General features: G+C 36.7%; 2 protein-coding genes across 3 annotated transcripts in view; one reads left to right on the top strand and one right to left on the bottom strand.

Moving 5' to 3' along the window:
* ITGBL1 (integrin subunit beta like 1) overlaps positions 1-70,233 on the bottom strand; it is a gene marked incomplete at both ends in the record, with an annotated part of 131,288 nt that extends 61,055 nt beyond the window's left edge. The window contains 7 exons of the mRNA XM_079537685.1: positions 4,734-4,880; positions 7,071-7,211; positions 9,808-9,948; positions 13,499-13,621; positions 16,353-16,499; positions 68,758-68,969; positions 70,142-70,233. Coding sequence (XP_079393811.1) covers positions 4,734-4,880; positions 7,071-7,211; positions 9,808-9,948; positions 13,499-13,621; positions 16,353-16,499; positions 68,758-68,969; positions 70,142-70,233 — 1,003 coding nt within the window. The remainder of the gene's footprint in view (positions 1-4,733; positions 4,881-7,070; positions 7,212-9,807; positions 9,949-13,498; positions 13,622-16,352; positions 16,500-68,757; positions 68,970-70,141) is intronic.
* An 18,782-nt stretch (positions 70,234-89,015) lies between these two features.
* NALCN (sodium leak channel, non-selective) lies at positions 89,016-288,111 on the top strand (the record flags this gene model as incomplete). 2 transcript variants are annotated; one of them, XM_079539961.1, is made up of 43 exons in its annotated part: positions 89,016-89,242; positions 91,884-92,066; positions 107,741-107,824; positions 109,447-109,586; positions 110,262-110,390; positions 128,694-128,848; positions 160,355-160,497; positions 160,611-160,715; positions 163,259-163,345; positions 193,810-193,941; positions 200,903-201,070; positions 204,903-205,094; positions 210,410-210,547; positions 214,109-214,183; positions 241,809-241,945; positions 243,200-243,341; positions 254,795-254,868; positions 258,891-258,992; positions 259,429-259,498; positions 260,751-260,842; positions 260,988-261,110; positions 262,909-262,965; positions 263,325-263,445; positions 263,540-263,671; positions 265,431-265,598; positions 266,737-266,841; positions 267,445-267,551; positions 269,317-269,437; positions 269,523-269,621; positions 271,786-271,879; positions 272,413-272,519; positions 272,909-272,983; positions 275,633-275,752; positions 277,402-277,470; positions 279,190-279,338; positions 279,680-279,773; positions 280,352-280,484; positions 281,038-281,153; positions 282,934-283,091; positions 283,673-283,823; positions 285,937-286,086; positions 286,751-286,868; positions 287,918-288,111. In XM_079539961.1, exons 1-43 carry the CDS (start codon positions 89,135-89,137, stop codon positions 288,109-288,111), a joined length of 5,217 nt encoding a protein of 1,738 aa, XP_079396087.1. In that variant the 5' UTR covers positions 89,016-89,134. The 2 variants fall into 2 exon arrangements, with proteins under 2 accessions (XP_079396087.1, XP_079396088.1); XM_079539962.1 differs by lacking the exon at positions 163,259-163,345.
* Between the last annotated feature and the right edge of the window lie 247 nt (positions 288,112-288,358).

Here is a 288,358-nt window from a genome sequence, read left to right as displayed (position 1 = left end):
TCATAACATGCTGCCAGACTGGCTACTATAGTGCTTTAATTAAGACCTCCTTCAGAATGCAGAGGTCATGCAAAATGAATGAAAACAGCAGGCCAAATTCAGAGATGATGTATATTAGAGTAATTTGCACTTCAATTAAACAGTACAATTTGCAAAGTAAGAGGCTGCAATAAAGAGCTAGTAGCAGGGATGGTAACTCAGATTTTACCTTAGGACTGTTTACTTTTCTACTCTAACTCTATCCTGTCATATATAACATAACATATAGCATACATATACATTGAATTACTCAAATGGCAACTTCCCCTACCACCTTTCTTTATCAACTCAATAAGCAATAATTATTAAAAATCTTGTTTTTCTATAGATACTTAATAGAAATACAAATTTTTTTTTGTTAGTTTTAGTGACAACGAGGAACCCCAAGGTCTTTGATATCTACACTCAGAAGAAAAGAAACTGTGAGGTCATAACATTTTGGTAAACAAGGCTCCATTGTCAAAAGCACAGTAGTTCCCATGATCTCGCATGTTCCAACAGCAGCCTTTCTAAAGCATCATCTCTGTAAAGATTTATGAGCCAGAGAGGTAATCAGCTGTGTGTTACCATATTACAGCTTCTACAAGTTCAAAAATGTTGAGGACCTACTGAACAATGTCCTCCATATATTTCTATGAAGCTATAGTAGTTCAAGATCTAAAACTCCAAATTATTTACAAGCTGAATGCTATTTATGACCAGTCCTGTATAACATCACAAAGGTCAGAAAAGAATGGCATAGTTCCCTCTGCTTTTAGGCTATTTAGTGCATATTTCTGTATCTAGTTTCCACTCACTACTGTTGGTACACAGATGTAATTAGATGCATGAAAGCTTCTCTTTCCTTCTACATAACACAGTATGTAGAATTTAGAATGTAGAATTTACAGTATTTGCTGCGTCAGCCAAGGCTTTGATGACTTATGTTTGAGAGTAACACAGAATGTATAATATACAACAGCAAAACCAGGATGAACCAAAAATGATTAGGAATTTGTAGCACACAGTGGGCAGCAGCACTATTCTTTGGGGTTATCTTAGTGTCCCTTATCCCTAGGATTTGTTTCTAGACTTCAGGAGATGGTATCCTGTTTACCATAAGGCAGGCATGTTCAACCAGCAGCCCACAGATCACATATACTTGGCCTGGGCACACACCCATCTCTCCGTCAGTGTGCTATCAATGTTGCTCGAGCCTAAACCAGCTCAAGTAATGGCAAATAACTGTATACATTTTGATGTGCTGGCTAAATACTGTTCCATGAACAGCAAAAAACCTGCAGCTGTGCTTTCTGCTGTGATAAAGAAATAGGTTTCAATACTGCTGAAAAAATCTTTTCTTTTTTTTTTTAATATATTTGTGACTCCATATTCCGTCAGCATAAATACATGAACTGCAAATTTTCAAATTGGATGCATGGTGTAACAATCAGATGACCAATTCAAATATTTGACTGTTTATCAGATTTTTACAAGCCCTCTGTTGCCAGAAAGAAGTACTAGTGTGGCAGCAAAGGCCCATCAGCATTCCATTATGTTTTGTTGCTGTGTGACAAATGACAGCAGAGGGATAGTCTGACCAACTGCTGTCTGAAACGAAGTACATATGAAGAAAAGGTTTGTCATTGAATTCCTCCATGCAGAAAAAATGGCACCCATTGACATTCCTCAGTGCTTAATGAACGTTGATGAAGACCAAACAGTGAATGTGAGCACAGTGAGGTGGTTGGTGGTGCATTTCAGCAGAGGCGACAGTGACATTGGATCACCTCTACTGGTGCAGATTTTTACTACTGCAGTATGCATGCTCTTATACATCACTGGTGAAAGTGCATAGCTCATTGTGGTGACTGTGTTGAAAAACAGCTTTTTTTGCAGCTGAGAAGTTGTTCTATCAAACAGTGTTATTGTGCTCTTTGTATCTGTTGTAGCTCCCATGGAAATAAACAGGAGGCATTACTTTCATTGCGACCTACATATATGTGACCCAGAACAATTCCTTTCACTCAGTGTGGCCCAGGTAAGTTACAAGGTTTGACACCCATGTCATAAGGAGCCTGTAGTAATGCCTAGAGGAACTTTCTTACTCTTTCATTAAGTCAGTCACCCATTCATAACTCTACGTAGAGAAGAAACAGCAAAGTTACTGAAAAATGACAATGGTCAAAAAACTTTCAAAGTGCTGTATAACTTATGAGATCATAAAATTAATCTTTTGAAAATGAGACTTTAGAGAGTTTGCAAAAATAACATTTTTCAGAATAAAAGAATTGTATTTCTGATGTTCAATGCTAGAGCACAAGCATAAAGGGAAATTTCATAGATAAAGAAATAGTCTTATTCTCTCCATATGAAAAATAAATAAAAACAGTTATAGAAAGGAGATTAAAATGGCAAAAGACAGTACCAATATAGAGATTTGTCATTTATCTGTCTTTGGATGATTGCCACGGTATGGCTGCCTTCACTCAAGATAAGTGACAATTACAAGATCACTAAAAAAAAGGAAGAAACCTCTTAGCTAGTATTCTCAAAACCTACATTTATTGCATCATTTTAGTGTGTAGGAATTCCCACTTACACCTCAGTACATCAATATAAAACTTAGTTCTACCTACTTAAAACAACTTAAAAATAAAAGACCATGTATATTCTGGGCAGCTTCTTTGCTCTCTCCACATGCAGACCAGAATCCACAAACAGCTTGTTTTTCTTGCGAGTGAGTCATTAAACAATTTATTTTAGAAAGCTTTCTTTTACAGTGCTTTTATTTTTAATCTCCCTTTATCTTTTATTCTCCTTATTGAGGTTCTGTGACTTATAGTTAAGGGAACATGAGATTCTCAAAATCTGGGTGTCACATGTGGCAAATAACTTTCCGATTTTGAAGAATATAAAGCTCCCAGTGTCAAGTCCTTAAAATCTCCAACAAGATTTACAGGAGGCAAATCATTAAAAATAAATAAAAAAAAGAAAAAATAAAAAGAAAACCACAAATCCTCTATATTCTTCATGAATACATGTTTGGGATTTGCATGTTTTTGTGTCGAGGGTTTGAGGCATTGGAAGTTACATAAAAACCTTATCTTTTATTGTACTTCATATATACAGCCTATACTGGCTGAATGATGAGTTTTCATAGGAATTAAACACATATATTCTTTCAGCTGTACAGGGACTTACTTAATTTTTATTTATTTTCTTTTTAATATTCAGAATAATGTGGGAAAAAGGGGAATTCAGGAAGGTCAAAACTGTCAAAAAAGGACCAAAACAAAACCTAAAGGGCTTACGGACAACAACAACAACAACAAAGAAAAACAAAACAAAACAATCACAAAACACAGCAAAATACGGATGATTAAGCTAAATGATCACCTTCCTCTTTTTCCCTTCTAATACCCTAAACAAAATGATTCATAGAATTGAATCAAGATAACAAATTCCATTTTAAAATTGCATTTTTTGAAACTATATTTAGAATATTTTTTTCAAAATTTAAAACAAACAGAAAAATATGAATTGAATTTTTATTCATACTAAACTTGTCATTATGATGGTCTTTTTTTCTCTGTTATTTGACTCAATGTGCATGATGTTTTTGTTTTTTTTTTTTAAACTGAGAATACATATTTCAGGCTTTGTTATGCAAATCATATAACTGTCTCCAAATGCTCAACATACACAACGCAGCAAATGAGGAAATAAACATTCAGCATCCAATAAGAACAGGACAACAGTCTGTATTAAAACATAAATATCAAAAAGTAATAAATTCCAGTCTTGTTTCTTTTAGTTATAACTAATGCACTCACAAACAATAAAATGTTCAGATGTACACATTTCAACTAATTTGTACCCAATAATCCCTTTGATAATTTTTAGCAATAGTAGAGTGACTTAATCCTGTGGAAAATTCTAAAACAATTAATTAAGAAAAAGAAAGCAACAACTGCTGCTATGTGTTTCTTTTAGGAAATAGTTAATGCCACATTTACTAACTTATGAGTTGTTACACATTTACAGGAAGATTAAAAATATGATTATTACTGTGCTAACTTAGCTTGACAGCCTAATGCCTGGTTATGTTAAATAATATTTGTGGAAGAAGAAATTGCAAATGAAATCACATTTAGGGTCAAATATAATAATTCAAGACCAGCTTTAGACCTTTCCCAGCAAATACTTCAGTGGGCAGAATTCGTAAAAGCTTCAATTATAAGTTCTAGTAAAAGTTAGTGTTATATTTACTTTTTTTTTCTTCTATTTATGAGAAACACATTTCACGCTTTGACAGATGAAAATTAGCCACAGCATTCTACACAGACTGAAAACTGGTTCCATTAAAGACTGAAAAGAACAGCTTCATGTTTTTAATATACCTTTATCAACACTTAACTGCAGCAATCTTCCAGTCTTCCTTGAATAATCACATAACAAATGTTCATTCACTGCAGAGTCATAGAATAGTGTGGATTGGAAGGGATCTTAAAGATCATCTAGTTCCAACCCTCCTTCCACCTTCATATTCTCTACTTCCTTCTAAAAACTGAACAGTTATGCAAGTTTTACTTATGCACACTGATCCAAGAAAGTTCACATTTGTCAGTACTAGTAATCTTACATATTTGTAAAAATTATTTTATTGGGAGTATAATTTGAGAGCATGAAAATTCTACCAAGAATGTCCTTACCTCTTCCAGAGCAAGGTAAATTAGAATTTCCTTTGCATTTCTTCACACTTTCCTCAGCTGACAATGGACAAGACCGTGGATGTTCACACTTCTTCCCTGTCCATCCCTCTTTACAGTCACACTTTCCACAATTACACTGTCCGTGACCTTTGCAATGAATACAGCTAAAGATTAGCCTCCAAGCTGATGATAGGCATTAAAACCTGATGATGAAATTAACTCTATCAAGTTTCTGGTTTCATTAAAGAGTCAGTCTGGCAAAAATACAATCAACTCGCTATATCTACTTTTTTTCCTCACAGTAACTTGCATATCATGTCATCTAAGCTGTATTTCCTTCATTTGTTTTTTTTAAGGGATGTTTTGCCACTTGTCGCAGACTTCTCATGTAAAAAATTTGTAAAGGAGGTTACAGATATGCATCTCATTGTCTGGAGACATAGGGCCATCAAAAGCAATATTTCACTTACCTTTCTGATCTTGTTTGTTTTTCTACAGCAGTTGCAGCATATTCTCCAAGTACTGTGCCAGTACATCTTTCATATACTTCAATCAATGTTATCTGCTTGATACAAGCAATTCTACACCAATTCCAAGTCTCAGCCTATTGCATTCTACTATATAACAACGTGCAAATAACAAAATTCTCAGCATAATCAATCCTCATCTCCATAAGGAGAAATGTGGTTTTGGAATCTCCTTAACTAACTCAACTCTTCCGGGCCATGTCTGAACATAACAACATAAATGCAACTTTCACTATGCATACTGAGTTCAGGAAAAGCAATCAATAAAACAAAAGCTTTTATGGATTGTTCCTTTAAATAAGGGTGACAGCCAAGTAGTTAGAGATGGAGCCATCCTAAGAATTGAACCTGAAATGCCGACTAGCCAATTCATTTCCTCTATCTGAATGCTAGCGGAACCTGATGAAGTAAACTCAAGTTGCCCAGCTCCCTTCATCATGAGCACAATGCCCTTTGCATAAAGCTGTGGTATTCTGACTATACAAAAGCTTCCTTGTACAAGATGGAGAAAACTTGGGCACTAGCAAAAAAATTTCTTGCCACAGACTGAAATATTTATTCTCATGAGAAGTGACTGCAGGTTAAATCCATGAGACCTATCTGGAGCAAATGTGGGAACTGGGATTGTTTGGTCTGGAGAACAAGAAGCTAAGGTGTAACTTCAATACTCTACAATTGTCTGAAAGGAGGCTGCAGTAAGGAGATTGTCAGCCTCTTCTCTCAGGAAACTATGGATTTCACTTGCAAGACAGTAGCTTCAAGTTATACCAGGGAAAGATGAGATTGAATATTGGAGAAAATTTCTTCGTGGAGAGAGTGGTTAGGTATTGAAATATGCTGCTTGGGGAAATGTTTGGAGTCTCCATCCCTGCACATATTTAAGAGACATGTGGATGTGGCAATAAATGACATTGTATAGTGCTGGCAATTAGTAGGTCAGGTTGGTGACCGAATTTGACGATCTTAACTAGATGATTTTGAAGGTCTTTCCCTCAATGACTCTATGATCTTCCTTCACACTGCTCATATAGCTGCCATTCACTGGATACAGGACTTCAAAGCACTGATTTATGTGCACTTGCCTATGCAGCTCCTTCTTGAAAATCAGATAAATATTCCTGTCATATCTCCATCTACCAATATTTGAAACTTAATATTGCCTTATATTACATTTATTAAACATATTCACTTATCAGTTTAAAGGGAGAAATAGAAACAAGCATTCTATAAGTTGTCAGAGTAGTTCCTGGGCTACAGGTCTTATTAAGCTCGCAATAAAAATTTTTCATTACTTCAGTTATTTGTTTTCCTTGAAAAGTGTTCAAAGCCTCCATTTCTGTTCTTTGCTTGCATGTGTACCCACTGACAGGCTGCAAATTGGACATATATTCTCTTATTTAGATATGCAATAACAAAATATGATCAAATTTAAATTGTCCCAATATAGGATATACATTTTAAAGTTTCAGACATTCTCCAATTGATCTTAGACTGTATCGAAGACAATAGTATTAGAAAGGAATTGTGCACCTAAAAATAGTTCATATTTATGGAGGCAAAAAAAAAAAAGTCTTAAGAAAATTTTCAAATTAAAAAAAAAATGTGTCTGTTTTAATAATATTTTTTACAGAATAATGTCTTTGAGTTAAAAAGCCCACCCCTCTAAGACAAACAAACAAAAACAGCTGAAGCTTGTTGTAATTAAAACTAGGGAAAATGAGAAATGAAGAGAAAAGGAGGAACAGGATCGGGCCATTTGTGGACTTTTATTGTAGAGATACACATAAATTCCTTGTTACATTTTTCTTACCTGAACAGAAGTCATCAGAATATCTATCATACACTGCTTTGCAGTTTCTTTCATCACACTCACAAGTATCTCCATGAATATCTCCCCAGTCTCCAGTTGGGTCCACATCATGACAAGTACATTCCCCACATACACATGTGCCTACGAAGAAGAAAATAAGAGAGACAGGGATGGAAAATTAACTGAGTAATTTAGAGTATTAATTTTGTTGCAAAAATTCTCACCTGTTAAATTTCGCTTTTGTGGGAGTGTAATGTCAAAACTGCAAATGTTACCCATGACTGTTCATTCAACTTCAATGATTTACAACTTTCTATTACTTAGTAGTAATACTTCATACAGGCAAGTTGGCTCCAAGTTTGTCTTTGCCATAGATCCTCATTAGGAGTCAACAAAATATGTAGTACACAGAATAGAAGAAGAAGACATCAACAGTAATTTGCCCTGACACTAATAAGAATATAAATCAATGCTGTTTAAAAGATTTGGACTTAGGTAAACTGGATAAACAGTGGATTTGAAAGCATGAACATTTAAACTAGAAAAAAAATCCAAATTTTAATCCAGCTGAAATTGAGTGGGAAGTAAAACTTTACCTAACAAGAATACAAGCACAGATTTACATGAAAATGATATTTTTTCACTTTTCCCAAGTTCATTGCCTCACCCTGTTGTTCTCAACAGGAAGGAAAATGTTATACATAACAGATACTTCTTCTCCACAGCCTTACTGATACAGAGAAAGAACATATTGATTTAGGTAAAGTCAGAACACACATACAGTTTCCTTATTTGTAATTTTAAATATGATTTTGCTGAGAGGTCAGCAGGTACAAAGTAGCAGCCTAACTGTATAGATGTGTGCAGTCCATTTCTTGGACAGAAACGACACTTTCCTGCTATTTCACCAATGCCATTGTCTTCTTATTCAGATTAGTCTGAACAACATAATATGTTTGAGAAGAACAGGACAGAATGATTGAACGGTCGACATGTGCGCTGTCTCTAAAAAGAAAAGGACTACACAACTGTGCATGAATGACTGTCATACGAAGCCTGTCAAGTGCTAATGCCACCAGAACAGCTTTCAAGAAATTTGCATCAGAGTATTGATAATTTCACAATTCAGTGACCTTACTGAAGGAGGGAGAAAAAGAAAAAAGAAAAAAAAACATAAATTGAATAAATACTTCTGGAGAGTGATTTATTCTCACAGAAACAACTTCAAAGTGAATTTGGATCAAATGTCTTGGATATCAGAATGCAAAGCACCATCCCTTCAAAGTTTAAAATATCTGAAGTTTGCATCTGTTCTCTGACGGTTGACTAGATGGTTGGTGAAGAGATACAAATAATTTACCCATTTTAGCACTGAGGTAAGCTAAACAGTGGGACACGTTTCAATATTTAAGTTTAGAATGGGCAAGACAAGATGAACTGTACCTATATCACAGTGTTTGTCAGCACAGAAATCTAGGTAAATAGGATTAAAGAGAGTAGAAACACTGGAAACAACTTTATGTAGTCAAAAGCCTACATATATATATTTTTAATATGGATAAAACCACAAATAGATGAAAAATATATAAATATCACATTCATGTATTTTTAATAGAAGTTTGCAGCTTTTCAGAATGCTACTAGAGTATTCACCTTCATTTCTCCCACGTAAAATGTAAATGTAAAGAAATACTTGCGCATTAAAATGTCATTGTTCTAATTTCAGATTTCATTTGACTAGAAATTATTTTCCTGATGCAAATAGAATCTGAAACATTTCTGTGTATATTTTGTCCAGAAATACATAATTTTTTTTTTAGTCCCAAGACTAAATGAGCTTACATGACCTCAGTATGTTAGCCAATCTTTCAATTTCCTCATGTTTAAGAGAAAAGAATTTTCTAAATGCACTCAGGATAATTAGAAGTTCATATTATTGGAGGTTTTGTCAGTAGAGAATTTTTAAGAGAAGTATCAATGAGACAAACTTATCTTCTACTTTTATTCTCTATTATATAAACAACCAATAACATGCTCTTTTAACTCCTCCCTCAAAAAAGCCAAATATAGTAGCAGGTATATACTAATCTTATTCTATTTTTGTTGTTGTTGTTTTTGCTTTCAAAAATCAGAATTAAACAGAATCATGGACAAAAATTAGAATTCTGGGACTTGATGCAAAGAAAATCTAGCTTAGAAATATAATGTGCCAAATCTACCCTTCCGACTCCATATGTGTTCCACAGAACTGTTACTGCACACTTCTTTGTTGCTCTTTCAAGTAGCATTGGGAAAAAAAAATAGGCTTGTGTCTTTGTTTTCTCAAGTTGTGTGTCCTTATTGTTCTTAAAGAGAAGATTGGCATATTGTTCTGTTGTTTATAGCACTGATCCATTCAAAGACAAGTATGTTAATATTTGATTTAGCAGGAAGAGTCTCCCACCAGAGCTGGTGCACTGAGAAATTTTTCTGCTCAGTCTTACTACAGAAACGAAGGATGAAAAGAACTTTATCGTCTTGGGTTAGCTTCATCTAAAAATGAGTGTGCAGATACAAGTTTATCTTGAAACACAGATATCCAGCCACTCAGTTGGAAATACATGCTCAGATTTAAATAAGTGAGAACAAACTAGAAATCGTCAGCAAACATGACCTACGTCCTATGGCAGTAAGTATATATTTTATAACAAAAGCAACTTATATGAATATGTGTAAAAGGAATGCATGAATGACACACCTCTATTACTGCAGATTTTGCCATCTGGAGATGTGCATCTTTTCTTGATCTCCCAAGGGGTGATGTCACACTGGAATTCACATTTATCTCCATGCCAACCAGCCTCACAGTAACAGTTTCCACAGTAACACTGTCCATGGCCTTAACCCAAAAAAAATTTTATACAGTGAGAAAGAGGCAAGTTCGTAAGAAGGAATAGCAATGTAACTGTTTTGATATTTTTACTTCTAAAAACTTTTATTGCTGGACTCAGAATAGAAACAATTTGTAGACTACATGTGTCTACTTCAAGTAAAACAAAAGATACCTGCTCTATACTTTTCAGCATGTCTACAGCAGAGCATATTTTCATTTAATCACAGATCTTTTATCAATAAACGTTGAGAAAAAGACTTTTTTTTTTCTTTTTTTTTTTTTTTTTTTGTATTTGTAATCTTTTTTTATAGGTAAATTCTGAAGACAGCAAATGCAATAGTTAAAAGTTAAGCAGATCTCTTAATATTAAGTTGGGACACAATTGTCCACAATATTGTACCTATCTAACAAAGCCCTCTTTGTTTTCAACTCTTCAGATAATTCCAAAATAGACTATAAAACTGATTTACTTCAAACTCTGCACTGTATGTGTCTTCTCTTTTTACCTAGCAACAGCATTTTTGAAGATGGATAAATCAGATCATGAAAGATAAGAATTAGTAAAATGAATGTTTTAAGTGTTCAAAAGCGTTTTTAACAAATCCCTTTTATCCTGGGAAGATACATGTGTCATCTAAGACTTCATGAAACAGGCTACCAAACATTTTATTTCACTAAAGCACTTCTACCACACATCTCAATGACAAAAAAAAAAAAAAAAAAAAAAAAAAAAACACCATTTAAGTTCAGTTGCTGCAACTCCTACTAATCTTAAAGTTATACGTTAATTTTTTTACTAGAAGGACACAGGATCAAGTCAGTATCTTGTTCTTTTTTCTCTCAAGTGTGTTAAGTGTAGTAGACCTTGTTGTCTCCTTCAGAATATAGTCAGCTGATATATATGTAATCATTAACTATCAGAGATTAAATTTAGAACACTGGGATACATTTTTTTCCTGTTTTTAGAATTGCACATAGAATTTTTGCTACAATTGTTAGGTGCCATGAAACAATAACAGAATACTCACATAACTAAGCAATCAATACAGTTTATAACACTACATATTATCAATAGGTTGTTCTCAAACAGCAGACAAGAAAAGGGAAAAAATGATGGAGTGAATTAAGTCATTGGCAATTCTTGAAGATTAAAACATCCCTGCTTCATCTTTCACTCACAGTTATATGTCCCCACATATGAATTAAATAATACAATTTGACTCTATCACTTGCTCTTGACTGAAGATAAAGTTGCTTCATTAGAGCACATAGCCTTAGAGACAAAAGGATCAGGATCAGAACTTAATTTGCTAAAACTTTATGAAAAAATTGCTGCAACTTCATTCCAAAAATTGTATAGCTTCAAATACCTAGTAAAGCAGAAACAACCAAGTGGCCGAAAAATTCAGTGAGAAGCTTGATATGTTGTTGTAACTGTGCCTTGCCTAAAAAATGCTTTGATTAAAAATACAGTTCACCTGTGCAAAGCTTAAAATGCATGTTATCCATAACTAAGATTTCCACTGGAAGCTTTTCCAGGATAAAATTCCAGCTCACAGCTGCAGGCCTTAAAAACATGTGTATAAATATAAACTTCTGATAATTTATTAGCTTGATTCCTCCTCAGTTTGTCTTTTTGAAGGCAATCGCAGTCTTCAAGACCTTCCTATAGCCAGAATGCTTCGAGGGAAATAAAGAGTACATAGCAACTAAGTAGGTGCTGCACATAGTAGGAAAGCAGAACAGGCACCGATTAGGTTTACTCTCTGTATGGGATCAACCAGGGACCACTGCTAGATAAGTAACGTTTGCCTGAGTTGGAACACCATTTCTTTTTTACTTTATAAATAAACCTGAATTATTACTATGATGGAAATCCTGTGGAAGGAAAGGATGGATAAAAGATATTAAAATAAACATCCAAGTGGGAGAAAGAAACCATAACTAGACATGGGGGAAGGGTCTGGTTTTTTCTTTGCTATAAAACTATGTGCCTTTGATCTTTCAGGTCATATGCTATCCAATTTTTTTCTAATTAAATACATTGCTTATGTGCTGGAGAGGTTCATCTTAGAAAGCAAAGCAAAATCTAGCATTCATACACTAAGTGTATAAACTTTTAATCTTACAACAACATAAGCAAGTAAAAGGGTACCTATTTTTTATTATTTTTATTTGATTTTTATTTTGTAAATTGCCAAATAAAGTATAAAAGTTTTATGTGCCGATGAATTATACCGACCTTTTTGTCTGTGTACATCAACATACTTTGATATCTTTATAACATAAAACTAATTTTCTTAAGACATGCATCTGTTCTGTTTTGGAACATGATGCCAGTGGATGAAACAAGGTGAAAGAAAATACTAAGAAAAGCCTAACAATGTCAATTAGCAGCAACACAGACAGAAAGAAAAGCTTACAAAAACTGCAGGAGAATTTACTGGAACTAAGTGATGAATTTGTATCACAGTTGGTACCATATCCATTTTTTACAAGCAAATAAATGTAAGCTGGATCATTAGCACTTAAATACTATTGCCTTTCACTCGTTTTATTTCAGGTAATTACAGTTCCTCTGCTCATAGGTATGGACTTTAGAGGACCATTCTACATACTCACTTTCATTTACAATCCGTACATAATCCCATGGGGAAAAAATGTAGTTCTTGCTCCCATAAAGGGCACATAATTAAATACCATTTTTTTGTTCTCTATGTAAGCATTAAGACGGATAAAGATTTTATACTCAATTAGTCTGCCTTTTTACACACATATACATGCAGAGCATACACTATTATCAGAGAATGAATATTCTAAGTGGTGTTCTGGGTACAGCCATATGCACACAGACACTGCATATGTATAGCTTGTAAAATATTTGTAGCAACTTTCATTTCAAGAACGAATCTCCCTATTAACATATGCAACAGCATTTCCAGTGCTAGAAATGGTGCGTTTTACATGGTATTTAATTGCTAGGTTCCTAATTTATAATGAAATGAAAGCACAATATGAATTTTATTTGCACTTCTCACAGCAGAGTTCATCCTATTCTCTTGTGTTTTCTACCACAGATGAAGATTTTCTTCATTTGTTCCTTTCACGTTTTACCTTCTGAATTGCTTCTGAGCTCTCATCTCTCATTCATTCTCATTCCTTTCTAAATTTTGCTTTCTTGCCCCAAATTCATAACAATGTTTTTCTATTTTTCTTGGTTTTTTTTCCCGGACTTTCCCTCTTACGGTCATCTGTGTCACATGAAAACATTCATGTTACTTATTTTCTACCAAAGACAGCTGAAGTAAGGTGTGAAGTACTCCAGTAAATTATCTCCTTCAGAAAGAGAAAGATGTCAAAGGACTTCTTCCTTCTCTCAATTCCTCTTTAGCCCATTTTTTAATCTGAAATTCTAAACTGAAATTTGTTAGCAGTACTTTTTTTTTTTTGCTTTAATTCATATATTCAAGAAATACATGTTTTAAATTCATTAAATAATTTTATAGCAAACTACCTTCATCTTCACCATTCTTAACATACTAAATGAAACACATACCTGTACAAATCTCTTCGGTTTCATCATCTATGCATTCCCTGTCATCACATTCACAAAATTTACCATAGACCAGTCCACTTCCTCCTGAGTTTACACATTTACACCTGCCACACTGACACGTACCTGCAAACATTTAAGAAATAATGACTAGAACTTATGGAAGGAGTTTTATCACTCCATCAGCAACAGTAAATATTTCTGAGCAGTAACTAGACAATGAAAGAAATGGAAATGATCCACGTCAGTAAGAAGTCTAATGTTGTCTCTAAATAGATGCAATATTAAAGTGATTCACTCTTAATAAGCAGCATCATATTTTAATACGTAAATTTCACTCCTAGGACTATCTGTCTTAATTCATGCATTTGAGGAATTAAATCAGGTTTAAAAATTATATTTTCAGCCAACTAAGAGGAAAAAAAACATGCATAGTCATCTTCTCAAGAATAAAACCTGATTTTGCCCAGCTCCACAGTCGTTTTAGATAAGAGTTAGAGTTTTGCTATTGAAGATCTGAAAATATGTTTGAATGATTTCAAAAAGTGTATTTGCACTCTAGTCACCAGCCTCCTTTTATGCTTATTATATGAGAAATAGGATTTAAAAATCTTAAGATTCTATCTAGAAAGTGATTAGTGTGCCAATATATTAGACAACAGACAAGCTAATTGCAAAAAATGGGATGGATTCGTTCGACCTGTGCCTCCCTTGATTTAACTCTCTGCAAGACCCCTGGATTCTTGAAAACCACAGAGTTGAATCCTCTCAGAACATAAGCCAAAGTAGAAAACTTTCTGACATATTACAAATGCAGAGAGCTCAGAGGATGCAAAACTTGGAAATGTTTTTTTAAACAGATCTTCTGTCACCACTGGCCTGATCATGTTTGCTTCTTAGTCTTTCATATAGGGTTGCTCCCTCAACTCGGTGGCTGCCTTTCCACAGCCCACTGTCTCAAACACAAAAGTTTTGTTTTGTTGCTCCAAGGGAAGTAACAATCCCCTCTTTTCTCTCAGAGAGACAGCTCAAACCAAACAACTGCCTTCTCAGTACTTTTTGCTTTGGAAAATGATGCATAACTGTCCCAGTCTCAGCTGCGACAGAGTTGATTTTCTTCAGAATGTCCAATATGATGCTATGTTTTGACTTTAGTAAAAACACTATTGATAACAAACTGATGTTTTTGTTAATTTGTTGCTGAGCAGTGCTGCACAGAGTCAAAGATGTTTTAACTTCACATGCTGCCCAGCCAATGAGGAGCTGGAGGTGCACAAGGAGGGAAGGAAGAATGGCACAACCAGGACAACTGATCTTAACAGTCCAAACAGGCATTCCATAACATATGGTGTCATGCAAAGTGTATAAAACTGGGGGCAGCAGGCCTGGGGACTGGCAGAGGGTTGGTTAGTGAGTGGTGAGCACTTACACTGTGCTTCACTTATTCTGTAAATATATATAAATTTGCCATTACTTTTCCTTTCCTTCTCTGTTTCAGTAAACAGCTTTTATTTCTGCCTATGATTTCTACCTTTTTTTTTTCCCCCACTGGGAGGGGTCAGAATGAGCAAATAGCCTTGTAGTGCTGAGTTGCCTGCCCATTTAAGTTGCAAAATTAAATATAACAGCAAAGAGAACTACCATACCAGAAAGGTGAATATGAAAATACTCCATCAAATCATTCAGTAAATTTTCCACAACAGTTTTTTGATAATCATTGTCACAGTTTTGGCTGGCTACCAGGTAACCACCCAGCTGCTCTTTCACTCCTCCTTCTTCAGCAGGACAGGGGGAGAAAATATGATGAACAAGCTTCTCAGTCGAGATAAGGACAAAGGGATCACTCATCAATTACCATCACAGGCAAAACAGGCTTAGCTTTGGAAAGATTAATTTAATTTGTTGTCGATCAATAACAGAGTAGGTTAGTAAGAAATAAAAACAAAACTAAATTGAGTCTTAAAACCTATTCCTGCAGGGGCTCTCCATGGGCTTTGAACTCCTTCAGGCACCATCCACTGCTGCACCCCAGGTTTCTCTATGGCTGCATGGGGAGATCTGCTCCATGTGGTGCCTGTGGGCTGCAGGGGGACAGCCTACACCACTGTGGGCCTCTCCTGGACTGCAGAGAACTTCTCCTTCATGTCTGAATCACCTCCTGCTCTCCTTCTACACTGACCTTGGTGCCTGCAGGGCTGCTCTCTCACATTTCTCACTCCTCACTCCCAGCTGCTGTTGTGCAGCAGTTTTTCCCTTCCTTAAATTTGCTCTCCGAGAGCACATCCAGCATCACTCATCACTCACGGCTCTGCTCTGACATGGGGCAGCTGCTGGGCTCTGCTCACAAGAGCCACTCTTACATCCCTGCTGTAGTAGGTGCTAGCGAGATGGGATGCGCCTCGGAGATGGGGAAAACACCCTGCGTTTCCAAAACTTTGCTATGTAACAAAATATGAGCTCAAAAGTTCTCAAAAAATTGCATAGCTTATAAACATTCTGAAAAAAAAAAAAATTTGAAATTGGGATCTAACACACAGACACGCACGAAACTCACTTTCTGTATTAATGCCCATAAATACAGCTTACTGATGGGCAGAATATCTGACACAAAGGCACTTTCATCAGTCTGAAGCAATGGACAAACTATAGTTCTAAAGCAAGCATACTAAATAAATGCACACCACATGCACAGGAATGAGCCTATAGGAAAATCAAGCACTTTAATATATGCACAGTTTTTTTATCAGTTTCCTAGAACATATTATACAAAATTCTTAATCAGACAAGAAACCAGTGATGCTTAATATAATACACAGAGAACCTCTTAAGCCATCAAGACAGACAAAAGACATCTTACCTGCACCAGAGCAGATGATATCTTGAGAATTCTTACACATTTCATTGCTTTTCTTCCGTGTAAGATTGCAAGTAGTTGGATACTGACAAGCTTCACCATACCAGCCTTCATCACATTTGCACTTCCCACAGTCACACTTTCCATGGCCTAGCAGTGGAAGGAAAGAGTGTGTCAAGTCCTTTTTTCTCATTCAGAAAGCTGTATTTTCGAGTCCATTTTTTAAAAGTAGATTTCATTAATTACAGATTTAAATGAATATAATTAACAGATCCAATTAACATAATTCATATGAATTTATAAGTAGATATGAATAAGTATGATCTTAAATGTCTAGAGACACCTGAAATCACCATAACTTTGAAGTCTAATGTATGTCTAATGAAGTCTAATTTCGATACATCTACAAAAAATATATTTGTAATGACTGAATAAAGAGCTAGAACATCCTGTATGAACAGTGGTCTTTCTTATTACTTTCACCTCTTTCTCATTTCCATGTTTCTCTACCTTCTTCAACAATTCTTCAACAATTGACATAACAACACTGGAGGTTCAGAGACTTCATTCACCTCTTTGGTCAATTGTTGGCAAAGGACAGACAGAAAGTTCAGCCCGAAGACACTGGAATTACTTTTAGTGACACAAATCATGAAGAGGTGCATGGAGAGGGCCAGTAACAGTGGCAAGCAGTAACTCCCTCCTGCAATAGAAATAGCAGATCCCACCTCTACTGAAAGGTGAAAATCCTTTTTTATGAAGCCTCCTCTAGCTAGTGATTCCTCCAGCCTTCGCCCATCAACTTAGACTCCATTTGATTGTTGCTGCAAAACTGAATTTTACAATTATATGGTGACAGTATATTGGGAATGTTGCATGTTTTAATACTCACAGAACTGTATTTACTTACAATTATTTGCCAAACATATTTGTCTTAAGCGAACAAATGCAGCTGCTTAATGGTACCTTGTTTTTTGATTAACTGAATAGTACATTGCTTAAAGTTTGTAATATATCTAATAGTACAAAGAACTAGAACAATAAAGATAGATAGAGTTTCTATGAATTCTTTACTTTTCTTTAAATATAGCCAAATGCACAGACTATGTGACAATTTACACCATTTCTGCTGTATGTTATCACCTTCCATATTAAATTTTAGATGCAAATTTCTGTTTCTTAATACTTTAGGCATTTATTTACAATTTTTTGTAGTAAATGTAAAAAAAAAATTGTAAATACTTTAAAATAAAGTATCTCATTTTAAAATTAAAAAAAATTGTATCTACTTAACTGAAGTAAATTATCTTTCAATCACTACATCTGTTTTAAATGCACTTGATACCTGCAGAGTCAACTGCCTGAAAATGGAAGCCCAGCCTGCTGCTAATGAAAAAGAACTTAAGTAACTACAGTAAGTGAAACATTTTTAAGAGAAAAAGGAGTATCTTGTGTTTCTCCATAACAGTTTGTTTGCTTTCCAAGATGGCCCTAAGACAAAATTCAAATAAATAGCTGGAAAAAACATAGTAGAAGAACACATGAGAGAATCAAGCTCCTTCTTGCTTTAAAACAGGAGGTGCCACCTTGTTAAATTTTTTAAATAATTCTCTGTCAGTAAAAGAGAGGGAAAGAAAAGAGTAGAATTAAAATATATAATGAAAAAACTACTCTTGTGATTACTCCACTTCACTGACCGGCAGCAGCATAATTCATTCTGGAAAATTGAGATAAGTCCAGGTAACTGAAAAAAACCTAAAGATATAACTATCTCCCCATATTTTACTTCTTTTCAAGGATTACTTATTGCAGTGACTTTGGATTTTCCATGTTAGACACTCTTGTGATTCAGCAGTTTGATATTTGCTGATGAAAATGAAGAAACAAAAGATATGGTTTCGTAAAAGCAGAACAGATTTTCCTGTTCCCATTCCTAAATGACAGAGTAAGGCAGAAGCCACTGCTGGTTAGTACTGTAGGTCCAGCAGCAGTAATTTCTATTAGAGATTCTCTAATACAATGTGTGATGCAGAAAGGAAAAAAAAAATTAACTTGCATTTATACAGCTGCTTACAGAAGATAAGTAAGAGATATCCATGAGAATAGACATGCAAAGTAGATTTTTGCTTTATTCAACAAGAATTAATGAAATTTAAAAAAAAATAATGAAATCAAACTGAGAGGAATAATAAATCTCTTGCATGTGACTGAAAACTGCTATAAGGAATTTAACTCGTGAATTTGTGAAATTGTATTCGTGATTTTAATCTTGATCACTCACTTAACCTGATTTTCCCCATTGCAAAGTTTTTTAGAGCTGTAAACCTGTAATAATATTCTACTAGAAAATAAAATTGGGTGATAGGACTGTACTGTAGTGTAGAATGCAATCAATGTACCTGCAATAGCTTGTGTTACTTCCTGCACCTTTCCTGTCACATAAATGATGCAGTAGGTAATGCAAGTCAGTGGCCACAGTAATCCTCTTCTTGCTTACTTTCCACTTCAGCATGCACCAACAATACCATTCTTCCTCGTGGCAAAAATAAGGAAGTGATGAACTATTAATCATATATGCTATGGGCTGTAAGAATATTCAGATGGGTACAGAAGTTTTTTAATGGTTTCAGATTCTTTTCACAAAAGTTTGTGCAGGATCTCTTTTGTTGCATGTAGATTTCTGTTTTAAATGAAATAGTCTGAAATGTTAAATAAGGAGTACATAGCGCTGTGAAAGCTGTGAAGTAATATTGTAACTTCCTAGAGGGTAAATTCTACTATCAAGAGTGAGACTCAGGTATCTGAGGATGGGCCATAAAAAAGAAAAGTGAAGAAAAGTGAGCTACAAGACCTTACTAAACAGTTGGTCAAGAAAGGCATATCTCAGAATAAGTGATGAAACATTTGCTCCATTTTACAAAAATTGCTGCAACATAAATAAATGTGAAGATTAAAGAAATTAGAACTTAACTTAAAAATAGAGAGTATGGGATATAATAAAGTCTAAAAGAAGTTCTAGAATTTCTTGAAGAAAAAGACCGTGTCTGTGGGCTGTGAAAATATCAGATTCAAACATGTGGAAAAACCTTTTATAATAAAAGGCTTCATTTCTAACTGGATGAGCAATCACCTCTGAAAGTATATCTGGAGCACACAGAGAGCTCATAGGGTGGAAAATGAAACTAATATGCAAGGAAAACTGTCTGATGTCAGAAAATATATGGAGGAAGCAAGAACAGAAAATTTTAGGCAGGGTCAGATCTTGCAAAATTGCAAGTACTAAAATGTACTTTCATCATTCGAATAAAAAGAAAATAGAAAAAAAAAAAGACTTCACAAAGCAGCAAGCAGCATTAAGATTACAGATAATTTACAGACAGTCCAAAATGAAATTAATATGGAGATGTTGACCATAGTTGTAAATGCAGTGCAGCTAGTGATACAGACTATGGAAATGAAAATTAATTATCAGAGATGAGAACAAAACAAAGACACAAAACTGTTTTAAATGAAGTGCCTAGACCATGAGGGTGAGACATCATATCTTCACTCCAGAGTACTTGCAATACTCGTATATGAAAGGCCAGTTTAATAACAAAGACTTCTAATGAATCTAACAGACTGTCAATCAGATGTCTGAAAAATAACAGTAATAATAAACTCTAACTCTTTTTTTCCTTTAAGAAAAAGGAATGTATGTGATCTGGGCAACTGAAAAATGTTGATCTGACCTCATGGGGCAGGTTGAAAGAATTTGAAACAAACTGTGAAGCACTGCACAACTAGAGGTATTGAAGTAGTGAGAAATGGAACTTATTTCCCATATTCTCTATTTTTAAATTATGAACAATAACAGCTTTATTCCAAAATAGACTATGTTAAGTTTACCTGTCTTTATAAGATTACCGATATTTCAAGAGAAGGAACACAGGAATGGTCTGAACATATTCACCAAATATGATAACACTGTGGAAAAAAATTAAATTATTCTGGATAAAGTATGCTAGAAAAGTGTAGGGACCACAGTTTTATTTAAGGGAAGGAAATATCATTAGGATGAATGCAGTATTACTAGAACAGTAATATTTCAAATAATGTTTTTGGAACTGAACATATTTTTTAATGATGTTGATACAAAAATCCACTGTATGCTAAAAACATTTGCCAGTGGCCAAGTGATGTAAGATCTCAGTAAAAAAGTGAAGATGGAAAATCATACAGAATGAACTGGGCTGACAGTCTGAAGGACTGAAGTAATAAAAGTCAATTTAAATTAGACGTACAAAGCTCAAGGTCACGCACAGAGAAAAGGAAGAGATACCATAGGCTACAACCTTCCCAATTGGAAACAGCAAGAACCTGAGAATATACTCATGTCAGCTGTGGAAAGATAGTGTGGCTAAGTCTTTCACCAAAATTGTCTCAGACATACACATTGAAGACATATCAGGAGGGGCAGAAAATGGTCACAAACCATGAAAATCCTACACACTTGAATATTAAACAAACATGGATCAAAGTCATACTCAAAAATTACTATTAGGTCTCTAAACTTCAGAAGAATAAGTGAAGTTTTTCAGACAAATACTAGTGGAATTGTAATCACTTACAAGATGGCAATAGAAACACAGAATCATCCAATACCCTGAGTTGGTAGGGACTCTCAAATTCAACTTCTGGCTCTGCACAGGGCCACTCAAAATTCAAATCTTATGCGACCACTTCCTTAAGAAGCCTGTTCCATGCCTGACCACTCTTTGGTGAAGAACCTTTTCCTAAATGCCAAATAGACCCTCCTTCCCCCCCCAACACAGCTCCTTGCTGTTCCCTCGAGTCCTATCACAGTCACCAGAAAGCAGAGCTCAGCACTGCCCCTCCACTCCCCTTGTAAGGAGCTGGTAACCATGACGTTACTGTTAAGAGCAATGACTAGGAGTTAAACCATCTCACTCAAAAATGATACTTAAAACCACATTCAATTGGTTGATGACTTTCTTTTGCCCTCAGACTCTTAACATCATTCTAAAAGCATTCTAAAAATGTTTTTCTACTACAGATATGCATTCCTATGCATCTAAGATTGAAGATACAAAGGTGAAATCTCTGATAAAAGGTTCTGAAAGTGAGTGGACCTCACTGTCCACTAATCTGAGGCACTAATCTGGAAGGATAACATCACAAATTTCACTTATTTCATATGTAATCCATCATGAGAGACAGGTACTTCGGTAGAGTAACTCAGATGCTGTGTGGGCTGGGCAGTCCTCAGAGAATGGATGTCTTTCTTCAGTAAACTACTGGTAAGCGTACAGTGATTGGATACACAAGGATTGATGCTGGGACTTTGGAGTCTGGAGCAACACTAGGCATACACCTGTGCAAATAAAAATTGGTTCATTTTTTCTCTTTTGATTCACTTATATATGCAATAATCCATGTCAGATTTAAAATGTTTTGACATAATTACATAAAAGAGAGAAGGAGATAACTGTTTATTTAAGGGCCAATCTCAATCAGTTTATGTAAACGATTATCTTACATGATTACTGGGTAAACCAGAAACTGAACTGGAACATTGCTTCTATTTCAATCCAGTAGAAATCATGGCATTCTGCAGTACAATTGCTTTTCTGTGCCTCCCTCTGGAAAAGATTTTCTCTACCTTTGAGCCATTTTTGGCTTAGATTTCTTTGATTTCCTACTAATGTTCACTGCTACTAAAAGCTCTGCTACATTTTGTTGGTTAAACTTTCTCATTGGGAATAAATAATCAAAACAAATGTCTGGTTTGGTTGCCTACCATGTTCTTCCACCTACATGCACCCTTTTCCCTGTAAGATGAAAAGAGTACTTTCTGTCTTGGAGTAACTGTAACATATAATCAAGTACTTCATAAACTGCAAGGACCATGCCTTTAAATAAATTCTTGATTCATTAAGAAACACTATTGGAGATACTAAAAATTATAGATTACTTATTTGTATGGTTGTGCAGCATTAGTTATAACATAGGAACTCTCACCACAAGAAAAGTTTCTTAGTGGAGCAAAAAGACTGACCAGATATTAAAACATTCTCAAATGTCCTTTTTTTCACTTATTTTTAATAACTAAAGCCCAATTACTCTATGTAAGAGCACAAGTTGTAGCAGTTCTCATTTTTAAACTGTAACGTAATCAATTTGTTACAGACCGGTGAGATTTAGCATAAGAATTCCTTTCTACAGCACAAAGTCAGCATCAGAATGAAATCAACAGTTGGCATGATAAATGAATTGGGCTTGTTATTATGCATTTTTAGCAGCCACAGAGTGATTCACAAAGTTCTTTTCAAATATAAAAAACACTTCATTAATGAGAAGAAATATGAAGAACTTTTTATGTATTCCTTCTTTAAATTGGGATGCTAGACATAAATGTAGATAGAGCTGTAAGAACTGAAAATTTTGGGTAAATAAAAACTTTTATAATACTTCTCCTTAATAACCCCTAAAGTACTTTTATAATAATTCTCCATCAATTTCAACCTAGACCAGTATAATGAAGATATAGAGTGAATAGATCCTTCAATTGGATTACTTTCTTTCCTCTAGTTAGTGAAGCAGATATTGCTGCTTTATACCAATGTAAATTTAGTGCAAATATTTCAGATTATGCTAGGGTAAGATTAGTGATATGGCCTATTCTGCTTAGGTGCATTCGAGAATCTCAGTAACTATGCTTTGCATTAAGCTGACATATATATCTGTATATTTTTTCTCTTTTCATTTTTGTTGTTGCTGTTGCAATTTGAAGAAAAGCCCTTAGGTATCCCCACTTTTTTTTCTCTTGTATCAAAGTACTTCAAATGAACCTCTCTTTATGTCTTGGGTCTTGGCTGCTTAAGTTGTATTAATTTCAAAAAACCCAACTGCTTTCCAGACTTTTGCAGTATACCATAGAAATTCTAACCATACTGAAATAAATTACTTCCAGTAAGTCAGGGTTTTTCACAAAAATTCTGACTCTTTCTTCTCCTCGCAGCTGATTTGTTTCTCTCTCTATGTTGACACAATTGTCCCACGAGGCTAAAATATAGATTGGTTAAGGGAACTGATTTGAATTTAGAAAAAGATCTCAAAAAAAATAATTATGATAGCACCTGATGAAATCGGGATTTTTCAAGCCAGTTTTGTAACTGAAATCCCTTCGTCACCTACAGCCCTGATAAGAACTGCATCAAAGATTTTCAAAGGAAGACTTTAAGCCTAAAGGGTTAAAGGAAAAGAAATCAAACCAAACCTTTAAGTAGTCACAAAAGGCTTATAAAAACGCAAGAAACTATGAACTTAGAAGTTCTTATGTTAAGCCTTTTTTTTTTCTGCTTATTTAGAGTATCCAGATCTTGAAGCAGCTCAGAATAACAGACATGAGCATTCCGCACTGTCCTTTGGCAGAGCAAATGAGCCACTGTAATGAAAAGGTTTGTAACAGTTTGTCTTGGTTTTATTTAGTGATTGGATTCCCCTCCTCTCCTTCAAGACCATTTAAAGTGGAATTTCAGAAGTAAAACAGAAGTAGTGACAAATAATTTCAATTTGGTTACTGTTGAATGCACAATCATAACTTGTGTTAAATTACAATGCCAGTAGGACTATGTAGCTTACCGCAAAAGTAATGCCTCCTATTTATTTCCTAGTAAACTATAACAGATACAAAGAGCACAATAACACTGCTTGATAGAGAAAATTCTCAGCTACAAAACACTATTTTTCAACATATCCATCATTACTTCTGCCTTTTCATCAGCAATGAACAAGAGCCTGCATGCTGTACTTGTAAATATCTGCACCAGTGGAGGTGATCCCATGTTTCACAGCAGCATGACAGCATCACTGCTAGAAAGTGTTGCCCACATAGTCTATCCTTTTATTGGTCCAAAGAGATGGAAGTAGTCAGAAGGTATCAAATCAGGACAATAAATAGGTGAGGGAGACAGTTCAGCCAAGACTGACGATGTGCTGCACAGCCTTTGTACTGATACAGGGACTAGTGTTATTGTGCCACAAGAGAAAGGCTGTCTTCTTCTCTGGCATGCTACACTGTAGGTTTTGCACAAAAATCACACATGATGAATTTGAAGGCATTCTAAACTCATATGACAGTGGGTAAGTATCTCATTACTAGCCAGTGAGAATGGCTGACTAAATAAAAATTCTGGAAGTTCTCATCTTGAACTTGCATCAGAGTGACGACATAGCAGTCAGACTTGATAGTTTGCCCAGGTTCCAGAAAATCCAGAAGGATCACACTTTTCCATCCTAAATGACAGTACACATCACTTTACTTGCTGAAGACTGTGACTGAACTTTTTCTTTAATGAGAAACTCACATGTCACCACTTCATGTGGTGGAATTTCTCCAAGCAGGAAGACTCTCTCTTGGACAATTCATGCCAGTGCTTGGTTACCCTCACAAGCAGTGTTTCCTGATAAGACATCTTGTGTTTCAGTTTGCTTCTGCCTCTTTTCCTGTCATGAGAAACATCAAAAAAATCTGGTTCTGCTGTCTTTGTACCCTCCCTTTAGGTATTTACAGACATTATTGAGATCCTCCCTGAGTCTTCCCTTCACCAGACTGAGAAGTCCCTGCTCTCTCAGCTTCTCCTCGAACAAGATATTTCTTAATGATCTTAGAGGCTATAGATTGGACTCTCAAGCACCATCTCCCTCTTGCACATTTATATATGTGAAGAACGATGTATTGAACTACATTGCACATGTAATTAATATTAATAAATTTGTACCTATGTGTATATATACCTGTTGTATATATACCTGCTTCCAGAATAAAAGACAATATGCATTTTTCCTCTAGCTGTGCCTTTTAGTACAGGTACAAAATATAATAAAAAAATATACTGCTGATTACTGTCATTTCCTTTTTCCCCCTCTTGGCTATGAATTCAAATTCCCTATAAAGTGAATAGATTCAACTGTAATAAAAATCAATTAGATATTGCGAATGAATAAAATAAAGGAAAGCAACACTCAGTTGAATCTGTTCCAGTTTGTTACCCTGGAGGTGGCACAAGTTGATATAATTTTAAATGTGATTCATGCTGTTTAGACAGATGATATAAATATCTCAGGGAGACAGAGATAATTTAGTTTTATCAATCAAAACAGTCTAGAGTCGAGGTTTCTGTTAATAATTCAAGGGTTTCATGAAAGATTCCTTACTTATTTTTAACCAAATGGTTTCTCATTTTTTGAAGAACAAAAATAATCAACTTTTAAGTAGGAAGATCTTTTAATAGGCTGAGCCAATATACTTTTTCTTCTCTACAATAGTGCTTTTTAGTCACATACTTTTGCAATGTTGAGTTTTGTGCAAGTATTCTACATAACAAATAAAATTATACTGAGACATGAACTATTCACTTCTTTAAAATAGCTTGCAGAGAAGGAATAAATACAAAGTGCTTCACATACTCAGATATGTAGACACTTTAAAACCATTTGACATTGTAAAAAAACTGCATTCCTGTGGGAAAAAGAATTGCAAACCCAGTAGATTCATATTTATGTTATTATGCTCAAGAGCAGAAATAACTGAGTTAAATAAACCCTGTTTCCTCAGTCGGAGCAGGTTTGCTGTGTGCTCTGGGTTCTCTAAAAAATGGCAGCTCAGGCTATGCCAGCTGGCTCAGATACTCTTCACTGGCTTCATCCACTACACATAGAGCTTTTGTCTCCACGAGCCCAAAAATTCTGATCCAAAATGGAATGAAGCAGAATTCTTGACTTTCCATGAGATTAAATGGTAATATTTGACTCCCCCTCCCTAAAACAAGTGAACAAAAAAACCAACTTCAAATATTATTGCATTTTTATTTTTTATTAAAAAAGGAACAAATTATTGTTCCCCCAAAGGCCTGCCCAGCATCTAGTTAACTTAATTCAAACCAACAAAGGATTTCTAGGCTCCCATATGCATGAAAAAGAAACATGAAAACATACTTGTCAGCAAGACTGGAAATGTTGGAAGACTTGTTTTTACTAGAGCTCTCAAGTTTTCCAAACTTGAATCTTTGTCTCAAGAGAGAGCTATAATCACTAATGTTTCCATTTTCAGAAAGCTACGATGGTGACCTGAAAATTTAAGACACAGTGACTGTTTCTGAAAATCTCTTTCTAAAAGTACAATTGAAAAGAAATTTGAGAAAAGCTATTTTCCTTCTGCATTCAACAAATGAGAAGTTTACAATGAAGTCTGATTTCATCCCCAGTTTCCCTGTGTGCCTACTGACAGCAACATCAAACCTTAGTGCATGCTGCTATGTGGTCTGCAGCGCCATGGCAAGGTGATGGTACCAGGGATTGTCCCATTCTCCATCCAACTAAATAACATTGTTCCTACTGCAGAATGACTTGGAGAATTAAGTGTCTCCTCTCAAGAGAGGAAGGACTCCCATAGTTCGACAGGACTCTTCTCAGCTTTAGAAGAGGTGGGCTAGATGACCTCCAGAGGTCCCTTTCAATCCCTATGATTCTGTGATTCTGTAATTGCTCTCAACAGAGGTGCAGAGACAGAACAGTTTGTTGAAGAAAAGAGCATCAACAGTCACTTGCTGCAGTAAAATCAAAGTTCTAAGCTCTGGGTACTGCAAGACATTTTCTGGGAAGATTACTCTTAGTTCATCACTGGACACTAGGGCTGTTTATACAGACTGAGAGCAACCCTGTGGAGAAGGACTTGGCGGTCCTGGACACGAGCCAGCAGTGTGTCCTTGCAGCCCAGAAGGCCAACTAAATCCTGGGCTGCATTAGAAGAGGAGTGGCCAATGGGGAGAGGAAGGTGATTGTCCCCCTCTACTCAGCTCTTGTCAGAGAGCTCCATCTGGAGTACTGCATTCATGCCTGGTGCCCACAGTACAGGAAGGACGTGGAGCTCTTGGAGCAAGTCCAGAGGAGGGCCACTAAGATGATCAGGGGGCTGGAGCACCTCTCCTACGAGGAAAGGTTGAGGGAACTGGGCTTGTTTAGCTTGGAGAAGAGAAGGCTCCAGGGAGACCTCATTGTGGCCTTCCAGTTTGTGAAGGGAGTGTATAAACAGGAGGGGGAATGTCTGTTTACTAGTGTGGATAGTGATAGAACAAGGGGGAATGGTCTTAAACAGGGGAGGTTTAGGTTAGATATTAGGAGGGTGGTTATGCAGAGGAACAGGTTGCCCAAGGAAGTTGGTAGATACCTGGAGGCATACATTCAAGTCCAGGCTGGGCAGCCTGGTCTAGTGGGGGTTTGAACCTAGATGAGTATTATGGTTGTTTTCAACCCGGGCTATTCTGTGATTCTATGCTTGCATGATACCTGAAAGTATTATTAATGTGAAGTTCATAGCTAAACCTTAAGATCTTAATCACTAAATTCAAGGGTTAGAAAAGTTATGACCACAGAAAAAAGTTATAATTAGTGGTCATGGCAAAGAGTTTGCTGGAGTTCAAGGAGCTGCTGGGACAGTGCTCTCAGACATATGGTTTGATTTATGGGTGGTTCTGTGTGGAGTCTGGAGCTAGACTGTATATCTCCATTCTGACTTGGGATATTCTGTGATCCCATAGTTCTGTATATCCAGTTAAGTACAAACTGATTTTAAAAGTAACCAGTGTATCTGATCACTCTGAAAAATATTTTTTCAGCAAGTCTTTTAAGAAGAAAATTATGTTATGCACATTACACATTCAAATCAAATTCAGCTAGTATTGCAGACTAAGTAGAGCACAGGTCCTCACCACAGACTTAAGGAATGGGTGAGCTCATATTGGCTGTAGCAGTATTTGATTTACTACTTATGAACTGTGTCTGGTGAGGGTGCCACCCACGAGTCTTTCCTTTTATTTCAAAATGAAGCTGTGTGAACATCGTGTTCTCTTGATAGTGTCCTCATGCTTGGCACCAGAAATGACCTATGATGTTTATTCCTAAGAAAATTCTTAAGAGATGTAAGAGCTATAACAGTGGTGAACCTTAGCAGAATCCATGCCAACTTCCATGCCCTGATTAAAGTTTTAGTAAACGCTGCAAAGCCTGGGGCTTCCAGGGTCTCAACGGACTTAAGATTTATCTGTGATATGCCCTTTTTTCCTCATGCTATCTTTGGTAAGAGGTATTTTAATAAATCTACAGTCTGAGTGCCATTCTATAACAAACACCAGCTCAGGTGTGTTACAGTTCTTCATAGCATTATGAAAAAAAAATCTGATCTACAGTTTGCTGGTAAGCAACTAATCCAACAAGATATCAATAAACATCAACTGGGTAAGATAGTTCCATACAGAAAAAAAATGAGTCTTAGAAATTATTCACAGCCTGGTAAACCTGAAGTCAGAAAAGTCCAAATGAGAAGCTTGGCAAAACGATGTGTACACAAAAAGCATACACTTAATTCAAGCCAAATCACCACACAAAGCCTATTTGATGGTCACCATCAAGTCAGAAACATTTATGCTACTTCTCCTTCCCATGTTGAGCCAGAGGGAATAATAGAGAACACATCACCATAAAATGAATACAAGCCTCTGACAGTGATAATGAATAAGTAAAATTTAGCAGCATCATGAAGAGTTATCAGTACTCAATAATCATTCTTGAGGAATAATTGACTGCTGATTCAAGGGCTTTCTTCAAGCCAAGGATCTTCTAAAGGATGTCCTATCCTATTCAGAGTAAATACATTTAATGCTACCTATTCATAATTAATATCTATTAACATTTCCTATCAAATTTGTGTCTGTGCTTTACCAAACACCATTTCTACATAATTCTTAATGACAACTATACTAGTTAACAGGAATGGAAAATAATTTTATTTGGTGGTGTTTATACGTAAGTCATGAATTACGAGATGTGTTTGTACATTCTTCCTACAGCTTTTATTAAAAAGTTAGTTTAAAATAAATTTTTTGTGGGCATGCTTTACACAGCAGCATCTCAAAAAGAAACATAAATGAAATTAATGAGTTTCCTCCATTTTAAAGCAAGAAATTATTTTTCTGTGTATTATTAAACAGAATTTTTTTCTAGCAATTTATGAATCCCTAAACTCAATCATTAACTATCCCCTGTAGAGTTGTGCCTACTAGGAGATTTGGTTCTTCTCTCTCCAAAACAGTGCAGATTCACACTTGACATAGAAAATCTAAATGGGAAGTAACAGTTCAATACCTTGTCACAGCACAGATTTAAATTGGTAAATACCAGCTATTAATCCCTGAAACTGAGTCACTTGCCTCTCTAAAACTTCTATTAGCACACGAGGAGAATTCATTATAAGGGAAGAGATGTATAAAACTAGATTATTGAAGTGTGTACTAGCTTGCAGTAATATTGAAAAAAAAAAAAAAACAACCAAAAAAACGTGAGCGCTGCACATAATTTCAACCAGATCACCGCAGACACACAAGAGGGGCACACTGTAGCATTCCAGTGAAGAGCATAGGTCAAATTTGAAATGTAACTCTGAACAGATTAATTTATGCCCACTTTTATCCACTCTTTTCAGCAATGCCAAATGCTAAACGAAAGATTGTCAGGATTTATTTTGGCTACATTCTTCCCCCACTGTATTGCTAGATACTAGTTTTGCTTTTCTTGCTTTTTGAAAATTAATCATCCCGTAAGACAGTCTATTTTTTCACTATGCTCTTAGAAAACATAAACATTTGTGAACTTTCAACCTGTTCAGAGATTATAGGGTTTTTTTGTACATTTTTTTTTAAAGTCTGAAGTTCAGCAAAATAAGACTGATACCGCTTCCTAGAACATGCCTGCAGTCAAGCCAAACCACCTGCAGCACATCCTGTTTTTATCAATGTCTCCAAAGTACAGAGTTCCCAATTTACAAAGTTGTACACTGGCACCCTGATGAAACTAATAGAGATTTGACTTTCAAAAAAAAATTATATATAATATTTGGGAAATTTTACCCCTGTGCTAACAGAAACAGAAAATTAAAATATTTTACAATTAATCTTTTACAAAGGCCTCATTTGGATTTGTATCATCTTGACTTCTAAGAATATTCTAATATCAGTGACTCAATTTGATTCAGATGAGCTCAGCAAGTAGAGTAATGAGAGCATCAAAGAAAGGAACTGTACAAGAAGTAAGTTCAAAAGAGGATTCCTTAACAAATCATTGCATCTTCTTTGCAAATAGGAATGCTGGCAGGGAAAAGGAGGGGGAGGGAATTGAAAATAGAATTTCACCTTTTTTTCAAATACTTATTGAGAAAGGATTATGAAAACATAGAGTATTTTGGGATTTGGGTATTATTAATACACAGCCCTTCAGTTCTTCCCATGGAACAGAATGCACTTGAATTTCTCAGTGAAGTTTGACCTGGATCATCCCAAGCTCATCTATACTCAAAGGAAGAGAGATAGATGGTTCCAGTAATAGGTTGGATTTAATTCACATTAGAAGTAGGCCTACTTATTTTCTGTAGAAAAGATCTCACTTTCTGCTAACACCAGGATGCACGTTGTTCTTGCTTTCGTTCCCTTACACATTTTCTAGCCGGTGCATTACCCCATTCAAGAAAATTTACCTATTGTGTCAAATATGTTTTTTAATGCTATTTCTTCAGCTGACTTCCATGAAAACTTTATGTATAGTACAATTCCCCTTGCATACCTGAACAGTACAGCCTGAAAACCTATGAAAGCTTTTTAGCAAAGTTTGCTGGATTCCTAAACAGGTTACCTCTGCTTCAGCACCGAAACAGTGGGTGAATATGTTCAGAACTTTCTGTAGAAAGCAAGGTCAAACAATATAGAGAGAGGCAAACTAATGCACATAATTGTCAGAGTAGGCACTATTGTGCTATTTATTGTTTACATAAGGTAACTTACAGAAGAGAAAAATGAAAAACTACCTGCCTAGAGACACAAGGAGAAAATTGCTGGCAGGTGGGAACAAGGCTCCAACTGTAAAACATGTACAGATTTCCATCCTTTTAAACAAAGAGTAATCAGCACACTATTATATGTTTTTTAAAATACCAGACTGTAATTCATGGCAAACTGAAATTAATTCTATTTTTATTCATTGGTTTGAAATAAATCAGAGAAATCTTTTAAGAAGAAGAACATAAAGACTAAAAGGTGAAGGGATTACTTTATTTGCTCTTAAGATATTATGTTTCAGCTGCCAGATTAAGAAAACTATTTCTTGGTGTGTGTGGTATAATTGAACTAATCAATCACCTTATGATGTTATTCTCCTTGATTCACATTTAATTGTGGATCTAATAAGCTAATAAGTAATTAAAATGGGGGGGGGGGGGGGGAGGAGGGAATCAAACAATTGAATGACATTTTCCATTCCTGACAAAGTTTGAAGAACTGAGAAAAGCATATCTAAGTGTTCTGAAGTATTTTCATGAGAGCCCTGAATTCCTTCCATTTCACTTAGATATATAGTTGTATTATCATATCATCTTTGCATTTTATGTACTACCAGGTGTTCATGTGGACACTTACATTCGCAGTGCCCAAAAATGTGAGGGGAAAAAAATTACCCATGATTCACAGATAGGGAATAAAAAATGATGGAAAAAATACAAGACAACAAAGTTTAGTTAATGTGCCCAACATATTTGTACAGCAGGATGGGATAGCCGCCTTTGTCTCCACACTCATTTCTTGTCAGTCAGTTGTCCCTACACCTTGCATTTTTCTCATAGAGAATATACAGAATCCATCCTGATAGGAAAGACATAAACAGAAGAGACTGGCCCGTTAAAGTCAAAGGCAATGCTCATATTGATTTTTACTTGTCTGATTTCATTCTCAAGTCTAATCATTCTGCTCATGACAAGGAAGTCTTTTCATCAAATGAAATGATCAAGGGATCTTCAAAACCTTGATTATGGCAGCTGAAAGTTTGTCTTAACAAAGGATATGGATTACTTTATTTATTTATTTATTTATGTAGTCCTTCTCTTGATTGTCCACTTTAGAAACTTTTTGAGGGAAAATGTGGAGGTAAGAGGTAGGAGATCTAGAAAACTGAAAAATATCCAATAAAGGAAGTTCAGAAATCAAGAATAAAAATAATTTCTTTTCAGCTTCTTACTGAGATATACTAATAGGAACTCTAACACAGTATTTACTGCACTTGTAACTTTGTTCATGCTGTTTACTCACAGCATTTCAAGTGCAACATAATCACAAACAAACCTAGTTACAGCAAGACCTTGACAAGTCAGAGAATTAAATGGTTATTTATAGTTTTAAATAAAAGGCAAAAAGAAAGTAACTTGAAACAAGAACATGCTAGTCACAGAAAAAAAAAAAAAAAGAGTAATCAATAATTGTTAAATTGGTGTTGGAAAGACTAAAACAACTCCAAGCTTTCCTTTCACCCCTTTGGTGGCATAGCTTTATTTCATAACATTTTCAAATATGCAACCATCACGGTCATTCATATTCTGTGGAAAATCAGTTATCACAGAAATTAATAACGTCTGCTAATTATGGATGTGTTATTTGTTCTAGAAAGTAGATCAATTTGAAAAACAGACTGGACAAGGTCAATAAATTCATGCCAACATGCTGAAACTTATGAATATGGATAATGTAAGACCGACTGTGATGGCTTAGGCCAATAAAAGTGAATGACAGATCAACAGAGTTTACAAAGCATACTTGATGTAATAAAATGTGGGAAGATCATATTTTTCCTTAAGTATTTAATGATCTCATTAACATGTTCCCCATAGAGGGGAAAAATAAAAGAAATAAAAGTGTCATGGTTTTATGATTTTGGGCTATTGGTATTCCACATCATAACATCATGTTGTGCACTGGAGTTAAAGAGTTAATGCTCCAGTTCTGGGTACCTGTCCTAGAAGAGAAGACCCAAAGCCTGGAAGACTTTGCATTCAGAGAGGAGATCAAGCCCCTGGCAAGTTCATGAGACCACGCTCTCCTCTCTGCACCTCAACTTGACTGCACGTCTCACTTCAGCATTAGCGTAAGGTCTTCAGTTTTTGGACACTCTCATTCTATTTGATTTATTAGCTCCAATTCTAGTTATATTTTATTAATTATATTGTATTATAGTGTGTTATCTTGCATTCCAATGTCTTATTTAGTAAATTAGTTTGTTTCTCCTCAGATAATTACTGCTGTTTTGTTTTGGGGCCCATCTCTCTATCCTTTGTACATTATCCCTTTCAGGGAAGAGGATATGCAGGTCCCTCCACACTGCTAGTCACAGAACCATGCCAAACCAGCCCATAAAACACTGACCAAAAGGATAGACTAAAAGAAGAGGAGAGGAGAGGAGAGGAGAGGAGAGGAGAGGAGAGGAGAGGAGAGGAGAGGAGAGGAGAGGAGAGGAGAGGAGAGGAGAGGAGAGGAGAGGAGAGGAGAGGAGAGGAGAGGAGAGGAGAGGAGAGGAGAGGAGAGGAGAGGAGAGGAGAGGAGAGGAGAGGAGAGGAGAGGAGAGGAGAGGAGAGGAGAGGAGAGGAGAGGAGAGGAGAGGAGAGGAGAGGAGAGGAGAGGAGAGGAGAGGAGAGGAGAGGAGAGGAGAGGAGAGGAGGAATTAGGGGGAAAAAAAGAGTTGTTTTAAGTGCACAAGTATTATGGCTGTAGATGCAGACAGAAAATAAAACAAAACAAAGGAAATGAAGAAGGCACAGATGAGTAGAAAGGAATGCGATACAACGTGGAATGTGGAGAACAAAGCCTCAAATGTAAAATGTAAGCCACACAAGGAAATACAGTGAAAGAAAACAGTGATATAGAACAAAATATTAAAAAAAAAAAAAAAGAAAGTTAAAAAAGAAAAATAGCTTGCCAGAAGGAGTCAATCTTCTCAATCAAAGTAATGAGATGTAATCACATCTGGTCTTGTAGAACAGATTCCTGAACAGAGTGGATTTTCCCTAATGGAAATGCCTTTATAATAATAACAATTAACTAAGAAATAGAGGAATTATTCAATTTTCCTGCCTTTAGTTCAACTTTCTGTTCCCAGCACAGAGTGTCTGAATTCCTCTGAGCAAAGTGGAATATTATTTATATTACAACTGTCAATCAAAGTTACAAAGCAATAAGATTCATATGACTAGGATCTTCAGTAGATACCCATAATATAGCAGTCCACAAGAAAAAAAAGAATTAGTTCATGCTAGAATAAAAAAATGTTTTACCTTTTAATTCAATATATATTTGTCAAATATTCTCTGTTAAAAACATTTTTTAGGTATGTATGACATTTGAGAAAAAAGTGACTATATGAATGCAGTAAGAACACTGTTTTAATACTGCTTAGACAGCTAGTTTTAGATCTTGGAAAAGCTTCAATGTCAGATAAACAGAACACAAAATTCATCATGCATTTCTAATTGCTTCCACATTTCTTACCCAAATGCATACGTATTCACACCCAGTTTTCTCTCACACAGAACTGAAAGCTTATTGGCGTTTTATTAGGAAAGCTTCAAGGATGTAATCCTGTGAGCTCTCCCTTAAAATCTGTAAAGTTGCACTGCCATGTCCATGAGCAGAACTAAACACCGAATCTTCTCAAAATGCCAGGTAAATTATTTATTTTCCTACAACTACTCCCATTCCCATGCCATACTCTTCAAATAAGGGTGCTGATTTTTTGTTAATTTCTGCTGAAAACAATGAGCATGAGGGGTGGAAGGGGAAGGGAAGGTGAAGGGAGGGGTGGGGAGGGAAAAGAGAAGACAAGGGAAGGGAAGACAAGAGGAGGGAAAGAAAAACAAGGGAAGACAATGGAAGACAAGACGAGGGAAAGGGAAGGAAGGGAAGGGAAGGGAAGGGAAGGGAAGGGAAGGGAAGGGAAGGGAAGGGAAGGGAAGGGAAGGGAAGGGAAGGGAAGGGAAGGGAAGGGAAGGGAAGGGAAGGGAAGGGAAGGGAAGGGAAGGGAAGGGAAGGGAAGGGAAGGGAAGGGAAGGGAAGGGAAGGGAAGGGAAGGGAAGGGAAGGGAAGGGAAGGGAAGGGAAGGGAAGGGAAGGGAAGGGAAGGGAAGGGAAGGGAAGGGAAGGGAAGGGAAGGGAAGGGAAGGGAAGGGAAGGGAAGGGAAGGGAAGGGAAGGGAAGGGAAGGGAAGGGAAGGGAAGGGAAGGGAAGGGAAGGGAAGGGAAGGGAAGGGAAGGGAAGGGAAGGGAAGGGAAGGGAAGGGAAGGGAAGGGAAGGGAAGGGAAGGGAAGGAAGGGAAGGGAAGGGAAGGGAAGGGAAGGGAAGGGAAGGGAAGGGAAGGAAAGGAAAGGAAAGGAAAGGAAAGGAAAGGAAAGGAAAGGAAAGGAAAGGAAAGGAAAGGAAAGGAAAGGAAAGGAAAGGAAAGGAAAGGAAAGGAAAGGAAAGGAAAGGAAAGGTTGGGTTGTTTTTTTTTCCCACATGGAGTTGACAGCCTACAGGAACAGCGGGGTTTACATTTTGTAGGTGTGAATTATTGGTTAGGAAAATAATTTCACATTCATTTTGGAAATACATCACAGGCAAACTGTATTAAAAGCTTTTTAGCATGCATACTGGTTAAACTGTCATGTCTTTTTTGATTACTCTTAAGTGCTATGTCGGCAGGCAGAATTTGCCTAGCAACAAGTGCCAGATTTTATTCTATTTCCTGCACATACAATAGGTACCCTTAAATTGCTTCAGGCATTCAGAATTAAAAAAAAATATATATATAACAGCCCAGAATGCATTTAGTTATAAAATTTCTTGCACACAAATATTGTATACAGACTCCTTACATAGATGTACATGATTAAAGATAAATGTGAGGGGCTGCCTGCTATTGTTGGTTCATTTGTTTGTTTGCTTTCCCAAATGCATATGTTTTGGAATTAGTGCATTCTCCAAAGGAAAAGTTACATTAAATATGAGCAAAAATATTTTTATGAAATTATTTAGAATGGTGACAGTAGGTGAATATATCTAAACACCAAGGAGACCGTACCAAATATAGAAATATTTAAAGTATAGATGGAACCAGACAAATACAAATATTTACCGAAGGACTGATAGAATTTCGTTGCATCCCATTCCACTCTTTCTTATTTCTAAATGTTTTTTGTTGTTTTTTGGTTGTTGTTTTTTTTTTTAATAATAGTAATCCCATTATATCTTTCAGACTGTAATTTGCGGAATTGTAAAAGTAGAGATCTGAATACTTATTTGTTTCAAATTCAGTACAAGGTAACATTACAGTGCAGCAACTAAATACTTATTGGTAAAGCCATGCACATCATTTATGGCCCCTGATTGAGTCTCAGCTTACAGAGAAGTAGAATATACATTTCTGCATGCTGTAAGTTATTTCAGTATGTATTTTTCCCTCTACTTCACAGCCAGAAACTCTCACTATTTCTGGCAAAAATAGATCAGTGAGAAAATTCTTCTAAACATATTAACCCACTTTGTAGGCATGAAACACTAGGACTTACAATAAAACTGAAAAGCTAGATGTCAGCATGATCTTAAGCTGACCTGGACACAGAAGGCTTCCCACATGCTACTGTCATACTTCTAATATCATGGCTTTAATTTGCAGTGAGAAAATGGAAAAATGAGAAACAGTCTTGGTGAAATCAGATTTCATGTTCTGAATCTTGCGTCACCCATGGTACCAGCACATTTTGTCCTGCTACATACTCTGTCCTCCTGCAGAGAGAAAAGAAAAAGCAGGAAGGAACAAATTTCATGTTGTTTTTAGTAGAACTTTCCACCCTAATTTCGCCAGTGCAGTATAGAAAGATCTCATACAATATTAGCTTTCCACCCCATCAAGAAATGACGTACCTGATGGTCTTAAAGAACCATAGGTGTTATTTAACATACAGTAACTTTACAGGCTCCTATGAGAAAGATAGAACAGAAGTGAGGACATCTTTGTCTTGAACAAAAACATGAGAGTCACCGTGATGTAACATCAATAAGAAAAGCTAGAGGGCTTACACACACTGATTTGAAATTTTTACTTTCTATTAATAGTTTGGCTTTAATATACACAGTTTTTGCATGGATCAGTCATAGACTTCTGTAGTCATACAAGATAATGTAGCAGCAGCTACATTTCTTGCCATTTCAGAAACTTGTAAATGCACATGTATCTAAGGCTTACTATGGCCATTCATTGGTTTTCTCAGCTCTTTAGTAATGTCATGGTTTTGTGATTTTTGGTTTTCGGTATTCCACATCATAACATCATGTGGGACACTGGGAGTTTAACTGTTAATGCTCAAGTCCTGGGTACCTGCCCAGAAGAGAAGAAGAACTACACTCTCCAGGGTACTTTGCGGTCACAGAGTGGAGATACAACTCCTGGCAAGGTCACATGATGTGCTCTTTCTCATACTCTCTTCTTCGTCGGCTCTCCTCCCATCTCCCTGCTGCTCAACCAGACTGCGCATCTCACCTCTGCATTGTGGTGAGGCCTATCCATCTTCTAGACATTCTCTCTCTCATTAGATTTGATTTATTAGCTTCAATTCTGATTATATTGTATTATAGTGTGTTATCTTGCATTCCGATGCTATATTTAGTAAATTAGTTTGTTTCTCCTCAGATTGTTGCCACTGTTTTTAATTATTTTGGGGTCCCCTGTTCCCTTTTTTCTGGAGGTGCAGATTTTGCAAAATCCCTCCGCCCCTTTGGTCATGGAACTGGGCCGAACCAGCCTGCAAACTGTTGACAAGTAACAATTTTCAGTTTCTGATAATATCTGCTTTTCTAAGTATTGAACAAGAAAAATAATTCCATTGCAACAGGAGACAGAAAACAGATAAATACAACATTATGTATGTTTGTTTGTTTTCTAAGCAGGGAAATTGCTTTGGTACAATGAGTTTCAACTTCAATGTAGTCTTTTTTTTTTTTACCTCACTAAGTTTCAAGTTGGATTCATATTGGTGCTGTTTTTATTACCACGATATTCTCTTTTTCTTTTTCTTTACAACATTTTTATCGTGAATGTTTATTACAGAATGACTGTGTATAGATTGCTTATGTTTAATATTTTATTATATATTTATTTTGTAGAACCATCTGAATGGTGCTGTTGGGAACCTGACATCCTTTAGAATTGGCTTTCCAGAGAATAGTCATGTAACTTTCATGAAGTATTCACTGCCAACTCACGCTCTGGTTAACTGCAATTGGGCTATGATATCACACAAAAGTTAACATTTCCTGTATAGAAATACAGGATTACTTAATCCTGTATTACTTATTACTTAATAGTGATTGTAACAGAAAGTATTTGGATTGAACAAAGATAGTCCTTTTGGATAGAAAGCATTATGTAAACAAATGCTCACTGATGGAGCCAAATGAGACTGCCAGTAATCTCTGAGAAGCTACCTGGTAGAAATAACAAAATGGGTATGTGTGCAATAACAGGCTCATTTAGATGGACATTTGCCAGCAGTTTGCTACACAGGTGCATCTTCCTGAATGTATGAGCAGTCAATTTGATCAGACATTATTGAATTTCATTACTGTATTTATGCTATTATCAGTACATATGCTGCTAAAGCAGGAGATTGAAAAGAAAAACTTTGAACTTTATTAGCCATTAAGGAGAGAGTTGAGGGAGAATAAATTTCATATCGCTCTGTCAATTCATCAAACCATCACAATTTTATGAGATTAGGTGTTATACAGATGCTAGCAAAATGAAAATGAGGAAGACAAAAAGGAAAAAAAAGTCTCAAATGTTCATGGATAAATACCTAGCACCAGGATTTTCTAAAACTGGGTGCATCTGAATTCAAAGGGAGAGGAAAGGAGAAAGATGACAGATACTAGATACATTTTCACAGCTTTTATATCTTTTGTTCAGTTGTCCTTGTCAGAAAAACAAATAGTTATTATTATTATTTACAATAAATAGCAGTTAGGTTAAGCTCTCACACAGAATTTAGAAGGCACAAAGCTCTAGGTGCTCTGAGAAGGAGCATAGTATGGTCACCCTGTTTTCTGGAAGCAGAAGGTACAAATGAACAGAGCAAGCCAATGGCAAAGCCAGGACCTAAAGAAGAATCTCAAGACTTCTTCCAGTTATCTGTCCTATAAGCATTACATTCTGACTTGGTCTCTGTTTCTCTGAAACCAACCCTTGTGCATATATTTCTCATATCTTAGGGTTTCAGAAACTACTCTCCTGACTGGAATGGATGGTATGGAAAGTAAACCAGAGACAAGGCCCTTCACATATCACATCAGTGGGTACATCTGTCGACGGTTTCCTGTCTTGGAGCACCAGAGCTCTCCAGCTACCACTGTTTTAATATAATTTCAGTTGGATTACAGCACAAAAGGCTAATGGATAAACATTTTCTAGTGCTAAATGTTCAAAAATGTGCTAATCTGAATGTTCTACTTAAAAAGCAATACAAATTCGACATTCTAAAAAGCCTTCTTGTTTGTTTTAATATTTCTCTGGTAAGCCTTTAAATATACTTCAGCTTTGGTATTTTTCATCCAGATGTTAAAGTACATCATCCAGGTTTCCATGGAACTGCACTCCATTATGGCTTGATAACACTGAACTAGAACATGTAACATGTAGTATTGTTCCTTACAGTCTCACACCATAATAATACATCATGGCATTCTCCCATCTCAGCAGTCCAATGTCAGTGGATATTTCCCTAACAGTCTAAAAATTAGCATTTAAGATTTTAATTGCTTCCTGACTGATGAAAATGATGAGTTGAATGTGCAAGAATTATTTATAAAGTGCAATGGCACACTAATTCTCTTTTCATATATTAAAAATACAGAAGCCAGTGAGGAATTTCAGAGCAATTAGTAGGGTAGACCATACAAGTATGTGCACATCAACTTTGCGTAATTTGTACTCCATGCATTTTTATCCCTAAGGATAAAAAGCTGTCACATTTCTTCACTTAAGATTTATCATTGTTCTTGCCTAACTTCACCTGAAGTGTTAAAAATTTGCTGGGTAGAAACACATTCTTCATATTGGGCAAATTCTTCTCCCATTGTAAACAATGTATTAAGTTCTAACAGCAGAATCATGACATCTTAAAATATAGTTATTCTTGGTAGAACAAAAATTTTCCAGCACATAGAGTTTCCTTAAAACAGGAATTAAATGTGGTAGGTTGAGATTAAATGTAGTAGGTTTTCTGACCATCTGACTAGAAAACCTACGGGAGAAATTCACATTCAGTTTTTTTTAATCTTTCAAACTGGATAATTCACTTTTCTATGGATTCAGTGAGAAAAAAAAGTGATAGTTACAGTGGCATCAAGATTTACACACACATATTCCCATAAAAAATTTAGCAGTGCAGACATTTTTATTTTGCACTGGCTCTTCCAACACCTAGAATTTTCTTTGGTTGTATCCAAAATGCTAGCAATTCTTTCCCAAAAATACAGGCAACAACCTAGCTATGACAACCTTCTTCCACATGCCTGTGCTAGCCTAATTTGCAGGGAGGAAATTGGTCAACAAGCAAAAAAAACAAAAAACAAAATGAAACAAAAAGGTATAATTGTGGACAGTCATCCAACTGTCCACAGCACAAGAGGCTTACATTTCAGTCTTGGTAGGATCATAGCTGCCTCAAAATGAGGCATGGACATAAAATATGATTTATTTCAAAAGAACATGAGATCAAAATCAATGCCTATATTAGGGCTACAATATAAGATTCTTACTGAAAGTATGTGAACAAGGTGGTGATATGAAATGAAGAGGTAAAAGAATGCTACACTGACATTTTACAGTCAGGTTTTACATGCAAGCTTCATTTTTCGTGTCATAGTCCTCATTTGAAGAAAAAAAATGATAAGTGAAATAATCTATTCTTATGTACCTCTGCTGACTTCAAATTATTCGTTCAGCAAGAAACTGGAACTTTGTACACTAACCAAATTTTAGCCTATTCAGATTCAAACATGAAAGGGAATAGCTGTTTATGAGGGTGGATAGTGATAGAACAAGGGGGAGTGGTCTTAAACTGAGACAGGGGAGATTTAGGTTAGATACTAGGAGGAAGTTCTTCACACAGAGGGTGGTGACACACTGGAACAAGTTGCCCAAGGAGGCTGTGGATGCCCCATCCCTGGAGGCATTCAAGGCCAGGCTGGATGTGGCTCTGGGCAGCCTGGTCTGCTGGTTGGCAACCCTGCACAAAGCAGAGGGGTTGAAACTAGATGGTCATTGTGGTCCTTTTCAACCCAGTCTATGATTCTATTATTCAGTTTAGGCTGAATTAATTCATCATTAATATTCATTTATACTCAAGTGCCCGTGACTTAAAGTGGAACAGAGATTATTATTTTATGCATATATATATACATATATGTATAAACTAAAAAGAAGGTAGACAAAGATATTATAAAGATAAAAGAATGTAGATAAAGGTATTTGTTCGCTGTTTTTAAAAAAGAGGAAAGTAAGTTAAAGCTGCATTTCCTTTTTTTGGCCATCACTTTTTGCAGCATTTATGCTAAGGTCGCAATTATTTTGATAGCACCACAAGGAACATATTTTCACATGAGCAAAATGTTCTTGAATAATTGCTCCAGTGAATTAAGAATAAAAGCATTCAAAAGTGGCTACATGGGGTTACTTTAACCTTTCTCAAATCTGAAAATGTCAGACCCTGCTCCACTATAGCTTTTCTTTTTATTGATAGCTCACTAAAACAGCAGCATGACATGATCATATACATAAAGAGATGGGAGTGCTGCCAAATACGATACCATTCAGACAAGTTATCTTTAAATTAGTAATCTAGATTTAGTTTCAAAGCCAGTAAATTTCAAAAAGCTAGCATGAGTTACATTTTCTAAGGCTGGAAGTCTTCAGGTTATCACAAAGCTTCTTTCAAATTTCCTTCTTTTTCAACTGGTAGTGTTAACATAACTCTTCAGTTATCTGTGTTTAGAAGTTGTCTCCTGTTGAACAGTTTTATCCTAAAGCAAACTATGACTTTAGGATCTCAGATGACCAAAGTCAGCAGCTAGTGCAACACACAGCTCTAATGCACGTAGGACCTCCTCATAAACTATATATCAAAATCAGAGAGAAGCAGCAGGGGAGTCACGAATGACATTCAACAGGCATAACCAGATGAACAGTCTAGCTGTAATAAAATAAGCTATAAAATTATATGTTGAAGAAACTACCTCAAACTCTTTAGTTGCCATTAATACCTAGCCTCACCAGCTGGTCTTCACATGTGAAACAGAATTTGCATCAGAAATGATTAACATTGCCCCTGGGGTTACTTAAATATATTCTAGCAAGCTCATGTGAAGAAAATAACTTTCCCTAATAGCATTTATATGAATGAGACAAAAGAGATCAGCATTTAAACACCCAGCAGGATTATGTTTCTCATCTATTGTATGGGGAAAGAAAAAAATCACTATAGAAATCATCATAATAAAAAGTATGAAAGTAAGCACAGCTCAAAAAGCCATAATAATCACTCCAGATGAGCAGACCTGACTCATAAAAGCAAATGAGGATATAAGACACCCAACTCCCAGTGTTTTCCCAAGCCATGTAACAGAACAGGATTGGTGCAGAGAATGTGATTATTTAGAGCATTGAGAACTATAGATGCTAGAAAATATATTTGTTCACTCTTCTTCATGTAATACCTCAAAAAAAGAAAAAGAGAAAAAAAGTGAACGAGGTGAATGGGGAAAGACAACTTATACACATGTCTCACTCCAATTTATAGGAGGGAGAGGAAGTTCTTTGATATATGTATAGCTGATGTGAGATTAAGAAACAACACGTCAAATGTTAGTCTTACCAGTTTACTACAAATCTTAATCAATCAGAGATATGGGGAAGGGGAGATGAGAGATAGAAAACACAGGAAATAAAAGCAAAAAGTCTTTGTAGAGAGCGAGAAGGAAATAGTCACCACCATGGGTCCAGCGTGATTTGTCTTCAGTAGTGATGGGTCATAGAGAGCTGTTGTTCAGTTGATGATGATACTTGTGATACTTTCCAATGGCAGTGGCAGTGACACTTTCCAATGGCAGTACAAACTTATTCATAAGTCCAAAGTGGTTGGGTCAGCTCCTTTTGGAGTGACAGCTTCTGGCTTTTGGATCTCAGCAGGAACTCCTTTTGTTCCCATCTTCTAGGCTTTGCCAGCAGATAAGAGAGAGCACGGAGGTGCCAACTTGCATCATGCCTTCACAGAATACAATGGTATTATTTCCCAGTCTCCAATAGTGAGTTGGAGTTATTTGGTCACAGGCCAGATTACCACACATCAACACCCACCTCTCATCTCCTAGGTAAGTCAGAGTCTTATAGCAATAAATGCCTCAAAAAGCAAGCTTTGAGCCAAAAACAAAGAAGGATTCATACAACACAGCATAGTAGATATGCTATGAAGCAACGACATCAATTTTTAGTGCTCCTGTCAAAGGACAGACACAATTTTTCACAATTTGAAAGTAGGCCTGGATTAGTAATTTTCTTTACCTGAAACATTGAATGGATCAAAAAATAATAATATTTAGTAAAAAATAGATTAACAAAAGAAAAAGTTCACTTGTTAAATATAAATATTTTATAATTACTTAGAAGACAATTTCCTGATTTTACCAAGTGTCATGCAAATAAATGGTTTCAAAGAAGATACTACTCTACAATAAGAATTTTATTTCAATCAACATTTCTGTTTCAGTGTCCACAGAAGTGCTTCGGGCTTCTGGTTTTTGGAACACCAAAAAATATGCACTCCTGCCTCTCCAATGAGCCCACCTCCCAAAGAACTCTCTAATAAAAATTGAAGACTGAAATGTTATTTTGCATTTTCATAAAACAATAGAAAAGTTTTATGCAAGTACTTTTAAATCTCTGTTTGTAGATTGTTCTTTTGTTAAAGTTTGTCCATTTGGGCTAGATTAACAGGGCAAATCATAAACTTTCTTCATGCTCAGAGTCTTATCATGTGATAATATTTTTACGTGTAGAGTATGAAAACACTCTGTCAGTAGGAGAATTATCTATTGGTAGAGAATTTTTTGTTTGAACAACAGCAGAAAATTATAATGGTCTGCAATGTTGAAAAAACACAGCCATACCCATCCTTACTTGTCAGTGTGCACAGAGTGGATGAAGTTTTTCCGAGAGCTTGGTATATTTTCCAGGAATTGTTTATTAATTCCCATTATTTATTTTATTCCTGATCAGCCTTACACAAAGTAGTTATCAGGATTTCCCCACAGCAAGTCATTCATTTTTCCTGAAAAGATGTTTTACTTTGTCAGCATACAGGATGCCTTGAGAAATACTGTCAGAAATCCCTTTCTCATGGGGCTTTCTCACGGGCCTCAGTAATTGCAATTGAAAACATTTATATACAGTATGGTGAGATAGTATTCTGTGCAAATACTGGCAGGGCACAATGGTCTCTGGAGCAGTATTGTGGTTATCAGCTTGTTTGGACAGTACCTATCATAGTCCTGACTGACATTTTCAGCTATTTTATGTACTAAGTGCTACAAGAAAACACAAAATGATATTTTTATTTTCAAGTGAACAATTTAGGCTATCTCCAAACTTTCCTTTCACCTGAGCTCTTTCAGTGCTCTTCTAAATACTTCTTAATTAACGTAAAGCCTATTAATTATTTCCTTTATCCTAAAAAGAAAATCACAGCCCCAGAAAGGCATTAAGGAAGATAAATCTATCTTCTAGGAATGACAAAATCATGGAGCAAATGGGGGGACAATTCTGAAGCTGACAACATATTTGTCTGCAGAGTCTGCCAATAACCAGATGTTTCTGCAACATAAGTGCACCGAGAGCTCAGAACACCTATCAGAGATAACTACAGTACAAAATTAATGAGTAGAGCTTCATTTAGGGAAAAAAATGTTAATTTCAGACCATGCTTTCACCAGCTGTTGTCAAGGAAATCTAGAGTAATTGAGGGAGCAAGAAATTTACCAAAAATCTAATTGATAAATGTATCTCTAATTTGCTTTAACTACTGCTACCCTTTACCAAGTAATTGAAACATAAATTCATTTCTACAATATTTCAATAAAGATTTGTGGGCTGAGTCATAAAAACAACTAAATAAAATTTGCCAGTGTTTATATAGAGAGCAACAGGATGTTTGAATGAACTTTTGCTCATTTAAAGTAGAAAAGTAGTGAAGATGCTGTTGACAGACTTTACAGACCTTACAAAACCACAGCTTTTACTGATACCAAAGGCAATTGTTTCTCTAGCAAAATTGTAAGAGACTCTCCTACAGTCATCCCATCTGAGGCAGAATTATGAAGACTGTGGTAACTTCTTTTTTTTTTTTATGTCTCTGCCAAAATAACAGAGTTACAAGTTAGAAAAATTAAAACTTATGGTGGTCACATATGTGCTCTTTTCATTGCTTTCTTCAGCAGGACATGATGATATCTTTTGCATACAAAATAATTACGTTAACACAGCCTAGAGCTTACCATGAGTACCTATGATGTCGCTACTTAATAAGTGTCAATTATGAGACTTTTCTTTCTATATTTGAATTTGAAATGCTTTCCATGGAAGAAGAGACAAAACTTTGATTTATTACCATTTAAGTATAACAGAAGTAATTTAAAATAAATATAAACATTCATGCAGATCCGCAATGCCCACAGGATAATTTAAAATCTAATCTTTAGCAGATGCCTAGAAAGTCTAAGTGAATAAAATCTCTCTTAAAAGGAAATGAAAGAAGTATGGTTTTCCAGTGTCCACCAACTGGGACTGTTCTTGTAAGGAACGCAGTATTTTTGCTAATGAACAGCACACATTAAGTTTAAAAAATACTCAGAAAACTTATTGAAGTTTATTTCTTTTACAGGTGTTCTACTAGTTACAGAAATATTAGCCTGCACTGAATATTGTGCATCAAAACAAAATAAAGAAAAGTTGCTTCTGTACATTTTGGAGACCTAATGAAGATTATTATCAAGGCCAATAATACTTCAAATTTTAAACTATTTTAAGGGAGTATATTTTCTTTTTCTAAAGCATTTTTAGACACTTTACTTACTCCTTTTCTGAAGAGATCCACAAAAGCTAGAGGAATAACTAGATATGTGTGAACTGGGACTTCTGCTCAAATGTAAGAATCTTTCCTCCATGACCCATAGGGTCAAGGAGAAAGAAACCTGAGTTCCCAAAGCCTTGACCCTGATTCCTAGAGGCATGTAGTCATGCTTGATGTGCTCCAGGCCTCTCCTAGATATATTGCAGGGAAGAACAGCAGAGAGAATAGTCTAAACTACCCTCCTCAAGTTCATCTGAGAACTCAGGCTCCTGTGGCTGCATGGCCTCAGACAAATCAGGTTAATCTCCTTTTGATCATCTCTAATACTGCCTCCTGCAGCTTCATCTCTTGATGACAGAATGCCCTCCAGCACACAGCTCCAATAGCTCTACCGCTCCTGGAGACCTGTATTATCTGCACAATCATTTCATGAGCATCATCCAAGTCGAGACCTCGGATGTTCTAGAAATAGTTGCTTCAGTTGTTGTTGAGGTTGACTGTACCACGTGATATGTTACCACCACTGCTGAGCACGTGTGCTGCTCCCAGCAAAAGTTTGGCCTATACTTCTTTCTACCACTTGATTTTCTTTGCACTTTTCTGATAGCTCATTATCATGAAAATGTGTCTTTAGCATTCTCTTCAAGCTTTCTGCGAGAGAAGTCCTATTACCATCATTCACCAGTGGGTTGATAAGTGAATCAATAAATTCATGAGTTGCATTGATAACAGCGTACATGGAGTATTCTTCAGCAGAAATGCCTGTGTCTTTAGAAAAGTCATATTTCTTTGCCTGTTCTTTATAATGAGGCCCCTAATTCATTCACAGTCTCACCACCATCAGCCTGCCGTGACAGCATTCTCTAGTGCAGTTCGTATTCCAGACTTGTTTGAAAAGTTTATTTGCATATCCATTTTCATAGATGCCATAACTCAAAATTGCACAAAGATTACTGGAAGCCCAGTGGTTCAAAATGTAAACTCGTAAATGTAAAAAATATATACATCATCCATAAACATAAGTTTACTCATGAAAATCTTGTTGCCTGTTTCACTTGTGACTTCCAAGTTTGCATCTACTGATGTCATCAGCTTGTTCAACTAAGAGAAATTCTGAATTGTGCCCTTAGGGACAGCAGTGAGACACACTTTCATTCCTTAAAAGCTTTTTCATGTTGCATCAGCCACACAAGGAGGCTCTCAGACAACGGCAATCCCAACAATGCCTACTGTGAGAAATTTTGTGCACATCTGAAATCTGCAGAACAGTGAATGGTGCAGTCACCTCCAGAGGACCCCAATGTCCTTCCTCCCTTCATCCTCCAGGGCACATCTGTTCTACCTACATCAGGCAAGGGAGCATTGCCAAGCTCAAGCTTTAAAAAAACTCTCAGAACTCCTGACTTTCCTTTAAGCAAAATTAATTCCTCATCCAACTGCACTGGAAATGCAATTTCTCACAAGAACCAAATCCAGTTAAGTGGGAGCTGGATTTCTCTGGCCGTCTGCATGCTCTTGTTTATAATAATTGCTTTTTCAATCCCATAAATTAGGTTGTTCAGGTCTGAAGTTCAAAAGCCCAGTACCATCTGGCTAAACAGCTATTCTTTTGCATCAGCAAGTTTGAGATTTCTTTCTATGACTTCTTTCCTTGCATCAGCTTGAACTCCCTTAGAAGAAAGCCTCAAGTTATTTCCCACCTGGAACTACGTAGGGACAGTCCTACCAAAAGCCTCCTGCAACTTCTGCCTGTCTAACTTTGTAAATTTTCTGTTCCCTGCAGAACTTCGGAGGATCAATTTCCTCCCCGTGTTAGGAAGTGTTTGCCTGACTCTGCCAGGTGCTGCACCTCACAGTCACCACGATGAAAATGTTGATAGTGGACACAGCCACAGAAATACTTTACCAGGTATTGTGTTTTCATGTAAGTCTACTTGACAAGAGAGATGCAGGTCTGCTGTCCTAACAATTAATAGTCTCCTAAGGAATCAGCAGATATTTTCCTCAGGTGCCACTGTTTCAAAGCCAATGGCATAAGTTTTATTATTACTATTATCATTTTTTTAAGAAACAGTAGGTACATCTTGGACCCAGCCAGCAATTTCAATTCGCACAGGGAGGATTTAATCTCTCTTCCTCAAAAGCACCGAATTCATGCTGAGGTAAGGCTCTAACACCACCTATTGGTGGCAATGCCGGCTGCTGTGACCTTTGCAAAAGACAAGCTTTTCTTACGGCAGAAGAGAGATCTCCACGAACATTTCACAGCTGAGCTGAAACCTGTGCAAAAACGAGATGATGGTACAATGAATCTTTCCACAGCCTGCAAATTTCCTCCCTGGGAGGCATCCTTCCATTTGTCTGGAAGGGAAGTGGTTGCTTTCTATCACAGCGGCAAATACCTCCCCAGATAGTGTTTGCTCCTGTCCTTTCTTTCTCCCACTCCCATTAACTGTGTTTATGGATTAGTAATTTGTTTCTGCAATACATCACTTGTATCATACTCTTGGCCTGTGCACTGAAACAAGCTTCCTGTTGGCAGATACCACAGTATTTTATTCCATATTCTTAGACATTCTTCTACATTTAGGAGCGTTGAATAGCATTTCTCATCTATTAACCCATCCATGTCACTTATCTAAATCCTTCTGTAGTCTATAAGAATAGCTGTTTTTTCACTGTTTGCTACTGAATCTAATTGAAGAGCATACAAAAATTAGAAAGTGTAATAGAATCATAGATTCATCAAATCATAGAATCCTTAGAGTTGTAGGGGACATCTGAAGACCATCTAGTGCAACTTTACTGCAATGAACAGGGACACACAGCTAGATTAAGTTGCTCAGGGCCTGGTCCAGCCTCACCCTGGAAGTCTCCAGGGATGGGACATCAACTACATCTCTGGGCAACCTGTTCCAATGCCTCACCACCCCCACTGCAAAAGACTTTTTCCCTATATCCAACCTCAGTCTACATCTTTAAGCTCTTTAGGCATATTCGTTAGCCTGTCAAACAAATGAAAGTGTATTACAAAAACACTAAGGAATAAATAAAAATCATATTACCTCAATATTATTCTTCTCATTTCAAACTCAACGTTAATTTTTGTTCATTTTTACGCTAATTTTTACACACTTTTATTCAGAGCCATATTCACTTCTAATTTTCCTATTCAATAGTTCATTGTCTCCATAACTGATTTCCAGTGTGAAAACCTTTCTAAATACTCACAGACTGCCTATTGGTAATGGTTAGTTCCAACTTCAATCAGTATTTTCCTCTCCACTCATACAGCCAGCAAGTTTCACAAAGGATCCCTAGACAGCACACCAGTGAGATGCAATTGTCTCTTCTTGTTACAAAAGGAATTGTTAAATGCTATCTTCTCAGGGATTCTTTTACAATTAAGTCAAATGAACTCCCATACATTCACCACTTTCCAAGAGAAACTGAGATATGCAGTCTGTATAATGTGTATATCTTTCTAAAAAGAGAGGTCTGAATGACAAAGACGGGGCAGTCCCTCTTTATGTCACATAAGTACTACAAAATTAGTGACAAAAAGAATATGCGGGCATTTATTCCATAATTTTAATGTTCTTGAGATTTCCTGCTGCCCAGGACCTATTTTTGCTTATCGTCAAATGTCAGATCCATTTCCAACATTCAGTGGAAATCCTTTCAGAGAAGATGGATCATGTAGGTATCACTGATGTCAGTTATATATATAACTGTTCTATGCCCTAAAGATCATCCTAATACTGACTCACAAAACTTCAGTATTTGTTGGTAACACATAAACAGATCTGGTTATTTCCAAATTGATGCTGTAAAGGTGTTTTCACCTTGTAAAAGGAGTACATTTAGTAGACTCATAAATTTGTAGTGGAAACTGTTAATCTTGGACTGCCAGACGTAGTTGACTATGCACTGAGCCCAAGAACATATTCTTGACTAAGGAACCAGTTCACCTCTACCCAGATAACTAGTAATCACACTAGTGTAGGAAAACCCATGCTGATGGCTTGAACAATTTTTTTTCTGGATTGGTAAAATTTTCTACATTGGTTAAGACACCAAAGAAAAAAAAATAAAAGCTCCATTATTTTGCAGGCAGTTTATTTCAATTGCTACCCCTTGTGATGTGGTCCTTTGGGCCTGACTCTGCAGAAACAAGAGTAGCCTCATTAAACACAGGAGAGGAAGCAAGCACCCACCTTAGGTATTTCAACTACAAAATTGAAATGGCAAGGATAGCAAATACAAATGGTAAACCTAGCTAAGTGTAGACAGAGCAGTGCAGGCAAGATTTGAACTATCCCTGAATGCTCCATAATTTGAGATGCAGCAACGAAATTTGTAATTTCTTCAATGAGTGAATTTAAGATATCTTGAAGAAAAGTCATTTTAAAATAGCACTTTCCATAAAGCTAGGCTGACTGTCAGAATGTTGACTGTTCTTATTCTTTAATTATTTATAACTCAATCCCATATTGATCATTCTGTTATTTCACCTCAAACTCAGACTACATTGTAGGTCACCTGGATTATTCCATTTGTTTGTTTGGGCTTTTGTTTGCTTTTCTTTTAATGGTACTATTATATAGCACTCTTCAGTTCTTCAGAAATACTGTATAAGCTCACCATCACCTGCTAACCTTGGAACATAACATTTTCACTCTTAAATTTTTTGTTTTAATTATAATTTACAGTGCCAGTAAGCAATGCTTAATTTCACTCTTCCTGGTAAAGGAATGAGATAGCATTTTTCCCCATCTTCAAATGATGTCAGCGTGTTATTCTATCCAAATACAGAAAAATAATACTCATGGAAGAAGTATTCCTCTTCTCAGAAAGTACAAATCTCTCAGCAGTGTTAACAACTTGCATGGTGTTCTCAGAATTTTTAAACTTCCACAGTCCAAGAATGGGGCATAACACTTGACAAATATCTTATTTTTACATGCTTTCCTGATGTGGTGGCAACAGTGGTTGTGCTCTTTTTAATTATCTACCATACTGTATTCATGTGACAGATGGGCTACATATAATCAAAATAAGACACTACAAGAGTAGATGCTGCTTGTGTTTCCTTTTGAGCACTTCATGGTACCACAGAAATTTTTAAAAACAATTGAAAGCCTTACATATCAAACTGCCTAAATTTGTCATCTTGCATAGTATTTGTCTGCTTAGTTTCTTACTTCAGGTATTTTGATTTAGTTTTAATAGATAATTTAACACATCAAAGCTGTTGCTAATAAGTATTTCAGCATTTATCATCTTTTCCTCTCCTAACTACATTCTGTAAGAACAAATGTCTTGTAATTAAAGGGAAAGAAGTGGAGATGGAGGAAAAAGGAGAAGGAAATAGACAATACTGTCAATTCTTTAATGTTTTTTAATTTGTAAGATACGCACTTGTCATCCAATTTGCCTTTGTTATTTTTATTTTATTAACATTGTACATGACGTCTGTTTTAATTAGGCTGCTGATCATTTTTACTTTTTCCATTCATTTCTATCTAAAACTGATAGAAAAATAATTTGTACAGAATAATATTTTAAAGCCACTTCTCTAAACAGAAGTAGATTTCACTTCAAATTCCAGACCTATCTAAGGAAATAAAAGGAAGCTTTAAATGATGTAAGCAATGTGGGCTTAAGAAGTATTAAAATCTATTAATATTTTATCAATAAGATAACAAGAATAGTAAAAGTAACTTTAAAAATGCAAATTGCACAAATGGAGGTCTAAGCTGGAAACAGATTTCTTGGTCTTTATTTGAGTAAGCGAGTGAAAAGAGGCGTAATAAACAATTCCTTTCATTATCCTAGCCATAATGCAAAGTATGTTCACAGTAAAAAGGCTTGTATTCAAACAAGTAAGGCAAAAGATCCCAAGGCAGAAAATATGCTTTCCTAGGAAAATAGAGTGACTGGTGAAAGACACAGAATTAGAATGTTAATTTAAGCATGCTTTGTGAGAATAGGCCGAAAACACTGGGGACAATAAAATGTTCTTTAGATGTCAGTGGCACATTTTCAAAAAGTGCTTTGAGAAATTTACATCTAATCATTTAAAAGCTCTTAATGACAATTCTGTACAGCAAATTGTTGACATCCCCAAAGAACTATTTACTCTAAAAATTATTATCAATTTCTTCTAAAATTATTATGGTTTTCTTTGTTTCCTTGTTTTGTTATTAAAAATAAAAAGGATTTTGAGTGTTGGAGCACGACAGTAACTTTTACTTTTCTGATAAAAGTTAGGAAAAATGTATCATTGCCTTACTCAACAAATAAAAAAATGTTTTAAATCTTTCTATAGAATAATATTAGGTAAGGGATAAAGATGATCCTAAAAGTGGTGACTTCATTTGGCAAGGGTATTGCTACACTTTTTCCCCATAACCTTTCTGTATTCTATTTTTAAATCAAAATCCAATACACAAAAATCCCCAGGAGCAACGTGTCATCCTCAGTAGTAAATTACAGAATGCATTCAATAATGCTAAAGCAACATTGACACTATATGCCAAAAATATTAGAGAAAGAATAAGAAAGTAAAGGCAAATAGAGAAGGAAAAAAGAAAAGGAAATCCTTTAAGTCATTGAATTAAATTTCCTATAGGAATACATAGATCTGAATTAAGAAATGAACACAAAATGTCACTTTGGGATCTCGTTCTGCTTTGAATTGCATCATTCTTGTATACTTACAATGGAATTACTTGTTTTTTAATAGGGAAAAATGAACAGAGTATCCCAAGACTTTCTGGCTTACCATATGCTGTATTATCTGACATAAATATTTACCAGGATGGCATGTCAGGCCAAAAACCTGGATCTGGTGTCCTCCTGTCTCCTTGTTCAAAGCCTAGCCACCATTTCTCTGGGAGCTGGTACAGCCCTGGAAGCATATTACTCCTGCATGCAGAGCCTCCTTGGTTCACCTTATTTAGGCCACAAAACTGGTTCTGTCCTGGTACACACCCCAGTAGGTGCATGAAGACATCCAGCAAACCTGTGGAGCTCCACATTTCTAACCTTTGCTCTGGGTGAGTGGGGAATTAAATGCTTTGGTCAGATAAACAAGTTAAATTACACACAGGAAATCACAGGCATATGAGACAGACAGTAATTGCAGGCAGTATGCCTTTCTAGAAAGCAAACATATTTTCTCCATGTCCTGGGGTGGGCTGCATTCATGTGCTTGCTCACCACCTTCAAGACAGTCAAGGAATCAGCCATCCACTTGAGTGAGCCTGGTGACTTTCTAGTAGCATGAGCATCTCTCCCTTCTTCACATGCAAGGCATAACAACAAAGTGATAATTAAAAATTTACAGACACATTGTTTAGAAAGCTAAAGGGTACAAGAAAATGTTAAAAATCAAAGTGGAACACATAATCATAGAATTATAGAATCATAGAATCATAGAATGGCCTGGGTTGAAAAGGACCACAATGATCATCCAGTTTCAACCCCCTGCTTTCTGCAGGTCGCCAACCAGCAGACCAGGCTGCCCAGAGCCACATCCAGCCTGGCCTTGAATGCCTCCAGGGATGGGGCATCCACAGCCTCCTTGGACAACCTGTTCCAGTGCGTCACCACCCTCTGTGTGAAAAACTTCTTCCTAATATCTAACCTAAATCTCCCTTGTCTCAGTTTAAGACCACTCCCCCTTCTATCTCTACCCACCCTCATAAACAGATGAAGAGGTGATGTCAGAAGACTATCCATCCCGCTGAAGCAAGGCTGCCTTATCCTTTCTTATTACCAAAGGAGAGGCAATCCAGGGCCTCCTACTGTTGCTACCTGCATTTCCTGGTATATATTTTATCAAGGAAATCAGTTTTCAGTTTCTACCAAACTGAAATCTCACACAGCATTAAGTTCTCAGGACTAGGCAGAACTTCATAATAAAGCAAATCTCTAATACCTTTTCTTATTTAATAAACAATGAAATATAAAGCCAGAATTAAGAGGTGTTTCTGAAAATAGTTTGAAAGTGAATCAGAGGATATTTCGGCGGATCCATGGAGTAATAACAGGGTAGGAAGAACAAATAGACAGTAATAGAAAAGTAAGGCAGGCAATCATAAACTGTTTACTTCCCTGCTGATGGATGAATAGATCTCAGGCAGGTTTTTTATTTAACTTTCTGTTGGTAGTTTTATTCCTGATGTCAGGCTTAAAAGACAAACCCAGACTATTTGGAATCAATACTGTCAATATTTTTAAAACCAAAGACCTCTGAAGTCTTCAACTACTTTCTAAAATAGATGGTAAGCATAATGTTTCACTTATAGAAAAGAATATGAGACACATAAAGTTAAACTGTCCTAAAGACAAACTGAGCTGGGGCAACATGATCTTCCAATTTTTAATCTAGTGTTTAAACAGTACCAAAGTAGTTGCCTTTACAAGGCTGTAATCAAGTGCTAGAACAGACATTCAGCCAAACTTCATGGAAATCAGGAGTCTTGGAGTCACTAAGCGTCCAGTGACCAGTGGCAACACAACTTGACACAGCTGTGACGAACCATGTCACTGCTTTTGATTAATGATGACCTCCTATTAGACACAAAGTCTGACACATATAGTATTTTTATGATTGGTTTCTATGCTAATAGTGCAATGGTAGGTCCCAAGAAAAAATCAGATATTCTTTGTTTTTTAGTTGAAAGATGAAATTTTCATGTTTGCTCTTTCAGGTTATCTTCTCCTGATGAACATTTAAGGTCCTACAACTTCAAAAATGCTCCACTGCAGGACTACTTCATGTAGTCATGTTCATGACTACTTCATGTACTTCATGGAAAAACCTAGGAATAATCAACTCAGTCATTTACTTTGTATTCAGTAGAAAAAGATGTCTATTGGAGGCTGAAGACATCAGAGAAACGTAAGATACTACAAGTAGCCTAGGGCAGATGGACTGACAGCATGCTAATAAGTGAGGCAGAACTAGCCTAATTAACAGCCATTTCTTAAAAGACAATCCAAGACACAAAAAAAAAAAAAAAAAAAAATCTGCTTCTGCTTATTTCAAGAGCTGCTTTTTGTTTCTAATTTGAATTATAGATTTCTAAATAACAATTCTCATAATAAAAATATTACACTTTTAATAAAGAAATTGGCTAAATAAATTGGTTTGGTTTCATAACCCATCTCACCTTATGTCACAAAATATTTTTAACTGTTTCTAATTTCTGTTAAATGAGTCAGATAAATTAAGCACTATTTCAGCAGAAGTGCATTTGTACTTCTTTTGAGTCTTTTTAGCCTGACAAATAGACATGTTTTGACATCTGTGATGACTCTGAGCAACTGATCCCAGTTCGAAGCTGGCCCTGCATTTAGCAGGAGTCTGGGACAGCTGAGCTGCTCAGGTCCCTTCCAATCTAAAGTAATTCTATTCTAATAGGCTGGCTGCAAACCATCACCATCTTCCTGCTTTTACAGTTTAACTGACATTGATGGAACAAGATGGTAAAACATAATAGCACTGAGATCAAGCAAGCCTTATTTTGTGATGGCACATATACATGTAAAAATGCATTATTATATCTGGTGTTTTTTAGGGGGTATATAGAAAAAGGAATATGCCTTGGGGAAAGTAAACTCATATATTCATTTCTTTTCCATCAAAATTTCTGCATGAAAACTAGCATTTCTCATGAAAATAAATAAAATAATTGATCGATTCTGACATTAAATAGATTCTTGGTGGGGAGCAGAGCTTAACTGTACAACTGGATTTCAGAAAGGAGAGTAGAAACTCCTCTTTTGATATGGAGGTTAGTCTGCCTCTTGTGGAAGTGTACAAAATAAACAATATGGTAACACAGAGGTGGCTACTACCAATACCAGTGGTAATAAGAGCCTGAAAATGTTGTCTCAGTGTAGTTGATGTTAATGTCCCTCTAGTTCAATTTTCCTAAGCCAGTCATTTTTGCTGCCTGAGAAACATATTCCTGTGCAACATCTGCCACTTGTAACTGAGTCCTTTCTGTATGTTCTAACTTCACCACAACCACTACAAACACTGGTCTTTTTTTTTCTGGCAGGCAAAGTAATGAGGAAATACATATGTTTTTTCTAACAGATATTAGCAGCCTTGTGCCTATTTGTCTCTTCTTCCTTTCATCTTCTGTGTTGAAATCCTTTCTTTAATCCTCTGATGAAATCTTCTTGCTTATCCAAGATGAACAGTTGCCTCTAGGTATACTCTACACTATTTGTTCCAATACCAGTGTTTCTGTCACTTTACCAACTCTAATTCTCTATGGGATTAAGAGGACCGCATTTCATTACTTAGGAATCAAAAAATATATCTTGAAAGTTCATGAAGGTATTAGTTTAAAACAGACAGAAACCCACAAACCTATTCAGAAAACTGCACAGATCTTTATCACTTATGATTCCCTATACTTGTGAATTAAAGAATGTTCTCAGTTTCTTAGTGCAAAAGACCAAAATTTATCCAATGTTCCAAACCTGTCAAACTACAGAAGGAAAAATGTTTAAGAAAAAAAACAAAAACATTGAATTTGAGGGTTGGGCTGATGTAAATGGTACGTAATATGTTATCTTCAGAGAGCCTTGTATGGCATATCTTACCATAACATTTTGGAAAGCAGCATACAAAAATGAACTGAAATCTGAATGCAGCACTAGAGCAGTATCTTGCAAAGAAAAATGTTGTTTCAAGACAATTCTATAGACCAAGAAATTCCCAGTAGAACTTATGTTGTTATATAACCTCTGGAAGTACTTGAAAACCAGGTATATCAAAGTGTGCCTTTGGCCAAAATACACATTCTTCCAGCAGTAAAACTACATGCAAGAGCAGCAGAATGGGTGGCAATTAAAAACATTTAAAATGCTTATAATTCCTTTACTGTACAGTGAGACTTTAAGGTTCACATCTCAAAACTAAGAATAAAAATTCAACCTGACTTGGCACCAACTTGTATCTACAGTACTCAGAAGAATGTTTTTGGTGTTTAGATGGTGAAGTGCTGCTCACAGAGTTGTTCCTGTGCATTTGAGTCGCATCTGTTCTAATTTTAAACTCATCTCATTTTTTGGCTCTCTCTCACATTTTTTCCAGAGTTCTGTCTTGTCTATCCAGTTGTTCTAAAACAGGATTTTCCCACCTACCTTTTCACCTGGAAAGCTGATTGTATTTCTCTATCAACTTTTGGCATCTGCCAGTTTAGTCTCCCCTTCCACATGCACAATGTCTTCTGGTTTTTGTCTCCTTCACTTACAGACTGAAAGAAGCCACTGGATTAGAAATTTTGTGAATGTTATCATCATAAAATTAGTTCAGAGCTTAAAAAATATGGCTGCTAAGTCAGACTTGTGCTTTCCAGCTCTGAGGAACACTTTGTAATGCATATATTCTCATACATTCCAGCTGCTGCTTGTATACAAATTCTTTACATTTGTTTTCAACCTTCAAACCTTTTTTTTCTCTCACTTCCACCACATTACATTTTCTGCGTACATTTAGATTCTTTTTCAGCCAACCAATAAGCCACAATAGAGTGGAATTCTTGGCTGCTGATGCTTGCCAGAAGGTGTGAGGACGTACGCAGCCAATGTACGGCTCAGTCTGGTCCATTTTTGAAAAGAGATTTAGAAAATTAAATGGACAGTTTGGAATACAAATGATAGCTCAAGGTTTTGGCATTACCATTAAAAAAAAAAAAAAAAAAAAAAAAAAAAAAAAAAAAGGAAATCTTAAGGAAAGCAAGTTCTTATTATAAAATTGTCAAGTAGATGACCAAAATAAATGGTAGCCCTCAGAGAGGATCTGTACACAGTGACATGAAAGTGGAAACAGAATTAGCAATAGTATCCATCAGCAATACCATATGACTCACTGAAAGACATTTAAAATCACTTCTGTGATTCACATGGGGAGAAAAGACAGAGCAAAAGGGGAAAGAACAGAGTGTGTGGTGGGACTGTCCGTTATGTCAAGACAATGTGACTCTTCAGGGTCGGCCTTTGTCACTGCTCTTCTGAGGTGACAATTCTGTTGTGCAGCACAGATGGAGCAACATAACACACCCTCTAAAATATTTTTTCCCAAGGTTACCATAAAAATACTTCGAAGTACCACAAAGTCATTTTGGTCTACAATTGCAGATATTTCCATTACAGCATCTTTGGAAATCATTACTTCTCAGCAGCAGTGAACAATGAATGACTTTATGCCATTGAAGCCACATGGCTCCATGAAGCACTACAGGGATGTGAAGGACACTGCAATGAAGGAAAAGATAAGCAGTGATATTTTTATTTTCATTCATGCATGAGAAAAAGAGAAAAGAATACAGAGAGGCAGAATTTCACATTCCCTTCCCATGAATGTGCAGAAGAACTGTGAGGAAGACCACATGCACAGGCAATGGAGGAAGACCTACCGAAGTAAAGAAGGAAAAAGAAATATTCATACAGATTTGTGCTCAGATTTCCCTGTGTACATATGGGTTATTTTAACGTGAAGAAGGGAATGGCAGAGCAATTTGCACATTCCCACTTCTGTGACAGTAATCAGGTTGATAAAAATATTATACCCCGTCAATGCCACATCTTTTGACTTGCCATCCATCTACATAATGTTTTCATCAACACAGGATACAGTCCATTGCTGTCAAAGCAAAGGAAGGTATAATTTTGTACTGAGAAAATATAGGAAATTCATATCCCAAGGCAGTGTTCCAAAACATGGTCTATGACTATAATTTTATTAGAAGTACAATCCTGCTTTATATATATTTTAAAAAAAAAAATTCTGAAAAAAAAAAACATTTTTACATATTTACTTTCAGTGAAATATACAGAACAGATGGAGTTCCTGTTTAAGTAGGAATTAAGTTATTTGCTGTTTAATGGGGCCAAAAAAGAAAAAGGAGCTTCTAGAATACCACTGTTGTTGTGATATGTATTATCCTACATCAAACTGCAGGCTAAACATTCAATTTTCCTGCCTATTATCCTCAGTCAATCATTAACTAAGACTGCATGTGGTTAAACAGAGCAAATGAAACAACAGAAATGCTTCTGTTTAATACTTCCTCTACTTTATTCCCATTACAAAGGTTTGACTAAAAAAAAAGTTTTCCAATGACTCCCAACTTATTACAGAAGTCAAACCACCACATTGATTTATGCCTCGTTGTTGAAAGCAGGTTTACATTTTAAACAAACAAACTCATTCGTGGGATTGTTCTTGCGTAAAGACTTGATAACGGTCATTTAAAAGTGGGGTCACACAAACTGGAAACAGACATCTATTTTTTAAAGAAAGATGAAAGTTCACAGTGTCAACAGATTAAAAACTATGATTAGTCATCCCTTTCAACAAATTATAACATTTAGAAACATGATAGTGTGACAAAAAATTTCATTATACTACCTCACTAGGGTGTTCATTATTTATTCATTATACTCCTCACTAGGGCAGGACACCAGGCCAGAGAATTGGCCTAGCAGCAGCATCAAAGAAAATCAGCCTCAAAGAGATCTCTGGAAGAAATCATCTGGACCAATTCTGTGCCTGGCGGCACAAACAAGTGGATGCTTTTCACTTCTGACAGCTACTTGTCCAGCCTGCTCTTGAACCACTCCTTGTGACAGAAATCCCACAGCCTCCCTCAGGCAACCTTTAACACTGTGTGCAAGAAAAGTTCTCTCTTTGGAAATAAGAAACATAATGAACAAAAAAATTTTGGTGTGCTGGGCCACCTACTCCAGCCAGGGAAAAGGGGAAAGTGGGAAAAAATTTAAGCCTATTTTAAGGATTCCATGGTTTAGCGTCATATTCTACCAAGAGCTTTTACTACTGAACAGCACTCACATGAATAAAGCATGACTTAACAATAAGTATTTAATTTCATACAACTGCAGTTAACTTCTACAAGCCTGTGAAAATCTGATGAATTCCTGCTGGGACAACAGCAAAGGTCATTGGTCTGAGAAGCAGCCACCAGGAAGTGTAAAGACAGCCAAAGTGGATCAAACACTCACCCAGGTCTTCACAGAAATTGCTCTTTGATGAGCTAGAAGAATGGATTAGGAAACCCGTTAAGAGTAGTGCCAAAGAACTGGGCCAGATAGAGACCACCCAAAAAGCAGCAAAGACTCTGAGAGCAGGGAGTAGTATTAGGAAAAACAATCTGGCATTTGGAGATAGTCAAAATTTTCAGACTGGGGCTAGAAATCATTGCCTGTGCAGAAAAAGATGGAGGAAAAGTCAAGACAACACCTGTAAATCTGAAAGACAAAGGAAGAAAAGTCTGTAAGAGAGTCCAGAAATTACTTGCTTGTCTTAAAAAAGATTGCTAAGTTAAGCACAAGGTTGAATAACTTTATTTTAAAATAATCTGAGTACATTTGTTAGACACAAAATAAAGTGAAATCTGTGTCTACTGTATTATTTAGATGAATTATACTGCAAGAACTTCATCTAAAACCTTCTTGTGTGACATGCTTCTTTGAAACCACTTAGGGAGAAATAATGATATCTAATCTGGACAATATCTATGAATAGAGCCTTTTCTAACCTGCATGTAAGTGTAGCAGATACAAATTCTAAGCAATTAGAATTTTCTTATTTACAAAATAGAATCCCACAGAGCTCATATACAAAAGCATTAAGATGGTGAAAGAAAAGTAGACTGACAACTATCCTGCTCTTCCAATTAAAAAATGTTTTTCTAATTGTAACTTTCCAAATCAGTAGACCATTTAATAGAACTTGGGATAGTTCCAACAGTGTCATTTCTTAATTAATACAATGAAGACTAACTGTAAAAGAATTATGTTTTCATTTATCAGAATGTTTTCATACAAAAGTCACATTTCTGTTAAGTCTAGAGAAAAAAACATTTGGTAGATTTTCTGCCAATCTGCTGAATTACATGGAAGTTTTTCAAGTACTAATATACACAGAAGGACACAAAAACGAAGCACAGAAATCATGTTAAAATGTTGTTGAGATTGAAAGCATTCTTAACTTTGAAGATTTCATTATTATTACTACTATTTTACCATTCTTTGCAAGTAAATGTCATAGTCTGTATGATGTTCCTGTGATATTTGTCTGCTATTAACTGGAGACTCTGGTCAAACAAAGGGAGGAAATGTGGAGACCAATTTTCTTGTTTACATAGCTGTATTGATTTCATTAGACTTATGTCAGTGGAAAATATAGGTTTCTGTTAAGATAAAAAAAGAAGCCATAGTATTAGCTTTTATTAAGACATCTTTTATCCCCAGCAGTAAAGAGGAGTGACAGGATCCACTTCTACATCTAACAAATTACATAACTCAAACTTGAGTTTGCCAGTTCCATCTTCAGTCATTTCTTGTGCGTCTGTGTATCACATAGAAGGCTCGTAGGAACACTGTAAATCTTGAGTGTGAAATTATTTTTTGCTGTGATACAGAAATTTATGCCACAGTTAAGCCTCTCTGTTTATCAGAGACTGTATACAAAGGAAAGTGGTTCAACAACAACAACAACAAATCTAGTGATACACTCCCAAATTTTTCCTCTATGCCTCAATTCATTAAGCAGTCCTAGGGAAAAATGATGCAGTGGGAAATGCTCTGGTCTCTGTGTATGATGGGCCAGGGAATGTGAAAGGCGTACTTTGGAAAAAGGTGCACTGCATCTTGAGCTTGTGAACAGGTTGCTCAGAGTGATTTGTTCAGAGTAGTTCTCAGATGGGTTTTCATTTACAGAAGCAGGAAGGACAGAGCTTAAAGAGTTCTCCAGAGCATGCCAAGCTTATGAAGTCAAATAAGGGCTGGGCAAGCTGAAAATTGTACTGTTATTGTTGCTATTGTTTAGAAATGATCATTGTAAAAACTGATCTTAGGCATTCTGTTTTAAATAAAAAGGATTTTTACAAATGGAACTGTATGTGAACCCACATAAATGGAGAGCAGCTGTATTCAATTGCACTTGCTCCTAAATTCTCAATTCCCATTTAGAGAAACTGCCCTTTTAAAGATGATGGGCAATTTTCTTTCAGTGATAGCTGTCACTTGGATCTGTTCCTAAGCTCAAACTGGGAGTTATGCTTCATTACACTGGCTGTGTTCATGATGAGGATCATCTGTGGCTTGCAACAGAAGTGAGAACAAAGATAATTCATTCAAAAGATGGTCACTAGAAGCTCCAGTCTTGCAATAATATTCTAGCAAAGTGCTTCAACACCACTTCATGATTTTAAATACATTTATTACTGTTTATCTTCTTTCCACAGAATTAACCTGCCTATAAAAACAGCAGACAAAAAACTAAGTACATTTGCAGTACTAACTTCCACGATTCTGCAACAGAAGGCCTCAACTTTATCTCTGAAAGTCAGACCACAGTTGTACAACTCATTCATTGCTGCTATTCTTTCCAGTTTAAAAGCTGCTGGAATAACTTTCCCCCAGGAACACAGTGCTGTGACCAGTTTCTCCAGATACAACATCTGCTGCTGCATGCGGCTGCCAGGCAATAGCAGGTTGGCTGCAACATTTTCCACATCGTGAAATTATTACTCAGTCCACTGATTTCCAGACCAGTGTCAGAGTTCCCGGCCACTTTCCCCATAAAGAGACCCAGATATTCGTGGGAAGACTCTGACTGCCACTTTTCAAGTCACTGATGAGAAAATACCTTGGCTTTTGTCAGTGGCGCTTGTCAGTTGGACAAATGAAAGGATGAAGGGTGTCTTAGTAGCGTTAGGAATTGCTTTTCAAGAAGGGAGACAGGTGCAATTAAACTCTTTTAAAGCCTTATTATTTCTTATATGAAAATCTGATCATGTTGCTGCTTGAGTTGATGTTTCAGCCCGCTCTCCACCTTCAGAATCTCTGTCTGCTAATAAAAACCCATTCACTTAACAGGAAAGGAAGTTTCAAAATAGCCTTTGAAAATATAGTTTAAAGAACACTGTTTTCACTCCGTACTCACACTTGAAACATAGGACTGCAGAGAAACATACTTCTGGATATAGATACACGTTTTTAGATGTATAACTGTTATTACGGGCAGAAATTGCAAGTGGTTTGGGCTGAAATAAATCCCCTCTTTTTAGGGTGAATAAAAGCTGAAAGAAACAAAAGGTCTGCATTATAGTAGTAGAAGCAATGGATGATTTGCAGGACAACTTATTAATAATAGAATTTTAAATAAGCATAGAAAAAGTTACAAAGAAAGTCAGTTCTTTTATAAAGGCTGTCATAAGAACACTTACTAAAACAATCCACTGCCAAAGCAGGTTAAGATCATTAATACACTCTCCTGTAACAGTAAGTACACCATTTATTATCTATCATCCATCTTCTCCATATTAATGAAAATGAAACATGTATGTTCACGAAAGGGTGTAGGCTTAAAGACCAGCTAGTTCCAATCCCTCCGGCCCTAGGCAGGGTTGCCAGCTGCTAGATCAGGCTGCCCTGGATTCCATCCAACCTGGCCTTGAACGGCCCCAAAGAGGGCGCATCCACAAACTCTCTGGGCAGCCTGTGCCAGTGCCTCACCACCCTCTGCATAAAAAATTTCTTCTAAACTTCTAACTTAAATTTCTCCTCTTTTAGTTTAAAGCCATTCCTCCTTGTCCTATTACTATCAGACAGTGTAAAAAGTTGGTCCTTCTCCTTCTTGTAAGCTCCTTTTCATCTTCCTGGAGTCTTCTCCTCCAAACAAAACAGGACGAATCCCTCATGCTTTCTTCACAGAAGAGGTGCTTCAGTTCTTTGATCATCTTCATGCCTTCCCCCTAGACCTGCACCAACAGCTCCACATCCACCTTTCTGTACTGGGGTTCCCAGGCTTCAACACAGTACTCCAGACAGGACCTCACAAGCGCAGAGTAGAGGGTAGAGGGGAAAAATCACCTCTGTTGCACTGCTAGTCACCCCTTTCCTGATGCAGTCCAGGATACTGTTGGCCTTCCAGGCTGCAAGAGTAATCTGCTTTGAAATCTCTGTCTAACCTTTCTCTTCATTCCTCATTTGTCACTGGTATGAATATACACACTGCTTTTGGAACTACAACAGTTGCAGGTGAATCCAAGACTGCTTGAATTTACCTATCTTGAATATCAGCAATATAAAACTGTGGACAATAAAAGCTCTGCAAGTTCTTTGAATTCCATTCTCAATTTTAGTCTGGAAGGGGAAAAATTGTTTATCAGATCTTAATAACTATGGAAAAAACAAAGCTAATCAAATAGTTGTGGACATAGAGGACCCTTTTCCTTCCATAGGACTCTTTTCAGCTGTCACGGAGTTGTGTCTGACCCCATTAGATATGAGCAGTAAAATCTCTAGTGTTTTTCTAAGACACCTAGAATGTTCTCACTACAGTTAGTCATGGAAGTTTATACATAGTTTACTTTCTCTACCCTTGTTAATCACAGACATATTTAACAGCAACAAAAACTAAGACATTTTTAAAAATCCACTAAAATTGATTTTCCTCTATTCTGCAAAACCACAGGCAAATATGTGTCAAGCAACTCTTTGATAGGAATCCATGCCACATTCTGTTTTCCTTAGCACACAACACAGGCTCCAGATACACTAAGAAAGCCCAAGGCAATATGAAAGTGTCTGAGGTCAAAACTGCTATTTGCAAATAAACAGCAACAAATACACTTCCTGCCCTGAATGAGGTATAAATATTTTGAGATTTCGATTCAGTGGTGTGTAGTCTTCCTACTTTTATCTCCTACTTTGAAAACCAGCAACAAATGGCAAAATACAAACGTCACCAGCACTGCAAAGAGAATGGCAGTACTGGGATTTCACTCTTCTCTGCACTCTCAAGGTACAGCAGGAAGATAAAAAGGCCACTGAGGAGGAGAGGGGATCCAGTGGATCACTCTCTTCTTTGTTTCTAACTCCTTGAAAAAATCATCCATTACCTTACCCAAAGAGAAAAAACTAGTCACAATTCCTTCCAAAGCATCTGGAAACATCTTGGAAGGGTAATAGGACAGAGAAGTCTCAAGCAAGGGAAATTAAAAGGACAGGAGAGACATTGTATCTGCTTTTCTTCATTACTTACAGAATAATTTATTTTTTATTGCTTACATAATGCAAAAAGCAAAAAACAACAGATACAGAGATGGACTTCTATCTTCAGGCCTTCCATCTTCTGAATAAGGGTCTCCAGCATCTGGTCCAGAAGGTGGATCTGACCCAGAAAGCATCGTGGAAGAACTGCATACTGATCAACTAAGTATGTTGTTTAGCTTGGGACAGGAGATGGAAGTGAAAGTGTGTCTGAACTGATTGGCAGGGAAACGCCAAGATAACTATCTTTGGCACTAGTGACAGACAACTCTGTCTGTCCAACTCTGAATATGAATATCACTAGTGATTACATATCAACCACTTGAAAAAGCCATCACTCTGGCAGGATGAAAAGTAGCTCTCTTGAAATAACATTCAACTCAGATGCCCTGGCTGTCTAGAGGAATATTCAATTAGTGTCTCAAAATTCTGCATGTAGTCCTCCTCAGCTCCAATTGCTATTATACTTATCAGGATAGACTAGCATGAAATAGTGCAGTATACATAAAATTAAAACTAGGGGGGAAAGGGAGAAGGAAAAAAAAAAAAAAAGAAGAAGAAAAAATGAAAAAATGAAGAAAGAAAAGGTACAGAAATTCAGTAAGACATCTTGGCTATTCATCCAGAAGGAATATGATTTCGTCACTGAGTCAAAAAATTTGCTCTAAGATTCAAAGAAAGGAAGACATTCCATACCTAGGAAATCAGCTTGGTGGCTTAATGCAAAGAAACAGAAGGTACTGTTGAGTGAATGGTCCTTCACAGTCAACATACAATTTTTCTTTCTGATGGAATATTCTAAATTTGTCTAAGAGGAGGAACTAATAGACAAAGACTTAAACTAATAGAGACTTGACAAGACTTGATTGTATGCGAAAGTGGTAAATTCATGCAGTGAATTACTGTAATAGCAGTATCAGTATCTTTTTCTCAGAATATGAAGACAAGATTATGAAATTCCCCGTATGTGGCATACATAGAAAATCTGGTGTAACGAGATCAAAATACCATCTATGTTTTTCTGTCGTGCTTTAAAATAAGACCGCAGGATTGAAAGGCAAATAAAAGAAGTCACATAAGTCTTTGAGGATCAATATCTATGCCACTGTCAACCACATGAAAGGGCAGTAGTCCTGCAAATTTGCCATCAGAATGTTTCTGGAAGGAACAAGGGGGATGTTAGTCATGCAGTGCATGGATCACCCTCTTGCCAGTTACAGTAAACCTGACCAGGAAGGAGTGCATAGACTGGAATGGAATATGATTTCCATTGACCAGATCCATACTATGCATCTCAGCCTCCAAAAAAGTTACCTGGGATCTGCTCTCCTGAAGTGCTGATCAACTCTGAACTCCAACAAAGTTGACTCTACTACTGACAAGAAATACAAACCAAACAAGCAAAAAAACTCAGCTATTTCCCTCCCCATAAATGTGTACTATTTTTTGGTTTTTTGTTTGTTTTTTTTTTTACTACTTTCAATGCAGATGAGTGAATTTTGGTTTTTGAGAATGCAGTGATAATGCTGCTTCAGTACTCCACCTAGATGGAGTGACAACTACAAAATTTTCAAAAATGTTTTTGAAAAAACATTTATCACTTAACATTTGCATTTTTAAACTGATATATAAAGTGTTATACAAACTATCATTAGAAATCTCTTGGGTTTGTTTATCCTGTCAGCACCTCTTTCCAGCAAAGCACTAGCAAAACTTTCAGCCACATTAACAGGACATTAACAGGAACATAATAACTGAATTTGCAACAAACTAATAAAATTGGAGGACCTTTCAGTTTAACTGTATAACTGCCCCCAAGAAACAGTACCAAGCATACTGAGATCACACCACTGATCAGAAAATTCACCTTTGGGGCAGCAAGCACTGACATGAACATCTGTCCTCAGATATTTCTTGTGTAACTAGATTTATATTGCTGACGAGAGAGTCTATAAATCAGTTTCTCCATAAAGTCATAGGTGCCAAATACAAATATTTTTCTTATAAACCCATTCTTGATCTTTCCATATTAGTATTGGACTTCTTAGCTACATTGTTGCTAAAGTAAGTTGCTCTTTTTTTCCTACAGAATTTGCCAAACCCACTGCTGGAATGCATCTGTATTATCCTCTTACTAGTAGAATTCCTGTAACATTCCCATTGACCTAATTGCAGTTTTTGGCCTGAAAAGATGACACGTTTGTGTGAATCTGGTAAAGCTGTTTAAGCGGGGACACAAGAAATGAAGTGCCCATGTGACCCGTTTCATCAAGATCCAGACTGAATCCCCTTAGGAATGTGATGGCATTTCTTCTTGCTTTTCTCTAAAATCCTATTCTAAGCTTCTTTAAAGAAAAAAACCCTCCAAAATCTGACAGAAATAGCCCAGAAACTTAAGTAAAGACAGCTGGAAAGATGAAAGAGTGATAATGTTTAGATGCAAACCAAGTGACGTGCTCCAGCAACTGGCGGGGGCTAAATTTTGTCCCAGAAATGTATGCCATTTAATCTGCCATTAAAGGATAGAGTGTTAGTGGGGAAATCTCAGAAACCACAACACAATTACATTGTTTTAAGTCTCTGTTTGGACAGCATTATCTCTACTTGGAGTAAAACTGTTTTGGTGTTTATACCCTTCAGCATGATACTTGTTACAGCAAATATTCTTCCTCATAGCAGGAGAAGAAAATAATTACAAGACACAACAAATTGTTTAGCAACAGTTTAAAGCCTTGATAGAAACTGCACACCACTGGTAGGTGAGCAGTTCAAATGCAGCAATGTTACATTAAAAAAAAAGCATACAGTCTTGCATTTTGTGTTAGATTCAAAATGCAGTTTATAGAGTCTCCATACCAATGTGACTCCTACTTTTGCCCTTGCTGCTAAAAAGTGGGCAAAGTCCCATCTTATGGCACAGGCAATTCCTTTGACTTGTGACATTTAATCCTCCAATCAGCCAAAAACCCCATTTAGAGTTTTCCCACTTCTCGATGTCAGGAGACTCAGTCAAAAAAACTAATAAATAGTTAAAAATTAAAGATCCTAAATTATGGTTGGACTCGATGATCTCAAAGATCTTTTCCAACCTAAATGATTCTATTATCTCACAAAACTGTAAGATGCATAGATGACTGTGTCTCTGCTCTATCTACACGCTGTGTTTCCAACATATTTCTGGACTTCATTTCCTAAAGCTCCAATTGCCACAGTAGCTTCTTACCTCCACAGACCTTCCCGTCGTAGACCTCACACACCCAGTCTTGGCACTCGCACAGCGGCCCATAATATTTGCCAGCCTCCGTCACTTGGCAGATGCAGACCCCGCAGTCGCACCTGCCCCTGCCACTGCACAGTGGGCCTCCCGGGACACGGCACCGGAGCTCTGCCTCAGCACGGGGCAGGAGGCACAAAACAGGGCTGCCCGAGGAGCTCCTGAGAAGGACAGCCAAGAGAAGAAGCTGTGGTCAGAGCCAGGTGCTAATGAGCAAACCACCTCGCTGTCACAGCTTCAGCCATTCCCCACATCATCACTTTTAATGCCACAGCTTTGTTTATGCTTTCAAACTACCATTTTCCTGAAATGACTTGTTTTTAACCCTTTTTATCAGAAATATCCTTGTTATCTGCACGAATGCTTATGTTGTATATTAATTATCATGTTAAACTGCATTAGGTCCATCTCTTTCACATGTACTTGGTATGTATGCATACCTATCTGCACATATACATACTACATGTACAATTTGATTATCTGTTATAAACCTTTTTGGTCTGGATTATTCCAAAAGTTTTACAAAAGACAGAACTTCTAAGCAGCAAAACCAGAACACAGAATATCAAAAAGCAACTTATGGTTGATTCTACTAGAGTTATATTTGTGAAAGTAATGATTTTGCAGTCTTCTGGTTGTCAGAGATAGGGGATCTTGCTTTCATCAGAACAGAAAGCAGCAGTAATCACTGATTTCCACAAAATCACTGGGCACAAATTCAGTGGCTGTGATTTTATTAAATTCAGGAGAAAACACATGCAAGATCTGAGGATTTGCTATTCTGCCATGCAGTTCTGCCATGCAGTGGAGATAAGGACTTGCAGGACATACACAAGGAGAATCAGATGCTGCCTCACCAGGATTGCAGGAAACAGAGCAAAGAACAAGGCCAAGTGACAAGCGCCAAAAGCAGGTGTTCACCATGCTAGGGAATGCTGACAACTGAGGTTGGTATTATCCACACTCCTCAGATACTAGATGTTACAGGTTTGGGATAGAAGAGCTGCTGTCTATAAGCATAGGCAGGTGCTGGCCCTGAAAGAGGCAAAGACCTAAAGGAAAATAAGGTTCATCATGCTGTTACATTGAGACAGTGGAGCATACATAGTCTGTGGTCGTGCTCCCACTCTACTGAGCAGCAGAATTCAAAGGTTTGGGAATAAGCAACCATCCCTGTCCAACTTTTCCCTCTTCAATGCGTGAACGTTCTCCATCTCAGACACAAAATACCTCACACCTGCACAACACTCCGCTTTCTCCACATCCAGACCTCCATCACGCATCCCCTAAGGTGGGTGATAACCCCCCAAAATCACTTCCCCAGTGTACTTACCACAGGGCTGGGGTGGTGGCGGGCCGCAGACTGGGCAGGGAACCCACCGACACCATCAGCAGCACCAGTCCCAGCAGCCTCTGCGCGTGCATTGTGCCAACCGTGCCCCTGCTGCCTCCCTTGGGTAGATGGACAGACAGTGGATGGACAGACGGATGGACGGACAGAGCCGCTGGGCGTGTGGAGAGCTGTGAGTTGGACAAGCCCAGCTCCAGGGCTGCTCCCCCCGCGCTGCAGTGGCGGTGATTAGCTGCCTGGGAGCGGGATTTGGGCAGCGCTCTGGGAGGGAGGCCGGTGCCAAACCCTGAAGTTTACAGTCTAGGCAGGGGAGTAATTAGAAACAGTTGCGCAGCCAGATGGTTTATTTTGATGTTTTAAAAGTGGCCCGCACACAGATGTGAGTGAACTGTCTCAGTCTCAAAGTGCAGGCACCGTAAATATTTGAGGTATGTGTATCCCCACGTCCTTTGACGGATGGCTGTTTGGGACGTGCCCTGTAAGGCAGCGAGGAAAGCTGTATGGCAGAGGGGTTGGGACTGATGCCTCCCTGCAGCCCTAGTCTGTGAGGCAGTGCAGCAGATCCAGGTCACAGGCTGGCACCAGGCTGGGTAAGCACCGATGTATAAACATCAGTAGTGAGCCGATGCCCAGCAGCTCATTAACACACATAGCACAGTGCTTCAGAGCATCAGCATGAGAGTTTAGAAGTGGCTTAAAACTAACCTAAAAGAAGGGAGATACATACCAAATGAGTAAAATTTGGCAGGAATGACCATGTGCATTTCTTCAGAACTGAGAGTTCAAAACGTCTGCCCTGTGAGCAGAGGCCAAGAGCTGGGACTGCCCAGTCTGGTGAAGAGGAGGCTCAGGGAGACTCATCAATGCCTATAAGTACCTGAAGAGAGTACACAGAGGATGCAGCCAGGTTCTTTTCTGTGGTGCCCTGTGCCAAGACAAGAGGCTGTGGGCAAAAACTGCAGCCCAGGAAGTTCCCTCTGAACACCAGGAGCAGTGCTGCACTTGTGGATGCCGGAGCACTGGCACAGGCTGCCCAGAAACTGTTGAGTCTCCTCCCTGGAGCTCTCCAAAAGCTGCCTGGTCATGGCAGGGTCTGGAGCAGGTAGGTCCAGAGCTTCCTGCCAGCCTCAGCCACCCTGTAAGTCCACGGTTGACCTGGGGAATTGCTGGCTGTCTGATACATACCTGTAGTGGAAAGCTCATAAGAAAGAAAACAAACTTCCACCATCTAAGGTGGCACAGCATAGTTATCCTTACCTACACATCCACATGAGCAGTTTTGAAACATTTTGTTTCAAGATTTAATTTGTTCTAGAGGGTGTTTTGTAGGCCAAATTCTTCAGTAGCTTTCAAAAAAGCGAATAACTTGTTTTATTCTTATGTTATGCATCTGGAATAGCACAGATTATACTGTTCTAGAAAACTTTAAAATTATGTTAAAAATCTTACAGATACTGTCTTTTCCAAAAGTGTAATTGGATTTAACATATTGAACTCAAGTATACAGTTCCCAGGATTCCTGCTAACACAAGTAGTTCTGCCAATGATCCTTCTGTGAACAGTAAGTCAATCAATTGACTTGGCCCTATTGGTTTTATAGATGCCAAAGAACATTTTAAGGCCAGTTTGAGGCCTATAACGTCCAATTTTCAGAATAGTACCCTTTCAATTTGAAATATGCACTTTCATTGAAACACAAAAAATAATAGACAGGAAAAAAATCTGTACTGTCATAATGTACAAGGGCTGCTCCAAAAGTAATGCCTCCTATTTTATAATGTTGGCCCACAGTATCAGAGGCAGGGGGTGCTAATGTGGCAGTAGAGGTTAAACCATCCCATCAGTATTCCATCACATTTTGTTGCCATGCGACAAAAGACAGCAGAGGAGCAATCTGACAAAATGGCATAAGACATGGAAATGCATATGAAGCAAAGGTGTTGAAATGAATTTTTCCATTTAAAAAAATAAATGAAAAGGCACCTATTGACATTCATCTACATCTGGTAAACCAAATGGAGAACAAACAGGAGATGTCAGCACAGTGAGAAGGTGGGTGGTGCATTTCAGCAGTAACAACAGCAGTGTGAAGAACAAGCCACGTTCCAGACAGCAATGCATAGCTGTTACACCACAAAATGAAGAGGGTCTTAATCACTTTACCTGCACAAATCAGCTATTGGTGGTGACAGTATTGAAAAAAAGTGGTTTTTAGCTTTGAATTTTCTCTATCAGAGCAAACAGACAGTGTTATTATGCATTTTATCTGTTGTAGTTCTCACAGAAATAAATAAGAGGCATTACTTTTGGAGCAACCGGTGTACATTCTTATTCCCTGAAAATATTAAACTAAACCTGATTCCAATGGGGTATTAAACATAATAATTTAGTCTTATTTTAGCACATTACCTTGAAGTTATGGAGTCTACAGCCTTTCTGTCTACACGCAGAGCGCATAATTTTGTCCTGTAGCATGATCAAGGATATTTAGAAGGAAAAATAATTTACAGTCCTGCATCTAGCTGCTGCATGTTATATACTAAATTTCTAAGTTTTTTTCTTCTCTTTATAAGTATTATTGTCCATTGAAAAATTTTCTCATGCAACCAGTAAAAATCTGATATTAAGACTAACCTATAGGTTTCAGTCTTCTAAGTGTTTACCACTGCACTAAGCTCTTGCATTTGACTTTGATGGATCTAATGAAAAGGTAAGTAAGTTGGCAGGCCTTCACTTTTGACAATCCTTGGATGCTGAAGTCCACACTTAATACAGCAATCTGTTCCGTGTTGTTGTTTTTCAAATTTATTTGTAGAGTTATAATCAATAAATAATAATAATTTAAAAATCCTAAGATCTCTAAATTCAAAAAGGCAGCAGTTTTAAGAACAGTGTAGTTGTCAGAAGTTGTACTGCTAGAAGTGTAGAGTTTATAATAGAAATAGTAGAAAGCTCTGCATTTTAAATGATAGTAATTCCCTTTTGGCACTAAATTTATCTTTAATCCACACAGTAAAATGTTGCCATCTGTTCATCCTTTTCCTTTTTTCCTGTGCAGACTGCTGGTGATATGTGTCTGCAAAACCTCTGAGCAGTCTGCAAACTGCAACTTCAAATGTATGAGGAGAAAACAACTGTCATGATATGCTAACCTTATCACTTCATTATTTTTTATTTATTTATATTTGTTGGGGTTTTAAGTAATGCATACATTTTGGCTGTGGACCTTCTGAATTTTTAGAAGGCACAGTACACAACTCAAGAGTGGACTATTTCAAATGTGCACCCAGAGTAGTTGTTTCCATATATACTTGCCTCTATTACAATATCTCAGTGCTTCTTTACTGGATTTTATTTTTTTATCTTTTGCTTGGGTCTTTTATTTACTTACTTATGCTTAGAATGTTTGTGCATACATATTTATGCATATACGTATAGTATGTGGTCTGAGAGGATTTTTATCAATTTAAAAGGAGACAGTCTCTTTCTAAATGAGAACCTGACATACAGACTTGAGGACTGCTCACTACTTTTCAGCCACTTCAGGACACAATAGTAAAGAGCTTTGTTCTCCAATAGATGATGTACACCAACACAAAGCAGTGCTCATAAAATGCTACTTTTTTCTACATATTTAAGTTTTAGACTGAGGCTTCAGACCCGTAAGTGCTTGGTAGTTGTACACTCAATGCATTGTTATGTCATCACCTGCAGAGGTGGTAAAAAAGTGGAGAATAGAAATTCAACACGATGCCGAGGAGGAGGAGGAAATGGAACATACAATACTACTAATATTAAACAGCCTTCTGAAAAGTTATCAATAGCTTTAAGTAATGCTTGTCAGACAAGAAATGTCTTCAAATAAAGATGTGGAATCAAGAAAATTGATGCTGCTAAACATCCTACATCTGAAAATCAGTTTGAGTGCATCTCTGTTAGTGCTCTCATTAAAAGTTCGCAGGATTTGATATGGTGAGAGACTGCGATGAGTCTTTCCCCTGCAATTTTATTTACCAAGAGAAGAACTAGTGTAATTTCCTGCCCAAGCTAGTGATGGATATCCTGCGATTTCATAGCCTTCTGAACTGCCCCGGGCAGCTGGCTTTAGGCATCTTTCTTTGAGCAGGAATTTGGACTCCAAAAGTCCCTTCCAATCTCAACCATTCTGTTTTTCTGTGACTCTGATTACATACCATGCTGCTAAACCAGATTTGACTTGGTGCAGGGAAGCAGATGGACTTTTCTTACTCTTTTATTATGGCCTCATAGTGGTCAGCTTAGTTTTCCTGTCTCTTTGATTAAGGCATTAGATTTGCAAAACAAAATTCCAAAATTCCATGCTATTTTTAAGGACTTTTTTTATATAGAACAAAACTCAGAACATCTAGTGAAGAACCTAAATATGTAACCTTAAAAATATAACTGGAGACCACTAGAACTTGTCAAATAATCTTCTGGGTTTCCATGGAGTCCAGTATAGTAACACCACCAGTTTTTGTATGAAGAAACATTGCAGAGGCATTCACTTACACAGCAACTTTCTAAATTGAAACAGAAGTTGAAAATCCCACAACTTATTATTTTTCTATAAAACCTGGAATGAAGAGACTTAGAAGTTCCCAGTGATTCTGTATCACTTCTGTCACAGACACAATCACCAAATGATTAGATGTTTCTAAAGTTCTAACTTGTGGCAAGCTGTTTTAGCACCTGCAAACCAAAACATTTGACAGAGGTAACTCAAATCTAAATTAAACAGTTTGGAAATGCACACAACTGTTGAGATTCATCTCTGTGCTAACTGATGGCAGCAGAGCTGTACAGAGCAGAAAATCTTGTATTCTTTTTGCTAACATGACATAGAATCTGGGACAGCTGATGTATCACACAGAGAATAGAAATAGCTTTTGGAGTTACAGGATCAAGGTTAGAACAAGATTAAAGCTGAGCTGGCCTGAATGTAGCTGGCCTGGATAGTTGTGAATATAAGCTATCCAAACAGTTCTCAGGCCAACTTTAATCAAAAGGTTATTGTTTTATACCTTACTGTAAAGCTTAGCATACAATTTCAGGTCTCAGTCAAAACTTTAAATAGTAGGTAGGTTTTTTGTTTGTTTAATATGTTCTAGTTAAATCCCCCAAACATCAATACTACCCTTCTTTTACAGAGGCCTTAAGGCAGCATGAGATTTTTAAGCATGAGGTTCCAAGGTGGCTCAGAATACCAGCAATAATAGTATGTTTTTAAAAACATACTATCATGCTCTTAACCATTTAGCACTTAGTTCAGAAAGAGAGTCATGTTCTGGTACTATCCATGCTGACAGTATTGTTGAAGAGGCCAAGAAAGGACATAAATGTGCATGACATTTTTCAACATAAAACCTCACTCTGCCAAAATACGGTTTATTTTTCAAAGGGGCAATGCTACTTGCAGCCTGGGAATCTCAACAAATCTAAAATAGTGGCAAATACAATAAAAACAATGAATGTCTATGATTTTCGTGTGCTTTTAACTAGTTACAAGACTGATTTGAAACCAAAGATCATTCTCATCCCTATAAGTGAGGATTTGTTCCTGTACATTTCAAAAATGAACACTGCTGACTTTTTAGAGGCATGAAAGCATTAATTCAGGTTTCACATCCAAGTTGAACATATGCACACCAGATTTTCCATGCCACCGCATCCCCTCTCATGTAGTTTCAATATTCTATCTTGCATTGGTCCTGCTGCTTGTTATTGAATCAAAAATGAAGAAAACAGAAATAAAGAGGGCGGGTGACCACTATTGCTTCTATTACTGTTTTTTAATTTTAATGCCCCTGTACCGTTTTTTTTAAAGGTAACACACATACATACACATTTATTTGTCTATTTAGGGCCCTGCTTAATGCCTGGAAATTTAAAAAGCTTACTCCATGTCCTTTATTCCAGTTCGTCAGTGTTGACACTAATCATAGAACAGCAGTTTCACAATCCATCCCCATCAAAATCTCGTGAATTCTAGCCCAACTTCTCTTGCACTCATCAGCCTGAAGTTACTCCGTGACGATTTTTGTTATGGTCATATGCTTCCAAGTGAAGGCACTTCTCATCCTGAGCCATATCACGCAGGCAGCTGGAAGAATGCTGGGCCATTGGACCAATTTTAAACAGGCAGAATCCTGTCACTGTGATGCTGCTCCGCATGTGCTGAGCAGAACTTCAGATTCCTGGAGAATTTTGTGTTCACAGCCATTAAGATGACTAAGGGCTTTGGATGCCTCAGGGCCAGATAGCAACTTTTTGACTCCTATCCCATGCCTAAATGATTAAATCTTCCTTTAGGTCTGAAGTTTAATTCTGAATTTCTAAATGATGTTTCATGACCTTTTTTAAAAGCTCAACCATCATTCCAAAATGAATATTTCATGAATTCTTTTACTCATTACAGAATAGCTGAAATCAGATCAAGCCGTGAATTCTTTTCTAAGTGGTTAATCAAATTCCAACAATAGCATTTCCATTAATTTCATCTCTATGGGATGTTTTAGATTTTTTTCCATTCTCTTCCACTTCTTAATAGACATATATGGATGGTGAAAACAAGAAAAGTACAAATAAAGATCAAATACATTCAAAATAAAAGTGCATGATTTCATTATCAATAATGATGTGCCTCTTCCTATTCCCAACTACACAAAATGCATATACTGCTATGGAAGCACGTATTTATATATATATTAGCAAAGGAGAGAGCAGCAATTGAGTTCTAGGAAACAGAAGAATTGGTGCCTAGGATTAGAGCTTTCCCTTCTTAACTTTTCATCTTTTACACTGAAAATGGCAAGATGAGAAGTTCATTATTTGTCTGCTTTGGTACAGCTTATTTTACATTTTAGTAAAGTTCCACTTAACACCCAAATTCAGTTCTTATCTGTCTGTCCTTATCTGGCTTGCTCAATGGGAATTTTCCAAATCAGAATAAAGCCAAACTATGGCCTTAAAGATAAAACAACTGATAGTAGTTGCAAAATTATATCAGCCATTGTATAAATATCTAAGTTTTCCACTTAATACTCGTATAAGTACAACTTAAGTTCTGAAGTATTCATAATTGCTCTGTCTGTGGCAATTATCAATGTAAATTTGTGATTAAATGCCAAATCAAGAAATGACAAATAATAGACCTCAAATACCTCCACAGCTCTTCACAATTCTTGTGATAGGAGAAATGGTTCCAAACTAAATGAAAAGAGATTTAGACCGGGTATAAGGAAAGAGTTTTTTACAATAAGGTTATTGAAAAATTGGAACAGGTTTCTCAGAGTGGCGACAGATGCTAGATTCATGGAGACATTTAAAGTCAGGCTGGAGGGAGCTCTGAGCAACTTAATCTACCTGTACATGTCCCTGTTCAATGAAGGTGGGTTGGATTAATTGAGCTTTAAGGGACCCTTCCAACTCAAACAATTCTATGATTCTATGATTCTATAAATGAAATACACTACTGTTTTTCCCTTGCTCACAGAAAGCACATCAAAGCATCAAGGGTTAAATCATTTCACCAGCAGTATCACCATCTGATGCAAGTCTTGCTCATAGACAGGCAATGGAAGAGAATCCAACCCTGTGCTGAAGTACTCATCTGTATTATTAGCTTGCAGTTCACAGAAGCTGCACAGAGGTAAGGAGGGCAAACAGTTACCAAATATGATAGGAGGTAAAAGCAGAAATATGAAATAAGTTAAGGAAGATGTGAATACCCCAGAGCTCAGACTCATTTGCAGGACAGCCAAGATGGTTCAGCAGATCGGCCACACCAGATGGCCTCCCAAGATCCCTACAAAACTGAATTGTTCTATTACATATCATTTTTCACTGGCCAGTATATCCATACATCCACTGAAAAGCTTGTACGAAATCACATCTGCTTTGCATATGCTGGCTTAGATGTAGCTTTAATTTTTTTTCTCTTTGCAACTATCACTTCTCATTCAAGAGATGCTATCCTCAACAATAAAACGCTGCCTAGAAACTTATTCCAGCTACTAAAATATAATCGAGGAGGAAAATGATCAAATGTGAAGAGTATTACTTGTGAACACATTTATTTCTAAACTGATTTGCTTACTTTTTTCATCTTCATTTTTTTTTCTGTATCAGCTGGTCATTTACTATTAGAGACACGAATTCTGCAAACACTATAATTAGGTGCTCAGATTCACTGGAATTGCTAATGCTGTTAACACAGGACACAAGCACTGACAGAACTGCATCCATAAACCTCAGGCCAGCTCCCTGACGGGCTTATTAGCTTTTTGTTGTAACAGTCACATAGGTACAATCTAACAAAACTTAATGCAATTTATGCCATACGTTTCCCTTCTGTTTTCTGTGGTATTTTGCTAAGTGTTTGATTTTTCAAATCCTATTCCACATCTTTAGCGCTATCAAGGCAACTGCATTTGCAGGATTATCTCTTTGATTTTGTTAATTTTATAGGCTCAGAAGGCTGTCAACTGGAATCATTTAAAGACAAACTATAATTTATTGAAATTCACTTTTTTATTTTTTTCCTTTTTTTTTTTTTTTTTTTTTTTTCTGAAGAAGATAAAAATGCAGATTGGAATGCGGTGACTTCAGTGACAGAGGAGGTTTCCAAGTACTTATTTGAGGTATTCCTTTACAATAGGTGATGTCGGGCTCTCTCTTCACTCATTCACTTGTAGCTATTTTGGGACTCAATGAGCCGGCGCACACACTCCGAAGAGCACCGTACAGGCTCAGATTGATGCTGGGGGCCGAGGATCGGCACCGGCAGTGACAGCTGCCCCAGATGTGTCACCCCGGTATGCGCTCCCAGGGCTGCGTTCTGCTTCCTCGCTGCGTGATGGCTCTGCGTGAAGGCACGGGCGGCCTCAGCTCACCCTGCGGTTCCCCAACCACTGAGCTCCGCGCCTCCTAAACCCGGAGCATTCAGAACCTGGGGTGGATTTTTGCGCTTTTTTTTTTTTTTTTTTTTTTTTTTTTGCCTGTCTGTGCGTATGTTGCGCGGCGTTGGCCCCGTCCCCTCCTCGGCCTCTCCCCGGTGCCCGCAGGCCGCCCCACCCGCCGCCGTTGCCGAGAGACCGAGGGCGGCCGCCCGGCTCCGCTCCGTTCCGCTCCCCCCGCTCCGCCGCCGAAACACCGCTAGCATCTCACACACCCGCGGGTGCCGGGGCTGGCCCCTCCCGAGCGCGCCATGAAGGCGGATGCTGGCGGTAGGTTGGAGGCATCGGGCGCGGCTCGCAGTGCGGCGCTGGCTCGGTACGGTGACCCCCGGCTCCTCCCCGCTCCATCCCCGGCCCCCGGCGCATCCAGCGCCGCTGACCGCCGCCTCGCTCCCTAGGCCGCCGGTGGAACGCGCGACGAGAGGCCCGGCCGGGGCTCAGCGGATCACCGGGGCCGCGTCCTGCCGAGCCCCGCGGTGGGAGGGGGCCAGCGCCGGGGCGGAGTGGGAGGGCGGCTGCTCGCCCGGCTTGCCGGAGCAGGGATGCCGGCATTGTGCTGGTTGAGTGCATGGCTAGCGCCGAGCCCGGGAGTGGGGCCCGCTCTGCTAGTCTTCGTCAGCCGCCGGGTGCGGGTGGATGGAGAGAGGCTGAGATGAAGTGCGTCTCCCTGCAATCAGTGGTCGGTGTCTGGGGTATACATTGGTCCGGTCGAGAAAGGCGTACTTGGGGTTTTGTGTTCGCATCTTTTTGTTTTAGCGCTCCTGATCGTTTCTAGGAAGAGCTGAGATTTCCAACGGCCTTTAGGTACCCATCAACCTTTAAGTTAGTTGTGATTTCTTCGGCTGTATTGTTGCATTCTGAGTCTCTCACCAAGAAAATATTCACAGGGACATAATGCCATCTAAATGCTCTTTGGGTCTTCGGTTTTTGATGTGACATCTCAACTTCCCATTTCATTTTCCCTCTATTTATTTCCTTCTACAGCCACCATATCCCTCCAACTCCCTAAGCAACCGAAAAATAAATAATACCTATTAACTTTTTTTTTTTTTTTTTGCTATGTAAATCACAAAATTGAGAAACATCAGTGGATAGATTAAAAAAGAAAAACATCTTCTTTGAGCTGGTCTATCAGCCTGCTGCAAGTCCATGAGTGTACATCTAGGAACATTTATGAACAGCTGAGGGAATTCTCTAATTGCTTCAGCTAGGTGCACTGTTTTTAAAATGAAATTTTAAAGCTGTAGCAATCAACAGTGTTGGAGTATAGACTCATGGTCATTTTGTTTTTTATATCTTTTTATTTTATTCTGAAGTTCAGTCCGCCAAAGTTCATTCACGTATGAGATACACCTGGAAATACCAGTTTCTAATATCCAAACTGTTTTAACTTCTTCCTTTTGGACACTGATGTCATGATAAGCACCATGTGGAGCTGGGTGGCATTCATTCCAATCCATGTCTTGAATCACGTAGGTTTTCAGGCCTTAAACCTTCCTCCCAAGAAAGTAGTACCAAGCTTTGTTACAGGAGATGTGGGGCTACAGAACCAAACTCAGGAAGAAGTGGGAAGTTAATGATTTTCCAGGATGAGAACGCCTTCTCGGATGTATATCATGATGAGATACAACTGGTAGTGGCTTCTGGAATTTGTGATTCCCCTCAATGTTATAGAGGAATTCGGGCAGTTGAAAACAGGATTTTTGATGTGTTTATGAGTAAAATAGAAGCAATGCAATCGTGAAATCAACTTATTTTTACTGTATTATCAGTACAGTATTTCCATGGTTTGTGAACGACATGGTTTTCCCATAGGTATTGAGATTGAAATATTTTTGGAAGTAAAGAGCAAAATCAGCCTAATATGTACATTATGGTTGAATGACATTTTAATTCCTTTTTGGTCCTCTTTTTTTTTTTTTTCTTACCTCTGTATGAAGTTCCCTGTGTCAGGTTACGTACTGGTAATAGTCTTGTCTTGAGAGATACTATCTCCGGGCTATGGTTTCAAACAGTCTTGTTTCTTCTGGTTTATTTATTTTCCCTTCCTTTATTTTCTCTGATCTATCTGTGATATATTCATCTTTCATCCCTTTTTCCCCACTGTGAGGGTACTCAAGCAGTTGAACAAGATGCCCAAAGAAACTGTGCAGTCTCTATCCATGGTGGCTTTCAGGACTGTACAAATATGGTCAGACATCACACTTCACCACTCTTGAGCAGATTAGACTAGAGACAAGAGACTGTGAATCCTTCCAACCTGATTTAGCCTGTGATGATGTGGTTTCTTCTTTCCATTTAATTTTTTTTTCCTAAAAATAAACTTTCACAACTTTGCCCTTTTATTCCTGGGGCATGACATTCAGTCACTGTGTTTATGAAAATGGCAATACATTTCCATAGTTTGTGACTGCAACATGCAAGAATTCTGTTGCAGCAATGAGATCAAGTATCACAGGTCAATCTGTTTGTCATAAAGAAAAGATAAGAAGAGGGAAGAGTCTTGATCTTATTTTAAGAATTTCAAGTTTAAAATACATGGGTGTTGGCTGTTTTTCTGGGAATTCCTAAAATGAAAGATTGAAAAGAATTTGGAACGGGAAAATCATTCAGTTGTTTTTTTTTAAATAAATACTTCAACAAAAATTTTAACTGTGCTGAAAGAATATAATCACTACTTATTGTATTTTAATGTATTTCAATCTAAATTGTGAAAAGATGTGTAGATAAGGTTGTAGGCTCCAAAGCGTGTAATTAGTGGTACAACAAAATCTCAGCAACATTAAAATAATCACTTAAGCAGGCATTATGCCAGCCTTCTGCCTACAGAGAAACTCCTTTCCACCCATTCATCATACTGGGAAGGGTGCCCTAAGGCCTTCTTTTAAAATCCTGTAAAATGTATCTCCTGCAATATTCATATGAGATTATGAAATGTGGGCTGTCTTAGAAAGGATGTCTTTCTCCCTGAATCCTCTTGAAGAATAATTTGCTACCAGTTCCCCTTGCTTTCATATGGTTCTACAATGTGATTTCCATCTACAGACAAACAGACCACAAAAGCAAATCCCAGAACATAGCTCTAATATTTTTTTTCTAGTATGACTCTTTACAGCTCATCTCTGAGTTTCTTCATCAGCTTTGGCCTTTTTAGGGTTTTCATATAGACTAGACTGCAGTAGACTAATCTTAGGACAGCAAGTGATAGGTGGGTGGTCTGCACTTGAAGTGAACATTTGAAACAATCTAGTTGTTAAATCACACTGTGGATCATAGAGGGAATACACTGCCATCGGTATAATATCTACACGTAATTCCTGTGCCACCACCAGTGGCCATCATTACAACCACAGCATTTGAAATATCATCTTCACTTTTGTTTTTGTTTTTATTGAATGTGGTTCCTTAATTGAAAAATGTGAAAACACAACACTTTTATTTAAAATTATGACAGTCACTGTCTAGATGGATATGTGTAGGTTCTCTAGAATTGTGTCTTCTTGCTGTTGGAAGGCTTCCTGTGAAAGGAACTTGTCACTTGACATGGTGTAACAGCAATGGTAGGCTTATGTCTTGTTCGTGTGAGGTCTGCATTTATATGCAATTTGATATTAGATTCTTCCTGCTGAATGGTCTTAATCATTTTGGCAGTATCTGAAAGTAAGAACTTAAATTTAAGAACTAAATATGGTATGAGCATTGTCCTCAGCCAGAAACGACACAGGAAATATTAGGAAGAAAGAACTATAGCCTGGGTGCCTGTTGTTTTTTGTTGGTTTTTTTTTTTTCAGCCTAAGTGTTCTATGTGCAACACTGGCAGCCCTAAGCCAATGTTAAACTTTCATTGATGGTTGAACCCCAGCATGATGGTTTTGCTCTGGAGTTCTATTAGTAGGCTCAAGCTGTCATTTCTTTCTTACCTGTACCCAAATGATGTGAAATTGTGAATGAAAGTGATTTTTCAGATACTTCCTTTATTATATATATATATTTTTTAATCCTGTTTGGTTTTAGTAAATCCTGAAATTTTGTCATCTGTTAGCAGTCTGCTGCATGTAAAGTAATGAGGCAGTTTTTTTGTACAATTCATTGCATGGAATAATAATACCACACAAAGATAAAAAATCATGGACATAAGCTTTTCTTTGAAACTAGTTGTTTCAAAGTTAATAGTTAATAGCATCCATAGTGTCACGTGTCATGTGATTGTATCCTTTGGAAATTTGTCTTTACCCTTCAAAACTTAAGTGCACCTGTGCTGTCATGAATGTAATTTTCTCACTTCAAATGTTCTGGTACATGAAAATAAATCTTGAAATATTGTGTACATTCAGCTGCACCCAAAAGCATGGATGGAGGGAAAAGCTAGTAGAGGAGCAGGGACAATTCGCTAGGAGGGAAAGAAGATGACTATGGAAAGAAGGAAAACGCCTGTTTTGCCTCTAAGCATATAGTGCATAGTACAGCTAAGAATAATTTCTTCCTTCTTGCTGTGCATTTTTTATTTGTTTTCAATATAATATGGAAAAAATGTTTTATCATCATGCCATATGTATGGGTCTTGATGTCCTCTTCCTGTTGTCCATTTTATATTTGGCAGATTTTATCTTCTATAGATAGTAAGAAGTTAAAAATTAATTATTCTATTACAAGTTTAAGTGAACTGTTTGTGTGTTCTGATTCTGGGAAGAGTTGAATTGGAACTCACATCTTCAGACAAGAGAGAATTTGCGTTGAAGAGAGTTCTTGCAAAAGGCCAGCCATGGGAGGACCTTCAAGCTCTCAGGTGACAAAGTCAACAAGCTGTGAGACAGAAATATGTTGGAAACCAGACATTGCTGATTCCAGGGATTTGTCTGGTTTTTGAACTCTCTCCATAAATCTTAGATAGGAATATCTGTTTTATTTTTCTATTTATTTTATGTGAAGTCATTTTTCAACTGGTTTCTTTCTATCATAACATTTATAAGCACATTTCCCTAAATTTGTAGTAGGAACTGCTTAGCAGAAGATGCTATATACAGCAAACTTTTTTTTTTTTTTTAAACAAGACACAGAGTTCTCAGGTTTTGATGTTGGGTAGGATCAGCTACTTTTTTTAATTTGTCTTTTGATTTTTGTAGGAAGTGCAAATTTCCATCAGCAGAAGTGTCTTGCGGTTAGTGTGGATATCACAAACTAGGATTAAACCCTCTTCAAACTTTTTCTTAACCTGTGTGCACAGTTTTAAATTTACCAATTATTGTGCTAGTATAGTTTCATTTCAGCAGAAGCTGCAAATTAAGTGTAATGCTGATAAATCTAGTGTACTATTAAATTTAGTTCTCAGGTGGTGTAAAAGGTTGTTCATGAGGAGAGAGGGAGAACAGGCTGACCAAGTGGATCAGCAGGGGCACAGTGAGTGAATCATATTCTGTTTTGTTCTCTTCCTTTAATTTGTTTTTCTTTCTAAAAATAGAGGAGAGTTTCAAAAGCAAATAGGCTTCATTCCTGCCTGAGAAGGTTGGCATCTGTGCTACAGATTTTTATTACTATTGTAAAGAAAATGCTCCAAAGAAGTCTGAAGTGGATGCAGCCCCAGAATTCCATGGTATTTTCTTGTCTCAAAACCTATCTTTTCTTTGCACCCAATATTTCTTAAAAAGTCTAGAGCTAGATATATATCCTAGAGAATTTATTAAGACTTTCATGTTAATAACAGGTTGTGATCAAAGAAGGACCTAATGATGTACGTCAGAATCAATGTGGGAACTGCAGGGGTGGATTTGTAGTCAGGGTTTGGGAGAACTGCAGCCTCTCCATTAGCACAGCTTGGTGTGGTGCTCACTGCATGGTGCATGCTGGAAGGAGTTCCTGCACAGCTCCTTTCCTCCCATTCATCTTTCTGTTAGTTCCCCCTGACAGGAAAAGGTGCAAAATAGATTGCAGGCCAAGAGTTAAAACAAGATGTTCTTATGTTCCATAAATGTTTCTTCTTCTCTGTTGGATTTATATGCATGACAGTTTATTTATTCAAGGCCACTTCTTAAAAAGAAGAATTCTGATCCCCTTATAGTTATAACATTTAAGTATGTGAACTGAATTCCATTATTCACATCTAAAATTAATGTATCCAATAAAGAGACAAACAAATAAAAGTGTCACTCAGTATAAGGGTAGATGGGGATTTCTTTAGAAAGATATGGCTCATCTTCCTACCCATCAGATTTCTAAATAAGCAATTCTGAGAAAAGCATAAAACCAACAGAGCCTCTCCAAATGGACACTTTAAGGAGTGTCCTCTCAATTGCTCATTATTCAAATTCTGAGACTTCTTTCATGATTCTCTTATTGATTGTACTTATCATATTGATCCTTTATTTATTGACAAGTGTTTTCCTAAGAGTATGCTGGGAAATGCAGAAATGGTAAGCATAAAATTAATATTTTATTGGTTCACTGATTAACTTTTATGTAAGTTTGCAAAGAAACATACATTCAGGAAACATTTTAGAGAGTGTTATTTACTCCTTCTAGGGTCTAGAGAACTGCAGCCTTAGAGAAATTACAGTAAACTTATTATTATGCTAAATGTAGCCATTTTAAGATTTCATGACCTCAAAAAATACACCATTTCCAAGGCTTCAAGCAGTTTAGCTATACTTGGTTTAAACAGAGAAAATAAGTTATTATATTAGGCTTGGAAACAAAGAAGAGAAAGAAGGAAAATTTAGTAAAGAGAAAAGAAGTAGTGACATTATTTATGGGAAGGAAATGGAAACATGAAGCTTAAGCACAAGTCCTAAATTAGCAGACAGCTTGTATGGATATGCTTGTATTTCAACCTTCACTAGTTAGAGGAGGACTATAAATCTACCATGTTCATTTTACAATATTTGCATATATTTATTGTCAGCTTGTAAGTTTCACTTGTATGAGGTTACTGTGATTCACTGTCCAACATGAATAAAGATGTCAGAAGTTGTCCTATATTTTATACCTTTACATTGTTTCTTTTTCTTAATTAAAAAAAAAAGGGGGGCAAAAAACCAAAACCACAAAACAAACTAAAATCCAACAACCCAGAACTGTATAATTTCAGATATTTCAGCTGGAGAATCTGCATTACTATGGTCTATGTAAACTGAGACCAGTAATCTAGACTTTTAACTAATGGTCCAGGTTTTTAAGTGTTAGACAGCAAATATGAGAAAGATGCATGTAGGCTGATTATGCTGATCATAGAGTTGTCATGATCAGGAGTTTTAGTTTACTAACAGCTATGAAGGAGAGTAATCCACAAACCTATAAAAAGGACTTTTACATATGTAGAGACATAACTGGAAAAAGCACAAAGCACTCTTCTGAGAATGGAGCAAACCTGAAACAGGAAAAAATAGAGTGGAATAGACTCAGAGGGAGCTGGAAGAACATGATTTGGTGATGCTTGCCACATTAGTGAAAAGAAGAGTCAGCTGGGGGTGTATGGGCACCATGTGGATGAGGAGCAGCAACCTGTGTGGTGAAAAGGCCAGTTGAGGCCAACAACACAAGCACTTCTGTAGTGTTGAACTCACTACTTCTTCCAGCTAATCAAGGACAGTTTCTTTGGCATTCTATGGCATTCACCATACCTTGTGATATTTGATGGACAGCTTATAGCTTTCATGTATTTTGTATTAGATAATGCTGACAATCTTTTTGGAAGTGTAATGTCACTCATGTACAAGCCAGATTTTGCCTGGGGTAAAGGTCTATAACAAGGCTGAAGATCTTGCTTTCTCCTTCCCCTTCACCTTCCTGAAAAACAATGCCTAAGGGACTGGATTTCATGCATGACAGTTTTTGTGCAAGCCACGTACTCCCTTCTGAGTAGGCTGTGATTTCTTAGGAGAATGCATCATAGTCTCTTTGTGTTTATTCACATTCAGGGATGCTTGGTGTCTGGGGGAAAGCTGATTCTAATATCTAGGTTTTCTTTCTGCACTTGTGGTGTGTAGTGGTTGCTGCTTGCATTGCTGAGGTCTGCAGAAGGCTCAGACTCCGTGCCACCCCAGCAGGAATGTCCAAACTCTGCCTAATCTTGTGGAAACAGCACGTTTTGCTCTGCTCCCATGTATCAACATAAGCCCCAGAGACAGCCAACACTCCCACTGTTAGCTTACTAGCATTACTAACATTAAAGTATTAGAAAAATGCATGCTAATAGCAGAAGTACATAGCAAAAAGACTCTTTTGATTTCAGTAAAGAACAATAACATCTGTTTGCTACTTAAGATTGCCTGTTTGCCTTCGGCTTATTGGGCTTTATCTTAGCCTAGTATAATAAATGAAAGTGTCACCATAAAATTAAATGGCTTCAGGTTAAATCCATCCAATGATTACTTTGGATTTAAGTTCACAGTAATAGCCGCCTTCACATACTGGTCTGAATTTTCTGCCAGTGCTGCTAGGTTTCTGGTAATTGTTTGAGCTGCATACTTTCAAGTAAATTGGCATAAACTGAGAGCCATGTCACTGATTTATATAGGCAAAGCTTTTTATTAAAAAGAAGATCCTGTTAATAAATGCAAAATCTGTTTGGCACGAAACCAAAACCTCTCAACATCCTTGGTATGAATCTTAGAAAATGTGGGATAGATGAGTGAGGTGGGTTATGAACTGACTGACTCGCCGAGCTCAGAGCAGAGAGTTGTCATCAGCAGTGCAGAGTACTGTTGGAGGCCTGGAACTAGTGGTTTTCAACAGGGGGTAGTTCGGGGTCCGGTCTTGTTCAACATACTCATCAGTGACCTGATTGAAGGGATACCCTTCAATGCACCCTCAGCAAGTTTGTTGATACAAAGCTGGGAAGATTGGCCAACACACCTGAAGGCTGTGTTACCATTCAACAAGACCTGGACAGACTGGAGAGCTGGACAGAGAGGAATCTGATGAGGTTTAATAAGAACAAGTATAGAGTCTTTCACCCGGGAAGAAATAACCCCATGCATCAGAACAGGTTAGGGGATGGCACTGGAATGGACTGCCAGGGAGGTGGTGGAGTCACCGACCCTGGGGGTGTTCAAGGAAAGACTGGATGTTGTGTTGAGGGACATGGTTTAGTGGGAGCTATTGGTAATAGGTAAATGGTTGGACTGGATGATCTTTTAGGTCTTTTCCAACCTTGGTGATTCTATGATTCTATGATTCAATGACCTGCTGGAGATGAACTCTACAGAGGACCTAGGGGCCCTGGTGGACAACAGGTGGTCCATGAGCCAGCAGTGTGCCCTTGTGGCCTAGGAGACCAGTTTTATCCCCTGGGATGCAACAAAAAGAGTGCGCCCAGCAGGTCGAGGGATATGATTCTCCCCCTCTACCCTGCCCCGATAAGGCCACATTTACACTACTGTATCCAGTTTGAGCTCCCCAGTTCAAAAACAGCAAGGAAGTTGAAGGAGTTCAGTGGAGGGCCACAGAGATAATTGCAACCTGCAGCATCTCCTATGAGAAAAGGCTGGGTAATCTGGGTCTGTTCAGCCTGGGGAGAAGAAAACTAAGAGGGGATCTGATAAATCTTTATAAATAACTAAATGGAGGTGGGAGGCAAATGGATGAGGCCAGGCTCTTCTTGGTGGTGTGTAGCGATAGGAGAAGAATTAACGGCCTAAAATTTGAACATAGAAAGTTCCTTACTAACGTGTGGAAGAATTTCTTTACAGTAAAGGTGAAGAAACACTGGAGCAGGTTGCTCAGAGAGGTTGTGGAGTCTCCTTCTATGGAGATATTCAAGACCTGTGTGGCCACCTACCTGTGTGACCTATTGTACGGTACCTGCTTTAGCAGAGAGGTTGGACTCGATGATCCCTTGAGATCTCTTCCAACCTCTGGGATTCTGTGATTCTGTGAACATGCTTTAGATTAGTTATAAAACTGTTCAAAAGGGCATTATAAAATAGTTTTGGTGAATTAATGTCTTTTCTCTCTTTTTCTCCCCAAGGGTATTTCATGATCATAGATAACAAAAGTTAACTTCAGGATGCTAAAAAGGAAACAAAGTTCACGGGTGGAAGCCCAGCCTGTTACAGATTTTGGTCCCGATGAATCTTTGTCAGACAATGCAGATATTCTGTGGATTAACAAGCCAGTAGGTATCTTTTTCCATAGTTATTAATTGTAAGTTAAATGCAACTTATATTGTTGAAATATGACTTCTAAAAAAAGTTCTGAAATAGTAGTCAGAAACAGTTATTTAGCTATCATTGCTAATCTGCAAGTTCTTTTTTTTCTTTTTTTTTTTCTTTTTTTTTTTTTTTCAAAAACTCAGAAACTAAATCAAAAGGCAGGTTTTCCACACAGAGGTGATGGGATGATCAAATAACATTTGCCAAGGTCCATCGACCTGGGTCTCTTCAGCCTTGAGAAAAGAAGACTGAGAAGGGATCTTATTAATGTTTATAAATATCTTAAGTGTGGGAGGCAAAGGGACAGGGCCAATCTCTTTTCAGTGGTATGTGGGGACAGGACAAGGGGAAATGGCCATAAACTGGAACATAGGAAGTTCAGCACAAATATGCTAAAGGGTGACAGAGCACTGGAAGGCTACCCAGGGAGGTTATGGATTCTCCTTCTCTGGAGATATTCAAGATCCTCTTGGATCTGTGCAGCCTGATGTAGGGAGCCTGATTTGCAGGGGGTTTGAACTTGGTGTTCCCTTCCAACCTCTATGATCCTGAGATTCTGTGATCTACTGATTACTATTTTATACAGCCATCTTTTCAACGTCTCTGTTTCCTACATATTTATTATAAGTAGAAGTGAAGTTTGCAAAATGAGCTTTTGAAGAGAATGTCAAAAAGAGCATTTCATTGTTGAAATGGTAGCCAACAGTTGATAGTTTTGACTTCCAAATCTCCTTTTTTTTTACATCTCTCATGAATATAGAAGTGTATTTAGACTGTTTATTTTCAAGTACAGCTCATATTTTTCTAGCATAAGTTGACCTACAATGTGCCCTACACGACAGGTAAGTGTAGTATTGTCTGGTGACTTGAAACAAGAGATTGTTTCATTAGGAACAAAGCTATTAGCAGAATGCACAGGATTTAGAAAATGCCTTTGCCACATAAATATGTTTGTTATTATTACATCACTTCAGCAGCCAGTGTGCTTCTGGGATTCCTATGTTTTTTGAATGATTCATGTTTTTGTAGAGAAGGCATTTTTGTGCTCCTCATAAAGGAAAATAGAAAATTTTATTTTGTGACAGTAGAAAGTGAAATATCCTAAAATAAACACCTATTGTTGGTATAATTTCATTTAATGAAACTATCATGTCCATTGCATTATGGATCCCAGATCCATACTGCTTTGCTCCCAACTCTTAACACGTAAATCATTTACAACACCCATATATTAACTATTCATGGTAAATAATTTAAAAAAGAATGTTCACATTTAATTTTGTAATTAGCTCAAAATGTTATTGCAGGAATATATGCAGAGTTATTTATATGTGTTTCTCAGTGCACAGTATTCAGCTTTTTCCTTGCCATACTGCTAAACAAGATGCCTATTGCTCAGTATACAATATTAAACTTTTACTAAGACAGACAAGAAGCTTATATATAAGCCAAAATTTACAGTTTATGTTATTTCTTTTCAGTTCATACAAGGTTTAAAACAAGGTTTGTATAAAAGTGACATGAAACAATGCATCAGATGCCTTCCACTTTCGGATTATTATTTTGGGCCTAGAATATACAAAAAATAGAGGTATTCAGTTCAGGTCAAATGTGATTACATTTAGGTGAGCATTAAATGAAGTAAATATTCTGGCCATTTCTTGATATCAGAAGATGTGAACTGTTGTAAATGACTGTATAATTTTTTTCTGCAAGTTGGTGTAAATTCACTCAGGGTTTTTTTTGTTTGGATAATTTTTTGCTTGCTGAAGTGTCCTTTTTAATTTTTTTTCTGAAAGATTTGACCCTACCAACTCTGATTCATTACACTTGTCTGGCTTCAAGATGCTTCAGCAGTGTTTTGATTTAAAAGCAAAAAAATAAAGTCCAACGCTAAACCCCTATACTGATACATTTTGCTTTCTCATTAGACATTCAGTGTGGTTGGCACTGAATACAGCCTTAATAATGACTGTTTTGAGATAAAGACCTAAGTAGTTTTAGAAATGAACTATTCTCTTACAGAAACAAAGCTTGTTTTGAACAAAGGTATATCCTGTTATAGAAGAAGTTGTTTTCTATGACAGTCTTTTTCTATATTTATTCTGATGATTTTAATCTCTATGCCTCTTAGTTCATTTATGGAATTATGAACTGAAATAAAATCAATTCATCTAAAAAAAAAAAAAATCAATTCACCTAAATGTGAAATTAAATTTTTCCACAGATATTTTTATTTAATGTATTCACCCAATTTATAACATCTAATAATATCACATGTTGTTGGTATATGAACTGTGCCAAGTTGTCATTTGAAAATGAATAGGATTGCAGAAGTAGAAAGGGTAGAATCTTTACTCTCAGTAGCCTGCCTCTTAATACTTAGTTTATGAATTACACAACCAATTAACAACTTGTTTTGTATATTTCAAAAAGTCAAGACTGCTCACTTTTGAGATTAGGACCTTAATACATGTATCATGATGTAAAAGAAAACCATGAATGTGTGTTTAGAAGAAGTGTCAGTACAACTTAGAGAGGATAAATATTTGAGCTGGTTTTAAACATTAAAGCAACCTTGTGATGTATTTTTTTCTTTTCCAGTGGGTACACTCTTTATTACGAATCTGTGCCATCATCAGTGTTATTTCTGTTTGTATGAACACTCCAAAGACTTTTGAGCATTATCCTCCTCTCCAGTATGTGACATTTGCGCTTGACACTCTACTGATGTTTCTTTACACTGCAGAGATGATAGCAAAAATGCATATCCGTGGCATAGTTAAGGTAAGTATTTGAAAATTAACCTGTATATGCTCAAGGAAATTGAGATGGATACATACCACTGACATCTGATCTTTCTTTCATAACTTCTCAGTTCCTTTTCTATGAGTTTTCTTAGCTGCAAGTGACACCATGGCATATAAAAAGACAGATTGAGAAATATCTGATTTTACTGCATAGTTAATCTCCACCTAAATTTAATACCAACATTCATAATAATAGTTTACTACTAAGAAATAGATAGATTCATTGTATTAATTTAAAGAATGAAGAGCAAAATAAGTTGCATGTACATTAGCAATAATCTTTTGTAAATGTCTGGAGATGCATATATTGATATAGAACTTGGATTGCCTTTTCACAAGACTGGATATTTTGTTGCACAATTACTTATTTAAGTAAGAAAGAGCATTATGTCCTACTGTGAGGTGAATGAAAACATAATCTTGCTTTACTGTATTTTTTTCCTTAATAGAATGCATATTGGTAAACAAATGATTCTGTTATCATATATTTACTGTTGTTGCTGGACTAAGTTTATATTGGTAGTTATGAATTGGGAGAACATTAACCTGCAGAATTTTTCAGTAGCCATCAATTTTTAGCATTATTTTACTGATCGTTTCTAGTCTTCAGTAAAAAAAAAAAATACAAGTTTGTCTTATATATAGTGAAATACATCTGTTGTGCTTGTTAACAATACAATCTTGTCACTACTGCAGAGAGCAGATTATCACTGTGTTATTCTTCCTTTCACTGCTGAAAGGTCTGGTGACTCCAGAGGCAAGTTCTACTTAGCCCTTCATTTTGTTCTGAGTTTGTGGGTAGCACTTTTTGTTTGCTGCCAAACTAAGCTATTATGCCACCATATGTAATGAATTTTAATAGTAAAAGTTGGAGCATTATTAATATTAGTATTTAGGAAGTAACTGAAATAAGATGATTCTGATAAAATATTCTCAAGTTATGTAAAGCCAAAGTAATCCTTTGTGAAATGGTATTTCTGGCTACAAGCTATGCTTGCTTATTCAGAAATATCCATTAGACAGGTTGTTATGAGGATAATTAGTCCTCAAAACATTATGGGGAATTAGTGACCAGTATGAGCATTTGAACAGAGCAGAGTTAATGAGATATTATTATAGCCAGTGTGGACTTTGTAAAGAAACAGGTATGTAAATATTATAGCAGAAAGAAAGAGATGAATGATCAAGAGCATGACTTTTCTACAGAGCTTGTTTTCTCAGCCTTTGTGCATGGAAATACCAGCTTCACTCAGTCAACACCTAGGGGCAACAAATAACATACTGATGTATATTCTAACTTTTTTCACTGGATTGTTTAAATTGTTGTTTTTGTGGATATTATGAACTTATCTTTGAAGCATATCTGATGAGTTTGTCCTCGGAGAATGAGTACCTGTCTGGAGTTTGTTCCACTGTCCTGACTCATGTTATACATGTATAAATGAGGATGCAAATTACTTGATTTTACACACTGATATTTTAGTCTTCTTTTATGGGATAAAAGTATGGTAAAATAGATCATGAATAACCAGTGTTGTGAAAAGATAAAGTAGAAACTGACTGCATTTATTCTTACTGCATTTATTGTTATTTTAACAAATGAGTATTTGCTTATGATTAATGTTTTTAGCATTCATCACTGAATGCAGTTACATTTGAATGAATTACTTTCTTTGATGCTATTTATGGTTTGTTGTAGAATAGTTAAGGTTGGAAGGGACTTTCAGAAGTCATGTGGTTCAACCAACTGCCCAGGGCAGATCCTGTTGGATGAAGTTGTCCACAGTTGTGTCCACATGAACTGTTGACTCCTCTACGGATGGAGATTCCACAAGCTCTCTAGGAAGCCTGCTACAGGATTTGATCGAGCTCAGGCAAAAAATATGTTTCCCTAGTACTTAAGCAGAATTTCTATGTTCCATTTTGTGTGCATTGTATCTTGTGTCATCACTGTGGACCTCCAAGAGTTTCACTCCATCCTCTCTGTATCCCCTGATGAGACAGTTGCAGACATCAGGAAGCTCTCCCCTTCACCTTCTCTTCTGAAAGCTCAACAGATCCATGTCATTCGTCCTGACTTCCTGCCCTTTTCAGTGGTCCTCTGCTAGACTAGCTCCATTATGTCTGTGTCTTTCTTGTACTGGGGAGCTCCAACCTCAACTCAGCTCAAAACGAGGTGTGGATGTGGTCCCACAAGTGCTGATTAAAGGTAACAGGTTATTTCACTGGGCCTGCTGGCTGCACTAGTGATGTGTTTAGGATGAATTGTGGCTGAACTATGTGAACTTGTTTTATATAGTGTAATCTTCATAAAACAATGTTAGAATAGGTTTATAATTAATTTGTGTGATCCTTTAAACTAAGAAGTAAAGAAGACTAAACTAAGAAGTTAAGAAGTATGCTATCTACATGTTTCTTTGAATGTTAATCAATAAATAATCCATTTTTAGTGAATTATTTTATTTGCTCTTTGGATTATTGATTCTAAGGAAAATATTGCTTCAATTATTCTTCCTATAACTCCACCAAGAACATAATTATCTATGGACATAGTGGCAATCGAAGTAAAATACAGCACTGTTTAGAAGCCTATTAACATATGTTAAAGGTATTGTATATAAAACATCTTTATTGAAGAGAAAATGTCTGTAAGTTATGGTCCTGATTTAAGTGCATTCAAAACTTTTAGGGAACACGGGATCAATTAATATATTGCTGTATGATTCTACTGAACTTTACCATCAATCAGTAATTCTGTAGAGCCTTTGGATTAGAAGTGCTAACAAACTTTTCAACATTGATTAATGCAAAATTTTGGTCCAGAGAGAAATCTAATTTATGGAAAAGATAGGCACTATCCACTTAATACTCAATTTATAACGGTATAAGTACAGCTGAGCTAAGATTTTTTAAAATGTTAAGTCATGTCTACTTAACACCTTCTGAGGACAAATCATAAATTTACATCCTCTTGTTCCCAAGGGGTTTAGAAAAGGTAGTTTCTGAAAATTCTAGACTTTTCTCTGTAAAAAGATTCTCTTTTCCCTGTGTGAAGTAAGTGACAAAATAAAGTGATGCAGTCATCCAAGTGCTTTGTTACCTCAGAAGGGAAGTTAAACTGAAATGTTGCCATGGCGTTGTATCTTCTAGTGCTCATGTTTCTTCCTGAATAGTTATTCTTGCTAATTGAGTCTATTTAAAATTTGGGCCACTTGTACCTTGTAAGTAATAGTTTTTGCTTGCCACATTTGACAAGACAATTGATTCAGTCAGAGGACTTTATGAATTACAAAGGCACTGACCATACTGATATTTACTGATTATGCTGTTGGCTTCTAGTAGGTGTTTGTTATGATGAAATGGCTCTTCTGGACCTATTGAAATGGGGATAAATGTGCAGTCAGATTATATTATGTGTATAGGCACTATCTGGGAAGAAAAGACTGCAGAGCCTATGACAGGATACTAGTATAATAGTTTTTATATTATAGGCTATTGTTACTTCTCATAATTTTAAACAAATGCTAATAACATTTATACCCTAGAAACTCATCTCTGAAAAATGTAGTACAGGCTACAATTTCTTACTGCCTGACGTCTTCTAAAATATAAAATTCTAGGACCGTTTGTGCAATGTTGGCTGTCTACATTATATAAAATGTATGTACGAACATTAAAACCATCTTGTAATGACTTGTAAAGTTCTATGAGAAGGAGAATTAGACCAAGTCTGTTTCTTACATTATAATTTGACACTTGAATTATAAATAATATCTTGAACTAAAGAATGTTGGCCTGTGTTACAACTCACTGTGAAATAATGTGAAATAGCTCAGAAAAAATAGTGTGCACACAGTATTAAACATATTTGAAATAGATTTGAAATTGAAGAATAACTTTCAAGAATACTATCTGGTCTCCAACTGACATTAAAAGTTAGGTATTTATCACTGTCAAGTAAATTATTAAGTAGGTATAAAAGAAAATGTGGCACATAAATTAGTGGATTATCTGGATTACTCATGCCAGTATTTCTGTAGGAATAGCATACGAAGCATGCTAGCAGGTGGCTACTTAACTGCAGTATGTCTTAAAAAGGCCTAATATTTCAGAAATTAAAAATTGTTATCTGATGTGGTATGTGGGAAAAGACTAGGAGTTTAACAAAACCAGCTTACTGTGAATTTTAGTAATAGGATGTTTTGATTGAGGGAATTCACGCTTCTATTTTAATCACTGGTATCAGCAGAATACAAACAGTAGGTATCACTATCACGAATGTAAAAAGTCTCCCAGTCCTTACACGATGTTCAATCTCATCATTCATTCAGTTCACTGAAGAATTCTGACGTGTTTCGAGAGGTTACTTAATTTCGTTATATTTTTGATCCTCTCACATAGAAGATGGAAATACATTAACTTAGGTCATCTTTCACAGCTATACTTAGGTACATCTGCTCAGCAGATACGGGCTAAATCACAGTCCCCTGAAACAAAAATCCTGTGGTACTAAGCTGCTATGTAATATCAAAGATTTAGCAGAAGTCAGGGATATCTTTTATGACAGTACAGCAGGCAGTGATGGCTTTGTTATCAACCAGCCTCTAGAAGAATTCATTTTCTGTCAGAAAAGGCAGGGAGACTAACTTCTGATGGAAAGACTAAGCTTTTCTTTTCAACAGTGTGATACAAAATTAAGTCATACTTTCTAATAATCTGTCTTCTGAAAATCATATGAGCAAGGTAAGGATACCTTACTTTAAAGACATTGTTTTATAAGTTTTTCCTTTCAGACTTTGTATTAGGAGAAACAGTCCAAGTAAACTACTTGCATTAGACACAATTGCCCTGGTAGCATTTAAAATAACCAATGAGAAAAATGTGCCAAAGTCCAAGGAGCTGCAGAAACTATGACTAGATTGCAAAAGAATTCACACCTATGTCTCAGCTGAAAATTCTGTCTCTAAAGAAGAAGAGATGAATGAAATTGGTTTCACCCTGTAGACATTCTGATTGCAACTTCTAATCTCTGTCACGATGGTATTACACCTAGATCATGTCAAATGGAGGCATGGTTCATCTTATTGCTCTGATACCGAAGCAACTGTCTCAAATGAAAGGTGCGAGTATTCCCTCCTCTGTCTGTTAAAAAAAGTCTAGTTGACCCTTATTTTGGTATTATTATGGCAAAAATTAGAAATGTCTTTTATGGGATTTAATAGAAATGTTTTTCTTTCCATATGTCAGCTAACAAAGGAAATTACAGGAAGCCAGAGGTAATAGCCTTGACATTTCTACTGTTGATAAATCAGCTACATTCACAGCAAACTTTTGTACAAACTAAAGGAGTTGTGACTGGAAGCGTTGGACTTTCTTCAGTAGCACAAATTATTATTCAGTGACTTCAGTATTCCTCCAAGTCTGAAGTCATACAGGAGCTGAAATAAAGCTTAATCTGCCCCCCAGCCCCCATCACAGACAGACAAGGAGCTGTTTCTATTAAATACTGCTGGCCTGGTTCCTTCATTACCTGAAATCAATGGCTTTCAGCATGTCAGGTGTTACTGGGCAGTGTTAGTGCTATACAGGCAACCCATTATCATCACCATTTTTCTGACAGGTGCTTTGGTTGCTGTAGCTGCTATCTGTGTGCTCTGGGTGAGAAAGGTGAGGACAGAGCTGGCTAAAGTCTTGTCTTGTCTGAACAGCATGAACTTGCTGCTATGCTCAGTTCTCTGCAGCTAAATGGGGCTGTGCTCCTACAATACAGGCAGCTGGAAGTGGAGCAGGAACTTCTGCCTTGTGATGACTACTCTGGTTGCAATCATTTAATTAGTCTCTGCCATGCTTTCTAGTTGCATATTGCCTCTTTTTTTTCAGTCATTTTTTCCTTGCATTAACTTAATCTTTAGGCATCTTGCAATGAGTGGTTAAACTAATTCATTAGAGTTTTTGTTTTTTTTAATTGATCACTCCAGAAAACATACCTGTAGCTGGTTGCCAGCTTAGTTTTTAACTGTGGCATTAGCTCAGTTGTGCTTAAATGATTTTGTTCCATAATAATCCTCATCTAGAACCTCATCTTGACTCATAGATTAACAAATTGTTGTTTAACTTACTGCAAATATCTTTTTTTTTTAGCCTTCTTTTTAGTATTTTTAACATTAAGCATTCTACCTTCAGCTAATGAGAGTGGAGAAATTACAAAATCAGTCTAGTCCTTCTGATGAGTCATTGGTGATACAAATTTATTTTCAGTGAAACCCTGTCAGATCATTCAGTAGCTTTCAGCAACTTGATCAGGTCAGTTTGTCCTGTGCTACACTCTGAATACAGAAGATGGAAATTCCAAAATGCCTGCTCTGGCTTTAGATAAGCTGGTTACTCTGCGGCATTAAGTTAATTAAGGATTGGGAAGTTGTTTTCGAAGGTCAGATGGGAGAACAGAATATGTGGCTCCTGTTCTCCCATGTCAGTGTGCACAGATGGCTTGTGGTGCCTGGTGGTCCGTACTCAGCTGGGTGTGTAAGTCACAGACGGGATTGAGATCCTCAACATGGAAGGCAGGAAAGTAGCCAGCAGAATCAGTGGTGGGGATGAGACAATTTTAAGATTCTGTGATTGAAGATAGTGTAATGCTGTGGAGGGAAAAAAAATAGAGAATATTACTTGCCACTGGTAACAAAAATGCTCATGAAGAAAACATGAAGCAAAGTTCCATTAACTTTAATTTTGAGTTTTGATTATGCCTACGGATTATGAAGTGAAAATTATTTGTCCTTGCAATAAATTATTTTACATATCTATATGAAGGATTAGAATTCTGTCCTTTGTATAAGGCTACTAGAATTCTAAATGTTTAGTGCAGGTCTCGTGATATTCTATGCTGGGAGAATGTATTTTACAGCAAATTGTCTTAAAACTTAAATACTGGAATATCCAGTTAAACATCTGTGGCAGCTATGATCAATAGGCTTCAAATTTCATAACAGTATTGATACTCATTACTAGAATAAGCCTTTCAGTCCTATGTTTGTTGCAGTTCTGCTAAGCACATATCCATTTCAAGGACACTGCTTTCCAGCCTATTGGGATCCTGTTGCTAGCCGAATGCTCTGATGCTGTTTTCAATCACAGGAAATTTGAAAAATTAAAACTGATTATCATGAGAAAAACACATAGGAAATTGCCCACAGCATGCTGTTAGTTCATTGTTACTGCCTGGGGGCAGGGTAGAGCCTGCTGCACTAAAATACACACACCTGTCTCTATGGTTACTTGCTCCCGGTTTTGATGGAGTGTTTATTGCAGGGAAGTAATGACTCATATTACACAGTGGGGCTTTTTGCACAATTTTTACCTTTGATTACGAGAAAATCAAAAGCATTTAAAATTACTTACTAAGCTTACATAGGCAGTATTTCAAAAATAAAAATAATTTCTCTAACCAGTCAGTGGGTCATAGAAGTTTTTTGATGAAAATTATTTTGGGGGCATGGATAAACATGTCCAGTGTATTTAGTGAATTGCTGTGGAGATCATTATTTAACCTCGAAGCTGATAAGAAAAAATATAAAATATATTGACTTTCATAATGTATTCTTAAAATACTTTTTTAATATATAGCCTGATGAGATGAATGAAATTTTTCAGTGATGTTACATAAATAAGAGGCATTACTTATATAAAAAGATCATCAAGAAGAAAAATTATAATGGCATCCAAATCTCTCTGCAAGTGAATAAGAACATTTTTGTGAAGCTGTATTTTTATGAAAAAAAAAGACAAAAATTACATGGGTTTTTTAAGGTAGTAACCTCAAGGAAAATATGTTTTGTGTATTGTGCTCACCATCACTAATGAGAGTTTTTAAAATATTGCTTTCTTATGGCTGCACTATTTCCATAAGCTTTTCCTGGTCTTTGTAGAATAAAATGGCTTCATCAGCTTTTAGTAATGCTAATTAACAAATGATAAAATCCTCCTTCTGAAAAAGGCCTCTTCCTTATGTACTCCATCTTTCATCACTGTGGCTGTTTTCTGTTGAAGGAGAGCTGCCAGTGATGGTTGTAGATGTGAGTTTGCCTATCAAATCTCCCAACTCAAATCTCTCAGCTGTATCTGATATTTCCAGGTTTGAGCTCTCAGCTTGAAACATCTGGATCCAAAGCAGCCCATTGTATCTGGAGACCTGACAGTTTTGGGATGGCAAGTTCCTGCCCAAACAGCATGTCGCCTTCTCAAGGCATCAGAGTACCACCAAAAAAAAAGCAAACATTCGTGCACATGGAACTGGTTAACGAACTAGAGTCTACCCACAGGACTGGCGTCTTGAGGAGGTTATGCTAGCAGCACAGTATTGATGATGATTCTGGGTTGGAAGACATCCATAGAGATTGTAGTAATCTGTTGAAAACAGGGCTTTCAATGTATTTATCCATTGTGCTATGAAGCTGTCTTGAGTATTTCCAAGAAGGGAGGTACTAGAAACCCGGGCAATAAAACTGGGCATCCTTTCCATTGTTTAGCTTTTCTCACAGTAAAGATTTTTTTTCTTGTGTACATCCTGGAAACAGTGCAGTTTCAGGTAGCATATTAATCCTGCTCGTGATTAGCCATTTTAAAAGTTGATGAACCATTAAGATATCCAAGGGAGCTGTGTAAGCTAGGAAGACAATCCTTATGGCTCTGAATACAGTTGGCTAATGAGCAGATGGAGGGGGAAATGAAATTCAGGCTGTCTGTGTGGTAACCCATGAAATCTCTCTGCAGGATGTGTTGTTGGCACCCATCTGCTGCGGAGCAGTGTCTGTAGAAAGCAGCTGTGTTACACACTGGTGGAACTTCCCACCCACACAGGTTCTGTAGGCATACCAGGTGCTGACAGGGAAATGTGAGTCCCCTGTTAACTACAGGGGAAGGCCATGCCTGGCAGCTCTCCACATTGAACTCTCCGCATTATTTATGCTTCAGCTGAATCAAGATGCTGTATGCTGATGTTGCGGGTAAAAGAGGGGTGTTGAGGCGTTCTGTTCTGTTTGTCTGTGAAAACAGTCATTCCTTTTGATGCTTTTGTACTTGAGGGAAGGAATGTTATGTTTTCATGCCTGTTAAACTTCAACAGTTCCGTTTTAAAATAAGTTTTTTTAACTCATTTTGTGTTAGCGGATTTCTGGCAAGTAAAATGGACTTCTCTTGACTGTTTGAAAGTCTTGACTCTTAGTTCATTGAAGGGAATTCTTAAATTCCCTAAAACTATTCCCTTTTGTGGATTGCATAGGTCTTTCTCCGAACTGCCCAATTAAAATTCTATTTCTGATCTAGTTTTTTTTGTTTTCTGGGTAATTTTTGCTACTAGTGGCAGCAACTGAGATGATTAATAATATAGATCAGAAGCCTCTGATTATAATATGAAAAGTCAAATACTAAATTTGATTAACTTCATTACATAAGTTGACAAAAATCAAGCATGTCTTTGGTCTGCACCTGAGATTGTCTTTTTATGAATGAAATATTCATGATAATTCCTAAAGTAAACTGAAAATTTCAGCAAATTCACTTTTTTTTCTTAATTTTATAATATGATAAAGTAATGGTGCTGTCGTCATTATTGCTGTTTTGTAATGGTGGATTACATTTGTGTATGTAGTCTGTTTGTAGCATGCATAGAATAACCCTCTAATTTAAACAAAAGCTATGTTTTGTTTTCTCCTATTATGATTAGGGTAGCTTTGTTTTGTTTGCTGTAATATCAAGTGATTTTTTTCCAAGGCTTCTCTAGTACAGAATACAAGATTAATGTAAATACTGCATTGTGTGTTATGACAAAGATAAATTAAACAATTTGTAACATGTTTCTTGGAAGCATTTGATGATGGAGCAGTTCAGTGCAGAACACATTTAGATACAAATTGAACTTGTGTAACTTGGTACAGTAATATTATACAACCATAAACATTCAGAGTTATGTTTCACAATTGTAATTCCACTGGCTCTTCCAGATGAACCGCTGTTATGTGAATGGATTTTAGAATGGATTTGAAAGAAATTCTAGCACTCTGAATGAAGATTTTGAAGAAAAGAAGACACACAGAAATGACAAGTGTTGGCCCTGATCTTTTATTATTTCTTCTTTTCTCATGTATGGTATATACTTTTTTTCATTTTGAATAGATGCTGTCACATCCGCAGAGGATTAAATTTGAAGTTACCACCCATTATAGAAAGAGAGAAACCAACTAATGTTTGATACATGAATCAGATAGATAATTTTATCTGGGGACAGGACAGGAGAATTCAGAATAGAATTCTTTGTTATGTGTGAGGACAGTTTTGGGAGTGTTTGAAAGTTTGGGTGCTAGGTTGGATTTGTCCATGTCATTCTTCTTCTAAATAAACACATGAACCGTAGGTTTTTAAGGAAATGGGAGTAGTCTGGAGATTAGCCAGAAACATATGGGGTGTATGTGTAAGTGGGGTGGGAGTCAGATACCTTGTGTGTGTGTGTATTTTTATCTGCGTTTGCAGGAGAGAGAGAGTTCGTACAAGATTCTCCCTTGAGATCTGTTTTTACCTCTTTTCTATTCCCACTCCTTTCCCTAAAGTGTCTGATAAGGCCTTGGGGTGGAAGGGTGATCCTTCTGTCCTCAACTCAGTTGTGCTCTCTGTCTTAGCTCGTGCTTTTTGCATTATAATGACAACAATGAAGGGGGAAAATGGCCCTTCTAAATTACCGTTTCCCTCCATTCCTTCTTTTCCTTCTATTTACTCCTCTGTATTTATGCTGCTCCTAAAATGCCAGTAAATGTCAGTTTCCACCTGTTAATGCTTATTTGTAGTGCTACATGGAATAGCCCACATGAAGATATGAAAAATTTGCTCTGAGGTGTTGATGTGCTTAATTTATCACCACAACAGTCAGGATCCAGCAACCATGGCAGAGCAAGCTAGCTGGTTTTTCCCAGGCTTGCCTAGGCATAGTATTTGTGCGCTCTTTCAGCTATCCTTTTTGAGGCTGGGTGAATCAGATCCACCTAACGACAGACCCAAGACTGCAGATCTGCTTTCTGGAACAGATGATGATAAATCTGATTACCACCTGAGCAAATGTCACATCACTTTTTCTATTTCACTTTCCCACAGAGGCACCTGGAAGAGGTGGGAGGAAAGAATTCAGAGAACAGGTTGTAGTAAAAAATGAGAGAGAAAAAGAAATTCCCAGAGGCACAGGGAGGCAGAAGAAGCTTTTCACTTGCAGTGATTTGTTGCTTATCCTGCAGCGTTCCTGAGAAGCAAGGCAGAAATGACCTAGGTTGCAGACTGCACTATCATCCAGCTAAGCTGTGTGCTTTACCACTGAGTTACTGGAATTGCTTAACAAAATTAGCAGACAGAATCAATCTTTTAGCATACTGCCTTAATGCAATTCAGATGTTGATTTCATTTTGTCTTCGGCAAGGTTGATATCGAAATAAACTTGAATTAAAAGCCAGTAGTCTAACCAGCCTTCCCTTCTGGTAGACACTAGACTCCTCTCATGGCATGACTTCCTCAAGTGAGATAAGGCTTCAGGCTGTGGTTCCATCTGCATTTTATACTGGCTCACATTTCTGATGAATTAGGTCTTTTTTGTGAGTGTAACTGCTCCTGAGGGCACATAATAATGTCAATTGCTGTTTTATCTGTAATGTACTGGCTGTGACTGAAAAAGTGTTATCATTCTGCATCTCAGTACTGTCATAGGGGTGTCAGTATACAAAGAAAATCAAAAATGAAGAAATGAGTAACGTTGTACTCTGTTATTGTACTGGCGATGGTATTAGAGAAAAAAGGGTGAGATAAGGAGAGTACAGGGAAGATATTTTGTTTTGGGCCTGTTTTCAAATATGCAAAGGAACAATAAGATCTTATGCTGAATTTGAGGTATTCTTTCTTAGTTATAGCTGTATTGCCATGGCAGGATTAACATGTTCTTTTTCAGGGCAGAGAATATTGCAATTAAGACTGTTATTGCTGTTCTTTTGGAATATCAAATTCCAGATTAATTCAGATGAGCATCTCTAAGAGCGAAGCAGCCCTCTGATCCATTCCACATGGACTGTTTACCAAGAATGCCATTTCCTTTGTTTTGTACTAGTCTGGCAGTGGTGCTGGCCTGGAATAAATAAGTGCCGAGGGAGAAGATTAAAGGTCTATTAGGAGAAACTGTTTGGAGAGACCAGGAATGATGCTTGCAAAATAGTGAATAGAGAGCTAATAAAGAAAAGATTGATCCATTTAGCTAAGCTATATTGCAACTTTGACCTTCACATTTTTCATGTTTTGGTTTTTTTGTTTTTCGTTTTTTGTTTTTTTTTAAAAGGACTAGCATTAACTGCACTGTCAGAAGAAAAGAATTTTGTTGTCTATATAAGCCGTATTTCTGCTGGAGAAACTTCCTTTACTTGCTGTGTACATTAAAGAATTCAATGTCCACTGCAGACAATAGAGAGACAGCAACTTTAATAACTTTATGAGTTTTTGATTGAGCTTCAGCGTGAGGTTTTAGTCTACAGTACTAATCCTTCATCTTTTGTAAATGTTTAGACCACAATTCAAAAACTTATGAGCCAGAATGTTAATGATATAGAACAGAGCATTCACAGTAAAATGCTAAACAACTTCATTAATAATTCTCAATTTCCAACAGACATGATGAAAAAAAGATGAGGTGTTAACAATTTACTGTGCTTTAACTGCTTTAGGTAAAGAAGTAACTGTATTTAACCACATGCATTTGTATTCCTTTCCATGTGTGAGAACAGAATGCTGTTCACTTAATGAGCATTTGAACCCAGAGCTTTGGTAAAAGTTGGGATAGAGTGAATGAAACTCACTGCTCAGTGCTATCAATATGTGAATATTAGTATGTGTTAAATCTGAATTAGATTTTTTGTGGAAAGTAAGTAGCACTAGAAGTCAGTATCCAGGTTCATATTAAAAAGAATATTCTGTTTTTCATATTAAACTGGACGTGATTCTGTCTTACAAATTCCTTCAACCCCCATACACTGTATATACACTTTTAAAGACTCTCCACCATGCCCACTGCCAGCCATCGGCATGTGTGAAAACAATTTAGCCAAGATGTGCAAAGCAGACAGGTCCAGCAACTCCCCAGAATGAGTGGTCTCTGTGAATGTAATCCAGGTGCCCAGTGAACCCCTCCCCTTACTGGAAGGATGTGCTGATGTGGAGAAGCAGTGTGAGTGAGAAAGCTGAAAGGGGTCATGACATCCTCTTCTGTAAGGAAAAGGATCAGAGCTGATGCAATCATGCCATGTGTATTGTGGAGAGTAAAAGCAATTTCTAAAAAAAGATTTAGCTTTTTGTGAGTACTTGTGGGATAATTCAGAGGAGAGTGAATACAGGAACTCCTGTACAAGCTCATGCTCAAATCTGTATAGCACGACTCAGGGAAAACTTCTTGCTTAGAGAAACGGTGCTGAGGAGATGAAAGGTGAGTTTTTCAGCTAGAGAAAGACCAATCATCATCATTGTTCATTGGTACAATTGAAGGCTGCCTGTTGAAATGCCTCTGGAGATTTGTTTAGTGAGTTTAGTGAGGGATAAGTGGTGTCTGCTTCATAATTACTGAGCATAACAGCTGAAACAACTGTCCTGCCTTGAATGAAGATTTTCTTAGCTCAGAATTTACTATGGAACCAAGTCTACTTTCTTCAGAAGGGACAGGTTAAAATTATGATGCAGAGGTTCTTATTTGGTTCTTGATTTGGAAATTTCCTGATTTGCAGTCCTTGTTCAGGAGTGGTTCAGGTTGGATATCAGGAAAAGGCTCTTCATCAGAGAGTGGTCAGGCCCTGGAACAGGCTCCCCTGGGTAGTGGTCATGACACTGAGCTTGCTGAAGTCCAGTGAGCCTTGGAGACATACGGTCTGATAGTTGGGCGGTCCTATGTGGAGCAAGGAGTTGTACTCAATGATCTTTTTGGGTCCCTTCCAACCTGGGATATTATATGTTCCCATGATACTATGATTCTCATAGTTAGTAGCTTGAGGACTTAAAGATGATTATGAGTTAGAAAATATGAAAAAGAGTGTTAAGGTTCTCTGCCCTTTATTTTTAATTTGAAAATCACTTACGGCATTACTCTTATATTCTTCTTTTGTTTGCTTCTGCCCTAAATAATTTGTGCAACTGAAATAAAACTTCAAACAGCCCACAAATATTTTATCTCTATTTACACAATATATCTTGCTGTCACCTACTGCAAGGAATGATAAATCCTTTCTAGGATAGTGTATGACATTGAAAATATTATATTAAAACAAAACTACTTGTCTGTGCTTTTTGAATTGATGAAAATGCTGAGTCGTTTAAAAACAAGTACTGAAATAGCTATCACTGGGACAGGAAACGGTGCATATCAAGCCAGGAATCACATTTCTGTCAAAATTCAGTCCAGTAATGTCTTCAAGATTTCTGAGAACTGACAATTATTTTCATTCATATCTGTGGCAAGTGGATGAATAACACTGTAACTGAAAGAACACTTAAACAGAAAAAAAGGAACCAGAGGATGTATAAGGCAGAGGAGGGTACACTCAATCTGTTGTGAGAAAGTTCATTTGGAAAGGGATAGTTTTTATGTACCCTACCAGTGTCTCTGCACACATTTTTGTTCCAAGATAGCATAAAACTGGGTTATCCACATTTCTTAGGTCTAGTTTTTTCTGGTCTTTATTTTGGCACGCTGCATCTATCTACATGCATTTGATCTCCAACTTCTTCTGTGTTCCATGAGCTACCACAGAATTCTGTAACCTTCAGATATAATCTCCTTAATGATTTGTTTTGTTGTTTTTTTTTTTCCCCCGTACAATGGTTGAAATAAAGTATGAGTCATTAGCAGTGTTCTGTTGCATTATGTTGTGGAGGGTGTGTATTTCATGTCTTTGGGAATGGCATGGAATGTGGGGATACCTAACTGTGCAAACTGGAGCATTAATGGCGTGCAATATGGAAAGAACTGAGTTTTGCTGCAGCCCTCTCTGTGCTGCCTTTTAGGAGTGGTCTCTGGATTCGACCATTGCCAAACCCAAGCTAAAGTATTATTTTAGAGAGCTAGTTGAAAAAAGTCTAAAACAGAGCCTGTGAACAGATAGGAAAGCATACGTGTGACCAAGGATACAGTGCTCAGTTTTCTTTCCTAAATCTCTTTTAATCAGTATTGCAGAAGCATACTCTGAATACCTTGTGCTAAACAATCAGTGGAAGTGCCAGTGATATAGGAGTTAGAAGTTTCACCATACAGAGTATTATCAAAGCTTAAAAAAGAACTGTGAGTTTGAGATGATAAGGAATTGCTCAGGAAATGTCTGAAACAACTGGAAAGCCTAGGTTGTGTCAAGATGCAAGTATCATACTATGGTCAGAACAGTGTTCTTTTTTGTGTGTATGCTTTTTTCAATTACATCAAGGTATAAATAACAGGCCTCTTAAGAAGTTCTTTTTGACTCAAGCTGAGGAGAAGTGCTGTACAAGAAAGAAACTACCAGAGACAGCTTCTTTTTTCCAACTACATTTGTTTAGGATATTACTAAATTCTGACAATCAAACAACAACCTCTTAGCTTTTCTTTCTGTCTTATAGGGGGATAGCTCCTATGTAAAGGATCGTTGGTGTGTGTTTGACGGATTCATGGTCTTTTGTCTTTGGGTGTCCCTGGTTTTACAGGTAAGTATTTCACTTACTTTTTCAATAAATTGTTCCTTAATCATGAAAAATACATGGCATAAACAAGTAATTATGAGTTCTGGAAGTATAATTCTACATGGATCAAGCTGTTTTTTAATAGTATGCCAAATTCATTAGCACTTGGATTACACTTTGCGGCATATCTATGGTAAAAAATTTAGTTTATCTGTTAGTATTTATCCTGTTTATTTTTTTGTCATCTAGAAGTTAGACATTAATCTGAAGCTTGTAACTGTAAACTGTCTGCATAGTGAAAAGGAGAGAGGGGCAACTACAGAGACCCATTTGTCCCTTATTCTTTTTGACAGTTGTGCTGATCTCCTTCCATTGTGCTTAGAAAGATACAATGGTGGCTAGCTTAGGCAACAAAAGGGAGACTGATTCGCATGGTAAACATTTACCATGATCTTGGCAAACTGATAGGGCAAGTGGAGGGGTTTCATGTAACATGGGCCACATGTAACAAAACCTTTTACAGAGTGGAAGATAAAGCCCAGTGGAAAAAAATTAGTAGTAAAAATAATTGGAAAAAATGTGAGAAATTTTCATAAGGTAATGAACCTGGACATATTGCAAAAAAGTCATAAACTGTTAAGGTACAGCTGAAATTGTGTCCCAGTTGGTAGACCTTAACCTTAACCATTTTTTAGAGTAAGAACAAATGAAAGACTGTGAGGCTGGGCCTGTAATGATACAAGGACTGTTACAAGTTCCATTGCAATTGACATTTGGCAAAATGTATCCACTTTTGAAAAGTTAAAGATAGGCATTGCCATTTTCTGCTTCATATACACAGAAGGCATTGGTATACTATGGACACGTATAGAATAAAAATTGGTCATTACAGATACGCACCAGAGATAGCTCAGCCTATGCATTGTCAGGTTCTGCCTCCATTTTCTTAATACTTTTAGCAAATATTAAATTAAGCAGTAACTCTTAGAGTGAGAAATGAAGGTAAAGACAAGACATTTTTACTGATTCATTACTCTAAAGGAGATGCTCCTTCTGGAGGCACTCCTAACTTGTCAAAATGTTGAGGAAATGGTTCCCTGTCTTGAAGCTTGACTGAGATATCTGTGTCCTAACTAGAATATATGCAGTTCATGCTGCTGGAGTTAAAAGAATTTGTAAGCATATTGGAATATGTAAAGCAATCTGGATGAATCTACTTTTATATAATAGTAAAAGCCTTAATGGTGTGCATCGTTAACAGATAACTAACTTTCATACTGGAAAGTGTAAATCATTCACTTCTAACAAAGGAGAGATAGGACTAGCACATGTGCATGTAACTAACACAAACTTATATGCTGTTCTTGAGTTCTTTGTGAAAGAAGCATTATGAACGTAGGCAGAGTATATTGAGTGTGTTTTTGAATTTTCATTCTTGTAACTCAGAAATGGGTTAAAGATTTTACTAATATGTTTCTTTTCAAAAACATGTTTAAAATGAACCATAAAATGAATCAACAGAAGACTGAACATGAAAATTAAAATAAAAATCCTGTATGGGTTTTCAGTTCTAAACATTTACATAGATACCAAGAGGAACAGGACACGTTTATCAAGGCAAAATATATATTATTTTTTTTTTGTAGGTGTTTGAAATTGCTGAAATAGTTGATCAGATGTCACCTTGGGGCATGTTGCGGATTCCACGACCACTCATCATGATTCGAGCATTCCGGATATATTTTCGTTTTGAGCTACCAAGAACTAGGATAACAAATATCTTAAAGTAAGTAAGGTGGTTATCTAAAGAACAACAGACTTAGAAGACTGAATATGCAGCTGAGAGAATGATGCTTAATGTATATAGTCTTCCTGAGTTTTATTTCTGGCCAAAAAAAAGGAATTACCAAGTTTTCTATAAAATAATAATACCAAATATTTAGATAAATCATAATGCATTTTGCTAATAATTTTAGCTAGTGATTTTCAACCATTGGAACAAATTCTCTTTGATTAATATGACAGCACAGTAATAAGGTTGTAATGTTATGTGTGCAAGAGTTTCGGTATACATATACAGAAACATGCAAGCATGCACACAAATATATTCTATACAATTTGTAATAGTGAAAGTCATAGTAATGTGAAAGGGTTCTCTTATTTATTAGATATAAGCTTTTCTTCATCATCTCATCTGTGTAATTAATTAGATACTATTTTACAAAAGCTAATTTCCACATTTTATTTACTTTTATTCTCCCTTCTGTATATTGTTTTAAGTTAGAGGTTTAGAAAAATTGTGGCTCAATTTTCTAGCTCTGGCACATAGCAAGAGATCAGTTTTAAGGGCAAATTTTCTGTGAGATGAAATGCCGCTCTCTGTGTGAGCATATTTCCTAATCTATAGTTTTTCAGAGCATGTTGCCTATGCATTCATTGTGCTGTTCCTTTCTTTTGCCAGGCGTTCTGGAGAGCAAATCTGGAGCGTTTCAATTTTCCTTCTCTTCTTTCTTCTCCTGTATGGAATCCTGGGCGTGCAGATGTTTGGAACTTTTACATACCATTGTGTGACCGATGACACGCAGCCAGGGTGAGTTGACCTGGGCAGGTGTAATGTGGGACTGTTCATCAGTGAATATATATTATTTCAGTTAGCATAAATGGATGTAAAATGGTATTAAAATAAATTCCCCAGGATAAATTTGGGATACAAAAATGTTATGAATTACAAGAAAAATGCAAAGTTTAAAGAAGATTACAAATTAAGGCATTGAGTGGCAGGCTGTTTGCTAGGGGATGTGTGGGGATGCGTGTGGCTAGAGTGTAAGTGAGAGAGAACAGATCAGGGGAGGCTCTAGGATGAGCATTGCTGCCTGTGGCTGAGTCAAATCACTAATGTTTTTCATCAGCTCTCGCTGTTCTCCTATCTTTTCCCAGAATGTATGCGCTTGGGTCAAGACCTAAAGTAACGAGCAAAACTATCCACAGAATCTCACCCTCTTTATAGAATGGCATGTCACTGAGACCTGACAGTTAGATGTAAAGCTGAAAAGCCTTTCTACACACCCTTTGGATTATACAATTATTATACTCTTCTCGTGGTCAAGAATACATCACATTTTTGATTCAGTACATACTTAAGATTAATTTGAAGCACAGTGTAGCCTTTTCTTGTTGGGATAACCCATAACATTACACTTCTACAAGTGTATCTTGGATATATGCTTGGACACCATTTTGGATTTCTACTGAATCTATATTTTTGTTGGTGGTGGTGGTTCTTCTATTTCTTTGGATAGGGAAATGTTAGCTCTGGAGTTGAAGCTTTGCTTTGGTCAAAATAGAATCTTTTTATTTCTGTATTGAATTTGTCAAAACATAAATAGAATAGACACTATAAGAAAAGCAAAGCACTGCTTAATTTACTAATGTGATGAATAAAAAGTCAAACTACTGCAAAATGGCATGTTAAAGATTTTTCTAAAATAGGGCCTATAAGCTATGAAATATAAAATGAGATTATTAAAAGCAGCAGATCGAAAAAGGTTACAGAATTACTTCAGAATATTAGATATTGCACGGTGTTTTGTAAAATGAAAGAGGTGATTGAATTTTGGATATTTTCTTATTTATTTAATCAATATTATAGTATGTGGCTGTTCTTCACCTAGGTAGTGAATATTTTATTCTAGCTTTATAGCACAGATTTTTTATTTTCCCACAGACAAGGAGGAAAAAAAATCTTTGTAAAAAATTTATTTTCAATATTGCAATCTATGTTTTGCCTATGTAGTTTAGGAAAGCAGGAAATGGGATAGGTATCACAGGGAAGATTGGTCATTATGTAATTACTTATATCAGTGGCTGTAGTCTCTCCTGGAATTCAGCTGAAAAAGGTACAGTGGGACATTACAAGGTGTGTTTTCAATCTAGATTAATGAATATATAATTTTAAGGTTGCCTATAAAAAAAATAATCTCCAATTTCCTTTGTGTGTAGTGGGGTGCCCTCTAAATGCTGCATTATTGAAAAGAAAAAAAAAGTAGGAAAGTGTTTATGGTTCAATTTTAGGTTGTTGAAAAGCTGAATTACGGGGAAAGGCTAAAAGGGTCAAATATTCAGTACATAAAATAAAAATAAAAAACTTGTCTTAAGTATGTTTAACTTGGAAAAGTCAAGTACACAGACTTAAGGAAATTTGAGACTTGAGGCTGAATATCAGTCCTTAATCAGTATCATCAGGCCTATATTTTTTTAGCTGTTCAATCCAATTTAATTTTTGAATATCTGAGACAGTAATCTTCTGAAAGTGATTGAATAACTTCTCCCTTATGCAAACCTGACTTGTAACTTTAAATGAGGTTATGTGTGAGGACTACACTTATGTTGCAAACCTCTTTTTCCTTACAAGTGCTGCCTCACTTAATTTGACAAATGAAGGTGCCCACACAATAAAAAATAAATGTATTTTTTCCTCTTTGTCCTCTGAGCTTGTGCCTTACTTGTGACATGCTCCTCATTCTTTCCCTGAAAATACTGATTTCTTTTTCTTATAATGTTCATCATTATACCTTGAGAACACTTACATATATCTGACTGCTTTTTTCATTTCTGAGGAATGCAGAGCAGCACCACTGGGTGAAATTATTCGGTCCTCTCCTTGCATAGGTCATGGCTGACCCTACCAGAGCTGCCTGCAGAGTTTGTAATAACTAACTTGGTTTGGGAAAATAGAAATAAAGAATCAAATAACAGTCATACTTCCAAAGAGGACAAGTTGGAGGCAGACACTTGTCCAGATTGTAGTTAAGAAAGAAGGCAGCATGCACCTTGAATCAAGGAGAGTTTGCTAGCTGTGATGTAGTAGAGCATGTAAGCCTAGACAAATCTGGCATCTGTTTCTCTACTTTATAATCAGGTTTCAACATACTTTCCAAACTGGAGTCTGTCTGTCTCTTTGTATCTCTACCTGAGGTAGTTCTGTTCCAGGCCATGGAGAGTGGCTAATGTTGACTGAACTTGGCATTAAATAACTTAAGAGACTAAAGTGCATCTTGTAATGAGCCACAGCTGTAATACTCAGTATTCTGAAAACCAGATCCAAGACTTCTAAGACAGTCTTAGCAAATGAAAAGCACACAGTTAGTGGCCACCTTTGAGTACTTTACTTTGGGGTGATTTACTTTTTACTAAGTAGAATTCTATGACAAAAAGCAAGGACAAAATCTTATTATGGAGGTCAAGACTAAACTATTTCAGAAATTACTTTTAGTAACTCTACTGCCTTCTGAATTATTATTATAAAGGAGGTGTCTTATGAAAATGACATCTTAAAATCTTGATATTCTCCCCTATTTGAAAGGCCGTGGCAGCCACATCAGACACTCATTACCTCTTTGACTGCTGCAAGTACTTCTTTCCGTACTTTTGACACCCACACTCCCTGACCTCCTGTCTCTCCACCTCCTTAGTGATTTTCTGATGTTAACTCAGACAAACTGAAATACTGGAATGAGCTAACTGTGGTCTGAGTTTTTCATTCCATCTTATTCCATCTGTGAAATCAGCAAAATCTGACTTCCTTCTAAAGGCTGAAAAGTTGTGTTTTTGTTGCTGTTGTTTATAACTCTTTTTCTTTTTTCCTCTCATTTGCAAAATCTTTTTTTTTTTATTTTGTCAGACTTCCTTTTCCCCATGGGGAACACTGCTTCTTCCCAGGCAATTTTCTTGTGATTATTACTTATCTTTTCAAAACTCTGCTGTCATACCTTTTTCCTTAAGATTTCTCTGACTGCTATAACATTTTTTATTTTTTTTTTTTTTTTTTTAGTGTCAGTAAGTGGTATACTGCACGGACTTCCATTACAGATCTTCTTTGCTTAAAAGACATACAGCATGGTTGTAATGTAATGTATTTATAGACAACTATCTAAATTAGTGAATACATTATAAACAGTTTGACACATTCTTTTGTCATTTCTGAAATTAATTTCTAAGAAGTGAACAATATGAGGAAAGTAGGCTGTGCTCCCACATCTCCTTTGCTTGATTCTTGGGCACCTCCAATGTACAAAAGTTACTTCCACCAGGACACAAGCAAATTTTTTTTCTCTTGTGAGAGAGGTTTATATATCTTCATGCACATGCTACTGAGTGTTTTGTTTTTTTTGTTTTTTCTTTTAACTTTACTAAGACATGTTTGGCTACATGCAATTTCTTTTACATAGCAGAATTAAATTATATGTATTCCACAGCAGAAAATTTTACTTCTGTAGCTTCTTTTGAGATTTCCCTCAGCCAAAGGGAGGTTAACATGGCTAAAGGCCATAAAATATCACAATTGCCTAATTCTGTATACTCACTCTTTAAGGTCCTTTGTTTATGCTTTCAGTAGAGTGTAGACTGAGTATTTCTGTCTGCCTTGTCGCCATGGCAGTCAATTTAAAATCCTTCTTGGGAAATTTTCTTGCTCTTTAAGTAATAACTGCCTTGGAAAACGTGAGAAAAACAATTAGCAAGCAACAGAAAGATGTAGGAATTGTTGGCCATCTTTCACTCTATCTATGGATAGGTCCCTTAAAATGTCAGCAAATAGATTCAGAGTTGCTAGGGCTGAAAGCTAACCACAATACCTAATAAGGGAAATAAATATAATTAAAAAGAACAAAAGGGATTTGAGATAGTAAGTATGAGTAATCGGGTTTCAGAGTAAGGAAGAAATCCAAGGCCAACTTTGAAGAACCAATATAACAAGGCTTCTTTAAGAGGATGGATTAATTCATTGATGCCAGTTAAGAAAAAAGCACTGCTTTATTTTGTTTGGAGTTAATTCAGAATCTCTGCAATGGTGATATGTCTCTGGTATTTCCTTGGGGAAAAGAAAAATGGAAGAAATCCTGCTTTTTCCAGGCCAGATGCTATTTAGAACCTATCCAAAATCAAGAAAAATACAGCATCAGATTAAAAAAGAAGTAATTCTATCCAGATGGAATCTTATAAAAGAGTGGAAAAAGGTGATAAGGTGACAGCCCTTATAGAAACCCAAGGGGAGCAGTCTTCATCCTCATTTCCAGAGTATACATAATTTCTGAGTATAAATCCTGATTTTCTCTGGAACTGTTAGAAGCACAGTTATCCAAAGCAGTTGGATGTTGATTTCTTTCACACAGGCTTCCCAGTGCTTCTTTATTGTCCAGCTCTACTTTGAGTAAGGAGACATTTTAACAAATTTCTAAGAAGGAGAACTAAGTAGCCTCAGCTCTCATTGGCTCAGTAGTGGCACATGCTTACCCATGTTAAATTTGAAGAGATTCTGTTTATACAGTTTTGGTTCCAGTGGAGACATTGCATTTCTGCTCAGCCTCTCCACCTTCATGGGATTCCTCTCCTGTGGTTGATAAGTAGTCCTTTGCTGTAAAGTGGATCAGATTTTGTATAATATTGTGAAATTGACTGACTATATATGTGAGTCACATATAGCCACAGCTCTTCTTTCCAATAGGAAAAGTTCTGTGTGTATCTGCAAGGTTTTTCCCTTGAATTGCCATGCGGATTTAGAGCGTAGAGATTACTGAGCTTTCCACAGGAAACCTATAGGCTAAAAGGGAACTTAATAACAATTTTCTAGTATTTGGCGTGGCTACAAAGTGGATGGAGGCTCTCTTCACAAAGAAAAACATGGAGGGAACAAAGGGCAGTGAGTACAGGGTATACCAGAAGAGGCTTCTTGAGACAACAAAGAAATATTTTACAGCAAGAACAGTCAAACACAGGGTCACAGTGAAACACAATGGAGCCCTTATAATTAGAGCTTCTAGATATGCAGCTGAAAAGGGTAATAGATAATCTCATCTAGGCTTATTTGGACCATATTTTGAGGTCCCTTCCAACCTAGTCTATGATTCTATGATTTATATTTCAAGAGGAAGCCAGACAAGCAATGTAGAAGTCTGTGGATATACTGATATTCAGAGGTTAGATGGCAGTTATCACTGAATGGTACATCTATCTTGGCCTGGAAGTGCTGTGAAGAAGGGTCACTTCTGGGTATCCAAGCAGTTATAGGAAATAGTAAGAAAATGTTCTTAAAGAGACTCCAGATCTTGTTCTGTGAGCAAACTATCCCACATGTTTTGAAAACAAATTAACTATATCATTTTCAGTTTTTTACTCTTTTCTGAAAGCTGAATATGAATTGAATCTTGTGTCAACAATTTGGATTACTGAAGTTATGGGGGTCTGGAAATAGTCATCCTGAGATACGTATGAGCAAACTGAAGTTATTACAGCTATTTTATTATTTCCAAGAATCTGGGGATCATGACTGAGGAATTGGAAGACAGAAAAGCAGCAGAAGTTTAAAAAGGAAGAAAAGATAAGAGACAGAGCAAGACAGGCCAGGGAATTTCATTTTATTTAGTTGGAATATCAGTAGGTTTACCTCTTATACCTGAAAGAATTCTGTAGTAAATAAGGAAACAAAAATTTGTAAGCAGCTGGAAGGTAACAAGGAAATGAGAAATAGCTAACACTGATTTGTTGAGAATAAACTGTGTCAAACCAGATAATTCTCATCTGTGACAGGGTAACAGATGTGAATTGACAAGAGTGAATGTCATACATCTTTATTTTAGGAATGCTTTTTAACAGTCTCATAGGACAATTTTTTAAGCTGACAGGTGAAACATTTAAGGTAAAAATAATCATAGAATAGGTGGAAGATGTCTTGGAAACCATTCTCGGTGAGTTCATATTGATGGCTCACTGTCACAACGGAAGGAATTGTCAAATGGGGGTTAACATAAGCCCGTTTTGTGGTATTTGGAATTTTCATTAATATCCTGGATGATGACAAATAGAGTATACTTAAAGCAATGAAGATGACATGCAGCTGGGAGAGACTGCAGACATATTGGAAGACAAGGTTAAAATGAAAATGATCTTGAGAAATTTAAGACATGGTCAAATTGGATATTAGGAAATTTTCATCTTGAAAAGAGTGATGAGACATTAGAACATGCTGAACAGGGAAGTGGTAGAGTCACCATGCCTGTAGGTCTTCAAGATACATGTAGATGTGGTACTGAGGGACAAGGTTAGCGGGCACGATGGGGATGGGTTGACTGTTGGACAATGATGATCTTAGTGGTCTTTTCCAATCTTAATGATTCTATAAAAATACTGAATGAAAGTCAACGGGGACAGCATACAGTGTTTGGGAAAAATGGTGAATACAACGTTGTGAGGTGACTGTGTAGGAGGTAGTCCTTCAGAAAGTGATTTGAATGCATAGTTAAGGAACAGAGATCAGTAGAATTGTGCTTTGTAAAAAATTATAAGTTATAGTATCAGACTATGTAAGAATTGTTTGAAGAGGGTCTAAAGGTGGTTGCCTTGGGAAAACCAAAAATAGTCTGGTACAGAGATATATATATCATGTTATGTTGAAGTTTAATATCCAGCCTTATATTTCTACAATTTTCTGTGATTTTTTTATGTAAAAAAGTTGAATATCCTTATCCTCAGAATCCTAAGCGCTATTTGTCTTTGCTACAACTCTTTCAAAGGGGATTACATTGAAAGCTGGAAGAACTGGATGCAGGAGTGTAGCTATTGTGTGTTAGGGCAGAAGTGAGAGAATGGCTTACTGCATCTATCTGTTTTCACTCTCTTCGTGTATAACTAAGCTTGGAGATGGGATGCGAGTGCTCTTGGATATTCTTTTAATATTTCATTATACTCAGTGAACCATGTTGTTTGCCATTCACACAGGTACAATACATTCCTTTTTCTTTTTTTTTTTGCAGCACTTAAAATACTGATCCTGTCCCTGCTGTAGCAGGCTCTGCTGGGCTCACAGAAGCCTAATTTGCCCAACTCTCATCACAGTTTAGCAGTTTACCATCCATCCAATCCCTTCTATCTCCATGTCTGCATCACTTGCCCCCTAGCTTGCCTCAAACGGGTAGTTTAATGGAATTAAGTCCAGCTGGCAACCCATTTCAAGTGGTGTCCCCCAGGGGTCAGTACTGGGGTCCATCTTGTTTAATATCTTTATTGATGACCTAGATGAGGGGATTGAGTGCACCCTCAGTAAGTTTGCAGATGACACCAAGTTGGGAGGTGGTGTTGATCTGCCTGGGGGTAGGGCGGCCCTTCAGAGGGATCTAGATAAGCTGGATCACTAGGCTGAGGTGAGTGGGATGAGGTTCAACAAGGCCAAGTGCCGCGTCCTGCACTTTGGCCACAACAACCCCATGCAGCGTTATAGGCTTGGAGACAAGTGGCTGAATGAGTGTGAAGAGGAAAGGGACCTGGGGGTGTTGGTTGATGTTCTGCTGAACATAAGCCAACAGTGTGCCCAGGGGGCCAAAAGGGCCAATGGCATCCTGGCCTGAATTAGAAATAGTGTGGCCAGCAGGAGCAGGGAGGTGATCATCTCCCTGTACTCAGCACCTTGAATACTGTGTTCAGTTTTCAGCCCGTCATACAAAAAAGACATGGAGGCCCTGGAACGTGTCCAGAGAAGGGCAACAAAATTGGTGAGGGGTCTGAAGCACAAATCCTATGAGGAGCAGCTGAAGGAGCTGGGATTGTTTAGTCTGGACGAGGCTCAGGGGAGACCGCATTTGCACTCTGCAACTTCCTGAATGAAGGTTGCGGTGAGGAGGAGTTTGGCCTCTTCTCCCAGGCACAGAACAGGACCCAGGGAAATGGCCACAAGTTGTACCAGAGAAAGTTTAGGTTGGACTGTCAGTGGTTTACGGGCTGGTTCGGCCCGGTTCCGTGACCAGCGGGGCGGATTTCGCAAAATCTGCACCTCCAGAAAAAGGGGAACAGGGGACCCCAAAATAATTAAAAACAGCAGCAATGGTCTGAGGAGAAACAAAGTAATTTACTAAATATAGCATCAGAATGCAAGATAACACACCATAATACAATATAATCAGAATTGAAGTTAATAAATCAAATATAACGAGAGAGAGAATGTCCGAAAGGTGGATAGGCCTCACCACAACGCAGAGGTGAGATGCGCAGTCCGGTTGAGCAGCAGGGAGATGCGAGGAGAGCCGACGAAGAAGAGAGGATGAGAAAGAGCACATCAGGTGACCTTGCCAGGAGTTGTATTTCCTCTCTGTGACTGCAAAGTACCCTGGGGGATGTAGTTCTTCTTCTCTTCTGGGCAGGCACCCAGGACTTGAGCATTAACAGTTAAACTCCCAGTGTCCCACATGATGTTGTGATGTGGAATACTGAAAACCAAAAATCCAAACTGTGACATAGACATGAGGAAAAACTCTTTCTCTCTAAGAGTGGTCAGGCTTTGGAATGGCTGCCCAGGGAGGTGGTGGAGTCGCGGTCCCTGGCAGTGTTCAAGAGGCGTCTGGATGAGGAGCTGCAGGATATCATTTAGTTTGTGGTAGCAATGGTAATGAGAAGATGGTTGGACTAGATGATCTTACTGTTCCATTCCAACCACTTTCTGCCTGACAGGTTAATGAGAAGCTGGTAGAAGTTACTTCAGCTAGTAGTTGCAGAAAAAGCTTTGGTTATAGACTGTCAACATTTATTTTTCTTTCTTGATCTAGATAAAGCTTGTATGCTTGAAGGGTAGACCAGCTTACGTTTTAACACTTGAATTTCTTGGACTCTCAGAAGCATTGCAGATTCCATATTCTTAAAAATATTTGACTTTACTGGGAGTCTGCAACCACATATTTTCCTGATACTATTCTCTGTCAGTGAAGCGCTCCCAGCAGCTAAAGCAGTGATCCAGTTTGTCCTGTAATACTTCCTGTCAGCCTGGCAATGCTAAAACCAAGAGATCACACTCTTTTATCCTGGTAGAATGTCCAATTCCATCATCAAATGCCTAATAGTGTCCATTTGGAGTTAGCAGACCAGTGCTGAAGTTTGTTCTTGGATGCTCAGTGCTAGCAGTCTTCTTCTTTTGCTGTGCCAAGACTCCCAGCTCTTTGCCCCTTCAGATGGCACATTAGTCACAGAACTGTGTAGGTGCATTTGGTGAAGGCATCCTGTGTGTATTATTCACACCTCACAAGAAAAACTGTAGGAAGGAATTTGTGTTGCATATAGTTAAGATTTGGAGTCATTTGGAGTATTGTTTAGTGATGTTGACAATTACCCTGTCTGATGGCTAAGGAGGAAGCTCCCAGGGGTAACGATCTGGAGCTAGGTAAATCTACAAATGCTGCCTCGCTGCAGGTATAGAATCACAAAATTTTGGGGTTGGAAGGGACCTTAAAGACCATCTAGTTCCAACCCCTCTGCTATAGTCAGGGCCACCGACCCCTAAACCAGGTTCCTCAAAGCCCCATCCAGCCTGGCCTTGATTGCCTACAGGGATGGGGCATCCACAACCTCTTTGGAAAGCCTGTTCCAGTGTCTCTGTATTCTTCCTCAAAATTTCTTCCTCATACCTAGTCTAAATCTATCCTCTTCCAATTTAGAGCCATTTCTGCTTGTCCTGTCACTGCAAGCTCTTATAAAATGTCCCTTCCCAACTTTTCTGTAGACCCCCTACAAGTACTGGAAGGCCATTCGCTATAGTGTCCCCCCAAAGCCTTTTCTTCTTCAAGCTGAAGAGCACCAACCCTCTCAGCTTGTTACCATCGGGAAAGGTGCTCCAGCCCTCTAATAATCTTTATGGCCCTCCTCTGGATCCTCACCAACAGCTCCATGTCCTTATTGTGTTGGGGGACCCAGAACTGGACACAGTACTCCAGGAGGGGTCTCACAAGAGCAGAGGAGCAGAATCACCTCTCTGGACCTGCTGATCACGCTTCTCTTGATGCAGCCCAGGATACAGTTGGCCTTCTGGGGTGCAAGCACACACTGCTGGCTCGTGTTGAGTCTTTCATCAACTGGCACCCCCACATCTTTCTCTTCAGAGCTGTTCTCAAGCCATTCTCTTCCTAACCTGTATTTGTGCTTGGGGATTGTCCTAACCCAGGTTCAGGACTTTTCACTTGGCCTTGTGGAACTTCATGAGGTGGGCATGGGTTCACTTTTCACTTCTAGCCTATCCAGGTCCATCTGGATCCCTTCCCTCTAGCATGTCAAGTGCTCTATTTAGCTTGTTGTCATCTTCAAACTTGCTGAGGGTGCACTTGATCCTACTGTCCATGTTGCCTACAAATCTGTAAAATAGCACCAGTCCCAACATCCATCCCTGAGGAATGCCACTCATCACCAGCCTCCACTTGGTCACTGAGCCATTGAATGCAACTCTCTGAGAGCGACCACCCAGCAAATTCCTTATCCAGTGAGTGATCCATCCATCAAATCCTTTTTTCTCCAGTTTGACAACCAGGATACCATGCAGAACAGTGTCAAACCTTTTGCACAAGTCCAAGTAGATGACATTAGTTGCTCATGTGGCTCTGCTGCAATGAGTGACAGGTCATAGTGCTTGTGAGCTTTGATGCACAAAAATCACAAAAATTACATTTAGGCATACAATTTTTATATTCTACTATCCCCCTGTATCTGGGAAACAGCTACTAAGAAGATATTTAACCCAGGTAAGTTTGATATGCAAACTTAGGGTTTTTTAAGTGATTCTGAAAGTATTTTAAAGTAAAAATAGATCTAGTCTCCATCTTAGATTTTTTCATACATTCCAATCGATGCCCTTGCAATTTAAAAGAGTTCTGAGTTGTTTTTACTTTTTTTTTACTTTCTCTGTGGAAGGACTTCACTGAATTTTAACATATACTGTAGATAACATATAATTTAATGATAGTCCTTGGTGAAATGGAGATTTATGCAAGCTAGCTAGATTTGTTTTTGGCTCTTCCTTTCTGTTTCCAGTGTTTTAGTACTAATAGTAAGTCAGCGTTGTATGAATTTCATTCATTCATTTTGTTTTAGTTCTTAAGTCTTACATTAGCATACATATCTTGCAATTGCTATTAGACTCAGCTCCCTCCTGAATGATTGTAGCAGTCACAAAAACGAGCTGCCATAGAGCTATTATGCTGGATGACATTTGATAGAATTTCAGTGTAGTACTGTTCATGCTTACTATTTGAAGAACAATTCCACATTGGAACACTTGTATTTTCTTTTCTGAGCTTTGCTTTATCATGCTGGCTGTTCATTCCAACAGTCTGTAGGAAAGATTTCTTCTGTCACTCATTTTTCTGTCTTCAGTGGCCTTGTTACTCTGAAAAGTAATGACAGACTGAATTGAATTCTATTTATTTCCTCTAATTCTGATAACAAGTGATGAAACCAATGAACTGTCACATTTAAGTAGCTGCAGTCATTCTTGTTCTCCTTCGGTTTGTGACAGCATTGGCTTTGCATAGTGCAAGCTATCTGTCGTGAGTACCAAGTCATCTGGTTTTGATGTCAGCACCTGTGTTAGGAACTTAAATGCCTTGAATTCCCTTTCTGGCTCATGAGGAAAGTTGGTTCTGGAATATGAGTGTTGTGGTTTAACCTGGCAGACAGCCGAACGTCATGCAGCCATTTGCTCAGTCCCCCACAGTGGCGTGAGGGAGAGAACTGGAAAACAGATAAAACTCGTGGGTGGAGTCAAAGACAGTTTAATAGGACATCATCGGTTACCCACTGACCTGTGCCTAGCCAGTCCCTGGGCAGCAGTTGTCCCCCTGACCAATACCCCCAATTTTCTTGCTGAGCATGATCTCATACGGCACGGAATATCACTCTGATTGGTTTGCATCAGCTGTCCTGGCTATGCATCCCCCAGCTCCTTGCACACCCCAGTTCCTTTTTGCCAAGGCAGCACAAGAAGCTGAAAAGACTTTGGTGCTGTGTCAGGAGGAGAAACATCAATGTGTTATCAACGTTATTCTTATCTTAAATCCAAAGCACAGCATCTTACCATCCACTATGAAGAAAATTAAATCTGTCCCAGCTGAAACGGGGACAGACCGAACCTGCCAACCTCCAAACCTCTGGAGATGTCTTTCAGACTCTTCAAAACCGCTGAGAAGTGAATAGGAATAGATGAAACTTCAAAGACTTATTTTATATGCTCTAATTTAGGTTGTATATGAAGTGAAAAAAGTCACAATCGCAATGAAATCAAACTTTACTTAATATCACTGCCTATCTAATAGGGAGTTCAATTTAAGCATGCCTTATGGCTTGGAAGACTGGATTTAATTATGCCTTATCAATAAGGGAATAAAAACAGTACTTGTGTTAATTTGTTGAATAACCACTTAAACAACTTTTTTTTTATGAAAAATTTACTGAAGTAGTATAAGAAATTCCAAGTTCTATCTACAAATGCTCCAGCTTTGACACTAGTGAATTATGTGAAAGTTACCAAAGGACAGATACTGAAACCTGAAACTGAACATGTAGGTAATCAATAAAAGATCTTAATTTTGTAACAAGAAATAAGAACGTGTTTATCATAGGGCATATGTACTGAAATCATCAGATCACTTAGTCTGACTTAATTATGTTTCTCCTTTATGAAATGTTATAGCTTGCTTCTGAATCCAGTATCTCTTCCAGATATGTATCTGTTCTTGGTTAGAGTATTAGCAGAATAATAATTTATAAGCAAGGGAACTTCTTATTTTATACTGAAAGATGTTTCACAGTTAAAAACGGTGTTCATAATTCATCATCTTAATTTGTCTTATTTCAACCATTAGCTTTCTGTTCTCATTACACTTTTTCATGCTAAATTACACAGAAATGTAATTCCCAGTACCTTCACTGTGTGAATTCACTAACATGCAATAATTTAGGCACCCTTCAATACGCTTTTGAAAAAAAACCCTAATATTCTGTTACTGCTAAACGTGTTCATATTTCTCTCCTCTTTCTTTAAACTTCAAAACAATTTTAATTGATGAACAAAATCCTGAATATAACATTAATCATAATTTATGTGAATGTAATACAGAGAGGAACATGAATTCATTATTGCTTTTCTTGTACATCATGGGAAAGCACTAGCTCTTTCTTGCCCTGATGTTACTGTGACAAATATAAGAGGATGTCCTATTATGGCACTTTATCTTAAATGCTCACATAGCATTTATATTCTATGATGTAGCGTTTACATCCTCCTTTATCCCCTTTATTTCATAGACTCTAAGCCATAAGGTTTGCTTGCAATGATCTCCCTGCACAACTTTGCATTTAGCTGTATTAAAACCCATTTTGTTTTGTTAGATTTTGTTAGATAGGTAACCAAATGATCCTGATAACCATACTTTCCAGTCCTTACTGTCCTTCATGTTTCTACTCTGCTGTTGATTTTATACCTATTTCTTCCTCACTGGTTATGGTAGATCATGACGATCATTTCTTAGTTAATCAGTTTTCAGGCCATTTATGATTTATTGATATATACTATATACTACTAGTTTTTTAATCAGCTGTGTTATTGAATGAACTGCTTTGTGAAGTCTTATGCTAGACAATTTCATCCTTTGAAAATAACATATTGGTATTCTTCCACAATTTCCCTGCTATCTCAAGTTTTATTAAAAATTAATAGAGAGATGGGAGATGCCTTCAGTTATTTGGCTTGTTGATTTGAATATAATTATCCCTAGCAGATGCTATCTAATATTTTCTTCACTTATTGAATCTTGAGTATGAAAATCTGTGCCTATGATGTTAAAACGTTGAATAAGGAATGTTGCCAAAGCTGAAACTTTGTGCTTATGCTGTCCTTAAACTCATGAGTCCTTCATGCACGTTCTATCTAATTAGTTAATATAATGAAAATAATACTTGGATATCAGAGATAATATGTTACCAGACAGCTTTGAAAGCTCTATAGTTGTAATTACATGTATAATTATGAGAAACATTAAATATGGGTGATGTTTTCATACTTACAGTTTAAAAGATAAAACAGATTTTCTTCTCTGATTAGAAACAGAAAACTGATTCTGTAAATTGTGTGTGGTGCACGATGTCTTTAGACCTGAGTTCATCTGAAAATGTAACACCACATTAAAATATCACCTTTTGGGAAGACTGCAGAACATGAAATGAAGAATTATGCCTAGGAAATAATAGTAATCTTTAAGCCAGAAAGGTACTCTGAAATTTCTTTGGCTAGCCGCAGTGATTTTGATTCTGTTAGTGGATTATCTAGAAGCTGTGATGATTCTAGGAGCAGCATTGTCCTAATCTTCAATGGGAAGCGCAAATTGGAAAATCTAAGTGAATGAGGTTTTCAATAGAAACCAACTACGGTATGAGTCTTCTACTGAAATTTATGGTTATATGTAGGAATGCTGATGAAAGTAAGTAGCTGGCCGGTAGTAAGTTTATTAAAAATGTGACCAGTGATAATCTACTACTGAAATTTTTAGAAATACCAGTACTGGAGTAGTGGGCAGAGAAATATTCAGTTGAACTCTCAGAATTAATCATTTCTTTGTTCATCTGGCAACTGTTTGGGATTTTATCAAGGCACCCTATTCAGCAAATTAGTTAAGTACAAGGGCAGCTCCGAAAGTAATTCCTCCTATTTTATGATGGCTCACAACATCAGAGGTGGATGTTTGTGGTATGGCAGTAGAGATTGAACTTTCCCACTGTTACATTTTGTTGCTATGTGACAGATGGCAGCAGAGGGGAAGTCTGACAGAATGGTGTCTGACATGGAAATTTGTATGAAGCAAAAATGTGGCATCAAATTTCTCTATGCAGAAAAATTGTATCCACTGACATTCATCGATGCTTGCTGAACATTTATGGAGACCAAATAGTGCATGTTGGCACAGTGACGCAGTTTTTGACAAGCACAGCATGTGGGCTCTTGTTCACTGCTGGCAAAAATGTATAGCTAATGGTAGTATGCTAATAGATAGTGTTCTGTAACTGAGAATTTGTTCTATCAAATAGTGTTATGTTATTGTGTTCTTTGTATCTGTTGAAGTTTTTATGGAAATAAACAGGAGGCATCACTTTTAGAGCTATTCACGTACACATACATTGCCTTTCAGGTATATAGAGCTTTTCTATGAATAGAGCTTTTCAGGTGCTTAAAGCTAGTTATGTACTGAATCAACGCCTCAGTACTTAAGCTGATATTAAGTAGGGCCCATGTAGGAACAAAACATTTTAAATCTTGTTATACTGAAAATAACAGGTGATATTATAGCTAATTATGAGTTAGGAGTTTATTTTCTAGTCCATGTAGACTTGTCTATGCTTAGTACTATCCTGAACCAGAGCACAACCTGCCTGGTGACATCCATCCTAAAAAGCCTATGCTTGTACAGTTACAGATCTGTACTCAGAGATTCCTTCTTTATAGCGGTGCATGGAGACATCTTTTCTTCTTCTTCTTTAGAAGATGGTGTGATGTCATATAAAAATGACTGAGTGATGAGGCACTGGAACAGGTTGTTTAAAGAAGCTGTGGATTCCTCATCCCTAGCATTGTTCAAGACCAGGTTTGATCAGCCTTTAGGCAACCTAGTAGGAGGGATGGAGCTAGGGAATCTTTAAGGTCCCTGCAAACTCAAATCATTCTATGATTCAAGAATTCTACATTTCTGTTATTGTCTGATCTGCGTTTAAATTAAGCAGTTAAACTAACTGCTTTGCATTGTGATGATGAATCCACATAAGGGATTTGCTAATGCAAACCATAATGTACAATTAATTAGCTACCAATACCCTGGGTTCTGCATGTGCTTTAGCCAATGAATTAATTTTAATCTTCGAAAATATTTATAAAATATTGTCTTTTGATAATCCTATATTGTAATGGCTTTTATATCATAAATGTAAAGTACTTAAAGCACACAACTGGATATGAATTAACGTATTGTTGTAAGAAGGGATTAAGATGCTCAGATTAAATTTTAAATCCTTGAGTGACAGATGCTGAGCATGTTTACAAAAAATGAAATGGATGCACATATTTTGTGTCTGTCCTTCTAGTTAAGCAGATGGTTAATTTTCAGAGCATTCTTTAAAACTTCAGGTGGAGGTTTACGTATGTGTGTTCTTTATCCATGCAGATGTGTTTGGCTCTCAGGCATCAAGAGGAAATGGCTACAGAATGGGTGCAGCTACAGTTATTATCTGCATTTATAATTGCCTAGGAAAAAATGTGTAGGAAGCTTTAGTTTCACACTGACAGATTTAGAATGATCTGTTGCTATCACATGCAGTGCATAAAAGCAAGAAAAATAAAGTAATTACAGCTCCTGTTCACCCAATTTAGTTGTCAAAATGCACGTGTGAGTTTGATTAAAGGAAGAGGACTTTGAGAAGAAAAGTAATATACTAATCATACTATAGGGCAGGCTGAAAATTGCACCTGTTCTGTGGACAAACAAGATTAATTAAAATGATGAATTTTAAGGCTCTGTGCTGAGGCCTCAGGATAACGAGGTGAATGCTACAAGTTTTTCTTCATAACTTCCAGTGGTTCTTTTTTCTTGTTTCTATGTTAGAAGTCTGTGCCATGACTAAGAAGTCAAAAAACAATCTGAACTTGAATCATAGAATGGCTTGGGTTGGAAGGGACCTCAAGGATCATGAATCTCCAAATCCCTGCTACAAGCAGGGTCACCAACCTCCAGATCTAATACGAGAGCAGACTGCCCAGCGCAACATCCACCCCAGAGACTGGGCATCCACAGCTTCTCTGGGAGAACGCTATGGACCATTTTTTCCTCAGACCGTAACTCACACTGATTAGTTTTCCAAGCCTGACTTGAAATTGCCCTGGGACTGAATCAAAAAGCAGAATTTCCATATGTTGAAAGAGTGAATACAAGCAAGGAGAAAACTGATGCTGCTTAACTGTATGCCTGTTCAGCACACTTGGAATTACGACATATCTTTTTTTTTTTTTTTTTAAACCAACTGGCTCATAGTACAGATAGCCTCACTTCTGCACTTATTACTCTCCTGTACTGATTTGTAAACCCTAACGTGGACCTGTTCAGAACATGATTTTTGCTAGTTACCTCTTAACTAAACCACTTATTGAGAAGAAGGATGGCTTTGATCCTGTCTCCTCCGTGGCAGTCATGTATTGTCATTATCAATGACATGCTGTGAATGCCAATGAGGGATCCAGTGCCTGACCTTCTCCTTACAAGGGTTTGGGAGTCCTTGGATATATACTTGGATTCATCTTGGATTCATGTGTGTATGCTACAGGCACAGAACAAGGAGCCACAAATTTGCCCCTCCTCTTCCCACACCCTTTACATATAAATCATGCTGAGTCGATTCATTATTTTCTTCTTTTTTTTTTTTTTTAACCAAACCCTTATTGTCTTCTTTCAGAACTGAATCAGACTCATTTCAGTCAAAACAGTATTTACATCATAACAGCACTAAAGTTGTAATGATATGAATTCTTTCCTGTCTGTGACTGGTTATACCTGAGCAAGATTAAGGGCTTGGCCATCTGTGGTAGAAACCTGACCTAAGTAAGGTACAAGTAACTAACACATACATACATGGCTGACAGTTTATCCATGAAGATCATATTAAAGAATATCAAAGCTAGTTTTGCCTGCAGTTGAACATGTTCTCAAGATTTTCAAAGGAGACTAAAGCAGTAAGTGTCCAAATTCCAACAAAAAACAGTTGGAACAGCTCTGTGTTAACTCTTGTATGTCTTCTAGAGTCTCTGTTTTTGCTGAGGTCTCTAGGCATTCTTGTGAAACTTCTGCTTGTATTTGTACTGTGAGTATGTAGGACTGAAATCTTAAGAGACTGTTAATTCATCATAAGTTCTTAACTAATGAAAATAACATACATCAGAAAACATTAGATAGCAAAAATAATAGCTGATATACTTTTTACTTTACTCTTCTTAATTTCAAATATTTAGTTTTGCTATGAGCTGAGTTTATATAACACCTTAATTCTGTATTTTTCACAGAAACGTAACCTGGAATAATTTAGCTATCCCAGACACCCACTGTTCCAGAGAGCTAGAAGAAGGTTACCAATGCCCACCTGGATTTAAATGCATGGACCTTGAAGATCTGGGACTAAGCAGGCAAGAGCTGGGCTACAGTGGCTTTAATGAGATAGGTCTGTCCTACTGGTAAAATCCATTTCAGTATACATTTTAAAATTTTATACATTTTAATATTTTATTTTAAAAGTTTATGAAATGAGTAGAACAGATAGCTCATGTCTGTTCTGAAAAGATATCTAGTGAAGTCAGCATTCTGCTGAAGTAGAACACATGCCGGAAAGAGAAGCTGCTATTTGCTTTGGAATGATGAAGTTATTTATTTCTATATTGCCTGGGATTTCCAATTAAATACCATTATTTAAGAAGAATTTACTTTTGATTATCATCAATATGCAAATGCAATAACTAGTTACTGTGTTTTATTTATGATTCACTTTAGAGTATATAATTCATGTTATTTGTCTAATTTTGGTAGGAATTCCTATGCCAAAAAAAAAAAAAAAAAAAAAAAAAGGCATGTACTGTGCCTGTCCCTATAGGGAAATGAGTAGAGCACAGAAAAATAGTTCAGGAAAGATGGCAAGGGTATGGGCAGCAGTGGTGAGATTCATATCCAAATGGAAAATATGTAGTTATGCTATCAGAGCATTGCAGTTATCTCACATTTATTTAGCAGACAAAGGTCCAACTTGACCTGCAACTGTGCATTTTCATGAGCACATGAACACTGAGGTGAATGAGCTAGGGAATTCCCTTCAAATGAGAAGGCATGCCTACAGCCGTGCTCATTCTGATGCCTCTCTCTGACTCTGATAAGCTTATTTTTCACTTTTCCTGGCATGAACTCTAGCCAGTAGACTTTCATCCTGGCCACGGCTAAACTTGAATGTAATAAAAAGTTTTGATGACTGTATGACTAAAGTCTAAAAGGATTTTTTGCATGCCGATATCCTTTGCAGCTGAAGTCACTTCAGTTGGTTTCCAGGCCACAGAATATGCACAACCAGAGAGTTACAAGAATAGTCTCCTGTTATAACAGGCACTCTGTGATGCCAAATTGTTTCTGAATTGAAACTACTATTTCTGTCCTTTTTTTCTGATGGGAAAGGAAATTTAAAAAATGATTTTAACCAAGTTCCCTCCTATTTCTCCCAGAAGGTACAAGTGTAACAGTTGTACCCAGTACTACTAACTGAATAGCACTTCTGGTATTAGCTGTCTTTTAAACGATAGTTTTCTTCAGTAGATATCAAAGAACAACTTTGTCTGATCTCACAGACAACCTTCAGATTCTTAAGTTTGTGGCATACTGCCATGCCTGGGGAAATATGAGCTGAATTCAACTTGAGGATAAAAACATCCACATGAAAGTTCTCTGGTTTGAGACAGCTTGGCAGGGGAGCGTGGATTAGGTGCATCGTCAGAAAAATTGTGCCTCAGATAGATGGAAATCACCCTTCAAAACCTGACGTTCAAAATTAGCTGTGGCATTGAAGACTGTTATTCTAGCTGCCTACCTGGTCACCAAGGAAAAGTAGTTGCAGTGTGTTAAATCAGATTAGGTGAATGAATGATTGGAAGCAGGTATGGAATGCTTAATAAAGGAAACCATTATGTTTTTAATGATAGAGCAGGTTGACAAAGACATGTGAAATAATCTGTCCAAGGGTGCCTACAAAGCAGATTTTAAAAACTGCTGAAACTCCAGCCTCCTCAGTCACAGTCCTGGCTTTATCGATATGTCATTTTGATTGCTGTATTTGAAAGATCAAAGATTGCTAACAGACATAGGAGAATTCTCTGTTGTACACTGTTTTCATCTAGGTGTTAGTAATCAGGATTTAAGCACTTCCCAGTACTGTAATCAGAAACTGATAATTGAAAGCTGATTACTGAATTTTAAAATACTGGGTAATTCACAGTAGCCACAAAATGTTAAATAACCTTTCTCAAATTAGGAATGTTAAAAACAGAGTAATAACCAGAAAGTTTATCAATATTTTATAAATCTCTGTTTTGTGATGTACCTTTATATGTAGTTAACAGGTAAGTAATAAAGTAGATCTTTTCTGTGTAATTACAGTATTGTATTGTTTATGTTCATTGATGTTTTACTTCTGCATATTAATATGCAGACTGTCCTTTTGGATTCTGAAATGTATCATTACAAAAATCACAGGAGCATAGCACTTTGACAGCTACCATATCATTACTGCCACTTAATCTGTGGTATAGAAGTATTTAATAAAAGGGATCGGGGTGGGGGAGAGGTTTTTTTTTTACAGTTCTACTATGGGGTGATCAAACTGTCCCCATCAGATAAAAGTTAATGGAGTTGTTTAAGCTGTGAGGACATGCCAAGCAGATAACAACAAAATTGAAAAGTCCTTTAATTTTGACCATACCCTGCTCACAATTCTATTAGCAGTTTTTACTTTAAAGGGCTGGAAATTGAAAAGATAGCAAGGGTTTTGATAGTTGTCAATTTCCAGGTTTTCTGTTTTTAGCTTTGAAGTACTCTGTTCATCCATTATATCTATATTTGTATGCAAGCATATATGAATTTTTTAAGGAAGAACATAGTTATAGACCATTGATAAATATGGCTTGAAGTCATCTTGTCAGAATAATCTAGTCTATCCTCTTTCTGTCTGAAGCAGATTTCACAATCTTTCCAGGCAATCTGTTGCATTACTTAGTTGTCTGTACTTTCCTAAAGTATAACCCGAATCTTTCTTTCTCCAGTTTAAGATCATAACTTCTTACCTTGTTCAATATGGACATAGACAAAACTTCAAAAAAGCTTTTTAACATCTCTGAAGACCATCATTATGCCTCTAAGGATCTGCAAGGCAACATAGTTCTAAATGTTTCAGTCTTTTGCTGTAAAAGTTGTATGTATTTTACATCTCAAATTAGTATTTTTGGCCTTCTCTAGATTTTCTTCAGTTGATACATCTCTTTGCTGAAGCATGCTACTGGCAGAATATTCTAATAAAGACATTACTTACTGTGTTTTTAAGCTTTATTATGGTTTCTACATCCCAGTGAGATGTTTTCCATTTTCAAAACAGCATGATGTGGGTGATTCATGTGTTTTTCTGATTTGCTACTGCCTTTGTGTCCTTTTGTAAGAGCTGCCATCACTGTTTTCCAACTTGTATTCATTTACTTGGTGATTTCTTTAAAAAAGGTAAAGATTTTTACTTGTCTCTTTTGAATAGCATGCTTTTTTTTAATTTTTTTTACTATTTCTTCAGTTTGCCAAGTTCTTCTTGAGTTTTACTTCCTTACTCCTAAGTACTTTCAGAACCTCTAAGCTTACTTTTTTCTGAAATCTGATGAATACAATTTATTTTCTATCAACTTGGTAAAAAGTAATCCAGATCCAGAATAGGCTCTTATGAAAACTCATTTGATAGTCTTCCATTCTGACAATGTGTAATTAGTAGCTGCATGCATTTACAAATCCTGCTTCCGTTCTGTGTTTGTGTAGCAATAATACAATAAGATTTGTGCCATAGGTTCCCTAGTGCCTGCAGAGTGCCAGTGTGTATTAATAGTATAATACTCTTGATGTTTGTGCCAGTTTCAAACATAGGACACATCAGTGTATATCTGTGGCTAACACTCTGTTTCTCTCCAACATATGTATTTCTAAATCAGATATAGAATGAAATTAAGAGCACCAGTCAGCTTTGCCAACTTCATCAGTATAATCTCTCCTGAGAGTAAAGTTATTAAAAGCCAGGGCAGTTTTTTTTTTGTTTGTTTGTTTTGTTTGTTTGTTTGTGTTTTTTTTGGCTACTTTTCCCGAAGAATTATGATCAGCACTCACAGAAGTGTGTCTTAGAATGGCTTATGAAGCAAGACAACAAATGAAACACTGAGTGAAGAACACATTATCTAAGCCCTCTGTACCTCAAATCTGTTACTCTTTCAGGTTCTGAGAGAAAGAATAATCTGCTCCCCACAGATGAAGTGACTTCAGATGTTTACAGTTCCAGTTAATGGAAGGTTACAAAGAGTTATTTTTTGTTTTGTCTTGTTTTGTTTTTTTTTTTTAATAAGTGGCTCGGGAACTCAGTAGAAACTCAAATGCTCTTTCCAGCAGTTTGACACACAACTTCTTCAGTAGATGTTGTTCCAATGCAGGAACAACATGCTATCCATCAGGATGCCTGGAAGATTTTTCAAATACTACCCATGGGGCTGAGTGGGTGCAAGAGAAATGAAATGAATGAAAGGCTTGGCTGACTGTGTGGATGTGGGTGGCAAAGCTTCTTACTAGTGACTATACCTGTATAGTACTGTCAAGCTCTTCTCTTTTTCAGACTTCTTAGCTGATTTTGATTCAGACTTCTATAAAAAGATTGATATTTGCTTCATATTAGAACAGCCTTCAGCTTTAACTCACACTGAGAGCATCAGGTGCATTCACAGTTGGCCTGTTTCTCATTTTTCTCTTTTGTCTGCTTCTCCGAGCAGTGTTTAACTCCACAGTGCGTATCTGATAGCATGACAGTATTGTGAAGTGTGTAAATATTTGGGGCTAAATACTGAGAAAAATGACCTTCATTCTGTAAATTAACCCCGATAATTGTATAGCTCATTGGATGTAATTGTATGTTTGCATATTTTCATCTAACATATCCAAAATGCATAAATGTTGAATTAAATAGCAGTATGGGAGACTTGGGGAACTATAATAATTACTTCTGCCTTCCATGTCACTGTCTGGTGACTGTGTGTCTATCTCTAGACAAAGTGTTTAAGGTGGCAGTAATTGCTGTCAGGTCCACGCTAATGTTATTGGTAGGGCTGAATGCCTGGGTGCTGCTGGAAAGGGTGTCATGCAGACAAAAAAGTACAAGACTCCTTTCCACCCCCTCAGAACTTATTGCTGGGTCCTGAGTAGTTTTCCTCCTTACCTGTACTTTCCATATAGTATAAATCTTTTTGCATTCAGGTTTTTGTAACATCTGGCTAGTAATCATTTCATATGTGTCATGGGTGCAATCATCTGTAATCACCTACAGATGTAAACTCGCAGCTACTTTACTGATTTTACTCCTCACGTAATCTTACAGACTTATTTTTTCATTATTTACAATGCTACATATTGCCTAAAATATTCTCCAAAGTAAAGAAAGAGTGAAAGATCCCTGAAAGTTAAAAAAATATATTCTACAAGTTAAGGGAAAGAATTTCTATGCCATGAAAAATCATTCCAGAAGAAGAAACAGGGGATCTTATTCTATGCTATATTGCCAATCTATTGCTTGCTGGGGTGAGTACTCTATTAAGTGATAATAATTACATCTGGTACGTGTCAAAAGTGTTTGCTAAAGACTACCACATTAATGTCAATTTTGTGTGTAGGAGATAAAAACACAGATGTTATATCTCAAAGAGAATGAAATTCAAATGCTAAGGACTGCTTCAAATTGCGTGTTAAACAACAACAAAAAAAGTCTATTAAACATCTCTCACCTTATAGGAACAATGAACATTGTTCAGTGTCATGAGACAGAAAAAAATCATCTAATTTCATGGGCTATAGAACAGCAACAGAGCTTGAGGTCTCAGATATTTCACATTCATATTATAAGGACTTGTCCCTTATGATATGTGACCCAGAATTTAAATATTCATGGCATGTCTACAGTTGAGAGCCTTCTTTTAAACTGGTAATTAGGAAAAAAGTTTTTATATGTCATTGTGAAAAATGTCTGCCATGAGTAGCATAAAAGTTAGCCTAATTTAATGTTTGTTAATGGAAGCATCACTGTGGGGCCAAAGTCAACTTCTATTCACTTATAGCTATTGTTTTAATACAAGATTTGTGAAATGATCAAAATAGTCTATTTGTTTAGCCATAAATTGAATTTTTAAATGCCAAACATTGGAGTTAGACTGGTTCTTATAGGGGTCCTTTAAACACAGGAGAAAAACCTGAGACTGTGCAACCAGTTTCAATTGAAAAGGCACTGCTCTTAGGAGTGTGATGCCACAAGGTCCACTCTTCAGAAGGAAGGAGAAGACAGGAAAGTAGAAGTGACATGATACTTGCCTCTTGGTAGCACTGTCAGCAACTGCTTGATCTTTCTGAGTCCCTAGTGGGACCTAGAGGAAAAAGCTGAGTTGACTCTTGCCCCAGACAAAAGCTTTGAGCATTTCAGCTCCATGAGGAATGGTAAGATTCAGATTGATGACCAGAATAAAAATATGTTTAGGTTCTTTTTTTTCAAAGTAGAAAGCACTGATAGACAAAAGGATTACAGGGTTGTTTTCAGCCTCCTAAGGTGCTGCGTTCCTCACTGTCCTTTCACACAAAAGACTCCACTGAACAAAGCCAGTGTGGTTTTACACTAGCACATAGGGCTGGTAATGTATGGATAAGCATCACATCAAAGACTAAATCTCTTGGCTTTTAGTCTGTTGCTATCTGGGATAGGAAGCAACTAATGGATGTAATAAAGTCAGGGTCTCCATTTAATTGTACTGGAGAGGGAGATGAGTTCTTATGAAAACTGTTGACTCAGTAATTATTTCATCAAAGCTTGGGGTCAGACTCCTTTCTCCTGTAGAAGATATGTATGTTTGATATTATGTCTTAATACTCCATTTAGCTTAGCAAGTGTATCACAGTATTAAATACTTTGTTAAAAAGATCTAACACCATTCTATTTATACAGCTCTTTTTGTCTTTTTTGTCAAATGCTTGCATGTAAAGTGCCTAATATGGAGGCCTTCATCCATGACAGTGGCCAGTGTGGTTGTTATGCAGCTATGCGACAGGTGATGACAATGCTAATGTGTGAAGTTGCCAGAAAGTAATCAGGGAAGCCATTCAGAGTGCCTAGCAATGAAATTTGGATTTTCTAAATGTGAACCAAAATTACTTAAAGTGTACTCCAATAGTCTGCTGATTGAGAAACCTGTGATAATAATTGTTTTAAATATGGCAATAGGCTTTTGTTTTTCACTGGAATTTCTATCTAAGCCTTGCAGATGGAGAGTAATAAGGCCTTGATTCCAGTCGAGGCACTGTTGTGGGTACAACACTATTTGCTCAGGGAATTTCACTTTATTTGTTCTATTGTCAGTTACATGAACTTTCAATCACTGACTCAGGTGTTGAGAAGAAAAGAAGACAAATAGGTAAAGAAACAGGGAAAACACCTTCACTCCTTTGCTTATCTCAATTTCAGTCTGCACAGCTCTCCTCCACGTCCTAGTCCTCACTCCCTACTTTTGCTGCATGCAGAGTGAGGCCAGGCACAGAACCTGGGTTAGGTGCATAGTGGCTTCTTTCTTGCTTTTCCCTCTTTCATACTCTTCCTCTATTGCTTATTCCTTGTTCACAGCCTCTGCTTCAGCGTGGGTTTAGCCATGGGCCACAGTTCCTTCAGGAGTGGCTATTTTCTTGTGTGTCCCCTGCTGCCTTCCTAAACCCTAAATAAACTTATGCAGGCTAACTTTGCCTTTGGAGAGGAAGATTCAGAAGGTGATGCAGCACTCTTGTGAGTCTGGAGTACTAAGGAAAATGGTTCATTTGCCCCATATACTCGAGGTGAGAACAGTTTAGGATAGTTGTTTATTTCTCCTCTAGAGAAATAGTTCTAGTTACAAAGGATGTGAGCACTGTGGGTAGTGAGCCATGGCTATGCAAATGTTGTACCTTAGGTTGTACCTTAGATATAACAAACAAGGTGAAAAGGGATAAACTATTGAATCACTTTGTAGGCTTAAAGCACAATGCTGTTTTCACTGCTTTCAGCTTTCTAAGGACTGGCTTTCTAAGGTCATGCTTAATTTCCCATTAGAAATTGCTTAATGACAGAAGGCCTTCTTTTTTTCTTTGGAGTTTTTTGTTTAGCAGGAAAAATACTGATGAAATGTGGAAGTTAAATATAGACAAATTTAATTTCTCTTTTGCAGGGTACAGGATACAGGATAGTATCTTCTAGATCAAATTTAACTCTCGCAGAAATACAGTATGTCAAATCCAAACATTTAAGGGAATCTTCTAACGGCCTAAAGCTATTAAGGTATCTTGATAGTCATAGCTATGCAGCTTTAAGCTTAATAGCTTGAAGCCATTAAGGTATTTTGATATTTTCTTGCTGTGTTTTTCTGAGATTTTTTAAATTTCTTTATTCTGTTTGCCGCGTTATTCCAATTTTGATGCCTTGTTTATGTACTGCTTCACTTCTTCCTCTCCTCAAGAAAACTGGTTTCTGAATACCTTATCTTCCAAAGGCAATTCATATTGTCTTACAAATTGAATGATTAAGACAGTTTCAAACATTTTGATCCATTCTTCCCCTACTACAAGTATGCTCAGTAGTGTTGTTAGTAACTTAACATTAAAATAGATAATAAGAATGTCATAACTTAGAACTGACAAAGGTGAAAAATTTATCAGTGAATTGTGCAGAAAATTCATTTTGCTATTACAGAATTACTCAGACTTTCCTTAAAAGCTAAATCATATGTCTTTATTCTCAGATCACTGCACCAAGAGAAGGATGTTGTTTAGGAGCAGAAACAGAAAAGAAAGCTAGGCAAATTTCTTTTAGTAAAATGTGCTTACACAGTTCAATATTTTCAGTCTTGGCAGTGTCCATGGAGCATAAATTTCATACATTGCACAGTAAAGCATAGTGTGATAAACAGCACCTTTCAGATGACAGCAATAAGCTTTTCCCTTACACGTTCTCTACGTTCTGCATAGTGAACTTTATATCTTGTTCCTATTTTTTCCCATTCTGAGTGAGACATATTAGAAAAACCTTATTATTAAACAAAAAAAAATTAGCCACATAATTTTCCAAGAAGGTCACCAGTTCTGTAGTTTCCATGGCTGTTTTTTTTTTTAGTAGTATTGTAGTGGTCTTCTACTGTTTACCATGCTCTGGCAAGGATATCATGTGTTATGCTTATCACTTGTCTCTCTTAAATGAATGATCACATTTTACTGCTTTGCATATACTTCAGCCCAGCTCCTGAAGAAAGTCTCTTGGCTGAATCACAATGCTGTCAGAACATTTGTGTTTCTGCCTTAAGTGGCCTCCAAGATGCTCATGCTGTGTTGTTGCCTCTAAAGTTATTTCTTGTTCTGGAAAGAGCTGTATCCTCGTTATATGTGTTTCCTCCATTTAAATTTAAGTGTATTTGATGATTTGTAATCCTCATAATCAAAACACCAATTTTTATGCCATTTTGCATGATAACTGGCCAGCAAACTAGTTTTAGAAATACTTGTATCCTCTATATGAAGGATATATATCCTCTTCTGACTAAACACGGAGTAATTGGCCCTTACTTATTGACTTCCTTTGGTCATAAATAACTTGGTTATCCTTTGTAAATGACTTGCTCCTGCAGTCTGACAGGACTGACATGGATTTTATACCTTCTCTGAACTACACATGTAGGAGAATTTTTCTGTACGTGATTGGATATTGGGTTGGATATTAGGAAAAAATTCCTAACATTGAATGTCATATGTTGGAGTAGGCTACCCAGGGAAGTAGTGGAGTCATCATCCCTGGAGGTTTTTAAGAAATGTGTGCATGTCACACAAAGGGTCATGGTTTAGTGAACATAGTGGTGATGGATTGACAGTTGGACTAGATGATCTTAGTGGTCTTTTCCAATCTCTGATGATTCTTTGATGATGATTCTATAATACTTTGAAAATACAGGTTTTTTGTTATTTAAAAGTATTGCACTAAGGTTCATGAAAAGCAGACAAATGCATTTGGTTCATTCGTCTTTGTAGAGATTACATGTTGCAGTTACCCAAGTCTGTGGGGAATGATAGTGGTTTTAGAGTCATGATTAGCTCTGATTACCAAAAATTCTGGGACACATGGCAAAATTATAATTACTGTGGAAAGACTGAAAAGACCTTTCAAACATGAGGTCCCGATGAGCCTTCCACTGAAGAGGAGTAGTTTGCAAGAAATCTTCAATTTATTACAATTTCATAATTTGATTTGACAATTCTACCTTAAACAGATGGTGTCATAAAATGGTGGTTCTCTAGTGTAGGTCTGTGATAGTGAGGTTGCATGATTGTGGAGAAAACAGGTCATTGCTTTACTTGCAAGGAACACAGCACCAAAATGATCAGACTACCAGGGAGCATGTTTCTTCCAAATTTTCAGTCTCTTCCAGCCTCTGAAATGTTTTATATGTGATGTAGAATCATAGAATGGCCTCGGTTGAAAAGGACCGTAATGATCATCTAGTTTCAACCCTCCTGCTATGTGCGGAGTTGCCAAAAAAGCTGTGTCTTAATACAGTACAACTAAATAAGAGGCCTAGATTTGGAATTTAAAAAAAAAAAAGTGACAAACTCCAAATAACTGCTTTAGACATTCAGTGCTTCTGCGTACTTGCCATTTTCCTCAGTGACACCGTTTCACTTGCCTCATTAATTGAGATCTTTTTTATTATTATTAATGGTTTATAGACACAGAGCTAATAGCAAATGTAGCATCCACTGAATTAGTTCTGTTACACTAACAAATGATTTGTAGAAGTTGTAGAGTTTGGGGAAATTAAGAGTAGTTTGAGCAGTCCTCAAGAATTTTAATTTATTGCTGTGCTAATCCTGAAGTAATTGAGTCTTGCAGAAAACCGAGCAGTCAGGTGAAACTAATGTGAATGGATTAGTACAGTTGTCTTGTACTGACAGCTGAAGAAAACTTTATTGCTGCTAAGCAAATTTGCTGGAACACACTTCCCCTGGCATTCCAGGATATATGAGGTGTTAGTTTCAACAGCCGAATAGTTAGCTCCATAATGAAGTAAAACAACTTTTTGGAAAGCTTTATTTTTTCTCCTGCCCTCAATTTTGTTTGTAATCATGGATCTTTGGATCTTCAGTGGTGTCTATCCTATTCTTATATATAAAGTTTAATATATTGCTCATGTCAGGATAGTATTCCGCACAGCAGGTAGTGACCTGCCTGACATAAATGCTGTGTGCCTCGTTCATTCTCTTTCTTTCTCTTCTGTGTAAGGAGAGAATAGTCTGCACAATGAACCCATATATTTTGGTTAGATTTCATTTTGAAAGTAAATAGTTTGATGTTTTCCTTGTTATATACTTCCTGATAAGTATTTATATGATAGGGTTGGCAATGTTGAAAAAGCATACTTTCTGAAGTTAAGTTGAAGGCCATAAATTTCACTAATCATAAGCTGAAGGAATGGAAAAGTGACAGAAATATTGTCATATGAGGATTTAAGAAAATGAAATTTGAGCCATGTCAAAGGCAAGCTTTAATTGCATCTTGTTTTTGTGTTTTTCTTTTTACCACTGTAAGTTGTATCCCCTTAGACATATCAATCTCTGTTTGACATAGAATTCAATGCACTGTTTCTTAACTTAAGAAATGTAGTCTTAAATTCTGCATGTGTAACTTTATTCCAGTGATTACAAGGAGATCAAAAGCATAATAATGAAAACTCTTACTGTTTATTAGAACTCACTTGCACTGGCACTAGCATTGGCTTCTTAATGGGCTAGATTATCTCTCCTCCTCCTCCTCCACTGCCTAGTGTCTCAAGAGGTCTTACTTGCTCCAACACACGTTATTAAGGACTTGTGGAGTGGAGGTTGCTGTAAAATGCAGTGCTGAAGACAATATAATTTGTGTTGTAGGAGCAGAAGGAGCTCCTAGCAAGACTTCACACTGTGTTCTCAAGAATGTTCTGAGTTAAATGCCCTCTTAAGTACTGTCTCCACAGATGACCACTTCATTCTTGCATTCTGCGGCCTTGCTTCAGCACAGCAAGGCCTCCCAGTGTGGTTTTGAGATGATGTGCACTCTGTGAAGGCAGAGGAGGAAATTTGCTTTTGTACTGCTGCTACTGTTCACTTACAATTCCTGTGGGAAGCATAAGTTAAACACTCAGGTCTATTATCTACGATACGTTTCTTGTTCCTCTAATGCAGAACATAGCCCAAGGGTCCGATAACTTTGAGAGGCTAAATAAAACAACCAAGGGACACGTGCTAAGAATGTCACGGTCATAGGAAAATAAATACACATTTAAGACCATCTCCTTAATAAAAATTTACTAACAAAATAAATAGAAATATCTGCTTTGAGTAAACTAATGACTCTGCCCACCACTGTGCATAAGAATTTAAATAAGGCTTGTGTCAAAGAAAATGTTTCTGTATGGACAGCTACTCACCACTCACAGTCTTACAAGGAGCAATCTGGAGGAACGGAAAGTAGAATTGGATAACAGTAGTGTGCATTGCCCTAAAACAAAAGACGTGACTGATTTCAGCCACACTACAGAGAAGGAAGCTCTTAGCCAATAGGCAAAGCATGAAGATAGGCAATTAGAAATCTGTCATTCCATACAAAGAAAATTAGATCCTATCAGCTTAATTATCAGTCCGTGCAATTAAGACAATATAGCTCTGCATAATGAAAGCTGCAGTTTTGGGATAATAGAGGTAATTGTTTTCTCAGTGGAAGATTTTCACTTTCAGAGATCTTCAGTATGTGACCATTTTACAGGCTTTGACCTTCAGCATTTGCATAATGCATGAGATGCATTGTTTTACCTTGCCCCCTGAGATTTAATTATTTCATACTAAACAGCATTTTTGTAAAACAGTTTGAAATGAGCAAAAATACACTACAAATAGAATCTGTGATAATCATGCAACAGGCCCTTCTGCTATTGTAATTAGAATGGCTTACCAAATCATCTTTGATTTAAGATTTGATAGTGCAGGGCCAGATTGTAGCTTGGTTTTCCTACTTCTGCTGAGCAATACGGGGGAATAATGTAATTCCAGAAAATCTGGGTCACAGATGGTCACTCTAGAGGGGGTACCACACATAGCAGAAGCTTAGGTGTGACTCCAGCACATCAAATCATCAGTGCTGACTGACTTCACACTGCTGCCACTCTGAAGTGCCCCGTGGCACATCATGATGGCCTACTCCTTTTGCAGTAAATGGTGTATTCTCAGTTTTATACTGTGTAATTCACATATTTAAATGGTATCTTTTCCCTACTGTTGGTTGGTACTTTCAGTAGTTGCTTTATCATATTCTAGATACAGACAGAGTCTGTGTCATTACAAGTTGACATGAAAAACTTATTTCACAATATCTATTGTGCAGTAGCAGAAATGCTAAGTCATGGCTTGAATCAGTGATTGAGCACCTGGTGGGAAGGCAGGGCCAACCCAGGGGAGTTCATGTGCATGCAATGCACCTGAGTGACTGGATCCTGGCTCCACCCCCTCCCAGACCTCATTTAAGTGTTGCCAGGGGAGGTGTGGGTAGCTTGCTGGAGATTCCTGCCTACCTGAGACCTTCCAAGGATAAGCAGACTTTTTTGCTTTTCTTCTGTGTCTGCAGATGCTGCGTTTGGACATATCCTCACTTGCTGCAGCCTGATTTTGCTACCCTGCTATCGTTGCTGTGCTTTTCCATTGCAATATAGTGTTACATATGCACTGTATTTAGAAAATACCTTGGTTGCAGGGTAAAAGAGTAGTAGAATATTTTATGTTCTCCGTGAACTACTGAAATACTTCTTCAAATAGTATTAAGACAACTTAATTCCAGTTTCTGCCATTTTCATAGGAACTGAAAAGAGTACAAATAAATAGGAAGACAAATGAATTGAAAGAATAAAATCAGTATCTAAGGACATTAGGCAGTTTATATATTCTTTGCATGAATCTGAAATTCTAGTGATCAAATGGGAAACTAGATTTTGCAGTGTCTAAAAATAAATCTATAGCACATCTAATAAATAATAACCATTTCTGTATTTTTTTCTGTGTGTAGAACACACTTCTGGGAAATAGATCTTTATTTCTTTGCCACAAGGACATTTTTCTTCTATGAATTATTTCAATATGCAAATCATTGCTATCTTTCCTAAGATCTATAGATATATTTTCTGTAGGCAGACTCTTTAACGAAACAAGCAGCTTTGGAAGTTCTCCCTAATGCTCAGCAGAACTAAAGACCTTTTGACACCTCCTGTTCTATCTCTGAAAGCGGGACTGATCATCTTGGGAAGTGTTGGGGTAACTCCACTTACGCGCTGCAGTCAGCATTTTCCACTGTCATCCAAACACTCCCGTGGAGGATTTTCTTCTACTTTTCCAGCGGAATCAGAATACTGCTGCGTTGAAGTACAGAGGATTTCCATAATGAGCATTACTTTGCCTCATTTCAGTAAAAGATACAGACTATAGTTGATGCCTCCTAAGAATACTTAATTAGTGTGAGCCTTCCATTCAAGATGTTTAGTTCACTTCTGAAAAGGAGAAAACCATACAACAGCGTCACGTTTTTCTCTTCACTGTGAAGAAGTTTGCAATAGCTACACTCCCAATTTTGGCGCTTAAACTTAAACTTAAACAACTGTGATAAGATCAGATTAATTTGAGACCCTGCTTCCAGCTAATTTATACACTTCTATAATTAATGGAAAAAATTAAAATTATTTATTGCAGAGCTGAAAACAATTAGCCAAATTTCCTATCAGGAGGTCCTGTTAGTCACCAATGTGATAGGTTGCACAGATGCTGTTTTAATGTGTACAAGAGAAAAAACTTCAGTAATCTGTTGTATTTGTAAGGAGCCGAGTATGTAATGCTGATTCATCTTGACAGAAGTTACCCAGGGGCTGACAAATTTAAATAAAATAAATTAGTCACATCAGGACTTCTGTGTGTCTCTGCTGATAAACTGTGGTATTCTTTTTTCTTGTTTAATTACCTGCCTATGACAGGTTTTGCATGTTTTTTCAGTAATGGTATGTGTAGTACTTGTAGTATTAGCTAACTTAACTGTACTCTGCATACAAATACGTTCTTTATATTTGCTTTTCTTTCTTTTCTTTCAGGCCAGCCAGGTCTGTTTTGCTTAACAGTCTTCCTCATCAGGAAGTCAATGAAAATGAATTAATTAATGTTTTTGTATCGTTATTTGATAGTTAAGGCTCAACCTCTTGTTAATTTAAAAAAAAATAACAGTTCGACTGTTGGAGAATTTTTGTTCGCATATATATCATGATGCTTACTGACATTAGAAACATTTTTTGTGATGATATAACACAACTGAAAGGATGCTCTTGTCCACTCCTGCTTGAGACCACCAGGAGCTGTGCCATATCTGTTGTTCATAACATTATAAAATCCTAGCTTGGAAAAGTTAGAAGTGGAAGAGGCAAAAAAAACCTTTTCAAGCCTTAAGGATGAAAAAATCTCTCAGGACTCTGATGATTAGAAAACGCCTATAATCGACTTACCTCTTCTTCATAGCCACTTGTTCTGATGTTGACATTACCTTTTATCTTTTTTATTATGATCAGAGAGAAGTTCTTATTGATATTTTCCCACTGTATCTTTCATTTTTTTGGCAGTCTGAACTTTGGAGCTTCCTATTGCTAGAGGTTATACTGTTCTTAGATATTTCACTGCATGCTTTTGTGATGTGTAGCACTACTCAGCCATATCATATGATGTGTGAACTGTGGAATTGAGACAGAGGCAAGATTTGCAGTAATAAAAACCATCTGTTTATTGTTGATTGTCCACAAACAACATGCTACATATTGGCTCATGTTCATACTGCTCATGCCTACTTCCTTCTAGAGAGAATGGCTGTGTATCCATATATACAATGAAGTTTTAATCTCCACCACAGCTCATGAATTACATTTATGGACCAAAGATGTAACCCAAAAATTCCGTGGGATTTTTCAATGTAAAGTTTCTTTGAGCATTCTGTTGCCTTCCTGGAGACACAGCCTACTAGGTTTATGGTTTCATAATCCTCTGCTGAAGTTATATATTGCACGGGAACATGTCAGCCTGTGGAAGATATTAAAGTGTTGAGCCTATTTGGAATAATAATTGAAGATATGTATAGTCTGGCGGGGAACTGTACATGGTAGGGGCACATTCATGGAAGCATAACATCAGGGAATGGAAGATATAAGTGCACTTAGAAGCACTGGTTTTGCAAGAGACTGGGGATGTGGTTTGGCTTGTGTTAAGACTCGTAGTACAGATTGCTCAAGATGAACAGGGTACGTGAAGTCTCACTGTCAGAGTCACACAGGCATGTGATTCTGAATATATTACCAGCTTAGTACCTTTGGGCCAACCTTATGTGAGTGATAAGAAACCAGAAAATACCTGCCGTGGCACAAGTTAGGATGCAGACAGACTAGACTGTACTTGGTGCTGTGTGCCACCTTTCAGTACAAAGCAAAACCATCAAAAACCTGTGTTGTTTTTGTTTTTTTGTTTTGTTTTGTTTTGTTTTTTTAAATGGCAGTACTTTGTGTCACATGACAGTGAGGCTTTTACCATAGTATTCATAGCAAGATAAATTAACAAGAGTAAACATCATTTGCTATGGCTAGATGATATTTTTTTTATTTGCAGTATTAGTTTACATCCCTGCATTCTATCTTGTGTAATCAAAAATATGGTGACACTTAACGCTTCGTTTCTGCCAGATGATTCATTGTTAGAAATGGGATTCACGAGTCTGTTTTCAGCAGAAGTTAGATCTACAACCCATGACTCATGAGTGCTTCCTTAGAAAAGAAAATAAGGGATTCTTATGGAAGAATACGATTTAGCCGGTTCAGAAATAGCCAAATGAAACTGTAATGCAAGCTACTTTTTTCACTTTGAGCTCTGTTTTTCTTTGTAGAGTCTATTTGCAACATTGGAAAAAGCCAAGTGCATGATGGGCTGTGTTAAAAACTAATAATTATGGTCAGACAACTCATTTTAAAATCAAGATAGGCTTTTATTACATTACTATTTTTGTTCTGCATTCTAAAGCAAAGTTGTGTTCTGTTGGCTGTCCAACAAAAATATTGTGAAAATTACTTTATTAAAGAATTAATGTGCTTATTAACTGCTCGTCTTGCTCAACGTAGAACTTTTGAAGAAAGGGAAATGGAGATACAAATTAGCACAACAGTTTTGTGTAACTATAGGTGACTGCAATAAGTGGCGATTTTTGTTTCTTTGTAGGAGTCTTAAGTGTTTACAACCACAATTTAGGGAATGATAAAATAACATTGCTACAATTTACCACTTCAAATTTTGATTCTTTACTTGTTATTGCTACATGTTACTTTTCTTATAGTATGCTAAGGAGACCTAATGTAGAAAAAGACTTCTTTTGACCAGGCCTAAACAAACAGATTTTTTTATGCATGGTGATGTCGTTTCATAATTACAAAGGATGAGATTCTGCACTGATTTTACATGACTATGAAAAACCTAAGAGGATTCCACTCTTCTTCTATCCCATCTTTAATTTCCACTGGCTTGTTTGTTTGTTTGTGACAGATCAGTAGAAGATGGCCTTGCAAAGCTTCCTCTGCTCTTTGCTTAGCAAATAATGTCATGTTAAACAAGAAAGCCGTCAGGTTGCCAGGCCAAATAATTAGCACTGTCAGTACCACAGAAAGAAGCTGGGTAACTGTTTGAAGTTAGTAGTTAGAATATTTAATAAATAAATAAATAAATAAATTGGATGTGTTTAATTAGTGAAATTCTTGAAACTTGAATTCACCACAAATGCAGGTTTCATCACATACCTCTTCCACATACTACTATTATTTCACTTTCTCCTGTGGTTTGATACTTACATTTTCTTAAACTTCAATTTTCTTCTCTCTCTCTTTACTTTATCAAGGACTTATTATTAGGATTCTTGTCCCTATTTGATTATTAAACCTTCACTTCATAGTACAGATAGGAATTTCCAATATTATCAGATAACTGAGGGTACATGTTTTCGCTTTTGAAATTTGCTGTTAATATTGAGTATGAGACCTCTCTAGGAGCAAATCAGATCATTTAAATGGTTTTATAAAAGAACAGAGGAGTTGCAGGTGAAGGTGCCTCAATCCCAGATGTTCACTGTGACGCCGCTTTTATGCTGAATTAAAAAATAAGCAAAAAAATGAAGAAAATTAGTTGAGATCTACTTGAAGGTCCAGCTCATTACCTGGTCACTCCAAGACTACATGATTATGTAAAGATCCTCTTCTCATCTGCTTTTAAACAGCTCTTGTGAGACAAACTCTACAGTCTTCTCTATTTGCTACAGTGCTACGAGTTTTTTCCTTCTATTTAGATTATTTCTGATCCGAGTGTGTTATTCCTGCTAAAAGCTTAACTGGTATTTTCACAGGTTTCTTGGGAAAGTTACAGGAAAGAGTTTTATTGCCAGAGCGCAACAGATCTGCCTCATGGACAGTTTCAAAAGCACTTTTTTTTTTTTTTTTCTTTTTTTTTTTTTAAGATTTTCTGTTGCATTCATCTTCATTTAGGAAGCCCATCTCCCAGATGCTGCAAAATAAATGGATCTGGAAACAGTGGTTATTTCTTCTCTGACTGCATCTTACGATCTCTAGCTTTACTTTTAATGTATCAGGTGACTTAATAAGTTATTTGAAAACAGCGCATTGATCAATCTACTATTTTCCCAATATCTTTTGTGCTTTTCAGAGAATTCAGGGGTAAAATTGAAGAATGATAGATCTAACTTCTCTACTAAAAGAAATACTAAAATTCCTTCTGGCTTCAAGCACCGGTACTCTGGCCAGGACTGAAAATTTAGAACTTATGTCCTTCAACATCTCAAAGAATCAAACTGGTTTTAGCTATCATAACATCAACTCACATACCTGAATTTGGGCAGTGTGATTTTAAAGTTGCCGAACTTTCAAATTAGGATTCCTGTTCTGGGAAATAAGGATAGATAATATAGCAGCATTAAACTCTATCCAAGCTGTGGTAAGCTGGTAGACAAGTTACCAAGGATAACAAGCTGTGTTGATTATAAATTCTAATAATAACTGTCCTCATGTATGCTTTTATTCTGAAGTAAATGATTAGAGGTACCTTAGACTTCAGAGAGGTGATAGGATTAACTTCTGGACATGTTTTTCAGTTAAAAGTAAGTAAAGATGTAGACACTGTGAAGTAAATGACTTGCAGAAAATTGTCCCTGGATTTGTACACATCACTTGTTTGTGCTTCCGTATCTAAAAGCTCTGATTTCACCAACTGGAAATTCATTTCACATGAGAAATGAGGTCTGTTTAATTCATCCTTTGATAAAAAGCTACTGGGGGTAGATTTGATCTGTATTTCTAGGGGAACTTTCACAGAGCAGTGCCAAAACTTCTTTTTCTCCAAATACGATCACTTTTTTCAAACCACATTTCCATGCGCATGTGATCAAGAACCCACATTTTCCTCTTTAGCAAAAAGCTCTGAAAAAAAAAAAAAAAAGTATTAAGTATCATAGGTCTAAAAGAAATTAAAGCATCTTTGAGTCAAAACATGAAGCTGACACACATGCACATAAAGAATAAACGTTTTTGCAGGCAAGTTTGATGTTGAAAAAGAGAATCCATATCTGAGAAAGAAGAAAGCATTTTATTTGACAGCAAAGAATCCAGGGAATTTCTGCTGTGGGTGTGCTGAACTATTTCCTGTAGTGCATAATAGTCAGAAGGAATTTCTGCAGAAGGAGATAATATGGAAAACAAAGTTTAAATGGAGTGTGTTAAAACTTTGAATGTTCTCTGTCCCCAAAAATATATGGCATTTTATACAGCTTTTCTTTCCAAAGGTTTTGATTTTCTTCTCCGAAGAATACTGCCAGCTGCTTAGTCTATTAGTGCCAGACTTCCAAGAATTCGTTTGATAACCAGTTATTTGTGGTCATGAAAACTTTAAGTCAGTCAATAACAACAACAACAACAAAAAGGAACTGTTACAATAATTGGTTTGTTTTTCAACACAATCTTTTTTTTTTTTTTTTTTTCTGAAGGAGAGAAAAAAAGTAATCACCTATTTTTGCTGATATACATTTTATTATTAAATAAATTGAGGTTCATTCCCTTTTAACATTCAACTAAAGAACAAAAATTGTGAAAAACCGAATCCCTCTTTTAAAGTTATGAATATACAAGTTACAGCCTCATCTTAGGCTTTGCTTCTATTTGCTATGTGAGGAAATTCTGAGTCTTTAATTTAATATAGTCATCTCTGAAATGGAATTAACTCTTCATTTATCTCACAGAGGCGCTGTGGGCTTTAGTGAGCTAGCAGCACACTAAATACTTCTTGTTTTCTCCTCCCCCTCCTCAACGTATTAGGCTAGTGAGCAAACTTCTTTCTCTCACTTCAACAAATTCCTTTTCCTCCTGTGCTATAAAATGCTCAGGGAATACTTAACTCGTTAATGACTAAATCAGTCACTGAGTGGCATTTAGGTTTTCTTTTGACAGTCAATAACAGCTCCTTTGTCTCTCTTAAAGATCGTGTCTTTTTAGTTACACTAGTCTCTTAAGATGCATTTAGCACTGCATATTTGCTCCTGTTATTCAGATGCCTGGAGGCTAATGAGATTTCTGATATGTGACTGTTTTATAATGTCTATTTGGCTTTCAAGCTCCTTTGCAAGTTTTAATGTTGTGTTTTATTTTGGTTTTGTTCTGTTTTTTTTCAAGTCTATTGAGCTAAGTGCTATCTGGCCACTGAGTACTCAGCAGGTTTTGCTAGTTGTGTTTTTCTGCAGTTGCTCTTATTCTCACGTGAAATTCTATGCAGAAAAAGAATCAAGGCTTGCTCAGATATACACTGTACCTGCAGGAAGGAGAAGCAATTAAATCAGGATGCTTTGGGGATTGGTCTGATTCATATCTTATCTAAAGGGAAGGCTGCTTTAATACTGTCTGCAGGGTAGACCAAATTTCATGCAATTGCTTTTGGAAATGTTATCTATGAGAGAGAAAGGGGTCAATCTCTTCATTCTAAGAGAGAGATTCTATCCTCAGAGAAATGAATACAGTTCACAGATAATAGTCAGAGAAATTAAGTGATGCTGAAACAGTCTCAGAGCAGAGCCAGAGCTTGGCTTGTCTAGGTTCCCTTAAATTGTTGAGTTTCTTACTTCACAGTAAAATAATATAGCCTTCATAAGATACTGGAATGATATACCATGGAATTTCATCCTTCCTGTCTATCTTTTTATTTATTTAACAAATTGTTACTTATGTTGGAAATAACCCAAGTAATTTTGTCAGGACGGTATCTCTGATAAAAGCAGAATTTATTCGCGATTGCAATGGCGGGCGTCCCACAAGTAGGAGCGCACCTATGGACACAACATGACAGCCTTTATACCGTTTTCTTCCCCCCTTTGCCTTCTCCCCCTCCCCTGTTTCCCCTCTGACTGGGTACTCCAGGTTCACAATCTTACCAGAAGGCTTTACATTTGTTGTTTACTTGTTAATTTGTTTGCTATCTGGTGTCAGTCCTGTTGTCTCCAAGATGTCTCTTTGTTCATACTGATATGGTGATTCTGTTCAGAGTTCTTGTTTAACAAAGAGTATGGAAGGGAATTTTATCTTCTTCAGGCACTCCGGAGGTATGTAATGAACTGTCCTTTTAAATTACACAGGATACTGTTGCAGTGTGTGTGACATATTCTCAATACTGGCTATACATAAGTTGTTACTAGCTTATATATATATATTCATACATATTACTTTACTTATATACCAAATATGTGTTGTTGGGGAAGATTTATCTAGGGGATTACCAATAAAATGTTATCAGAGAACCCCAATAATGTAGAAAGGCCCCTGAAAAGAACTATTAATTCTAATAAATGACCCAAATAGTAGAGAGGCCATGAAATTTACAAAATTCTTATTTTGTTTCTGATGCAGAAACAACATTCAGTTCTCACACTTATAAGACTGACCAACCAATTCCCACACAGTCAATAGCATGGGTTCTTCTTATATAGTAAAATTTAAAGCCCTTTTTGGTTCTTCTTTGTCTCTGAAGTCTCTGCTGGGAGTGGAGAGGTTTTTTCCTTTGTAAATATTTACACTTTTTTGGTTTCACTGCCACTGGAAGTAAGGAAAGACATTGTTGTAGAGCTCAAATAAAACACACTACAATAGGTTTCAAAACCATTTGAAAGAGGATTTTTTTACTACTTTCTAGATGTGATCATATTTTCTTTATGGTCTGTGCCAGCCTATTTTTCCTACACTTTTTGTCTTGAGCTTCTTTGACTTTTTTATTTGTTGCTAATATAAATATCACACTGGAAATGCTCAACTTTCAGGCAATTTCTTTTATTCCTTACTTCCCAAACACACACACACACAATTTTATGGGCTTCTTGCATATCAGTTCCCCCAGTTATTCTTCTCTTCAGCTGAATTTCTTATGGCTGTATTCAATAGCTCCTAAATCTTTTTTTTTTTTATGCATTTTGTTTTGTTTTGTTTTGTTTTGTTTTTTCACCTTCACCCATTTTCATGCTTTTGAGGTGATTTCTGTCAGTTGATCAAACTGAAGACATGGTGTTATCAAGTAAAATTTACAGTCAGGGTTCTCAGTTAACTTTGATTTCAAGGAAAGTATCGTCATGGTCATGCTAGATATGGAAATATTTCTATGTGAGTGTCCTCTGATTTCATTTTTCCATACTTTAACAATGACTTCTTTCTTCTTTCAAAGCAGATACATTTTATATTAAGAAAATTATCTGACAGCTTTGTAGCTGCTACCTTTAGTGTTTTGTCTCTTGGAATGAGTTGGAGAGCTCTCTAAGACTATTGGGGAAAAAATGACACAAAAAGTGAATGATTTTCACTGACAGTACATAAATCAATGCTGAATTTAATTCCAGGAAAGATTTGCATACTTAGTTTTCTCTCTAACAAAGGGATCCATCACTATCTTGATTTTAATAGGCATTCCCAATATTTAATATATGGCTGAATAACGGTCCAGATAACTAAGCCTGTAGTGTTTGCATGCCTTATATTTGTCTTTTTAATACAATAACCCCTTAAGTGTTCGTTAACTTTTAAATGTAAGAATCTGTGAATTTTTTGAATGCTTGGTTTTTGAACTGTCACTATTATTGTACAGTCTTAGGGCTATCTACATGCATAATATATTTAAAAAGAAGAAAGAACAGCCCTATAAAAAGATGGCTCATTTTCAAAGGAATAAGTTAATGTAAATTACAGAACTTCTCCTGTTTAATAAGTCTTATGTTATGCGATTTTGTCATAACATTTACAGTAGCAGTCATTTTCTATTCTGTGACTGTACTTTAAATAAGAGAAACTATAAAGACTGAGGTGGCGGCAGGCCCATCTTCACAGCATTTGTCACTTTTAAAACCAAAGCCTCAGTATTTCTGTATTCTTGCTTTCTAGGTCTGAAAGTGGGTATTATTAGGGTTTGAATCATAGAATGGCTGTAGTTGGAAGGGACCTCAAGGATCATCAAGCTCCAGCCCCTCTGCCACATGCAGGGCCACCAACTTCCCCATTTAATACTAGACCAGGCTGCCCAGAACCCCACCCATCGTGGCCTTGAACACCCTCAGGGTCAGGATATCCACAACCTCTCTGGGCAGACTGGTCCAGCACCTCACCACTGTCACAGTAAAGATCTTATTCCCTGATATTCACTCTGGACCCAGGTGAATCCATATATGAATCCAGTATAAGCTGCTTGTCCAAATGTGCTCATAGGAACACCTGGGCTTTGCTAGTGATCCTGACTTCCCTATGATATTCCACAGGGCTCCTCAAAGCAGTAGGTACAGGTATGTGTCTGTCCACCTTGAAACTGTTCCATCTTAATACTGCACAACAGATGCTTCTCCTCACAGGAGGATTGGTTTCACACATGGCATAATTTCACTGTGCTTACTTCTGGACCACTCACCCAGATTTCAAAGATCTGAAAACAGGAGAAGCCTGGAGGCCAAGTTTCCAGTCAGTGCCGGCTGCCTGTCAGAGGCTGTGGTGCTGAGCCATCAGTGGTTGCCCAGCATGGCAGTGTCCTACTTTCAGACACCAGCACCAGGTTCTGCCAGTTCTGCTGGGGATGGGAGCCTGGGGATCCAGGAGAAGTTGCCTCCTTAAAAAGCTTCTGTAAAGAGGAGGAGAGGTGGGAGTTGTTGACTGTGCTGCAGAGCTTCCAGGTAGTGGTGTGAAGTGTGAACAATTCACAGTTCAGCCTCTCCCTGATCCTCATCAACTGCCAGTACATTTTTTAAAGTTGCCACACACAAAAAGAGCTGTGATTCTATGAGTGTATATTAGCACTATAGCTGTGGGACTGCAAAAAGGGAAAAGCAGACAGCTTTTATGCATATAAAACCAGCTTATGAGCTCTGCTGGCATTCTGGATCTCTGCTGGTTTATTTGTGACAGTATAAATGAGGAGCATTATAATCAAAGTATTAAGGAAAAGCAACTGTAAATGCTAGTCTGGTTAAATATTCATACATATTCACACCTAAAGTCATTCTGAAGAATGATTGTCCAATTTAAGCTACGGACTTGTTTAGAAATTTAAAACAGATTTCTCTTTCTAAAGTATTAACTCGGGGAACACCAATAGTACCACATCTAAGACACTAATGGTATATCTAAGTGTGAACTGCGGTACTCCTTTTTACCCTGTGCAGCCAATGTACATGCAGACTTTACTTTATTCATATTACTAAGCTAGCGCTTCTCAGTGGTGAACAAACTTATTTGCAAATAATGTAGTTGTCTGACTTTCTATCTTCCAATTGCTATATCTGTGGAACAAATTGCATTCATCCTACTACTTTTATTTGCAGTGTTTCTTTATCTCCTTACTAGTATTTTTCTGTATATAGTCTCCTTGCATAGTATCTTCTCATATGTAGACTCTTCGTCTTCTCATATTTAAGCAGATTTTCAGAAGCAAGAAACAATAATGTCACTAATTATTGAAGTCACAGCATTTTATGGGTTGAAATACTGTGTTCAGACTGGGAATACTGGTATGGGTTTTTTTTCTTTCTGTTGCAAATCAGTGCTGTATACAGGTTCTGGTTTGCCAGCTTTGTCACAGGTCAGTCTGACTAATTACAGTACTGCTTTGGGTTTCAAAGGAGGAGCAGAGCATTGGCATGGTTTGTTCTTTTTCTTTTCCTCCTCATCCCTACTGGCTTGCAAATTTTGATAGAAGTTGCTTGGAAGAGTAAAATGGACTGGATGTCTCACTCAGAGAGACAAATAAGAAAGCCCACTAGGCCATCCAGTATTTGCTTTTTTGCTCAGTTGCACCTATTGCCAACTTCCCAGAAGTGCAACCAGTTTTGGTATTGCATTCCTGGGCAATTTTTATTCATTTCTAATTATATGAAAGCAACAGTGTAAAATAGCTGGAAGATCCTGACTGCATGCAGTGTTTTACAAATACGTCACTGCAGAAAGATGAGACACAATCTAATAGCTGGCTGATCAGTGGGAACATCCAGGAACATTCAGCTTCTTGATTTTATCAGTGAAAGTGAACAGTGACAGAGACAGGGTCAGCAGCATTTTGGCAGCTAGGAGAAGGGTTGTTTTGCTACAGGTACGACATTTAGCAAGCCATCAGAAGGAACGATACCTTTCAGTATTCAGCACAGCGGAATTAAATTAGACAGCACCCGAGGGCTTCTTCGTTTCGCCAGGAAATAGAAAAATCAATCCTTTTGCAGGCACGCTGGGAGGTTATCAGCCCGAGCTGTCTCGGGCAGCGGCTTAGTGGCCGCCTGGTGCTCCAGATGTGCTAGAGGTGCTGCATCGCCATCTAGCGGCTCTTGAAACGTGCGGAAATCCATGGCGGGCTCCCAGCTGGAATCTCAGGCCTTCCCTTAGCTAACACTATATCATATTTTAAGCCTTTAATAAAAACGTATGCATTTTAACATTCCTACTGATTAAAATGAAAAAATAAAAATCAAACGCCAACCTTACATCATGCTTTTGCAAAACTCAATTCTTCTGGCGTCTATCTTAAGGGAATGGTTTTGTTTTCATTCATTTTATTTTTCTTAACTGTATCTCCTCTAGAGACTATCTGTACCAGTAGGGATTTTTTTCATGGAAGTTCACCTAGTTGGTATGGGCATTCTCCCCCTCCATTAATTGCTTTTTTCAACAACTTCAATGCAGGCACAGCAGAACTGAGAAAAAACTGATGTGGTAATCTGAGGTGGTCAGTAACTACAGAAAACATATGCAGAAAATTCTGGAATTAGAGGCACTTCAAATAACAGTTTTTAGTTTTTGTTTCTCACCTGGAGTTGCTACAAATCACACGAGACCGATGTTTATGAAAGACAGCACCTTGGTGCAGTGCATCCTTTTCCCCTAATCTCAAAGCAAGAACATAGCATAGAGTCAGTATAAAAGGATTCTGTTTCCAGATCTGGCAAATGTTCCACGTGATCTTTTAGCTTGCCTCCTTTAATTCTGTAGTTATAAAAATGACAGTATTAATGCACGCCCTTTTTCATTGTGTCCATTCACAAGGTGAGGTTGATTATAGCAAGATCTGATGTCACAGTGGTATCAAAGAGGCACAAAAATGAAAAGAAAATCTTCTATTTTTTAAAAAATGTACATAAGTCTAAAAAATACTGCATTGAATAGAATCTCTCTGTAATGGTGCTATTGTTTCGTTCTGTAAGCTATGAGTATTTTTTTTAAATAAGTTTTCTATTTCTGAGGTATTTACAATATAGGTTTTTGGTAGTTTTTTTCACTCCTCTATGGAAAATCATCAGCCATGTGCTCTGATGCCTTTAATTCTTTTTTTCTCTTGTACTCTATTCATTTGCATAGCATGAAAGAGCCAAGCAACTCTGCACCCTGTTAGGCATGGAAACCAGTAGAGCTTTCTTCTATTATAATCATTTATAATCATTTATCCTTTGGGTAGTAAAGCAACTACTTCCTCAATGCCCCTTCAGGCCAATGCTCCCAGCTGGTAGATTCAAAAGAAACTTATGTACTGAAGAAGGCGTAAGTCCCCTACATTTCAGTGCTGAATGTCCATGTATGTAAATGAGCATAATTAGCAAGGATATGGTTTTATAGTTTTTCTTCCTGATTACTGTATTTCTACTTAAAGGTATGAAACAAGTGAAAATGTTGCACAAGTTGAGTAAGATTCCGTTTCTTTTCCTATTCTTCATTCTTTTCTTTTCTGGACTTTTTCTTTTCTTTTTGATAAAAATCACATGCAATTGCAAGATATTTCCAAAGGTAAGAATATGTATTGGTTATATAGAAGTAGTCTTTTGAGACTGAAATATGTTATGATTGTTATGTATTTATTTTAATCTGTCTATTTAGAAATATTTTCCTTCCTTTTTTTTGCTGAATCGTCCTGACTGGTTAAAGAAATTGGTTTATTATAACATAAAAATATGGAATCTGTTAGATGAATTCAAACAAAATCTCTCTTCTTGCTTTAATCGTGGCACTTCTAGCACTGTGTAATCAGGGCTTAAGCCCTCTCAACTAGTGGAAGGCACTGTGTCACTGATATGCAAAAAGCTGAAACCTATGGAAAAGGAGAATTCTGCCATTTGATCTAAGATACATAAGTTAGGTTTCATATATGGCAACATTGCCATGTCACTTAAAATTCACAGTGAGTAAAACAGGGCTGCTGTGAAAGGACAATCTTTTTAATAACTTATGCATTTGCATTAGGAAGATGTACTCAGATCTTAAATGCTTGCAAAGAATAGAGTTGGTTGCTGATTGTCTTGAAACAAATGTAATCTTTAGAAGAGCAAAGGACATGAATTAAGGAAGATGTTAACCAAGAAAAAATTATTGAAAGTAATATATTTTATGGCATTGAATCCCATACTGTCATGTCTGTACTCTATATCCAGTCAAAACTGTATTTACAGAGGCAGTTAGCAGCGTAATTCCTGGCACCAATATTGAAAGCAGTGTTTCTGCATAGTCACATACATTAAGTAAGAATGCATATTCTTAGTGGTGATCACCTTATAATATATAATAGCCTTAAGTACACTTGTACCAGCTACATATGAGGTGTACTTTTGCTGTAATGTCATAGATGAACACACACTATTTCAGCAGGGCTAATTCTGTATGGTTTTTTCCATTCATTATATTGCTGAGTGTGGCAGATGGTCCAGTGTATGTGTTATAAATACTTCACATCCCTACTATTTTACCAGTCTTCACTGTGATTTTCCTACTGGTAATGACTAATTACAGTTTCCTAGCCAGCAACTTTTAATAGTTTCCTTCTTTTTCTTAATCTCTGCCTAAAAACACTGTTTTATTCCATGTTTTAATCAGTACAGCAACAGTATAATATTAGATAATTAAACCATTACTTTAGGAATTTCTGAAATGCAAAATACAGAACCATACACTGATGAATAATTCAGTATTGATAAGAGACTAGTATTTTCTGAAGAAGCTAAATGGCTTGGCTATCTATACTTGATTATTATTTTTATTCCACCCCTATACATTGATCCTTAGAACACTATCCAATAAACAGGAATTCAATAACCAAGAGAATTAACAGAAAGGATTAACATTTTTGCCAGTCCACAATGACCGTATCAACCATTCAACATCAATAGATCAAATTAGTGAGTATAAACAGAAGAAATTCCATTGATCCATGTCTCCTCACTTCAGTAGCAGCACTTCTCAAACTCTCTCTTATGCAAGATTTTTCATGAAATGAAGTAATGGAGGAACAGAGTTAGAAGGTGACTGTAGAACAATTCCATGATTCCACAGCGTTCTGCGAGATTCCACAGTTTGATTTCACAGTTTGATTTTTCTCCTTCTCAAAGTAAAACCAATTGATTTAAGAAGCACATAAGTGGAATAGAGCTAAAAGTCCACTTTGGGATTAAGATTTGATTGTTTCAGTGTGAGACACTGGATTACTACAGTTCAGACCCCATGTCTAACTAAATTTGAAGGAGATTTCATGCCAGAACTCTCCAGTTGGAGATAAACTGAACCTCTCAGCTACACACAGTACCATTGTCATATTGAATCAAATTCTTCTTCCTGAAAGAGCTTCTTACCTTTAAAGAAGCTTTACAGAATCAGATACAGATTCCAAATGGCTTTGGAAATACTTTGATGAGACTTCATTCAAATGGAGAATGCTTTGACCTTCTCTGCTCGTGTTTTCATTGTCTCTATGCATCTGGCTCTCAGGATGTGCCAAAGACAAAGTAACCTGATTGATATGGTGAATAAGAGCATGAGATAAGTGTAGCAGTGCTGAGATGAGGAGAGGGGTGTAGAAAAGCAAAATTAATTTAGATTAGGTTGGATAGAATGGGAAGTGTGATCAGGAAACTGGAATTGATAAAGAGATTGGGATTGGTGCCCAATATCAAGGTGGTACAACTCTGTAGCAAGAGTGATACTGTATAAGAGACCAGGGTGAAGGAAATTTGGTCTAGCTGGAAAAAAAAGAAATTGTGGATATGCCTGTCTGCTCAAGGTATTAGATGTTACTGTGCAGTTAGAGAGTCACTGCTATGTTGTTTTTCTTTGCAGGGTAATTCAGAACTAGAAATTTCCATCTCTATTCACTTTCCTTCAAAACAATTACCATGGATTTTTCATTTTAAGCTATCTAGTTTTTCTTTTGCTTTAGCTTGCTTGTCTCTTTTGTCTGTCAAAGTCCAAAAGATCTTTTCAGTGGAGATCTATGCTAGAGCTCTCCACAGAGAGCTGGCAAAACAGTGGCTGCGTTCTTCTCCATCTTGTCTTACACAGGAAGAATCAGATCTGTATGGTCAGGCATTCATTGGCAAGATCCATTTGAATGCAAGTCACACACAGTCACATTCAGATCTAACCATGATTATCTGCGATGCTAGGTGCACTATTTACTTACCTTTATTTATAAATATGCATTTCTTTTCAAGACTGCTTAATGAAGGGAAGTTAATTATATATATTAATTGTGCAAACAGTCATATTTTTCTGTACTTACTGAGGACCAAACTCCTTCTTATTGTAACTAATATGACAAGTTTGCTATTGAACTTTGGAGATGCTCTCTTTGGGGGGCATTAGCAGAGTTAGCACTTTCCAAGCACAGCAGGTTTATAAATATCTCCATTCTCAGTAAGGCAAAGCTCATCTATTATTACTTACTAGCCACACAGAGGGAGAAATTAGTGGGTAAGAAAACTGATCCCCAGCAAGTGTTTTTATTCATACCAAAATATCTCTTTGTTTTTTTCTTTATATTTTCCAAATTCATATATTACATACTCTTCATAGAAGACTTCTTAGTTTGTTCCTTTTATGTGGCAAAAATAGAAAAGAGTGAAGAGTAAATGGCACTTCTTTTTTTTAGTGTTGTTATTTGTTTTATTTTTCTATATATGAGATTTTGACACCTATCCCTATTAGGCCTTTCATACTTGATAGACTTGTCATTAGCAAATAATTCAGCTAACGAAGCTAGCAAAAACTAGCTAACGAATAGGAAGAAAACAAAATCAGAAGTACTTAAATTTATCCCATGTGTATAAAAAAATTGTCTACTTAAACAAGAGTTGCATTATAGCTAAAAGTTGTCATTGTCCAAGCACTGTTTTTCGAATGTTAAGTAATAGGATAACAGATGTATTTCCTCTGATGGGGAGGGTGCCTGCGTGTGAGTGCTGCCAACTAAGTGTAGGTGAGGGGCTGCTGGAGATAAGATTCTTGATTCAGTTTGTAAACTCTGGAGCCCATTCTAGAGCATCATTTAAGCCACAGCACCCTAGCTCCACGTAAGTGGAGAAATTGAATTTCTCTCCACATTGTTTCTGTGAATTGGGGCACAGGCATTTTAGTATTCCATCTGGTGCAGGTAACTGTAGCTCCTATGTTGCTAAGCATAATCGTTTCATAGCCAAATTGCAGCTAGTGATAGAACTGAGAAACACGTGCATCATTTGGCACACTTAAACGTGTTCTCGAGTGTGCCCTGCACTTTGCAGAGTAGCCGTACAGAGCTTACAGCAGTAATAGTCCCTAAAATTATTTTAAACCAGAGTGACATACATCTCCCCAACCATAATCTCAATTTTAAAATTTCTGTTGTAGAGATAAGGAGGAAGGAGGAGCTGGCTAGAGCGCTTTGTCCCTCAGCCTTTAGGATGCATTTTGATCTTATATTTTAAATGAAGAAGGAGTAACTTCACAGCTTTTATTCAAAAGCTGTTGCCACATATATAAACCACTCATAACTTTTCTTTCATCAAGCACCATCTTGGCATATTGCTACTCAGTCTTCCTTATGTTAATAGTGATTCCTTTCACCTGCTGAATGCTGAACTTGATAGTTTGAAAAAAAGCTACCTGTTGTCACAAGTGTTACTGAAGTGACATAATGGAACAAATTCTGCCTTTGGAGACATGTGCATATTCCCAATCAAATAATCTAAGGGATTATGTATGTGTGTCCAGGAAGGTAATGAAGTCTGGTATGATATTAAATCAATTCAGATTCAATTGCATAAAGAAGGAACAGAAATGCACCTGAAAATCTTCTCTCTGAAGTGATGAGAGGAGAGCTGATACCTTTTAGAGAAAAGAAAAATCAAAATAGATAAAAGGTGATTGTTTGTTGATTTTGAAAACTTTCAGGGGGCTTAATGCAAAACATTTTCATTTCTTCCTAGGCACAAGCATATTTACTGTTTATGAAGCTGCTTCTCAGGAAGGCTGGGTGTTCCTTATGTATAGAGCAATTGACAGCTTTCCCCGATGGCGTTCATATTTCTATTTCATCACCTTAATTTTCTTTCTGGCCTGGCTTGTTAAGGTACTGAAAAATTTGTTCTCTTACACTTGTCTGAAATACAGATGAGAATGAATATTTTCTCTTTTCTGCTTGCTGAGCTTCATTTCAGCCATTCTTTCTCGTTCTTTTTGCAGAATGTTTTCATTGCAGTCATCATTGAAACATTTGCAGAAATCAGAGTGCAGTTCCAGCAGATGTGGGGATCTAGGAGTAGTACCACTTCAACTGCCACCACTCAGGTGATGAACTCAAATACTGAGTTTCTTTGAGGATTTGACTGTTTTTTGTTTAAGAATGAATAATAAGGGAAACATTGCAGTGAATTATTATTACATCCCACTAGGTTCAATTATATACAACTTCACACGTTACCACGTATGTTTTACACTTGTTATATGTATTTTCATATAACATTCTGTGCTAGAGTATAATATCTTCTTAATAAAAATATGGTAGAGAAGATTAATATAGTCCTCTAGTTGACTGGGTATGTTATGGCAAAGTTTCTATTTTAATTAAATAGGATAGTAGTTTGTTTCTCATGTCGTTGGAGGGTTTGGAATTAGGGTTTCTAAGTGAATATCACTTTCTGTGCTAACGAAGAAGAGCTGAAATTGCAAACTGGAACTGGAAAAAGAGAGGTCAGAGTGTAGCTTGAGTGTGAACGAAGTGCTGAGGCAATGAAAGAGCCATGCTCAGATTTGAAGTTGGCATAGGAAGTGAGAGCCTGGATTTAAGATAACAGATAGGAAAAAGATATGATAGGAAGTGCACTAAGCTTGGATTGGGTAGTAAGAAAGACGCATGTTTAGAAATAAGGGTTGAGATTTAAACTCCCTCACTCATTATTGTAACAATCACATTAAATATCCTGAGTGTACAAATGGTCAGGCTTTTCCAGACTAGAGCATTTTGCCATCTTTGAGAGACCAGTACCAACTGTGTGCAAAAAGCCTTTAGAAAGATGGATGTGAGAAATATACTGATGAAATTTTTTTTTTCTAATCTCTATAGCTGGAGATTATTTGTTTTCTTAAACCAGAGGATTTAAGTATCTTCAACCTCAAATAGACTTTGTCGCATTGTTACTCCATTTATTGCTTTGTCAAAGAAGACTTGATATCAATGTTACGTATAACAACAAGAAAAAACTTTTTTACATAGTACATACTTAGCACAAGGAATATAGATTTTATTTCACAGAACAAGTTCCTGAACCATAGAGGCTTAGCCTACATCCTCTGGAACAGAGAGGTCTATATAGGGAAATTCAAGAAGCAGCCAATACTAAAGTATTCCAAGAATAAGAAAAAAAATCCAAAATAATGTCATGATCCTGAAGAATTATGAACATATTGATTATAAATAGTATAAAGCAAAATAAAAATAGTATGTAGGCTAGAGACAAGTAAATGGTTATTTTTTCATTGAGTCACTGATATAATGAGACATAAAGGTAGTCCCTGTTACTGAACTAAAAAAAAAAACGATTGATCTTCTGAATTAAGGAGGGAAGGAAATTTATTCCAGGGTTTCTCGTTCAAAGAACCAGTTAAATACCTGGATTGTTTTGTGTATGAAATAGCCTTGAGAAAGAGCACTGGTATCTTGCTTTATTTGACCACTTCGTAAATCATTAAAGTGGTCCAGAAACTTAGTCCTATGGAAGAAAGTCAAAGTCATTGAAGGGGACTATGGAGAAGGATAAACGTAAGATTCTCACAAAACCCTTCAGCTCTGCACATTAAAGCATGGTACAAAGAGAACTAAATGCTGATACGAGTTGGCAACTCTTCCTGGTACCTAAATGCTACACAAGAACATAATCACAACTGCATTTATGTGACACTCCCCACAGTCTAATGAAAAAGCTTTTAGCCTTCAGCCATGCTGCTGTGGCTGTATTCTAGAGATGGACTGCTTGGTGCTGAGTGTCAAGAAAAGGATAGGAGTGAGATGGGAACTTTTCCCTGCTTCATTACATAATATATGCAGACTCTCAAACAGCAATAAAAATGGTAGAGCCTTTCATTTTCTATCAAGGGCATTTCATGGGAAGTGTTAATCACTCCCAGACATGGCTTCTTAACCCCAGCAGTGTACAGCTTTTATGTCCTTTTGTGTCTCGCTTTTTTTCCCCCCGGAAAAAAGAGTTGGTAAAAAGTAAGTACCACTGTGGTCAAGAGAATTTTTTCCATTTACATCATAATTGCTGGGATATCATTCAGCTATTTACATAAATTAAAAGCTTTGGGTAGCAGTATAGAAGTACTTCACAACTACTCTTAATGCCCATCGGTGCAAGAAAAATGAAGTCTGATCCTTGGACTAAAATAATTTTGCCAGTGAAAAAGTCAAGAATTATCTTTTATTTGAAAATAAATTGTGAAACTTAATTTTAGGTCAAAATGTGTTTGCATTTCTTCAGATTAAGTATACTAAGGAAGAAATTTATTATGAATGGGTACCACTATCTGATGGTAAGGATCAGAGTTAAATTGAATCAGTTTCTGTGTTAGGACTAACAGAGATACCTTGTGTTTGATGTTACCTGAGTAAAATTCAGAACTTATTCATGTTGGGAAAAGAGCATGTTGCTTGCTTTTTTTCTGCAGCAATAAAAACTGTTCCTCTTTCATTTTAAGTTAACTATCATGAAAGTCTTTAAGGACTTTCACTTGTACTTATTCTTTATAATATTCTTTTTATTATCCTTTTATTTATACTTCATTTGTACTTACTGGCATGTAAAACATTTCTGACAATTACTTTTCCTTTCAAGATGTTTCATGAAGATGCTGCTGGAGGTTGGCAGCTTGTGGCTGTTGATGTTAATAAACCCCAAGGTAGAGCTCCCGCATGTCTACAGGTATGCACTGCTTTTTAATAAATTACTATGTGTAATCAGCATTGCTCAAATGTTGGCATAAGGACTATGGTGAATAATAGCAGCTACAGTATTTGTACTCAAAAATCATTTAAAATGCATTTAATTCTGCAGTTCTTCAAAATTTGTTAGATTAAGAAAAAGTGTGCGACACTCAGAGTGAGAAAATATAAAAATGTATTCCTTATAAATGCTCTGTATTGTGTGCTCAAAAGAGAAAGATATTTAATCTTTTATATATATACATATGTATATATTTACTTTAAGCAACATAAGTAATCTTTCTTTATCTCTCAGAATTTTCATATAAATCAAATCCAGTCCTATGTTATTTACCACAGACATACTTGTTTATTAATGACAGAATACAGTTATACACACCAAGAAGCATGATTAATAATAATGAATAACCTCATTACTCTGGTTCTATCTTGATAATAGACTCACTGAGGAGGGGAAGATGCATGTGGTTGACTATTTCTTTTCCCAAATTTAATTCTTGTTTTTGAAAGCAACAGGAACAACTTTTGTGGTATTCTAAAATAACTATCTTGAGTACATAGATAAAACAGAGCTGAACTGACAGTGAAAGTGCCTCCACGTGAAAGTTAGGATAGCATTTGATTTACCTGGTCTGCCTTTGCCCTTGTTAGGAATCGTGAACAAATGATAAAATATGTTCCGGAGTATGTAAACCTCCTGCATCAATGACTGCTTAGTACTCTTGAATAAAAACTACAGTTTTCTTCTCATCCTCCTTTATCAAAATCTGAAGGCTTTCCAGTATTCTATGACCTTGCTGGATGTCAGTGGCATTCAAAAGAAAGCAATGCACTAAAATACTATTTCATTAAAATAGTGCCCCATATGGGCTTCATTCTAGTGAAACAAAGACAGAAATACAGACCAAAGAAAGCAAAACATCAAAGTCTAGATAAAGACTCAGAATTTTATTCATCTCACCATGAGTTATTGTTTCAATTCTATCTGCCTAAAAGTAAAAAGAAAATAGGCTTCTGAAAAATCCATGTATTTAGAGCCCTTGCAGTATTTTGAAGGTGTTCTTTATGCATGAAATCCTTATGAGTAGTGTGGTTGTTGTTTTTCAATGGTTTGGCTGGCTTTTATTCCTTAAGAGAAACATGATTTATAAATCTGAATTTAGGAAAGAGTTAATCAGATTGGAGAATATACATCTTACTTTGCTGTACATTCAATTCATATGCATTCTTCTGACCTTTAATATCTAAGGATTTTGTCATTCAATGTCCTGTGAAAGATGGATTTTTCGGAAAAAGGTAGTGAAGTCTTTCTGTTGTTCTGTATCATTTTAATTAAATTCCATAGTAAGTTTGGTTTTAGTAATTTCTCTCTGGGCTCTTTAAATGTTAATGCTGTGAATGTAAAAGGGAGCACTATTAGAAGTTCTCTTTCAATAGTTGCATGAGTCTGAGTCTGTACTTTGGTGAAATTTCACTTATTTGATGTATGCCATTATTTAGAATTTACTTTCTCAACAAACTGTGCTGTGTTTTGGGAGAGGAAGTATCTTAGCAGCTAAGGAAATGGAGTGGAACTCTGGAGGTCTGGGTTCAGTTTATTGGCCAAGTACACGTTTCCTGCAGAGCTTGCGAAAATTACTTAATAGGCATCTTTGATTTAGTTCTCATTCCTTAAGGTTGTAAGGTGTATGTATCCCTCCCATATTTGGCTGTTGTGGTGTTTACTAACTACTTGAGAGGCACTTCAATAAGATGAGCATGTACCATCTAATTAAGTACACATCCATCTCTCTAAAACTGCCAGTGACGGTGGAAAGATTGACATAATTTGTGTGCTACAAGTAATATGAAGCCTTTCAAATGCAGTTTTTCAAGACATTTCAGGTCCACTAGCTGTGTCTGTCAGATTTTACTAGTTTTGCCCTTGTCATTTTTAGTTCCCAAACATGTTTCAGGTGCTTCATCCTAGAAGGCCTTCCTAGGTTAGACATAACATTGCAGTGACATGTAGAGCAATGGCATTTTTGAATTAGTAACAGTTCAGACAAGTATTCTGTGGGCTCTGTGCAGAGCTAAAAATCTTTTACAGTGAGGATGGTGAGGTACTGAAACAGGTTGCCCTGTGATGTAGTTGGTGCCCTGTCCCTGGAGGCTTTCAAGGCAAGGCTGGATCAAGCCCTGGGCAACCTGATCGAGCTGTGGTGTCCCTGTTCATTGCAGGGGAATTGGACTAGGTGGCCTTCAGAGGTACCTTCCAACTCTGAGGATTCTATGATTCTATCATTCTATTGTAACTTTGTCTCACTCAAACACATCATTATAGCAACAAACAACCTAATTAAATCAGACCTAATGAGAAAGACAGCCATGTCTTTACACTTCTGTCACCACTGTTCTAAAAAAGGGGTTTTCAAACACCTTTTAGAATCCTGTTTTGTGAAAAATGTGCTGGGCAGGTGAGCACTGGAGAGCCCATCTTCCTGTCCCATTGCTGTACAGAATCATAGACTCACTCAGGTTGAAAAAGACCTTAAAGATCATTGCGTCCAACCACGACATAACCACACTACCCTAACTCCAACAACCCTCCACTAAATCATGTCCCTGAGCACCACATCTAAATGGCATAAAGGCAGAACTGGCATAAAGGCAGAAATGGCATAAAGGTAGATTTGGGATGTGCTCTTGTATGCAATCTCATACCAGTTAAAAAATGATTAAAATTAAAAGATGGATGTTAATCTGGTATTTCAGAATCTTATTTAACTCATACACCCATCTAGTAAGTTTTACCATTTTAGAGCTGGCTGGAAGTGGCAACGTGAGAAATCAGTAACAGTATTGTTTCTTATTTTGACTTTCAAATCTATCCCAACATGGGCCAAAGAGGCTTTTATTTCAGTGTAATTGTTTTACTTTTTTTTCTTTTTTTTCTTTTAAGTGTTCTCAAAAGTGATTTGTGGTCTTTTGTTACTTGTTCTCACTGCTCCCCATGACTGGCATTGATCTTAAATATTGATTTTCTTTTGTCACTGACAAATATTATTTGTGCTTGCCATTTTAACATCAACCATTTTGCGTGATTTCATGCTGAGGCTCCCACATTGCCACATTATTTTGCCACTGTTGGTATTACTTTAACACATTGTAGTGTGTTAGAACTTCCTGCCTACCATGACTTACTCCTACAAGCACAGTAGGAAGCTCTCAGTTCACAAATAAAGAAAAATTGAGTAACAGACTTTAAAAAAAAATATATTTAAAAGCTCTTTGGGGATGTATTTATCCCTTTGATCCCATGTTAAAAGCATGCTGTGTTTCTTATTCTTTTCCTGTAAATTTTGGAGACTGCTGATGTTTTTGTCACTCCTTCCTTCCCTCTGGCTTCTAGATCACATAGTCTTGTAAAATGTGTATACAAATTTAAAGCTAAACTGGAAAGCTTCAACTCACATGCCTTCCATGAAACTGTTATTGCTAATACCAAGAAATTACATCTTTAGTCTTTTTAGTAAAGTTTTAATGAACAAAGTCTGAAATATAGTTCCTCTGGAAAATATAGGAACATTGGTGGACAGAAAATTCCATGTTCCTGCTAATGTTTTGGGGTCACGCATCCAGCAGAAATGAAACACGCTGCTGGCAATGGAATGGCAACTATAAAAAGCTTGGGAACTCTCTATGCCATTTGAGTAGGAATGGTCACTTACTCACAAACTGCATATTTACTCATATTTTGGTAATAAAATCCTCCACAGATTAAAAATACAGTATTCCATTTTAATTTTAAGTGCTCCATCTAAGGAAGAAATAGAAGGTCGCAAAGCTATGATCTCAAAAAGCAAGATACGTTATTATGATTACAGTGCTCTTGAACATACTATTAACGTCAGAAATTTAATCATGTATTTTTACTTCAAAAAAGTTAGTCCTTCATGCTGTGTGATATTAACAAAATGGGTGTATGTATTACAGAACTTTAGAGAATCTTGTAGGCAAGGATAAAGAGATCAAAAGTAATATAGGAAGACAGAAAACATAAGGTGGGTGGAGGAGACATACTCAATTTCTGATAATTCTTTGATCATTTTAGCAGTTTCATAATGGATATATTGAATGAGAGAGAAACGAGATTAAGCCTTTCTTTAGGGATTTTCACTGCAGGAATTACAAAAGACCACAAATGGCTTTTCTCCTCTATCTTGGGAAGTAATTATTAATGAACAAGAAAAGCATGGTACTGCTATTTATGTGGTTATTCGCCTTTTACTGTAACTTTGGAATCCAGTAAAAAGTATGCCTACTCGGTCCTATTCTCTCCTTCCCATTAAATACATGTATAAATACCTTTCCTTCAAGTAGCTGAAGTCCTGTCTTAGAATGAAAAAAAGGGAAGAAAAATCTTCTCCACAATATGTGAGAAGAAATGGTGAAAGTCTGGAGTAGAGAGATAAAAATTCAATCATCTGGCTAGCTCTTAAACTGGTTGAGAATTCACAAAATGGAGTAGTGTTCACCGTGTACTCTATGACATAGAGCCACGTTTTGGCTCTATGTCTTATCACCTGAGAAAGGTAAAGCTGTGACCATCCTCTGCTGCCTGGTTCCCTTTTTCAGGGTTTTTTCAACCACAGTAACAATGGTAACTGAAGAAGCAATGAGTATTCTCCTGGGATGCTGCAATTCACTGTCTCTTCTAGGAATGTAAACTGACATTAAACAGTATGTCATTTGAAATAAGTACTGAATTCAGACAGTTGAAATGACTGTAGTCCATTTATCTGGAGGAGGGGCTACACAGGCCATAATGAAAATGAACTGCTATGCTGTTAAGAACCATTCTGTTTCTCTAATACAAATTCATATTGTCATAGTGTCATTTAGGTTGGAAAAGACCTTCAAGAAACGAGTAGACGTGGCACTTAGGGACATGGTTTAGTGGGCATGGTAGTGATGGGTTAGCAGTTGGACATGATGATCTTAGATTCTATGATCATTCCATTGATCTGTGATTCTATGTGCCACTGTCAACATGACCTACTGAACCTCATCACTAAATCTTGTCCCTCAGTGCTACAAACCATGGGCCTTTTGCACATTAAGGAAGATTGAGGATCCTGGTGTGTTTTTAAACAACATTATTAAAGATAATCCCATAAAAAAGAAGGATCAAACAAATTTTGCCCAACTAATTTTTCTGCATGGTTGAGTTTGCCGCTTATTTTTTACTAAAAGTGACCTGAAAAACAGTAAGCTCCATATTGTAGGTATGAGAGTACTCATAAAACTAGCAGACAAATAATACATGTGTCTTATCTTCAAAACTGACCATTACCAGAAATAAGCAAATATAGATCGTTCTTCTCTGACTTCTAGAGAAAAATTAATGATTATATTCTCCATCCTGGACTTAAGCAAACATACACTTAGGGACTTCCTAGAGTGGATGCTAATTTTGGGGTATCATACTTAGCATCTATTGATGGATTTGTCAGCTATGAGTTTATCCAGCCTTTTTTTGAACCCATTTATTGTTTTGGCTTCCAGAATATCTTGCAGGAGAAGCCACTTAAAGCAAATGCTTAGCATTTCAACTGATTTCAATTGAGGAATTTTATTTTTCTAAGATTACTCATAAATAGTAAATTTGCACTACAAAGAACACTGATTTTAATGTTGAAGTTGATCCTCTTTTTTTCTAATAAAAAAAAATTGGAACTACAGAAATTTTCAATGGCACGATCATAAGCTCTTATAATGTGCAGTCAGTAACAAATGAGACACCATGGAATGTAGATGATAGGTACTTTATTTTTGTATTTGTGCTTATATATAGAATTAGCAGTGATGAGGAAGTTTCTAAAAGTAAACTACACTGTGGGTATCAGGAAACACTGCTAAAAAATAGGCTGGTGTATCTGGTGACCAGACTGTTATTTCCCCAAGAGAATTTTAAAATCTCCCATAGGTGACCTTACGGCACTAACAAACATTAATTAACTAATAGGTTATTAAATTCCTGAAGTAATTTTGACAGTGCTTCTAATTGTCCGCTATTGTCTACATTCATTTAGTGAACTTAGTGAACATAATAAAGTTCAGTGAAGCAAAGTGCAAGGTTTTGCACTTGGGTCAGGGTAATCCCAGAAATGTTTACTAACTGGGAGAAAAACTCCTTGAGAGTAGCCCTGCTAAGAAAGACTTCTGGGCACTGGTAGATGAAAAACTTAAAATGAACCAGCAGTGTGTGCTTGGAGACCAGAAAGCCAACAGTGTCCTGGGGTGTATCAGAAAGTGGACTTACCACCGTGGAGAGGGAGGGGACTAACCCTCTCTACTGTGCCTCATGAGGCCCTGCCTGGAGTACTGCATCCAGATCTGGGGCCTCCAGTACACAAAAATGTAGAGCTTTTGGAGACAGTCCAGAGAACTGGAGTACCTCTCCTCTGAAGACAGGCTGATGGTGCTGGCCTTGTTCAGTCTGAACAAGAGAAAGCTACAGGAAGACCCTCCTAGTACTTAAAGGGAGATTATAAACAGGAGAGAAATCAATTTTTTACAAATATAGGTAGTGATAAGACGAGCAGGAATGGTTTTAAACTAAAGGAGGAAGGATTTAGATTAAATGTCAGGGAGAATTTTTAACTGAGAGAGTGATGAGGTGCTGGAACAGGCTGCCCAGAGAGGCTGTGGATGCCCCAACCCTGGATGGGGCTGGTTTGGATGAGCCCCTGGGCAACCTGATCTAGTACTTGATCTAGTGGTTGGCAACTGCGCTTATGGCAGGGGTTTGGAACTTGATGATCCTTGAGGTCCCTTCCAACCCAAGGCATTCCATGATTCAATGATTTAAAGGAAAAGTCACTTCAAGGATGACTAGAACTGCATGCATATTTCCACCTGAAAAGGCATAGAACCAACCTGCCAGTGTGCATGCCTTACTTGCCTTCTCTCTGTTTCTTCCCTATTTCTCTTTTTTTTCTTCCCTGCATGGCTGTCTTCTTTATCCTTTGTAACCACTAAAACTAAGCAAGTTAACAAAGTGTTCTCAATTCTTCTGTGGTCATAGTTTCTTCTACATAGTTTTTTGTTTACATAAACTGTTCTGATTCACTACAATGAAAGTGAATCAGTAGCACAATTTATAGCAGTATAACTGCAGAAGCCAAAAAGAAAGAAAGAGGGCATACTGACATCCCAGTTCTATATTTCAACAAGTAGATTTCATGAGCATGAATTCCTCAGCTTGGACATGTAATTTTCCTGCAGACTTAGAGATTCAGAATCCCATCACAAAGATTAAGTGTGGGAGACACTGTCTCCCACAGCATTCTCCTGCAGAAGCTGGCAGCCCGAGGCTTGGATGGGTACACTCTTGGCTGGGTGAGGAGCTGGCTGGAGGGCCGGTCACAGAGAGTGGTGGTGAATGGAGACAAATCCAGCTGGTGACCGCTCGTGAGTAGTGTTCCCCAGGGGTCGGTGCTGGGGCCTGTCCTCTTCAATATCTTTATTGATGACCTGGATGAGGGCATCGAATGCACCCTCAGTAAATTCTCAGATGACACCAAATTGGCTGGAAGCGTGGATCTGCCTGGGGGTAGCGAGAACTTTTTGTGTAACCCTAATTTTTCAAACGGGGCCCCAGAAAAACTTCCTGCCCAACGTTAATAAGTTTCACATAAGGTGTTTTTTTAAATTTTGGCTTTCTTTTGCAGAGACATTTTTTCACACATTCAGGAGAATTAAGTAGAGACATTCAATCATTTCAACATTGTGGTCAATTTAACCTGCAAAAAAAATCTCCCATGATAAAAATACGCAAGTTGTTATATTTTTAAAAGACTGCTTTGGCTGTATGCTTCTTTCTTTAACCTAAGTGTTTTTGCTGATATCTGAACAGGCAGAACAGACTTTTTTTTTTTTTTCCCAACAATGGACTTCAGTACAGCCGGTACTAATAATTTGCACTTACAATTTGAAGGGCACTTAAGTGTTAGTAAATTATAGAAACTATTCAGTAATGCCACTAAAATTAAAGTTCAGCTGAGTTTCCTTTAGAAATTTTTATTTCTGGGGTTAAATATGTCCAGTGTTTCAAATCCCGTCAAACTGAAAACAGGTATTTAAACTGTCATGTAGCTTTTTTGTGTACAGCACAATTACAGCAATCAAAGTGCTGGAAGCAGCAGCAGCAGCATGACTTCCTTTTGAGCTGTAACTTGGATGACAAATCTAAGCAAAGTGGAAGACTGCAGAGTCTTAGAATAAAACTAGCAGGAATTTTTCACTTAGTGAGATTTGTTCTTGCCCCAGTATTTTTCATATTTCTAATATTTCTCTAAGAAAGTTCTCTTTTCACTAGAATTACGTAGAACGTTGTGTTCTACAGCTCTATAAATTGTTAGATTTTAAACCCCTGATCTTTACAGGATTTTGAAACTCTTAAAATTATCCCTCGGCAATGTTTTTTATTATTGTTGGGTCTCCTCAGTGGTCATTGTAGAGAGTGATTCCTACAGTGAATCTGAAGGGCACATAATTCACATATGGGGGAAGCTGAATTTCCTCTTGTGTTTTCTGTACTTCTACTTTGTCACAGGAAGACTAAATGGGCCCTGTGGCTTTCTCAACTCCTTAGTGAAGTTCCTAAGAGTAATTGAGTGAATCGGAGCTTAAAAAGCAGTTCTTAGTAAATCTTGAAATAAGTGGCAATTTTCTATTCAGATGAAAATGTTCATTTACAAAGATTCCTAAGTACACCTAAGCTCATTCTTTCATAAATATATTTATGGGAAAAAAGTCTGTGCCTTTTATTATCATATTCTTATTATTGCAAACACTGACCATAACTCCTCTGGGAGTCAACAGGGTCCTAATTCATCCCAAGTGTCCATAAGCCCTTAGCTGAAGCCAGTGTCAGGATCATGAAGGCACAGGTTTCTCATGCAGCCAGCATTGGGAGGTGGGCATTGCCAGAGGACATCAGAGAATCTGATGGTGTCCATTTTTCTACAGTGTGCACCCAAGTGGAGGGGGTATACATTCCCATTTTTGTTGTGCCAGTTGTTTGGGGGTAAATATGTAAAGCCAAAGTCTGTATCTTCATTTTCTTCACTAGTCCATAATAATCTATTTTAAAATGTTGTGTATCCCTGGAAATTTAATAAACAGTGCAAAAACAGAACATTGTTTTTGTTACAAAGGCAATATTTCTGCTTCAAGTTCTAAATCACATTTGTTTTCATAATGAAAACCAGCTCTTTTTTTGTTTGTTTATTTGTTTTGTGAACAGTCTAATTGCCACTGAGCTCTCAAACTATATTGTTTCTTTAAAGATGTTGCTTAAAAACACCTCAAGAACTTTAATCTTTTTGAATGTGTGAAAGGCTCCAGATTTGTGTGCTAAGGGATATAGTTTAGTGATGGAACTTGATAGGTCAGGTTGACAGTTAGATGCGATGATCTTGAAGGTCTTTTCTAACCTAAATGACACTATAAGTATGATACTATAATTCTGTATGTGTATATTTTTAGTATGCTGCTTTAAAGCAAAATGGAGTCCTTTTTCTGCAAGCACGCATACTGAATTTTCATGTTTTTTGCATCTATTAAATCCTACTGAAATCAGTAAAAGGTACCTAAAGCTTTGAGAATCATTGTTTTATATGAGTGATTTCACTGACATAAATGCAGTTGTTATACAGAGAATTATTTGTGCAGTCATATCAAAACTTTCATCCTTCATGCTTTGTGAATCTTAAAGTGGCGAGAACTGTCAGACATATGCATTTTTTACAAGCTAGAAGGCTGCAGCTGAGAGCAGTAAATCAAATCTTTAAGCTGATTCCCTCATAATTTTTCTTCCCCATCCTAGGATTATCCTTTCTTCCTGCACTTACCTCAGATCTTTGAAAAGAGGGTCTTTGAGGCCCAGCAGGCATGGGCATTGTGGCATATGGAGGATGACTACTGACTTCCTTGGTGTTTACTGTACATAATACTTGGCTCTTTGTCTTTTCTGAACCTCAGTGTCATCTTTGTGTTCTTCTGGTGCAATTGTTTCTCCAACTTTATTTCTGACAACCCAAGATGGTATAGAGGTTGTGTTGCAGCTCACCAGTTCTGTGAGATGATGGATTCATACTGGCAGGTCTAGTACCAGGGCAAAGGAGATTATTCAAGTCTTCAAGCTTCTGTGATGTTACAAGAGTGTGCAGAATGGAGGGAGCCATGCTTGTGTTTGATGAGATCCCACTCATACCTATGCAGCCTGCTAATAATTAGGCAGGTTATGGCAGCCAGTGTTCCTTCTTTGCTTTCTTTCTTTTAACAGAGTAAAAGTACCATCTGGCACCAGCAATTGGATTTTCACAAGGTGAAAGCTTTTCAACAAATTCTTTCTTAACAGAGGGGAAAGATGAAGTACAATCCTTAGATTTGGAAAAAAACAAAACAAAACAAAACAAAACAAAACAAAACAACATGCCTGATTGTTAATGCTGACTAGAAGGAGAGAGTAGAGAGAACAGAAAAAACAGAGTATACATTATGTGATACAAAGGAAATAAGAGAAAAATTCTAGCAAAAATATTTGTAGGTTCTGTGGAAGAGTTTGTGCAGGAGCAAGAAAATGCTTTCTTGTTGACAAAAAGCTAGAAAACAATACTACATTGGTAGAGCGAATGATATGATACAGTAGATTTTTTTTTTTATATTCTCTTATAAGATGAGAGAGACAGAAGTAAACCACAGCTGGAACAGTGGCACTAAACTAAGTTGGATTTTTTCCCTAAGTTTGTCTAGTAGCTGTTGTAAGTTTCCTAAGGAAGTTCCAATTCGAGCTACTGAATAAAGCTCGAGAGTTTGTACTTTAAATGTTGTTAAGTGCTGCTATTTTATTAATTGTACAGTGCTCGAGGTACAAATAAATTGTATTCGTTTCTGTAGCATATTCTTTTCAGAAAAGTCAGACTCAGGAAAGCATATATATACGTTAATGGGCTTGATTTCAGAAATCGTCTAACTATAGATGCTGTTAATATGGCAGTGGGAGTACATGTGTGGTGCTCCTTTATTTCTGATCTCTACTTCCCTCCATAGGATCCTAAATACTCAGAAGAGGAACTGAAACACCAAGTGAAAGCTGACTATATGCCTGATTACACACACCTTAGAAGACACCACCAATAAATCTGCTCACAGATCTTTAATTTCTTACTTTCTTTCCTGGCCAAGATTCAGTAACTTTTGGTCTGTGGTGACTGTCCTTAACCAAGTCTGATAAACCTTCTCTTTTCAGGTCTGCTTTTCCTTATCTGCCACTCAAGCAGAAATTCTTTGCTTTTGTACATACAAGTATACACACATTTATGCACAGCAGTTACTGAAACAGGGCAGAAACAAAGGAAGCAAGCATAACAGACCTCTGAGCAAGTTCATTATGGATGAGCAGTTCTATGTCTCTGGAGAATTATCTGCATTATTTTTTTCAAGGTGTCTCTTTTTTCCTGCTAAGTGCATGCCTGTTGCATGTTTTGTAGAGCTAGAATACCTCCTGTACTACTACTGTGCTGGGTTTGTTCTTGTTTGTTTGTTTGTTTGTTTGTTTGGAGAGATTAAACCTTTTCTTGTTAAAGCAAAAATGTCTGTGCTGCTAGGCATCAGGTAGACTTTAGCCATAGCTATCCATAGTGTTTTGCTATCGTAATGTAGCTGCTATCTGAGTACCGATTGCTTGTTGTTGTTCCATAGTAATTATTCTGCTAAGCACATTCGGTGATAAGCTTGATTGAAAGGAAAGATTTTAGTAACCATCCATTCTGCGAACCAATCTGTTTTTCCATTTTTGTACATTAGCTCTTTAAAATAAGAAGTTCCCACTTTCCTGAAGATTGCACACTTTCTTTAAAATGACTTTGTTGAACGAAAGTCTGAAATACCAATAGAGAATAAAGAGAGATGTACAGTGGAAAAAGAAAGGCATATCTATATTGTGCAACTACCTAGAACTCACTACTCTGCTTTGCTTTTGAAATACGTGGAAGGACATTGCAGGCAACGCACTTGAAATTCATGTTTTCACTCTGTTGATTCAGACAGCTTTACCATGAGGACCACTGTAATAACGACAGGCTGGAAAAAGTTTCAAGCAGCTTGGTTAGCATCGCAAAGTTTTCAGCAGTTACACACTTAATGCAGTTCCCCAAGAAAATATTTTTTTGCCTTAGTATGAAGCCATTCTGCATATGCCATTCTCTGCCTCACTCACACCCACGCTGCAGAGGTTCTTATCTACTGAAGTATATGCTACTGCTCCTCCAAGTTCACTGAAAAGATTGGAAGCTTTATTCAGAGCTTTTGTGACCACATCATTGAAAACTACATTGTCGTGTGCACACACCGCATGCACGTGACCTTAATTCCAACATTCTGCAACTTTGTAGCTTTGCAGATTTGCTTTAATGGGAAGCAATTTTCATCTAAAGCTATTAGGTGCATACACCCTTATTATGTTTCCTGAATACAATATTCAGCAAAAATTCAGTTTAGCAAGCAAAGGCATACGTTTAAATCTCATTAAAATCATTGAAACATGTAAGGATTTTGTTCCCTGGTCCCCTTAATGGTGTCATTGGGATTGTTTGTGCACAGGTAAGTATATGGGAATGCATGGCAGTCTGGCCTAGTCTGTATCTTGCTGTGGATCTTACTTTTATTTGTGTACTCCCAGCTAGAAGGGAGCCTTGTTCAATTTTCAGGAACGCTTCAGAACACACTTCACACCGAGATGGTTGCAAAGGATGTGGCTGGTGTCAGGCAAGCTATAGGTACATAATAGCATTAGGATCTTGTAGTCTGTGTTATGAATGTTTGAGATAGTTGTGAGTAGGCATCCTCAGAGAGGTGATAGAAGAAACTTTCTGAGTATAGAGCAGACTGTGCAGAGCGAATGCAGTGGGGAATGTCAGAGTTAACTAAAAATGAACCTGTAACAGTCATCTGCCTGCAAGGATGTTTAGACAAGGAGATAGCTGTTTACGAGCTTTTTTCATTCCTATGATTTCTGATTAAGTTGTCATTATTTTTTCCTGTTTAAAAAGTTAGCTTTCTATTTTTTATTCCAGTAAAATACAGGGCTTATGTTCTTCTTGTTGTTACTGCTTAAAAGCTTTTTAGGGCAGATTTCTCTAAAGGAAAGATATGAGCAGATCCATCGCAAAAGCAGTAGCTGACATGGAGTCAATAAACAAACACTTTAGAGAGAAAATTGAGGCAAAACAAAGCAAAAAGCTCTTGGATTATCGCAGATGAACATTATTTTAAAGATGAAGCAATGCAGTTTACTTTCAAACTAAACATTATAAGAATAATATTCAATATTTATGATTAGAAACAATTTTCATTCTCTGTTCAAAATTCTGTCCCTAAAACCAGCCTCATATGATGGCTATTTTTAGGTAATAAAAATTAAAAACTAGATACAGATACATCAACTTTGGCTTGTGGGCCTTTCAGTTGAGTGTTTTGAGGCTGGTTGTTATTCACTGATCAAACTGCAAACAAGAATGATTTACTGCTCTTGGACTGGGTTTCTGAAATTTGTAAGGAATTCTTTTTTGGAATTTGTAAGTGCTCTGCAGGTCTAAGTTTATGACCTTGTTTTATTTATTCCTACTCTACCCCTTGAAGAGAAAAATCCACTTAGTAGTAAAGGGCATGTGACTAGAGCAGTTTTTTTCCATGCTCTGTTCCTCCAGAATTTTTCTCTTCCCATTTGGGAGATGTACGGAAGAGAAATAGTAGAATTGGCATCCAACTCAGCAAGACCTATGCCACCACTGGCACTGGAGAAGGATTTCATTTCTAATGTTCTGAATATACAGAATTGCTTTTTCAGTCTTTGAAAACAGTAGATTAAAATAAATCTAAATGTCAAACAGTCTTTAAAGAAAAAAACTACTATAAATCCATGAGAGAAAAGGGATGTGCTCCTCCAAAATGTTCCCCCATAAAAGCATGAAGATTTACAGGTTTACAGGAGAAACTAGATTATTTCTATATATACATACTGGTTATTTCTCCCAGCTATAAATACAATGAGAAAAATGGATTTCCTTAAATGTACTGTAGCTTTAAGAAATTTACTTTCTTGCATATGTTTAATCTCAAACACATTTTTTTCCATACTGCCTAGTTCTTGGAATTAATGATGTACTAATATACTTCAGCAATTCCAAGAACTGTTTTGTACTTAATTTTTTCATTGGAACTTATGTGCCTAAATCCACTGGTTTCTTGAAAATCTTGATCTCTAAGAAGACAATTCCAGATGTGATTCTGATGTTTTTGTAAGCCAATAAGAAGCTTACGATGAGACAGTTTAGTATATGTACAAGGTACATAGTGGATGCTACAAAACCTTTTCTGAGGAATGTGCTTATGCAAATGTATTAAGTTAAAAACATCAGGAACTTGAAGCATCATTGAAATGAAAGTACAGTAATATAAGTGGGTATATATGAAGCAGTTTAGTAGTAGTAATCTGCAATCTGTAGTTACACTTGCAGATTACTTGGAAAATTGTAAGAATACTGACACTTAAGTTCTGTTGTCGCAGAAAAAACAACAACAACAACAAAAAAGCACTGCAAATCAATATAGTATTTACCTTGTATACACTATTGTCATGACTATATAACAGGTAAGGTTAATCCTACTAGATGTTCAAGAGAAGAATAACCTATAGTATGCAAAAAATGAATATTATATAACTGTGGTTTAAAAGTGGTCGTGGGTGGGATAGCAACATTAAGTAAAACCTAATTTAAAAATTACTTAAGAGCCATGCAAGTGCAAATGAGGGCAAGGATACATATTTATGCATAGGTGTTGATACAATGTTAAACAGAGATGTAGGAGTAATAGAATTTGTTTGGCGTGTCTGAGGAATCTGGCAATTAAATGTGCTGCTCAGAGTTGATGACCTTAGGTGCTCTATTGTGAATAGAAAGACATCTACAGAAGGTGATTATATAATTTATGTAATTGCATAATTTTGTGATTGTCATTGACAATAGCTCAACGCCTAGGAGATTCAAGATTCCAGCTGAATTACCGAATCTCATACTGAGCTAATACATTTCCAGTGGGCCCTACTCTTCAAATAAGTATATTAATGAAAAGTTCTGGAGACGTTCTAATTAGCGATCACACCAGATTTCATTTGCTTAAAATAAATAGAATTTGCCAAAGCTGAAAACTGGACATCTATGTCTGTACAGATTGTATTACACTGACATTTAGGATCACATATCAATTCAGTGTACTGCAGTATAGCATGGATGACAATTCCCTCTGAAGAATTTGTAGTGATACAAGTACTATGGGAGTATGTATTTACTGATGTCTTTCAAATAATCCTTCAATTCTGTATGTATTTCATTGGCCAAGATTAAAGAGATTGGTATTGGTAAAGACAAATAGATTCCTTATTATCTAATATAAATCCAATCTTTATTAAATAACTGGAATTTCTATAATTTCCTCTTTTTCAGGGATGACTGTATAAACGGGAATATTGCTTTATTTATATTTATATTAATGTGGCCATTTTTAAAAGTGCTGTAGATCTTTTTCTTTGAAATATAAAATCAACTGGATGATTTTCAAATGAGAAAACATCTAAATTTCTGTAACTTGCACAGATATTTTCAGATTTGTTATTAGCTTGTTTTATCATTTAATTACAGCATACTTCTTTCCTCAAGTCTTACAAGGTACCTTATAATTCCACTGAGAATTCTTAAATAAGAATTACATGGCACAAATGTAGGACAACAGAATTTTCCTATCAAAGGATATTCCTTTGTTGCTCAAAAAATGTTTGATGCTAATATTTTAAAAAAACTCTTTGAAGTTAACTTCAATAGAAACTCTTACCATACAAACCAGAAGAGATTTAGTTTACTAATTAGCTGCTTCATTTTGATTTAGTGTATATCAAAATCAATTCACAATTACGGTTGTTTTTTTGTAATTAAACTCCTTAAAACAGTTGTGTATGAACGGATTGGAAACTTTTAACCTGCCATTCTTTTTTATTCAGTTTCCCTTCTTTTCATTTTCCATTTATTCTGCATTTAACATTCTGCATTCCCATTCTGCATTTAACATTCTACATGATTACACAAACATTGCACTTATCAGTTGAAAAGGAAGAACTGGAATTGAGGCTCATGTAAATAAATCCATATTCTAGATGAGTTACACATCCATGAACGGTAATTCCCCTATCACTGCCATCTAAGATTCCATCAAGTATTCTTGCTTGCTTGCCATGGTACCATGTGCTATGTTCTCCTTTGCTTCTCTTCTGCTTTTCTGTCCTCTATCTGCAGTGATTATGGGATTTTTTACTTTCCACTCTATGTGCTCTCACATTAGTAGTTATGAAGTGAAAATTCAAAAAGAATATATGTGAATAATTTTGAAAGGATGAGTTGAAGGGAGAAAATAATCATTAAGCTGAAGAATCAGTGGGAAAGGCCATTTAAATATTTTCTTTCTTCTTCCTTAGTCGAGCAAATTCTTACAGTCCATGTTGCTTGTCTGTATGGAGGGCATGTCCTGCAAATTTATCATTTTTACCCAAAACTGTACATTACCTTGTATTTCTTTATTGCTTTCCCAATCCCATTTACTTTACTGTAATCTTAAGCATGTCTAGCTGCATTCGGCAAAGCAGCTCTTAATGAGGCATTAAATCTGTCTGTTGCAAATCAGGCCTACCTGCAGCTGAGTAGACAAGCAGATCCAGCAAGCTGTGATGGTGAAAGGAGTCCAAAAATGGGAACCGCATGCCCATACAAATTGTCTCCTTGTCTTATTAGACTTATTAATACTTGTATTTGATGCATCTGTTGATTTGCCTTTTGTAGGACCTTCTAACTTCTGCATGATAAGTATGATCACAGTTATGAACACTGCATAATATGATTATCTCTTTTCACATGGCATCTACAATTTTAGCTCTTCTGAATCCTGTTTGGAAAAACAATAAAAAACATGGAAATGGTGTTCAGGCTGGGCTGAGAAATAGGGTCCTCCATTTCTCTCAGAAGGGAGTCTCCTATGACAGTTATCTTTCTTTCCTTCTTAGCAGAGGCAGTCTTTAGGCATGGAGTCTACCACCTCATCCTGAATACCCTTCTGAATGGACCTTCAACTGCATCCTCATTCACCTCTTCCTCAAGTTCAAGAGCCTCAAACCTGTTACACAGAGGCACCTGGGGATCTGAGATGGATAGGGATGAGGTTTGCTTGCAAAGCTGGGATCTGCTTCCACTCCTCTTTATCTCTTGAACCCCCTACCTCTGCTCAAAAATGGCATGCTAGGGGGTCCACCACAGCATGGGGGGTATCACCCTGGTGTCTTTCTTGCAAGTTTGGCAGGAAGATACTCCACCAGTCTGTCTTGTGTAAAAATCTCGTATGCTGCTTAGTCTCTCCACATCCTCCTTAGACTCTGCCACCATACTGAGTAGATCATCCACCTGCTCACACCTCAGACAGGTGTAATCTCTGCCAGCCTTCACCTGTAACAAAAGGCTCAGACACTCCCTTCAGCCAAATCATTTTTGGGCAGGTACTTGGTCTGAGTTGCCACATTCTTTTTGACAAGAACTTTCTGCCTAGTGGAGACCATGGCCAGATTTGTTGCCTGGACGTCAGCACATAGGTGAGCCAGTCTCCCAAGTGGTTATGAAACTGAAGAGTTATTATGTTACTCATTCAATTACCCAACTAATTTTGAGTAAATACTCAACTGAATTTGTAAGGGAGAACTTCAAAATGATCAGAAGTCTATAGTCTCGTGTTTCCTGATTGCAGCCTCAACAGGCTTCCTGTGTGGTGCAGTCCAAATCCAACCATAAATTCATTATCTTAGACTCAATATATTCTCAATTTGAAATACTATTTTATTTCATCCGGGTGACATTAGTTTGAGTTGCCTTTTCAAACCAACACTTCTAGTTCTGCTTTGGTGAGGGAAAGATAGATGCCACAGACATATTGCAGTACTGAGTAAACTTGGAGAACAGATGTTTTTTAAGAATAAGAAAAGTTCATAGGAAATCTCTTCTCTTTGCTCTCCTTATTAATAGCTGTCAAAATCTCTGATTAGTTCTGCTGTCCCCTAACTCAAGGCAGCAGAGTCTGTATGTACTCAGCAGTTTCCAGTACTGTTAGGTGAAAATAATTCCAATGATTCTCTTCTATGAGTTAAATTTTGTTTGAACACAAACTGCTTTATTAGAAAGTAGGTTTTGAGTCTAAGAGCAAATTCTTTTTTTTCCTTGTAATTATTCATCTGATCACTTATTTAATGGAGTGTTTGATTTATTTCAAAGTAATCCCTGCTTTTATATGTAAATCACAAGTTTTTGAGAAGAGTGTGGTAATTAAATTATGCAAGGAAAATGCAATGAAAAGCTAATCAGAAGATAGAAATTCCATTGCAATGTTTTATGTTTATTTACATAGCCAAGTAATTCAGTTTAGAAAAACATTATTTTCTATAACTGAGATTTTCCATAGTGTGCTATTATGAGTATGTTCCTTATGTTTCCCCTCCTGTACCTGAGTAACTATTTCTGAATGTTCTAAGCTCTTCTGTGTGAAGCAGATGTGTACATGTTTTGAATCACATTCACTGTGTGCTGAATTTAATTCAATTACCTATTTCCTGACATAAAACTTTTCCCACAATGTGAAGTTTTTGTTCCTTCATTCAAGCACATAAAAGTTGTTATATACAGGTGATAAAGACCAGAACTCAGTGCATTTTGAGGGAGGTAACTCTTGCCTGTCTGAACTGTATTGTACATTGTGTTCCTAAGACAATTACATATAGTAACCTAGAAGATTAATGCACTCTATTAGGCAAGGCATTGCAATCAGAAATCAATAATTGATACAAATGACCAGCCCAACTCAGGAAAAGATTTTTCTTAATTGTAGATAGAATTGCCCAAAGCATACATTTGGCAGTTTCTAGTTATGGAGGGAAGTTCTCAAAGAAATGAAGTATTCTAGTACTTCAAATGCTGACCAAGTTAATCTTTAAGTTTTGAACAGCTCAGCCATTGAAGAGTTAGAAAAAGCACTGAAATTTAGCTCAGCCTTCTTCTAAAGAATTTCAAAGCATTGCATAAGTGATACAGTAAGATATAAAGCTGCAATAGGATATGAGAAGATTAGTAGTTCTAGCTGAGTTTAAGACTTTTCCATGAAGGAAGGGATTATTATTGTTCTTTCTTACTGTCTTTGTCTGGAAATGTAAATAATAGCACAATTCAATGGTAGGTAAATGAAAACCCCTGAAGGAAATATTCTCTTACTTGAGGAACTGCTATGAACCTCGCTTTCATGCTGTTTTGAAATACTGGCAACAAGATGTCTGAAGAGAAAACCAAGAACTTCCACACACATATTTTGATGCTGGAAAATAAGTTATTCAGAAGGACATAGTTATCACTGTTCCTACAGAAGGTAGCCTTTGAAACAATTAGATTACATTTTTGCTTTCTCACCATCACTTCTTCAAACTGAAGAAAAATTGTTCCCCTACTTTTTAAGTTTTATTTTCATTTTTTATTCTTCTTCTGTGCTAAAACATTTGGCCTTGTTATAGTGCTTCCTCAGTACAAAAGAAACAAGAAGTTGTTTGGGATTCAAAAGCATGTTTCACCTCTGTAAAAAGAGGCTACTGGCAAGTATAAACTCAATTTCTTCCTGTCCTTAATTGCTCTATATGTTAATTTCTCATGAACTTAAAGGAACTACTAGATGTGCTTTAAAGTCTTCCTAATAGAAGAATTTATGTTTCCAGTCCTCCAGCTCATTCTGAGTAGTCAGTTCTCTTCTGCCCTCTGCGTCTATCATCACCAAAACACCTACATAAATCTCTCATGGTATTCGGACACTCTTCTGACCAGAGGTCAGTTACAGCATGTATGTATAACACCTACTCCTCCGCCTAAAGCGCTATTTCTTTTACAGGATCTATACAGGGTTAATAGATGCCAGCTTTGATATGAGCAACTTGCTCATTTGAGTTGGTGCAGCACAAATCACACTGAAACTGAAGCTGGGCTAAAAATTTGAGAAGGTGGATTAAACTGTTATGGGTGAAAAAGCGCATACATCTCTCTTGCTCATTTGAGCCTATCTTTTTGCATGGGTAATGCCTCATCCATCCTAAGAATTATACTATAAATTCTGGAAGTTTTTGTGCTGATCCTCAGCGAGCACAAAATGAAGACTGTGGTGCAATACTAATCTGTTATGTGTGATTACCCTTTTAGTTCATGAGCTATTCACTAAAATAAGAGCAATATTTTCCTTCATGATTGTTAAGCGGTTTGTAAATCATGGATGCTACTGTAATAACATAAAAAGAAAACAGTGCTAATGAATCAAGAAATAAATAGATGAAGAAAATGAGTTAGATAGAGACAGTGAAAATGGCTGATTCACATCTGGTTAATAACTGACATTCAAAACACGGATCCTGAATTGAAATGTAAGTGAAAGGGTAAGCAGTTTCAGGGAGGTATTCAGGGTGAGGTATTCAAGGCCATCTAATTCAAAGAAACAGTGGTACTTGAAAACTGTTGGAAGCAAGGTTCCGAGAGGTTCAAAATGTAAAAGCTACAGAAATTCTGAAGGCATGGAAAGAAACTACAGTGCAGATGGGTTCCAAATCCCTTACCTTTTCCATCGCTTTCCCTGCAATTTGTCAGAAAGTTGAAGCATGTATAATAATCAATTACTTGTCAAGATTACAGTTAACATAGTTCTGTAGGAGTGATCAGTGTAAAATATATCACAGTTCATACATGGTACAGCTTTTGAATAATGGCAGATGGCTTAAGTCTTAGACATGGAACTGTCCTTCTGTACAGAAAGTTATTAAGAACATTTATTCTTTCTATTGTCAAAATAAAAAGATACAAAAATAAGAAAATATTGTCAACACACGTAAAATAGAAGATAATATCTTGAAGATTCAGAAACAGTATCTAACTACGCTGTAATGCAGATTCTGAAGTAGATCAAGATTTCAGATTTAAAAAAATTGAAAATGTAGATTAAGAATGTGAAATACATCCATAACAATGTGACCAACAGAACACAGCATCATAAATCAGCTAGAATTTGGTGTACTTTCTCTATATATGTTTGGACAGATATGTGTACATATTTTTTGATGTATTTATGTATATATGTGGTGTATTAATCCATAATGTAACAGGTTAGAATGTTAGTTTGGGTATTTACCAATTGCTGTACCTGACAATAAGTGCATTTACCACTCTGGTTTTAAAGTAGTTCAGATACTAGATTGCTGCTAAGAAATCAGTTATACTTTGGAAATATAGAGTATTTTTTACTATGAATGGGGAAGAAGTGGTAGGCTTTATTTTTTTTGAAAGTACTATGCAGGTGAATCCATGTAGGGCAGATAAATAATTAATTATGTCCTGGTAAGTAATAAGGACTCTTCATCCCTAGCTTAGGTAAGGTCTCTAGAAATAGATCAAAAATTACTTTGGCTTGTTTCATTTCAGTTTTTATACAGTAATTATTTTGTCTCATTGCATTTGCTGAATTGTTTTGCAGTGTTTAGAAAAAAAAGTTACATTAGTATTCAAATTATGTGGATTCTATTTTGCATTTTATTATACGTAGCTTTAAGAAAATTACTGCTAAGGTAATGATATATTTCCTAAAAGTTCTAAAATGTGAGGGAAGGTAACAATCTTCATACATTATTGTTGTCATGAACAATTTAAGTAGTATTTTTAGCTTTCTTTTATGTTGCAGCTGCTGTTCTCCATTTCTTTAAGTCAGACTGCAGACGTTGAAAGGCAGCTTGCTTTCTCCATGTTTTTTGCAAGGAAAATAACATAGCGGTGGTGGCTGATTTATAAACTAGTGAGGAGGAGGAGGTTCATTTATTTTCAAGAAAACTTTTATTTCATGGATTTTTAGAACAGAAATGTCACCATTGCTCTGATAGACTGTCCTAAAAGGTTGTGAAAGGAGAAAACAGGCTACTGTTAGTGGGAGCACATCTGTAGCACTTTTTTCTGCTATTATAAAATGCAAAGTAACAGTGCATCATGTCTGTAGAAGGCAAACACAATGCTCTTTTGACATATAGCAGAAATAAAGCTTTGTCAATCAAATCTGGGATGTAATGGAAAAGAGTATATAATTTGTGGCAGACATTTTTGCCATTAGTTTGTTTACTTGTAAAAGCCATGCCTTGCAGATTTTCTTTTCTTTTCTTTTCTTTTCTTTTCTTTTCTTTTCTTTTCTTTTCTTTTCTTTTCTTTTCTTTTCTTTTCTTTTCTTTTCTTTTCTTTTCTTTTCTTTTCTTTTCTTTTCTTTTCTTTTCTTTTCTTTTCTTTTCTTTTCTTTTCTTTTCTTTTTTTTCTTTTCTTTTCTTTTCTTTTCTTTTCTTTTCTTTTCTTTTCTTTTCTTTTCTTTTCTTTTCTTTTCTTTTCTTTTCTTTTCTTTTCTTTTCTTTTCATTTCTGTAAGCTTTCTTTACTATTGCCATTTACTTCCCAAGTGTATATTTTCTTATTCTTCCTGATTTAGTGACTTTACATTGTTCCTTTGATCACAATTCTGTTCACTTTTTTTTTTTTTTAAACAGATTTTTATTTTCATCCAAATTTACTATTAAAAAATAGACTGTGGTACAATATTACAGATTCATGAATAACTTATTTCAATTATTAAAAATGTATTTAGACTACTGCAACATAGTCCTTGGCAAATGCTGACTTCTGTCTGATTTTAGCTACAAATTATCCGAAAGTGATATTTGTTGTTTTAAAGAAGATATTTTGATAGCATGAAAAGCAGGCCCATGCTTGCATATTGGAGCATGTATTTGCATCTTCTGTTGTGTCACATTTGCATGTTCTAATATGTTTCCATTATTCAATAATTCTTCAATTTACAGCTTATTTTGAGGCCATAAAAGTAATAAGACCGTATAAAAACATATAGTTAGATGCACTCTCTGCCTTGAGTTTTACTGACTAATCAGATTAAGTAGAAGGTGGAAACAGAAGTACAGTAAAGTGAAGCGTGTACAATGTTTTTCAAGGTAGGAAGAGAATATTTAGGTTGAATTATCAAGGGGAAGTTCTTTAGTATGAGAGTAATAAGGCACTGGAACAGGCTGCCCAGAGAGGTTGTGGATGCCCCATCTCTGGAGGTGTTCAATGCTGGGTTGGATGGGGCCCTGGGCAGCCTGGTCTAGTATTAAATGGGGAGGATGGTGGCCCTGCAGGGGGGTTGGAGATTCATGATCCTTGAGGTCCCTTCCAACCACAGCCATTCTATGATTCTGTGCATATTCTAAAATCTGCAAGAGCAAAGATTTTTTCTGGGGAGGGAGGGTTGTGCTTCCTTGAAAGCAACTGGGAGCAAAGTTTCTCCATGCTGTATAAGTAAAGGAACTATTTTTCATTGGACAATGGATCTTGACGAGTCTTTATATCCATCTCTACTACATCACTGCCCTGAGAAGTTCTCTGCCTACAAAATGATGCTGAAGGAACTGTTTCTGTTTCCAAAACTAATGAGTTGTTCTACTCTTATTTCACTGGGATGAGCAGCTTGGAAGGAGAGACTGCCTTCACCAGAACATCTGAGCTGAGGCTACTGATTACTTGCTTTCTTTGCATTGTCTAAATGCCATCCCTGTCAATGTATGTCAAACACACATCACCCTATTTCCTCACTGAAATTGCATTACTTGAATTGGTATCTCGTATGAAAGTTTCTCTCAAATGCTATCCTAGATTGACAGTGTATTTTAGTGCCCCACACTGATATACAACTGCATCAATTTAAGATATTGGAAGATTGCTCCCTTAAAATTTGTGGTTAATTGTTAATAATTCTCAGAAATATTCATATCTGCTAAATTTTTCTTGCAAACAAATCTTTGTCAGGCAATCATAAAGTATGTTAAAAGCAATATGGTTTGTAGAAAATTAGTTACATGCTTGTGAAATGCTCTACAGTGTTCCACAAACAAAAGGGAAAATTTCCTGCAATTTCACAATTTTGTATTTGCTTAGATGGCCATTAGCCAACAAGATGGAATCAAAATTATCCTATTCATGCAATGAATAATCTGTGATTAGCAGTGTATAGAATGTGATTTTCTAAAGCTCCTTTCATAGACAAGGTATTATCAAACACTTCGTAACGAAAAAAAAAAAGAAAAAAGAAAGGAAGAAAAAAAGGAAAAGAAAAAGATTAAATAAAGACTAAGAGTATAATAAACCTGCACAGGATCAGAGGCCTTACCTTTTCTTTAGCCCAGAATTGAATCTTTTCTCAGCAATTCTTCAAAATCATGTTGCATAGAATCCTAGAAGTCAAGTTTTCTTTACTATTTCTAGTCTTGTTGCAGGACCAGTACCTTACATATCAAACCACTACTGGCTAGCATCTTAAGTGACCATTTCCCCATTTCTCATGTTACCTTTTTATGGTAAGAATTCAGCACATACAACATAACCTGTCCCTATTGTATAAAACTCATGAAAAGAAAAAACAAATATGAATTTACTGGTAATTCCTTTTAATTTTTAATTTGACTTTCTGTTTTGTGTGCTCATGTAATGCACTTGACTCATGCTTTGTTAGCCTTTGTTAGCTTTTCTGAACCAGGGTTTTGTCTTCTGTGATAGGGTGCTCCAGCTAATGGTGCTCTAAGAAAGTATCAGGTACCGTAACTTACCGTAACAGTTAGAATGGTCACTAGCAGCTAATCATGGAGGTGCTGTGCACTCAGCTGAGTTAGAAGTCTGTCTGCCTTCATGTCAGTGCACTGGGGTGATCTACTCTGCAACAGGCCCATGAGCAAAGAAGGTTGAAGTAGCATAAGTGTAACATTTTTGATTGCGATATGTAAGTTAAAATATCACCTCTTTCTTACACATGTGAATAACAACTTGTACAAACCAAAGGCTAGTCTAGCTACATGAGAAGATGATGTTACAGAAGGCACGTATAGACACAAAAGTAAATATATATAAAATACAAAGAGTTACAAACATTTTTCCTGTTGATGGATACAAAATTCAAGAGTAACAAATTTAGGAGAAAAGCTGCTTATCCATATAGAGAGTCTTTTTAGTTAAATGATGTTTATTCTGCTCATTCTGATCTGGTTCTTTTAGGAGCTGCTCCTGCCAATCTGACAGTTATCTACTCAGCTTTTCGCACACTAAGTGGCAAAATAAGTAGAACTTTTCCGTGTATCAAATTTTCTCCATGGCTTGCTCAGTACTAATAAACTTGAGGGTTTTGTCAATAATTTTGTATTCTTTGGGCCACTTTGTCATCAGAATTTTTTATTAGGCCATCAGTAAGAATTAATTATTGTCAAATGCAGTCTGAATTTCTGTAGATCTGAACTAAAACCACTGCCCTCTTTGAAAATTTCACATGGTGACATTGAACATTTGCTAGTTTTGAACTAGTAACATCAGGATAAAATAGCCTATATATTCTTCTGTTGCAGTCAGACCCGAGAAGTTTGCGTGCTTTCTTGGTAAGTAAAGTCTATAATAGACTTGAAATAAAAATCCCATCTAAAGGATGGTGGAATAAGAAATGATTTTATATAAATAGAAAGCACCAAAAATGGTTTTCAAATTAGGAATGCATACTTCCATCTTCTTATTTATTGTGTTTTTCATCATAACTGTTTTTCACATGGAGCATTTCTTTCAGAGCCTAGGGTGTATATTGCTCTGGTTGTATAAGGCAGCAGCTATTGTGAATTTTCTCCATGGCAGTGAACTGGCAAAGGCCAATTTATGTCACTCATCCTCCCTCTGCCATATAGGAAGCCGGATGGAGTATTAGAGCAGAATACTTTGTTCCTGGAGTGACAAAAGACTGCTTTAGACTCATGCACAGTAATACTCTGTCAGATTAAGTGACCCAGGTAGCTTTCTCTAGCCAGCAATTCCAGTGTCATTGCTTACTTGAGCTTTTGAGTGAGTCCACAATGTTACATAGAGTATTTTTCATTTAGAGTGCCTCTGCCATAATAGACACATCTCCAATGAATAACAATAAATAGGATTTTAGAAAACTTCCCTGTTCTCATGAAATTCCAGTCTACACACATTCTCACTGTACTTATCTGTTTACAAACACTGAAGGAATCTGAATTGCTACGTTTGTCCTACATTGATTATTAGGGGCCATCGTATCTTTTATGCTCTGTTCCATCCACGTTCACCACAGTGTCCTGGACACTGGAAGTCACCATCCTACATGCAGCCAGATGCCAGCTTTAGAAGTGACTCACAGTAGATATGAGAAATTCTTCACTGCTGTAGTTGATTGATGGCAGCAACAGGGCATTTCACTTAAGACTGCTTCAGCACAGCTAATCTTACATCCAATTTCATATTAGACACAATTTTCCCATCATGCATCTGTCTGACAGCAATATCAGAACATTTCTCTATTCTTGTTGGTTCATGTTGGTTGATGCTTGGCTGAACACGAGCCAGCAGTGTGCCCAGGTGGCCAACAGGGCCAACGACATCCTGGTTTGCATTAGAAATAGTGTGGCCAGCAGGAGCAGGGAGGAGATCATCCCCCTGTACTCGGCACTGGTGAGGCTGCACCTAGAGTACTGTGTTCAGTTTTGGGCCCCTCTCTACAAGAAAGACATTGAGGCCCTGGAGTATTTCCAGAGAAGGACAGTGAAGCTGTGAGGTGTCTGGAGCACAAGTCTTATGAGGAGACTGAAGGAGTTGGGATTGTTTAGTTTGGAGAAGAGGAGGCTCAGAGGAGACCATATTCCAAAAGTCCTGCAGAAATGTGTAAAGACATAATGAATGCTTATGGTCAAACATTAACATAAAGGTGCAGATGAGCCATTTCAAGGGTACAAGTCTAAATTAAAATTCTGTGATGCAAAAAGAACAAAATCAGGTGAAAATAGAGAAAAAGCTGTGCACAGTAATTGTATGTGCTAGAACAGTGTGATTGATCGCCTAAAAATGTTAGAATCTGTCTCTGAGACCAACAATCTGTCTCTGAGCTTGTCATTCATAGCATTCCTGACGGGTGAGCAGCCATGCTAAAGACAAAAATAAGTAACCTATTTGGTGTTTCAGGCACAATAATGAAGATGTCATAGAGGGTCACACAGTTAATCTAAATCCAGTTATTTGATCCTTTGGGAAGAATATTGTATTTTGTATACAGTGTGGATATATTCACCTTTGATACAAATGAGTTGTAGTGAAATATGAAGTGGTAGGATGCCAGTCTGGCTCCCATGAGCAGGCCAGTCTTGGGATTTAAAAATAATTAGTTTCTTTTTTGGGTCTTCTCAGTGTAGTGCTTTTGCTGTGCATCTGCCTGCGTATCTCCATCTTGCAGGCTGTTTGAGTTATCCATAAACAACCCAAGGACTATATCGTTATTATCTTGGTGTTGAATTGTTTTATGCAAACATAATACTCTCTATTAGCTAAATTGTTTCCTTTCAGGCTAGATGAGATGAGAAAGCAACATTTAGTAATTGACAAGAATCTTTACTGAATTTTACTGGGCTTATTATACTGCTGTAAGGTATTATTTATGTTATTGCATTTTATTTTCCAGCATAAAATATAGCACTGGAAAATCTTTTTATGAGTGTCCCAAGATATGAACAATATTGAGAAAGTATGCATGTATGTATATATATGTACACCAAGATGGTTTATTAATTTTTATTCTTCCTCTGGTACCATATTGCTTCCCAGTTTTGTTGTTGTTGTTGTTGTTTGTTTTGTTGTTTTATTATTATTATTATTATTATTACTATTACTATTACTATTATTATTATTTATTTTTAGTGATTTTTTTGTGATAGGACAGAAAAGTAAGTATCATCCTTACATAGCAGTTTTTTTTAGCAAATGCTTTCACAATTAAGACAGCATACTTTGTTACTATGAAGAAAATTTTGACACTATTAAAAATACAGTGTAAAATATGCAGAGATGAGCTGCCTGTTTAGAACTTGTGTGAAATAGAAAAGTAACAGATAAGATGCTATCTACTGGAATCTCACCACTTACAAAAATGCATATTTGAAATCATGGTTTTTATTACTATATCCTGATAACTTGCCATGTGAATTAAAAATAAAAGCAAGACAGCACTTAGCCACTAAGTTTTAGTGGATTCATTGCACTTCAAGAATTGTTATTAGCTCAGACTTTTCAAGTAAATTGCTGCCTGTCAGACTTTATTCCCTCAGCCTCCATGATGGGAATATATAACAATTTTGTACCACTATGGTTGAAAGGAAATCTGTCTGAAAGAGTAGGGTTGAACTGTCCTCTGTCTGCAATGCTATCAATGAATCACATATTAAATCCAGATGTTTAGAGGCAAGAGGTTGTGTGCATGTAGCTGTGTGCATATTCTCCACTCCGCTTTGATTTCAGTGGAATTCAACAGAGAATTCAACAGATGAATGCTCCTGTAGGCAGGTACAAATATTTACCAAAAGCCTGAAAAAATGCCTGTTTCTGCAGCCTTCTATATTTATTGTACTGTGTTCTAATTTGAAAGAAAATACAAGAAAACAAACAAACAAAAAAAAAACAACACAGTAGTTTTAAAGTGCAGTTCAAGACCCTAAGCTCCTGGAAGAGTTAAATATAGAATGTAAATTGGAAATTTCTTTGTCAACATAACAACCTCAGCTCACTGAAGACTGAGATAGTTTTTTACAAATTTTTATGAGTCTTCTAGGAGTTAATACATGTTTACATATGTAAAAATATATGTTGCTTAATTTTTGCATTCTACTATAACATATTTACATTCACAGGCCCAAGTTATACCTTAACTTCCCTGGTACCTACAGGAAGCAAAAAGCAGCAGGGAGTTAACAGTTCAGATTTCTAGAGTGCCATTCTGGTAACTTCCTAACACCTGTGATGAAGGCAGGTTTTCTCTCTGGGCCTCTTAGAGGAAATAGGGATTGTGAGAATTAAGGAGCATACTTAGTTGCCATGACCACAAGATGCTGAAGTTCGTGATTCTTGCAAGGAGGGAAAAAAAACAAAAGCAGAATCACCACCTTGGAGAACAAACTGTCCTGTTGAGTATCTGCTTGAAAGAATCCTATGAGATAAAGTCTTGGAGAGAAAAGGGTCTAGAGCAGCTGGATAACTTTTCAGTATCTTCTCCAAGCTCATAAAATTCCATCCCAAATTTCAGGAAATCAAGCAAATGTGGCAGGAGTCCCACATTCATGAGCGAGTAGTTGCTGATTAGGCATTGGTGAAGCCATGTTGGTTGCCTCGGATCACTTCCCTGTCTTCCATGTGCATTACCATAGCTTCCAGGATAATCCATTCCATGATATTCCTTGTCACAGAAATGAAGCTGACAGGGCAGTAGTTCCCTGGGCCGTCCTTTCTTCTCTTCTTAAAAAAGGGTGTGATATTGCTTTTTTTTCTAGTCACCAGAGACTTCACCTGACTGCCATGACTTTTCAAATGTCATTGAGAATGGCTTGGAGACAAAGTCAGCCAATTCCCTCAGGATTCTGGAATGCATCTCATTGGAACCCATATACTTATGAATGTTCAGGTTCATCACGTGGTCATGAACCTGATATTTGCTTACATCCCCTAATCACCACCTTCCAACCCATCCAATTGAAAGTGAAGAACTAAAGCAAAAAAAATTGTTGAATACCTCAGCCTTCTTGTCCATTTTTACCATCCTGCCTGTATTGTTTACTAGGGTGTACAACTTCTTAGACTTTCCTTTTCTGATTGATGTACCTGTAGAAGTCTTTCTTATCCTTCTTTGCACCCTGAGCCAAGGCCTTGTCATTCCTGACCCCATCCTTATACAGCCTAGCAGCATTTTTTACTCCCTCCAGAATACCTATCCCTTCTACCGCTGCCTGTACATTTTTCTCTTGCTCTCCATTTTGACTGGCAGGTCTCATTATGTGATCACTGCAGCCCAGGCAGCCTCCAATCCTAATGTCACCAATCAATTCACTTGCATTGGTGAGTAACAGGTCATGTTTGAACAAGTTCTGGCATGGTGGCTGGTGACCTTGCTCACGAGAGAGGGCTTGAAACTAGGTGATCTTTGAGTTCCTTTTCAATGCAGGCCATTCTATGATTCTGTGATTCAAGTAATGTATTAGAATATTTTTAAAGACTAATAACTGATAATCAGGAAAAAAAAACTTTATAAAACATATCTTTATAGATGATTATGTTTTGACAGTGTAATAAAACTTTATAATACATGTGGTTTGACTCATCTTGATGAAATACTTGTTCTTTTGCAGAAAATGATGAGGTCATCAGTGTTTCATATGTTCATACTAAGCATGGTCGCTGTAGATGTCATTGTTGCTGCTAGTAACTACTACAAAGGAGAAAATTTCAAGAGACAATATGATGAATTTTACCTAGCTGAGGTGAGTATGCTGAAAGAACTATCTGGATATTTTTCAAGATAAGCTGAAGTCTGAATGTCAAGCACATTTTAGCAAGTAATTTTTTTTTTTTTTTAATTCCCTTAAGCATTCCAAAAATTCTTTGCTAACTTGTTCAAGCTCCTCTGTCTGACAACTTTTTGAAAGGTAATTTCCTCCAACAAAATGTCAGTGGTAATGAGCTGAGGCTTAAGTATAGCACCTGCAGGCTATGTATGTCTGCTGAATTGCTATCTTCTCTAGCAAGAGTATAACATTCATAAGAATTTAACATTAAAAAAAAAAAAAAAGGTAAAACTCTGTCTTTAAAGATTATTGTACCTCTTTCTAAATCATCTTCATCTGACAAATACTTGTCTTCAGGATGGTCCTTAAGCATAGTGAGAATAGTGTTGAAAAGCCTGGCTTCAGAAAGCTCAAAAGCCTCAAAACCTCGTTGTAATGAAGCATTTATTCAGTCCTGAGCTTACTGAAGGAAGAGGCTGTGTTCTTGAACTGGAGGAAAACAGATTCTTTTATTGTGATTTTCTCACTAAGAACTTGCTTGAGTGTTTAATTGGTCAAGGATTTTACTGTGTAGAATATGCCAGAGTGCCTAGAATCTTGTCTGCATGATTTTTTAGTACTATTTAATTCAGATAGCAGGAACAAAAGAGTAAAAACATTTTTGAAGTCTTCGATACGAATGCATGGGCATGCCTTCAAATAGATGTTTGTTTTTCTAAAATGAGTACTGCAGTATTTTTATTGGCAGTAGTTACTTCAGTGAGCACTATGAGGTGTCACTTTATCCAAGAATAGAACCACCACTGCAGAAATTTACTGAGAATGGCTCTCTGAAGATGCTGATCATAGTTACAAGCTTTATGGATACTGCCGTTCTCTTGACTTCAGTAATTTCACAGACCTTCCTGGGAGCTAAAGAGGTCAGCAACAAAAAGGACGGAGCTCTGAGAGTATTTTATGGTCTCTTTCTCTGAAAGTTGACAGCATTTTTTGCATTGTGACTCTGCTGCCGCTGGTATTGCATACAGGGCTGACTGACAACAGCATAAGGATCACAAGGCTTTTAGTGCACAGTATTACGATACTTTATGTATCTCCCTGTTTTAAGAGAAGTTGAGTTGGTACTCTTCTTTTTTTTTTTTTTTTAATATATGTTATACTTTAGAGTTTTAATATGATCTCTTAAAAACTTACAAAGCACAGATTTCTTAAATGTGGTGACCAAAAAAATAAAAAAGAGAGAAGTTAAAGATAGCACCAGGGTCCAAACCCTCAAATAGTGCAGGCTGAAGACATCAGTGCTTCATCATTCTGTTGTCTTTAATGTTGATGGGAATGGCTGTAGTTTCTATGAACACTGAGTAAATGTTGGTCAGGCCCCAGGAAAAATACAAAAATACTTGAAATGCAAGCTCTATAGGCCAGTATTCCTTGTTACTGGGGCATGTGTGAAAAGCAATGATTAATGCAGGTGATAGTGGCACTGTGGCTTTGTCCTCTTTTCCTTCGTTTCAACTAGTAACAGAAGTGATTGACTAAATAGCTCCTTAGGAAATTGCTCTGAAATCTAACTCTTACAATCTTGTCCCTTCTCTTTGAAGAGAAACTAACTTTCCAGCATTTCTAGAAATCAAATTTCCTTTTATTTCTCACTGAGTTCCAGAAAGACTGTATGCTAGACTGAAATTTCTTTAAAATGACTGATAAAATTAGGATGCTTAAACTTCTTAGCCAAGTTCATTCGTAGACCAAGATAGGCTATTTTCTGATCAGTTTAATGTTTATTGTAATATATTCTAATCATACTTAGCTTTAGTGGATTTTCTTACTATCAGATATAACAAGTGTTTTTGAAAAGAAGAGATCTGCACACACAAAAAAAACCTTTGAAAATGCATATTTGTAAGAAATCCAGTAAACCTTGTTATTATTAAACTGAAAAATCATCTGTATAAAATCAATCCTTTTCCATATCATAGCAATATATTCCATACTCCTGATTAGCAAATATAAGGAATTCACTAAGATCTCAAATATAGAATTCACCTCAAATATCAAAAATCAAATTCTGGCCTAAAATGCTGTTTAGAACCAGAATTCTAGTCAGAAGGCAAGTAAGTGATGGCTTTACATATTCAAATTAAAATCAAGACTAAATAACCTCCCAAGTAAACCTCAAAGAGCTGTAGAAGTACTTTGTTCCAGACAGTAAACAAGTTCTTTAAAAAAAATACATTTACTATATTGAAACTATTTGAACTTTGAAACAATTGTCATAGGAAGAGTAATTGTGAAAAATATTAGCTTTACTTTATCTCAAGTTCTAAGTATATTCTAAAAACAACATGAATGAGCAAGAAGATGATCCTAGGAATAAGACATTGGAATAAAACCAACAAAAAATGGATATCCCCTGCAGATTTGACAGTATTTTCACTTCCTGGAAGTGAAGGTTTTAGAACTCATTTTAATTTCCAGGTTAGAATTGAATAATTAAATCAACATTAAAGGTCTGAGACCATGAAGTGCTTGTGGTGAGCACTTTTGCTTTATGCAGAAAAAAACAGAAGTAGAGCCTGGTTTCTTAACAGAATAACATTAATTCAACTTATATTCATAATACGAAATGCTGCATGTGCTATTTCTATTCTGGCACTTATTAACCAGAAATACTCTTTTCCAGATTATTTGAAGTGCAGGGCTTAGAGCTTTTCAACAGAAATACTTTCAGGGTTTTATTCTTCAAGATAAGTGTTTTTTTGTAGACTAGCATGAATTGCTGTCCTATGAACGGTGTCTGCTTTTCTTTAAATATACATTTTTTCTGTCTCTGAAAGGTTTAGATTTATCCCAGTACTGATTTGTTAGTGTGGAAACTTTCAAAAAATTCTTTTCCTTTCCACTATTCTACCTGTTTACATTTCCATAAACAAGTCTAAAATGGAAAAGAGTATTTTGTTTGTAAGATACACTTTTGTTTTCATGTTCATTTGGTTTTTGTTTTATTGTTTGTCTGTTTTAACCTTTACTACAAACAATATAAAAATCAAATAATAAACTCCTGCTGTTTTACGGCAGGAGATATAAAATGCAGCAAAAGAAGAGCTGAAGAGTCAAAAAATCCTAGGAAGGGAAATAAATTTACAAGCTGTTTTCATTTCCTGTTCACCTACTGTGAAACTTATATTTGCAGCATAGACTAGAAGCCTTAGCAGAGACAGGTGGGATTCTTACAGATACGGTTTTAAGTTCTGTTCTAAAGGGCCTGAGCACAATGCTGCTAAAGGCTGAATTAAGACCATGAAGTTTCCAGGTGCTGGCTGGGAGGCCGCACTCAGACATCACCCCATTCCTGGCAGCTCTCCATTTTTTCCCCTCTCTCCCAACCTTATTTCCTCATACAGGGCAAGGATAAATCCTTTTTTTTTTTTTTTTTGGCAAAGCAAAATTTGCAGCCTGGTGGAGGACAGCTGCTCATGTGTTACACCTGTTTTTCCTGTTCTAGTCTGTTCTGGCTTCTTAGGTGAATCTGCTTTTTCTCTGTCTCTACAATGGAAGTAATGATTTCAGCTTTAAAAAAAAAAAAATCTATAAAATTCCATTACATTTCACAACTAAGAAGAAGATCTAGTAAAATAATCTCATTTTTTTTATATGAATTACAAGCAAAAATTGGAAGTTCTGTCAGTGGAAGACAGGTGTAATCAGATGTTATGTAAACCATCTGATACATTTTTAAGTGCTACTGGTTTGAATTCATTTCACAAGCATGTAAAACGGAAATGATCCTCCCCCCTCTCCCCCCATATTTTTAGAATAAATTAAAATACACTTAACATTGTATTTGTAAGCGTCTTTTCCCTAATGGGAAAGATATGTGCTCTGAAGTATGCATGTGTGTATTTAAATAATATTGTTATTCCACCTATTCTGAAACTGTGCTGAATTCCAGCAGCTTTCTACTCTCATTCCTAATTTGCCCCTCTTACTGTTTAGGACTTAATCAGACGAGTATTTCTTTAGAAGTGAGCTTTCATTTTAAAGCTTTTTGGTAAAGCATTTGCCTTGTGTTTTACAATAGGGATTTTCACATAAAGGAGTAATTTCTTCAGACTTGGCACATGGTTTTCCTTGAGCTCTTTGAACTATAAGGCTGAAAAACTAGCTGTATTTGAGAATACAAGCATCCTGAGTACCTGGAGGTGTGTATGTATGAAATCACACAGATAGTTCTTTGCAATGTTTCTTTCTTAATCTGACAAAAGATTTGAAGGGCTATGAAGCATTTTGCTTTGATTTAGCCACTAAGAAGACATTTAAAGCTTGATGACTGTTTTACATGCCCTGAAGAAGTCATGCAGCTGGCAGCACTGCTCATAAACAGCTGTGTATTTTAAAGGTGTTAGCATAGGATGCAAGCTTCTGTGTTTGATCTCCTTGCTTGTGACAATCCTGCACACGTAAAATACATAAAATTCTAGCTAGCAGACTCAAAAACAACCTGTTTAGTGTTGATAAGTGTATTATTTTGATGGACTAAATGAGGACTAAGCACTTAAGCCAACATCACAGATATCGTCACTGTTGCAGATAGAAAACAGCTATATTATGTTGCACTCATAGGAGAGAAGCTAGAATATGTTTATTGATATAATATAGATATAACGTAGTGATTTAACAAAGCTTAATTGTAACTAAGGCAGTGTCTAAACAGGATTGAAAATGGCCAGATACACTTGATTATCTACTGCATAGAGAATAGGGTAAGCACACATACAGGAGACTCTCCTGGTGAGTCATGAGGTTCATAATAGATCCCCTTCCTTTCTAAACTCCTTGAACCACTGAGGTAAGGAGCCAAAGTGCATTTGGATCTACTCCTAGCTCCAGTCTTGGTCAACAGTTTATGTCAAAGGGATAGTATGTGCATGGTCAATCTAAGATACAAACTTAGTAAAGCCAACAAAGTTTACAGTCAATCTAAGATGTGATCTTACTGAGACTAACAAAGCCTAAAGCAAGCTATTAGTCACTTACCTAGAATCTGTACTGGAAAGGTGACTTGATGCTAAGGTATAAGAAATGCCTTCTCAAGGGAAGATCCTGTCTTGCAGCCAGTTGCCACATAGGAGTACTCAAAAAGAGGCTCTTTGAGCACATTATTGATGGGTGTAAGATGACTGACTCATAGTTATCTGTCATCTTTTATGTGCATGCTCCATTGGTACTCAGCTGTTGAACCAGGAGTTCTGCTATCAGTTCTTTCAGCCTCTGGTTTGAGATTGATTTATGGTCATTAATTTGTTTTAGCATGAATATTATGAGTACTGTTATTCACTGTCCTCCTGTGCAGGCCTTGTGAACAAGACCAGGCTGAAGAAGGTGGTTTAGAGAAGAAGACCAGAGAGTCGGGGGAGCACACCTTCATAGGCGCAGTCAGATTCATGATTCAAATCATGGTCTCCAACTTTATTATTCCCTGTACAATCCAGTAAACCTCATTGCCTGCAGTCAGTTAATCTCTCCATCTTCTAACTTCACATTCTGTAACAAAAAAAAAGGGCTAATAATTCTTAATTTAAATGAAGATTTGAGCAGTACTTTATTTATGTTTACACAGCACTTTGAAAGTTTTAGCTAGATATAGATACAACCTTATGTTATTTCAGTGTCTCTCTTAAACCCCAAAGCATGTGAGCAGTTAGACAGGAAAACTGCTGAGAGAAGCAGAAATGTCTTTTCCATCTTGAGTTTCCTGGCTGCTGGAAAATGAGGGAGAGAACACCTCATATTGTAGACTTAACTGCTTAATGAAGAAGGCAAGTGAGAAAGAATTGTATCCAGCCAAGATGATTTTAATCAGTGAAAGAATAAAGAACAAATTTTGAAGATGTAAATCTTTAGAAAACTATCTCCCTTTTTTCATAGCATTTTGCTATGTTAATTATTTCAGGAAAGGCCTCTTTAACTCCTTTGTAATTCCCACCTTACTTTCTTTGCTTCTTTAACACACTCTCTTTTTAAAATTAAGAAAAATTGCCTATTCTTGACTGAGCTTTTAATGTTCAAGTTCCATCACCTTTATTTTTTTTTTCTTTTTTTTTTTTTTACCTCTTTCAGTTGTCTTACTACTTTGCAAATTGTAGAAAAATTGAGGTAGCAATTTTCAAACAAAAGACCTTTAAACTTTGTCTTCTTTCTTAGATCTCTTAAAATTCTTCAGACAGCTTCTCTGTGTTCACAGCTTCACATTTTGAAAGACTCCTCTTCATTCTTTCCTTGGTTGGATTTATTATTTCATGCCATTCTATATGTCTGTGTTAGGACTTAAGAAAATGAAGTGTACACTTCAATAAGCAACATGAGAAAAAAAATAGCTTTTGAAAGAAGTCTTATCTAAATTGAACACAGGTATTCAACAATGAATTTTCAGATTGATCATACAACTTTTGAAAATTTGGGTGTCAGATTTTCCAGATATAGAAGACAAATTTCCAACTATTTATAATGAAAGCTGAGTAAAGAACTTAAAAAGTGCCTAGGCAGAGTAGATGTAAACTCCTTAGAGGAATAATAGATATGTGATTTGTCATGGTTGATTTTCATTACATTATCAAAATTGTTTATCCTAATAATAAAGTACTCTTATGGTTATTTTTAAGTGTTTACAAATGTAAAAATTCATTTCAGTTCTGTATTATTCATAGTTGCTGAAACAACTAACAAATAAGTGAACAAATAAGTGCCATGCAATCACAGACATTAAAAACCATGTAGAAATAAATGAAATACCATGTTTGGGTTTGTATTTCTTTTCTAAATACAGTGGAGATCTTTATCTTTTTCATACGAAACCTTGGTAGACTTTATGGCTTAGAAAGCTGTAATTGAAATCAGTGTTTTGACCACATCTTTCTTGTTTTGTATATTCATCTAGGTTGCTTTTACAGTTCTGTTTGATTTAGAAGCTCTCCTGAAGATCTGGTGTTTGGGTTTCACAGGATATATCAGCTCATCTCTTCACAAATTTGAGTTGCTACTTGTAATTGGAACAACTCTTCACATTTATCCAGATCTCTATCACTCTCAGTTTACATATTTTCAGGTATGTACAGCTGTTTTTCCATTTTACCATTATACTAATTAAAAATATTACCCCTCAAGAGGAGTATATATTTCATTTACTTCTATCGTCAGACTACCAGTGTTCTCTCAACATGGACTCCTCTCAAGAATACCTTTAAAATAACAAGTCTGTTCTTAACTGTGTTTCTAGGGTGAATTCTCAGAACTAGGATTATTTCTAACTCTTACAACTGCCTACTGTCACTTTCCTCTACAAGCCACCACTGCTGTTCTTGCTTCTGTCCTTAAGATCCAAATGTTTTTTCTGTTGCTCCTCCAAATCTTAACATCAGTGGCAGTCACAACCCTAACTGAGAAGAACTGCAGTCATTTGTGGGTATTCTGAAGTCCTTTAACCAGAACCAATTTAAGATTTTTCTTACAGCTCTCCCGCTATTCCCAATCCAGAGGGAAAGTGTGTTTACTGAAGCTAATGCTACACATTAACTTTGGGGAAGAACATAAAAGCAAGACAAGGAAGACTTATTAATTCAGACTTCTGATTATTCCTCTGCCTACTAGTCCAACTAATTCCCTGTTCAGCCTTGTAAAAGTTCCTAAGGTTACTCCAGCTGTGGAAGAAAGTGTTGAGATTTATGACAACATGCTATATTCTACAGTTCTGAAGTGAAGTTCTTTTTTTTTAAAAAAAGCATGCCTGGCCATTATTCAGCAGTGGATTGTCATGGTGAATAATTAATTATAAGTAAATGCAAATAACAAGTATCTTGACAGAGTCCTGTTCACGTGTGTGATTAATTACAAAGACACACAGTAATCAAGTAAGTACTCTGGGGGTGGCACTCTCTCCAGGTGTGTGTTGCAACACAATGTTTTTTTCAGACTTCTGCAAATCCCATAATCTATTCTTTCTGACTGGTTCTACAAACCTGCTCAAGAAAGATTTCAAAATATCACATTCTATTTTGATTTCACTTTTGATTTTAAGGCTTTTACATGGTTATACCTTTCATTCTGTTGTCTGAATGACACCTTAGAAAGTACGTTTTTTGCCAAGCTAAAAACACATTTTCAAATCAAGCTCAAAAAGTCCTTTTTTACATGAATACACATTGATGTTTGGCAGATTTTAAAGTCTTTAGATATTAATGATGACAGGTTAAATGTGTTCCTTGTCAGCCAACAAAACAGGTTACTGAAAACAAAAGTCATTTGACATATTCCAGTATAATGAGCAGATATATTATTTTCTTTGTCCAGTTTTGCTTAGCAGATATTTTATTATTCATTGGCCTCATAATTACCTTTTGCCAACGTATCATTTGTTCTTCTCCACATTGGCTACTGCTCATTTTCCTACCTATCTTTCCTAAACTCATTATGTGTTCATTCAAAGCACTTTACAAAGTCCTCTGTGAAAGAAAACATCTGTAAACTACAGCAAAGCACCATTCCCTAGTCTACAGAACACCTCATCTGTAAAGAAATAACAGAATTCTCATATTATTGCAGAGACTTCTAATAAACTGGCATGAAGGGGGAGATTTAAACGGAATTAGATTGCAGAGATTATTTTTATGATTGGAGAAATACTGCTGAGTCATTTTTAAATAAATTTTATCACTTATATGAGGTGTAGCTATTATTTTGACAGAGCTGTGATTTCCCTTTTGTCATTTTCATTTTTAATTGTTTTTTAATGTATTTTTATATTTAATCCATCTGCATCTTTTAAATTTAATACATTTTGCCATCCAATTACATGGAATGCATAAGCTTTCATTAGAGTATACTTTCGCTAGATTTAATTTGTCACCTAATGAAAATAAACAAAAAAAAAAAAAAAAGAAAAAAAAAAAAAGAAAAAGACCAATAAGATCAGCGCCTTGCTTAAAGGTCAATTAAAGTTCCCCAAAGAAAGGTAAAAAAAAAAGTAGGGCAGTTAGTAAAGTTCAACCAAAACACAATTCAGAATACAAACCAGCATGCAGTCTTCACTCGCTGGGGTCGTTATTGGCACTAGAGTTCATGTACGTTTACACCTCAAGTACATTTCTAAGTAAGAAGGCACCACATTTAAATGTTTGTAATACTTAGAAATCTCACTGATCTTTCTGGCTGTCACTCTCTTGGCAACCAGTTTTATGTACTCAGGTTACTTGCAATGTGAAATGTGATAGAAAGGACTTTACCTCACTTTATTCAAATGTGAAAGTTAGTCTGTCTCATGTAACCTCTCAGCCCCAAGGCCCTTTTTAAGTACTGAGGAAAATGTAGGCACTTCCATCTCACTAGGTCTGGTCTGTTTGGAAAAAGTTGCTCTCTGGTGTTGACTTCCTGTCTCTCCTTTGACAGCTGAGCCTATTGTGATCCCTGCCCAGACAGTACAGCATACTCTGGGTACCTGATCAATAGGTATCCAGGTGCATGTAGCATCAGACTATAATTGTACTGTAATTCCTACCTTTCAATTTCAATATGATTTTTGTTGAAATATAGGCTGTACTTTGGGCTGGAGAGTTGTCTTCTTTGTAAGAACTACAGAATTATATTTGACCCATATCCTCTTGTCAGTTGTCTCCTGTGCCTACTGAGGATGCCACTGCCTCTTTTTGATACTAATGTTCATATTACTGTTTTCATCACCATCAGTGGCTGGAATAGGAGAATCAGAGCTTTCACCAGCTTTTCAAAAGTAGATTCAGCAGTGAGTGGGTCAGGAGTTCTACACACAATCACAGTTCTGCTGCCACTGCTAATATAGGGATGCATAAAATACGTCAAATTATTCAGTGGCTCGTAGTGCCATTTTCTCTGATACTGAGAAATTACACCCAGAATTTCCCCTGTTGTGTAGCAATGTGTTTATTACCAAATTTGCTAGGTTATACTTGACACCATGTCAAGCGATTTTGCCTTGGGACGCTGGAATAGAAAGATGAACTGTAGAAATTTGGCTATTTAAAGTGCAAGTATGTAACCTTCTGTAACAAATAACACACAGTCACAGGCGAGTAGGTTACAAGTGGCCTTTTTAAGTGGTCTCGTTCATTCTGCTGCTCAAAGCAGAGTTTTCTTCAAAGACTGTTTAGGATCTTGTCCATTTAAAATATGTGAATTTTTAAGAGTGATAATAAGCAAACTTTGGAGCAATTTACTTATGCTGCAATCAATTCTCAGCTGTTAAATCAAGACTGCTGAGTTTTTGCTTCTGTTGGAGGCCATTCCTATATGTTTGGTGTGACTATGAACCTTCACTGGTCTGTAATTTCTCATTACATTCAGACTCTGTTGTATGTTTTGCGCATTTCTCTTCCTTTGTTTACCCCCAAAACAGCTTTACTCCCTTGCATTTCTGTGATGGCCATGAGTCACAGGTGAATTGATAACCTTGGAGTCTTCAGTATCTTCCCATGCCTGTATTCTCAAGAAATGTTCTGTCATATCATGCCATGGTGCTGCATTTTTTGAAAGAGCTGTAGATAGTTTTATCTGTGCAAATTGCTTCTTTTTATTAATGTATGTTAGATCAAAAGATATATAGAGCAATGAGCATTACTACATAAAATTTTCCAAGGCTAAGCAGAATTTAAATATGTTAATAGTTACCTGGTCATTAAATAATAACTGTTAGTAGCTAAAACAAACCTCTAGGCAGGTCGAGACAAGTACAAAGTCTGACAGGTTCCATGGCTTATGTTCTTAACCTAACAAACAACTTGTGGTCTGCTAACCAAATATTTACTGTGTTACAGGGCTACACGTTCCTTTTTTATCCTGAAGTCTGACAAGTTTTTAATTAACATAATAATCAAATAATTAATGCAGTTGTATTTTCTCTTTCTTTGTAGGTTCTTAGAGTAGTTCGGCTTATAAAGATCTCTCCTGCTTTGGAGGATTTTGTGTATAAGATCTTTGGACCTGGAAAAAAGCTTGGGAGTTTGGTTGTATTTACTGCCAGCCTTCTAATTGTAATGTCAGCAATCAGTTTACAGATGTTTTGCTTTGTGGAAGAACTGGATAGATTTACAACCTTTCCACGGGCAAGTATAACCAGCAACGGTACCTTATTGTGTACTGAGATTTTCTTATCATTAATATGTATATTCATTCTTATATGACCAACGTTCTTATTCCTCTAAGAACCATGGGGCAGAATCAGCTTATGCAGAGTTTCAAAAATACGTGTTTTCTGGGTGTAGTAGTTTTCCACTAGTACTTCACTTGTGAAGTTTGTATTTCTTTCTGTTATGGGAATATGGAAAAATTGTATGTGTGCGCACAAACATGTGGCTTAACATACATTATGGCTTATGATCTAGCATGCTACAAAAAAAAGACTCAGCTGCAGAACAATGGAAATTACGCACAGAATTTATATAAAAATGTATACACACGATTTGTGTCTTCATATTGTGAAGTTGTTGATCTTGATTAGTACAGGAATGTTTCCTTTACACAGGGCTATAAAACCTGTCTGCATTGACGGAATAAGTGTCTGCCTTATGGGCATGAAGTTAATTCAGAATAGAACACTGAAAATCAGTAGAAATTGGAGCTAATGAATTTATTGAAGCACAGTGTTCTGAATGAAATATGGACATTTATTTAATAATGAATTAAAATGAGTGTACATGGCTTGGTTTCGGTCATAATTTATTTGTTTCTATAGCTCCAGTTTGGTTATCCAATGTATCTATTTTAGAGAAGGTGCATTGGTAAGAACAATTAAGTAACAATGAACAAGACAGTCTCAAGGGTCATTCATCTAGCAAACAAAATAACTAGACAACAATTTGGCCTGCATTTGAGGTATGGGATGCTAGATACCAAATATAAAACAAAAATACCTATTCACAAGGAATAAAAATAATGCCATGCTTTCTCTATTAAAAAATGTACTTACAAAAATAGTCATAAAGAATTTAGTATAATTCATTTTTGAAATGCTGAAGAAAGCAAAAAGAGGATAATACAACTCAAACTTTACTTAAAAAATCAGTGCATCTGCCTCTAAATTAAGTGATACTGCCACCCTATGCTATTCCCAAGTCCTATGTATAACTTCTGATTAAAAAACAAAAAGAACTTAAAAACTTTAAATCAACAGTAGAGTTTAGTTTCTGATATATATATATATATTATTTATGCAAAATGGCAATAATAGTCTTGAAGGAATTATTGTAGTGTAATTAAAACAAGAGACATTCACAAGTACCTGGATATTTTTAACTGAAATAATTGGTATAAATAACTGAAAAAGATTGACTTGCACTAAGGTATTGCTAAGACATCTCAAGATTTTAGGAAAGTTTTAGATTATTTTGAACATTCAGCCTAAGACCAAATAGGTTTTAACAAGAAATTTTACCATGTTAAATTTTTGCAAAAGTTCACAAAACGGAGAAAATATTTTCTCCAGTAAATCTTAGGTTTTTTTATAAAATAGAAACTATTCAAAGTTGTTTTCTATTTTGTGTTTGTTTTTATGGGAAAAATGTAAGGCCCATTACCTATAACAAGGGATTGTTCCAATACTGAATTCCAGTGAATTGAAATATTTCTTATAGCTTCTGTATGATAGAGTACTTCGTTTGACAGTGTCCCTCTAATGTCTGCTTTCAATAAAGATCACAGAATGTTTTTGCAATAAGACAGAAATGAAATCTACAATTCTGGATATTTAGTGGAATGCATTCTTTTCATAATGTGACTGTGAAATATTTGCATCAGTGTATAACATAGAAGAAGCTATGAAGTCTGCATAGCAGCAATTGCCATTATGAATTTTTAAGAGCTTGCACACAAATATGAGTGAACCTCAAATGGTAGCACTGTTGCCATGAGCTTCTTTCAGTTCTGAATCCACAGAGGTCAAGTACACTAACAAAGTGGTGACTCTACAGGTAAATTTTTACTTTTTACATTGAAGTGCCTTCTGTAGTGAAACAGAAAAAAAACATAAAATCATTTTGATGCCAGAAGTGCTTTATAAGAAGGCACAGTATGGGTTTGGGAACAAGGAGACCTCCTTTCACTAATGCCCATAAATTGCATGTTTTCACATGGTCTCCTGACAACTGTCAATAGGCACAAACTCAGTGTTGCTATGGTTACAAATTTCACTGTTCTTTCTCTCATTGCAACTTTCCAATTGGACTGGCTTTCTCTCTAATACCAAATATAAAAATATAAATGTTTGCTATCTGCTATTTTAACCATTCTGCCATCTCTATTTTTGCATGTCTTCTTTGGCTGCACACACTGAGCCATGAGTTTAAAATTGGGTAGTTCAGTGTAGGGCCCAAATAGAGAAAAATCAGATGGGGGGGTTCTGTGCAAAGGTAGCAGTATAAGATGACTGCTTGGAAATTTAAACATTCACTGTATGGAAAACGAAGTATGTTTTTAGTGTCTGACTTCCACGCCCCAGTTTCTGGTGACACTGCTCAGTGTCTCAGACATATCACAAGGCTGGGAATGCCACTATTCTCTTAAAAGCAACAATAAAAATTGAAAGGAAATGAAATGTAGGCCCAGCTGATCTCAACAGCAACAATCCTGTGGTCATCAGCAAAACCAGGACTTGGCTTCTAGTCTTGAGAACAGAGGGAGCTCCGCTTGTGACCTTTTCATTCAACATAATCACCATCCCTTTAAAAAGCTGCACCACGTCTTAGTTTTCTGATGCAATTTCAATCTCAGTGCTGCTGACATTTTTACAGAGCTTCTCGTAGAGCTTCTCACAGTGTGTCATGGAGCACTCATTACTGTGTCAGGAGAAGAAGGAAAGTTCAAGACAGGTAGAAAGCAATGCAAGTACTGCACAGCATTTGCCTAAATCTTGCTAACTTCATTCGCAGAAGTAATCCCACTGATTGCAGGGAAGCTTGCATGAGTAAGTGAATTTCGGAGCTGCTTACTAAATTTCTCAGGGATTTGGCCAAAATTTTATATGGACAAGCAGCACTTTAAAAGGCAAGTATGTTAAAACTGAAAGTAGTTCTTGGAGTGGCACCACTCCGCAATACATGGGCGGGCTATCAGAACTGGCATTTCTGTTTGTACATTCCACCATACATTTGCCAATCTTCTACTAAAAATAAAAAGGTAGTTTGACTTCCATCATCAAAACAGCTAATTATGTAATAGGGCATAAATACTCAAAGAAATTGACAGCCTTTTCTATAACGTAAATTAATTCAGAAAGTCACCATTTGCATAAATCTCTAAGCTTCATCTTAACAGATGTTGATTCTGTCAGCTAGGTAGCTGCATTTCAAATTCATTTTAATATAAACAGTGGGAAGTGCACCTTTCAGCTAAAAATAACTTGCTCCAAAGGAGATTGATGGATGCAAAACAAACTCACTGTGCACTGCTGTGTTCTCTTAAAACTAATACTCTGTCATATGCTGGACTTAATGTAATAATAAAATATTTGAATGCAATTGGAAGGCCATTTGAAATACCTGTATGCTTTGTGGACAGCTGATTTAGATAGCAGATTAGATTTCTATGCTGTTAAATGTATGTCTTTTCTAAATTAATTCATTGTTTGTACTAATAAGGGGTCCACAATGTAGTTGTAGTTTATATCTGAAGATTTACTTACAATACATATTTTTAATAAATATATTCTACGTGATTCAGTATGAAGAATACTGCAATGGTTCAATTGGCCATTTACCCAGGTGTATTTGCCCAGCCAGAAGTGTGTTGTATTACTTAATGTAATTAATCATCTAAGTTTTACTTCAGCAAAGAGAGTCCCACCCATTAGGTAAGGCCATTACTGCTTCCAGAGGTGCTATACAATTCCAGAGCTGCTCTGCAGTTGCCTACTTTAGCTTTATCTTCACCTGATAAGAGAAGGCTGAGAACTGGTGCTGTGTACTGATGAGGTCATCACCTTAGAATCATAGAATGGGTTGTGTTGAAAAAGATTCAAAGATATTCTAGTTTCAACCCATCAGCGCAGGTGACTGTGCTGTGTGATTTAGTTGCCAGCCACTAAATCAGTCACTAGATCTGGTTGCCCAGGACCTCATCCTAACTGGCCTTGGCAGCCTCCAGAGTTGGGGCTCCTACAGCTTCTCTGGGCAACCTTTGCCAATGCTTCACTACCCTGTCAGTGAAAAATTTCCACCTGATATTTAATCTAAATCTCCCCTCTTATAGTTTAAAAGCATCCCCCTTTGTCCTATCACTATCTAACATGTAAAATGTTTATTTATCTCATGTTCATAAGCTCCCTTTAAGTAATTGAAGGATGCAATGAGGTCTCTCCTGAGACTTGTGAGGCATGATCTGCCTATGATGAAGACATACTGGCTGTAACAGATCACATTCTCAGCCCTTGTGTGCCTTAGCATGTCTTCCATAAGGATCTGATCTGTTCCTTGATCTTCTCAGGCACAGATGTGAGGCTTACCAGTCTACAATTTCCCAGGTTTTCCTTTCTCCCTTTCTTGCAAATAGGAGTTATATTTCTCTTTTTCCAGTCACCAGGACACTGAATGGCTGACTTTTGTTATTAAAACTGGCAGTGGATGGGACAGGATGAAGCTTGTCTTCTGTTTTACACTGCTTAGTGCTGGCATTTTGATTTGTGGCAGTAAGTATGGGGTGTCAGAAGTTTCAGACATCTGGATTCTAGGGCTCATCTGGATTCAGACATTCCTGTCACCAAAGACAATTGGTTGAAACATTTCCCTTCTTCCTTCTGTTTTTGACATTCTTTCCAGGTCTGAAGGGATTTGGAAATGTTACATAAACCACTGCACAATGAATGCTGTTGACAAAACGCATAGAGGAAGAATCTGAATAACTGAAACAGAAGGAAGAACTGGAACCTTGTTTTATGTTGGTTATTCTCATCAGTGGGATGCCCAGAGTGCTTCTGCTGTTAAAATAACATAAATATTTGGTCTCATTTCCTTTTACATTATATTAAATAAGCATATTTATAGAGAGGTAACACTGAAATGTATGCATAACCAAAAAATTACAGTTCAGTGTTCTATTGTAAACAATAAGCTGTGATGATCAAGTTATTTTTCCTATTGTCTTATCCCAGGAGGAAACCAAAAAACTTTTCATATGGGCTAATGAAGCTTGAGCTACGTAAGTTCAATCAAAGGTTAGGTTATTTATTCCTGCTGTTATTCTGAAATAACCTTTCACCTGACTTCAAAACTTAAAATACAAATATTTATTAAGACTAAAAAACAACAACAACAACAACAAAAACAAAGCTCGTTTTCAGCTCTCTTAAGTCAATTTGAGTAATGTGTGTATAAAACTACATTGATACAACTTGTGAAATATTAATATATATGTGTTTCTTTTCTTGCAGGCATTCATGTCAATGTTTCAGATTCTCACACAGGAAGGATGGGTAGATGTCATGGATCAGACACTGAATGCTGTAGGACATATGTGGGCACCAGTAGTTGCAATTTATTTTATACTGTATCATCTTTTTGCTACCCTGGTAAGTTTTAGTTTGCAAATGCATTGTGTTTTTCTTTCTTTTTCTTCTTACTTACACAGCTCTTGTATTATTTATTTTTTTTCTTCTACTTAGAACTGATTGTGATGCTCATGTTCAGCATAAGGGGCTTTGGGTTTATTTCTTTGATGTGGCAGAATTCACCCTTCAGCCATGTGGCGTAAGTGGGGAGCTTTTGTTATGGTATGAGTTGTTCTTCCTAAGATCCAAATCACACTGGTAGGCTAATAGTATAATTGTTGACTGTCTTGTGCCTTCACAGTTCTGATGATTACAGACTGAAGCAAGTGTTTGTATTTCACATAGAAATGGTCCTCTCAATTACAACTGCATTCTCCTTGTAGTAATAATTAGAGTCAGAATTGTTAAGCCTTGGGATGCAAACTCTTAATAATAAAAGAGTGCTTTTCTGTTGTCTGATGCAAAATCAATGCATCAAAAATATATAATATAGTATAGTAGGCAATAAAAGGATGAGAATTACTACAGCAGTTCCTGGATGTGTATGGAAATTTAGACTATATCTAAATAAGATGTTTTACCTGTATGGATTTCAAATGAGATGATGATACTTTTCTATAGAGAAAAAGTTAAAGAAAACAGCCTTTTGGAAATCCTATATCAATAATGGTGTGGTAAAGTATTTTGAATACAGAGAAAATACTACAATAAGGGGAGTAACCATTTGATCCATCCTTAATTCACTACTTAATAATACTACTTTTATTTTGTACTTTTGTATTTTGCATTCACTGCAGTTTTTGACACACACATCTTCATTTCTTCATTCAATTTATTATACTGTTACCTGCTTCTTAAGGTGATAATTATGTTTATACAATCTCCATCACTTTCCAACTGCTTTTTTTTTTTTTTTTTTTTTTTAACTTTATGATTTGTCTTGCTTCATTTATAATTGATTGGCTGATCAGTCTGTGATTGTGAGTGCAGTAGATTTCTTCACAATCACTGAAATCCTGACCACTCATAAATGACAGTAAAGGGCGTTTGATTCTCCTGGAGCTGCTTAAGCATATTAAAATATAAGGTGAGCAAAAGTACATTGCCATTAGTAATATGGAACTTCTACTGTTAAGTCCTTGGGTCTGGAAAAGCAAGTTTACACTAGAGAGATCTTTAAAACTCCTTTGGAAGTGGGAATAAAAAGCAAAAGATAAGTGGATTATGGTCATGAATTGGTTACTGATTTGAGAATCTTATTGTGTTTTTTAACCAACCTAAAATTGAATTGATTTTTTTTCCTCTTTGATGAACATTGAGCAAATCCATAAAGTAATGCCAGCTGGCCTCAGTGCTAAAAAATCACAACTTAATTGAAAAGTAAGTTAGTTGTAAAATATTTTTGGTATTCTGCTTCATGCTTTCAGAAAGAGTCATCTAGGACTCCTACGTCTCCTTATTGAAGCTACTTATTTTGCTGGTTTCTAAATTACCTGTCTGTATACTGTCCTCAGTCCTTTTCCAGGGCATTTGCATTTTAATTATGTAGCCCTTACTTTGCTCCCTAAATCTATGCATTTCTTCCGATTCACATATGCAAATTCTATATGGATGAAGGAGCTCTTCTAAGAGAGCTCTGCAAAACTAGCTGGCCTTATGAAGTTGTTAGCTTCAGTTCTAAGCTTTTCCTCAGACCTTGAAAGAAAAAGCTTCCAAGGACAGAATTGTCTGAAGACAAAAGAAGCTTAAAGGGAGAAAGAAACTTGTAATTGGTAAGGGAGCATGGAAACAGTTGGGCTGCTCCTGAAACCAGAAGACACTTAAGAATAAACAGCTGTAAGTGAAAAAAAAAATCAAAACAACTGAAGTCAAACGGAGAAATGATTTTCAACAGCCAGAAGAAGGGGGAGGTTTAGAATTGAGAAGTGATAATTGCAGGCATTTGGCAAAGCAAACTGTAGAGTTTTGGAGTGAAATGAATAGGTTTCACATTAGAAAGCAAAGAAAAATTGAAGCTCAAAAAACAAAACCTCCTTTGGGAGTGAAGACTATTATTAATTGAGATGGCAATGGAGAAAGTTAAACAAATAATAAGTTTGCATTTAACTTTTCCTTTCTGGTACATGGTCGTTAATTCTTGTTGAAGAAAGTTGAAAAGGGAGTTAATGAAAGTCTTGATGCCTTTATATGATTCTGTGCATGAAGCAGCAAGGCTGAAAGTGGTAATGTATTTAATGAGCACTGTATTTCTGTTTTGTATGGAACAGTACCTCCTTAACTAGTATGTTCTGAGCTGCAGGTACTAGAGTGTCATAGGCTGTATAAAGTAGCTAAGGAAAGAAAAACACCATACTGTAAAATCCTGACAAAATGATAGCAAAATCAACAAGTAGGGAGCAAATTACTTTGTACCAGGGATTATGTATTTTCTAAGTATTTTGCCCTGTTTTGCATTTTGAACACCATCTTAACTTTTACAGTTTGTAACAATCAGATAATAGAAAACAGTCTGAAGTGCTGTTTCGCTATGTGAAATATTTAATATGGTTTTTATAACAACCACATGAAATTCTAAGTATTGCTAAAGACAGTTCCCTATTAAAAGATAATTCCTTTTTCTGAAGACTGGCATTTTATAAGTTTGTGAGAAGGATCCTTTCTTTTCAGTATTGTTGAAGGATTGTTGAAACTTTGATAGTGATGGGCAGATACAATGCTCTGCTCTGGTTTTCAGTTAGTAGTCCAAGACCACAGAAATATTTTAGGCCTGTAACTCCTGTAAAAGAGTTGAAATTCTTGCTGATATCTCTAGGAAATTGATGCTTGCCTATAGAATCTCAGTACAATAGTGAATATCTGCCTTAATCCACAGAGACTTAAACCTTGGCAATAGTTGTAAAGCTACATATATATGTATTTACTACTTCAAGACTTAAATCATCTAAGGGGAGATACTGAATGATAATATTCTTCTTCACCTACATCCTTTCTCTGCCTGTTCTGTCTCCTTCACAGCTATATTAAAAAAAAATTCACATTCTTCTAGTCCACATATCTACACAAGAAAAATATCATGTGATATACACATTTTCTTCTTCTGTGATTCTTCCTCCCAAAGACATATCTACACAGTGTTTAATGGAAAGTAAAAGAAAGTGCATGAGTTTGCCATGTTGTGGTAAAGCACTCAAATGGAGTTAGCTACTTTGCTTATATCTATTCTAAGCACTGAGCATTAAGCATAAAGTAAATTATTGTCAGTTTTTTTCTGATGATTTTAATTTAGTTGTATACAAAATGTATTTTGATTAGTATTATGTTAAACATATATAAAATCTTGGTTATAAAACCTAGAATTCCATTTTTTAATGTTCATATACTAATTGTATAGTAAGCCAGAAAAAAAGAAATAAAAATCTTACAAAATAGCTAGCAGGCAAATATCAGCATGAAATATTAGTTCAACAGATGTGATAGGCAGTACATTTTACAATAGTACCCTCATTTTTCTGTTACACTTGATAGTACTTCTATTATTAGAAATGCAAGGCAATTAAAAAATAGTTTGCATTTGTTTTGTAGATTCTACTCAGCTTGTTTGTTGCTGTTATTCTGGACAACTTGGAGCTTGATGAAGATCTGAAGAAACTTAAACAAGTAAGAACATGTTTTTGCTCTGCTTGAAGATATTTTCAATAAAACATTCCTCTTCTGGTGCTCCTGTGGTAAAAGATGTGAAACATTTTCACCGAGTGTGAAGGAAACAGAAAATGTTGGAAAGAGCAGCCCTATCCTATTAGATAGTTTAGTACCATGCAGTATAGGGTAAAAATTCAGTGATTATAAAAAAGATTTAGAAATTGTTCAAATACTCAATGAAAGTCAATTTAGATTGACATGTAATTAAAATTATGTAAAAATCACAGGAGGATAATATTTTTGCTTATAAACTACATACTGAAAGATAAAATATTGTCTGGCCTATTTCCATGTTCATGAAGGCTTTACCATGTGACTGTTGTACTTCGTTTGTACTGCAGCAAGAGAAAAATGTGTAAAGATAGTGTTCCTCCTTTGAACAAATCAGCTGTGAGTAGGATATGAAGCATCAGCACACCATGGACTCATTTCTTTAGAAGGTAAAATTTTGCAGAAGATAGTTCTCGTAGGCTTTTGTAAATAAAACAAAGTAAAATTTTTGATTTGGAGCAAGGCTTACATGCTAATATGTGAGCAAACTGTAAAACCACTGCAGAGGAGAGCACTAGCAAAAGTCAACAGACAGAAAATGGGAGAAAGAGGACCAGACTGAATGTGTCAGATGACTCCTAAAGGCTCTTGGCAAAGTCAATGTGTTTACTTGAGTGTCCATATTTGGGGATTAGGATTACCTAGAAATCACTGTCTCAGGCTTCAATCCCAGAATGAAAACCATAAAACAAATATTACTAGAAAGGTCATGTCAGCTATTCTGACCCAGTGAACAAACCACCAAAAAAGAAGGTGTCTGTATGATTTATGTAAATTCACTGGAGTGAATTTACCTATGCAAAGAGGAGCCAAATCATCTGCATTTGCCTATTTGATGTATGGAACAGCAAATTGAGAAAATGTGTTGGAGCTGTTTTTGTAATATTTGAATTATAGCCTTCTTTCACCTAGCTTCTGTTTCTTCTGATTTATTATATTAGTTTTGTTCATTTTCTACAAACTTCTCATTTAAGAATTTTAAATGCTAACTTAGTGACAGTCTGTTTCATGTATGCTCACTGAATACATGGCTTGTTTCAAATTACTCTTCTTCCCAATATTCTATTATTCAGAGCACTAGAAGGAAAAATATTATATAGTCACTTTAAGGCCTTCTTTATAGAATTTGATCTAAAAATATTTCTTCCTGTTGTTTCTGCAGTATTAAATATCAGCATATATTGCAAATGAAGTGAATTAAAAGGGTGTGCATTTTATGGCACAAAGAAATATAAATGTTAGATATCAGTTAATCAGCTCACATATGTGAAAAGAGACATAATACAGTTGATTCTGGGATGGCCAGTCTAGAGTATGCAAATTGAGTAAAGCAAATGAAGTTTACTTGTTTTTTCTCCTTATCAATCTCAAGAGGTAAAATCATAGGAAGTGAAAATTACTCAGATATGATAAGCCATGTCATATCATACCGAAAATCTTCTGGTATATTTTTCATAGTCTGCATGAATTAGGAGCACGGATCAGTTTTCTGAAGGGAGGAGCTTGACATTTGAAATCCTGTGGTTTTTGTGTGAATCTTTAAAAATCTTCAGCTTTGTGTATTTAGATGCATGACTTTGTGTTTTAAATGCACCCCTCTGAAACTAGGGAACAAAAAACAAAAATGATGAGAGACCACCACTTGCTGTTCTCACCACTGTGACAGCCTAAAATCTTGTTAGCCTGGTAGGAACCCTGTCTCTGTAATAACCACAGAGTATAAGTAGAGCACACTCAATTAAAAGACTTTTTAAAAAGAAGTCCCCAAACTTCATACTTTTGAGACTGGCCACAGAGCAACTTTATGAGCTGGACACTGAACCAGAGTAAAAAAGAGCACCTATTGAGCAGACCAGGCATTACGTTTACAGAATCTCAGGGCTTGGAAGGAACCACTGAAGATCATCCCGTCCAAACCTCCTTCTAAAGCAGGTTCCCTAGGAAAGTGCCTAGGTGGAATTTTAATATTTCCAGAGAAGGAGACTCCACAATCAATCTGGACAGCATGTTCCAGTGCTCTGTCACCCTCACAGAAAAGAAGTTCTTCCTCTTGTTCAGATGGAACTTCCTGTGTTCCATTTTGTGCTCTGTAGTGGAAATGCTGTTATGGCCTGAAACAGTGATTGAGCACCTGGTGTGAAGGCAGAGCCAACCCAGGGGAGCACAGGTGCATGCAATGCATCTGAGTGACTGGAAGGAATAGAGCCAGGATTCCAGACCTAATGTACGGGTTGGTAGTAGAGGTAAGGGTATCTCACTGGAGATTCCTTCCTAGCTGAGGCCTTCCAAAGGTAGACAGTTTTTCTTCCTTTGTTTCTGTGTCCACAGATGCTCCGTTCAGGCTTGTTCTCATTTGCTGTAGCCTGGGACTGTGCTACTCTGCTACTATTGCTGTGTCTTCCATCACATTAGAGCACTACATGCTCATTGCCCCTTGTTCTATCACTGGGCACTGCAAAAAGTCCACATGACTCCCACAGTTTAAATATTTATAAGCATTGCTAAGATTCTCCTTCAGTCTTCTCCAGTCTGAACAGCCCCAAGCCTCTCAGCCTTTCCACTAAGGAAATGATCTTTGTGGCCCTCCGCTGGACTCTCTCCAGAAGTTCCCTGTCTTTCTTGAACTGAAGAGATCAAAACTGAGCACAGTACTCCACATGTGACCTCACCAGGTCAGAGTGGAGGGGGAAGACCCCCTCCCTTGACCAGATGCTGGCCATGCTCTTTTTAATGCACCCCAAGATACCATTGGTGTTCTTGACCACAGGGCACATTGCTGACTCGTGGACAATCTCTTGTCCATCAGAACATATAGATCCTATTCTACATAGTTCATTTCTCTGCAGAGGTGGTCAGCTTCTAATCTGTGTGTATATCACTTCTCAGCATTTTCTCTTGTTGAACCTCATGAAGTTCCTACCTGCCCAGCTCTCCAGCCTGCATTGTAATCTGTTTCCATGACCAAGCCAGCATTTACAGAAGAACCACATGGCCATTGGACATACCAGTTTGTCTCTGGCATAATGGCATATGTATTATATATATGTTATATGAAGATGTCTAAGGTGGCCGACAATTGTTCACTTGTATTTGTGGAAATATTGTTTTAAATAATATAGCCTCTCTTCAAAGACTATTGCTCAATGCTACTGAATGCATTCTCTCCTGGTGTTTTAGCTAAATTCATATTATACAAAGTATTGCATGATTTAAAAATGCTTTAAATAAAAAGAAATAAGAGATTGGTTCTTGGGGCTTGATCGCTGGAAGTGATTGCACAACTGATTAAGTGTCTAGAACAGCGAATGTTTCCCATGGGGTAAACCTGCGATGGTATCACAGGCTCAATGCTGATAGTAGCTGTGCGCTATTATACTGAAATATTGGTTGTCTTATCTCAGAAAATAAAGCAGAAGAAGTTTAATTCAATGATATTTTGAATTCTCCATTAAAAATGAATTATAAAGGGAAGGAAGACTGGGAGGTAATTGTTACATTTTAATCAAGACACTTTCTATAAAGAAAGAGATCTGTATCACTGCACAGGAATTTTTTTGACATCTATAATTCAAAGCTGAGTAGTGTTTAAAGGAATTAATCAAATCATTCAAGCTCTTAATATAAAACTACATTGATTTGTTAAAGTCAGTAAAATTGTAGCACTTTCAAAAGAATTTTCATCCTCATGTTCACGCTTTTTTCTCTGACTTTAATGACTGTAGAACTTGAGGCCCAAGGCATTTTCACATAATGAAGCGCTGAAGGATTTTCAAGGAAGATGGGAGAATATATATAGGCCAGAAATGGTATATAGCTGATAATCACTTTTGAGGTGGTTAGTTATTAATTATATCTTAATTCCTTAACATGATCTTGGTAACAAAAATGATATTATTTTCAGATTATTGAGCAAGGACTAACTAGCTAATACTTGCAAATACTCCAAAATGTAAAGTGACATATAAACACTGTGCTATCTAGACCAAATATAAAACTTGTAAGAGGTTTATTTTAGTGATTTATTTAGCTTTACAGGCACACATAGGAGTGGAATCTGTTCTTCCAAGATGTCATTCAGATGGCTTAAGAGCAGAATTATTGTTTACTTCATTACAGCTCTGTGTTTTGTTCACATTATCTCACCATCCTTTGCCATGTGTCATCCTCTTGGCTATGTCTGCCATGATAACTCAAATCAAGTGAAAAGAGGTTGTACCATAGCTCATATTCAACAGCTGTATGTATATTAAACTTGATTGTTTATGTCTCTCCAGACAGACCCTACCACATGCACTAGCTTCCAAGTGTGAGATTGATTCTGCTTTTTTTCCAGTTCTGCCCTCTCCAGTGTTCAGCACATCAATTATGCAAAAGAAATCTATCAGCTAAAATCTTAGTTTACTCCTCTTTTGTTTCCATCTTCCATCCTCTCTTCTGAAATTGTTGGTAAAAATTTAAGAAGCTGGAAAGATTTCTTTGAAAGCATTTTGTTGGGCTTCTCTTTTTAGCAGTTCAACTACGTTGCGTGAGTTGATGTCATCTGACTACTTCAAAGAAATCTTAAATGATTGTGAAGCATGATTTTCCACCACAATAGCCCCATTAACTTGTCCTATTATATTTTCCACATACTTAGTAATTCTGTAGTTCCTAAATTTCTGTCACTCTGCCTAGATAAGCAGTCTGACTCACTGTTTTTTAGTTTCCCGTGCAGCCTCCCAAAATTCTTTTCTTAAAGTTAGTGTCATAAGTGACTCTTCCCTTTATCTCACTATTTATTTTATTTATGTCATAGATTATTCACCACTGTTAGTATGTCACCATTGTTATATCCATGAGATCCCTTGGAAGTCTTGAGTGAGCATTATCAGGTCTTAAAGAGTAATAAGTTGGCCTTGTGTCAGTTATCTTTTGAAAGTGTTTCACCTGACATTGCTATTGGAAATTGATCTTCCATATGGGTTAGGGTCTTCTTTGACTTTTTCTGTGGTGCATACAGTTCATTTTGCTTTCTTCTTTTACCTTATTTTTCTAAAGTTCCTTGAATAATATTCTGATTCTCTTTTAAAGTCTTTGCAGATCTTATTGCTTTCTAAATGATTTATAAGTTTCCTTATTATATTTTATTTCTTTAGAAATAATTAATTTCTTTAGAAAATAGTCCTACAAAACCTTTCACAATCCATCATGTAAATGTTTAAAAGAAGCCTGCGAAAGTTTACGTTCTTCTCTGTATTCTTAGTTTAGCATATAGCTTCCCTTTTTAAAACACATTCTCAAATATACCCAAAGTCCTTCTTTCCACTCCAACTGACAATGCTGACATTTTGAACTTCTTAGAATTTCTTCAGTAGGTCACTGATGTATTCAGTGCTTCTATAACAGAATATTTATAGCTTCCCCCTCCAAGATTCTGTCATTGTTCCTTTTAAATTCTTTTTAACAACCTTATGACTTCGTTATTGTTTTCTTTAACTGAAATTCAATATAGTGGATTGTTTCTCTGAATTTAAAAGCATTTTTGATCATCGTTACATAATAGCTTTTTTGGTATTTATATGATTAACTAGATCTGGGTAACATGCTCTGGCGCATTACTACCCTTTGAACAAAAAAATTCTCCCACACATCTAATCTAAATCTCCCTTATTTAAGTTTAAAACCACTTCCCCCTTGTCCTGTCACTATCTGCCCATGTAAAATGTTGATTCCCTCTTGTTAATAAGCTTCCTTTAAGTACCTGAACACTGCAGTGAGATCTCCCCAGACTCTTTTCTTCTCCAGGCTGAACAAGCCCAGCTCCCGCAGCCTTTTTTTGTAAGAGAAGTGGTCCGCTGACAAGAAGTAAATAAATGTGGTGAGCAATTTTTAGAGAGCTATTCTTTGTTTGTAGGGTGCATACAAAAAAATTCGAAGCCAACTGTGAGATAATCCTTAAGCTGACCAAGTTAATGAACCATTGTTCATCAGCAGCACTGTTTGTAGCTGCTGATGTACTCATATAGGTGGCACTGCCACCACACCATAAAGTGGATCCCATCTAATGGTACACAATTTTAGAAATATTTTCTTGTGGACTAAAAGATAAGAAAGAAAATGGTGTTAAATGCTTGTTCTTTATGGTGGAGGAAAGGAAGCAGAGTTTCATGCTAATCTTGAGTAAGACCTTTGCTGTTCACTGTTTATAAGTTATCTAGAAAGTGGGGTGAATAGTGAAGTGATTGAGTTTTCTGCTGATGAAAAATAAGCGAAGGCATCCAAATTTAAAACTTACTATGGAAGTATTCTTATTTTGTCTGAAAAATAAAATTTCAGTTGAAATCTAGATAAATGCACATAGAGAAGAATACTAAAAAGATATCTAAAAATAGGCTTTGAATAAGATATCATCAGTTAAGATATTTTTTTTCATTCATTTTAGAGATTCTCTATCATGTCTCTTCATTGCTTACTGAAAAAGAAGGCAATCTGTTAAAAATAATTAGAGGTGATTGTTAAACACAGGTGAAAATTTCCTGTTTTACCATATGTACCTATCATACGTCCGTGTGTTGAATACTGCATTCAAATGAATTATCTTTTTTTAAAAAGAGATGCACTGAACTGAGAAAAGGTACATAAAAGGATAATGAAAATGATTTTCAGCTTGAAAAGGAGATGACAGAGGTGGAGTCTAAGACAAAGTTACATGAATCACAGTAGGTGTAAGAATTTGAATAGGGGAACACTATTTTACTTCTTTCACTACAAGAAAATGAGTGGGCACTCAAACTGGGAAGAAAAAAGCCAAGGTACTTTGTTTTGATTTTGAGACAAATTAATAGAATCAAATCCTATAAGGGCTGATTGTTTTGGCATAATTTTAAGCCCCAGAGGTTATCAAAGCTGGGAGACAGTGCAGGAAGTATGATAGCTTTTTATTTGATCTTATTTATTTATTTGATCTTATTTATTTGATCTTATACTCATTTCCTAGACATTTTTTGCTTGTCCTTGCCAGAGGCTGGAGACTGGTGCGATGGACCTTTGATCCAATCCAGTGAAATAATTTTTATACTTCCATAATTTTCCATAATCTGAATGGGATTTCAGAAGCAATTTGCAAGTAGCACACTGAGGAACCATTTAACTGTGATGTATTTCCATAAGGGAAGAGCAAGTCTCTCAAGCATTTCTGAATATAAGCAGTGGCCTAACTTCCTTCCTAACACCTTAAACACAAATACAGATGGGATTCGTTACTAAAAATATTTTCTCAGTACATGTGTTACTACCTAGCAACAGAAATTCTTGGACAAATCAACAAGAGTATGAAGTAAGAACATTTTTCTTCCAATTTAATGAAATTTTCATTCTGTCCAATCAAGTTACTTGCCAGATGTACATGTTCCTTTCCCTCTCCTTCAATTCCACACAATGAAATACAAACGAGATTATTTTCCCCCTGAATCCATATCAAAGCAGCATATGCAAGAGGTGTGTGTATACTTATCTATTTATAGAGTATACAATTTAATGATCTTTAAAAATACACACTATTTTGCCTTTGTGCTTCTAGAAAAAGCAGATGTTTGCCGTGTTTATTTTATTTATTTAAACTCAATGTTAACTCTTTAATGCTGAAAACAAAAACATTCATGAAAATCGGAGATAAAGATGGCTTTTTTCCTTGATTTGTCTTTTGTGGTAGATTCTTGTTCTGTTGCTTTTTTATCACAGTTAGTGTCTGAACAATTCAATTTGATATCAGTGTTTTAGGATTTTACGCTTGTAAGTCTTCCAAAAACAGCTTAAGAAAATCAGTAGTCTTGACAGAACATGCATAGTTAAAGGTAAGGAGGTAACTGTTAGGTGCCCTATTTGATAAGAAGGAATAATTTTAGTAGAATAACATTAACTGGGAGCTGGGTGCCATCAAGTATTCATTCTGTTGTGGAATCTAACTCCATAGTACATGTTCCTTTCAGCAGTGGTAGTAGAGATGGAGGAGCAGGGAGGTACTGGTGCTGGGATCTACTGCAACCCAATTGTCAAGAACTATGGCAGAGCAAGGTTGAGAGGTCTTTGAAAATAATGAAGGGGAAAAAGAAACTAATTTTGTTTTGGGTGTTCATTAGGTCTTAAAACGTACCTTGTGTTTTCCTTTTTTGTCTAGTCTTGTTAGTAGATAAACAGCAATCAGCACTGATTTTTTTTTTTTGCTTGTTTGTTTGTATGCTTGTTTTTCAATGAACAGTTGTTTTTGCTTCTTCCCTACTCCATTTGGTACTAAGGTTAAAAAAATCCCCAATTTATAATGAAAATTTTGGCCTCCTACTTTGTAAAGGGAGTACGTAGTGTTTCCTGAGCATCATACTAATTTCTGGAGCCAATATTCTGAACATGAGTTGGATACTGCTCACCTTTCATGCAACAGTGCTTAATCAAAATTTTGGTCAATGTCAGTTGAGACAGTAAGTTAGTCTCTGAATGCTGAGTCCTTCTGCATTTGTCTCTAACGTAGAATTAATTCAAAAAAATTTTTGAATCAGAGATTTGTATTAGGTAAATTCACATGCATGACAATTCCAGCTTACATTTCCTATGGATAGATACTCTCTTCTGCTTCTGCTATAGCTTTCAGTATTCATTTCCCTATAAACTGGAGAAGAGAAGCACAATTTGTACCTTAAGTCTTAAGTTCATATGCAATCAGTTGTTGATTATACAATTACTATTTTGATGAAGTTAAAAATATTTCCAGTGTCTGTGCTTTTCATATCTAACTTATATAAATTAACTACATGCTGTTAATCCATGTGAAATAAGTCTCCTAAGAGTACTTTGTGTACTTTAAGAGGTGCAGTTATTTCTGAGAAAGAAATAACAGCGTATCTTGGAAGGAAATGTAGACTCTATTCATTTGAAAAGCCAAAGGCATCCTCAGAAGAAAGTACAAGCTGGTCTGTGTGAAAAAAGACATTGACCATTTGTCATGAAAGTATGTCCGTGATGTGACACTCATGGGTTTCAATGTATCCCACTAAGCTTTTGTGGTTATGTTTGGTCTTTGAAGATAAACATGGAAATAGCTGCTTCTTCAGAGAATAAATCTCTTATTGCACTATCAGTGATTTTGAGGATATCCACCTTATATGCCCTGCAATAATTTGAGTGATTATGTTGCTACAACCAATCATTGGTTGCAATACCAAGATTCTGGGATTATTTTTTTTTAAATTTTATTACCTGCTGTGCTTAAGTTTTCTTGATGATGCTATATTTAGTACTGTTGCTAAATAGTGTTAGTGGTTCCTATTTTTTCACCTGTTTCTTTTTCTTTCATATCTAGTTGCAATAAGAGCAGTCTTTTGTTTACATTAGATCATATATTCCCTTCTGCCTGTATTCACTTCTCCCCATTCATTGTCAAAGAAATTTAACCATCCTCCCATTTCATATTCAAAGCAGATATTTATTTATTCGGAGAGCCTCCATTAATTCAGAAGTGTAGTACCAGTCTTTTGGAAATGTTTTAATGTTTCTCTCCTTTCTGAATTTGATTGTTGCTCTGGGAATGATCCCTACTCTTCTTTGAACCAAACTTCCTACTATCAATCAATTATTAGTCTTTCAGTGTCCAAAGCATATGCTTATTCTTTAAGTTTGTGATGTTCAAGAAAGCTTTCACACAAAATATGGAATTCACACTGGCAAGAAGAGGAAAAAAAGAACAGGACACTCATCTTTCTCAGGGCTAAACACAGAAGTCTGTTCTGCAACTTCATCTTTCGTTTGTGCTGTTTTTATTTTCTCTTCTGCATGTAGCATATTTCTACTTTCAGTGCTAACAAAGGCTTGAGATTTTACTTCATTTTCAGGCTTGGGTTATTTTTGTTCTTCTCTTTAAGTCAGATGAATGGGAAAAAAGGCAAGGGTTCTGCTGCTGCCCTCCTGAGTATACACACATTATGTTCGCTGAGGCAGCTAATCTGTCTATTTAAGCCTTTCCAGTTTTCATTTGTTTTTTTTTTTTTAACTGTTCCTAGGTACTGAGATACGGAACTTGGTTTCCATATGTTTTGCCCTCCAGATACTCATCATCTCTATGTAAAGCAGTTCTAACAACTGAAACAGCACACTGATTTTCCAGCTAGTGAAAATACATGCTATTTTTATAGCATCTGCTAGACACTCCTGCTGCTGGCATTTCATATGATTGTGGAACAAATAAAGAAGGCAACCTGAACTCAGCACTATACTTATTTTCCTTTAACTTTTCACTCTGAACTTTTAATAAATTTTGCTTTGATCTTTGCTTATGTTTTTATCCAAAAATATTCATAATTAAAAATCTATGAAAGCTTTACAGAGGTAAGGGCTAACAAAGTGATTTTTTCAAGAGAATTGGTCATAAAGAGAAGATAAATCACAGTCTGACTGTCAGTCAAACTGAAGCCTATGTGGACCAGTACGATAAGTGAAGCTGAGAAATTCTTCCTAAGCCTGGTTCCAGAACAAAAAGGAAGTCAAAACTGTGCAATGTAAAAGATAATTGAAACAATGCAGAAGTTAAAAGCTTTCCTTAATGTGGATTTTGGGAATTGTGAAAATATAGTTGCATGCTGTAAGAGAAGTCTAGAAAGCAATGATTTTCATCACTATTAAGAAGAAAGCACATAAACAAATCAAGCCTCTACAGTTTGGTTTTTCCATATGTAGAACTCTGCTTTCCCACAGAATATTCAAAGGGCAGCTAGGCAGTATTCAGTGAACTGCTAGCCACACTATAATACATGGCTTATTAAAAGCAATTATTTTTTTTTTTTTTTTTTTTAAGGGAATTATTCCTTTGAAAGTAAGCTATTTTAAGAGCATTCTGATTTGGGAGTTTTTGATTCTCCCTTTTTCCTTATCTTGAAAACCAAAGCATAAACAATTCAGCTTTCAGAACAAGGCAATTGTTCTACAAAACAAACTGTATCTGCAAAACAAACCATTATTTGTTAAGGTGTAAGAATCTGCATTACTCCAAAACCAGAAACAGTAGCGAAGTGTTAAACAGTTGGCAGCTTTAACAATGTTGACTTAAAAAAAAAAAAAAAAAAAAAGAAAAAAAAAGAAGAAGTTGTATTTAATTGTGTTAAGTGTTTGCCTTAGGACTTTGGGTCTGGATAGTCATATCCAGAATGACAGAAGGGAAAAATACAGTGTGTTCATTTATTCAGTGTGTATCTAGGTGAGTTCCTGGTGTGCATCAAGTAATTCTGGAAGCATAAAAATATGTAGATGGTCTTAGAGAATATTTTGTAGAAAATGAAGGCTTCAGTGGAAACTAGGCAAAGGAGACTCTGAAGGAGTAGCTGCAAGTAATTTTAAAATCTTGGCAGAGCTTTTCTAGGAACCAAAACTGTTAATGCTGGCTGTCATTTTTTAATCTTTGAATAGTGATATCAATAGATACACAAAAAGCTTCTTGAAAAAGATTTCCAACTGTCAGCTCTTATTTCTTTACCACATCTTTGAAAGATATCATAGGCTTAGATTAAAGTCATTCAAAAAGCAAGTGACGGCGGATTTTCATGGTGTATATGGGATGAAATCTCACACAGATAAAACAGTGCTTCCAGAAAAGTGTTGTTCTGGACCATCCTTTGTCCTCTTCCTCTTTTTCTTCATCTCATTTAAAAATCTCTCTCGAAATGAATATTTATTGTAATTTAAATGATGAGAAGAATATTATCTTTTGTTTCAGTTCCGGGGGAATAGACTTTTCTGCTTCATTTACTGAAACTGTAAAAGCTTTCTGAAAGTTTCAGCAGTCACTTTTTATCCATGCTTAATGAGGTGGAGTGAATGCACTTTTGGGGGGCTTTCCTGGCACCCCCTAAGCTCATAGGAACTTGGCAATTTGGGCTGAGCATGAAGAGGAGCGGCAGGAGAAAGGTACCTTGTCCTGTTTACAGTGACTTTGAAAAGGAATAACACATGCTCTTGCTCTGTACGATACTGTTGTCTCAAATCTTTATGTTGTGAGTGTGTATGTGCACGGACATAAAAAAATACTATATTTTTTTCTTTTAAGAACTAGCTACAAATGAACTACCACTGCAAAATCCTAAAGCTGACTTACTGGTGCAAGTGAATCTGGCAGGAGCTTCAACAGAATCAAATTATATTAAGCTAAGGTAAACTGCAGCACAATGTAGATAACGATCATCTTCTCTACTCAGTATCACTTTGTGTCGAAATCTAATCTGTTGGCAGCTGAAAAATGGAGCTTCCTATCCAGAAGAGAACATAAAATCTAGAAAAATGTGACATATCCATGGTAATACTTACTGTGTATTGGCCATCATACTGCAGTGATGATGTATTCCTGTAGGTAGGATATATCAATAAAACTTTCACCAAATGATCAAGTAGCAGCTAAGATTTCTGGGTTACATTGCCAGCTATTTGCTCACTGATTTATTTATTTTATGTTAGGACAGTGCTGTGTCATCATTACCACTACCAATTTTTAGGACTGTCCTCACAATATCATGGTCAGCTGAGCTGAGTAGAGAAATGTAGGAACATGCAAGCCCATAGCAATTACTTTTTGACTTATAGATCAGAGGATTCCAGACATTAGGTTAAAAAATAGGATGGAAGAGCAGACTTGCACAAGGAGCTTGGAGAAAAGATCCAATCCAGTTCCCAACAAAGAATGGAGAGCCCAATTGTCATTTGCACTGACCACATCCTTCTGGAAGGAATTGTGTATTTCAGTCTTGTTTAAAATATTTCACACAAGTTTTTGAAAAAGAGAAGAAAAAAAAAGGAATTTTAATATCTATCTTTTTAATCATTCAAAAAAGACTGAATTAGATTTTTGGGGGGGTTTATACTACCAGTGCCTTCTGGTAATTAGAATGCTTGCAGTGTGCTACATTCTATCCTGCACTAAAAATAACACATGAATGCTGGGAAGATGTCATTAGTTAATAGTATAAACAGTTATGTTTGGGGCAAAGAAAGCACGAATCAAAATGTCAGGAAAAGATCTTCTCTTTTCCAGTTATTTTTATGTTATTTGAAAAGAGTAAAGGGTATGAAGACATTCTGAGTGTATTCAGATATACATTTTTCTGTTCTAGTCATCTAATTATCACATCCTAAATCTATATTTTGGATGTTTTCCTGCCAAACAATACAAACATAATATATATTTTTGCTCTCGAATGTATATACATACATACACCTTTTATGACTTCAAATTTATTCGTGAACACACACATATGGACAAATGTTTTTAGAATCATAATTTTTCTTAATTTCTGCTCTTGCAGATACCCTCCAAATATATGCATATCTGAATGCAGGTGTACACACACACCTACACACAGTAAACTTGTTAAGTATACAGAGTTTTTCAGAGTGTCCTGATTCTTGCAGGTTGCTGAAGAACAGATCCCATTTAAAATCAGGCCAGTTTTATCTAAGTGTTGAATGTACTCTCAAAGTCTGAAGATGTGTATGCATACTTTAGAAGAAGTTGCTTCTTTTAAAAAAAAAAACAAAAACCTGAAGTTCTAAGAGCTCCGGTGGTGCCACAATCCACCTCTAATGAGCTTTCTTTTGTTAAGTACTGTTTTTTTCACCAGGCATTTCTTAATTCTACAAGATTATTTTCCTGCTGTCAGCAATGAAATGGTGTGCAGTACTTACATACCTTGTTCTCAACTGGCAGTGGATTATCCTAAGTCCTCATTAGAGACATTTGCTTTGGTGACTTAAGTCTATCAAGTTCAACTATAAGTCCTCCTGCACATTTACCCTTGAGCTACTATTCTTTGAGTATGATTGTTCTTGATATTACTCATGCAAGATAATGGCCACTGACATCACAAGAAAGCCCTCAGCAGCCCCTTCCCCCAGGAAACCTGGCTTCTGGGGTAGGGAAGTCTGTGGTAACCCCTGCCCTCCTTTAACTCTCATTAGATTGTTACCAATGTGGCAGTCATCTGAAAGTAGAACCAAGGCACTAACAGTCAGTTGGCAGTTTTCTTTTGACCAATGATTGATAAATTTTCACTAGCTGTATTTCTAGTAATGAGGAAAAAAAAAAAAAGCCAAAATGCCAGTATTGTGGTTAGGCATTTATTATGAAGAAGAACTTGTAGGCTCAGAAACCTACAGGTCTTTACAGATCTGTACTGGATCAAAAAGGAAGGTCCTCCTGGTTCACAGTCTCTGACGGTGGTCAATAAAATATGTTTATGAAATAGCATAAGAACAGAGAAAGCACACAGTTAGTAATGTTTCATTCATCAGTGATATTTCATACTTGAATGATAGTCACTCCCTAGAGGGATATGTGGCTTGGGAACTTCCAGTGTCCAACAAGTAAACAAAGATTTCTATTCAGTTTGCCACATAATTATGTCATGTAATGCCTCCTTGCTTTTGTGTTGTATGTTGTCATTCCAGTCAAATAATTCCTCAGTGCTCTCTTCTTCCTACATGGCTATTATTATTTTCACTGTATTCCATCTTTTTGCATCTGTACGTTCAGCTTTATAATTTGACCAGATTTACCCAGTGAACTGAAAATTTATTTAAAGCGTTCTGCATTTACAAGCACATTTTGTACTTTAAATAACACTTCTTGTATTAATTCGTGTTTAATATCCATTGCATAAACTTTCCAATTTTCTTAAATGTGTAGAAATTAGAATTTTCTAGAATTCCTCTAGCAGCATTTTCTGGAAATGCCTGCTATTTATTTCTATAGAAACCACAACAGATACAAAGAGCACAATAATACTATTTGGTAGAGCAAATTCTTAGCTACAGGATGCCTATTTTCAGCATAGTCACCACCATTAGCTATGCATTTTCACCAGTGATGAACAAGAACCCCCATGCCACTCATGTAAGAATCTACAAAGCTTCTCTTTCATGTTGCTGTTGCCACTGCTGGCACCATCCACCTCATTGTGCTCACATCCTTTGTTTGTTCCCCACAAACGTTCAGCAAGTATTAATGAATGTCAGTGGGTGCCATTGTTTCTTCATGGAGGAATTCAGTGACACATTTTTCCTTCATATGCACTTCCGTGTCAGACGCTCTTTTGTCAGACTGCCCCTCTGCTGCCCTCTGTCACACAGCAACAAAATATTGGTGGGAAGGTTCATCCTGTACTGCCATACCACCAACATCCACATCTGATGTCATGGCCCAGCATACCAAAACAGGAGACATTACATTCAGATCAGCACCCATATCTTATCCATAATGGAAAGAAATGGTAGCAAGACATTCTGAAGGAATCAAGATATCAGTGCCTATCTGCATTCAGCTGGCTCATCAGTTTTGCGGGGGCTCCATCTTTTTACATCTTCTATGTCTTCAAGTGCTCTCCTCAAACATCTTTTCTGGTGAAGCAGTTTAGTATCTGAAAGTGAATTCTTTCTGGATGGCCTAGACTTCCCCCAGATACAGTCATCGTTCATTCAGAAGGTAGTTTTGACCTTATTCCTGTTAATACTAAGAAGTTTATCCTGGTAATGCAAATATCATTTTGACAGACCTATTAAGAGCCCCTTTATTCAGTGAGGAGTGAAAAGGTATTCATACTTTATGACCCTGTTGTAGTTCTCAGAGTGAAGAATTTTTTCTTTTCTTTTTTTTTTTTTTTTTTTTTTAACAACAACTCCTGATAAATGGAACTTAAGTACGTTGCTCACTACTGCCTTTAATGGAGACCGGGGGTAGTGGAAGGTGAAACAATGGTCATGGATTTTTCAGGCATCTTGACTCCAAAAGCTGTGTTGAGTGGTATATCAGGAGAGACATCTTGTCAGTCATTATGGGAAGAGATGGAAAATATAGCATTCTAAGCCTTTTAGCTGACGGACTTAAGTGTTGTAATGTATATAGGAGCATCTTGTAAAAAATCAAAGACTTCCCAAAGGGCATTAAGAATCATAGCATTCCTAACCCAGTTTTGTCTGGACTGCATGGGTCAGAACACAGACCCTGATATATCCCTGTGCTTTCCTCAGCACTGCCAAGAACTCAGCAGATCTAGGAAGATGCCAATGACAGTTTCAGCAGTAGCATCAAACCTGACACTTCCAAATTTTGGGTGCTGAGGTTTCAGCTTTGAAGTGTGAGTTTCAGCATAGGGATTTTTCATGAACATATTGCGCGAACAAGGTGTTATAATTAGTATATCTAATTTAAACGCACTCTTGGCATGACATTATACATACATATGCAATTGTGTGTGTGAAAATCAAGGAGCTTTTTAAAGCTGAATTAGATTTACTTGCCTTCAGAGTATTATTATTCAGGGAGTAGTGCTTGAGATAATTCTAAGTGGGAAATAACTACAAAATTGAATGTTAAGTACTACATAAAATGGATGAAATCATCTTTTCATCATACTGAGAAGATGGTAGAAAGTTCACAAAATACATGTTGGTCCTCCATTCACAGGCCATATACAGAGCATTTAAAGTATTGTTATCTTAAATCTATACAGAGAATATTTCCATTTATAGAAAATAAAACTGGAAAATGTGATCAGTTAAAAAATGGCCTGTGCCAAAGTCTTCCTTCTAAGTTCTTAAAGTTTTGAAAGTCTTCTGAAGGTTATAGTTTCCATGTTTATTTTTTACACTTCTTACCTTACCTACCACTTTTTAAAAAGTATCAATGGATCATAAATTCTGGCTTGTGCATTTCAGGCTCAATACCTAGGTATTAACTCAGAAGTTGCTACTCCCTGACATATGCAGTACTGTATTATTTGTAAAGAAAACAGTAAATTCAAGAGAATTTCTCTTGGAGAAAGGTTTTATTATATCAAACAAAGCTTTTGAAAATTCTAGTTGATTATCATAGTCAAAGCACACACTTCCAAGGATGAGAGATGAAAGTTAGAGTGGCTATGAATGTGTGAACAGCAGTTACAAAAATATAAATATAAGCTTCTACTGCTTCATTTATGTCACTAGGGAAGAAAATGCTCACCTAGCTTTTATATCACCAGGAGTCCATCTAATCTTTTTTTGTTGTTGTTTTATTTCCTTGATATCTAAGAAAAAAATGCAAGTGCTTCCCAGTGCAGATAGTGATTCTAGATGTTTAATTCTCTGAAGCAAGAGAAAATCCTGTCGGTCTTTGGCAGGGAGGAGAGCAGTTGTATAGCAATATTTGTTATTTTGATGGCAATTGCATCCTTGAAAATTCATGCTGTATTAGCTTTTGGTTCCATTTGTGTCACGCAGGACTGCATTTCCTTTTCTGATTTGCATCTTAAGCCCATAGGAGTTTGTGGATTTATGCACTCCTGTTCACAACTTCTGTACTCTTATAAAAATAGAGGCCTGGCCTTTGATGGGGTTTATTTCTTGGTTTTCTCATTGAAAAATCTAGCTATGCAGAAGAATGAATTGATTACATTTTTTTTCTTGAGATTTTTGGGTTCCTGATTGTAAGTCACTTATCTTCTTTTTATGATTCAGACAACTTCTCTTTGCAGACTCTCAAAAACAAATCAGACACTCTTAAAAACGTGACAGAGGATGAGAAATCACAGGCATTTTTTTCCTGCATAATATCCAACAAGTGGGAGCACTATTTCAGAATTAAGAGAGATATGTATATTGCTCCTCAAAGAAGCAACTCATCATCACAACATAAAGAGAATCATCCCCATTGCCTGTGAAACAGGATGTCAGAATGCAGTAATTCATCCCCATTTAAATTTCATCAGGAAACTTGCATGGTAGAAAGGGCAGCCAGTTTCACCAAACTTTTTTTTTGCATTTAGTCAGGACTTGAAGGTTTCTGAACTAAATTGCATCAGCCTCACACAGGTTTGCCTCTGCATGTGCGTTGGTTGAACTGATTTTATGTGTAAATTTGTATACAGAAGAAATACTTTAAATGGCAATAAATTAAAACCCTGGCCACCTGTGTTCAAACAGTAAAACCACAAATAAGAAGCAGCTCATACGTGCAAAGACAAAGTCTTCTGTGTTTAAAAGTATATACTGAATTTTTGCCTTTATTTATAGAAATTATTTTTTTTCCCCAGCTTTAGTTGCAGTTTCTCAGTGTTAAGAATATTTTATTGCAGAACTTGGTTGACTATGTACGTCTCAAATTTAAGTTACATAAATGACCTTCTTATGGCATCTGACAGAGTGTAGTAATATTTTGAATTTAACTACAGAATATCAAGGGATGGCGGATGCAGACTTACAACAGTGAAACTGAAGGCAACTGAAGAATTGTCTTGGAGCAGTTAACTGTCACCACGTAACAGAATCACAGATAAGTGCAGGTTAGAAGGGACTTCTGGAATACATCAAGTTGGATATGCCATGTGGCCACACCACTTTAGTGGTGATCTACCCCCATAAATCAGCCTATTCAAATCATATGCTTTTGCATGTGTGGATGAAATTCTACTCTTCCTATACTTTGATATTAAGAGGGCCTAAATCAAGCTTACATTTTTTTGTCAGACTGTGAGCAGAGACAGGCACACTCACTGCGGATTGTTCCTTTTATGACCTCACTACCTTTCTGCATGTTTTTATGGTTTTCACCATCTGTACCCTGATAAGAGGTCAAGATTATGACTTCCTTGGACAATCAGTCTGATTCTCTTCAGTTCTTTTTTAACTAAATGTTAGCTACCTGTGGTGAGAACCTTGGAAAATCTGACTATAATTGTAATTTCTCAGACTGGCCCTATTTTTCTGTGAATCCAGTATGGCAGATGAATTTGTGTGTTTTGACTACAGGTTGGTAAGTTACAAAGCTACAACCACGAATCTTCCTTTGTACAGAGTCTGGAATGGGTGAGCAAACTTAAAAGTCTCTGAATTTTCCTGCAATGTGACTTCCTTTGCTTCCCAGACAGAAGTTTTAATTAGCTTTGGCATACGTCTTGAAAGGTTTACGCATTGTGTCTAGTCAGTATTGAATGACTATGTTCGTACAAGAACAGAATAAGTGCATCTTCTGCATTTGTTCATTTGAAAATATTTTAGCTGCTTATTGTTCATCAGACATAGAAGTCATAACAAATAATGGTGCCTAGTTTTAGTGAAGTCTCAAGCAGTTTCCTCTGATGAAATGGAGTATGTCACGCACTTTTTTATATAAAAGAATATTCTTCTGTGACTCAGTAACCTTCGTATGGAAACAAAAAAAGCTAATCCAAGAGAAAAATGATTAATTTGAAAGTGGCAAAGCATCATCTAAATGTGAAAAAGTTACTAAAAGAACAAAATATTGTTTCATTTCCTTTATCTTTTTTTAAACTGTCCATCCCAAAATGTATGCATCTCTGAATTGTTTTAAAATAGGGGCCAGATTTACTCCATCAGATTGGACATAAGGTAAAAAGATTTTTACAGTGGGTGGTGAGGCACAGGAACAGGTGGTGAATGCCCCGTCTTTGGAGACATTCAAGGTCAGGGTGGTTGAGGCCCTTGTCAATCTGATCTAGCTGTGGTGTCCCTGTTCACTGCAGGGGAGCTGTATTAGATGACCTTTACAAGTCCCTCCAACTCAGAAACTTCTATGATTCTGTGATAAACTAATTTTTAGGTTGTCTAAGCTAGAGATTCTTCTCTAAGCTGATTATTCAATCTAGCTATATGAAGAGAGAGAGCTGTTTAGAATCTGGTCTCTGTCCTTAAAGGATACTGGCTGGCACAGCATGGCTTTTCCATGCAGCAAGAGAATTATTTTCCCTTTCTGAAACTGCCTACCACTTAAACAGGAAGTCTTCTGACCAGATACTGAGAATATTTCCAGTGATGATAAACCCCAAACTGTGCTCAGAAATGTGCTCATCAAGGAGAGTGATAGCTTGTCAGGCCAGAACTTTGCCAGCAGCCTTACTAACAGTGTAAGAATATGGATAATCTATTTCCAGTTCGTGAATTCATACTCCAGTGTATCACTAGTGTACTACTGGTGTAGCCTGACACTTTCTCCACATTTGGAGAAGAAGGTTCCTCAATGTGCTATTCCATCTTAGTATAAATGAGCTACAGGACCTGAAGTTACCTCTTCCTGTTAAGTGTAGGAAATGCCTAGAGGATTAAACAACATATTTCACCTTTGGACAAGTAAAATTAACTGAAGTGAATGTATCATAGGCGCTTGGCCTATGTGTGAGGCATCACACAAGTGACTCAGAGAATATACTAGATGTAAAATCTTTGTTTAGTCAGTGGAAAAAGATAAGCATGTCTGAAAGATGCAGCAAGCCAATGACCTGCAAGAAGTGTCTTTTCATCTCTTTTGGCTATAAAGAGAGACAGTCATCAAGAACATAATTAACTAAAGTAGATACCTGAGTCTAAAGGCATGAAGAACAAATCTGGTCAGGTCAGCACATTTCTGGGCACTGAATTGGGTCACTGATTGTACAGAACCTCTGATTTGTGGGTTTTTTTCTGTTTTTTTTTTTAATAAATTTTTGTCACTGGAAGATGGGGAAAAATGAGCGTATGGTTGATGTGTACAGAGTATGGAGTAATTGCTCTGAAAAATTCATTTTATTTATCTCTGTCAAAGGGAAACTCTGTGACACACAGGATTCCTCTCCTCCATTAAATAAATGGACTAAATCTTAGCCGAGTTTTGCAAGAGGAGTTTTGTGTCATTTGAATTGCAAACACATCTTTTCAGCAGGATTTGTTCATGAAGAACTGATAGGAGCTACAATTTCTGGAAGAAAATTCTTAAGAAAACACATTGTGAAATTTTACTCAATATCTTACTAATTTGTGAGACTTCACGCAAAATTGAGAAAGAAGTTATTTAAATGAACAATTGGAAAGCAGCAATCACAGCATCAAATCATATTATGCACAGCATGTAAGTCCTGTGACACAGAAAAGCTGTTTATAAAAAAAATATATATATATGAGAAATAAATGCGTAATCTTGTTCCTCCATCTGGCAGGAACTTTCTTAGCTTATTTTAACCTTTGATTATCAACAGTGAAGTCTCTGCTGTGAATGCTAGCACTGCTATAATCTTTTTTTTTTTTTTTTTTTTTTTTTTTTTGTACATTTCAGTGAAAATTCCCCACAGCACCACAGAATGTGGTTAAAATCAATTTAAGTTCTGTTTTACAGCTGCTAGATGGAAGTATTTCTTACTGCCTGCAAAGTCCCCATTTATTTAGGTGAGTCCGAAGGGCACAATTTGCGGTTGGTACATCTAGACTCTCAACTGAAAGATGACTATAAAGGAGCCTTCAGCTCTGAGCCCTTGTCTGAGCAAGCTGCATAACTGTTAGCTCGTAGCTGGCTCTGTCCTGGACGTCCACCTGGGCTTTCTCCCAGACAATATTTTAGTGAAGTTGCGGGAATATTTTACCTGAGGGAGTGCTTTCAGACAAAGCCTGGACAAGGCTTCATCAGGTTTGTCACCTCTAAGCCAGACAATTCTGTTGCACTTTTCCAGCAAGCCTCACAACTTTCAGACAAACTCATGTACTCTAAGTAGGCATTATGCAACCCAAATTTCTTTCCACAGGAGTGTTACTTGAGTGAATTGGGTACAAAAAGGTACCCAATTTTATTTCAGATGCTTTGACAAATTGGAAAATCCATAGAGAAATAACTACTGTAATTGTGTCTCAGGGCCCAAAGGAACCAGAAGCCTAATACTGTGAAGCATGGTTGAAGTCAGCCAGTATGAATTTAGGCGAGGGTTATACCCTTGGCAGCCTTTTATTTAGCACTGTAGACATACTTGATAACATATCCACAACATAAATAATGTATTTTTTTTTTTCTGTTGAAAGTGTTTCTTTTACCCAAATTCAACCTACTGCATTTTGTCAACATTCTTTAGTTTTCAGATTTTTTTTTTTACCATCCTTTTGAACAGTTTGTTCAAATAAAATTGAGCTTCATTTTCATTTTTAATGGAGTTACAGGTGTAAATTGTAATAACTGAGCAGCTGCTTTATCTTAAATTTTAATCCAGTACAGGTACAAATATGTTGACATATATTTATTAATGATTGTTTATGAAGGTGGATAGTGATAGGACAAGGGGGAATGGTTTTAAACTCAGATAAGGGAGGTTTAGGTTAGATATTAGGAGGAAGTTTTTCTCATAGAGGGTGGTGACATACTGGAACAGGTTGCCCAAGGAGATTGTGGATGCCCCATCCCTGGAGGCATTCAAGGCCAGGCTGATGGTTGGCAACCCTGCACATAGCAGGGGGGTTGATACTAGATGACCATTGTGGTCCTTTTCAACTCAGGCCCTTCTATGATTCTATGATTTATGCAAAGCTGAATGAATTATGGCTATGAAAGTTTTCCCGTATGCGTCTTTTTGTGCAGCTCTCATTCATGTCCAAAAATTTACCAGATCCATGTCTTCAGACTAGTGATAGAAAGGGCATTTCTTACTTTAGTGAGCACTATTTTTATTTCATACTTTAGTGAATACTATTGGTGATAGGTGGATGGTTGGACTGGATGATCTTGAAGGTCTTTTCAAACCTTAGTGATTCTGTGATTCTGTGAAAACAAAAACACTTATTTAGCCTTTCTGATTTTGTTTAATTTAAATGTAATTTACTGTTAATTGAACTTTGTTCAAAGTTGCTATTGGCAAATCAGAGATCATGGCAAGTATGATAATTTGGATAAGAAAAAAAGATCTGGACTACTGCTGAATAAATGCTCGTATCAGTTTGCCGTGTCATCTATCTGTATCATGCTCAAAGCATGGTATGCATGCAGGGCCATGTAGTGCACCCTGTCAAGAGGGTAGCACAGTTATGATATCATCACTTTATTCTTCAAATACAAGCCCTAAGGAAGATTTCCAGTGAAAAAAATGTTAGTATATAGCAGCACACTGTAATGTACCAGACAATATTAATTTAAAACTATCCTGCAGTGAGACCCCCTGAACTTTCTCCAGTGGTTTGAACTTTGCACACTCACCATGAAATTACTCTGGGCAGCTGGCCATTTCCTAAATAAACTGTATGTACATTGGTAGTACAAGATTTTAATTTTGGACATGATTGATCTCAACTTGTTATGAAAACTGTCAACTCAAATGTAAGAGTTTGAGCAATTACACTAAACATTACATTTTTCATAATCATTTAATTTCATTGAAATATTTACGCAGCATTTCAGTGAATTTCACAGACTGCAGGAAAAGTGAATCTTTCATTCTTTACAAATTGCATGTTGCTAGCTCTTCTTTCAATCATAATTAAATGAACAGAGAGCAACAACAACAACAAAAATGTTAGGAAGGATAGGTCTCATCCCCTGGGATATGATTAACTCTGTTTTTCCTCTGGCATGTTCTCACCAATGTGTCAATGTCCTAGAAACTCAATAACTGTGTTAAATTTGAGCTTTCAGTTTGCCTTGCCAAGAACATTACTTTCAAGGATGTTTCTGTCTTTAAATGCAAATTGGTGATATGAACAGATACCTCAGTTAGCTCTTTGAACTGTTCAAGTCATCATGCTCACATTACCTGACCCCAGAGCTCTTCTATGACCTAAGCTGTTAGCTCCTGTCTATCAGGGAAGTCACAATACATGCTTGAGAAGAATTGTTACTTTCGCCCTATTGACACTGTCTGTGATTAAGATCTGTGAGATGATAGTACTACAATGTTTTAAGATAGAAAAGACTGAGATCCACCATTTAATTTTTTATTGATTTCTTCAGGTTCTTCGTAGCAATGTGTGGCTGAAGTACTCAAATATAGCACATATTTCAATTTTCTTAAATTTCACACTATCATTTCTAAAACATAGATGAGAGAGCTTTTGTAGTTGATGTAGATGGTGTGTTTGTGAATGGCCTTGTTTGGCATCTCTGTTGGCCTGGCCAGGGCAGTGTGATTCTATGGGAGATGCCAGCTTCCTGCTGGGAGGACTGTTATCTCCAATAGGGCAGTGATTGCTTTGCTGGCCATCCTGATTCAGATGTCTGACCACCACCAGTGTGCATATACGTTAAGAAGCTGACCCTGCCCCTTTTTCCAGTAGTCATTACCTGCTGCCCCTTTTATTGCCCTTGCCACTCTCTTCTTCCACTTTCACCACCATTCATACTACTGTATGTACTTAGGACAACTGCTTATGGGTTTCCTCCAAAAACAATCTGTTTTGCTTACCAATACATCTTCCTAAACTAAATCACCAAGCAGCAAATACAGATGGTTGGGGGAACTCACTTCAAATTGTTTTGAGCCAAATGGAAGCATAGCCATAATGTCATTCTGAAAAAAGATGTAAATATCACCAGAAAGTTTGCCTTGTTACAGCTGTCCTTTGTATTTATCTGTAGCAACTGTGTGAACCAGATCTAGAGTTCTTGGTGCCATGAACTTGTATCTGAATGCATTGTTCAAGATACTATGAACCACTGGAATCCCACATTAAGATTTCCTCCCCTTTACTCTCCACCACATTTTGATAAGTTCTTCTGATCTTGGCTCAGAGTAGACAGCAGTACTGTATATATTGTGCCACTAAATTTGACCATATAAACTTAAGAACCATGAAAATAGTGGAAATAGACATAAATTCCTTCTATGGAACTGGGCTAACCAAATAGTGAGCAGTGAACTGTTCCCAGTAGGCTATTTGGAGCTGGAGACCAAGAGACCAGCATAGCACATCAAGCCATTTCCTTGTCAATAGTAATAATAATAATAATAATAAAATAAAAATCATAGAGAAAATGTCCTGAGTTCTGAAGTTTTATTTTGGATTTAGATGTTGCTAAAAAAATTCTGCACCATCATCACTACATTTCAGCTTCATTTTTTATCTTTAAAAATGTGTTACGTGTTAAAGAAGGTTCAAATGTGAAGGATTTAAGCAGCAATATAAAATGGGATGTATGTCATGCAGAGCAACAATTACACCCTAAATGTGTAGAGAAGAACTCAGGGAAGCTATATTCTTCACGGTCCCCAATATGTAATATTATCACAGCATGTGTAATTGGAGAGATTCTGTAGTAATGCTTTGTCTTTAGGTTATTTTAAAATAACCTAGATAATAAGCCTATCTTGGATCATTCTCCTGGTTGGGTGGGGGTATTACTATTCCCTTGCTTGTCACTTTAGCTATGCAGTTCCCTGTTTCCAAGCTGTCTTTGATCTGTTCTGTACTGAGACTTTAGGCAGCACCGCAATCTATCATAAGCTCTCTATCTTGCGTACTCTGACTTTTGTAAATGGGAGTCCATAGCTTCAAGAGACATAATAAATCCATGCCTAAACCTACCTGTTTGTACAATGATTTATTACTAAAAGCAAACTAGCAGATACTCAAACCCCTCTTTTTCCTCTAAAACTTTCCCCTTCTCAAAGATTTTCAACACTATAATGTTGCAGAAGAGTCCTGGCAGATTATCCAATTCATTTTCCTGATACTCTGGCATTCAAAGGGTTCTGTCTTGTGTGAATGAAATGATGAGGCATTTCCCTCCAGAGATCTCTCTGAACACTAATAGATTTTCCTGCAAGGATATCAATTTTTATTCTCAGCCTAAAAATTCCCTTTCTTAATTCCATCCTTGCTTTGGGGTACTCCATTACAAATTCCATTCCTATGTTTGGGGTACTCCGTTACAAATATTCTGTTTTCAGATAATCTTCCATTATTTTAAATCTCCTCCTTTTGTTTTACTATCAGTTATGGTTGTTGAAATTTTAACGTTGGCCCCCTTTAGTCTTTCACTCATTTCTTCACCTCTGCCCCACTTGTTTCTGTAACTCTTCCCTTGTTTTCGTGTCTCTCCACTGTTTTGGCTTTTCAGTGTGAGACAATGAAATGGCATTTAGAATTGAAAGCACACCCTGGAATAGGCTCCTCGTAGCAGCATAGAGCTGCAGATTTCTGAGCCATTTTTAAGACTATATCTAAACAAGAGAAATTGATTGCAAACATAGCCTTAGTCTGGTAATGTAAGTGGTGCCCAAATTGCCTTTTTGATGCTGTATTGAAGTAGAAGTTCTGGTATATCTTCTGCTCTTATTCTTGCTCTAGAATTATTTTCAGTCTTTATTATCTTCTGCCTCTACTTCTATTTCTGTCTCTCTTTTTGGTTCACTGCAGTATTTGCAGCCGTCACATTTTAAGATCAAGTGAATTTCATTAATGTCATAATTTCTTCTTCTAAAGGATCATTAAGGAAGCCATTAAATAGGACTGGACATAATACAGATTTATGCAACATTCCCCCTCTCTTCTGATTCGGTACTTTACCATTAATCATTAGTCTTTGTTCGTAGCCTTTCAAACAGTTTCCAGTCCACATGACAACTTGTATCCAACCGGATATGAATCGATTTCCAGTTTAAGCTGTCCTATGGCTGGAAGTGGGGATGTTGCTGATAGCATAACAGTGCAGCAGCGCAGTTCTTCTGTGTCATGCTGTGGAAGCATGCACTGCTTAAGGCAGTGCAAATGCTCCATTCGACTTCCATTCACCTTTGTAAAAATCTATAGCTGGTACCTGCCAGCAGTATTCCCTGCAGGTGTTGACTGCACAGAACTTTTAAAATACATGTGCCCAGGCTCGTGCACATAAACTGGTGTGGGAAGGAGGACTGAACTTTGCAACTAAATAATATCAATCAGATGTGATTACGGAAATGGTACACAGTGCTTGAATACACAGAGGATAGAAATTAAATGTTTAATTTCCCATTTAATGCTAAATGTTAAAATGAATGTGTTTCATAGAATCCTTCTGATTGGTATTTTGTTGTGATTACACAAATTGAGTTGCTACATGCTCAGGATTGATACACTTAGTAATCAGAATTCAGGAATCACATGTCCATATCAAATTTCTTTAATCTTATATCATTAGATGTATCCATTATCTGTCCATGTACTGTTTTTACTGCCTTTTCAGTACTTAGATGTGTGGCAGTCCATGGCGCAACCATTTTTGGATGTTTACAAATTCAACATTCATCATTTGATTTGGTGCAGCTCCTTGTGAGAACTGCATTCTTTTGAGTCCTTTTTATTACTTTTAATGCTCACATAAGTACAATTTTCCTGTTATTTCCTTATTCTGAGGTCTGGATTCCTTTATAATTCCTCTCTTTACAAAACATTCTATTTTAATATTTTAGGGCTGTCAATACATACAGAAAAATGTGACTAATAAGAAAAGAACATGGATGTTTATTTCCTTCATAAAGTGAAGGAAGGAAACACAAGAATAAGCATATTGAATAGAGCACTAATATGTTTTGTATTTTAAAAGTAAAATTGTTAGCATTCCTCCTATTTTTTTATTTTCAGCTAAAGGCATGGTATTGTTCAGTATTTGTCAGTTTCTAGCACAAACAGACTAATATACTCCTGAGCTGGAAATGTACCCTCTGTAGTTCTTTGCTGCCATCTTCTGTTTCTTTAAGTGATTGCAATTATTCAAATTCTGAAAAACAAAGCTGCAATATCACAGAGCAACTTTTTTTTTTTTTTTTTTTAATAGCTAAAGCAAAGTGAAGCAAATGCAGATACAAAGGAGAAGCTTCCCTTACGTCTACGCATCTTTGAAAAATTTCCAAACAGGCCACAAATGGTGAAAATCTCCAAGCTTCCTTCAGATTTCACCGTTCCAAAAATAAGGTATTGAAATATTTCCATTGGTAATACACTATTAGCCTGTCTGGTGTCACATAACACCAACAACACTTAACTGTTTTGCCTATGGAGTAAGCAGCTAACAGACAATCAAAGTAAAGCAAAATTAATATTGAAGTAGAAAGGAGCTGACATTTTATTTTTACCTGAAAAATATCCTATCTCTCATTATAACATATTAATGAAAGGAACTAGATCGACTGGAACCAACACAAATAAAATATAATTGAAAAGTACACTGTTGTCATTCCACTCCCATTCCAGGTTTAGGTTCTTAGCAGACAAGCTACAGTCTAATCAGTTCTTACTGACTTTTTAAAGATGAGATCAACTGACAGCAAATCATGAACAGTGGATAGCACAGATCATCAAACAGCAGTTACATTGTGATGACCTTGTCCCCTCTTTGGACTACTGCTGTTACCACTTTCCTGCAAAACTCACTTCACAGTTGGCTTCTAGACCATCAGTTAATAATGCCATTCATTCTTCTTGACAAAATCCTAAGAAGGATTACAGAAATCTTAGGGCTGCTGCCTCAAATCTGCAGCAAAACAGATCTTTGAATCTGAAGCTATTCTACTACGTGAAACTCCAGACAAAATTAGTTATGATATAGTCAACACTGAAAATTGTAACTACTACTAAGCTACCGCTAAACTTAGAAGACAGCAAGATGAATGTACGTTTGTTGTAAACATATAATTCTGCATTTTAAACGTGGCATATGTGAGGCACAGAATTGCTGAAGTGCCTTAATACTGGCATTCTGAGCAGTTACATGAACAGATGTTGTTTGAAGTCTTGAAGAAAGAATTTCTTGCAGGAAGTATGTTTCTTTTGGGTTATATCAGCATTTGATTTATATTGCAGCAACAACTCACAGTGTAATGAGCTCAGAAGAGCCAAAAACTGCAAAAGGCACTTTAAATATTTAGCACTTTAATTAGCAAATAAGTAGTCAAAATTCTCATAATTATTTTTAAAAGGAATTAAACTGTTTTCTTTGAAGCTACATGCAAGCCATCTACTTCTTAATTCAGCTACAGATTTAATAACTAAATTTATGTTTTATCAGTTGTTTTTTCTGTACTCTGTCCATTTATACATCTACAGTTTAGCATACCTTTTCCTTATTGCTCACCTTGGCACTAATGTGTTGTGACATACTATAAAGAAAACCAAATATTAACTTTTCTGGGGTCTTTAATCCATCAGTATCTTCTGTTTGTTCACAAGGGAAAGTTTCATGAAGCAGTTTATTGATCGCCAGCAACAAGACACCAGCTGTCTGCTGCGAAGACTTCCTTCAGCATCATCTTCATCCTGTGACCACTCTAAAAGATCAGCAATTGAGGAAAACAAATATATTGATCAAAAGGTAATTCAAGAGTATTCAGCACTATAGGTCTTCCCTTGAGTATTGTGAAGAAAGATCTCAGATTACACAGTTTGTCAAATTACATAAAAGCAAATACAAGTGAACGCAAAATAAAAGGTTATGTTTAACTTTGATAGCCTAAAGCAGGCATCACAGCAGTTCCTCACTTGGTTTAAATTTTCCTCTCTCCTTTAGCTTAAAAACTCAGACTGTGGTACATAGTTTTGTTCAACTAATCCATCTTATGTGCCTACATTTTTTTTAGTCTTGCTGTTAATAATGAGAAGCTAGTAGAAAATTAAAAGCCTGTGAATACCACAGTGAATGTGTGATTGGCTTGCTACTTTTGAAGCATTGAAAACTCAGTCACTGAAGCAAGGTTGATTGTAATCAGTGGAGATAAGTAAAAATCTAAGAATTATTCTAGCTACTTAGAGGACATTTACATCTATGTAGATAGGTTTAGGAGTCATTAGAAAACAGATGCTGAACGTGTGCATTTGAGACTCATTGTGTTAAATGCTGATAGTCTCCCAGGTGGACTGGCATAGATGACTGAATTTGAAAAATACCAGGATTGCTTGGAATTATGATGACTGTGGTGCTCTGCATGAGTAAATGTTTGTGACTTCTGGCACCATATGTAACTACAGAGTCAGAAAAGCACTCCATGTGTGTTGTGGAAGATACTGGTTTCCGAGATTTCTAGTGGCATCTACACTGATATCAGTTCTTGATCACTTGTAAAATTATATAACTAATTAGTGATGTGTGTAAGTATTTTCATAACTGATAATGGGGTGCTCAAATCATGTTTGAAGACTGACAAGAGGTTTGGAAGTACAGTTTAAGAATTACAGAGAGTCACAAGCGAGGAAAGGAAAGAGGACACGTGGTTGTGCAATGTATTTGGCTTTCGTAGTAGGAGGTTTGCAACTAGAATTCAGGGTAGCAGGCAGAAAGTAGACAATGGAAAGTAATACTCTTCTGCTAATGAATGTCAAGAGACAATTTACAAACTACTGTTAATTTTCATGCCTACTGCAATGCAAGAACTCCTTCCTGTAGAAGGATGTAGTCAATGGCATCATTAAACCAAAGCTGAACAGGACAGCCTGAGAGAAAGGTCTGTGGTGCAGTGTTGTTCATCAAACAAAGAATGCTATGGGATAAGATCAAGCCTGTATGTACACCATCTAATCTAACAAGCACAGAAGAGTTATCAGATAAGTTATTAACTGATAATCCTATGGGTCAGCAGAACTATGCCAAATATTATTAAGGATGGACCTCAAACACTGTGCCAGGGAAATCAGTAATATTTATTTCATGTAATGAAGAGATGAGTGAGAGAGAGCTTAAGTATGTTCCAACCACATACATAGGTCCACAGTGTGCAGTGCAGAGCTGTGCAATGATTTAGTAGGTCTGTTTGAATTGTAGTCTTAACTTTGTCTCATTGCTGTTCACAAAAGTTAGTCCTTTCTGGTTGTGTTTTAAGATAGCTGAATAAATGGCAGAGTTTATTGAATGAGATTTTGCAATATGAAAATAGAAGAGTATGCTCTTTTCCCTTCGCTCCAAGAGCAAATATGACTGATCTGACTTTACATTTTGAATTGAAATAAGTTTTTGCAAATTGTTTTTGGACTATTTAACCTGCTTTAAGCATGTACTTGTGGATTTTCTATGTCTCAAAGGTAGAATCAATTATGAGTAATATTTTCGACAAATGTAGCTAAATGTAAAGTATTTGCACATTCCTATTAAGAGGGAGTAAGCACTATGTAGGATTTTATGAAAGTAATTACTCTGGCTTTCTATAGTTACAGTTGCCAAGGCAACCTCACTTTTGTATGCACAAATCTTCTTAAAAATATCCTTAAAACAAGCCTGGAATGACTGGTTGTATTTAAATGTAGACCTTGCATGTATACCTGACTTTGCTTTGTAAAACAAAAGGAAACTTGACCAAACATTTTACAGGTATTAGTGCATAGCAGGATGCATTTCCACTCCTCCAGATAACAATGTGATAGCTTCAGAAACTTTTCACATCTCTTTTGCATTGTAGTTGATAGAAAAAAATAGAATGGAACCAAAACGTGGGATTCTGCTGGCAGATTTGACTCTTTCCTTCCTTTGTGGTGCTCCTTTTTTTTAAAAAAAAAAAAAATTATGATATCACATGAACCTTGTAGTTATGGCAGAAAGGTAGCTTTACAGAGACAGAGGGAACTATGAAAACTACTCACAACACACTGGGAAATTTCTTATCTAACCAATATTTCCGTGAGTTCTTGGGCAAGAGATCAAGTTGAAATATGTGTTCACAAGTGATTTTTTGGTGTGGGAAGATGAGACGAAAGGAAATTGACAGAAAATAAAGACATCTCACTGTGATGGCTCTTAGAAGTGAGCCTGAAGACTATTTGCAGCAAGATTCAGGGGGCAGAAAACAAACAAGCTATAAGATTTACAAGAAATCAGGTGTCTAATAAAATTCAGCTGTGGTAGTAGAGCATTGGCCTTGAGCTATTAACTTCAAGGCTAGAATCAAAGGAAAGAAGAAACACATCAGAGTGCTTTCTTAAGAGACATACATCTTCTAGCAAGCCATTCTAAAAATTGTTGCTGAGAGGATGCTCCCAAATTAGTTACTTATCTTTGATCACACAACACAGCACATCACTCACTGTTAAATCATAATTCAAAACTGACAGGCTCATGAGATGAACTTTGAAAATGCCTATGGCTTGTTATGTAGATATACCCATGTGCATGTTTACAGCTGTGGCACAGCAGGAGTGAATTGCAAAACAAAACAAAAGGGTTTTCAATATATCCACACAGTTTACTGCTCAGACTTTCACTTCTCATTTAGATGAAATAGTATAAACAAGTTGGTCTCTTTATTTCTTCATTTTTAAGATTAATTAGACAGTAGCAAATATTTTTTTTTTCTGTCTCCTTTACCACTGTGTTTCCTTTCACTTGTATGAGTTTTGCTTTTAGTTCTACAAGCAGTGAAGTTCATAGCCATTCCATTTTTCCTTTGGGAACAAGATCCGTAATTAAGGTCTAGCTCTTGTGGAAGCTCAGCCTCCCACACCATATGCCTCTCCCGTTGATTTCCTAGTTATAGCAGCAGCTGTATGATGGGAGGTGATAGCCAAAAAGAGAATGCTGATCTTGAAGGTAGCCACAGCTATTACCATGAAGGACTATGAATATTAAGCAGCAGACCTCGTACTGGGTTCTGCATTCTTTGGGGAGTCGGCATGCAGAACAGGGCACTGAGGTGATGTGTTCATGATGACCTGTGTTACTTAGCAGGTGGGCTGCTGAGCTTTGCACCTGGTGGTTGTGGTTTTTTGCATGTGTCTGTTTGGCTTCATTCCCAGATATGATCCTGCTGTTATCTGATATCTGTTAAAGTTAGATGGGATGGGACACAAACGTCAACCCGATTATATGCCTCATCCTGGAAGGGTCAGAGTACCTCCTTGGAGATCAACTCCCCTTGGTTTATGTAGAAATCTGTTTTCAGCACCTCAGGGAATGTTCATGATTTTATCTGGTTATTATTTTCAATACACATTCAACACATAAGATTGACCACAACTTTTGATGCATGTTGTTTAGCATCATGCATACTCCATTTCTGAGCTGCTGAGACATGCAATCTCTTCTTACTGTTTTTACTTAATGTGGTATTTTGTTCCAGCATGTCTTCAGGTCTGCTCTCAGCTTCTTTCATTAACTATTCTGTTTCTTGCAAAAATAACTACTTCCATTCCAAGGATATTCTGAAAGGGTTTTTCTTTGCAGAAGTTGTTTGTAATTGTAGGAGCTGAAAAACCTTTTGGTACTGAAAACAGAATGTCCTAAGATACCTTTTAGAAAATCATCAGGCACAAAGACACTCTTATAGACTGTATTCTTATTTTTAATTCTAAGAAGAGAAACTAGGATAGAATATTTATCCATGAACGGTCATTTTCTGAAGTGAATTGGCATTTCTTGTCATAAACTCATGTTCAAGGTTTATCAGCCTCTTCTGAACTTTTCTTTCCATGTTCTATTGTGCAAATCAGAACTTGTACACAAAAAGTACGATAGAATTTTGCCATGTTTCTGATTATTTTGTTAGCTATGTGATTTGAAAAAAATAACCATATCTCCTTAATTCTGAATATAACAGAAGCTAATAAATTGAAATTGCACATGAATTCCAAGCAGAAAAGGGTAGAGATATGTAAACATTAAGACTATTTTTTTCTCAGGTATTTTTTGCAAAACTTTGTGAATAAATATCATCAAAAATCAAACTGTACCCTAGTCTCCTCTCTCTGAGTATCTAAGTAGATCTCTGTCCACAACGTCACTGTCCTTACATCTCTTGTTAATTAAGCCTAGACAAGTTCTTCAGTCTTACCTACTTATGTCATCTGCAGGATATTGCCAAAAGCTATTTAGATAGAATGTTCAGAAGAGCCATTAAAACCATCTACCTGATAGAACAAGAATGGCTTGTGAATCCATTATTTCTTGATTATTACAGCTTGATTTTCAAAGGAGATTATTTTTGTTCATGTCTGTTCTTACTGAGATCTTTCTAATGAGGTTAATATATGGAAACACCATGATGCATTTCAGGTTTTCTGAAAATTAATTAGGATACTTTGTCTACTTTGCATCTTTTAGAGATCTGGGTTGTTGGCTTTTTTTTCAGTTTAAGCAGATAAATAACAATGCTCGTATCTAAATAATAACATAAAATAATAATATAAAATAATGTATATATAAATATTATATATATAATATACTATAAATATAAAATAAATAATAAAATATAGTAATATAATTATAATATAAATAATATACACAATAATATATAATAACTTACGTGAAAAGACAAATTTGTAAACTGTATTCTCATAAAGTGTTTTCACACTTCATCCTGTAATATTTTATTTTCTGACCATATTTCAGAGCAGAGAAGGTAGAACTGCAATAATAAGGCACTGCTCTTGTTATGGTCTGTCTCAGGCTACTGGTGATTTTAAATTGCTTTGTCACTCTTTCCTCTATATAGTGTGCTAAGAATTCTGCCCAATTCTCAGTTACATTCGGAGACAAAGGTAACTGGGAACTGCATTCTTTGCCATTTTCAGTGTGCCATGATTTGTCACTTCTATCAGTTACTGTCTTTCTATTTCATCAGATCTGCATTTACAGATTGAAGGTTTGATACAAGATGCCTTAAAACACAAGGGACTGATCATACTCCTCTTGTTTCTTCAATCGACTAAAATTCAGACATGGCAAAATTGTTACAGCTCCTGTATTACGAGGCCTGCTCTGAAAATAACACCTGGAGTGGAGCCTCTTGCTCTACTGCTGTTCATCCTGCAGACTGTATCATGTCTCCATAATAGGTTGGTCAGGAGTCCATCCTTCTGTTGGCTGCCATGAGCCCCCTCTTTACAATATTTACTCAAAGTAAAGTCAAGGGACTTGAAGGGAGGGACTCTTCTTCCCTGGAGCTTCCATGTGTTTGTTTGAGATGAACTATTAGCATCCGCCTTAATTTTTGAGGGGATTTATAACTTTGCTGGTATTAGCTTTGTCCACATTTTCAGACTTTACTGAAAAAGATCCCTGGTTATGAAGGGCCATGTAGATTTTCCAGACCAATAATCAGCTAATTAGAATAGCTTGGCTTTCCAGGCAGCCAACAAGATCTACAAAAGGAATGAAGTCTATTTCAGGTCAGTGACTCTAGAGAGTTAAGGAGATTATGCCCACTTCTTCCAGACATCTGATCAAAAGAGACAATAATTGATTCCTTGTTGCACTCATCTAATGGTAGACCACTTTCATGACTGTTTTGTGAGCCTGTTTCTTATAAAGAACAGCCGTGCTGAAGGGCAGATTTTCAAAGTTGAAAGTTAGTTCTACTTTGAGTGGGGGAAATGGATCTCTAGAGGTTCCTCGCATCCTTTATGATTCTACAAGCATTAAGCAAAGTTTTCAAAAGACCTTTAGAAATTGCCCACTGATTTCCTTGTGATTTAGACATTTATCCTACATCAGTTCTCTTGAAAATTTTGTTAGGTGCTTGTCAACAATTTCCAGTTTTGTAGTTTGCTTTTCATAACTTCTTAGTTTTCTGTCACATTTGTTTTGATAGAGTCTGGTATCTGCAAGCCAAAGATGCATAAACAGGATATCTTGAAAAAATGAAAAAATAATTATGCCTGCATTTGGGAGGCTACACAGCAAACTCTTTTGGGCCAAATATATCTTGTATTTAATGGAATGCTCAAGTATTGAACAGATTCTGCACAAATAAACATTATTTCCTCACTGTCTCTTAAATATAACTCTAAAATTTCACTTATTGCACTGTCTCCTCATATATACCCTTGAAAATGTACATGTTTAAACAATGATATAATACTTAATCTGTTCATTCAGCAAGCCTGCATAAATCATCAATAGGCATTGAGCAAATTGCAAACTGAAACAGAGGCTTTAGATTATTTTTTCCCCTTGCTTGGAATTTCTGGCATGATTCAGAAGAGTATTCACATACAATCTAAAAGTTGTTTATAAATTATTGCTATTAAGAGCACTACACTAAAATCCTCATGTTCGTATAACACTTAAGAGATTGCCTTCGAAAAATCTATTGTGTTTTTTTGGGTTTTTTTTTTTTTTTTTGGTCATTATTGGCTACACTTGTCAGGCATCTGTATCTCATTATTTTCTTGTGAGTTTGTCTCACCTTTTGCTGCAGAACACCCACCAATACTGGTTTGTCTCTCCTGCCAACTCTGCAACTATACAAAAATTTTATGCTATGTCATCACACACTTTAACATAATTTAACCTGTTGATAAGACAAAATTCTATGTCAAATTCAATTTGAAAACAATTGCTTTGTGCAGAGCTTGCTGCAGTTTATACACCACAAACACATCACTAGAAAAATATATCGAAAGTTTGACAATAAATGGCATTTCTCAAAACTTAGAACAAGTGAGACATACCTAAACTGTTATGAGTTGTTACAGATCCCCCTGAAGTCAGCGCTGCTGTGCCAGTACACTTTGGTTATGGAACTGATCCTAATTTGTCATCTAGCAAAGACACTGTTCTGTGATTCTTTCCTTAAATCTCATGCAAATAATTCTCTCTGGAATTTTTAAGCATACTACTAAAGATTTTCATTTCACAGGTCTGCAGTACCTTTCCAAAGCAGCGGGTGGCACTTGCAGAGCAACAATAGCCAGTGATTTAGCTGCCTTTACAGAGGATACAGCGGTTCACTGCTTTGTCCCTGTCACTTTGGACAAACTGAACTATATGGGAATACAGAATTCAGATCAGGTTCACACTGACAGGACTGAGTCATTCTGTCTTCCCAAAGTCTTTCCTACCAACAGCAGCAATGAAGGGTGCTAGTATTTGTTGAAGAGGCAGTACATGCAGATTTCCTAATTCTGTGTCCACGGGCATGGTTGTATAAATAAACTGAAAGGAATGTGGAAATCAAGAGATGTTTTATTCATGGTATTATGGAAGCACATGTTTTCCATCGAAAATCATTTCATCCAGGAAGTATTACTGGTACCTTACTGACCTGTCACAGCTGTTCCTTTGTAAGTCCAAGAAACTCTGAAAATATATGAAAGGCTAATGGATGCTGTTAGATCTCAGGACAGTGTCTTATGCTAAGAAAATATTGCTCTATAGCAGAACGTTATATGGCCCTGTTATTTCTGCTCTAAGTGTACTTACGGCCTGTATAAATAAATAAATGTATATGAATAGCAGTACATTTGAGGATGCCCTCATAGCACATCACAATGTATGCTAAAAAAAAACAGCAGGCTAAAGAAGGAGGCACTAAAATAACCTCAGTAGATTATATACGGTATACAGTAGATTATATACAGTAATTCTGTATCATCTAATCAAGTAATGTCTTTTCTGAATTAAAACTGCCAGCAATTTCCTCTACAGCAGTCAAAAACTCAGCAGGTATCACAAGTTTTTAATTGCCAGCCTCCTTCTCCATGCAGTATCTAGACATTATTAAATAACACACTGATAACCAACCTCATTTTCTATTTCTGCAGTTTCCATTGCATTTGCCTGGTGTGCTATGCAAATTTGAAAAATTAAACAGGAAACAGTCTGGTTGTTTTATCTAATGCAGACACATTTAAAAATCTGTAGTAATCTTTGATTTTGACATATGCATATTGATATTTGATGGCTGGTACTTTTAAGCATGAAATGTTGATTGTATGTACACATCTAAAAAACTATTTTGTATTGCTGTCTCACTTCAATTTATAGGAGGGAGAGGAGGTTCTTTTAATATCTGTATACCCTGCAAAAGATTAAGAAACAACGATTCAAATCTTGGTCCGGCCAGTTTATTACACATCTTAATTAGGGAGACGGGGAAGGGGAGGATGGACAATATTATGAATTAGAGTAATGGGGAAGGGAAGGAGGGCGATAGAAAAGATGGAAAAGAAGAAGCAAGGAGTCTTTGTAGGAAGCAAGAGGGAGATAGTCACCACCATGGATCCAGTGTGGTTCGTAGTTCAGTCACTGATCTTCAGTAGTGGTGGGTCATTGGGCAGTGTTCTGTTGATGGCGATGTGACCATGGCGATGATGGCCCCTTTTCAATAGTTTCAAAGTGGTCGAGTCAGCTGTCTTTGGAGTGACAGCTCAAACCCAAAGTGGTTGAGTCAGCTCTCCTTGGAGCGGCAGCTTCTGGCTCTGGGATCTCAGCAGAAACTCCTTTATTCCCACCTTCCAGGCCTTGCCAGAAGATATTAGGGAGCAGGACTCTCCATCTGCATCCTGTTTTTCACAGGACACGATGGTATCATTCCCCAGTTTTCCCATACCTAGCTGGAGCTGTTTAGTCACAGGCCAGATCTTCCACCAGTAAATACTCCTGAGCACTCTCTTCCGGAGGGAAGCAGCTCTGGAGGAAGGGGCTTTTAAATGTTCCCAACATGATGTCGATTGTCACACAGAAGCACCCATCACTTGCATCCTCAACAAATCAATCAAGTCTTATCACAAGAGATACCTCAAGAAGCAAGCTTTGAGCCAAAAAACAAAGAAGGATTCTCACAATTGCTGCTACTGGATATTTTAAATTTAAGATAAATTCAGTGGTATTCCACTGAAACAAGAACTCCTAAGTCCTAAGAAGCAATCATCTTTAAAAGCTGTACACCCGGATTAAACAGCTGGATACCTGGCAGCCTAAACTCTGTCACGGTGCACAGGTGGACATGGTGATAAACGTTCAGAACAGCACCTAAACCTAGAACCATCAAGTATGCTCCGACCATGGTTAAAGCCCAAGGCTGTACAGCTTCAGGTGTGAGTTTGATAGCTAGTTTTCTTCATAAGTCTCACTGACTGGAACGAGGACTCAGCAGATATGTGTAGCCCTTGCCACAGAAGCTGTGCCACTGCCCCTGCCTGTTAGAAGCTATTGTTTCGGTCTTACTTGCTGCCACTGGGTGGCATGGAGGGCACTAACTGTATCTGTACAAATGCTCTGCTTTTCCAGAGCACCTTCCCTTGCTGACAGCCTGCATGAATTTTCTTTTTTGGGCCACTCGCTTAATGCCAAAGTGTTTTTACATCTATTTTAAACATCTAAAAGAATCACAGAATCACAGAATCACAGAATTGTAGGGGTTGGAAGGGACCTCCAGAGATCATCAAGTCCAACCCCCCTGCCAAAGCAGGTTCCCTACACCAGGTCACACAGGTAGGCATCCAGGCAGGTCTTGAACATCTCCAGAGAAGGAGACTCCACCACCTCCCTGGGCAGCCTGTTCCAGTGCTCCGTCACCTCACTGTAAAGAAGTTCTTGTGCACATTTGTGCGGAACTTCCTGTGCTGCAGTTTCCAGCCGTTTCCCCTTGTCCTGTCTCCACTCACCACTGAAAAGAGTCCGGCCTCGCCATTCTGCCCCCCACACCTTAGATATTTATAGACCTGGATCAGGTCCCCTCTCAGTCTTCTCTTCTCAAGGCTGAACAGACCCAGTTCACTCAGCCTTTCCTCATAGGAGAGATGGTCCAGGCCCTTCACCATCTTCGTGGCCTTATCCCCATAAGTTTAATGTAGACCTTAAAAAAAATAATAACAACTAACACCTTGCAAAATGATAGGTACTATTGGTGTTTGGATTTTTTTTTCCAATCCTGATGCAAGAAAAACGAAATAGTTCTCTGAGATGCCAGTTGCTAATCACTGACGTTAGAAAAAATAAAGATGTGAAAGAGTTGCCATTGCTTTTCATAGTGCAAGATATATTTGAACACACAGTAAGGTACCATACTTTTAAGTCTTATAAATGATTTTAAGCCCTTGGAAATATATTTTAATATATGAAAGATTCACATCTACAGAACAATTAACTGGCCATTACAAGTGGGGCCTAAAAACAATAGCTATTTTGTTAAGAGAAGTCAAGGAAGTAAGTTTTAAGATATTTTCTAGGCTTCTGTTTTTCCTTACAGGGAGATATCTTCCTGTGAATCAGAGTTTGATCTAAGTCTTGAGAAGAATTCTAGCAAAATTGTTGTTGAGTGACTTTGGGTTTGTGGTAGCTTTTCAGAAATCTGTAATTAATACATCTGTAAATAATCTCAAGTCTGTGAGTAATGAATCCTGAAGACACACATCAATTAGACTAGTCCATTATTTATAATAAATAGCTTTAAATAAATGCCCATTTCAAATGGACTTAAAAAAAAAAAAAACAAAAAAAAAAAAACAGCTCTTAAATCTCTCTAACGTTTTCTTTAAGATAATGATCTCCAAACAGCTGGCAGAGTTAATTCTTATAAAGTGCTACAGGCTTTCTGCTCATTGTAGGTGAAGCTCCTCAACTCCTCCATTTTGGAGGAGGGAATAAAGTTACAAGAAAATGTTTTTTCTTGTAAGCCAGACTTTTCATTTAATATTAAGGAAGTGTTGAATAGCTTTTTCAAGAATATGCTTAAAATTGGATCAGGAGAGGTGTAACAATGACAAAGATGTTAGTTGGCCAGCTGGGGGAGAAAATAAATCTGTAGTAAAGGGAATAATATTAGTGCTAATCAAAACTTATCTGCTTCTTTGTACCAGAACTGGGTCAAGAACACCCAAGGCTGCGAGATAAGGATAGGACTTTATGCAGTCAATAAACTTGCTCAGCAAGTTTTCATCTTTTTCTAGCATTGGTTTCCAGGCAAATAACATCAGGGACACAAGCTGTGAAAAATATCTGTATTATGGAGAAATATTTGTTTAATTTTAAGTATTCTCAGTGCTATGTTTCATTGGTCTATCAATGTGCATGCTTTATTTTATGATAATTAAAACATACTTTTTTTTTCCTTGTCTTTATAGCTCCGTAAATCTGTTTTCAGCATCAGAGCAAGAAATCTCCTGGAAAAAGAGGCAGCAATCAATAAAATCCTAAGGTAATGTCAGTGCCTTGTGACTTTGTTTTTCATCAATGTTACTGCAGGTGTAATATTAATAGTAGTCTATCCTGTTGTAGTATGTCTGTTACCTTCGTTATCAAAGATAAATTGTTCTTTGGGTACATCGCACGCTAAAAGAGCAGTGAGAGAGAGGTTCTTCAATATGTATTTGAATTCTGTGCTGTGTAGAAAGATTCTGTTTCAACTGTTTTCACTTCTCCCATCAAAATTAACCCAAAAATAACTCCATGTAAACAGACTGACTTTATCTAGGGAATTCCAGCCTAGTTCTTACATAGTTGTGCGAATAAATATTCATGGAGATTGTATGCTTGAAAGCACAGACTACAGGCAATCATCTTCCAAGTAGGAAATGTACAGTGACAAAGACTCCAGAAGTGTGACTTCTCTAGAAGGGGTTCCTGATGTTTTGATAATAATTGCTCATTTTGGTACTCTGCTTAAAGTAAGTACTCACTACTGCAAGCAAGCAATATATACCCAAGTCTACAAGACCTGTTTGAGTAATGCTATGCTGCAGATTTTCATGCCACTGTCAGTTTTACATTGGAGTGATTATTGTGGATATAATGTGCATCAGCAATGCCAACAGATTATAGATCACTTTGACTTCATATTTACATCGTCACCAAAGCAGGTGCATTTTTAGAGTGTTATCAATGACTAGTCCTGAGGAAATAATTAGTATAAGTATTAATAATTCATTTGAGAAGTACAGCTGCAGGATTAAATGTTGTAGGGCAAAGTTTTATAAGAAATGGTGCAATAGGAGTTCAGCATCTTTTCAAATTGCTTGGAATATTCCTTGGATTTGCATGCTATTTAAGCAATATCACAGCTTATTAGGTCTTTTTAATACTCTGTAAGAATACTGCACAGATAGAACTGTGGAAGTTAATGTGCAACTTTGTCTGTCTTTAAACACATTCTTATGAAACACAATTACTAATTCCAGTGAATGCTCTCTGTCAAAATATTACTGAGAAATATAAATAAAAGACCTAAGTATTCCTTTTAAATAAAATTTAGGGCACTTCAACTACACAAATATATCTTGATTTTTGCAAGCATTACTGTTATGGATAGATAAGAGGATTATTTGAATTAAACAAAAATCCTTAAAATTATTCGAGAGACAGATTTCTTGCCAGTGTTTTAGTAAAGCATTTGCAATTAATTTCCTTGTTATATTATAAAATATAATATTACCAAATTACCAATACAAATTACAAATATAATATTACCAAATATTACCAATGCCCATAGAGTTACAAAAATGTCAAGTCGCTTTAACGTTTTTCTGTACACTATAACACATAGAAAACATAAGGACAGAGAGAATACCTCACTTTTTAAAAATGTATTCTTAGTTATTTATATAAATATGTATGTAGGGTTTTCTTTGTGTTTCTTGGTTTGGTTTTTTGTTTTGTTTTGTTTTCCTGAATTCATCCATCAGCCCTGAACTTTTTCCTTTTCTGGAAAAGTCCGAAGCAGAGTGGGAAGAGAATCCAGATGAATCTTTGTTTCAATTTATCAAGGTTCTCGAGGTTCCAGGACATAATTGGAAAACAGTCCCTGCAATTTCAATCCCACTGACTTGCATTTGGTCCCTCAGGCCAGGTCTTTGTAACAAAGAGGACTTCTCATCGATTCTTCTCTGAACAAAAATTTCAAAGGCAGAATAAGAATATTTTAAATTATTAGTTGAAAATAAAATAATAGATTAAAGTAATCTATTGAATGTGATAATTTAATCTACATTTATTGTGCTTTTCCATCTACTTCCTGAGTCATCACTGACGGATTTTTGAGGAACACAGAGAAAATGAAGAAACTTCTGTCACATAAGCAAAATGTGGAATCATACATCTTGTAGTGCTTTATAGGGCTGCATGAAAGTCATTTACAAAGAGGCAGTCTTTAATTTCATCCAGAGAAATAGAAATGAATAATATTTATTCTGTTGTCTACTAAAGCTTTCAGCAGTCTGGCGGAGGCGGGCAGGGCCCTCTGTGTCCCCGTGTCCCAGCCCCTGCTCCAGCAGCACCACCCAGAGCAGGGTGCCCAGGCCTATGGCCAGGCAGCTTCTGGAAAGCTGCAGGGAGGAGACCCCATAGCCTCTGGGCAGCCTGTGCCAGTGCTTAGTTACTTTCATATTGTGGCTTCTTTCTTCCTTACCGCTAGGCTTTGATACGATGCGTTCCTCAGAACGAATAAAGTAGTTAAGTTCAGATGATGATTATTGTCATCAGGAGCAAAATCCAAACTTAGTCACTACCTTCTGAAATTTCCACAAGCACGGAGCATCACAGGATTTCACCTGTCTCCTGTAAACACTAACAAAAAAGAAATGCTGGCAGGTATCCATTGGTAAGAAGTTACTCTGATTTATGGTTTTGTGCCAAGTGGTAGATCCACTGTATTATAAATCACTCTGATATATTTAGGGAGCTATGAAAGCTTTTACACTGTAAATACTGAAAAGCAAGTTTGCCAAACATCTACTTCTCACAGTATAGACACAATAGATCCTACTTTGAGAGAGGTGATAATGAATGTTGACTCCGCGACATTCCTTCTTCTCTGCTGATTCTATCAAGTATTCTGTAATCCAAAGGAAATAACTGGTTAGATGGAATGCTGTAACAGCAAGGCACAAATGACAGTGAGAATACAAAATTCTGTAATGAGTGTAGTACAATGTATTTTTATAGTGTGATAGTACGATTGCACTTGATGACATTGATAGACATTGTAAGCTTCTCATTTTTGATCCAGATCTCATTTGGATCCATACACTTTTTATTTATGTGTTTTAATTCAAAAGAAGTAAAAATAGGAGAAAGGAATAAAAGAGAAAGTCATACTATATAAATAACATGGGAAGCCTTTTGCCATCAAGCATCATCGTGCTATGCTATCAAGAGCATTTATCCAGTCTTAGACTAGTGAACAGAATGGTTACTCTAATATCATGTAGATTTTTTTGTTTGTTTGTTTTCCAAAAAAAAAACAAAAAAAAAAACAATAAAACAACAAAACAAGATTCAGTTCATTAAAAAGCCTGAAAAAGCACCAGCTGGGTCTTGTGTGAGTTTCTCTAGATCACTTGCATAGCACAAAATGAGCTCTAAGTTATGTTAATGTAAAATCACAGTGTCCCGGAAAAGTGAAAATATTTTTCCAAGGATGGAATTTTATTTCCCAGCCATCAGAGTTCTTTCTGCTGCCTTTTAATGAAAATATTTCTTTTCCTTATGCAAATCCTGTAGCCAGCAAAAGAAATGCATGCCGTTTAGCTATAGCATGCTTACTAACCAGGTCTCTGAATGAAGTGCTGATTTCTGACAAGGTAGTGTACGATATGTGTCAGCCAAAATGCATTAAAAGCAAATGAAAATTCAGCAAATGAATGGTGGGGAAAAAGCAAACAAACAACAACAACAAAAACAACAAGGCACATAACAAAATGCTGAAATACCTTCCTGGAAAGGAAGGTTTTTCGTATTACAGGTTATCAGCAATGCATAGCATTTCATTTCAACGAATATTTGGTTGCACTCAAAGATATGCTGTAAGTCTTGAGTATGTAAAAATGTGCCAAGCACAGCTCTGAAAGGGAGATACTCTAAAATGACAGCTGCACTTGTACTTTCCCTCCCTACTGCTGAAGAGCTGATGTTACAGATGACTCTTTTCACACTCAATGAATGAAGACTATAGAAGACATAAATTCTATGGCAAACTGAAAATGCTCTCAAAGATGACAGGATGTGAAGAAGGTTTATCAAATGACTGGTTATGTTGCAGAGTTGGGACACTTATTTTGGAAATAACACCTTTTCATGGAAAGTATTTTGCTGCTTTATTGTCATTATCTGTTAAATCCTTCACTTAGCTACCAGGTAACCAGGCTGACTTGTCTGAATGCACTACCTCAGAACTTATCACTTATACTGAAAGTGGTATGCCTTTATTAACATATTTCTTTGTAGGGCCTGCACTAGACAACGCATGCTGAGTGGGTCCTTTGAGGGGCAGCCTGCAAAGGAAAGGTCAATACTTAGTGTCCAGCATCACATACGACAAGAACGCAGGTAAGTGGGCAGAAAGGATGGTTTAAAAATGATCTTGAAGTGAAGGCAATGTACAGAGTTAAATTTGAGCAATACCAGGTATGCGTAAAACTAAAATTACTTACTTCTGCAAAGAGTTGAGTTCTTCATTCTTCACTATAACCATGATGAAATTCATTGTAGTGTATAAATGGAAAGAGAGCCTTTTTATTTCAAATGCCATTTCCTTTGCTGACTACAAAGCTATCAATTTAAAGATCAGAAGGAAAGAAATTGACTTATGTTAGACCGGATTGAAAACAATTGAAGAACATATAAGCTTCTGATGTAAGTGAGAAAAAAATGATATGAATTTGAGATAATGTATGGCTGGAAAACAGTACTTTATAATGGCCACCCAGTAAAGGTCAAAATTTCATCTTGAGATATATTGTTAAATTGATTATGATTATTTCAGATCGCTAAGACATGGTTCCAACAGCCAGCGAATCAGTAGAGGAAAATCTCTTGAAACCTTGACTCAAGATGTAAGTCCTCATAAAAAAGATGGTTTCAATTTGGGAGTATAAAAAATAGGAATATGTACTAAATAATGAATGCTTGTGTAAAGCTAATGTCTGTCTATGGTCTTGATTACAATTTGTCTTTTGAAATCTTGAAATCATAAAACAAATATTATAATTGCATTAGAATTATTTCTCAAAACAATTTGTTGGCATAGATATATCACTGATAAACTTACTGGTTTTGAAGCACTTTCTGAAATTGATATCCTGAAGCTGTAGACACTCTATTAGGAAAACAAAAATTGCTACACAGGACACCTCAAAAGACCTTACTCTAGAATTACAAAAATAACTCCAGCTGGTGAAACAGCACTTCAAAATTCCAGTGGAAGTTTAACAGTATTTTTCAAACATGAAAACTGCCAGACAAAAGGATAAAAACTAGAAGAGGGAATGGTAGTCACATATTTTGCTCACAGATTTTGCTGTGGTATAGTTTCATGCAGTCAAGCACATCTTCATTTCTGCAGATTTGTAATTTTATGTCAAGGGGAGATTTTAGTCCCTCCATTTCCAACTGTGGCAGCCATTTTCTCAATGCACTTCATATTTGAAAACAACTGCTTAAGAAGGAATTTCTGAACTACTTTGCATGACGGAAGAAAGAAACTGTGGGCAACATATATCAAGTACACTATGACTGATAGTAAGGGTAACAGCTGATATTACCCTTTCAGAAGTGCTCCAAAGTCTCACTGAACTCTGAACAGCAATATATATTGTAATCTCCACTGGATGAGTTCAGACATTTTTCTTCACTTAGCCTCCTCTCTTCATATGTCTGTGCAGTCACTACCTGTATGCTGTGCACAACTCACTGTCCTCCTCCGTTTTGCCAAGCAGTACATACAGTAGATTTTAGAAACTGAAAGTATGCCTAAAGCCTTTTTTTTTTTTTCTGACTCCTAGTCCTTCAGTGGCATTTGGATATAGCAACTGAGCTTATGGGACCTTTGCTTTTCATATTAAAAGTTGCATTGAATAGTACTTCACACATGACATTAAAACTGAAATTAACCTTGCTGAATATAAAACCAACCCTATTGTAGATAGAAAATACTATACAAATATGCTTGACTGAGTTAACATGCAGTGTTTGGAAAGAAAGGTTTTCATTTGAATATTTCCATGTAAAATACCATATCTTGCTTTCATCTGAAACATTAAAAAATGACACGCGGACCTCATTCAAAAAAGACTGCTTCCCTTCTAGCATTCCAACACTGTGAGATACAGAAATGCACAAAGAGAAGACAGTGAGATAAAGATGATCCAAGAAAAGAAAGAACAAGCTGAAATGAAAAGGTATTTAAAAATGAAAAGTATAAATGCACACTTTTCTGTATTAAATATTCTCTATACGAAGGGAAAAGTGCAAAGAAAAAGAATGAGAGATTTTTGGCAGGTATAATGCATATCACATAATAATTTACCTTCTATCTTTTAAAAGGAAAGTCCAAGAGGAGGAGCTGAGAGAGAATCACCCATATTTTGACAAACCACTTTTCATAGTTGGTCGTGAGCACAGGTTCAGGAATTTCTGCAGAGTGGTTGTAAGAGCTCGCTTTAACGCGTAAGTTTATGTTGTATCAGCTGTTGATTCAGACAGGTGTTTGCTTTCACATTCTCCGAAGGGATAGCATGGTATAAAACCACCTTCTTTTAAACCTCTGTCTATGGCTGGCACCCTTATTTTGGGCTCAATACACACCATCTTTCCAGCCCACAGTCTCAGACAGAGGATGACTCACAAGCTTGGAATGTGGAAGGCGTGCTTTTCAGTGCGCGCTTGGCTATAGATTTCTCTCTGTATGCTTCAACAAATTACTTTTAGGTAGAAAAGGAAGGTTAGATAATCAGTTTTACAACATTCTTATTGAAGTGTTCTGCCACTTACATAAAAATATATCCTTGCATTAGGTGTCTAGGTTTACTCTGTAATTGCTAACTTGATTGTGATCCACTTTCTCATGAAGCAGTTTCAAATTACAGAAGCAAAATAAAACACATAAACATATATTCCCATCCGATTCTGAAACGTATGTCAGTGCTGTCTAGCATTGTGATTACACAAGGGTAACAAAACATTTATGTCAATAGCAGTTTAATTTACATTATCATTACAAGAGTAAAACTGGTGTTGTTGAACAGTTATTTTTCATTCATTTAAAGTGTGCCTACTTCATATTTATCCTCAGCCAGCTTGCCAAGCAGCATATTCATAGAGATCTTTTCAAATAGGATAGGATACAGCATTTTTTTACTAAAAAGGCTGAGGAATGCTGCTGTATGCAATATGGGAACAAGGTATGAGCTTAAGAGGGCATAAAAATAAGTGGGTCCAGTGAAAAAACACCAAAATGTGTATTATGAATACTGAAGGATATAAGTGGCTGATCCTGGACTGTGGAGGATGCAACTTGTTCTCCTTGTATGCATCTTGCTTTCTTGCAGTTCATAACCATGAAATCTCCTGTTGCAGTAATGCCTCAAGTCAGGTCAGTCCTTTTTTCACTTTAAGCTCAGTGAGGAAGTGATGGCAATTTCACATCCCAATGACTAGAGCCCTCGCTTGGGATGTAGGATTCCTCAGTGCAGATCCTTTCTCTGCATGATTTGCTATAAGGATTTGAAAGGTATGTAAAAAGTGTCCTTAACCACTGGGAAAGAGTGGATAGGATTCTTGGGAAGGATTCTCCTGCTGAAGTCATTCTGCTTTATATAAAAGACCTTAATAATTGCTGGAGCAGGATCTTACACTGCATCACCTGGATACATGCTTATTGGATCCAGAGCATGGAAGCCTGTCTCACTGCCTAATTGCTGTTTGCATACTGTAGAGAAAGAAAGACAATTTCACAGGAAAAATCAGGTGTGGGTAGTACAAAATATTCATCAGAAAATGATAGAACAAGTAAAGAAGGAAATAAAGCTTGTGAAATGAACTTTGTGTTGGTTGAAGATAATGATCTGGTTTCTGAGGTAAAAGAAAAGAACTCGAGAAAGCTTTTTGCAATATAAAATTCAGTAGCAAGTCACCCACAACCAAGACATAAAATTAAGTCCTTTACAAAAGCAAGACGCAAAAAACTAACCATCCAAGGAATTGTTAGGGAAATTATAGGTAGGCCACGAAGTACTACACAGCTGTATTGATGTTATAACACAGACGTCTGAAATTAAACCAAAATAACACATATATACTTCACTTCGGTCATGAATTGCATTGAGGTGATAGATGTATGGTGTAATGATAATGGTGACAAAAATACGATGTAAATGACTATGTCTTTTCTTCTTCTTTTTTTTTTTTGTTTTTTGTTTTTTTTTTTTTGTTTTTTTTTTTTGTTTTTTTTTGTTTGTTTTTATAGTTCTAAAACAGATCCTGTTACTGGAGCTGTGAAAAATACCAAATACCATCAGCTTTAGTAAGCACAATAAAAGTAACTTTGCTTGGTCGCATAAGCTTGCAGTATAAGTGTGTGAGCACATGCGTATGTGTGCATGCACTTGCATAATTTTTTTCCCAGAAACAGATTTTCTTTCCAGGGATTTTTATGGGAGAATGAATAGAAAGAGGATTTTGTTTTTAAGTCAGGCTTTTCTTCTTCCTTACTTGCTTGTAATCTCACTAGCTCTACTATGCATTTCTGTAACAATTAAATCTTTGACATTTCTCAGTTCAATTTATTTTTCATTAATAAGTGCTTAACTGTGTTGTAGCCACAATACAAATGGCATAGTACTCAATCTTTCTGTAATAGTTATCCTTATGTGTTGTTCACAGTGACCTGCTGGGTTTGGTTACCTACCTGGACTGGGTCATGATCATTGTTACTATATGTTCCTGCATTTCCATGATGTTTGAATCCCCTTTTAGAAGAGTTATGCATGCTCCAACACTCCAGGTACTGATATTGAATCTCGTTGCCTTTAATGAAGTACATCCACCCTGCGATTCTCCACTCCCTGTTGCTAAATGTTCTCTGCTTTGATTTTCAGATTGCTGAATATGTTTTTGTAATATTCATGAGCATTGAGCTTAATCTGAAGATTATGGCAGATGGCCTGTTTTTTACACCAACAGCTGTAATTAGAGATTTTGGAGGAGTGATGGACATATTTATATATCTTGTAAGTTTTTATATTTATGGGAGTTTTCTGTAGCACTCTTAATTTTGTTATCTTTGGATAGATAAATATTTGGGAGGGTAATAAGGTTTGGCTCAGCAACCTGATCCAAGTGCACTAGTATACTTTCTGTATAAACACAACTTTATCCACATGCAGTACTGCCAGTTATGTGTTCAGACATCTAAAAATATACAGATGTGATAAGAGCCTGATAACTTAATGTAGGTTTTAGATTATACAATCCCTTCTAAGTGTTTGTTTGTCGATCAGATCTTATTTGCATACTAAAGTGACCCCAGAATATCTGACCTTGCTTTAGCATTTTTATGCAGAGAATCATTGTTTTGTCTGTTTCTTTGTCACTCGTTGCTTCCACTCCTCTTGACAATTCTTCTACTGTTATGAAAAATGTTTAAAAGCCTCTGCCATTTGACGAAAGGACACATCTTGGTTGCTGGTTTTACTGTAGCAGAAGGCAAGCAAAGCAACGTCTTTGTGTTGCATTTGCATCAAAAATGGTCCTAAAGAAAAAAGTATTTCTACTGTTTTCATTGTTCTCTGGAAATTTCTTGCATTCCTCTCATTGTAAGAGAAGGGATTCCATTTCCTCTTCACTTATGACAATAAATAGCAGCAAATGTGTCAAAACCATCGTGCGGCATAATACAGTATGAAATATTTTATAGCTGAAGAAATTACTAAGTAAAATTGCTTTGATGGGTTTAGATTAAATCTTTCAGAGATTAATCCACCAGACAGATGTGCTGCATAAAATTTGTCACGATCAATTTGTATCGAAGACTCCATTGTTACCATAAATACAAATGTTCGTACTTCTGCAAAGCTCTCATTGCAGTATGCATGATCATTGAGTGAACTAGTCTTCTGAAATCCCTGTGCATCTTCTGCTTGTCTGAAGGAAAATTTAGGTGGTCAACCTTGGTTATTCTGAACATGCTTGTGATTTTAAAGCAGTATAAAAGAAAGTCAGAAGCACTGGCGAATCTTGTTAGGACAGTTGTCTTTTAAAACAGCTGCAGTTGTTTTTGACAAATCAAACTACATGTTAAATCATATTTGTGGTATCAGACTGATCCTCCGTTTTTTAGGCACTTATTGTTTATAGCACTCTTGTCTCTGTCCCTCTATAGATTACAATGGCCTTATATTTCTCAAAAATCAGAAATAATTAACAGACTTTCTAATAAATTGCTATCTGTCAAAGATTGTTCAGGTTACAAGATGTAGGTGCACTAACAGAAAACACTTTGAAATATGCAGTATTTGTATGGTAAAACAGCATAGTGACAATGCTATCTATACTTGTAATAAAGTAGTGGGAAGAACTGGTGAGGATAACATTAACACCTGTTCTGGATGAGAGTGTCTCGGTTTCAGGAGAGTCTCTGAAACAAGAAGAGGAGAAAGATATTATACTGCCTGGTCCAAGAAAAGAGTTCACGTCCCTACTCTGAATCAGCCAATTTGATTTCCTCACTGGGAACTATTCAATCTGCCAAATAGAATAAAATAGATTTTGAGTCAAAGGGAAAGACGGGCTGAGGCTGATGCCCATTAGTTAGACAATCAGATAAGGTACAGGAGATCCAAGTCCTCTTTCTAAATTAGTCATTTCTTTCTTAATCTTCCCCTTAATTTTAAGGAAGAGAAGCATTATTGATCTCCTGTGCTCTTTTTATGTCAGATAAAACTCTATAATCATAATTCTTCTTTGTCTTTTCTTCTCTATCTCTTCAAGGTAAGTTTGATATTCCTGTGCTGGATGCCTCAGAATGTCCCTGCCAAATCTGGAGCTCAGCTCTTAATGGTGCTCCGTTGCCTCCGACCTCTTCGAATATTCAAATTGGTTCCTCAGATGAGGAAAGTTGTACGAGAGCTGTTTAGTGGCTTTAAGGAAATCTTTTTGGTATGTATAGGTTATTTTTCTTGTTAAAAATCAAATATAGGAGTAAGAAGATGCCATTTTTCTGTATTGTTTGTGGTAATTTTCTCCACTGCTGTATGTTTACTTCTCACACTAGCTGCAGATGACCACAGAGCAATTCAAAAATCAGGAATATAACTAGCTCATTTTCATTTATGCTAAATAACACTGCTGTAATCATCCTTTTTTCAATGCTACTGGTTGTTGTTTTTTTCAGCAATATTACTTTTTTTTCAGTCTATATTTGGCCACAATTACATAAAAAAAAGACTACTGAATGAAAATCTATCCTTTATTCAGTGTTTTGATTGAGGAAAAATGGTGAAAATTAGGATATGGCAGCTCTTCAAGAAAAGAAGGCAAACTGATTTCTGAACTGAAAGTCTCTGTCTCCAAATTTTTTGAAAGGCAAGCAGAAACAATACAGCTGCTGGATCTCAAGACTATTGCTGTCATTGCTGTTTTTAAAACAATCCAAATAATAATCAATATGCATTTATAGTAATAGTAATAATAATAACAGAGTCTGTGATTGCCTGTTCAGAATAAAATCCATTGTCTTGGGACCCAACTTTCCCTGACTGATATGTGTCAGTCTGAAAAGCAGACACTTTATTCCAGAACAGAGTGCTGTGTTGTTATAAAGAGATAAGCTCCCAAATATTTGCAATCAGTTAGTAGTAGAGCAAGGACAAAAAGCAGGTGATGTATCCTCTTAAAAACATTTGCGTCATTATTTGCTCATGCATGACATTATTGTAACTATCCTGGAACTAACTAACTAACAATTACTTACTCGGATTAATTAGTAAAGCCTGATTCAGCAAAGCAAAAGATGCACATATTTTAAGTACTTGAAGATTTCTCTATAAAGCAAATGGAAATTCTTCTGTGTGCAGAATTTAGCTAGATTGTACTCAGTGCAAGAAAGCTTTGATCCTTATCTACAATTCTTAGATGTTATATTAATAATGTTAATCACACAACACCTGGTTACTGGATAAGAACTTAAAGTAACATCTTGAAAGCCTTATCTGAAGGCTTGTGCAATGAAATGATCCTCTCTGCATTGCGCAGAAGGATCTGACCCCCTTTCTCAAGTCTAATTTCATCTTTACAGGTTTCTATTCTTTTGCTGACATTAATGCTTGTTTTTGCAAGCTTTGGAGTGCAGCTATTTGCTGGAAAACTGGCTAAATGCAACGATCCTCACATAATCTCTAGGGTAAGAACTGCATTCCTTCTTCAAAATAACAGTATGCTCTGCCATTTCAGCCTGCCAGGGAAAGCAAGTGGGGCAATCAGAACTTTCATATGAGTGATGGAGATCTCGGGCACTTTCGTTTTCCAATGCAGGTTAAGACTGGGAAAGGTATTAAAGGAATAAGGCGATGAGGGTAAGATAGGGTTTTCACATCAAAAAGGAAAGCAATTCCAGATATAGGGGATGTCTGAAAAAGCTCTGAAATTCATTCAAATACCCTACATCACATGGAATTATCCATGATGCCTTTGCATTCCTAAGGTGAAATATCATCATCACTTAAAGAATTCAGTGGCCTTTAGTAAAGAGGTGAAAGGCTAGATAATTTTGCAACATGATGAGCACTCTCAATCCTGGGAGAAGGAAGGTGTTTTTTGTGTTTGGGTTTTTTTTATTATTATTATTCCTAGCCTGCATTTTATTTTGGGTAAAGAACCATGTCTATGAACTCTAGACCTGACAACTCGTAATTTCCTATTATGGCAAGTGCATTCTTTATACTGGCATTCTAGGCTCTTGCACAGACCATTATTTAATCTCAAGATGTGGTTTCTTTTACTATAGGAAGATTGTCATGGCATCTTCAGAATAAATGTAAGTGTTTCCAAAAATCTCAATTTAAAGCTAAGACCCGGAGAAAAAAAGCCTGGATTTTGGGTGCCACGAGTCTGGTGAGTTGCTACACTTTGACCTGTCTTTCTTCAAACACTCAGTTGTTGATGTGGAATATGTCTCCACTCTCATGACATTATACTGCTGGTGGAGGGGTCTTAGTATATGTAAGTAATACTAAGTGCAGGTAAGAATTCTGGTATATTTAGTAATAAGTCAGGCATACAAAATTTTACCAGTGTTAGCCTGATGTTCTATTTGTAAAACAGAAAGAAAGAAAAAAAATGGTTAGTGAATCCAGGATTTTGACATATGATTACTGGTTTGAAGCAAGACTGTAACTTCAGTGTAGTTGGTGATGCTATTAAGACACACTGGAAGCTATTACTTAATAACAGAGCCTATGATTTAATAGGAAAACCTGTGAATAAAAATAAGTAGAAATCAACATGCCTATAAATAGTCACTAAAACTAGTGAACAAATCATACTTAAAACCTCTTCTATGGCCCTCAGCTACACCATCTACCAACTACCTCCTCTGTTCCCTGTAGGAAATGCATGCGGTCTATCTGGCAGAGTAGTGCAGTAATAATTATTTAAGAGCTAATAATATATTTATTATTAATATTCTGATTAAGTATTTTAATATTTTTTAACACCTGAACAGGCAAAAAAACCCTCTTTAATTGTTTATATTTTAAGTTGGTTGACATTTTGCAAAATCAGCTAAACACCAACAACTATTTTAATTGACTGTATGTGTGGGCAAAGAAAATACCAGCAGTGACAGATTCAGAGACATCCTACTAACAAAATAATATGCTGTGATTCAGGCAGTGAAACTCTGACATCTGTAGAAGTCTGATTCTGTTTGCTGCAGACAAATTCTTCCTCAAGTAAGCAAATTCATTCTACTTTAGCTTGATCCAGAAATAAGCAAAAAATGTCTTCATCAGCATAACTGTAAACTTTGGGGAATATTTTGTTATTGTAGAAATATATTTTACCTCGAGGACATTTGTGCCACCTGTTTAGCTCTGCTTGGCCAAATTTTCATGAGATTAACAACACGTAAGAGCCACAGTAAATGAGAATAAGATACATAAAAACAAGTATGAAGCAGCATCTGAGAGCAATATTTTTCACTGACCGTTCAGATTTTCAGAATGACCCACCACTCATCAGTTCTTCTGGAGTCCAACTATTTCCCTGTATAAATTGTTGAAGATTAGTTAGGTCTCAGACTGCAGAGACCTAGCTCAAAGAATGTACTTTTAACATTCAGCTGGAATCTCAAATAATAGAAGAAATCAGAATATATGATATGGGAAAGCCAAGATGTGATTTCCTCTCATTAAGTTTTGCTTTACACCTTGGGATAATAAAATAATGAATAATATTTGCTAAGTGATCTCATTGATTTAAAAGTCTGATTCATTTATATGGCTTTGAGCTTGATCTTCTCCAGGTAAGTTTATGAGAATGTGACCAACGACATCAGATGCTTTTTTTCATGACTGTTGTATTTTGCTTCATTAACAAAAAGACACAGCAACATGTTATAGATTAATTATTTTAATTACTGTGAATCAGATTATGAATACAGAAACTAAACATAGATGGCGATCAAGAAAAACAAAGCAATCCATATTTATTGCTGTAGCTCTTGTTCTCTTATTTCTTGAGACAACTTTATATATTTCAGAGACTGTCTTTTGCACCAACTTCACAAGATATTTAAATGTTAGACTCTAAAGAATAAGGATAGCAAATAGAACGGCCTCATGACTGGAGCTTGCACCTATTTGTATTTTCATTTCAGGGCAAATCCTCGGAATTTTAATTTTGATAATGTGGGAAATGCAATGCTGGCACTATTTGAAGTGCTTTCATTAAAAGGATGGGTAGAAGTCAGAGATGTTATTATTCATCGCGTTGGGCCGGTAAGGAAACACAGCAGAATCTTTGAATTTTGCAACACATACTTAGATTTGTTTTAACAATTAATCATATTTTCCTTCTGTGCAGATCCATGGAATCTATATTCATGTGTTTGTATTCCTTGGCTGCATGATTGGACTGACTCTTTTCGTTGGAGTTGTCATTGCTAATTTCAATGAAAACAAGGTACTGAGTGAGGTGGTTTATCATGTATGGAACTGGCTCTGTAGTGCGTACCAAATGTGTTATTACACTGTTATTACATCTGGTGTTGTAAGACTGCCTTTATGACAAGCTTAGCGGTCTTACTTTCTGCAATCTTGCAAGTATGTCCTCAGGCATACCTGATCCATACTTGCTGCAAAACTCATGCCTGAGATGATAGCAGTCTCTTACACACTCATCCAAAAGTCTCTAGTGTAGGCATGTTGAGAGTTGAAGACTGAACCTAAATTACACAGTATTTACAAATGTTCCAGAGCCTGCTGTTTCAATTTGGTGTTGGTAAACATGCAGTGGCTGGTAAAAAGGCATGCAATGCTTGTATGTGTTACAACTAGGCTGAGGGATCTGGAAGATTGTTTAGTCTGAAAAAGAGGAGGATCAAGAGAGATCTTATCACTCTCCACAGTGACCTGAAAGGATGCTGTTGCGAGGTGAGGGTCAGCCTCTTCTCCCATGTAGCTAGTGATAGCATGAGAGGGAATGGCCTCAAGTTGTGTGAGAGGTGGTTCAGGTTTGAAAAAATTTCTTCTCTGAAAGGGTGGTCAGGTACTGGAATGGGTTGCTCAGGAGGGTTGTTGAGTCACTATCTGTGGAAGTGTTCAAGAAACATTTAGATGTTGTACTAAGAGATACGGTTTGGTGTGGAAAATATTGGTGGTAGGTGGACAGTTGGACTGGATGATCTTGGAGGTCTTTTCCAACCTTGGTGATTCTGTGACTCTATGTGAACTGTAGGAGCCTCTGCCCTAAAGATGATGGACTGGGAGAACTACAAGGGCCTCTGATCTGGGTCATATCATGGCTACTGTACTTCATAGTCCCTCTGTTGCACAGCCCGATGCATCTCTTGCTGCAACTCCCGAGTGTCATGTGTTCAGATGTGATTTACTCAAATTTCTGATGGTTTTGAACTAAAGTCAAAATGCAAGTACAACTGCTCCAGCAGTAGCCCCACTGCTGGAGCCCCATTCACAGACCCAGCTGTACTTTATTGCCTTTAGTAATGATTCAGCTGTTGGACTGGTAGTTTCTGATAAACAGATCACCTTGGCATCACCATTTATACAGTTCTACTTTTTTTTTTTTTTTGTTACCTTTTTTCTTCTTTGTAAAGAAAACTCTCCAAAAATGTAAAACAGACTCACTCATGTGGATAAACGACTTGCCTTTTTAATTTAAGCTTTTATAAATATGGTTTTAGACACAACTAATAGGCATCCCAGTATCTGCTGCTCTGTCTGTGTTATGTTTCAAAGTATCTGCTCCTAAAGTGACATCTGGGGATGCAGCTCCATAAAAAGATTATATCCACCTCAGAGGGAGCTTTACTGACCTTATTAGCAGCGCAGCCGGCTTCAGGTCCACCACCAATACAGGACAACCATGTGTCCAGGCAAAAGAGCTGTAACAGTCAATCTGGGAAGATCTCTCTTGTGCCTGCAATTCCGTACTATTTTTGTGAAATTTTACAGTCCTCTGAAGTGATGAGAGTACAATTTTGTTTCAAGGGTCATTCTGAATGATGTTGAATTCTGCTTTGGGCTTCGCTTTTTTCTTTTTTTTCATATCATTACCATCTAACATCACCGCCTTGAAGGTGTCTCCCCACCTCTTCTAGCTCTTCTTATGTGGAGAACTCCTGTAGATTCGCAGTATACTGTTATTTTATTTCAATTATACTCCAAACAGTAGAGCTGTGGAGAGCTGCAGCAGGTTCCTAGAGGGCTTGCTCCCTGAGAAACTCCAGCAGCACTGATGAGCCACAGGAATTTCTGCAGCAAAGTCCAGTCAAAATCGACCACTCTTTAAAACAGTGCTTCCTGGCATATGATGTTCAGTCAAATGGAAGGCCTCCTGCAGTGCCTCACTGCCTGCTCTGGGTTGCTGCTACAAAGAGCAACAACTGTGCCTGCTGGGTTGAGTCCCAGAAACTGGCAGCTAATGCATCCAGAAATCCTCTTGAGTGCAGGTAGATACTTTGACTCCTTTCTCTAAGCAGCGTGTTATTTAAGGAGGGCTGAATATGTAACTTCATTTCAGACACCAAAGAGAATGTTGTTTACAGCATTAAACGTTCTCGCTTTTATATGACAAAAGATTTATATGCTTCTCTTTGCTTGTTAAGGGGACAGCTTTACTGACTGTAGATCAGAGACGATGGGAAGATCTGAAAAGCAGACTGAAGATAGCACAACCTCTTCATCTCCCACCTCGTCCGGGTATCAAAGATATTTTGATTTCATTCATGTTGAGCCCCAGTGTTCGTAATTCCCCAGGAGTCTGAGATTCAAATTAAAAATGTAATCGTGAGGCCACTAGGAGGTTGCGCATACGTTAATGTGGAAACAGGCTCCAACTACATATCTCTGCATAAGGCTATTAAAATCAACCCAAAAAAGGTTGCACTTCGATGGTTTTAGGATAAGCCTTAATGAAAAAATGAATTCTTAAATGAAATATATTTGCACTTGGCTTTTAATGATATGAATGGAATGTATTAACCTGACAGCAGCTGAATGGTGTGCTAGCCCTACAAGTACCAAAGCCTTCATGCAACACTGGTGTTGGGTATTTGAAATTATATTTTCAGAAGCCCTATTTGATATGGGAAATTGTAGCAGAAAATTAGAAATGTATTTCAAAACTGGTCAAGGATTATGTTGCCACTAATGAACATGGAAAATAAGTCAAGAAATGGAGAAAAATACTGCTGTGAATTTTAACTCTCTTCCTCTACCTTGTACTTTTTCAGATAATGATGGCTTTAGAGCTAAGATGTATGATATAACTCAACATCCATTTTTTAAGAGAACTATCGCTGTACTTGTTCTGGCCCAGTCTGTGTTGTTATCAGTTAAGGTAATTGTGTTTCTTTAAGCATTTTATTATATTCTTACAGCGTGTGTTGCACATTTCCCAACACCAATTAACGATCAGTTGAGCCATTACTGTGATCAATATAGTGAAACATGATTGCTAGGTACAGTTGGCATAGGTCACAGTAGATTAATTGTAATTTGTGGAGCTGAGTCAATTTCTGCCTTTTTGTGGTCTGCTCTACTAATTTTAATTTCTAGTTAAGCTGTAAATCCATGAGAGGAGAATACATCACAACCTATTCCTATCTGAATATATATTAAAGTGAAATCTATTCATTAATAAATATTTTAATAAAAGTAACCACTGAATAGACATTTATTTCTGCTTAACATCTACTCTTCTGTGAGCGGATTTTGTTTGCATTTCAGTGGGATGCTGCAGATCCAGTGACTGTTCCTTTAGCAACAATGTCTGTTGTTTTCACCTTCATTTTTGTCCTTGAGGTAAAGTAATATATTTTATAAGTTCTTGAGATTAAGAACAGTATGTATATATTCTGTTTTGGCTTTAGGAATGCTGTCTTGTTCTTCACTGGTTTTTATTTCAATACATGCACACTTGGGATTCTTCACATTGCTTGCCTTGAAACACATATTGTAGAAGTAAACTTTTCATTTATTGCAGTCATACAGCTCTTCTATCTTGAGCCTGAGGCCTTTTGTATATACACATTCAACTCTGATCATTTCAGCTTGTATTTTTGGTGAACCCAGTGAAAGCTTTTATTTTTATTGGTTTTAGAACATCTCAAATTCATTCTGTACAACATAATACCTGTCTGATAGAGTTCTTGTTTGATTTTATCTTGCCCAGACTTTTGATGCATTGTTAACCCTCACTATTCTGTAGCTGTGACATCATCATACCACTCACAGTTGTTGGTATGATTTCATTGTAATACCTTTCAATAAGCTATGTCAAATATCAGCATTGTCTGTCTTTTGTTGAATAGATTTGAATCTTGTGCGGTAAGTGAAAAATGTGTCATCACAATCAACTCTGCAACTGTAAATAACCTGTTTTTATAAGCCTGGAATCTAAGGACTTAAACGCATTTTAAACTCTGTAATTCTTTCTATTTTTTTTTTTTTTTTTTCTGTATAACAATATCCATAGTGTAGCAAAGCACATTAAACATTAAATAAGATTCTTCCTCTGTGGGTAGGTTAGTACAGAATTCTAAGTTTGTTGTTGAGTATTTTTTCTTTTCAGTCACTGCTGAATAGCTGATACTGACCACTATCATAGACAGGATAGTGAACTAGATTTCCCACCACTCTAATCCAATATGACAGTTCCTATGTTCCAGTGATAGGTTTTGCCAGCAGTGATGAATAGGCAATGAAGCGAATACCTTGTAGCAGCTGTAGATAGAATATGCCCATGTTGTTGCTTCTTTTTCCTCTACCCAGGAGAAATCAGTGTCTCTTGAGAGATTCAGCAAACATGGAAAAGTTTGATTTGTATCATACACAGACTGATTTTAATTTACCCAATAACTATGTCTTCAGAAATACTTTTTCTTTTGAACTGCCAAGGGAAAGAAATACACTTCTAGATTTTAAAAGGGACTTTGTCAGAGCCAGGACTGTCTCAACAGGCAAGCTATCACATTGTGAGTGCACTCAGGTCATGGAGTTAGAAAGCAGCTTTGTGCCCCGAATCTTCCCTAATGCAGCAAAGTGATGTTATGGGGTCTGCTGTGCATACTGCATTGTCTGTTACCATGATGGACTTAATACTTGAGGAAGACCAGGCCTTTCTGCCTTCTTAATGGCCCCATGTCCAGTGTAAGGAGTCCTGATTCTGGCCTAAACCTTTGTGTATGTGGTATAGAAGAATAGGAAAAACTTAAGAGATCTCACTTTTGTTGCAGAACTGATGATCACAGAGTAAAGTGATATGTGATTTTTTTATTTGCATGCAGTGGTATTCAGGTCAAGATTATAAACACCTGAATGTAGGTGAGGTGGGTGTTCTGTCTGTGACTCTAATCAGGTGAGATGTGGAGTGATGGGCATCAACAAGAGTTGCTCTGTATGTTAGCTGACCTCCTCTTACCTCCCTGAGCTGCTACAGCAGAGTAAGGATGTTTGGAGGTGATGTGTTGTCTTTGCCAACCCCACACAGCTATTTCTGATATGCCAGGGCACCTCAGCTAACTGGAGAGAGGTGAGGCAAGACACTCTTAGGTACTACTTCAAATGATAGTTAGAGGTTGAGAGGCTCTATTCTTTACTCTGTAATCAGGCTTCAGAAACTATTCTACTGAAGAAAACTAATTGGAAAATCAGGTTTTTCCTATAACCTATTGTCCCTTTATATACAGTTTGTTTTGCAGAAGTTTAAAGAATACTGCAAAGTGGCAGCATTGCAAGCTGGGATGGAAAAAAAAAAATAATCATGTAATGAATACCTGACAGTTTTTCCCTTTATGTAGAAACACTTCAATTGCTTTGATGTTTGATGTGAATTGAGTACAAGAAACACTCTGGCATCCCCTGTGCCTGCATCACTCCACCTCAGTGTCTGTTACTTCTGACTTTCCTATCAGCATCTATTCTTAAGCTTCATGCCTGCACTTCTGTTACCTATTTTGGAAATGTCAAGCACTTTTGCCGCAGTTTTTACTGGGAACATTGTGAAATGTACTGCCTTTACTGTTCTTAGTTTTCTTTTTTATACACTTCTGAGTACAGATGGTGCTGGGTACAGATCATTCCTTTAAGAAATGAATATTTGCAATATGGGAATGCTTTTTAATTAATTTGATATATAGGAGATGCAGAACACAACTATACTCTTGAGTTCACATATGCTTTTGTGAATTTAGCAGCTTTTATGGACAGCTATATAACATACTAATGCCTCCTTTAGCTACATATTATCAGTGTAATCATTTTTACCTTCATAATGATTAACTACAAGAAGTCTTAAACCCATTTCACCTTAGCAATTTATACATTGAACATTCTGTCTGGGATGTTCAGCTTCACTCTTTTGGTACTCCACCAGATATTTCAGAGGATAGAAGAGGTCACTATAGTAAGAAATAATAATTCTGAAATGGAAAATTTGTTTTTAATCTGTAGGTCACAATGAAGATTATTGCCATGTCACCTTCTGGCTTCTGGCAAAGCAGAAGAAATCGATATGATCTCTTAGTGACATCTCTTGGAGTTATATGGGTGATACTTCACTTTGCCTTGCTGGTGAGATTTAAAAAATGCAGTTCCAGTGCATAAACTTAATTTCATCTGTTAAGCACCAGCAGTAGAATCACTACTACACTACATCCAGATAAACTCTTGCTTGTTTAATAAATGTAAGGCTGAAATACAAATGAAACTGTATGCTGCTCTTGCAAATGGTATTCTGGGCTCCATTAGAAGAAGGGTGCCCAGCAGCAACAGGAAGGTGATTGTCCCCCTCTACTGTGCTCTTGCGAAGCCCCGTGTGAAGTACTGTGTCCAGGTCTGGAGCCCCCACTACAAAAAAGACAGAGCTGTTGGAGAGGGTCCAGAGGAGAGCCACAAAGATGATCAGGGGACTGGAGCACCTCCCCTATGAAGACAGGCTGAGGGAACTGGGCTTGTTCAGCCTGGAGAAAAGAAGGCTGTGGGGTGACCTCATTGTAGCCTTTCAGTACCGAAAGGGAGCCTACAAACAGGAGGGGAATCAACTCTTTGAAAGGGTTGATAACAGCAGGACAAGGGGAAATGGTTTTATGTTGAGGGAGGGAAGATTGCGGTTGGATGTCAGGGGGAAGTTCTTTACTCATAGTGTGGTGAGATGCTGGAACAGGCTGCTTAGAGAGGCTGTGGATGCTCCATCCCTGGAGGTGTTCAAGGCCAGGTTGGATGGGGCCCTGGGCAGCCTGGTCTAATATTAAATGGGGAGGTTGGTGGCCCTGTGTGTGGCAGGGGGTTGAAGATTCATGATCCTTGAGGTCCCTTCCAACCCTGGCCATTATGTAATTCTGTGACACAAATGAACCTTGTTTCTAAGAATAAGAAATCCTTCTCTTGGACACTGAAGTAAGAAAGTCATCTGAGTGGTATGAGGTAGGGTCTGTAAGTATGGTAGAAAATTGAAGTCTTTAGAAGGAATGTGAACGAGAAAAGGAAGTAACCTGAAAAGACTAAGAGTTCTTGCCAGCAGGAGTCTCATAAGGAGCAAGTAAGAGACAGAGCACAGTATCTATATAGGAGCAAAAGACTGAAAGAAGGCATAGGGTGAAAACTATTGAACAGTGCTATCTGTCCCAAACCCAGCAGTGATTCTAGTCTGATATTGATTAAGAAAGAAGAAATCCTTCATGGAGGAGAGGGGAAGAATTCAACCCTTCCTTCATCCAACCCCAATTTTTTTTTAATGTTTGCTGCAATGTTGGCTCCCTTATTTATGAAGGGAGGAGAAGGGATTGTTGATGCTTGTCACTAATTGCCAACTGCTGAAATCACCTCCCTGTAATGACTGGGGTTTCTCTCTTGCCCCAAGCTTCACTGGGGGAAAGCCTGTTCTGTGTGGCTGTGCTTTTGCTCTGGCATCCTCACTTTACTCCCTGCTGCTGAGATGTTATAAAGGCCTGAGGAGTTTCTTTAGGCAAGCAGCTGCCTAGACAAGTAGTCCAGGGCAACTGGGTATAATTATAGCCAATCTAATAAAGGACCGGATGTCTTTTTAGTTATACATGTGTGGACTCTGGGTCAGTGTTTTCAAAGTGGTAGAACATCTTCAGTTATTTTCGTACTACCCCACTGTTCTTATTTAAATAGTTGCTACTAGTTTGTGTATGGTGACTGCCTTATTTTCCAGGAGATCAGCATGGGATAGTTACGTATTCATGTTTCTGTTCCAGAATGCATACACATATATGATGGGGGCATGTGTAATTGTCTTCAGATTTTTCTCTATTTGTGGAAAGCATGTAAGTATAAGTTCAGAACTACAACCATTGCAATGTTCATATATAGACTAAAAGAGTAGTTGCTATTCATCTCTAATGCACGTTCTATAAGGCTCCAACTTATATGCCAAAAAGAGACCTCAAGCAGAAGTCTCTAATTTTACATGCTGTCTTTAAAATGTCAGGGTTTTTATGTACATTAGATAATAACAAAACATTGCAATTACTGGAAAAGCTGCCCTTTTTGTAAAATAAATGTGCCTCTGCAATGCTGAGCAGAATTTTATAAAATGTTCTCTAAAACTCTGAGCATATACTGTCCTACTTTCACTCTTTTCCATTTCATTGTGGTGTGATGTGCATGCTATATATTTATTTTCTGCAAAACTAGTGAAGTGGTGGAAGATCTAGTAGCCTTGTTATGATATTGCTGTATAATAGAAGTTTTGTCTTCCAGAATGCAGGTCGATGACCTGTGCCTTTAGCACTGTATCCTTTATAACAGTACAGGATTTCTCTTCAATTTTAAAAATATTGGACCGAGTTATTCTTCTGGAAGCACCAGGATGGCTACAAAGCAAGTCATTTCTAAAGTTTTTATTTATTTCATGCTGAGATTTGCTGTGATGTCATTGAGAGTAGACTAGCAGACTTAGAATAGGCAGGAAACAAGCAAGTTTTTTTTAGCAAGTGGTGACATTCTGCATTGTCTAGCTGTGGAACTTGGATTATCAAAACATTTTCTGTGAAGTCTGACATATTAAGGTAAATGTGATGAAAAGTGAAGATCGCTATAGTGGATTGCCAGGTTTAAGTACAGCAAGACAGAGGGCTTGATCAGTAAAGATAAAAAAAAGTTCTGCCATCAAACTACACAGAGCCTGTAGATCTTTGGAAATCAAATGAAAATCCTTGCTTCTCCTAATGCAGACAGACCAAGTGATTGCCTTCAAAGCTTACTGATTGATTCTGAAGCTTTTTCAAGGTTTTAACCCAGCCATTTGTGCTTTTATGTAAGGAGCTGCATCAGTCTCACCAACTTATTTGGTGCAATGCAACGCTTGAAAGTCAGCATGAGTTACCAGTTTGGCATGATTCTAAAGAAAATTGATACCTCAGTTCCATTAAAGAGAATTTTCTGTAGCATCCAAAGTGTTTAAGGATTTTACGGCAATCTAAGGTGATACCGTTACAAAGAATAAAATGTTCGATACGGCTGCATGGAAAAGTAATATATACCTATTGCCTATGTAATTTTCAGAATTACAGTATCTTCTTAAGCTCTTTGGCCAACTTGCATGAAAAATTAGCTAGTTTAATCAATCTGTTTAATCAATCATACTGATCTTAAGGAGATCCCCTTCTCTGTACATCAGCACAATTTTTTGGGTAAGCTCTAAGTAGTTTACTACAGCACCATTCATACAGTGCTAACTTTCGTACTTGCAGTGAACATCAATCCATAGTAAAGCTTATTCTGTATTGTTGTCATCTTATCCTACACAGAGTTACTTACAGATACTGTTTGAGGATGGCTTGATATTTTCAACATGTAGAAAGTACACTGAATTTCAGAGGAGGACACAAAATGTTGACTTTCAATCAGATTTATAATGTACTGTTTCACTGGCTTCTTCCATTAGCTTATGTGTCAAAATGGCAACTGCAGTGACTCACTTTTCACTCATCTCTCTGGTTTCCTGAGTGACATTGTGAATTGCTTTTTCTCTGTCCTTCCAGGTTACACTAAAAATGCTGCTCCTGACTGTGGTTGTCAGCATGTACAAGAGTTTCTTCATCATAGTGGGAATGTTCTTACTGCTTCTTTGTTACGCTTTTGCTGGAGTAGTTTTATTTGGTACGGTGAAATATGGAGAGAACATTAATAGGTACAGTACCTCATGGGGTTGTTCCTGGGAATTTCCCAATCAGTACTGCCATCAGACTTCAAGGAGAGAGCAGAGACAGGAAATAGGATCTGGCTTTGAGTCTTCTTTTTCTCTTTAATAAAATAAGGCAAGATATTCAGACCTGTGTCTGAGCTACATTTCAGTTGTTGTGTCTTAAGTCATGGGATAAATAATTCAATGAGCTCGTGCAGATAGTACTGTAACTGTTTTCAGTTCCAAATAATAGAACAGTAGAAAATGAAAATGGTTTGCCTTTTTTTTCTTGCCATAAGTTACTCCTGCGACATCAAATGATCTCTCTCTCTTTTTGTTTAAAACAGACATGCAAATTTCTCATCAGCTGGTAAGGCTATTACTGTACTCTTCAGAATAGTTACCGGAGAAGACTGGAACAAAATTATGCATGACTGCATGGTAAATACAATACTAACAGAGATAAACTAGGCAAGGAATAGGTAACATCCTTGCATCACAGTGTGTTTCTAGTACCTTAGAGAGGTACAAGGAGCAGTGCGACTGCCTTTATCTCTTCAAGAGATGCAATGTTCACTAAGTTCAGCACATGACACAAAAATTGCAGATCAAATCACAGACTAACATTGTAAAATTTCATGGGAGTAGGCTGTTCACGTGATTTTAAAATCAAAATATGCTTTCTGAATGTAAAGTGCAGTAAATCACTTTTCCACTGTTATCTCTGCTTTGATTGTGGCAAAAGGACTGCTCAAACGAACTGAAAGGTAAATGCTGGTCATAACGACCTCAGAATTTGTCCTTGAATTCTTTTATTTTGCTTAGGTAAATATCTGCCTGTGGGTTCCATTGCAATGAAAATCACATTTTTTGCTTCCTTCTTAAAATTAATGTACAGAAAAGCTTTCTGAAAGCCATATTTCAGAGCACCAATTTGTTTCTTTTCAGCGGTACAAACACACAGTGTGCCTTGTATGTGCTAGTGTTATTGACTGACTTTTTCTTCTTGGGTTTTCAAGGTTCAGCCTCCATTTTGTACGCCAGATAACAGCACCTACTGGAAAACAGACTGTGGAAATTATGCTGGTGCTCTTATGTATTTCTGTTCATTTTATGTCATCATTGCATATATCATGCTAAATTTGCTTGTTGGTAAGTGAAAATATGCAATAAAAACAAGTGTCAGTCTTACATGTAATATATTGGACTTGTTCCTGTTGTGCTGTTCAGATATGAATTTACCTTATACCTTCATAATTAAATTCATAGCATGTTAGTGATAATTCTCTGTCATTGTGTATGTTAAAACTTCAGTAGTTTGGGAACACAAATTTTTTCAACAAAGGGATATGTTATATTTGTCGAGTATAATTATATATTTATATTATATTATACATACATATATTATTTTCTGAACTTCTTTATACTCCGTTTTATATCTTTCCAGTATTGTAGGAATTCTTCTAATCAATTTTATAAAATGTTCAATTAGGCATTTAAGCACAGCTTTTTAAAAAGTAAGCACAATGAGTATGTATGTACCATGATAACATATTGCCCGTTGAAAATGCTCATCTAATCATTGGGATAAAGCTTGCACAACAATTCGCAGTTTGTTGAAATTCATTGTTGCTTACAGTTCATCAGTTAGAATGTTACTATATGCTTTATTTATGGTGTATTTTACATTTGTGGGTTTTTTTAGCTATTATCGTGGAGAATTTCTCATTGTTTTACTCAACTGAAGAAGACCAACTTTTAAGTTATAATGATCTTAGGCATTTTCAAATTATTTGGAACATGGTTGATGACAAGAGAGAGGTAAGAAACTTTAAAGTGAGCAAAGAAATCCAATAATAAATGTTTGAGTGTTGTTTTGGTTTTGTTTTTTTTCCACTGAAAAATTTTATGGGGGAAACAAAGTGTGCTGAAGAAACTCACTGAGCAATTACTGCCCAGATTCTGAAAGCTCAGTGAATGTGATCTAGCATTGTTGATGATGTATCAAATACTAACCTGTGTTCTTTACAGCAGTAAAGTGCTGATGATAGTAGACTTAGAAATAAATGTAAATATTCAGAGGATCAATGCAGTAGCATTTTGAGTCCCAGCTTCACAAGTGTCGTTCCATTATCTCCAATTCGCAGGCTCACATCCATTTTTTTTGTCTGATCTTCAGAAGTGCTTTGTTGAGATTTTGATGCTGTCTCAAATAAGTTCCTCACGAGGAAACAAATTATGGGCTGGATGGGCAGACAGCAGGATGGATTGAAATGCTGCTGAACAGCTAAGCCCAGAAGATGGTGATCAGGGGCACAAACCCTAGTTGGAGACCAGCAACAATCTGAATGATGGGCAGAGTGCATGCTTAGCAAGTTTGCTGGTGACACAAAACTCAGGGAGTGTCTGATATGCCAGAGAGTCATGCTGCCACCCAAAGAGACCTGGAGAAATGGGCTGACAGAGATCTTATTAAATGCAACAAGGGGAAATATATAGTTGTGCAACTGGGGAGAAAAAAAAAAAACAGCTGGGGAGTACCCATCTGAAAAGCACCTCTGCAGAAAAGAACTAGGGACTGCTGGCAGATATCAAGTTAAGCATGAACCAGCAATGTGCCCTAGCAGCAAAGAAGGCTGGTGGTATTCTAGGCTGCATGAGGAGTGTTATCAGCAGATCAACTGCTGAGGCCATTGGTGAGGCCACACCTGGAGTACTGCATTCAGTGTCGTGCTCAGCAGTATGAGAGATATGGATCTGCTTGAGACAGTGCAGCAAATTACAACAGAGATGACTGAGGACCTGGAGCATCTCTGCTGTGAGGAGAAGCTGAGAGGTCTGGAACTGTTCATACAGGAGAAGAGGAGGCTCAGGGATCGTCTCATCAGTGCCTATAATTACCTGAAGGGAGGTTGCACAGAGAACAGAGACAGGTTCTTCTCAGTGGTGCCCAGTGCCAGGACATGAAGCTGAGGATGCAAACTGTATCCCAGGAGGCTCCCTCTGAACACCAGGAGCAGTGCTGTGCTATGCGGATGCCGGAGCACTGGCACAGGCTGCTCAGAGGCTGTGGGGTCTCCTCCCTGCATCTCTCCAGAAGCTGCCTGACCATGGGCCTGGGCACCCTGCTCTGGGTGGTGCTGCTGGAGCAGGGGCTGGGACACAGGGATACAGAGGACATCCTGTCCAAAGATGCACATAGAAAGAAACAGTTTTACGGCTAAATGAAGTTCTGGCTGTGAAAGTGGAAATTCTAGTTCAGTTTCAGTTCTTCAAAGGCAGCATTTTGGACATATAAATCTCATTTCAGATTAATGCAAATAGGGAAACTAAGTAGCCCAAGGAATTTTGAAAAATTCTGACAAAATGAACAGCACAGATTTTCACTGTATATCAGTAAAATAACAGCAAAGAATTCCACAAGCTACAAGTAACTGAATGCATGTATTATCTGGTAATATATTCAGATTGACTTTAACAGTCCAGGATTTGACATGGAATCTTTGGAGAAATGGTGTTTCTCTCACTGATCAAATTGAACATCTCAGTTGATTGTTATATCACAATAACAATTTACCAGCTATTATGCAATTTTACCCAGGGAGTAATTCCTACCTTCCGAGTGAAATTTCTGCTGAGGCTTCTGCGTGGCAGGCTGGAGGTAGATCTTGACAAGGACAAGCTGTTGTTCAAGCACATGTGCTACGAAATGGAACGGCTCCATAATGGCGGTGATGTCACTTTCCATGATGTGCTGAGGTAGTGTGAAATTTTCTCTTAATTTGTAGAATGCACATGATGTCGTGTATTTCCCTCTAGGCTAAAAGATACTAAATAGGTTTGGGAAAAGGCAGGATTGGTAGCCACAGAGGTACTACCTCTGAGGGAATCAGCTCTAAATAATTTTAACATTTCTGTTTGAGACAGTTGTCCTAACAAGAAATCCTATGTTGTCCTTGAAACCCAAGCAAGGCAAAAACGTCCTCGCACTTGTAGGAACTAGACAGTGTATACGAAAGTAGAAATGAGAATGTTACAGACTCATAGAATTATCTAAGCTTATAAAAAAAAAAAAAAAAAAAAAAAAAATAGCCCACCAAAACTACAAATGCGTTAGTTGCTTACAGTTCAGAAAATAATCTGCATTGGATGTAGCTCATCCATTTGTTTTGAGAACAATTCTCCTCCAGAATTATTTCAATGTTTTTAAGCTTCAGATCTGAAGGCACATGCCTAAATTACGTATTTTTGCTATTAAGTCTTAATTATGAGTTTTGGTTTTCTAAACTGCATTGGATTTGCATCAACATTTTAAAAGCACAATATCTTTTTTCTTCCAGCATGCTTTCTTACAGGTCTGTTGATATTAGAAAAAGTCTTCAACTGGAAGAGCTGCTCGCCAGGGAACAACTAGAATATACAATAGAAGAGGAGGTAGCCAAACAGACCATACGCATGTGGCTGAAGAAGTGCTTAAAGAGAATCAGAGCAGTAAGTCAAGCTAAAACAGAATCTAAATGATTGCAGTAAATTGTACATTTCAGCAAAGCTAGAATTTGCTGTCACAATGCTTAATTTACTCTGGAGCCATGATGATATTTATGTGAAAAAGAATGTAGCTGTTGCTAACTCAGCAAAAAATTATGCCTACAGCTCAATTCACAGAATTACAAAAATAACCATCTTTTGAAGTCAAAAGCTGTCTTCCTGCCAAAAATTTATCTATCTCTTCAATAGAGCAGAAAGATGTATGTGCAAAGTCCGAAGTCAAAGGAATGAGGAAAAAAAACAATGTAATTTGATGAAACCTCCTCGGCTTAATCCTTCATCTAAATATAGTTTTATTATTTCCTTGCCTCTGCTGGCACGAGATACCATGAATAAGATACCAGTAGATGACTCTTCAAATGGAATCTGTCTCGAGATACATAATTTGAATGAGCCACGACAGTAACTGTATACAAATGAGCAATCTGTATATGCAAATCTTGTCTACAGACCATGGCACATGGTAGCTGTGTCTGTGCTGGTAGATTGAGTAGGGCCAGATCATTGTGTCAGGACTGGCAACGGACCACCCATACTGGTTGTATGTTCCTTGGCACAGTTTTGGCACTTGTATCCTCCTGCTCTCCCAGACCACTGTTACAAGACTACCCTCCAAGCACAATTCAGGGCAAGCAGAGCAGAAACTGCAGTAACTTTAAAGCTGTCTTTTGTAGGAGAAGGAGAGTCTGGCCACAGCACACAAGTCTTGGCCTGTCTCTTGGCTTCAGCTCTGCAGGAAATCTCTGTCTGTTTAATTCTCTTGTATAGACCAAGCTCATGCTTCTGTATTCTGTTTATGCAGCACTCCTGATTGTCAGAAATATTTTTGCCTTTGTTCTGCATAGCTTCAATATTTGCTGATCAAGTTTTGCCTTGGATGAAATGTATGTTAAATACTTCCAGGAATGTTGAATTGCCCTTTGCAGTTATTCTCCTCTTTTATTCGTTAGAAAATATCATCTTTATATAAAAGGTCTAAATGTAGCTGTTTTGATCTGTGATTTTTCATTTGCTGTGAGGCAAACTGAGTCCATGTTTTGATGCATATTTTTTTTCTATTATTTGTATAAAGTTTACTTCTTGTAAGCTTGTGCATCTAGGTTCTCTCTAGAGACCTATGATTATGAGATCTGGCCTTTTCTGTTTGCAAATTTATAAAATCTTAACTGGATGATATGAGTGTAATATGAGTTCAAGGTGAAACATGAGTGTTCAAGGCATATCCAGATTGATAGTTACATTTTGGTTCCATCTCTATAACAGTAATGACAGTAAATTTAATCTCAGCTCTCAATTCTGGGTTTGTTCAACTCAGTTGTTCATTTCATTATGATATTGAATTACACTGTGTTAAATATGCTGTTCATTCCACTCTCGTAATATGGTTCAGATCATTTCACATTATATGAACCTTTTATAAAGTGAATATAATTATGGAATTTAAGATATATTTTCTAATTCTCTTGTTAGTCTCTAAAGAGGAAGTCTGTGAAAACTACCCAGGAAAGCAAAACCCTTCCTAAAGGCTGTTTAGTTTAATTTAAAAGCAAATTAGATTGTATGATCATAATGGCAGTGGTTTTGTTTTTCTATGTGTATTGTAAGTCTATACTCAGTCCCAAGGTTTCCACTGCTGTTTTATTCATTCTTATTGGAAGCCTGTTCCAAAGTCCATGAAAGCAATCTGAATTTTTTCATTGCCTTCATGTAAATCTTAGTGAATCTCTACCTTGTTTCTTCATTGGGAGAAATGTTAACAATTAAATTCAAAACTTCAGATATTTTCAAACTCTAGGTTATTATGAGCAACTCATTTTCCACTTAATGTGTTTTGTAAATTTTATCCTTCAAGTATTGCATAAAGGCCAGACATATGCTGGAAGTCACTTTATTTAAATGATGGCCATCTGATACATGAAGCTTTATTGATGCACCTGGAATCCACATCTGGCACTCAATATTTGGTTAAATATTTAAAAGTTTGAGTGGAAAAAAATAAGAACACTGACATACGCCAATGAGAACATTATTTTTGTCACATATTGTACCTTGATAGAAACAACAGCAATCGTGCAGCATTATTCATAGTCTACGAGAGAGTCAACAGCAGGAGTTGAGCCGATTTCTGAATCCTCCCAGCATTGAGACAACGCAGCCAAGTGAAGATATGAATGCTATTAATCAAGACAACAGTGCACAGCCGGAGGTATGTTAACCAGGAGACCATCAGCTTCTCAGAGCAAATTAAAAAACAAAGACAAAAAACCACCATGTTTCTTATTTGTTCTTTTTTAAACATTATTTTCAGTGGAAAAATTGAAGGCAATATTTTACTTTGCTCTGGTCTTTGCTTTCAGGTGTAAAGACAAGATAGCCTAAGGCAGGAATTCCCTGGCTTAGCTGTCTTGCTAGCACTGTAAAGGGCTAACTTACAGCACCAACTTTCAGCTTTAGTGTGAATTTTCTATAGGTTCAGGAACTTGAATTTTTCCTGTTATGCATTCTGTAATTGTTTACACTGGGAATGAGCATTTGGCATAGTGGGTCCTATGAGTAGGAGCCTGAGCTTTCCAAGGTAAGAAATGAAGAAAGTACTACAAAGGGTTTCTATTGTGGAAGTCTGAAAGCTACATTATATGTTTTAGTGTGACTGCATAATGGAATTGAGTCCAAGTGGTCTTTTCTTTTTTCTTTGTCCTTTTAGTTGTAGACTGTTGGGGCAGCAGAAAATGAAAACCTTGCTGCCTTACCTTTTGCTAGTATTTGTATGCAAAGCTTGGAAATGGAATAGAAAGGCTAGATAACCCTTATTGGAATTACCCCCTTGCAGTGGGGATCATTAAGAGATTCTTTTTTTTTCCTCCATTCAGACAAGTAGCCAGCAACAACTCCTTAGCCCAACGCTTTCTGACAGAGGGGGCTATCGACAAGACTCTGCAGATGCTGGGAAACCTCAGTGGAAAATTCGACCGCGGTGTTTGCCATCATGTGAGTGAAAAATGTGTATCAGTAGAGTTCCCTAAACTCTAAAACATTGCTGTAGAATAACAAGACTGTGACAAAGTATGTTAGAGAGTGTTAGAGATGCAAACACACAATTGAGCAAAACTAGAAGCTTCATAATTCACTGTCCTACCTCCTGTCTGCAGATTGCATCCACATCAGAGTTTTTTGACCCTCAAGTGTGCTGAAATACAGCTCTCTCTCCTTCCTTCCAATTCAAAAAGCTTGGAAGATGTTTCCAAATATGGTCATTTGCAGGATTTCTTGGTTTTTGGTTGTTTGGTTTTTTTTATTTTTCATACACTATGTTAGAGTCTTTGAACTGAGGTCTGTCATGTTTCATATGTTTGCCATATGTTTGGAACACAAAGAGTTAAAGAGGAAACACGTTAAGAAAGGATCATCAAGCTGCAGCCAACTGGGTATGTTTTCCAAGTGTAAATGAGGAGTTTAGGGTGTTCACTTCCTTAGTTCTTATCGTGGCCACAGGAATCTTGAATGTTCCGTGGTGACAGCCTCAGAAAAGTAGAGGTATGTCCATGCACAGTACAGACCAGTATGTGGTAAGTATCCAACAAATATCATGAATGTCATCATTGAGCTCAACTGTGTTTCTCTTACACTTACACATGTATTTTTGTGTTCCATAAACCATGTTGGTACTTTGCACTGGCTTCTACCCCTATGCCATTGTCAAATATCACTTTCTAGGGGTAGAAATACTCTTTTCCCTCCGTTTTTCTGGCTCTTACCCCTTTCACAATTTTGTTAGCATGTCAGCTCATGTAAGTACTACTTAAACCGTTTAGTTCACAGTTAAGCAGGTAAGAAATGACTTATCATGCCAGTTACCCCAACAGAAGGAAGTCAAGCCTTGCTCAGCTAAGCTGCTCCGCCAGCAGAGGATTGGGAGCAGGGTGAGCAGCTGGAGTATTTTAAAGCTACCCTACTCCAGTTAGTTCTGTATACCTGAATTCCAAGCAAAAATGTTCAAGAATCAAAACTAATATAGAGCTTTCTATTTAATTTCATAGCCCCCAAACCAAGAAGCCATCCTGGGTCTTCAGTCAACCTGCGCTCTGGTGGATGTTTAACAGTGAAATCTATTGGATGCAAAATGAATCCCATGTCTGATGCTGCTTCCTGTGGATCTGAAGTCAAGAAATGGTGGACAAGACAATTAACTGTGGAGAGTGATGAAAGTGGGGAGGACCTTCTTGACATCTGAAAGAGACTTAAGTCATATTGGAACAACACCCACTTCAAGTACAATCTAATTTTCTATGTTTAGAATCAAACACGCTGTAAGTGATGTATGATTTATTTAAAATCATTATCATAACATTTTTCAAATGCTTATCCTACTGCTGTATGAAACATAGCACATTCTTATACAAATTAAATTCATCTCTATAGGTATTAACTGTATTTTAGGAAACCTATATACAATAGCAGTACCAATAAAGCCAGAGAGA

The sequence above is a fragment of the Tetrao urogallus genome, assembly GCF_951394365.1.
Source record: "Tetrao urogallus genome assembly, chromosome: 1".
NCBI classification, from domain to species: domain Eukaryota; kingdom Metazoa; phylum Chordata; class Aves; order Galliformes; family Phasianidae; genus Tetrao; species Tetrao urogallus.
The sequence above is the reverse complement of the archived record's forward strand: the minus strand, read 5'-3'. Positions and strand labels throughout refer to the sequence as shown.